The sequence below is a fragment of the Aptenodytes patagonicus genome, chromosome 1 (genome assembly GCF_965638725.1).
Source record: "Aptenodytes patagonicus chromosome 1, bAptPat1.pri.cur, whole genome shotgun sequence".
Taxonomy (NCBI): Eukaryota; Metazoa; Chordata; class Aves; order Sphenisciformes; family Spheniscidae; genus Aptenodytes; species Aptenodytes patagonicus.
This window is the reverse complement of record NC_134949.1, coordinates 121,784,784-122,021,527: the sequence shown is the minus strand read 5'-3', so window position 1 is coordinate 122,021,527 and position 236,744 is coordinate 121,784,784. Positions and strand designations below refer to the sequence as shown.

The following is a 236,744-nucleotide window of genomic DNA, read 5'->3' as shown; positions in this document are numbered from 1 at the left end:
GAAAAATTGTGCAGATACAGGGAGCCACGATTCCTCTTTCTCCTCCCCTCAGATACATCTCATTTTCTGCAAAAGTTTGCTCATTGGTGGTTCCGCTTTCGGTTCTCCCTAAGTTACTCTAAAAAAAAAGGCATTTTTTTAGAAAGAACCCTAAATATATATACCGGGGGAGGGGATATGCATCTGCAGTTTTGACGTCGTGTACAGCTTTGGTAGAATGAGAAACTTGGTGAGGTTTGTTTTAACAGGCTGAACTGCCCTCTTACGCGTGGCAGTGCTTAAAAGCAGTATCCCTGTCATCTTAGGCCCAGTGAAAATTAAATGTCCTGTGATCAGTGCTCTAAAAGGAAATAACAACACCTGTGATCTGCCCATTAGGCTTCACCTGTGAAGTCACAAGCAAACCATTCCTGCAAGAGTTAGTAGTGGCGTGTACAGAAAAGGGAACTCCGAGGAGGCTTCAAAAGTGGTTGTTGCAAGGAGGGAGGGTGGTTGCGGTTTTTTGAGAAACTCGCAGACAACCAACAGGATGGATCAGAGTTGAGCGGTTTTGCCCTCCGTGTGGGACTCCAAACATAAAACTTGGGTAGCCTTACAATTGTCAGTTGAGTTAGTCTGTCTGCACCATGAAATAATGTAGGATTTTTTGTCCGAGAGTACTTAATTTCTGCATATAACTAAAACTCTTGCCCTAAAAATGCAGAAATAAATGAATGGGGATAAAACAATTGCATGGAGATAAACTTAATAATACAAGGGCCTGTAATTTAAGGCTCTGCTCCAAACAATGACTTAAGCGTATGGTTTTGTTCAAATATGTGAACCGTCCCATTGACTCCACTCACATTACTTCTGTGCTTTATGTGCATAGTTAAATGTTTCATAGAGCAAAGACTTGGAGTGAAGCACAGATGCATCTCCAAGATTTGGTGTAGTATTTTTCTTACATGCTTAAGCCCAAATTTTCATAGCCTACACTTCATACAAGTTCTTGAGTATTGTCTATTTACTGTCTTAAGACCTTTGTGATGCCTAGCTAAAAGAAAACATTAAGTGGGATGTAGGTTGTGTGACTATGGGCCTCACGCACCCGGGGGACATGTGGCTTAAAATAATTGTATTGCACTTAAATTACATACTGCCGTCTTACCCAAAAGCTCCAACCAGGATAAGACATTCATTGAACTAAAGATGCTAAAATTATAATGTACACACATGGTTACTACCTCAAGGAGCTAGCAGTTCAGAGAACCTGCATCTGTAAGGATAAGTGCCAGGAAAGATATGCAAACTAAATATAATTTCAGAACTTTCATTTATTTGCTGTTGGTGTGCCAATTTAGTGAAGTACAGCACCACAGATGTCGCTGAGAAAATGGTGGTTTGAACACTTAGCGGAAGGGGTAAAACAGTCGCCGGCCTCGCTGCCAGTGGTGCACGTGCCAGTGCCTGGCAGCCCTGGGCTGCTGCTGCTGCCAAGGGGAGAGGTGGGGTGTGTGAAGCTGCTGATACTGCTAAGGCTGAGGCTCGCTCTCTCCCCATTTTTTGCCGTTGCTGTTTTTTGCACTCCTCCTCCCAGTTTTGCAGCAGGATCTGCAGGCCCAGAAACCTTCCTCTTCCCCTTTCAGGCACCCTAATTCTGTCTTTGCATCCATCTTCCCTGTGACGGATGCAGCGTGGCCCTGGGCTTCCTCACCTTTTTGATACCAAGAGTAAACGTTGCCTAGGTCGCTGAGAAGCCTTGAGCCAACTCTGCTTTCAGACAGCAAAGAAGTTTTAAATAGGCTCTGCTCTGAAGCCCAGTGAAGTCACGGTGGGTTGACCTTGGACTGTTACTGGAGATCAAGGAGCAGAGAGGAGGTAGAGGAGTCGGGAATGAAGAAGTGAAGTTGAGCCTGGGATAAAGGGGCGGAGGGGGGCAACAAATTATATTAATTCCCCAAGTCAAGTCTGTTTCCCATGATGGTAATTGTTAAGTGATCTCCCCATCTTTATCTTTCAGAATCTCACCAACCTTAAATATATGGAAATGTTGAGACATACCTCTGTTACTGGAGATCAAGGAGCAGAGAGGAGGTAGAGGAGTCGGGAATGAAGAAGTGAAGTTGAGCCTGGGATAAAGGGGCGGAGGGGGGAAGGTGTTGTGTTGACAGGGTGAGAAAATAGGGTGAAAAAGCTCATGGGTCAAGATAAAGATGGGGAGATCACTTAACAATTATCATCATGGGAAACAGACTTGACTTGGGGAATTAATTTAATTTGTTGCCAATTAAAATAGATTTGGATACCAAGAAACAAAGACAATTAACACAACACCTTCCCCCCTCCGCCCCTTTATCCCAGGCTCAACTTCACTTCTTCATTCCCGACTCCTCTACCTCCTCTCTGCTCCTTGATCTCCAGTAACAGAGGTATGTCTCAACATTTCCATATATTTAAGGTTGGTGAGATTCTGAAATTCAGTTGGCAGGTGGGGAAAAATTACCAAACCCTTTTATTACACAAAATTGAAGAACAAATTAAACTTTGTTTGTAACGTGCTTTGCTATATTATGCGGTATATTACATTGGCGATTAGTTAGAATCAAATATTCATTCCATTTTCCATTAACTTATAAACAGCAGTATTTTCTGAAGTTAATAATAGCTTTATCAAGGCTCCCACTATTGGATAGCAATATGTTTTTTACATTCTCAGCTGATGTAAACTGATACGGGTGGATGAAAAATTGGACATGAGCCAGCAATGTGCACTTGCAGCCCAGAAAGCCAGTTGTATCGGGGGCCGCATCAAAAGAAGTGTGGCCAGCAGATGGAGGGAGGCGATTCTCCCCCTCTGCTCCACTCCGTGAGACCCCACCTGGAGTACCGCATCCAGCTCTGGGGCCTCCAGCACAAGATAGACATGGACCTGTTACAGCGGGTCCAGAGGAGGGCCACAAAGATGGGGGTCTCCCATTTGGGAAGGCTGGAACTCCTCTCCTATGAAGAAAGGCTGAGAGAGGTGGGGTTGTTCAGCCTGGAGAAGACAAGGCTCCAGGGAGACCTTATTGCAGCCCTTCAGTACATAAAAGGGGCTTGTAAGAAAGATGGAGAGAGACTTTTTACCAGGATCTGTAGCGACAGAACAAGGGGTAACGGTTTTAAACTGAAAGAGGGTGAGTTTAGATTGGACATAAGGAAGAAATTCTTTACGATGAGGGTGGTGAGACACTGGCACAGGTTGCCCAGAGAAGATGTGGGTGCCCCATCATTGGAAGTGTTCAAGGTCAGGTTGGACAGGGCTTTGAGCAACCTGATCCAGTGGAATATGTCCCTGCCCATGGCAGGGGTGGTTGGACCAGATGATCTCTGAAGGTCCCTTCCAACCCAAACCATTCGGTGATTCTATGATTCTATTTTCAACTGATGCACTTCTCTGATGTTTTGAAAAGTCACTAAGCAAATAATGGAGTAGTCCATTTTCAACTGCATAATAATGATTAGCTATCAGAAAAAAATCATATTACCCTGAGGCAAAATATACACATTCATAAGAAAACAACCAAACATGCCATCTGAATCTATTTCATCTGCTGAAAAAAATGTGAATAAACTTGATACATCAATTGTTTTACGCTACAAGTATATATCATTTTAGCCTTGGGTGTACCTTGTAAAACAACCTTTAAATTGCTGTCCCTGTTAGTGATCTTTATGCATGGATAAAACCAGGACACACTTGCTTTGCTTCCACAGCAGCCACATTGTCATTCTTCTATTTTTACATTCTCAATAGTAAAAAAGTTTCATGAGTTTCTTTTTGACGCTATGCTAGAGGTAGTTCGATTACATGTGAGCTTCTACCATGAGCAAGTGAGAAACAGCATAAGCTGTAATAAGCTGTTAGCAATTATGCATTCTAGTAACTTCAAACCCCCTGAAACTTATCTTTAAATAGTCTTTTAAAATATCGTACTTCTATTTATCTATAGAACATTTTCACTGGGGTTGTCACAATGTGTGTAGGAAGTTGGCCAGCTAAAAATACACAAAGATTACTTACACTGTATTTTACATCACAAATATTTGCCCCGTGTTCTCTCCCACCAGTGTACTCCACTCAACTGGTACTTAGCCTATGGTAGGTATGTGGAATAAGACCATACTTAAATATCAAAAGATTATGTATACAATCAACTAGTTCTTTAGAATAGACCAGAGCTATTCAGGGAATATGTATCAAACATAACTTTTTGTGTTTCAATATAAGGTTTATAAGAAACAAAAAAGGTCTTTCCATTTTTAATTTTTACCCTTCGTAATGGGAATTGGTCTTGGACGATACGGTAGCGGGAAGAAATTCTACAATCTAAAATCAAAGATGGCCCAGTTCTTGTCTCGGGCGGTAGCTATACTGCTCACACTTGCCCTTATGCACATTCTTTAGTTCAAATTATAGTCTCAGTGAAGAGAGTTTCTCCACAGTTTTTCAGACTTTGTTTTTTCTACTTCAGCTCTGCACGCAAACTGCCGTCCTGGCCCCAGTGTTATCTGAAGTGCAGCAAAGCCCACTTCTCTCTTGATTTTAGCACGTAGCTCTCAAACCCGCCTTCTGTAGTCTCCTCAGCAGCTTGCAATGTATCACCAACACAACACAGTAAACCTCCTGTGAAGCGGTACTCCTCCTCCACTTACAGCCTGCACAGGCTGAATGGAAATTTCCCAAGAGATGCTTATAGTCTGTCCCTAAAACTTTTGAAGCCTGTCAGGAAGAGGCAGGCTTTAGCCGTGATTCGGTGCTCCCGTCTGACCCGAGGCACTTTGTGAGCATCTGCACTGACAGCTTCTATGCCCATCACACATTTTGCGCAGCGAGGTTTTTCAGTTTCTATCTATCTATCTATCCCTAAGATTTTTCTCCCTGCTGCACCTGTAATAGATACACCACCGGGACCGGGGCTGTGTTTTAACATAGCCTCACAGCGCAGCCATAGCACATTTTTCAACTTTGAAGCCTGCAATCCAGCATTGCCGTAAGACAACACGAAAGGAGAACTTCTTCTAAGGGCTCTCTTCTTATTTTTCCCTAAGGGGCCAGGTTTCCTCAGGCTGAACTCCACCCCGACAGCAGGGCTTGCCCAACGCTCAGTGCTCTGGTTCAACGTGCCCCCGACGGGGCCTACTGGAGGGATGCCGCTCACAGGAACCCGGCTCCGGCAAAGCCTCCACCCAGCCCGGTGTCGCTGCTCCCGCGGGCCAACACCTCCCTGCCCGCACGCCCCTCCCGCCACAGCGCGTCCCGCCGATCAACCGCCCCTCCCTCCCTTCCCCGCGGGGCGGCCGGCCGGCAGCCGCTTAACGGCCGCCCTCGCGCCCCGCCTCACGCCGGGTCCGCGACCCCAGTCCTCCCCCCCTCCTCTACCCCCCGCCGCTGTCGGCGCTGCCGCCCCCTCACGCCCTCTACCGACTTCCGGTGGCGGGAGGCGCAATGCGGAAGGGACGGCGGGGCCGGGGCGGAAGTGAGGTCCCGCCGGCTCCCGCGACACGGAGCGGAGCGGGCGGCCGTTGGTGGCAGGTGGCGCGGCCGGTGAGGGAGGCGCTGGTACCGCTGCGGCTGGGGGGCTGGGGAGGGGGGCGGCGGCACCGGGGGCCGCTTGGCGCCTGTCAGTGCGCGGCGGAGCCGGCCCGGCTGTCGCCGTTGCGGAGCTCGGGCCGCGGGGGCGCCGCTGGCGCCAGACAAGATGGAGGCTCTGTCGGCGTCGCGGGTACCGGCGGCACCGGGCCAGGGTGGGCGGCGGTGCGCGCCTGCCCTGGGCGGCAGGTGGTAGCGGGGCGGGGACCTGCCGGCCCGGTGCCGGCTCCGGGGCCGCCCCTCGGCCGGGCGGTGGGAAGCTCGCGGCTGTTCGGCGGCCCCTTTCCTCCTGCCCGGCAAGGGAGAGGGGCTTCGGGTGACGGGCCGGACCGGCGCGGCTGCTCCCCGGCAGTGCTGCGCCCGCAGGGGTTGCGCTGGAGGGTGGGGGCCGGCACATTCTGTACCGGCGGCGTGAGGTCTGTGTCCGCCCTAGAGGTTACAGGCACTGAGCTGAAAGGAAGGGAGAGGGCAGAAAACCCTGCTCCTGGCTTTCAAGAAGAATCTTCCCTCGCTGTATGTTTCCTGAGCTTAAGCCCTTGAAATTTGGCTACTCTCGCGTTTGTTTATCGCTTCTTATTGTTTGGGTTTTTTTAATTGTTCTAAAGGAAGATCTTACCTCTGTGGTTTACAGGCAGTTTTACTAGTACAATACTGCGATGTTTCAGTCGTCAGCCACTGCAGGGGAGGGTTTAAATCCAAACAAAAACCTGCTTTCATTTAAAAAAGAAAAACAAAATAGGTTAATGTTTTTGTATGATCTTTTAAAACGTCTTAACAGCTTCAGTGTTTAAAATACACTGTCCTTTTGTACAAGGTCAGAATCAGTAAAATAGATCTAAAAATTGAAGCCTGCCCAGGCTTCTGGTCCTCTGCATTTGGCATTAGTTTATGGTTAAGATAGTTGCCACTCTTACATATTTGTGGTGGCTAGAGAACCTTATTTTCGTTCTTTTTTTTCCTAAGAAGAAATCCTATTTATTAAATATTGTGAAAGAAATTCTCGTTGTCTCTGAGAAGCTTTTAAATAAATCCTTTATTTTGAAAGATGTTTCTCTAGGTAATTGTGTTTTTGAAACATTGTTGTGTTGTCTTTAGATAGTACCTATATTTGTTTTGGAACATGAGACAAAATAAGTCTCATGAGGTAGAAAGAGCGAGCAGGTCTTTTTTTGTTGTTTGTTTTTTGTTAAACATGTAAAATCCCTGGGAAAGAATGCAAGTCAGACCTGCTTTGCAGAAGGTATCTGGAAGCAGAAGAAGGTTTCACTAACATCATCTTGTGTTGGACAGGACTGCCTCTGATAAAAGCAAAATGGCTTTCAGTAAAGGATACCGTGTCTATCACAAGCTGGATCCACTTCCATTCAGCGTGATGGTGGAAACCAGAAACAGAGAAGAATGTCTCATGTTTGAATCCGGAGCTGTGGCTGTCCTCTGTAAGTTGATATGTTTTGATAACTACAGGGTAAAAGTTGGCAGACTTGACATTGTGTAAGCTGTTTATTTATGGAATATAAAGAAGCAACTACTCTGTTTTCTTATTTGCTAATGGAGGGCTTCTGAGTTAAATGAGAGAGGAAAAAAAAAAAGACATTTTCATATTTTCATCTGTTGAGAGACAATTTTACACATTTAATTACACTTCATCATGCATGTATCTTTTCATGTATACTAAATTTTCTTCTAATAGCTTCCAACAACATCTGCTTATTTCTTTGGTTCTGAACAACCTTCTCCTTTTGAATACATGGTAACTCATTGAAAAGCTAATTTTCTATGTTGTATTTCATAATAAAAAATTCTATGTTCTTAAATGGTATATCATATTAATTTGTTTTTTATCTCATTTTGTATCATGATTTTTGGTGGCTTTTTGATTTTTAGCTTTATTTTGTCCCTGTATTTTTAACCTATCTTGAGACTCTGTATTGATTTGTCTTGTAATAAAATGAGTGATATTTGGAGCAAGGTGTCTTGCATTGCAAAGTTATTTTTACATGTTTTCAGTGATAAATGCATTAAATGTTTCCCTTAAATTCTTTTTGGCCTCCCCCCCCTTTTTTTTTTTAAGTCATAGTTGAAGGAGGACGCTAAAATGGGAAGTGCAGAAGAGATCCGTGAAGCCTATAGATAGGGTTTTAAAATGTAATTTGGTTTGTATTCCTCAGGAAGTCTGAGCACCTGGTTGCACAGGGTTTCTAAGCTTGTTTTTGACTCTTATAGAAAGCTTTCATACTGTGGAAGTATTTTATTTTTTTTTTTTCAGTCAATAACTTTTTTATCAATTCATTCTGATGCCTGTTTGTGGTTTTCTAGCCTAGCTATTCTGAGCACCTGATCAGAAAATGGGAGATTTGATTCACTGCCTGAAGGCTGAGTGGACTCAAAAACTTACCTTTCAGGAGGATGCGCTGGCTTTGAGACTGTGGAGTAGGCTGAATGGGGAGTGTGTTCTCTAACAAGACTCAGAGTTAGAAATGTGATTTCCAAAGAAGAGTGGGACTTGAGATGTGTTTCCTTTCTTCGGTATTTGCAATTGGCTCTCCTGTACATGAGTGTGCTCCTTGGCAGTGGCATGGTCTCTTTCTGAGGCACGTGACTGTCCCTGTGTCCTGTGTAAAGGTACTTAGAAGTCGGGCCATAGAGTCATCTGTACTGGACAGGCTGTATGAACAAGTGCTCTCTAGCATACAGCTTGATCTGCATCTTTAATGTGCGATTAGAACAAGCTGCCATTAACTGTTAGAGGCCTAGCAATGGGACATGTGAGCATGATTGACATTATAGCTGCGATTGCATGATGATCCAGGTGAAAAACAGTGAGTGCTTTTCTCCTATTTTTGAGAATTTTTTTTTTTTCTGATACAGTTTCTTCTTACTATGTATTTAAGTAATCTCATTGACTTTGCCAGCAGTATTTGAAAGGCATTGTGTAGTGTGGATTGGGTTGGGAATGTGTCCAGTCATAAAGCTAGTGAACAGGTTTAGTGAAATCCATAAAACGGGGGAAAACGCTTTGAAGATTTGTGGAGAACTTTATTTTAGCATGTATTTAGTAATTACTGAACATGCTTAAGCTACTTAAGGAGCAATGTATTAAAAATAATTTATTCCTGAAAGTTATGGTCAAAAAGGACAGTAAGTTAGTAGCTTTCTGTGCTGTGATACACTGCAGGCACCAGGATAAACTTTCTTCTCTAAAAAATAAAAAACATATCAAAGTTCCTGCCCTCTTCTATGCTTCACGTTGTTACCAAACAGAGGAAGTGGAACCCGAAAGAAGTTTGAAAGCCTCTCTCCTCTAGGGTTCTGTACTTAGTAATAGCATGTTATTAATCTGTAAAGGTTTGTCCTTGGTATTCTAATTGGTAGGTTACAACATAGTAAGCATTCATACTTAGCTAGAAGTAGTTACTCTGAATATTGTTTTCAGTAACCTTAACCAGTAAACTGCTTACTCTTTTTCTATCTGGTAAATGGGCATATTTTCCCGATGCATATTTAGCTGTGGCATTTTGCTTTAATTCCCTTTTTGCACCTAAACTCTTTAGGTACCGAAACATGATTTTTTTGTTAATGGTTGAAAGATCACAATCATACCCTGGAACTGACAGCAGATAAAGCGCTAGAGTTCCCTAGCTCAGGATTTTTTTTCTCTTTTTCTGCTTGCTGTTCGCTTCTGATATCTATTCTTTTTAATACATATTTAAAGGAGTACAATTATTAGTGCTTGGCGGAGATTTGTAAAGTACTACTTCTCTATCTTCTAGTCATGCCACAGAAACCAGTCAGAAGATTCTAGTCTGTAGCTGTACAAACTTCTGGATATTGGTACAAATCTAAAAGCCAAAGTTAATGAAGGACTGGCCCTTGGGGAGGATTCCCCAGATGTTTGTAAAATCTGTGTGAATAGATAGAAAAATGGTCAGATCAAGTATATATCAATTTAAATCCGGAACGGCATCACTTTAAACTGTTAGAAACTCATCTTTTTTGCTGATGGTGCTAACACTTTTTAGGCTCTACAAAAATTGACAATACTGATCTCAAACTGTTAGACATTTTTCAAAAGATTTTAATAAATACTGAAGATAAAATAAGGTGTTCAGCCTTATACCCAATCACAGTTCTTACCTGTATGTAGTATGTATAATATAGGCACAACCTAGTGAAATACACTTTACCGTTAAAAGTGATTCATGTGGTTCAGTTCTGAGAGCCTTAGTGAACTGCATCTTCTGGGGTATCCATGTATAGAAATTTGGATTTGAAATGTGCTAAGAGAAAGGAATGAAAGCTTACTGATCCTTTAAATGTCATCTTAAAGGAATTACATCTGTCATTTTGCTGAGGGAAGGATAACGGTATTAACCTCCATCCCCTGTACATTCAGTGAAGCATTGCAAGGTGATTCAGAGGTTTTAGTTAGGCCTCTGTGAAATGCTATACAACTCATATGTTGTGTGATTTTCAGTGCATGTTGTATGTGCACTGAATCTGTTATTCAAGTCAACAAAATAAGATGGAAGAAAGGAGGAGGGTCGAAGGGATAGTTCACAGAGGTGGTTGTTGCGTAATCATTCAGTCTTAACGTGGAAGCAGCCCAAGCCACGCTTCTGCTGGAAGTGTTCTGTGTACTGCTTGTAACGTGGATTAGCTAATGTTACTGTGACCAAAATATCTGAGAAATACTTCGCTTGCCTTTAAATATTTAATATCTCCTTTATCAACTCACTCCTAGTATTGGGTTAGCCCAAGACGTTGAAGTCTGAGGGGATCCTGCCAACTTGCTTCTCAAGGCCTTGTAAGGGCTCTTAGTTTTAAATGTCAGCAGCTTCACTGCTGATTTGTTTAGAATTTAGTTGGAGGATGTCATAGATCTATTTTTTCTTATTTGACGTATAAAATAGACAGTATACTTATTCTTTGAAATAGGACTCTCTAATGAGATATCTTACCTGTAAAGATTTCATTGACTGAGCAGGAGAGTGTTCTCTCTCCCTGTTCCTCTCTGGTGAGTCATAACAAAACGAGTAGGAAGCTGTCTTTACTCCTGTCGCCTGCGATGAGTAAAGGAGAATGTTCTGTCGTCTGGGAAAATACTGAGCCCTGAGTGGAGAGAGCAGGAGCTTTGTGCACATCCTTTGACTTCAATCTTATGGTAAAGCTGAGAAGAGAGCAGATGCGAACAGGAAGAGGCACTATGCCCATCCTGAGCTTTCTGTAGAGCTAGATAAAGTAAGAGCTGTAATAACCTGTGTGCAGCAGGCATCCTGGTGTTCATAGTCATGTGACTCTAGCAATGCTACTCTATCACCCATTCACATTCCACTTCTTTTTAAAAAGAAGATTCTTCCACACTACATTCTTGGGCTGGGGGGGGTGAGGGTGGGGAAGCAGGTATGCTATTATCTATCCACAGTAGCATATGGGATATAATAATTTTGCAAGAGATTTTAAGTTGATATGGTGCTTGAGGAAACTTAGACACCCAGAAAAGAAACATACTGACGGATACATTTGATGAGCACCTGCTGTATGTACATAATTATTAAGGAGGATAACATTCTGTATGCTCACAACCAAAGGTTTGGTTTTTTTTTTCTTCGGTGTTTGCTGCCACCAGTAATAAACTGACACTGTGTGATTCTTCCCCCCACCCCACCCCACCCCACCCCACCCCCCCCCGATAACGTGTATACAGAGTTTTGAGTAGAACCACATCCCCTTAACTAAGGAAGGAGAATATTTCAAAATAAATTATTACATTCTGTTTTTCATGATGGGAGCCTATAAAATAAGCTTAATATAAATATTTTCCTGTTTTATATACATATATAAAGGTACAATAATAACAAGAATTAAAATTCTTCAAGCAGTAATTTATCCTCTGGAAAGAGTGTCTTTATGTTAGAGAGGACGGGTCAAATACAGGCTGTGGTAGAAACAATTTATGAGTGTATTTTGATGTAATATTATATTCATCTGAAGCCAATTTGAAGGGACCACTGTGAAGGGACTAGGATGCAAAGGCAAACAGCAATTTCACCTTCCTGTCTTTATTACTGTTTTGACTAAGTGTCATGTTCTGGACTACGCCTTCCCATTAAACAGTATCTTAAAACACTTAAGAAGCTGCAGGGAAGCAACAGCTACAGTGGATGCCAAGGGCAGCCGTGCTGGTGGAGGAGGCTGTAACCTGTTCTCCTGTCATCAGGTGCCTTTCCTAGGATTCTGCCCGAATTCACTGTCCTTTCAAATCTACTGGGAAGATGTTCCGCTCATTGCTTTCCAGGCATTTCCAACAAAATCACGTGGTTTAACAAAGACCGCATATGCTAGCTTAGCACACTTTGAAAAGTACAAGAAGTACAGTAAGAATCTTCCCAGGAGGTCGGTGGAGGCAGTAACTCTTGCCTGGGAGGACTATGACCTCTTTGAATGGCATAATGAATCTGCAAGAATTTGGTCCACAGTTCTGGAAATACTAAGAAGAAGTTACTTGCAACAGAGTCTGAAGGCTTTTTGCTTCTTAGACTAGCTTTACAGCAATAGTGAAGACTATTCTGTATGCGTACCACAGCCCTTTGCATGATTTTAACAAGGGATTTCACTGGCAACAAATAATTCTCTTTATGAATGTTCCCTTTCTAATTCAGTAAATTTTCATTTCTATGGTAGCCCACATGATAGTAAAAGTCTTAGTTTTGCCCTACTGGACATCCAGTGAATGATAGCTCTTGCTAATTAAATGTCCATTAAGAAGCCTAGTTTGCATGCTTCTGGAGTTACTCAGACATAATTTAGAAAAACTAATTAGCATTTCTGCATTTCAGGTAATTTGGTAGCTTTTTTGCATGCTAGCATGTATTTAAATTGAAATTTTTTTAATTTTGTGAATTGACTTACACAGGCAAAAATTGCAACAGTTGGCTTTCATGTAAAATAACTGTATTTTAATTAAAGCATTCAGTATTAGAAGAAAATCTTTGTACATTATTGGTGCTATAAAGTTTTGTTTTCAATGGAGAACATGTAACTGGGTCAGAAAGCCCAAATCTGATGGAAAGGAGGTGCTTGTAGGCTGTTAGGCAGGTCAGCTTTGTTTTCACACTTTTACTTCTCAGTTTTGTTTTTTTCCCCCCTCCTCAGTGGTGTTAGTCAAAATGATACATTTTGTGAAGTAAATTTGCATAGTACTGAAAAATAGTGTTAAAGCAGCCAAGCCTTTTATTTGCTCATCTGTTACAATTACTTTTTTGTTGTTGTTCCAAACAGTGGGGATTTTTTTCTGGTGTGTAGTATTTAAATATAATTGCTAACATCTAGAGATGTCTGGGGTTTTCTTCATTGCTGGGTAGAGGTGCTTTGTTATGTGGGGGTTCCTCCCCATAGTCTTAAGATACGTGTTGATTATGGTAACATATAAATGTCTTTGTGAAGTGAATAATGGCACTTCATAACTAGAAATAGTACGTAGAGTGGAAAAAAAAATCATCCTATTAATTCAAAGCAAATATCATATGAATTACGGCAGATTTAAGTATCGGCTGTCATCCAGTTTTCTGTGCATCTATTCATGTCAGCAAAGTATCAAAAGTAATAAAATGGTTCTTCAGTTGGTTGATTTATAAATCAAAGTGGTGACTCCACTCTGATTTTAATGTCATCTATGTGGTAATATTGAAGTGTTAGTTTTAATTTAAATACTGAAAGTTTAACTGTCCTAATTTGACAAAAAGCCTGAAAACCTCAATCTTAAAAGCTCAAAACCAAACTGTGTGAGAACAGTTCATAAATTTTTCAGATTTTAAACTTTTTAAAGTGACAGTAGCATGAGCTTTTTCTCATCTAACTTAAATGAGAAGACTTGTTTCTGAAGGAACTGCACATAATTTCAGGAGTGTGTCTTTGTTCCCCGCTCAGCGTCCCATGTTCTAGCTGGGAATTGTAGCCACTAACTTAAAATGTGTTGTCATAGCACCTTGTGAACCCACCAAGAAGAGAACGTAACTGTGGAAAGCCTAAATGATAACTTTCAACATGATCTTAGCTTTATAATTGTTAAAATTGCAAACCTAATTTCTTATCTGGAATTAAGTAGAATACATGTTGAACCAAGTTGTCCTAAAGACAGGATTTTTAATAGGGTTCCATTTGCGTAACAGTAAGAGGGCTGACATAATCCCTGTAAAATAATTTAATCATTCACCTTTCTTAAATGAGTCAGTGACTGATAAGGTGTGATTATTACAGATGCACACTTGTGATTTAACTTGGAACAAATGAGATGTTAACATTTAAAAATACTATGACCTATTAATTGTTAATAAAGATTGACTTAAAATTATTTTATTCTTTTTCTCTTGATACTGCAAATGAGGCTTGCTGGCTTTCTACAAGAATGCATTACAACTTGACCTGAAAACCACATTAAAAGTGTTGTGGTTTTGGGGTTTTTTTTGTACTGCTAAATAGTGAGTCATTATTTCTGTTTTAGAAATTAATCAACTTGAATCTAATTAATGCAGTGGGTTAAGCAGAAGCTGCTTTTAATTTCCTTTCTGCTTAACATCTGAACTGACACAAAGTAATAGAAGAAATACTGCCTCCTAATGTTTTGTGTCCATCTTTATACGCAGATATATGTATGCTTGCATTGCCTACTGTTTACTACTCCTCTACAGTATAATTTAAAATCTGTTAAGTCCAGTGTTATGGATGAAAGTTGTCATTTCAGCTGGTAACTTCTGTCTTTAGAAGTTTCATGTCTTAATTCGTTCTTCTTAGCAAGTGACAGCTTTTTATATTTTTTTCAGAGAGCCTTAATTGTGTTTGCTTACTTTGAGCTATTTAAAGATGAATAAATAGAAAAGTCAGTTTCTCGAAGAGAAGTAGGTTCATTAATTTGTAGGACTTTATGTTTTTCTGAGTGCATATTTATATTAGCTGCATTTTTTTCAAGACATGGAGCTCATAAATCAAAGTCAAAAGGGTTCTCATGGCTGCAGGCCAACCTACCATTCTGGGAAGAGTTGTTCTCATTCGTTAAGAATGTTACAGAGGAAATGAGGAAATGCTCTCTCCTTCTCTCAGGATTACCTTAGCCTTCCTGCGGTTTAACTTCTAAGCTGCAGTTCACCCAGTTGGTAATTTCAGCTATTCATAGAGGAAACTGAAAGTTGGCTTTGCATACACTGAATATAAGATATTATAGTGATGGGGTCTTAGCCATGTATTTTTGTAACTTCAGTGGCTCTTGCGTATCCAGCTGTACCCGATGACTTTGCATGCTGAATGAAGTGAGAGCGCATAGATCTTCATGAAGCTTACTGCTTTGGTGAAGAAGGAGGAGTTAAATATGATACTTATGGGGAGAATCTGGATGGTTCCAGAGCACTTACATTGTCATTCACACTGTTTGCAGGTTTTCATATCACTCCGTACCAGATTTAATTTTGGTATCTTCAGAAATGGGAAATGCCATGTGCAGTGGCAGTCAGTAATAGATTACACTCTGGCCTAGGTGTTTGGGCTTTTTTCTTTTAGCATCCATAAATGAAAGGCATCCTTGTGGCTAGCACTGGTGGAGGTGCTGGTTCAAGAGATTCTTGTAAATGTTTGGAGGCTAAGTGGACTTTTGGTCTAAACCAGTTGTACAATCATTTGCATGTTTTCATAACGTTACTGCTTGTTCATGTCAGGGCCCCTGAGGATGCCACCAGCCCTGACCATCCCTGCCCAGCCCCCCCGGGGCTTCCCCCACCCTGCCCACAGCCCAGGATCCCATTTCAGTCCCCTCAGGGCTGTCAGTCCCTGCCCCAGCAATGCTGCAGCAAAGTGCCGGTCTCCAGCTCTCCACAGCCCTGCCCAGCCTGGACATGGGCCCTGCTGAGCCGGGCTGATGTCCTAGCCCAGCCTTGGCCTGTCCCTGTCTCCATGGCCTGCCTGGCCATCCTGGGCCTGTGTCTTGCCCCGGTTACCCTCACCAGGCCTGACTCTTGCCTACAGACTGCCATCCTGGCGGGGCCTCAGCCCATCCCCACGGAGGTGCCTGATGTCCTGGGCTGGGGCTGCCCCCAGCCTGCCCCGCCTCCCTGGGGGACCCCCCATGGCTACCAGTGCCCTGGCCCCCAGGGAGATGCTGGTCCCCACGGTGTCCCAACAGTTCAAATGGAAGAAAATGGAAAGGAGCGTGGTGTAGCTGTGTCTTGTTCCTGATTTCATCTTGCTTTTCAGAAAACTCAAGTGCCTTTCCTAAGTATTGTAGCACTCCTGATGGTGGGAAGTCCCTTATTGTGCATTACCCCAAAAGCAGCCTGAGCACTGCTGCAGTCAACCATCCAAAACATCCCTGCGTAGCGTGAGTTGGTGCTGCTGTGGTAGGGAAGGGGCAGCAGTGCACTACTGTGGAGTTGCTCCCTTTTCTGCTATCAGTGCTACTTCTGTGACTGCTTTCTTTTTAGCTTGGTTTCTTAAGGAAAAGGAGGTTTATGTGATAACCATTTTTCATCCCTCTGTATTGGCTAATATCAGTCATCACCAAATCTCATAATTCTTTCAGGTTTCGTGAACGCTGACAGCTAGAGGTTCAAACGGATGCTCTCAATGAAGGGGAATCTGCCTTACGAATTTATGTTACAAAGTTGTAACTCGTAGTAGGCTTGATGTGCCTTATGGGAGGGTGGTAGGAGCATGTTGCAGGCAAGCTCTTCTGCGTCCCGGCTGCCTGCTGTGGGGCCTGTTAAATGTACCTTGCGCCTGGACTCGGGTTCTGCGGAGGCAGTGGCTGAAACCTGGGGATAGGTGAGGATGGGCCAGGGCAGGATGGATGAAGTGAACCTTCTGAGGTTTGCGATGTTTGCTGTTTTCCCATGTGAATTTTGGCCTTAAAAAAAAAAAATGGGAAAGGTGCAGGCAGTGTGAGATAGTAATACATGCTTACTGTGGAAAAGCTTTGCTCAGAGTTCACACTGTATTAGATCTAATGTAACTGAAAAACTTAGCATGAAGTGCCTTTAGTTGGTGCTTGAGTGCTTTGTTGAGAAAATAATAATTGACTAGCCACAGTAAGTTTTTCTATTTCCTTTTTTTTTTTTTTTGCTTGTTTTTGCAATCCTTTGCTGCTTTATTAGCCGTGGCCTTTTTTGTTGATCTGAATGTGCAAAGCCCATGTCACTTAATTTACTTCGGGCATTTACTTATTAAGGCTTAGCAAGGATAACAGGCAATCTAAGCAATGGAAAAAGAGAATAAATCCATAGAAGACAGAAAAGCCATTGTTCTGAAATGTCATTAAATGCTGGCAGGCACCTTTAAGAAAAATCCTGCAAAAAGTTTGAAACTAAACCTCATCTTTCATTACTAATTTGAAATGTGAAAGAGGAACATGGCAGTTCTCTGGTTACCGAAAGTTGAGTTCAGAAGAGTATGTTGACATCATTAAATGCTTGCTGAAAAAATGGTTTGAAAGAACCAGGTTTTGAAGTTTAGAAGTTGTTCTTTCCAGCCTGATGGTGATCTGGTTAAGAAAACATGGTTTGGTGATGCTGACAAAATCACTGTCTGTAAACAATGCGTTTAGATTGGCTGCGAGTCTTAACACTTACGATGGGTGAGGACTTTGGAAATAATCATGCTGCTATAACTCTCTTATCTTTAGCATCTGGATTACAGGAATACAGCGTATCAGTGCAAGTAGTTAAAGAAGCTTTTTTAAAATGCACTTAGTAAAACATTGAATGAGCTTAGATTTCAGGCTGAGGTTAAATAATTGTTTCATCTATATTGGAGTTTCTGATCCACTTTAATAATAGAGCTGGCGGACATTTGAACAGAAGGGATAGGCTTGTGCACAGGCAGGGCTATGCTAAGCTTAGGGAATACTCATTAGAAAGATTCACAACAGCAGTTCTAAGGAAAATATAGCTAATGTGAGAGAGAGCACAGCAGAATGCCAGGGCAGTAGGCGTTTTGATTTATGCTTTTCTTTATGTCAAATTCTGATTTTTTTAATTGTCAAAGTGAAAATTAATTAGCAGATCATTTCTGAGGAGGGAGAAGGTGTTGATCCTTGGTGACCCAGAAATCTCAATCCCTGTGGATCCAGTGGCATAGCTGGAATTGTCGGTCTTTGTGCTTCAGGTGCAGTCTCAGTCATGAGCAAAAGCTCAGGACAGGTGCGATCTGGTTTCTGCCCTGCAGCATCTCTGTCACCTGGCTCTGCAGTCAAGCTTGTGGGCCTGGTTTTTTGAGTGCTGAGTAAAGTTCTAAAGTGTACGCTAACTTTAACTCCCAGGTGAATAATGGTAGATACAATTTCTTCTGAAACATTAAACATTTTTTTTTTTCAAAAATGTCTGTGAAAATTGTGTTTTCCTAATCTAAGACGTGGCTTTTAAATACCATTATCTTGTGGACCTACAAGAGTTTTCATTTGCTTGGAATGTATCTAAAACTAGTCAAAATGCACTTGTGATAATCTTGTTTACTTATCTGGAAATAATCCTGCCACATCATGGTTTTATTCTTGGAGGAAAAGAATAATTTTTTTCATTAAATAAAGCAGCATTTAGCACTACTCTAATTTTAACTAATTGCAGGAGAGCATTCTCATGGAACTCATTTGCCTGTGTTTTAGATGCTTTTTATATTAGGAGATTATGATGTTAAAAATGCCAACGTTCTCCTTTAATATCACTTGGAGTTTTTGCAAGTCCTGTTTTTGTTGCCTAAAAACGTAGTGTGATCATACTTTGTCATAAAATCAAATACTCATTCTCCATTATAAAATGCCATATGCTCATACATTTTGATTTCTTTCCAGAAGTTTCACGTAAGCACTACTTTTGTAATCTCTGGGATTTTCGGTTTAGAGTGGACTCATTCTCCCTGCCATAGTGTATGGTCTTTTACATCAAAAAATCTTATGCTTTCTCTCCATAGCTTCTGCAGAAAAAGACACAATCAAGAATACCTACTCCAAAGTAATGGATGCATATGGGCTCTTGGGTGTATTAAGATTAAACCTTGGTGAGTAAAATATGCAAAACCTTAATTTTTCATTTGGGAAAGAAAATTGTGCTGCTCCTGTAAAACTGCACAGCACAGGATCTTCGCAAAAGGAACTGGGCTCTTTTTTTCTTTTTATTTTTTGTCTTTGTAGAGTAACTTGCAAGTTTGGAGCACTCCCAGAAATGAGGGAGTGGACAAAAATAACTTCCGTTTTCACAATCCCTGTTATTTGCAGCATAGTTTCTCCTGTTTGTGTTTCCTTTTCTTTTGTAGAACTTGAGAATGAGTTCTTGATGTTGGTTCTTTTTGGACTTTTTTCAGGAAAACTGGGGTCAGATCGTGTGCATTTAAGCGTATATAAATACATCAACATCACACTCCACTAAGAGTCATTGTTACCTGTGCCTTTTCTTGTTTTACAGGTGACACGTTGTTACATTATCTGGTTCTAGTAACAGGATGCATGTCTGTGGGAAAGATTCAAGACTCTGAAGTTTTTCGAGTTACTTCCACTGAATTTGTATCATTACGAATTGATTCAACAGATGAGGATCGTATTTCAGAAGTGCGCAAAGTTTTGAACTCGGGAAACTTTTATTTTGCATGGTCTGCAACGGGTGTCAGTTTAGATCTTAGTCTCAATGCTCACCGCAGCATGCAGGAGCACACCACTGACAATAGGTTTTTCTGGTGAGTTCATAATACGTTTTATCAGACATTATATAGAATAATGCATGCGTGTACAAACTAATCTGTGGCAAGTGTTTATCCTTGTCTTTCTCAGCTCTTAAATGTACACCTTTGTCCCACATATGTTGATGAGGTAGAATAGCATTATTTTAACTCTAAGGACACAAGTATGTTATTAACGACACAATGTTTCCATGGCCACTTGGAGTTTCTTAATTGGAAGACACAGATTTTCCCCGCTTGTGGTATTATACTTCGATCTGAACAGTTGTCGTGATGTTGTGTTTCAGCTTTGGTGTCTCTTAATTCTTTGTTGAGTGCATCAATTTTTTAAAATGAGTGTGGTAATGGAGCCTTAAAGAAAATGTTAATCTTTTCAACATTCTGGATTCTAAATGGTGTGGTGTTTGTATATAGTTTCCAAGTGGTTTTCCAACATATGAAAGGGCTTTAAAAGTTTTATTACACAGATAATTGTCATGTTGCTCGTTTTGTTGAAACAGAGCAGGTAGACTGTGCTACAGTGCACATTGCTTGGCTGCTGAACTCACTATCTATTTACAGAATATTTTTGAATAAAGTAAGGTTTTCACACAATGAATTCTTGGTAAAAGGAATACTACTGTTTCTGCCAATAAGCAGCTTAAATAATGCCAGTGATGCATACTGTCATGTAAGAAATTCTGCTCCCATATTTTCAGCCTTTGTTAAAAATGGTGTATATGTCCATGAACCTTGGAAGGGTCCTGAAGACTTCACAGTATGCTGTTAGAACAGGTGAAAAGCTACATCTTCCTCCCCCTCTTCTGTCCGATATACAAGACACCAGACGAGCTCTGGCATATGTGCCAGTGCTACTCTACTATTTGCCACTATTTTGGTCTGATAGAGGAATATGATCAGATTGCTATATAAAACAAAATATGTGTATTAAGACAGAAAATAAGCTCTGGTCTTCAGAAACACATCTACCTTGATGTAGGTTTACAGGAGTTGTAGGAACCTAGCTGTTTGTCTCTCTGCATCTGGAAGAAGACTGGGCTCTCTGTTGATAAGTCAGCATTTCAAGACTTGAGAAATGATGATGCCTGTTGACCCTGTCCAAATAAGCTTGGCTGATTTTGACCCCTGTCATAAAACTTCTTAAGTTATCTGGCTTTTTTTCCAGTAAGAATCGGTCCTCGCAGGAGGTGGATGGAATGTCCCAGATTCCAAGATCTAGAAATGTAAACACTAGAAGTCAATAACAGAAAGTATTCTGTTTATGCACTTTCAGTGCATAAGTGCATAAACTTATGCACTTTCCAGTAAGCTTTCCTGGGCTTTTTCTATTCAAAAGTTCCAGTCTCAGATTGCCCAGGGAAAGAATATTGTTTGCTTTCTGTGTCTCCTTTTGTAATGCATCTGTATACTTTTCTGTAAAGTGAATACATACTTGATTCACGGGATTTGAATTTTCATTAATGATTGAACTGAGGTGTTTGATAAGTTGCAGGTTTTTTTTGTTTTTGTTTTTTTTTAAATTGGAAGTTTAGAATGAAAAGGCTAAAATTAAAGTGAATAGCTTCAGACTTCATATCAAATATGTTATTTGCAATTATGGTAGAATTTTCTGGGCGGTGACAAAACCAGCCGTCTTACTAGAGTTTACTTTTCTTTGCTATGCAGAACACTTTACTTCCTTTTTATACAAGTGAGTGTTTCCAAAGAAGATCAAAAGCCAAGCCCCACTAGAGTGAGGTAAAACAAAAACTCACCAAACCCAAACTTTAGTCTTATTTACTTACTACAATGTTGATTGGTACTACTTAATGCACAGGTATATCCAAACTGTGGATCTTTCTTTCATTTGAGCAGTAATTGGTATTAGAGAATGGTATACGCAGTATATAATGTACCAACACTTAACCCTGAAATTGATATTTACAGAAATTTTAAAATCAGTTGGCTATGGATGTATTCCTGGAAGCTTGTCTGGGCAAGTCATGTGTTATGGTGATGTATAACAGAAATAATCAACGTATGTTGACAAGAATTTTTTTTCCAGCTTTATTTTGTGCTGGTGTGAAATTGAATGGTGCTTTACTCATCATGAAAGGTAACCCCGTAATTGGAATTCTGGCTTGCTTTTCCCAGAATCTGTAATCTTTGGCTTCTCAAATCGAGGCTGAGTGGAGAAATACAAACAAGCTTGGAGTGTTGTTTTTTGCTGGGTGAAGAGCAGAGGCTATAAGGGTTCTTTTTTCGAGGTCATTAAAATTCATGGCTTCGCCCCATATTCGTATTGTGCAAATGTTTAAGCTGTTCTCTTGTGAACTTTGCTATTTCAAGTATGTTTCAATAAGAGTTATATCATAAAACTATAACATGCGTATTTTCCTTTTCTTATTTGTAGTAGTGGGCATAAAATATAAGAAGTTAGTAGCTGGCTTAACAATTTGAGCTGTATTTTATTTCCTTCCAGTTATTTTATTTAATTTTTTTTCCTGATAGGAACCAGTCACTGCATTTACATCTGAAGCACTATGGTGTGAACTGTGATGACTGGTTGTTACGTCTCATGTGTGGAGGAGTGGAGATAAGGACAATTTATGCGGCTCATAAGCAGGCAAAGGCTTGTCTCATTTCACGACTAAGCTGTGAACGGGCTGGCACCAGATTTAATGTCCGGGGAACAAACGATGATGGTCACGTTGCTAATTTCGTTGAAACAGAGCAGGTATGTTACACTACAGTTCACGTTGGTTGGCTGATGAACTCAAGATAAGCATGTGTGTGGATAGTGTTTTGCCCTAGATCAACAGATCACAAGTCAAGTCTGTAACCCACAGATATTGGAATAGTTCCTTTGCTGCTAAATAAGGAATCTAAGTAGGTTACATAATTTGACAATCTTGGTTTTTAGCGCAGCTTAGGGTAAGGGCATTCATGGGTCTGAGTTTCAATAGCTTAAGAAGCTGTTATCCATCAACTGAACTGTTGTAGGTGGCTGTACTTCCTTTTAGCCACCTGAGCTGTAGGTGAGTGTGTACGTCTTTTGGCCTGAGCTAGTAGTAAAGTAAAAGACCTTAGAAACAAGCAAAAGAGATTTTTGGCAAATACCTGGCACCTTGTGGTTCAGGAAAGATAAAAGCATTCCTATGGTTGCTTAACACAGCTCCTCTGAAAGGTAGTTTTTAAAGCCACTGTAATGCCACTGCATTTGATTGTGTATCTTTGCCCTTATTATACAGAAATGCAAGAAGCTATTAAATCATTCTTTGCTGGCCTTTCTTTGCTCACTTCTTATGATAACCTAGTTACCAAGATGTTGTTCCTGCAACTGTATTCATGTGAGTAGGTATCTTTGGTTGACTCACTGACTCTTTGCAAAGCCTGGGTGACTTCAGTAGGATTTTATCCAGGAAGGGCTCTGCTTGTACACATCCAATTTCAGGAGTTTACTCTTGTACAGTTTCTCTGTCCAAGTTTCCTGTCAGGCTAATGTCACTAGATGACTGTGGCATATCATTCCATTTAAAGTTTCCTTTCCTGTATACTTAATAGACCATTGTATTTTGGATTCTGATGCACAAAATCTGTGCGGGTGTTCTGAGTAGGCTGCATTGTTATTTTCTGTGCATTGGTATACATTTTAACTGTTCCTACAGGAAGGTCTTACTAAGATTTTTAAAACAAGTTACTCTTAGCACAGAAGTCATTCAGGCCCAAATAAGAAAAGCTTGCTGTATTTTCTTAGATGTTGTAAATCATGGTTCTGCAAGGAAGCATGAGAGTGCCAGAACTTCCTTTATGAATTGTTCAGAGGGAATAGAGAGAAAAGTCTAGGGAACACAATTAATATATTAGCTTGTAGTGTGGAATATGTAATATGTAAATATATTTTATTTACTCTGTGTTTAGCTAAGGCTAAGAAACCTAAAACCTTACACTCTGTAATACCTATTAATACTATGCTTTTTTTTTTCTTAACAGGTGATATTTTTAGATGATTCTGTGTCGTCTTTCATACAGATTCGAGGATCTGTTCCATTATTTTGGGAACAGCCCGGCCTGCAGGTAAGCAGGAGATAGATTTAATTATACAGATAATTCTTATTCATGTCTTTTTAAACATCTTACAGTAGCATTTAGGCTCTTCTGCAGAGTTACCTGTCAGGATGAGGTTATCCTTTGGGGCCAAGTTGGTGCTATTGTTTAATTCACCAATACTGCTACTCTCGAGTCTCTGAATGCTGTTTTGCACAAGATTTGAATGTCCATTGCTTTTGAGATGTTTTCTCGTTGAAGTTCTGAGTTTTTTCTGGTTTAATTTAAATTGCTATTTTAAAATAGTTTGCCTAAGGGCACCCAAAGAGAATGTCGTCTTCTGAATTGTTCTTGAGGATAAGTCTTTTCAAGAAGTCAGTATGGATCAAGAGTTACTGTAATATAATTTCATCCCAGTTTTCTTGAAAGAAACTACATGCAACTACTACTGTGATACAATTTTTACCGGGAAGGTTAAAAAAAGTTCATGCCTCAGTGACTCTAGGTTCTTTAAACTAGACATATAAGCATTTTGCAGTAGAACTGCTGAAACATTTACATGCCTTTTACTCAAAACAAGAAGTAATTAGATGATATGACTAAGTATATTAAAGAAAAAAAGTGGTTTTTAGAAAAAAGAGGAATTTAAGAAAAGCCTATAAAAAGAATGCACATCATAGCAAGCAGAATAAATTTTGGAGACTTCATTTAGAAAGTGAAATTAATTTTTAGGCCATATTTAGGATCAAAAGAGGTCTTTGAAGAATGATTAATCAAATGTGTAAAGACAAATAATTTAATGTAATCTTCATGTCATAGGTGGGATCCCATCGTGTCAGAATGTCAAGGGGTTTTGAGGCGAATGCACCAGCTTTTGACAGGTGAAAGAATGTCTTAAATTTTTGTTAATGCACTACAAACCTGTGATAAGTGATGCATCAGAGGGATGGGATATGTTATTCCAAATGAGAGGCTTTGTCTATACAAATGTGTGATTCAGCAAAGCAGCGAACTGCCTGGGCAGCTTTTTCAAACTTCTACGGGATTGCTTGTGCCTTTGAGTGCTTTGTTGAAAAGTTTGAAAAAAAATTAAAATAGCAAAATACTTTGTTAAATTGAAAACAAAAATTATAGCATGTTTACATTGAATAATCTATATGTCAGCTGCTGTATAAAAGTAAAATTTATATTTTTATTTTATTCCTGCCATGACACTTCAGCTTCACAGCCTTATGGTTTCAACTAAATGTATGTTGTTAAGTTGGTGCTATTATCCTAATTAAATAGCAGTCAGTGGTTGTATGCTATTATTGAGTTACATTGATTTGTTTCAACATGACATAATAAAAGGCTTGCGGCAGTTACTCGGAGTACCCACTACATTTCTGCAGCATCTCAGTCAGTGTTGCAGGTGTTCATGTTAATTTTCTGCATGCCAGAAGGTGAGTGTGGAATTTTTCTTCTGTTAACAGGCATTTCCAAACTCTTAAAAATTTATATGGCAAGCAAATTATTGTAAATTTACTTGGGTCAAAAGAAGGGGAGCACATGCTCAGCAAAGCTTTTCAGGTGAGTATGATAATTCTCTCACTATGCATATCCTTGGAATTTGGCTGTTTGCAATGAAGCTTTTATATAGCCTTCGAAAAATGAAATAGGTATACTATGCTCTGGAGCAACTACCACTTGTGGTTAAAATAGTATTTAGCGTAAAAGCACTGCTTAAGATACATAATGTGAAATGAATTTGTAAAAGCTCTCTAAAATTAGTGTTTGATTATGTTCAAATTGGTTACTTTACTGAAAAGTAATAACAGCAACATTGACAATGTTGAGGGATTTTCAGTTATTTTCATATTTCATGCTTATTAGTGGCTTATTTTAAAAAATGAATCTTTTTTTCACTATAAAACTGGTGAATAAATAAATCATAGAATCATAGAATCATTGAGGTTGGAAAAGACCTCTAAGATCATTGAGTCCAACCGTCAACCCAACACCACCATGCCCACTAAACCATGTCCCTAAGCACCGCATCTACACGTCTTTTAAATACCTCCAGGGATGGGGACTCCACCACTTCCCTGGGCAGCCTGTTCCAATGTTTCACCACTCTTTCCGTAAAGAAATTTTTCCTTACATCCAATCTAAACCTCCCCTGGCGCAACTTGAGGCCATTTCCTCTCGTCCTATCGCTTGTTACTTCGGAGAAAAGACCGACACCCACCTCGCTACAAACTCCTTTCAGGTAGTTGTAGAGAGCGATGAGGTCTCCCCTCAGCCTCCTTGTCTCCAGGCTAAACAACCCCAGTTCCCTCAGCCGCTCCTCATAAGACTTGTTCTCCAGACCCCTCACCAGCCTCGTTGCCCTTCTCTGGACACGCTCCAGCACCTCAACGTCCTTCTTGTAGTGAGGGGCCCAAAACTGAACACAGTATTCGAGGTGCGGCCTCACCAGTGCCGAGTACAGGGGCACGATCACTTCCCTAATGATACTTTGTGGTATTTAATACTGTGATGTTTCTTTTAAAAATCTTTCCCTTGGAATTCCTGGATATATTCCTTAATATTTAAAAATATCACAAATTAATTTATCAATTTAAATGTAAAAGTTGCTTCATGATTAAATAGAAATGTTTGTTCAGAAAATGTTAACTGTAAGTGGCCATTTTCATGAATTCCCACTAGTTAGGTTAAAAATAACTGTCACGTTGTAGTCCAGAAATACTGACAATTTGAGAAGTTCTGTCTGAAGCCAGAGAACATGCCAATAGCCATCTGTTATTTCCTTTTCCCTTCTCCCTTTGTATTATAATGGTTGGATATCTTAGGCCATTCACTAGTATCTTTTCTGTATCCAGCTCTCCTGGTAGGAGACGTTAGTGCTCCCAGATGCATATCAATGCCCAATGCAGACCATAGCTTTGCCAACAAAGATTGTTTGAGCACGTCAAGATTTTTCAGGGAATATTAGGGAACGTTTTGTTCAAGCCACCCTCCACAGCAACCTAAATAATTTGTCTGGTTTTTTCGGTAGTAGTTTACGGAGTGTTTATTCAGTCCCTGTTGCTGGCAGGTATGTCTAAAAAGGTGACTGTTAGTGAAAGGGGTTTCCACTGAAACAGCTCTTTGCAAATTGAAGCACTTTAACAGTGGAAGAGGCTATAGACTGTCTTGGTGACCCCTAGTATAGTAAGGAGAAAAAAAATTACTTTGAGACAAGAAAAAGAAAAAACACAGGCAAAATATTAATCAGTTCTGAGTGATTTGTTGAACAATAGTGATAAAAATGGTTTCATTTTACCTAAGAGAAGGCTTGTCATAAACAAGACAGCTAATAAAACAGCTTTAAAAATATTTGTAGCCTCTTGTTTAGCTTATACTACATGTTCAGGTATTGGTGTATTTATACTTTTTTCTTCTCTTTTTACAATGTCAGAGCCATTTGAAAGCATCTGAACATTCAGCTGATATAAAAATGGTTAACTTCGACTATCATCAAATGGTTAAAGGTGGAAAGGCAGAAAAACTACACAGTGTGCTTAAACCTCAAGTCCAGAAATTCTTAGAGTGTGGATTTTTTTATTTTGATGGAAAGGAAGTTAAAAGGTTTGTGTGTATAACTCCTGTAAATTTCTTCAAAGTAAATTATGGTTCTGGGATGCTTTTCACCCCTTAGCAAGAAGATAAGAGAAAAAATGTTACTTCTGTTATTGTGGGTTTTTTGTGTCCGAGATGATGCTCAACAACTGAAATAGGAGTCACTTAATTTACTCTATTAAAATTCTGTCTCGTTCTGAATATGGTCTAAAAATGTTAACGGAAAAAATCTCTGAGACATAGATGGGGCATGACTTAATTTCAGGCCTTTGACCTCATGATTTCGGTGAAAATGGGCAGTTGTCCTTTTTCTTGTGTGCACCCATATGGAATTAAAGAATGAATATTTTTCCATCTTCCTGTATAATGTTATTCATATTTTCCTCAGTGATGGAACATACCGTTTTCTGTTTGTTGTAAATGCTGAGGTTCAGTGCAATCTTTTTCTAAATCTGTTTGCACCCGGATCCCCCATTTGAGAGATTCATTTCTCCACAAAGTATGAATGGGATGCATGTTTTCTGCCCTGCTCTGTACTTCCCAGTCCTGCTCTACTTGTACTTCTGTCCCTATTTCCCCACGCCTCTTCCTAGAGCAAAGGCTGTGCTTATCTCAGCAGGAAAAGGGAAGCAGGGCTACAAATAGGCAACATTCCTGCTCTTCTCCCTTCCACACCCTTCCTCCTTTTAATTAATACCAGAGCAAACTGCTGAGTGAGGCTCTCCATGAGAAAGAGAATTGTTGAGTGAGGGGATTGTGCCACATGCAGTGGGGTTTCATCTTCTAGTGCAGTGGGAGAGGAGAAGAGGGTTCCAGTGCCACTCTGTGCTCTAACGTGGCTGTGGGATTAAATCCCCCAGGGGCAGATTTTAGTAGGCCTGAATAAGATTAAATTTAGTGGGAGGGTGCTTAGGTCCCATTTCCACCTCAAAACGTCACTGACCATTCTCCAAAAAGCTTTAAAAGTGGTGTGACACTTTGTGTTGGGAGAACACCATCTGGTCTTAATCTGGAGATTCAAATAATATTATCACCCATCAAAAAGACTGACAACAGAACGAAAGCAAAATAGGCTGTGGCTTGTGATAGCTTGAAGAAGTGCATTAATAAAAGATACAGTGACAATTTTTGTAAGTTCGTGGACTATCTCCTTTGGAGAATGTCAGGGTTTTTTTCTAACACAGGTAGTGAGTTGCTTTGTATTTCAAATCAAATACAGAGATAGTAATGAAAAAAATAATCTTGGAGAAAGTTCTTCAAAACTTTCAACAATTTATGGTTAGATCTCCAAGTAAATGTGATGAAGCCTCACTGACTTAATTGGACAAAGTGTGTAGTGGGAATGACGAAAGTAAGGAGTAAGTGTGTATCATTGGGAAAGCCCTCAGAATTTTGTACTCATAGCCAGGCAAGAATAACATGGATGTTGCCTAATATGATCCTTCCGAGAGCTTTACAGCACAAGTTAATGTCCTTCTCTCAGAGGAAGGGGAGCAGTTCAGAGTGCCTGAGGGCCTCAAGCATCTGTCGAGCTAAGGGGGAGAGGCTTATTTTTCATTTTTGTTTGGGGAGGAAAGAGAAAGTAATGAGGGGTTGAAATTGGCTTTAGTTTTATCACAAATTCTTGTTACTTTTAGTTTAGTTAAACAAATCTAAGAACTGTCCTAATATTATTTTTTTTCATTTTTGTTTTAACTAAGAGTTATTATTTCCCTCTGAGATTCTTGGGAAGTGTGTTAGTTGGATTGGTTGAAAAGCAAACTGAATGCTGCATAACACTTTAACTGAGCAAGCAAGGAGAATTGAGAAAAACTGAAGAAGAAAGACTCATGTTATTTGCAGAAAATAAATTAGTTTTGTATAGTGAACACTGCTGCAAAATTCCCTGCTGTTATTTGAGCTAACCCTCTATTGCTGACGCATTTATAAACATATTTGCGATGACAGTAACATTGCACTGACAATACCCTGATTTACAATTCTCGTTCAGATCTTGATGTCCCTGTCTTTGTTGATGATGTGTGTGTTAAATGAGTTATTTCAGTTGTTTTCTCTCTCTGTCTCTCGTTGTTCTTGGCACAGATCTCAAAGCGGTACTGTCAGAACAAACTGCTTGGACTGTCTGGATAGAACAAACAGCGTGCAGGCTTTCTTTGGCTTAGAGGTGGGAAAAACAGTGTCCAGATACACAACTGCTCCTGATGCTTCTGTAGCAATTAGGCTGTAAAAGTAGCATTACCTTCCCTATGAAAGATGCATTAAAATGTTTCGTAGATGGCAGTTTGACTTACAGCGTGGTACTTTCTTGTTCTGGGGTAACTAGATTTTAGTAGTTACAGAAGCAGTAGTTGTGTAGTAGTTGTAATTAAATAGTAGTCATGCAGCATTATGAAAAATGTTCATTCTTTTTTAGGTGTCAGCTTCTTATGTCTGTTAAGGTTCAGGCTTGCAGTTCTAGAAGTGGTAGTAGTGTTGTAGTCCTTCACAGAAGCGCTTGCATTCACAGTTACTCTATTAGATAAAGTTCTTCGGCACATAGGATTACTGTTCTTAGCATCTGCCAGTGTTGTGTGTTCATATTTTCACAGCACTGTGCTGTGAATTCTTCGTGGACGATATCATGGTTGAAGCTTTGGCCACACTCAAATTGAGTAGTTGGAAACTTAACTGTGGGATTCAATCCTCCTGCAGGGTTGTGCTTCAGTATATTGGCTTGCTATTGAAACAAAGGTTCTAGCCTTCAGGCTCATACAGTAGAGCTTGAACACATGAACCTGATAGGAGTTGATGGAGTAAAATAGTACTGATTGGGCTAAAAGAGTAGCTCTGAAAAACTTTTGACAGCTCTACTCATCTTAATAAACTAAGTTTGACTCCTAAAGATAAAATCCTTAGCGCATTTAAAAATGAAAAATCAAACTAAGTAAAAGGATTATTCTTTTGTTTTCTGAATTTTATTTAATTAAAATGCTCTTGTTTTAGCGTCTACAGGAGGAATTCCTGTGAGAGCTGCAAAATCCATTGGCTGTAGAACAAACATTTCCGATTCTGGAATATGTAGTGCTTTGCTGCTGCATTTACCAAGTGAACTGTTGCCAGTTCATTGGTGTTTTAGTCAAAGGGAATATTGAACTGTTTACCCTCATGCAAATACTCTGAAATTTTTTCTCTTAACATTCAGTATCAGTACATACTGTAGCAGATACAACACAGTTTGAGAGATCTAATGCCTTTTTTCTCCATTGTTTCAGCTCTGCATGTACCATAGGGGGTCACACCTTTTAATTACTAAAATTAAGAAAACTAATTCTTTCCTTTAGTTCACTGTGTGTTGAAAAGAGTAGCGGCATGCTTTGAATATCTCACAGCATTGTATTGCATCATGTAGTTTGTGTATCTGTCCATCCTGTATTGACTTTGCCACGGGAGAGACAAATGATTACCTTAAAGTCTTTCCTGGTCCTAACTCTGTTTGCTGGAGTTTAACAGTTCACTGTAGATAGAAATGCAAGTAAGTGATTAGGTTATCTTAAATGAGCCATGAGAAACATTGCCTCTTGTATTTTACTGATAATACAGTAGTTTTCTATGGCATAAGAACAAATCTTTATACACTCTTAATGTGTATAGTACTTATATGGCAAACTTAGCTTTGCAGCTCTATTTTTTCCTTTATCCTTTTAAGAACTGAATTAAATATTGTCTTTTTTTTTTAGACCAGGTGTGCCAAATTTTTCCTTGGTGAGAGCTAAAATTATGATTTCAGCTAAAATATGAGAGCTAAAAGTATAAAGCTAGTTAATAAGAAGGAAAATGGTAAATCCTCATGAGCTGCTTACTTAATTTTAAAATTCTATTTAAATGAGATATTTAAATTCTTGCTTTTTTTAAACATGATAGATACATCATATAACAAGTACTGAGCTCTGGATGACCACCTAAAATTACAAGTTGAAGCACCCAGTTTCTGAAGCTTCTTTTCTTGTTTATTTCTACTTAATTTTGTCTGCAAGTTTCCTTTTGTAACTTCTGTTAATTGCTGCCCAACCTTCAGAATTTTGCCTTTATATCATTTTATGTTCAGCATAAACATATTTTTTAGACTCCTCCTTCTTGCCGTTGGACACCTCAAGGTTTTAAAGATTTTTGAAAGCTCTTGAAAATAGCTTTTTTATTTAGTTTTAATTTGTGGTATTCATTTTCAGTATTATTGGTAGCCACAAACACTAGAAACTTACTTGACTTTTTTAAATAATCATGATTCCATAAACCAGGATTTCAAACAAGGTACAGTGTCCGATTCTACATCCATAAGCATAATGCTACATTGAAGAAATGTATTTAAGTGTAAAATAATACATTTATATGTATTATATGTATACAATTTAAATGCATTTAATGTAGACTGTGCATCATGGAAAATTAATTCAGGTATATTGATTGTAAGGGTAAAGATTGCAGTGTGTTGCGCATGAAAACAGAGTGAATGACAGAAGCTATTGCTATTTCACTGATCACAGAGCTCTGTTGCTGCTGCATTTGATAATAGAGGTCAGTGTCTTTGGTATTACACTTTTTTGGGAAGAACATGAATTGCTCTAATTCTAAATTATGTAAGTAGAAAGACTTGAGAACCAAAAATAGCTTACCTCGTAACTAGTGAATTTTTAGATGAAAATATTTACAAATCAACTATGTAATTCTTTTCCTATATTACTACCTATCTTTAAAAGAAAATGAAGTGCTGGTGCTAAAGTTACATGTGCGATGCAGCCTTTCAAACATGACATGGTGTCAGTTTGTTCAGAATGATACATATAAACCCAAGATTTTTTTTATGTGCATATATGCTGCAAAAATATGACGTACCTTTTAATAAATACATTTAAAGATTTTTCTTTTACAAATGTTGTCTTCAACTGTTGCAGATGCTAACAAAACAACTGGAGGTATTAGGATTAGCTGAGAAGCCGCAGTTAGTTACTCGCTTTCAGGAAGTTTTCCGATCCATGTGGTCTGTGAATGGTGATTCTGTCAGTAAAATTTATGCTGGAACTGGAGCCCTTGAAGGAAAAGCTAAGGTAAAGTACATTTTGTTAAAAATTTTAGCAGTATTTGGTATGGGTTTTAAAAAATTCTGTCATTAATATAACAACTATGAGATTTTCTTTTTTAAAATGTGCTTTTGTTGTAATCCTAAAAAACCCCAACCAACCAACCAAAAAAAAATTAACATGAAAAGGTTGGTTATGTTGATAACCAGATCTTGTTTCAGTACATCCTTTCTCAGCCATGCCCATGCCTCTCAGGTAACACCATTCTGTAGGAAAGGATGAGGCTCAAAACTTTTATTTCTTTAGATCATAGTTCAGAAGAATGTATTTTCAAATCAGCTTTAGTTTCTTTGAATATTTTCATTTTTCTCTCTGTACCTCTGCCTCCTATTGTTTCAGTTTCATTCATTATATCTCCTTTCTTTTAAAATGTGTTTCACTGGATGTTGTTGTTTGTGCTTTTAGTGTTTATTAACAGTGTTAAAATTAAACAGGTTGCAGCTGGGTGGTTTTTGCTTGCATGTTCCTCCAGCTATTTCTTTTTAGTTTTGCAATTACTGAAAAAAACCCAAATTCTGTTTCTACCTTGCTTTTTAATGTTGTGATAACAATTCCGTACTACATGACAGTGTAGTGTTCTGTTTCTGTTCAACTTGTTTTGTCTTTGTTGATGCCTGAGTTGTTCAGATTTTCTAATGCTGTCTTTTATTTTTCTTCTAGAAATGTTGCTTTTTTTGTTTCCATAATTCTCTCTCTTATCACGTGATACCTGTCAAGAGAAACAAATGTTGAACCGTAGCAATTTTTGCCCTTAGTTCCTTCAAGGATTTCTTTTCATACTGTTCTTTTTATTCAAGAATGCGCTGCTTCTCATTCCATATTATATACTATGTACTCATAGTCGACTGTTTTGTTTGTCCATCACTTGTTCATTCAAACCATATCAGGGTCCTTCTCTGCACGTGTACAAGGCATTGCAGTAAGCTACATAAAAAGAAAATAAGTGAAATAGACTTGTTGCTTATTCTACCCTTAATTGGTGCATACAAGACGTTTTCATTTGGGAATTGCTTGTATTTTAGTATAGAGTGGAATTTGGTTAAAGATGTTTAGTTTTATTTTCTTATAAAAATGTCACCCAGACCGTCAGGAAAACTGCAGTAAGTATTTTAATGGGGTGTCTCCCCTTCTCCTGACTTTCTCGTTCAACCTTACTTGTTTCTTTTCCTAAATTAATAGTTTTCTGCCATTCATTTGGCTGCTTAAATTTTTTACTTTGTAAAATGTGTTTACTGTATTTACACTTCCATTTTTAATGTTTAAAACACAGAGTATGTTTACTCTGCTGTCTTTGTAATAACACAGGATCCCTGCCCTGGTACAACTCTTAACGAGTATCACATCTCATAAATCAAACACAGCGTCCCTGACAGAAGTCCATCTATTCGAAGAGGATCTTTAATACTTGCAAAGCCATACAATACTTGCCATTGTTTCAGTGAAACCTGACCAGGTCACTACTCAATATCTTCTTGAGTACTCTGATAATATATTTTAAAATGTAGTTTTTAAGTTGTTAGTTGTATTCTCATTTCTCAAATATAAAGTTTGACGATTGAAATTCTTCCATTTCTCGCTCGGCAGTTTGATTCTTCAAAGTCCAAGAGTACTTAGAAGTAAAAATACGGAGATTTAGGATAGGGGGAGAAATATTTTAACCTTGAATGTGTTAATATACATTTCTATACTGAAAAACAGTCCTTTTTAAAGTATTACTATACTCGTTACATCTAACTCCTTACCTACTCTTTCTTTTGCTTTCTCTGGGTTCCTTTCAATTAATTGCCTGATATGTGAATGGTGAGTGTGGTTTTTGGATCATGTCATAAGTTATACATTGTCTGACAGAAAGGGAGCAGCATCCTATTAAAATCCTGTTGTGATAGTATGCTCCCCAACACCTCATCCACATTGTCTTCCAAAAGTCATGGTGCCAATTTACTACTACTTATCCTTGACAAAAGAGTAGTTTCTTTCTTGTTGTCTAGTACAATTCATAGAAATAAATGATGGGTTAGTTTTGTACTTTTCTTAAGCTTTTGTCTTTTTTTCTTATGCATTTAAGAGACCTTCATGAACAATGCAAGCTGTGAACTTGGAGCATTTTTTACAATAATATAATACCATGCAGCATCCCTGATGGATTATGGTCTATATTTCATATACATGCAATAGCATGTGTTTACACACACCTCACAGGCAAAATACACTTACGTGCATAAGACACAATAAACCATGTAATCAAGAAAATGTCTTTGTGCCTGTCATTGTCAGTGCTGTGTACACAGATTAACACTGCTGGTTTTTGAATCAAGTATGAGACTGCATGACATGTTGATTACATTATCCTCTAGGTGTCTGACCCACAGGGAATATCTGTAGTAGCAGTACATCTCTTGGAGATTCTTGTTTAGTTCAGGTAGTTGGACACTGTTCTTCCGGAGCACTGTTCAGTCGTGCCACTTGTGTGCTGTGTGTGCAACGACAGTGTCTTTGTACGTATGTAGCTATAGATCAGTGTATATGTTCCTTCTGGGATACTGCATGAGACTTGCATGTTATTTTAAAAAGTTAAGGGGTCTTAGTGAGTTGAAGCTATCTCTTTTTTTAACACGGATATTTCAGAATGTGAATTCTGAACTAATATGCTCATATGTGCATATACATACATCTTCATGTATCATGACATTTGGACTCAAGTGCTTGCTCATCTCTCACTATTTGGGGAAAAGCCCAAAATCCTGTATCATGGTCTAAACATGGCACTATATCAATTTAATTTTTGAAGACCAAGGGTTAAGGAAAAGAAATTATTCTCCTCCCTGCAGTATTTTGTTTAATTTAAATAATTTGAACTGGAATAATCTGGTTGTTAGATATGCCTTGAAGGTATTCCTGTGTTGTTTAGCATTTGGGGGGGGGGAAGCACACATAGTACAGTAGGCTCAGAAGACTTTATTTAACACTTAAAGAAGGAAATTGCCTTAGATTTTAAAATCATTAATGCAGTTTACAAATGTGTTACTGAATATTGCCGATGTTGTTGTGAGCAGTGTCCAACATAAAATATTTTATACGTGTTCCTCCCTAACAGGCTGGAAAGCTGAAGGATGGTGCTCGTTCTGTGACCAGAACGATTCAAAATAACTTTTTTGATAGCTCCAAGCAGGAGGCCATTGATGTTTTGTTATTGGGAAATACCCTAAATAGTGATTTAGCAGATAAAGCACGGGCTCTCTTAACCACCAGCAGTTTACGCGGTATGTGTCTTTCAGGATTTTAATCTGTCTGATAACTATTTGGTGTAAGAAAGCTGTATGGAGTCTGTTTTCAAAGCAATATTGGAAAGTATAAATGCTATTTTATGTTCTGTTGGCTTATTAAAAGATGAAAGTTACTTCTGCTTTACTAATATTACCAAACTAACATGCTGCAGTAATTTCTTTACTGTTTATATTTTGTTGTCGTCTGGGGGTGTAATAGGTAAATATTTGTGGAGCATATTTGTCAGAACTTTACTGTAGATGCATGTTAGATATGTTTTGTTCAGTTCTTCAAACCCATTTATAGCAAGTGTTAATCATGATAATTAGGTGCTGAATTTGGGAAAAAAAAAAATCCTGATTTATTAAAATATTAGGGGTTTTTTATTGTTTGCTAAATGTCTTCCTTAATTTGATCTGTCATGTCAGTGAAGAAATTCTCACCATGGTGTTAAAATAGATAGAAAGCATTTATTCTTCTCTCAAGCTTAAGAATGCTGGTATTTATCTTCATTTTGGTTTCTAAGGTACTGAGGAACAAAAGGGGGTTTGGTAATGGAAGAAAATTTAAGCTAACGAGCTATCAGAAAATTCCTGATGAATGACTTTCCATCACAAAATGTTTTTTTGTGAGAAGAAGTCTTTCACAGGAACGCATGCACCACAAAAGCTTGTCAGGCTGTGGGTGAAATTCTACATCAAAATCGGAGAGATTTCAGTAAGAAACTCTATTTAGGCAGAGTAGCCGTGTGGGAGTTGGGTGGTCTGGTTACAGGAAGGTGGTTCACCTAACCAGAACAGGGAGCTCAAACCGCAGCATCCTGCATCCCCAAACAGAGGTGTAGCCTACATGGCCCCCAGGACTATGGTCATGTCCCATCGTTCTGTAGGTCTGATGGGCAGGGAAATAGTAAGTGGGCCAAGTGTAGGGCTGTGTTTAGAGTACTCTCCTGGGATATAAAAAATAGAGGAGCTAATTCTTGGGGAAAGAAGGAACTTAAATTTGAGACTTCTTTCCAAGATCCCAGATAAGAGTGTCCTAAATGGTGGGTTATTGCCATTTTTAGGGATTAATAACATTCTTAATTTTTCCTTTTTTTTTTTTTTTCCTTCCTCCCTTTCTCCTGGACACTTCTCAACCTAGAATGGGAAAAAATGTGTCAAAGCTTCAGTGCAAATCTGTAGCACAAGAAAAAAATTCTTGTCCAATTGTAGTCTTCACCTTTGGGTATTTATATATTTCCTATGTGGAACCTGAAAGACTGTTTTCCTCTCATTTCTTTACCACAAGGTTTCATATTATTGTAACTTTTCCTGTATCTGAAACCTGCTAAATTGGCCTCACCTCAAAATTAGTTGAAAGTCATTTTTGTTTCTTCTCACTTTCTCTGTGAATGCAAGCTGTCCTTTCAATATTTGCAGCTCCTGTCAGCTGAGGAACGTTAATCCCTCTTCACTGAACATAATGGCTTTGCGTTGCCTGCTAGGTAGTGAATTAACTAGAGAGATACTTCATCATATGTAAATCCATTATTAATAAAGCAAGAAAAGAGAATTTGTTAATACCGTTGTGGAACTTTTTAGATTTTGCAGCATAAAAGGTGTGCTTTAACTGATGCAAATGGTTATGTGTAATAAATTGTATATTACAGCATGTTCTCTCACATATTGCTGGAAAATTTAAAAAAACCCAATTACTTATTTGACTAATTTTTGTCTTGTTTCCTTCTTACTGCATCCGTAGTTTCAGAGCAATCATTACAATCAGGTATAGTATAGTAAATTAAGCTGTAAATATCTGAGCAGCTATTGTTCTTCTCTGGCTTTTTTCTTGTGCCTATTTGCATAATATTTGGTTGTGGGCTCACATTTTCCTAGTAGTGTTTGGATCTGGCATTCCTGTGCCCCAAAATCCCTTAATCCAAGAAAAGCTCTTTAATACAAGAAAAGTGAAAATATAAGGGGTGAAAAATGTTGCAGTTGTGCTTGGGTGTGAGTTATGAAAAGAGGCAACCAATTCTTTGGGTTTTATTTTTGCAAATGCTTTATTCTAGCTGTAGAGGAATTTGCTTTTTTATCTGGTTTGGGAGCTTCTGTATTTTTGTTTTGTCTAAATGTTTTGTTTAGGATAAGAGGTAAAATTCTTCAGTACAATTTGTAACTTCATCGTATTTGCCGTTAGAAGGCTCTACCTGCTTGTGTTCTTGCATGAGATGGACTGATTTTGTAATATCTCCCAGCAAAGGTTAACGTTGTACTGGAATGCTCTGAAATAATATGCTGACACTTGTGTTTTGTGGAGCAAAAGTACAGTCAAAACCACTGAGATACAGTTACCTCTGCACGTGTCACAAAATGGAAGTATTAGAGCATCTATTTAGGTAAATCTCTCGGTGAAGACGAGGCCTGAAGAGGGAACTTTACAGTTAACTCCTAATCTTCTACTTAGAGACGTTGCAGTCATATCTTGACCAATGTCTGTGATGTTGGGCTTAAAATATGGGAGGTTGGCTTCGGAGGATTCAGCAATACTGTGAACACGAAGAAGTGATATGTAATAATAAGAATGTGTAGGGATGAGCCAGATAGACGAAAATGACATGAAAGATCTCTTCAATTTAAGAAGCTTCTGAAAACTCTTAGGTATTATCGTTTTAAGTTAGCAACAGAAGCAACATAATGCCTTTGAACTTTGTTTTCAAAATTCTCTAATTCATAGTGGGAATTCTCCTTTTTGTTGTAACTTAAGCTGTTTACATGAAGCTGCTCCATTTGGGGAGATGTGATATATACCTACCTATTCCATATTTTTAAGGGAGAGCTGCGAGTACTTGTCAGCTGTGCAATGCTTCATCATCTCCTTGTTCCCAGAAACTATTATTTAAAACAAAATATTCCTAATGCTTGACTGTTCAGATTTTACTAAGTGTTGAGAAAATTTAAATGGCTGTTTCTGAGCTATTGCCTTCATAGGGTTGCTTGTGCTACCTCTTGGAAGTAGGTTCAGTGAAACCAGATCAGATGCCTAGTTTCTGGGTGAGAGGAAGAAAGTACTTTCTTAATACCTGGGAAGACAAAGGGAGAGGAGGAGGGAAAGGAGCAAGGAAGCTCTTAATAATAATTCAGACAAGTCTCCCATTTTAAGGGAATAGCGAAGTTGTGCACAGTATCCCCTCAACCTGTGTGCTCGGGTAGTAGCCATTAACCCCGGGTACTAAAGATTGACAGGGGAGGATCCTTGGAAGAAAGCATGAGGATTTGTTGTTGGCTAGGTTGTTGTTCAAATACATCTGAAGTGTTTAAAGCTTCTTTCCCCCCCCCCCCCCCCTTGGAAAACCACTTCAACCATAATCTGTATTTTTGAGCTTTAAATGTTTTTTCCCTTTACATTTGTCTCAGCTTTGCTTTTTCTATTAGTGTTTTACTGTATCTACTTAAGTCTTACTGAGTACTTAAATAATGAAATCTGAGTCACAGGTAACATACACCTGAAATTAACTGATACACTGGCATTTTGTCAGTGTTAAAAACTGTTTATTGGAATAAAGAGTCACGTTGTAATTTATGGTGTTACCACGTAGACTATGTCAGCCTAGCTTACAACTCATGAAGAGTCATATATGTCAACTATTTTTTAACTTCCTGATGTAACATTTCACTGTGGGTTTCATCTGGATACAAATTGCATATATTGAAACATATCTACAGTAATTTGGATGTTGTAGTAAAATAGTTCAATCAGGTTCAGTTGCACAGAATATCCCACCAAGAATTTTAAGTTACTATCCCTTTGTAGACCTGATTTCCAAATGTCTGCCTGCTTAGTATGAACAGCAGTTAAAGTATTTTGCTGCAAAATAACAGAAAATGTAATTGATTGGATTTTTAACATTGTAGAGTGAGACACAATTTTGTTGAAAAGATAAATAGCTAGAAATGTGTAGAAAAATAATGTATGTGGGAGGCTCAGGAGCTCTGAAAAACACTTGGCTCACTGAGTGTTTTGGAAAACAGATGAAAATTTAATCTTTTTTTTTCTTTATTTATTTATTCTAATTTAGAAAAAGAGTCATTCTACAATTTGCTAGTTTGCTAGTTTAAAAGTATGAATTTCATGTTTGTAATAAACATGTTGTCAGTGCACTTCTAAAGTTAGATGCTATCCTGGTAAGATTTTTCACATTAGGCGTTCATGACAATATCAGGAGTTAAATAGCAATAATTCAATTTTGCAGCTTTTCTTAAAAGCTGCTTGGTAGTAAGTATGAATTATTTGGAGCAACTATTTAAAATTAAGCAGAAAATTGCTAAATTTGCAAAAGAAAAAGAAGGAACTGAAGTGGCGAGAATAAAAGTCCAAACTCTGCTTTTGAACTTGCTCAGAGTACTATGAAGACTAATCTGTGCAGATCTTCAAGGCTGTCTGTGATGCTATTTTGGGTTCCTCGGGTTCAGCTAATCCTTTGGATGATTTGGGTACTTGTACGTATCGTGGCTACAACATTTCTTGGATGGGTCAGGTGCTTGGGTAGCTTCTGTCCTTGACCCTCGGAGGCTTTTCTGGCATTTGGTGGACTTCTTGACTTGACTGTTATGTAGTGTGTAGATACATTCAGAAGTAGACTCAGTATTTGGCTCTCCCCTGAAAGTGTAAAGTATTCTGTTGGCTTCTTGCTGTTTTCTTGACTTCATTTACCTGGGTTATGAAAAGGAGAGCATGATCCCAAGCATGATCTGCTTGTAGTACCCCAAAGAGACACCAGTCAGTTCATTGTCTTTTATATGTGATTAGCCCATACATGGATATATGATTTGTTTAGCAGTGAAAGAGTTCACAAACAGCAAATACAATATATTATTTTCTTCTATTGTTTCCAGTTTGTTTCAAAATCATGAGGGCTAGAGGATCCCTGATTTTTGTTTTAATTGTGTAGCCAAGATTCTGTAGCAAATTCAAAGGTGGTAAACTTAAAAAGAATAACTAAAAAGACAACAGCAGCTCACTAATCGTCCTATTTTGGGGATTTGAATGAAAATATTGTGCCCAGTAGCTGACCGTTTTGCAAGACAGCACACAGTGAAGGGAAGAATTCCATCTAATATTGCTTATACGATTCTCAGAGTCTCATAGCCATGCGAGTACTCAAAATAGGTAAATTAATATCACTTAGGTAAAGTACAATGCAAACAATACTGTTTATACCTGATGCAATTTTTATTCCACTGCGATTAAAGAAAAAAAGGAGCATAATTTTAAAAAATATTCAGATCTGTTCGTTTGCATTAGGAAATATATCTATGTGAGTATATTATGCAGCTGATTTATGAAGGGACTTTTAAAATCTCTGTAACTCTAGTGTCTGACCATTGAATAATCTTGTTTGTTTGTTTGTTTTTCACAGTGCCCTTTGCAGATGGGTCGTTACTCTCCCATCTGGCAGATAGAAACAAGGCACAGAGAAAGGCTGGTGTGACAGAGAAATGAGTTTAATTGTTTTGAATCCTAGCCTACTTTCCTCATTAAAGCAGAATTTTAGGAATTCAACTGACCTAAAAAATAATTCATATTTGTGGCTTAAATAGACATACTCTAACATGATAAAATAATGTGCCTTATCTATTTTAGTAAATGTAGTATATCAGTCATTTTTACACTTCTAGAAATTAACATATCTGTAAGTTGGTTTTGAAATGGAGATTGAATTTCATAAATGTAATCTGAAAATGAGGTAGATACCTGTGTTGGCATGTATGAAAAATAATGGTTTCCATAGAGAATCACAGATAGGGTGAAAGAATGACAGATATTTATAAAACATAGACATTATGTTTCTTTTATGTATTATTTACATATCTATTACTTTGAACAAATTACTACTGTCTTTCATTCAGTCACTATCCTACCCAGACAAGTAATATGTCTGCAAATGTACTTTCCCTTGTGAAAAGCTGCATTCATCTTGCTTTCACAGTTTAACTTTCTATATGTCAGTGCATGGATTTGTTGCCATTTTTTTAAGGGAAAGATCTCATTGCCAAGTTTTCTGAAGAAACGTGCTATATAAAAATAACGTTTTTTCAAATGTTTTTGCAGCATCTGTAAAAGTGCTAAAGAGTATGTGTGAAAACTTTTATAAGTATGCAAAACCGAAAAAAATTAGAGTCTGCGTCGGTACATGGAATGTCAACGGGGGGAAGCAGTTTCGAAGTATTGCCTTTAGAAATCAGACCCTCACCGACTGGCTTCTAGATGCACCAAAGTTAGCTGGTATTCATGAATTCCAAGGTAGGATTTGTATTCTGTCAATTTTTTCTTGAAAACTCTGATTTTCACAATTTGATCATAAACATTAAAATAGATATATGAGGTCTTGGTTCTTAAGTTAATTATAAGTGACAAATAGCTTTTTTATTATTTAAATGCAGATCGCAAAAGCAAGCCTGTAGACATATTTGCCATTGGATTTGAAGAAATGGTGGAGTTAAATGCAGGAAACATTGTGAATGCCAGGTAGGTGATATAATCTATACAGTACTAGTTTAGTTGGTAATCACATTTTTTGAGTAAAATGTTACTTAATTTTTTTTCTCCAGTTTTGTAATGGTTGGGATTAGTCTGGATTAATTTCTGACTGTATTCCAGTTCTTTCTGCCAGTTTCTGTGCCAGGATTGCAGACTTCATCTCAGCTTTCCCTAGCAAAGCTGTGATCACTTAGATCACGTATAATGTAATCTCAAGGATCCAAACAGTCAGTACTTGACCATATTTCGGATTGCACCTTCAGCAGCCCCTCAACTTTTTCCTTCATTTAACACTTTGAAGGAATTTACCTCCAATGCTCGTAGCGTTCTGCAGTCTCTGTGCCTTCCTACTGCTGGGAACAGCGAGTCCTGTGAAATTCCTTCCAAAAGCATGTATTGTTGGTATGCCTTTACATAGTGTCTTGCATCAGATTTTGATCTGTATAAAGCAAGGCTTCCTTCCATACTGTCAGTTTTCACTGTCATTCCATGTATTACATGTATATATTATCATGGAGTTTGCATTTTTCACCCCTAGTGGAGTGGGTTACGAAAATATACTTTTACCAGTGGTAGGCGATGCCAGTGACGAAGTCTTTATGTGTAGTCCTAGGATCGTATTCACTTTGTCCATTGTTTTGTCTGCCTGTTTTGCATGTTTTCTGGTGTTTAGCAAGCTTTAACTCATTGGAAAAAGCATCTACTTTAGCAACTATTAGCCTTTGCACAGGCTTTTGTCTTGAGGACAAAGTGGCGGTTTGTCATCCCCTAATTTCGCACTATGTCTGGTTAACGCTGTTTCCAGGTCTGATATTTTTCATTTATATCCAATGCTTGCTCTGAAAACCATAGTCTGTTAGGTCTCCAGGGAAGTTTCTTCTTGATCTAAGACCACAGACGTCTCTGTTTTCCAATATTGACTGAGCTCTAGGCTAGGAAGTAACTCCCTAGAAAAATTCTTAGGTTTTGCTCCTCTAGTCTAGCCTCAGAAATGCAGGAAAGATAGCCCTGGCCCCTAACATTGTCTGTGGCGTTGAGAAAAGTGAGGCAGCATTTTATGAGGCTGAATTTGAAATGATGATGTCATGGCAGTCTATAGCCTGTGTCTCTGCTAGGAGGCATTTGAGCACCATTCACAACTTGGCTTTGGTTTACTACCCCAAGGTTTAGTTAAGGTTATTGTATGAAGTTTATTGAACTAGATCAACAGTTTAGATACCTGCTTAATTTGATTTATTTTAAAACCGGCATTTTTAATCTCACTGCTAGCACAACCAATCAGAAGCTTTGGGCTGCTGAACTGCAGAAGACTATATCAAGGGATTACAAGTATGTGCTGCTGGCTTCTGAGCAGTTGGTGGGCGTCTGCCTTTTTGTGTTCATCAGGCCCCAGCATGCTCCTTTTATCAGGTCAGTGAACACACAGCTGTGCCCAAGTTGGGTCACCTTCAGTTTGCTTTGGATTGCAAGCTAACGTACAAGTGTACTAAGACACGTATGGGGCCCTAAAAGAGTTGTTCCACCTTCTGGGGAGCTAGTTCCTTAAATTCTTTTATCTTAGTTTTTAAATGCCTCATCAGTTGCCAAGAAATCTTGAAAAGCTGAAGTGTTATATTGTTACCTGCTCAATAGCTCTTGGCATTTTTTTAAAACAGCCCAGTGGCCTTACTGCTGTGAAAGAACAATGTGAAAATGTTCTCTTACCAACATAATGTCATACTCAGACATACTTAAAGCTGTTAACTTCTGTGCCATTGTATCTGAAGGTTTAATAGTTGTTTAACTCTTTTAGGGATGTTGCTGTTGACACTGTAAAGACTGGCATGGGAGGAGCCACTGGTAATAAAGGTGCAGTAGCAATTCGGATGTTGTTTCATACATCCAGTCTTTGCTTTGTCTGCAGTCATTTTGCTGCAGGGCAATCACAAGTTAAAGAGAGAAATGAAGACTTCGTAGAAATAGCTCGCAAGCTCGGTTTTCCAATGGTAAGCAACAGTGTTCAAATTCCGTAACGAATGAGAAGTTAAACCCTTTGAGCTCCAGCAGTGTCATCCAGAAGCTCTATTTATTTTTTTTCTGCTCCCCAGATTCCTGTGGAAATCAAATTTTCTCGGGTTAGAGATCTCGGAGATCGTTAAGTTCCCACAATTTTTATTAAAATAGATGATTGCAGAAGGAATAGACCTTTCCAGTGCAATGACTGATAGAGATGATGAAGCATGAATTCACTTGCATTAGGCATCAAAGATTTAGCATAGGAAGGAGACCTTATAGATTCCTGACATGCATGAACTTTTGTAGGCACCGGAGTTGATCAACTATGAAAAAAACAAATCCATGGGAAACAGCACTATTTTCAGTACACAAGAATGATTTTTGATAACTCATTTTAACTTCTTGGTTACTCATTTTCGTCAAGTTAGATTGTACAGTTCTGTACCATATTCTTATAAAGGATTATCAAACACCAAGTAAATACTTGATGATTTTATCAGTGTAACAAAATGCTTCCTTGAGACTTAAAGCTGTCTTAAATTTTGTAGTCAGACTGTCCGTTGCTAGTTTCTGTGGCACTGTGCAGGAGTCTGACATCTTATCTTACAGGGTTTTTTAATTTCTAGATTTGTCCCCATGGTCATGTTTCAGTTTTTCTTGAAAGTACTGTATTCTTACGGATGTCAGAAACCATAGTTTCCTAAATGCCGCTGTTTTAATCTGCCAGTGAATCTGCTTTGATTTACTTAAGGGCAATGGAAAAATCAAAACAAAGAGGGAAGTAAAAGTTCTCACTTTAAACCCTAGGCTTTGTTTAAACTAACAGAGCCCTTCTGTCTCTCCCTAGCCATGAAAATTGTATGTAACTGAAAAGTCTTCAATTAAATCTGAATAATAAAGCCCTCGATTTGCATTCTGTCAGGATATTGTGCCACAAGGTCCCAGGGTAGTGTTTTGTTCTCCTTTGTAACCTCTTTGTGACACAGGTAGCAGTCATCATCTTAGAGCAGACTTCTAAAACAAGAGTAGAAAGATGAAGAATTTTAGAATCCAATTCAGATGATTCATGTTTCTTTAGAAATGCAAACTACATAAGAAGTGTTACTTCTTCTTTCATACTCTATATGTGTGAATACCATACAGTTGGCTATGTTGTTCTAACCGTATGAACCCTAAATACTAACATGTATTTCAGTTGTCCTCATCAGCTAGAAATTACGCATATTTTATAGTTAAAAACTGAACTTCTGCACCTGGAAGTAGTATATTTGTCACTTGGTTGTTTTAAACTTCATTATGTGCTTCTGTTTTACAGGGAAGGATGCTCTTTTCCCATGACTATATCTTTTGGTGTGGTGACTTTAATTATCGAATAGATATTCCAAATGAGGAGGTTAAGGACCTAATACGACAACAGAACTGGGATCCCCTTATAGCAGGAGACCAACTTATCAATCAGAAAAATTCCGGACAGGTATCTTAAAAATGTTAACATACTTAAGAATACCTTATTTTTCTTTTTGGCTTTAGCACTTTTCTGTGGTGCTTCTGTAAATCTATATCCTCAGCATGTTTTACTTATCACTTTTGTCCAGGTAGTGGTATGGAAGTGTGGGACATAGCAACATTTAGTAACTTATTCATAGTAACTGACCTGAAGAGGCAGTGGTACAAATACAGTGGCTAGCTGTAGCTAGTGTAGGAGTGAGGTTTTTCTTTCTCTCCTGAACAAAAAGGAAACTGTCATCTTTTTAGAACTTTGTGTTGGAGTTTACTAATTAGAATATTTTTCTTTTTATCAGGTGCAATATTTAAAAAAATATTTATAGAAGTTCTTTTGGTAATGTTACTGTTTACTTTAAATTGCTGCAGTAATAGGTCTAATGCTGTTACTGTCATTCTGTTGGAAAAAGGAATAGTCCAAACGGAAACCTTTTTACTTACAAAGAAAAAGAGCGTGGAATAACAAAGTCTGAAGAAAGCTTCAGATTTTATATTTTTAGGGTTTCCTGGGAGGCAGCACGTAGCAATTAAAGGAATATTTATAATGAATCAAATTTTGTGTGAAACTCTGTATTCTTTCTTTCCAGCTTTATGTGGGAATACTGTAGTTGGTAAAATGAGAGACAATCCTCCGTTGTTTTGTCTGCTTGCCAGCACTTTGATCATAAGCAGTGTTTTTTCTGAATTAAGAGTTCTCTTCCATTTGTGCTGGTGTCTTGTGCACCAGAACAGGAGCAAAAACACTTGATAATTTTTAATTTTTTTTTTTATAGCCCAGTTCCTAGAGAAAGAGGTGTACGTTCAAATGGGCAGACAGCGTGATTGTTAATTCGACCAAAACAAAAGAGAGGTGTAGAGGTCTTGGGGACACGTCCAGCAGTTATAAAGCTATGGAAACTACCAGAATATGAAAAAGACTCAAAATAGTCTCCTGGCTGGGAAGAAGAAGGGGTAGTATTGCACCTTTGGGGTAATATTCCATTATTTGGAAGTGGCTGGCTGGGCAGCAGGGGTTATCAGCTGGCTAGCGAGGGTAGCTCCACGGTTGTTGCATGTGGCTGTTAACCGGTGTATCTGCTGTTCAGGAAAGGCATTTACTTAGCAATTTTCTTTGTAAAAGTAGGTTAAGAAATAATTGCCAAAAGCAAAGAAATTAATAAATTGTCTCAGAAGTTGCAGATCTTCTGACATTCTGACATTGACCTTCGGACATTGATTTTTAAATTGACTGGATTTCAATTTATATTTCCAACAAGGAAAGCAGGCTAACCTGTCATTTGATGCAGACTTGACTATAAGATCTGAGTTAGATTTATATTTTACAGACCTCTGATGTGAAATAAAACTGCCTGTACAAGATTAAACTCAAGACTGGAGCTGGTTAAGTTAACTAAAGGGTTTTAGCTTATGTCTAGTTTAAACACTTAAGGAGTGAGCAAATCTCCTGGCCTTCTAGGGTCTTGCGTCAGCTGGCTGTATCTGTTTATGTTGCAAAGTACCTAACAGATTTTTTTGATTCCTTTCAATTGACTCTGTATCTGTAAATACCATGTGTACTCTTGGCAGATAATTTCACATAATATCTCTTTTTATTCTGCTTTCCTATTTGCTTGAGAAGAAATGGTGATACTGTCTCTCTAATCTTTCAGTTCATATTGAATGTATTAAGGACTCTTTTTTTTTTCCTTTCTTTTTTTTTTTTTTTCTCCTTAACTCCTGTTTATTGGTGGGGCATCTTGTGTCAATTTGGGGGAATGCTTTGCATGTTCAGATAGGTACATAGAAGATAGGTACATAAAATATAAACCTTAATTCCCAACTTTTGCTGATGCGTGAGCAACTAACCAACTACTTGAAGTGCTGTGGACAGCATCTGTGTTCTGGATGACCTCAAGTTCTGAACGACGTTGGAGGAACAGCAGATTGCTCATGAGCCTGGGTTTAAAGATATAAATGTTGACATGCTTCTGTTTAATGATGATCTGTCTGGGTCACTATTTAGTCTTAGTGGCAAATGTAGAATGTTTTCAGCAGATAAAATTTGGAGAAGGATTCATATTATCAAATGACTTTTTTTTTTTTTTTTTTTTGAGATGTGTATACAGGTTTTCACTGTTAGAAAAGAGAATTCTGATTAGTTTCAAGCTGTTTCCCATCTGTTTCTGTCTTCTGGCATGACACATAACTGCTTTGTTTCTTACAGATTTTTAGGGGATTTTTGGAAGGGAAAATAAATTTTGCTCCTACATACAAATATGATCTGTTTTCTGATGACTATGATACCAGTGAAAAATGTCGCACGCCAGCATGGACAGATCGTATTCTTTGGAGAAGAAGAAAATGGCCTTTTGACCGATCAGGTTTGAGTGCTTCCTTAAATTGTTTAAAATATTATTTTAACTGGCTTACAGAATCCATTTAGTGACATTCACAGTGCCAGTGATTCTGAGCTTCTATCCCTGACTTTGTATGAGACAGAAAGCTTAAATAGCATCTGCAGTAAATACAGTGACGCTGAACAGGAGGATCAAGAATCAGATACCAGTTACTGATATTTCAGTAGTTCAAAAGGAACTTCTGTTTTCTTCTGTAGAACACTTGGTTTTGGTTTACTTTCTTTTTTCTCTTTTTACAAATAGCTTATTTTTTAAAGCATATTCTTGCAATCACTGTGTTTTTCCCTTTTTGTTTTCATTAATACTGAATGTAGCTGAAGACCTGGATCTTCTGAATGCTAGTTTTCACGATGACAGTAATGTCCCTTATACATGGAATCCTGGTACTTTGTTGCACTACGGAAGAGCAGAGCTGAAAACATCTGATCATAGGTTTCAGTTTTATTTTATACATTACTTCCTAATCATTGAAGGTTTAATATTCATGTTATATAGTTTGTTGCTCGGATACTCTGCTTACAGGTTTTTCTCGTGTATTTTTTTACAAGGCCTGTGGTTGCATTGATTGACATCGACATATTTGAAATTGAAGCAGAAGAGAGACAAAAAGTTTATAAGGAGGTGATTGCAACGCAAGGACCACCTGATGGTACTGTAATGGTCTCCATCAGAAGTTCTTCAGCAGAAGAAAACTATTTTGATGATAACTTGATTGATGATCTCCTTCAAAAATTTGCAAGCTATGGTGAAGTTATACTTATAAGGTTAAAAAGACTTTTTACTTTTAATCTCTATTCCTCTTCATTGTTCCCACCTATTTCCTGCATAAAGTTACTTTCTTAGTGGGCATTTCAGTTATGATCTGCTTCATTTTTAACATTTAGATTTCAACTTTAATGTCTTCACAGTTGAAAATTAGTTTTACATACCTGTATGTGTCTCAGTTTTCAGACTTAGTTTTTTCAGATACTCTTTATTTTTGAGATACTGACTTTGTCAGAAATCAGTCAGAGTTAAAACTTGTTATTTATGTAATTTTGTACAAATTTTGTATTCTAAAATTAGGTTAGTAGTTTTAAATGAACAGAAGATGAGAGGATCCCTGTGATTGTTGCATTTTTACTAAGCTGTTAATTGAACTACAAGTGTTGTGGCATTTTGTTTGGGTTTTCGGGGGCTTGTTTCATTTTGTTTTGGTTTGTTTTTTTTCCAGAAGACTAGGAGCATAGTCCCAAGTCCATAGTGTGATGTAACATGGAACACCTAATACAAATATCTAACCTGTAGTCACACAGTTACTATTGAATGTGAAACTGTAGTCACGTAATTTTTAAGAGGACAGTGCTTTTGTTGTGTGATATTTACCTGGTTCTCTTTTGCCTTTTTTTTTTTTTTTTTTGTTGCAAGGATACATTCAGTTAAAGCTTATTATCCAATTATATGTATTTTAATGAACTTAAAAAAATAATTCTTCTCCATGAACTGAAACATTGAAAAACCTTTAAGATAAGAGGCTTCAAAAGTTAGTAGGTAGGATAAAGTATTTTAATTATTGTTTCCAATGGACTTTGCAGGTTCGTGGAAGACAAGATGTGGGTAACATTTTTGGAAGGAAGCTCTGCTTTGAATGTTATGAATTTGAATGGTACTGAGGTAATGTAAAAATTACTGAACCTTCATATAGCAAGAGAAAATCCAACTTTTTAAAGAATACTTGGGTGGGTTGGGTTTTTTGTTTGTTTTTAATCCTTAAAAGTTTTTTCATGTTCCATACTAGACTGTTGCATCTAATTTTTTTTTTTTTTTTTTTTTTTACTTTTGATAGCCAAATAGCATTATGTTGAGTTTCAAAAGCCAGCTGAGAGAAGTACCAAACTTAATTTATGTTTAGGAGGAGGACTGTTAGAGAAATGAATATCCCATATTGAGGGGCATCTTCATCAAACGAGGGATTTTTTTAATTGGGGGGGGGGTGATAATGATTTAAAAAGCAGAGTTTTTACCTTGAATTTATAGTATGAACCAGTTTATCATATTTATAGCCTGCAATTATTTAAAATTCAGCACTCCTGTACTTCAGTCACTTAAAAATGTCAAAATTTCAGCTCTCATTGACTTCTGTAATCTTGTAAATTTTTTAATCTTTGTAAAATTTTTAATTTTCATGTTCAGATTTTTACTGATCTATGTTCCTGTTAAGACTTAGATTCTGTAATGTGATGTTTGCAGATGGATCCTTGCATCTGCTGAGAGTTTCACTGGCAGTCCGTGCAGGATATGGGCTCAGTGTCATGTGTCAGTTTGCAGAATGAAGGCCTGCTCTTTTATCAGTCTCTAAAAATGACTTTATTAATGTAGTTTATAAGCAAGTCTGTTTTTCTTTACAAAGAGTGGTGTTTCTGTCGGAATAAAGACACCAGAAGCTTTCCTATTAACTGAAAAGGAAAATCTTATGAGACAAGTTGTTAGTTTTTCTTTAGAAAAATATTAAATAGTTGTTATTAACAGTTTAAACTACATAAATGTATTGAATTACCAAAAATGAAGTGAAAAACTTAATTATTTCTGTGACGTGTCACTGTCATTGTTTAGTCCCAGAAATTCTGATAACCTTATGTGTGATATTTTCAGTAATTTTTTTTTCTTTTAGAATCTAGAATGCTGAATTTTAATGTTCCTACTCTTAACAATTTCTGTTTTGTGCATACCTTTTTGGCAATTCAGCTACTAGGAAGGATTATAAACATAAGCTTGAAAAATCCAGATTGGATCAGAAGTTTGGAAGATGAAATGAATCTAGAGAAGATTAATATTGGGCTGCCTTCATCGACAAGCTCCACTTTGCTTTGTGAAGATGCTGAGGTTACTGCAGACTATGATATGGAAGGTGTGTTGAAATAAAGTATTCCTCTTTTTGAAATGCTTACAGTCCTAAATAATGTGGTTAATTTAATGCATATATCAATACTTTAATTTAACAAGTTTATGCCCATCTAAAACAGATAAATTAGAAATCCCATTATTTCCAACAGTATCTCAACAACCTGTCGAGCAGTGTCAGTTTGCACTGTATCTCTAGGTTTTACTGATTTGCTGACATTCTCTTTATTCTTCTCACTTTATCCTGTGACCTACCCTCTCAGAGTCACTTCATTCAGGCAACTTTTACTGTTCATGGAGATACCCTATAAGCAGGATATACACCACCTCAGAGTGCAAAGCAATTATTTTTTTGCCAATATACGTAATAGATTAATAGGACTAATGAGCTCCCATGCTAAGCATTGATATGCTTACCACCCCCAAGAAGACACCTGGTGAGCCTTTGACAGGCAGGCAAATGTGAGTCAGGCAAGGAAACCTTCAACCTCTGTTGCTCCTTGGAGCAGGCTGATCTTTGGCATTGATGAGTTGCTGTTTTCTGGTTCCTTGGTTTTTGTCGGTTTTGGTTTTTACCTGAAGGGTTTTTATATCTTTTCATGTCATGCTTTTCTAGCGGAATCCTCAAGTTGCTGAATATTACTGTTGCAGCAATTGTGCCTCTGCATTTTTGCTTTTCTTTACTTGCATGTTTCTAATCTATATACTTTGTCACAGCTTATTTTTTAATCTATTAATTAATTTTTATGAAAGGTCTGCTTCACTCTCTTCTCTGCATTAAAATATATTCTTCTTATATCCTTGGCAAGTAAAACAGCTGTTTTTCGAACAGCAGCAACCCTCCCCCACACACACGCCTTACCTGCTGACACTTCCTGTGTGTATTGCATTTCCATATGTATTTTACAGAGTCTTTTTTTGTCAGTTCTTGAACAGATATACTTTCTAGATATAGTCATTGTGTCTATATTGATTTATTCCGAGTAGCTCATTTGCTTTGAATTTCTATCCAAGCTCCTTAGTGGCAAACATTACATTGCAAAAGTTTCAAGAAAAGAGATGGCAGCTATGTATACTGGAAGGAGTAGACTAAGGTTTTTTTGTACAGGTATTTCATAAAGGAAGATATGTTTTGGTAAAGGTACAGATATGGGAAACCTGTATGAAAAGTTGGAATTTGTGTTAGCGTCTGTGCCATAAGATACTTCAGTACTTCCAGTGCGGGTAGGAAACAGAACTTTAACAGTTTAGACGCCTGTATGATTGGTTGATTTTATTAATAGTCCTACGTGAAATGGTATGATTCCCTTAAAATGTGACATCTCAAATCCCACAAGACTCTTAAGAGCTAATATCTAGTTAGCAGCCTGGTTACTCTGTTACTGCTGAGCAGTGCAGAGTTGAAGCTGGAACTTCTGTAGAACATTGTGTGTCGTTCATGTACCTGAAGAGAGAGAAGCCTAGAAGTTACGGAAGAAAGGATTACTATGGTGTGATGGGATAATTGTCTATTTTAGGCATTTTGAATATCAACATAAAAATATTCTAAATTGACAGTTCACTTTTCAAAGGCATGTCCATGTTGAACCTTTTTTTTAAACATCATTCCACCTTTTCAAACAGAAGTTATTACAAATAGCAGATACCGTGAAATCCCCTGCCCAGCCTCCTGAAGAATAAGTGAAGCTTGCCATCTGTTGCGAACCAGGGAAATAATGTTTGCAAAGGTGGTCTTTGTAAAGCTAATTGTTTCTCAGATTAAGCAACATTACAGTTGCCACACTATTATAATTGCCTATAATATATATCCATAATATATAGTGTGCATTTGGAGTATTTTCAACTGGTTTGAATATATATGCATTCTTCACGTGTAATTTTTTATGATGCAAGAATCATACTTTGGTTGCTGAGCTAATTCCTTGGAATTTGAGGGCTTTTTGCAGAAAATCCCATGCCCAGAATCAGTTTATAATTTCCCCATTTTTTAAAATAAGTAACTATTGTTCCCTTTATTTTACATGCTTTCTCTTTTTTGGGGTGGGGTTTGTTATTTAGGAGACATTGATGACTATAGTGCTGAAGTAGAAGAAATCCTTCCTCAGCATCTACAGCCAACGTCAAGCTCTGGTCTTGGAACTTCCCCAAGCTCTTCACCGCGTTCCAGTCCCTGTCAATCCCCTACGCTGTCAGATGGACCTGCGCTCCCAGTGAGACCGAGCCGAGCACCAACAAAAACTCCTGGACCACCTGTTTCCACACACAGTGTGTATTACATTGCTCGACTACCTCTATTACTACTGTACACTCTGGCAGCTGTATGGCCCAGTGGTAGAATACTAGCTCATAGATTATTTTTAATAGAGCTTTTAGATTAATATAAAAGGCTATTCTTGTCATTATCTAGCATTTTACGCATAAGTGGCCCTGAGCAAATCACCTCATTCTTTGTGGCTCGGTTTTCCTGACAGGCAGTGGAAGAGCTTTGTTTCCCAAGTCTTATTTAGCACACTGTCCACTGATCTACGCTGCTGCAAACTATCTAACTTGCTCTAGTTCTTTAGCATTTCATCGTGAAGGAGACATCTCAAAAAGTTATGTGATTAATAGGCTTTCTAAGTTGATTAGTTTGAAACCTCTGCTCAGAAATTCTGTTGCAACGTGTCAGTATAATCCTAGTTCACTTTAGTCATACTCTTCAAATACAGCCCATTTCAATTAATGCTCCTATCAGCTGTAATATGTAAATTGTAATCAGTAGATCTGTAAACTGGGTGTACAATATGAAAGCTTCTGTTTAAACACAACTTCATTTTAGTGACAAAGTGGACATTTAGAATTACAGTGTTTGGAATGGCTTCTAGAACAGTTTATTTCAATGTAATTTGGAGTAACTTTACAAAGACTGCTAAAATGCCTTCAGAATTCCCCTTCTAACATTTTTTTCCAGAGCACTTAGTTCACAGATAAGGGTCAAAATCAAAACTTGGAACTCTGCAATTTGTAAGAATGTTCAGGGTGTCATGAAAAGCATATACTGATAAAAGCGTATGAGACAAAAATCTCGGTTTAGGAAATCTGCTTCTTTTCACCGTTGGTTTATTCCTCTTGTTTTCCCTCTGTCAAAAACTTCCGTATCATCGTTTCCAGGGCTGGGGACTGACTGTCCTCTCTGTGAAAATAACTTGCTATTAGAAAAGCTTTACTGTGGTTGGAATGTACAAGTGATTAATTTTTGCATTGGTTTTTGTCACGTTCTTCAGCTGAATTTCAGCTCGGTACCCAACAGAAAGAGTCTTCTCAGAGCTTGGAGCCTAAGCGTCCTCCACCACCTCGCCCTGTTGCTCCTCCTGCACGCCCTGCTCCGCCACAGAGGCCGCCTCCACCATCAGGTAATGCGGTGACGTGTATGAGGTGGTCAGGAATATTTTGTTTCAAGTCTGTGATGTGAACTTTGAAGCCCACACCCAACCTACATATTGTATTATTGGTTTGGGGCTCAATGGAACATACAATTTTTTCACTAAAATGTTTAGTTGGTACATTTAATAGCAATAACAGCATGGGAAATAACAGCATTTTTCAGTACCATTTAAATATTATTGCCTTTGCTTGGTGAATAAGTTTTAAAATTTTTATAAACTTATTTTCACAGTTTAAAAATGTGGGCTTCCTACAGCAGTGTTTACTCAACATTTTCATTTTTATAGCATCTTCATTTTTAAAATAAAAGAGAAATAATCTTGTGCATTCACTGATTTATACTCCTTTAATTTTGGCATCAGTATGCATGCATTTTATCATGTCCAAGTTTTTAATGTAGAGTTCATCTGGATCATCTGAAAATGTAAACAATTGAGCACTAAGAGAAACTGGATGTTCAGAAGCATATGGGCAACTTAGTTAATAACAAACTGACCCTTGTCATTTTTAACTTTCTCATTCTTTTTCTTCCCTCTTACTGTACTGATATTTTTCATTATTGCTGCATTCATTTCTTAATACTATAAGGCGGTAGGAGTCCTGCACCTGCTAGAAAAGAATTTGGAGGTAATGTTTTTAATTGTTTTCGAATATGACTACGTAGCAAAACTACTATGGTGGTCTGTTGTGACAATACTTATGATGATGTCCAAAGGTATAAAAGTGGGTAATTCTTGAATGTCAATGTAGTTTCTTTCTCAGGGTTTGTATCCCCCTCTGAATTACATTTGACGTTTTAGTGAAAAAATATTTCTCCAGAAGTTGGTACGTTATAGTCAGAGAGATTAAAGTTGTTCCAGGTTTTTATTACTTTGTCCTGGTCAAAATATACCCAGCTAACTTTTCTGTGAAAGCAGAAACTTGTCTTTAGTTGTGAAAAGGCTAGCTTTTGTCCTCACAGTCCATGACAAGGAGCATTGTAAAATGGATTGTGATTGTAGCTACTTGCAGTGATTATCCATTAATTAATTGCTCAAGTTGAAACTACTGCTGGTCTGGCCCAGTTTCCCCTGGATGATCACCACTTAACAGAGAGCTCAAATCACTGAGCAATATTTGTCTCTAAGCTGAATGCTGACGTATGGGTAGTCTATTTTCTGTTTCCAAGTCTTGAAATGGGCTCCTAAGCCCTTCCTAGAGACATGAAACATCCTCCATAGTTCTTGGAACTAGCGTGTACTTCAGAAACACAAACTGAGCAAAGGAATTGATTCGCTTACTTCGAAGGCACTTGAGAGCTACAGGTCTTTACAAAGTAACAAAATCCTGAAATAATTCTCCCCTAATTCCTTCCCTTTTGATGATGCTGAGGGCCTTATCAACCCTTTAGGCTAGTTTTGTTTTTTTCCAGCTTGATCTGGTTTTGCATGTAATAGCGACTCACGCGTTCTCAGAAGTGCTTCTTCTTGAAACTAATCTTTGTCCTTCTTCGTCACACGCTTCATAGTTGAGCTGTCCTGCTTGGACTTAAATCAGCTCATTGATGCATGGGATAGAGTGGGAATAGTTGGTGGCTCTGAAATACTTTCTTAATGGCTTTTCAGACACTGCCATTCAGGTGGTAGGAAAGAGGGTTTTTTGAGAAAATAATTCAAAAGTTTTGAGCAATCTCAGAAAATAACTAAACCATTTTACATAGTATATAAATATCAGCTAACTTAATCTGATGTCAGGCGGAGATGTGCATGGCTCTTAGATACAGTTGAGGGGAGGAGGTGGTTATGCCAAAGGCATAATATTTCAAATTAGTTAAAATGCTTAAGTTTTAGAAAATAGCCAGTTTATACATAACACGCAACATAGGTGAGATTTAATTCATTGTCCTACTTCAGTCCTATATAGTTTTATGTGCACTGACACAATCCTGTTTGCCTAGTTTGTCTCAATTGTGCAAAGACTAGCCGCCTTTTTTTTACCCTCTTTCCCAACATAGCTTTCCATAAAGAATTGTAACTTGCATAAAACTTGCTGTTTATGCAGTCTTTTAAAAGAGATTGTAGTATATTTTTTTCATATATTATTCTGACCTGAAGCTCATCCCACTTTTTCTATCCTTTTCGTTTTCCACTCATGGCATACATTTATAAGGCATAATGCTTTGCTTTTCAGCGGTACCTGAGCTCAGCTCTGAGCAAGCTAGCACGGGACCGGAAGCAGTATAAATGTCATAGTGTGTTACTGTGCTTGGGGAATGGCATCTGTTTCTCTTACCTAGTATGAAGGCTCCTAAAGCACTGTGAAAATATCCCTGTGTACTGTATAAGCGTATCAAACTTTGGTTTTAGACTTCTGTAGCACATGCAAAGTGACATTGATCGTGTCTTTAAAACGATGTGCATTTTAAACGTTACTTTTTCTTTTTCTCATGTGTTTTAACCTTTTTTTCCTGAGTGCTTCACTCCCTTCGATGCCCATAACATTTCTTCTAATGGCTCAGTATGCTTTGAAGATGGGAGCAGGATTTGGGCATCTAAGGTTTTTTTGAGAGTTTGGTCATATTTTACTTCAGAAGTAACTCAGAATTCAAAGAAACGAGGCTACGTACTCATTGCAGGGGTTTGCGAAGTGTAGACTTTTTGCCTGCTAATACGAAAGATTTCCACTGAGGATTTTATAAGCTCTCAGTAGTTTATGGTTAAAAATTAAAATGTTGCACTCTGTTTACCCAAGATTTTTTTTGATACATTACAGAGTAAATTCTTACAGAACATTAAAAATTATAAAAGCTGCTAATTGTCAATTAGTTGAAGTTAAAAAATAACATTTGTTTTGGGTTTTTTTTCTTTAATAACATTAGTCAGACTTTTCCTGATTAATGCACGAGAGGCTTATAGTTGTCTTTTAACATTGGTTTGAACTGTTAAAATGGGGTTAAGATTGGGTTAAGATTGAGAGAATGCATAGTATTTTCAGTATATGCAATAATTTGGGTAAAATGCATTACATTTTCACTGTGATTATCCTCCAAATAAATAAAATAAACGTAGAAAATACAGTAATAAAGTTGGCATTAAAAGAAATGCAAGTATGTTAAGCTATGAAAATACATGCACCCAAGCAGCAAGTACTTACTAGTGTACGCTGATATTTATAGTCATACATTAAACTTAGCCTTGCAAGAACCATTCAACATCTTTATGTCTCCCCTGTAGCTTTTTTTTTTTTCCAGAGTTCAGGTTGTTTGGGTGCATTAGGATATGGCAGTCATTTTGCAAAAGCTTTTTTTGTTGGGTTTTGTTTTTTGTTTTTTCTTTGTTTGTTTTTTAATATGGGGAAGAGCACCTTTCTCCTTTCCTTGCTGAAGAAGGAATGTTCAGTAATGGAGGAAACAAGAAGCCTTAATGCTAAAACAGTAAATGCATTGTTCAAATGTAGGCAAATGGCCTAGATTTCACATATATACACATACACATATATACACACACATGCACGCATGTGCATATATGCACATTTTACTTTATGAGAAGTTGGAGTGGCTTTATTTTCCATTAAGCTAATGTGTAAATGTAATCTTTGCAAAACATGCAGCTCTGTCTAAAAGATGTCAGGGCGTAAGTTACAGGTTGTTTCTGTATAAATCCAACCCCTTTCCTTAAAGTACTATTTAAAACAAGTATGTGGTATCTTTACTTGCAAAATACTGTTTCAAACTGCAATAGAGATTTCAAGCTATATACAGATTACGGTAACAGTTTAAAATGATACCCAAAAATGTGTTTCAGTTTCAGATGTACATTTTTCACTGTCCTGAAAATTAAAATCTTCCTATAATGCCAATTGTGATAGCATTATCACAGCACCATAATTTTGCTTTATCACTGTTGAAGAGTATTATTAGTAAGTGAAATTTGGGGTATTTGACCTTTATGCCCTTTCTCTCCCATATAATGAATATTTTTAAATTTGCAAAACCTTTTAAAATCCTCATGCACAGAAGTCTTCCTCTGTATGGTGCACCAACGTAGGAACATGTCTATGTGCTATGGCCAAAGAGGTTCTCTGCCTTCCTTCTCCTGAAAGGAGTTGACTTTATTAATCATCTTGCATAACAGAAGATTTGCTTAACAAGAGCATCCTGAAAATACCTATTCAAAGTATGGGCTGAGTTGCGCTTTGGGAGGGGAAAGTGCAGAAGATCTGTGAAATGAACAGGCTAGTTCCCTGCTCTTGGAGAGGTTTTATTGTGCCCGTTTCCATTAATACTCTGAGATGAACAGTTAGCTTTACGTCTCTGTAACCACAGAGTGTTCAGAGGAGTGTCCTGTAGTCTGTTGGGCTGCTCTCCACCTCCCTTTATTTTCCTCCAGTTAGCAGGTAGGCTTCTCATAGCCTATGGGTTACCACTTTCTTTTCTCCCCTAGGGTTCCTCTGGGTTGCATGGGAGAAGGGCAGAGCTAGTACCTGAAAGCAATGACACGTTCTCAGGCAGTGCTCCCCTCCTGCGCGCCCCGCCCCCACAAACGGTCTCTATTCATCCCTCCTCAGTGCTGCTTCTCTCGCAGAGAAGTTCACTGTCAGAAACTTTTGCGATGGAAATCTAATGTCTTTTGGCAGAGCCTGGAACTCACCCAGAATATATAACATATGCTAGTATTTAACATCTTTGAACCAGATGTTCAGCAAAACCAGAGATCTGACATCTCTGGAGATAATCACATACCAGCCTCATCTGCAACCTTCACTCTTCCTACTCTGAGTGACACCTCCACCCATATCTGACAAAATTCACAGCACTCTTTCCAGATCATAGAGAGCTCCTGAGCAGATACCACACATTGGCACATGATGAGAAAGCATGAGGCTGTGTCATCGCTAAGGCAAAAGTTGCTTTTAAGGTAGGCTTCTTGAACACTGGCTCCCTTTCCTTCCTCTATACTTGAGCCACTCCAGAGCTGCCAGATATTACTGTTACTTTTTTCTATGCGCATGCCTTAAGGATTTCTCCTTACTTACCGTCTAGTATTATCTATGTCCTGCCATGTTCTTACCATACGATTTTATGGACCCAGTATATGCTTGATCATATTGCAGAAATAAAATAATTCAGCATGGTTATGCATGATTGAAAATCTTTCTCTCAATCTGAACTGTAACATCTACTGTGCACCAGTTGATACAGCTTTCCCACATACAGAGTGCTGCTTGGAGATAACTTAATGATACGATTCTGTAGGATACAAGACATTGTATAAAGTGGGAAACTTATTTCTTCCATAAAATTGCTTATTCAAATGTAGTCTTGGCAGAAACATACTATGTAGTATTCTCCTAAATTACAGGAAGCAGACTTAATGGTGCAGGGTATAACTGATGTACCTGTTTATTTTCAAGTGTTTGAGTATAGGTTTGTGCTCTGCTTTAGGAGAGTTTCAAGACTGACTTTTAATATCATTCTGAATTTACAAAAGTTTGTGGAGAGTGAATACTGAAGAAATGAAATTCTCTTTCAACTGTAATGTAAAACTGAAATAATAGCATGTTTCTAAACACGATCGTACTTGCTGATCTCTAATTTGTGTCAGTCTGGTTTCCCCATGCTGCTACAAACAGTTATCTCCTACAAGTAACTACAATCTAGCTAGGCCATTTTTAAATTATGTAAAGGTGTCTTGTGGCAGTGTTCTTTCTGGTTTTACTTTCTCAATCTACTGCTTTTCTTATGCAATGTACAGCTTCTCTTCTTTCTCTGAAAAGGTCTTGGAGCTCCTCCCAGTCCTGGGGTAGCTAGGAGAGAAGTAGAAGGTAACATAATCATTTTTGTATTCTAGAAACGGATTTCTAATTTAATACTTGAGTAATATTGTTGCCCTTGTGATACTAAAGGTGGTTTCATGAAGGTATTTATTGTGTAGGAACTTTCTTCTTTTATTTGACATAGTTTTCAGACAACCAAGTTGCTTCCTGTTTTTCAGTGATGGTGTGAATTGTTATAGAAGGCAGTCTTCATTTATGAAAAATGAAATGAAAACTTAGACTGCACTAATCAAGAAGAATACTTTCAAGGCTGACTCTCAGAGGAAGCTGTAGCTGACTGACTGCTAGAGTAAATACTATACCTGTAACTAAATCGGGAATCTGGGAAGCCTAATTTTTCATAAAGAACTACATATGTTCATATATTTTGGGCAGAGAAACTTCCATTTAAATAATTTAGCCTATAATTTAATATTTTGTCCCTTTCTAAGGAGCACGGTGTAGGTATTTTGATTCTGATACCTAAATGTATGTGACATACATTTATGAGAAGCATTTCTCTTGCATTATTCTAGCTGGAGTATGTGCGTATAGTGCTGAATGGGTCCTGTTTTAGCCATGCCAGCAGAGTCATGTTTTTGGGTTTCTTCTTGTCACCTCAGGAATGTGTCCCTTTGTAGCAAATATAGGTATGGCAATAAAAGTCTTAATATAGTCACAGTCAAGATGTCCTCCTGTATACTACAATTAATTTTGGCTGTGTTGCTGGTTCACTTTTCTAAATTGGCAAAACCACTATATGCATAGAGTAGTTCAGGTTGGAAGGGACCTCTGGTGGTTATCTAGTCCAACCTCCTGCTCAGAGTATGGTAAACTGGCGCCAGGTTGCTCAGGGTACGAGTCGCATTACCAGGAACTGTACCCAGAAACCCATTCTAACCAGCTCGAAGAAAGCAGGGTTGTCTGACAACTGGAAGCTGATTTGATAAACAAAGTGTCTTATGTACCACAGAGTATTCCTTCCAGTTACTGTAACTGACATGGTGATTTTACCTTCCTGGGAAATAGGCAACAGAAACACAAGCCAGAATCCTAAACCTCTTTGCCTGTTAGAAATTGTGCACTTGTCTGAGGTAAAGGTAATTTTTTCGTATCTTGCACTTCACAACTTGAATGTTGCATACAAGGTTGTCATTAGCATCAGCATGTAAATGTTGAGGTTGGTGCTGTAATATATTTATCCCATAAACAAAGAGAGTAGGTTCAGGAACTTTGGTGTAGACCCTGTAGATTGCTGAACCATGTATAATTACAGAGGTACTCTTCTGATCGCATGATTTTTTGAATCGGCATGTTACATAAGTTCTTTTTGTTTTAAAGACTGCTGTTAGAATATTTGCAGAATACACTGTGAAAGAAAACTTCTAGCACGACTGAGAACACAGGGTACCTCTACAAGTGGGCGTCTTCAGCTTGCAAAACAAATAGGAGGTGATTTGACTTAATTTGTAATTAGAAGGGTCAAATTACCTCACATGTGCTATGGGAGATAAGAGTGTGCTAGAGTAACAGGTTAGCTGACGGATAGACTTTAATATGTAACAATTTAAAAAAAAAAAAAAAAAATCACTGATGTCTTTTTGCTCCCATTTCCACTAGTGATAATGTACCATTGCCGTATAATACCCGTTTGTAGCTTATCTAACAAAGATAATCTAATTTTTTTTCCATGCTTCAAAGCACAAAAAAGTCCTGGAACACAAAGAAAAGATAACTTAGGTAATACAGATATGTGCTTTGTACTAACTATAATACTGAAAGAAATTGATTTTGAAATATGTTCTAAGTCAGTGATCTCTAATATCTGTTCCAGTTCGTAATCAGCCTCCACCTTCAACTGGAATTTCAAGTTCAGGAACTGCTGGATATGGTACAACAAGACCGGTAGGTATTCTATCTTAAAATAATTTTCCTCCTAAGTTTCTACAGTTTATTATGCTGGCGGTGGGTTTTTGTAAGTCGTAACAGATGTAAGAAAACTGCAAAATTGACTAGTCATTTTACAGCTTACATGAGTTAGTTGCCTCAGCAATTCTTGTCATTTGACTAAAAATACTTCAAAATATATATACTGGACATGGCTTTATTGTTTTGCATTCTCTGCAGTCACTTCATAGGCTCCCAAATAATACCCCATTTTGTGTCCACTTTCAAATAACTGCAGAGTTGTTCTTTGTATTATATGCTCCCGTTGACTGCATTGCTGATTTGGTATGATAAAATGTATTATCTTCTGTGCCGAAATGTATATCCTGATGGCAGTTAATTGCTTGCAGGCAGTTAACGTATTATATAGGCAGTTGATGTGTTATATTGCTGATTACTTGATATGTAATGGAATATTGTACCTTGTTTTAAAAATTAATTTTGATAAGTGTCTTCATGTAAAAGTGAAACATTCAACTATTTCAACAAAACATTCAACAAACATTAGTTCTGCATTTCATTCTTTTTTTGTGGAACTGAACTGAAGGAGCTGAATGGAGGATTTATAGGTGCTTGAATGCTTCGCTACAAGCAAGGACTCGAGATGGAAAACATCTGCCTTATTTCTCTTAACAGCAGCAAGTAGGAGCCTTGCGTTAGGGAAGGAGAAAGTGTTTTAATAGCTATAGGTCTTCTTAAAGAATTACTTAGAAATGGTATTGCTTGTTGATAATTCTTTAGACTTTGCAGCATATTTCAGAGAGAATTTTTGTAGCAGCATGAAGGACTTTTCTTTCTATATCTACATCAACCACAGTATTTGTGCTTGCTTTGTTCTCTCTGTTGTGGCAGTTCCAGGCTGTTTAACTTAGATCATACCTCTTTATACCTGAACGTTTTACAGACTAAAAAGCAGCAAAAGTTGACTCTTTCTTATCAGTTTCTTGCTCATTAGAGAACTTTGTTTTCCTTCTCTAAGGCATATCCCCTTCTCATTGGGATAACGTTCACGACGACACTGGCAGGATGGAGAGCACAGATATGAGTCTTTAGAAAGGCTAAAAAGCACTCTGCTTGCATAAATGTCAGTGGGATAGATACTGATGAGGCTTTTGACCTATCTACAAATATTGCACCTCTTCTTTAATGATGTACCTTTCTTTCAGGTAAAGTGATAGACCAGTTGTTGCGAATGAGAGAGAGAGAGAGTGTGAAGAAGCCATTAAAATAAAGATGCAGCTAACCACAAGAGTTTAAGTTAAATCCATATAAATTTGTTTTATAAAAGAGTCCTTTTCCACCTTTTAAATGAGCAAGAAACAAAAGAACGCTGCCAGCTGTGCAGAGACATCAGAGTTCTTGTAGAGCTTAAAGGAGTTGTACCTTACTGGTATTGCCATTTCTATTGTACTCTTGAACAATATTGAAACCACTGAAAACTGCTGTTGAAAGCCACCACTGAAATCACTTTTTGCTGATTCATTTTTCTCCGAGATTGACTCTCACAGTGAACAGTTCTTGATCTTTGCACTTTTTTGTTATTTTCCCAGAAATGTAAAATGCCCTCTTCTAAAATTTGGATAAAGAAAACCTGGTATACACAGGAAAGAATGTATTCATTTATCACCATGTGCCTCACTTTTTTTTTTTTTTTTTTTGGTAAGCTGGAGCCAGCACAGGATTTGACATTTCTAAATCAAAATAATTCAGTAAAAAAATACTCCACCAATATCTTGGAATTGGCATAAGTGCAAGAATTTTTATTCATATGAACAAGACGGGGAAACAGTAGTACTGTTCTCTTCTGCTGTGCTTCTCAACACCCAGGCTGGACTACAGTTAGAGATGCTTGCCTGTTTCCAGAAAAGACCATGGTACTGCAATTGCCAGCATAATTTGACAAGACAAAGCTGACTGCATCTCTTCTTTTGCAGGCGTTGAGATTTCCTTTAAAAAACACCTAAGCAAACCAAACCAAACAAACAAGAAAACCCACAACAAACCAACCAAACAAACGTACTAGAAGGTGTGAAAAAACATCTCCTAAGATCTGCTTGGCTTTTCAAGCCTCAACCCTTGTTTGGATTTCCTAACTGACATTGCTGCTTTCCTTTTTCTCAGGTTGTTTTTTGGGCAGCATTTCATTGCAAGGATTTCAGCACCAGGGACAGTAGCCACGGCGGGCGCCGCTTCCCACTGGGTGCTCCTGAGGATTATGTTGGGACTTCCTTTCTGTTTCTTTTCTGTTCCTTTTTGATGTTTTGGGTTTTCGGGGGGGGGGGGGGGGGGGTTAAATACATTTTGGCATTTAATCCAGCCATCCTTCTGCCTACTTGCAGAATATTCAAAGAAATGACAAAATGCATCTTGGCAATTAAAGGGAAGACAGATATTTCAGAGGTTAGGTGGTTTAAAGCATTTAGAAAGTTGTTAAATGGACTCAGCCAAGCATAATGAATCAGATGTTATACGAAGTCTTCGAAGCAGAGTACATACGTCTAGTAAAAGTAAGGTCAAGGATGATACCTGTTCTGTAGTTGTGAAGTTTCTTTGCTTCATTTGTGTGTAGAGTTGTGTAATGGGGTTTGCTCTGAAAACCATTTCTAGAACATCCACTGTTACTAAGATTTTGTCGGAATATACCAAGTACACAAAATTTTAGAGGAAACAAATCTTACAAACTATCTTGCTTCATGATTTTTTTTTTTTTGTGAAATCTAGCATTTTTATTCTAATGCTTTACATTCAGCTTTCAAATGTGGTGTTTGTAATTCATTCAGCCTCAGTTGTAATCTGGAATAGTTTCCTATTTCTCTTTAAATACTGATGTAGACTTTTTTTATTTTGTTTTATGAGAGTAATTCCATTCCCAGCATATTAACTTCTATTCCAACAAGTTTGGGAAGACTCCAGCCTTCAGATAAGGCAGAATGTATGTTTCATTAATACTGTTTGCTGAGGAACAGGAGTAACTGCCTTGCAGTTAGCAAACATAAGTTTCAGAGAAAAGAACTAACCGTGGTCTTTTATGCTTACCTTGGACTTCCACTATATAAAATTGACTATAGCTGTTGTTTGCAAATGACAGGCTATAATTATAGCCTAAAAGGTAGATGGTGTCTACAGCCTGCATTGACAGTGGGTTATCAATGTGTCCTTACGAGATCTTCAAATAAAGTTGTTGTTGTTTTTGTTGCTTACGACAATTCACAGACTTAGGTAAAATTAACTTACTAATACTAACAAAATAATAAGCGTTTCAAGTGTTGTTGCACAGGTAAATATTTATATAAGTTGAAAACTTTTGTAAAAATCCTTTGCTTTGAATTGAACCCTCGTAATGTTTTGAGAATATATTCTTTGCTTTTACATGTGCATAAAAAATTAGCTCAGCAACTGTTATCAAAGAATTTATTTTTCAGAGTCCTAATTATCCTGAATCACTTAACAGTAGATGACTACAGATGCAAAGTAGAACTAAAATAATTTCTTTTTACCAATTACTGTGTCAGACTGTTCCACCTCGAGCTGGAGTTATTAGTGCACCACAAAGCCATGTCCGTCCCTCTGGGGGAAGACCAGCACCTGAAACCCAAACCAAACCAGCTGAACCACCAAGGGGTAAGTTTACTTTTAGAAGTTAAATATAAATGTCGCTATTCAGTCGAGAGGTACTGTCTCTGGTTTGAATGCTTTGTTTTCAACAGGTGCTTCGTTTTTCACTAGAAATTAAGATTCCCGAACGTAGTAACATTTGGCAGGTATTGTAAACCTTTATCAGATAAGAGGCAGCAGTCAGAGGAGACCTAGACCCACAGAGTTCACGCCATCAAGAGAAACTTTGATCAGATTGCTGTGTTCTGGTCTGGGCACATTGGTGTGTCCTATCATAGGTGTTGATCACTGGATCATTCTCTGCAGTGGTTGCTCCGTAATGGTAATATTTGGAATAGTGTTTATGTTTGACTCTCAAAGCCACTTCCTAAACGTAAAGATAAAGGGGTTTTTTTAATTGTATTAATATCAAAATATGCATTTTATAGTAGTGACTTCCAAAATACTTTTAAATACAACTGAAGTAGACTTAAGAATGACATGGTTTCTGGTTCTCTATTTTGTATCTATAGTAATTTTAATGGAGATGCGCTGAGCTTTTGATGACTTCTAATCTAGTTGCCATGAACACCTGCTGTTCTTACAGCCCCTTCTTCTGCAGTTCTGTCTGGTGCTTCCACAGCCACGTGTTCTCATTCATGCCATTCTTAAGATCTCTATTACAATTCTTGACAATGAAAAACACTGCAAATATACTTGCAGGCTCACCACTGCTTCCTGAACCACTAAAGCCTCAGGCTGCTGGACCTGCTCAGCCCACCACTCAGCCACTGCCTGTGCTAAGGATGCAGGAGCCTCTCATACCTGTGGCATCGCATCCATCTCAGACAAGTGCCCCACAAAGTCTGGAACCCCCACAACCGCCTCCTCGTAGCCGATCATCTCACAGTTTGCCTTCTGAATCTGCTCCTTCACAGCAGCAAGTAAGTAAAAAAACCTTGTATATGTGTTTTTTCATTATGTGAATTAACACAGCTTGTGCTGAATGCTGTAGATTTGTGAGAAACACCTAAAGCAAGCAAACAAACAAAAATAAAGGTCAAAAGATTGGATTCAAAGATCATCAGGCTCTACTAGGATAATACTTAATTGCTTAGGTATTGTCCATGAATAACTAATATCTCAAATACTAAACATTTAACTTGAGACTTCGTATGACAGACTTACAGCTTATGGACAGCTTGTTCTTAAAATTATGTTGTCAATTGACAACTTTGTATGGAAGAATACTCAGTCTAAGAAATTTAATTTTATAATGACATGTGCATGACTTAAACTGTATAGTAACTAGCTAACGCAGGTTTTGATTATAAAATAAGCTTTATAGATCGCATGATGTGGTGCTTTACGTTGATGATAATTCACTGCAGGAAGACGATACTGATAGACACTTAATAGAAATACATTTCTCCCCATTCGCCAGTGTCAAATAAAATATAGAAACATATCAAAATAATCTGAAAATTTAATACAGTAACATAAATATTCTGTTCTGTGGGACCATTTAGAGTGTTATTTTCAAAAAAACCCCTTTTTCTAGGAAAAGCCATAGCTGCTTAGTACTGTTTAAAAAATGCAGAAGTAAGTTTTCAGTGTCGTTTATATATACGTAAGGCTAAACCTCTTCACTAAAGGCCAGTGCTGTTAGTTTTTACAGTACCAGGTGCTAGGGCAGATAATACACGACTTGAATAAAACCACAAATTTATTGAAGCTGATGGATTTGTGCCCAGTTCTTACCAAGAGTAAATTTGTGGTTTTGTTTTCTGGTGTTTGTTTTTTTTAAACATAAACTCAGCTGCGGATATTTATGACTACGTAAGTTTTCATCAGTATTTTAAATTTTACCTTATCTCTACATCTGAAGCCCACTTGCACTAAAGCACTTAGTTAATACCTATTTTGTACCACAATGAAGCAGCCAAATTCAGTCCTCAGTGAGTTGATTTTGAATTCTAATGGAAAAATCTTTAAATGCTCTTCCTTTCTTTCTGCTGAACCTGTCTCTGCCTGTTAACATTTTTTTCATTTTGGAAACTTAGGCCAAAAACCGGAGGATATTTTTTGAATATACAGGTAGAATATCAGGACTTTTTGTAGTTTGTTACAAAGTATGAAGTGTTGCCAGCAGAGTATATACATGGAGGCATAAGGTACTTGAGAACATACTGATTTTGTGAATAGAAACAGATTGCATTGTGTCACTTTTGAAAGCCTCACACCTTCTAAATGTAGTTTTACCACTGATCATTATGTGAAAGAGGTGCAAGCAGTTAGTTCAAAATTATTACGAAAATTACTCTTATCTGTGTGTATACACAGCAATCAAAAATATGCTTAAGAACACTATAAACAGGATTTTAAGCTTTGTAATGCCGTGGCTATATTGTTAAAAATATCCAAACCAGATAGTTTAAGACTACTTCAGGGAGCTATAATTTTCTCTGCAATCAGACTTCTTTGATTAATGCAGGCTGTGCAATCACAAGAAAGGCCCACTTTGAGCTTCATTTATTGTCTCCAGCTTAGGGTTTGGGGGTTTTTTGAGTTTAGCTAAATGATGTTTATTTCATTTCTTGATTATCATTTGTAAATATGAAGTTTTCTGAGAATAGGTCTTTAAATAAATACAAAGTCTTTTGAGAGGTAGTGGATTCCAAGCCCATCCTTTGATTCAGAGCTTGATTGTGATGTTTAAGAACCCAAATCTCTCCTTATAAAAATAATTGCTTGTATACAGTGTGAATATTCAGGACTCTATAGCTTACCAAGCAATACTTTAAAAAAGAAAAGTAGTTATTGTAAATAGTTTTATTTATTGTAAATGAAGGAGATTTTGTTTTTTGATTGAATGAGAAGTCTTACCTTTTTTTTCAGCTTGAAAAACTATTACTATAGATGAGTGAGTATACCAACACAGTTCCCAGAATGAGGGCTGTAGTGCTTTTCATGTTAACAGATGGTTAGAATTAGACCATCAATAGTCAAATTCTTATAATCAGTCTTCAAAAAATAGCACAGTCAGCTGCACAATGAATGTCTGTATGGAAATAACACTAGAATTGGCTTGAGCTGGTTGTTTTGACTCTTAATGGTAGAGCTTATAAGTCTTACAATAGAATACAACAGAAATTTAAAATTTAGTACAGTGTGTAATAAATATTTTTGGTTTGTATTCATATCTCAAAAAATGGCTTTGTGAAAACTTAAAAGTATTTTTAACATAAGGTTGCTTTGTTACTTGGATTTTCTTCCTAATTTTCTTTCCTTTGATGTCTGTTTCTCTTTCACAAGCAGGAGCAACCATCAGGGTAACAGGTATCTGACTATTTACCAATCTTGTATGTGGTCTCCATTTACGCAAGCAGAAAAGATGTATGAATCTTGTTTTCATACATCTGCAGTCTCATCCATGTTAAAAATCACCTGTCCACATTAATGAATTGACCGTCATACCATAGTTTGCTTTTTCCTTTCATAATGCAATTAAAATTGATACTGGTTTTATTAGCACCATAGCAAATATTTTGCTTCATCATCTTTTATGAAACAATTGGAACCTCACGTATGTTGCTTAGTCACTGCTGAATCTCCTGGCCTCAGTCTATTTGGAAAAAAATGAGAAGGTGTTGGAGTTAACATTTCTCTTTAATACAAATAAAACCTGATGCAATTGCACTGCCAAAGTTTTTTCAAAATAAAACCCGTATTTCACATTTCTCAAAGAACAGAGAACTTACTATTACCCACAGTAAAATACACTGTTTGTTACAATTTTAAAAGCATGTGGTTCCAGAATTATTCAGAGCAAATTTTTACTTACAATAAAGAACAATTTGGATTCATAGTTTCTTTGGGACCTTGAACTTTTTGATTACTTGGTTAATGAACACAGGACTTAACCAGCTGGTGCCAAGCTGCATTTGACTTACATTCTTTCTACAGTTCAATTTGTCACATTTCCCCCCTCACTTACTTGATGCCTTTGTTTTAGTACTATTTTCCAAAACACTTACTATATACATATAAAAATACCAACATTGAACTACCCTATTTATGGTTTGGTAACATTAGGCCTCATCTATTTCAGAAAAACTCTCTAGTACCAGGGATGCATGTAACCGATGTTGTTGTTTCAAAAAAAAAACCACCAGAGCAAATGCATTGTTGCCAGCATACTTCGTTTCTCCTGCCGACCAATTCAAGCCACAACTGCAATTTTTTAAAGAAGTTGCTATGCTGGATACATTGGGAAAAACTTATCATTTTCTTACTATTCCTGAGAGTCTCTAAAGCCTGTAGACTAATTTTGCATAGCTGCTTAGGCAGTGGATACGTGGAGACATGCTTCAAACTAGTCACAATGAATGCAGTAAAAACAGGATGTTTAAAGATTGAGGTTAGGCTATAATAATACTGTATTTTAGTTGATACTTTTAACTAGCATCCTAGTTCAACAAAACATTAGTTAACAGAATTTTCATGCTAAATATCCGAACTATTTGGGTACATTAAGGTGATGGGTTAAAATGACAAATTTGCTTGTGAAATTGGAATTCTCAGAAGCTGTTTTAACTTAAGCTTAATTCTTTGCGTTCGTTTAATAAGGGGAAGCTCCAAACTCTGTTCTGTCAGTGTGATGACTTGACCAAAGGTAGATACTCTGCCTTTTTGGACAGCTGTTACAAGGTATAAAAGTTGCATTGTTGTTTGAAGAAATTTTTATAAACAGGAATATTTTGTTTTTAAAAGATGAGAAGTTCTGTGGAGAAAAGTCTGTCTTCTCCATTTGGTATTATTCTAAACAATGATAACTTGCCATTTTAAAATATTACAAACTGATGCTCGTACTTTCACATGGCAAGAAGCACTGGAGATGCCTACAGATGCATATGTCTACACAGAAATGTCTGAAGTGCATATACTAATAACACTAATACTTCCTTTCATTGTGATGCTTAAATATTGCTTGTAACATCAGTGTTATAAACTCTCAAACAATGAAAGCTACAGTTTTTTATTTCATTATTTGTGCTGGGTTATCGCTTGTTTAGAATACAGCATCATTTCCCAAGTTTCTTAAAGATTTTCTTAGACAATGTCCACTAGTGCTTTTGGCTAGGATTCTGACCTGCATGAAGTAGATTCAAGTTGCATCAACCAACACAGGGGAAAATTGTGTTTCTTTTTGGCTTTTCTTCAGAGGAGGGGTTAAGGATTACTGTTTTCCAGAAAAGAAGCAATCATTCTACTACAAGTGCATTGTGCAAGTTACAACCAAATTGTACTGAAGTTTCAGTTTAAGCCCAAGAGCTTCTTTTCGTCTCATAGAAGAGTGAGAAATGGGGAGTTAGGTAATAATCTTAAAACAGACAGCCACGTGATTACTAAGCACCTTGTTTTCTTTCCAGATTAAAACAAATGGAACGTACGGCACTAAACTTGAAACACAGTTAAACAGTGACCCTTTTGAAGATTTGTCATTTAAGCTGCTTGTGTCAAAGATGCAGACGTCTGTTCGAACATCACCTGTTCCGACTTTAAACCAAAAGGAGTTGATACAGTTGCCTTCAGCAACACAAAGAAATGCTGATATTTTGAATGCTGTAAATTGCATGCCAGCAATGCCTCCTATTCCAACCTTTAACACATCCCAGGAACATATGCGCAGCTCTCCAAATCCATTTATTACTGGACTGAACTGCACAAATCCATTCACTGAAAGAACTCCTAATGCTGGAAACCCATTTAGAACGGAAACGCAAGAGTCTGAAATAACTTCACGTCTTCCAGAAGGACGTGCTGCTTGCAATCCCTTCCCTTCTCTAAATCCCCCCAGTTGTAATACAAGCAAGCCTGTATTTTCTGTTGATGCATCTGAAAACACTTTTTGCTTGCGAAGTAAATCTCTCATGGTAAAAAATGTACACCCAAAAGGATGGGTAACGTTTGAGGAGGAGGAGGAGAATTTCAATGTAAAGCTAAAGCCATCTAAAAGTGTTCCAGATTTTAAGCAAATCAGTTCCAGGAAGTCAGCTGGATCTCCAGATTTGCTGGGCACTGAACAAAACACTTTTCTTGGTTCAGACTTTAATGTTGATAATGACTGGAATAAAAGTTCTACTGATTGCTTCTATACAATGCCAGCAAGAACACCACCTGCACCTCCTATACCATCAAGAATAACCAGCAACAGATCCCCCTCAGATCCTTTCACTTCTTTGGCACCTAAGGTGTCACCAACGCAAGATTTTACAGAAAGATAGATGTTCAAAAATATAAGAGGTTGTATTTGTTGCTACCTTTATCCAGTAGAATAATTGGGCATTTGAGATTATTCTGTGTGCAATAATTAATTGTCAAATGCACTGAAACTTAACTCTACTCGTAAACAGCCACTATTGTTTGTGTATAAATTTTGAATATGTATATATGGTAGAGCACAAAAAATGGTCTGAAATTTATTAAAATCCTGATGTAATAGTATTTGAATAGACAGAGAAAAGAAAGATGAGCTACTAATCTCATTAAAATATACCAATCTTGGAAATAATTTTTGCTTAGGGAGCTCTCTCATTTCTGTTCCCCTTTGTGGAATTTAAAAAAAAAAAAAAAGGGGCTCCCTGCTGGTAGCCTCCCCACTCCCTTTTTACTGTTTTGTTAATTGATATTTATAAGTATTTACCAAAGAGCTGCCAAAGTTTATTGAGATTTGAATGTTGACAAGTATTGTTTAGAAGTTTAATTTATAACAGAGGCTATGGATATTTGTAAGGCTTATATTTGAATTTGAGGCACAACAAAAATAGTTTAATTTCAAAATACAAACAAAACTTTGCATATTAATATATTCAATATTTGACTTCAACTTTGTGTCAGTACATTTCAGCTATTAAATATTATTGTGACATATACTCACTAGTATTACTTCAGAATAATTGTTCCATATCATCCATTTATTAATTACTATTTTAAAGATACTTTTTTCCCACAAATGGGAAACAACTGATAGAACAGGTTTTCCTTCAACCTCTGGAGAAAAATTCCCCTTGGGTTTTGAGATACAAAGCAGTCTCTACCAGTTGCAGACAGCATATTGGAGTTGGCTTGTCCCACTCCCCTCTTTTGCATGATAGAAGGGCTTTCTTGTCCCACAGAAAGACCTGAGCGAGGGAATCGGCAGCCGTGTTAGAACATCAGAGGAGGAGGAAGTCCTCTTCATGTGATTGGGCTGTCCGCTCAGCATCCTCCCCATCTACTAGACATACTGCTGTATTTTTAAAATCTTACTTTCAAAGAAAACGGGAGAACAGTAATTCTCTGAGCTGAACAATATCATTCTGTCACTTTTGCAGTTAAGACTAAACGAGTGACTCCTCCTCGCCCAGAGACAGTGACCATCCTCTGCGTGGTGCTGCTTTGAGGTTAGCGAAGGCTCAGTCACAGTTCTACGTATTACGCTATAAAAACGCAACTCTTTGTGCTGTGATGATTTTCTAAAGCTCACGTGAGATTACACAAAATACGGTACTTTGTTATCCTGCGGCAATTTAAATAACTGATTTCCTCAGCTCCGTTTATGTATGCTGTAAAACCCTGCAGTTCTCCTTACCATTCGCAGTGTCTTAGAACATAACTCGTATACGCAGCTGCGTGCTTTCACCCAAAGCTGAACGTGTCACAGTGTTGTCATCTCTTGGGGGACTGCAAATACACACCTACGCGCATTGGCTTACTTGCGAGCAAACTCTGCAAAACCAGGGACTGAAACACAACATACTAGCATTATATTTGTAGTAGCAAAATACACGATGACAGTACTTTTTATAAATTCTCAAACGCTATCGAAACATTATTTATAAAATAATCCACTCTTCCTTTAAAGAGTATATGGTTAGCCATGAGCCGCAGTTGGATAGAGGAGTGACGATAGTTTTATATTGCGCTTTTTTTCCATTCAGGTCATTAAACAGTACTTGTACATTTTAAACAGCAGTGGTACTATACTCTTTGTGCTGCGGTATGTGAATTACCTTGTTTTAAACTGTTGCTATAAACATCTGTGTGATTGGTGTTTTGGTATATTCTTACATTAGCAAAACAATTTTGGGGGGAAGCTTTTTGTTAGTGGAGTTACGTGATAAGTATGTTCTTTGTTGAATATTTAATTACAGTGATTAAAAACTACTGTCTAAAATGTACCTGGTATACAGCACCTCTCCACTTTACAGGATTACGGAGATTGACAGCGAAGTACTGCGAAGATCACAAGAAATGCTCCAAAAATATAGTGTGTGTGTGTGTGTGTATATACCTAACCGCTGTAACGTGTATTAACGAAAATAATTACTAGCAGAAGTTCTGAAAATACTAAGAATTAAAATTAGAAACGCGCAACACGTTTTCATGAATTCCGCGTTCCCTGTGGCAAATCGCTCTGTCCAATGTAACGATTTTCTCGCTCGTGGCACGCTGCTATTTATGGCTGTATCCTTTCCGGAGCTGCAGTATTGAAACTCAGTGGCGTACAGCATTCCCTCTCTGCCCTGCGGAAGGCGGTGGTGTATTCATGAAATAAACGTACCTGCCCTTAAGGAATTTTAGTTTTTTCTCTCTTTGTACCTCAGGTACTCTCCCGGCACCCTCCGTACCGCAGCGCTTCCGCGCCAGGAGGGATGGCGCGGTCCCTCTAAACGCCTCTGATGACGGCGGCGGGAGGGCCGGAAGCGGAAGCGCCCGCGGGCCGGAGGGCAGGGTCGGCGGGCGGCGCCGGTCGGGAGGTCCCGTTGCTCGCGGCTCGGGCGGGTGCGAGGGGAAGGCGGGCGGTACCGGGGCGGGCGGCGCCGCGCCGCGCCCTCAGGGTGGCCAGGAGGCGCCGGGCGCGGCCTTTCCCCCTCGCGCTCCCTTCTCGCCGCCGGTATCCAGGGACGCGGATCCGTTGCTGAGGGGGGAGGGGAGACGGGCAGCGGCTGCAACGGTGCTAACGGCCTCCTCCTCTCCCCACGCAGGCTCAGAGCGGCGCCGCAGCCGGCCCCGGCCCCGGCCCCGGCCCCGCCATGGTGCGGCTGCACGTGAAGCGCGGCGATGAGAGCCAGTTCCTGCTGGAGGCGGCCGGCAGCGCCCGCCTCGCCGACCTGGCGCCCCTCGTCGCCCGCATCTACAACGGGAGGCTGAAGGTGCAGCGTCTCTGCTCAGGTACCGGCCCGCTGGGCTCATCCCCCCGGCAGCCGGCGGGCGCTGGCTCCTCCACCACCCCCCCCCCGCCCCCCCCGCGTACGCAGGGGCGAGCTCGCCGCCCGCCCGGGCCTAGCCGCAGCTCCGGCGGGTGCGGAGCTCTGAGGCGGGAGGACGGGCTGCCTTTCAGAGCAACGGGAGCCCGGCTGCCCTGGGCTGGAGCACTGCTCAGCCTCCTGGGTGTTTGTGCCCCGCTGGCTCACAGACTAGGAGCCGGGGGGCGGCGCTAGGAGGTTACTTGGCTGCAGCCTCGCAGGAGCTCTACGCCGGCAGAAGTTAAGAAATACCTCTCAAATCACAGCTTAGTAGCAGGCAAGCCATCCTCCCTTAAATTTAAGAGAACAAAGAAGCCCCACCAAAGTTGCCAAACCATGTGCAAGTTCCCACTTTCTGGTATTCTAGTAGTCCTTCTGTTTTTGGAGACAGATTGGAGCTCAGAGCTTCCCACCGTACGTGGCTGAAAATTCATCCGTTGCATGACTGAACTGCAGCATGTCATGTCCCATAGTGGCTGCATAAATCCTTTGTGACCAGAGGTGTACCCCATATGTGAATGAAATTCTCATGTTGCCTAGTGCACGAGTGGTGCGAGGCATCCGCTTGCCATGTGATGGAGAGTCACTGGGTGTGTCTTAATTAGTGCTTTAGTTCAATTCAGGAGTCGGCTTTTGAAAAGTATTTACTGTTTGTCCCGGCCGACCACGCTTTGGTTTGCTTTGTGGATCAGCCTGGGAACGCGTGAACTGGGATTCCCTTCAGATGAGAGTGACCTGAAGGGCGCGGTCCGTCTACACCTGATGTGCTCCAGCCTCAAATGTGTATGTAGTGTATGAGGCCATACTGAGGCTGATCTGAAACAAAAAAATTGGAAAACCCAGACACTGTGGTTACTGTATTTTCAGCACTCACTCTTTCTACAGATCTGCTGCTGTTGCTCCACAGCACTCGCTAATTTAGTCTTAGCCTTTACGTTTTCATGTGTGTGCCTATATTCCCAGCTACGGGAACAGAATTGCCGTTTCTTGGGGCTTCTGGTGCGTCTGTTGTGAGATGAATAGGCTTTAATTAATATGGCGATGGTAAAGAGGCTGGAGGGCCTTCAAGGAAAGAATGCTGTGAAGTGGGCTGGCAGCTGGATAAGTTGTTCTGGGGGAAAGTGGTGAGTGTAGCTTGCAGGCCATGGATCAGATGCGATAGGCTAGACAAAAGGGTTAGGAAACTGCATCCACACACTGTCTACTCTCGCTGCGTGAGACTGTGCATTGCTGACCAGCGTTTACGCCTCTCTGTTGTCTCAGCTAGAATTACCCTGTACTGTTGTTTCTTGATTAGACATAAATTATTGTAAAAATCCCTTGGGTTGGATGTCGTATGGACAAAGCTACAGGTAGTCCAGTTACGTATTTTCTGAACTGCAAAGAATTCATTACTGCATAACAATAAAGTGTTTTTCCATTTCGAAAGAGTTCCTTTCCCAAAAGTACTTTGAAAAAGGAATATGCAGTCAGCTAAAGCTCATTAAGGAAATACCAAAAAGAAAAAGTTTATGGCAAGCAAGTATTGTCTAGGTTTGCATACCTGCACTGCGTCATTTGTTACATTGTTTCATACATATGTGAAATGTATGAATTATAATGTAATTACAGCATATATAGCTATATATTTGTGTGTATATATATACCTTATTTATTCCATATACTTAGCTCTTTAGAAACTGAAGGCTAGGAATAAGTTTTGCCTGTGTGTACATAATATGAAAGGCTTTTGTAAATGATATGTTCTCAATAACACAAATTTTTAATCTTGTTTTCTAAACACTGTAAAGAGATGGAGGAGCTGGCGGAGCACGGTGTTTTCTTGCCTTACAATATGCAAGGACTGACAGATGAGCAAATCGAAGAACTGAAGTTGAAGGATGAGTGGGCAGAGAAGTGCATTCCAAGTGGTGGAAGTGTCTTCAAGAAGGATGAAATTGGGCGAAGAAATGGACATGGTAAATCAATCATAAATGCTTCTTTCCCTGCAGAATAGATAATCTATAATATAATGAGGAACATGAAAACCATAATTCTGGACCTTTCACTTACCTCACTGTCCTGGAAGATGAAAAAAAAAGAGTAGCTATCAAGTATACATATTTCAGGCCAGCATGCTAGCTGGCTCATGTTTATTTGCTAATTATAAAAATAATCCTATAAATAAACTATATTAAAGGTAGTCATAGGTTTGTTAAGTAGTAGCTATTTCAAGAGCCTGCTTTCACAACAGATCAGCTAAAATATCAGTTACATATGTAAGTTTTCTGTCTTGGATTAGGGCCTGGTGTAACGTTGATTTAAAAGCCTAAGTAGTAGTATATCTCTTCAGCACATACATTATTTAACTTTGCAACTGTAGTACTTGGAAGTAAACTCCCAAGATAAGTAAACAATTATCAGAAGCAAGTTTGACTGTCTCACTTTAGTTTATTCTCTCCATTCATAAATGCATACTGGTGTACTATTTTTCTCCAGAGGCTCCAAGATACATTAACAGGCGGTTTTTCTAATATTTCTCCTTTTTTCTCATTCGCTGTGACTCAGACTTGCTGAACTCACTCCTGTCACTTTTTCCTTCTGCAACTCCAGCCAAGTGGTTTTGCCTTAGCACTCGGTATGTGTATCGAGCACCACTTCAGAGTCGAGAGCGTGAGGACTGATTGCACAGAAGAGACCACGATTGTCTTCTTGCTGTCTGTCCCTGTACTCCTGACACCACAACGGCCCTGTCGGGACAGCAGCCCTTTAGACGTTGACTGCAGGGCGGCTCAGTTAAGGAGGAATCTTTGAATAACTTAGTCTTAACTTGTCATACGCAAACAGCTTACTCCAAGTGTCTTATTTAGGGGAAAATAATTCTTCTAACACAACACATTGCCCAATCAAATTTAAGCCTTTGCTGAACTTGATTAAGAGCTTATATTATAGTGAAATGTTTTCCCTCCTAACTGTGTTCTCAGAAATAGCTGAGTGTCTTGTACGTAGGCACGTGGACAAAGCCTGTCTTGTTTGGCATGGTTGTGAGTAGTGTTGGGCCTTACGGTAGAAATTTGCAAGCAACGTTAACGTAAGGACAGTACAACTTGTAGTTGTCCTCGGGCATTTATTTGTTAGTGGAGGACAGCTTTGTAATATTTACAAAATTAGAATATTGAACAGCATGTGTAAATGTGGGCCAAACTAAATACCATCAAACGATGCATTTAAATGTTCAGCTGTGAATGAGTATCATTTAATTGTTTTTTTGTTTTTGAGGAGAGGCTTTTTATAACAGTTAAAATAGGTAACTATAATATGAAATGCACATTGTATTTGCAAAACTGCATTTGCTGTTAGATTGAAATTTTAATTGGAAAAGAGTCGGAAAACTCCAAGCTCTTGTCCCCTTTTATGCATGTCTGCCAGCACAGCCCACAATAGTCGTAAGTGGGAAAGAGAGCCTTGGTTTTGGTTGTGGTGAGTATGAGATTATGGCTGTTGCTTTCTACGCAGTATTTTTGTCCCAAGTGAAGTTCCAAATACCAATCAAATGTCTTTGTAGAAAAGTAAGTTTGGCTCTCCCAGGAGAAATAGTGTTCTGTTTCTTAAGTTAGGAAGAAATACGGCAATGGAGTAGCAAACTGGTAAATAGACTGCAACTTAGTAGTGTCTCTCTTGCTTTGTGATTTAACAATGTTTCATTTGCTTACAGTAGAGAATAACCTGGACAAGTTGTTTGCTTGGTTTCTTTATAGTAAGTGTAGACTATTAAATATGTGTCTCTTCTTTTTAGCTCCAAATGAAAAAATGCAGCAAGTTATAAGGAAGACAATAGAGGAAGCCAAGGCATTAATCTCTAGGGTAAGTTTCCTGAAGTAGCATGTGGTATGTGGGACTTTCTTAATAGGTGCTATGTAGTTAGGCAGCTTAAGAAAAAACAGACTGTTTCCAGTGCAAGGGCTAACACTTTTTAAGTAATATCATGAAGTGATGTGAACAGTCTAATAAAAACTGACATTTCTGTTAATGATTTTCTTAATGGCTTTTGCCAAGCTGGTTCAACAAGTTAAGGAATCAGATATTAAACTCCAAGTGAATGCTGGCAGCCGAGACCACAATGAATGATTAAATCACATTTAATTTTATCCACACGCTCTTAATTTGCTATTGATGTATTCTTTAGGCGAATGCTTGTCGTGTTTTCTGGTGAAAAATTAACTGCATTCTGTGATGTTCCTGGCATAAAATACCTTTTGCTCATTAACATAGCCTTTTGAGTTTTATGTATAATTAATTGAAAAATGTGTTCTAATCTCTTAGATTAGCCCTTGGTTTTACAAGCACTTGGACTCATGCTCAGTCCCAATGAGTTTGTGTGTTTAAAGATAAGTCTGAGGGTATGCCCTGATGGGAGTATGGTCTCAATTATTCAGCTTCACTTTACCAAACCTGTAGATGCTCTGTATTGTGTCTCAGCTTTCATATGACTTTGAAATACAAATTAAGTAATATTTGTTACCAGATTGCATTTTTGTAAACGTCTGCAAGTAATTTTCTTCTCCCCACCCCTACAATTCTGGGAATTAGTATTTGTGGAACTTTAAAACAGCATTAAACCGGTTATGCAAATAGATAACGTTACTGAATTTTTGGTGTTGCCTGTGCGCTTGAATTGGCCTTCTTGGCTGTTTCATTGCTGATAACAACAGTGTCGTATCAGTCATTTAGAGTGAGTGTTTCCAAAGGCCTCATGGAGGCAAGCAGAGGAGCTGCCCTGTTGCCTGGCAGTGCTTCCAGTGTGCTGAGCTGCAGCAAACCTTTCCTGAATTAGAGGCAGGATTTCAGCCAAACTGTTCTGAGTCATAGCAAAATCTACGCAAAATGAGAGGTGTTTCAGATTAAAGCTTCTGGACTGTAAAGATTTTCTCCAGATGGACTTTTTTTTTCTGTTGGATTGCATCTCATCAACTCTATTTCTAAACGGGGAAATTAATAATATGTAGTTTTACTTCTTGAGTTGAAAATATCTGCAGATCTGGTCTCCAGTCTGCAGGTCTTCCTGGGTGAAACTTCCAGCTATATGCTGTGTTGTCATTTACAATAAGAAGTTGCAAAATTGCCGCACTGCATGCTGACTTACTCCAGAAATTACTGCCATTCACTGGTGAATGAAGTTAAGGATAGTTTGTTAAGTGGTTTGTTAGGTTCATCACTTTATAACAATGAAAATGAAGAAATTTGCCTGTGGTTTTTTTAAAAAAAAAAAAGGTTGATCATCTGAGATTGAGAAACCAATTGTACTTGCCAGTTAACTAGTTTAAGAATGTCCACAAGGAGGCAACATTCTCTTACTCTCTTTTTTATCAACCTTGTTACTTAAAATATTGGAACTGTTAAATCCATAAGCAAAAACTTTTTATTCTCTTCCAGATGTGTCTTGTTTTTCCTCTGTCCGTTGCAGTAGGGTTTGGAATGATTTCAAGTATTTGATCTTGCAGATCTCTGCATAAGCCGTGCAATATGCCAAGCTTTTCTCTTCTGCTCACATGTGCTCTATTTTTTTCCTCAAGTTTTAGGCCCCTTCGCTAGCCCTCACATGAATTCTACTGTTTTGAATCTTGTTCATGAATCACAAGTACTTGGAACAAAAGACTCCCCATCCAGTTTCTGTGGTCATACGCATACTTACTTGAATGCCTGTATCCCACAGACATTTGTTACTAAATGCCTCCTACACAATTTAGTGAAGAACTCTCTCTTTTTTTCTTTTGTTTTTTTCTTTTTCCCCCCAGTGTAAGCAAGCTGAATGGAGGGGGCAAAAGTGTAGTGATATATTCAGAAGTCAATATTCAAATGAGAAAATCTGTGCTCCTAATAACTTTGTGCAGCCAGTTAGCTTTGCTCAAATGTCCCACTGCTGAACCTTTGAACTGACTACAAAGCAAAGTCTTTCCTCATGTTTTTTTAAGTTACCAATGATCCCTGCCTGTATTTCAGAAACAAGTTCAGGCCAACGTGTGTGTTAATATGGAGATGGTGAAAGATGCATTGGACCAGCTTCGAGGGGCTGTGATGATTGTGTATCCAATGGGATTGCCTCCGCATGATCCAGTTAGGATGGAGTTTGAAGATAAAGAAGACTTGTCGGGAACTCATGTATGCCGTAATGTATTTGGATTATATGTAGTGCCTGGGTTAAATACGTGCTGTGCTGTTCTACATTTTATCCATGAAGGTTGTTTTCATTTGCATGACAAATTTTGTTTAATATTTTTGTCTGATAGTTTATGTAAAAGCACACCAATAGCTCAACTAGAAATAAGATGAATGAAGTTTATTTCAAGTGTTACATACAAAGTTCAGGTAAGTCTGGGACTCATTTGAAATAGCTTGTCATTTCTTTCTAATGCCAGGATTGAGAATTTATTGCCCAGTGTTTATGTTAGATCAAGATTGAATGGAATATGAACGAAAATGCTGTAGATTACTACGAGGAGAAAGATGTAGCAGAAGTATAATGTAAAATTACACTGGCCTTTCTGTTAGGAATTCCAGAAAGATTTTCCCAGAAAATTTTTCTCGTTTTGGAAAAAAGCAAAAAACAACACCCCCCCAACACTTCATCTCATTTGTTTATTTGTCACAGGCTGGGCTTGAAGTTATAGAAGAATCAGAAGCACAATTATGGTGGGCAGGAAAGGAGTTGAAAGAAACAAAGTTGCTCTCTGACTACGTAGGCAAAAATGAGAAAACAACTATCATTGTCAAGATACAGAAAGTGAGTATCGCCGGGAGATTTCTTTACAAGTTATTCACCTTTGGCTGTCTGATTCTCTGTGGAAGAGAATTGTCTGTAGGTGTATAAAATGCATTAGATTAGTTCTGGCTTGAGTGTCTTAAAACTGTACATCTATTTTAAGGTTTTAATTTATTATATTTTAGTTTTTCTTTAGTAATTCCTTTGCCTGTCAGTTAAATACTGTAGTTGCTATTACTTGCTCCATAGCACTTTTCTAAAGTACAGCAAAGAGGTATTTAAAAATAGATGAAATACAAACTGAAAAGCTTAAAAAACCCTCAGTTGGCTCTCAGTTCCATCTCAGTGCAGGGCACTGAACAGTCCCAGTCATTCAGTCTGCCCAGTTTTTCTAATTGTACTTGTGAATGTTTTTGTCTCCATATTCTGGCCTTTAAAAAACAGTTTCAATGTTTTGTGCATATGTGGTGTGGATACCTCTCATCCCCGTTTCAGTCTGTTCTGTGTCTGAAAGACAGTGTAACTCAGTAATTTCCTGCCTGCCGTGTCCTGAGTTTCTTGATGGCAGGTCCTCAAACTGTCTCAGTTGCCACGGAAATGTGGACATGCGTCTTCTTTGAGAGGACACGGGTTGTGGAGGAGCCTGAACTTACGCTCTCCCAAAGTGTTCAGTGAGAACTCGCCACGTGCTAGAAGGAAGAGCAAGCTGCTGGGCCTGCATCACCCAGTTGCGCTGTCGGCTCCAGCTCACCTAAAGCTCCCAGCTGAAATTTTTTTAAAGGAATGAGACTTCCCAGTTGTCAGATGCGGTGAAGCAGATGAGGCCTTCTCTATTAATTGTGAACACAGGTCTGAGTCATCCTCTGGAGTAATGAGCTAAAATGAGGCAAAGATCTCCTGCTGCTCCGCAGTTTTATAGACCTGATGCTTCAGCAAAAGCCAGTCATTAAGTGCATACTGGTGTCTGACGCAATGGTCATGTTCTTGCAATATCAGAATTAGTACCAAGCTACTGGGACTGGTAATTATTTTTTTGGACAAAGTGATTTTGTACTAACTGCGCAGTTGTGTTCATCTCTGGTGAGAATGCCATACTCAAGGGAAGAATGGTGTTTCAATTCACTTTCAGAGCTTTGTCAGAAGATGCTCACCCTGTTCGTGTGTGTGTGTGTGTGTATGTATATATGTGTGTGTGTGTGTATAAAATAACACATTCAGGGGGTGCTTTTGTGAATGTCAAATGTCTCAGAGTACTTATCCATAGCTCAGAATTATTCTAGAGCTGCATTTCACTTCCATGTCAGTGAGAGCTTCTCTGCCACAGAAAGCATTAATGTTTATGGCAGATGTTATTATCTGCAGGTGTCTGCAATAGAGTTCCTCAAAGATAAGTCAAGTGATTTATGTGTTTGTCATTTAGAAGACCAGAATTGCTTTCTCTTTCCTATCAGGGTGACTGAAAAATTGTGTGACAACTCAACAGCCATTGAAGCGTAGGCTCCCAGGAAAGTTGTCTTACTGTTTAATTAGTTGATGGACCTCTTCAGAGATTGCAAAGTAGTACGGTGGTTTTCGATCTGACAAGGGGTGCCTGCATTCTTGGGTTGGAGAGCTAATTTAAGCCAGCTCAGACCCTTTTTGTTCCAGAGAAGATTCACCATCTCCATTCAAACTGTTCTGTTTGCTATCGTTGACAATAGCCGTCATCAGCTATTTTCTGCTGTGCGCATCATTTCTTCTGTGAGGACAGTTGCCTGGAAAAAAAAATTCTTTTATTTGTTACTACAAATAAAATTTCTTTTATTTGTAGTGTTTTGTAACTGCCTTCCTTCCCTGCTTTACTAAGTCATATGCCATCTTGAGTCTGTATTAGCAGGGGAGCTAAAGACGGATGGGCCTATCCTGAGACATCTAGAACGGCCTTAAAGCAGAGAGATTTATTATGTCTTTTAGAGCGGAAGTTTAAGTAAAATAGACTCAATCCTGTTTGCAGCTTCCATTGATGTCCACAAAATTGACAGCATGATTCAGATGCTGAGATGAAAAAATAATTCTCGCTTGAATGCAGCAGAAGTTTCTCAACGTTTATTTTCCTGTCCTGAGGGGCTTATTAAGTTTGAGAAATCCTATTGTCTGAAGAAAGACTTTGCTGTCTTTGCATAGCAGCTTCTCTTTTGTATCGCAAACGCCATCATAAATAAAATTTATGATTTCCCTTTCAGAAAGGACAAGGAGCTCCAGGGCGTGAACCTCTGATTAGTCATGAAGAGCAAAAACAGATGATGCTGTATTACTACAGAAAGCAGGAGGAACTTAAGGTAACGGTGTCTTCTTGCTGCATGTGAGTGGTGCTGTTGTAGACACTGACCGCAGGCTACATTCATGACTGCCGCCTTAACCTGTCGGTTCTGTTTACAGAAACTAGAAGAGGATGACGACGACTCATTTCTAAATGCTGAGTGGGCGGACAACCATGCTTTGAAAAAGCAATTTCATGGTGTAAAAGACATCAAATGGGGGCCAAGATGAAGCTCTGCAAACACCTTTTGGCCTCTTTAAGCTGTTTGGTTGATAACACTTGTAAACCACTGTTTGCAACGAGGAGTGGTGTTGTGTGCGGTAGATTCTGCTGACGAAAGCTGAAATTGTCACTTCTGTAGCAGATGCCTGTTACAGCCTTAGGTTTTCAGTGAATCTTTACATTTCTATGTAACTGTAGCAGCACTTGTCTCTGCAAAGAATAGAATCAATCCTGTTGAAGTTGGTTATTTTATTAGAAACTTGTAATTTGCCTATTGAAATATTAAACTATTTCATAGATAATATATCTAGTAAATATGCACTAGAATGTTTGGTATTGTTTTGAGTGGTCTTTATACTTTCTTCCCGATTCTTGCATTTCTTTTAGGTGGTACTGTCTATAGAAGGTAATTTATTTTATAAGAAATCGGTTTTCCCAGGCTAATCCAGTGAAAGTTAGTGATTTTTATGTGCTTGTTTGCATTTCAACATAGCTGGTTCCAAACTATCATTTTTAAATGAGTTTACCCCTTAACAATTGTTTAAAGGAAGTATTTTTATATAAACACAAATAACACGAAAATCCTTGTGGAAAGCTTCGTTTTCGTTCTTTTGGCTTAGTTTTCATTGACATTGGAAGCCAACCTACTGATCTCACTCAGTTTAACAAGCTGTTAGCCATGATGCTTTTATACAAAGATTGACAGAAATCTGTTTACAAAAGTAAGCATCATTTGCAAGTAGATTGGATACAATAAAACCAAGTTTAATAGGGCAAGATCTCTAACGTGGAAGTACTTCTAAGATTATGACTGGATTAGAAGTGTTTGTTTCTAACGAATCAGCGTTTTAAAATGAGAAATTATGAAGTTTATCGGAGAGTGTTTCCAGTATATGCTTGATGTTTAGGATCCTGTTACCGTTTCTAAAACGTATCACCAGTCAGTTCTGGGTTCAAGACTAACGAAGGAAATGCTAGTAGACTTGAAGCAAATGTTGTGTCTGGTTTTGAAGGGAGGATTCTGATTTGGGGTGCTGTATGACTAACGGATAATTAAATCGCTAGAATTATCTAGGTAGATAATTAACGTTTAGAAACAAGTTGCTCAAGTTTTACACATTTAGACTTCTGTGTCTTTAAAGGAGCTGCTTTTCTATGGAGGCAGATGTGCATCCTCATCAAGTCGCTGAGCAGTGGAAAGTCAGGGTGCCCTGAAAATTCTGCGTGAGGATCAACTGAGTGTTTTAAAAAGAGGTGATCTGATGTGGGCACTCGCAGCCAACAACTAAAATGATGTCTTCGTTCACACCCCAAAGCAGTTGTCCCTAGCGCAGCCGGGAGCTGAGAACACCCACTTTTTCAGTTCTGCAGCACAGAAAGGCAAGCCAGCTAAGGACGTCGGGTTTGTGGTTTGCAGTAGACTTCAGGATACCGAGTTGCCCCTGCACACGCGTGCTTCATTTCTACCTGAGCCAAACTAGATCACGTTCACAAACTACGTCAGTCTCGAGAACAGGCAGTTCCTCATCAGCGCATGCTTGTCAAAGTCAAATTTTAATGTGAAATATGTTTTGCGGGTGCCACGTTATGGCACTGTGGTGCTAGGGCTGCTCAGCAACTCTGGAAGGCAGATGGGTTATGTTTGCTTCTGAACTTACACCCGCATTTGACATTTTTCATTGATAGTTTTTTTTTGTCTTACTCATGCCCTAATCCTCATGTCAGGAGGGCTTAGCGGCAGAGAGATTTGAAAACACAAACGTCTGAGATACTACCAACCAGAAGCTTCCTGCCTCGACAAACCTGCCAGTGCAACAAGATGGAAGTAAATTCTGTGGTCGCTGCCTGTCTGCTAAAAATACCTGGCGTGTGGCTCTCCAGATTCACAAATCTCCATACTGCTGGCTTAAGTCTCTCTGCTTGTTTGAGTCATCATAAAATAACAAAAAGAAAGTGTTTTGCTGGCTGGTTTTTTCCATCGCAATGAAAAAATCATCATTTTCTTTAAGCATTAGTATGGTTGAAGAGACGCTGATCAAGTTAAACCAAAGCGTTTGTTGAACTCGCAGCTGGAAGATTGAATACAGAGAAGAGAATTAATGCCATCAACTATTAATGGTGTTTTTACTTCAATCACTGATACGTTTACTTTTAGGAAAGTTTTGTGTCTGGTAGTTTTTCTGGAATATCAACTTTACCGTAACATGTTTTTTACAAAAAAAAAAAATCAGTATGTGGGATTTTTCTAAGTTGCAAAACTTCAATTACTTTATGTTTTAAAACTACTTGGAATTATTTCAATGTGTCAAGAAAATGGAGCGGGTTTTAAAAGAATACCTTGTTCTACAACTCTGTCAGATGAAAATCAGTGTCCTGTACAATTCTTTGGAGGTTTTTAACCATTTCTGTAGCTGAAGGCTTTTTTCCTAATGTGCTCCTTTGCCGTCGTCACAGGGTGGAGTGAAGAAAATCTGGAAATACTTAGAAATTTCTTAGTATCACTGGCATCATTGCAACCCACAGAGATATTATGAATCTTCTCGATCCATAACTGGGATTGGCAGCACTCGGTGAAATCATTATAAGATCATAAAATTCATTTATTTGTTATAAAAGCCGTTAGTCACCTAGCCCCAGCTCCTGATCAGTCCTGCCAGTTGTAAGAGGCTCAGGTTGCCAGAGGTGTTGCTGTGGCTTTTAAGGGGGCTTCTACAGATACAAACCCCCTCCCTCCTCTCCCCTCTCGTGATGGGTTTCACAGGGATGCGTACGAATGCTGTCTGAGGTCCCAAATTTCAAAACAGGTTCAGGAAAGTAACTACTCTGTTTGGACAACTATATATATCCTTCAAAAAAATCAAATTACTATTTGTAGATTAATGACTTAGGGTTGTTGCACATTTGTTTCCCTCTTTTCCAGCAATGTTCTAAAATATTTAAGTCCTTTTGGCAGCCAGAAAATAATGTAGCCCTGTTTATAAGCTTCTAAAGCGAGTTGTGTGGCAGCCTGGCACGTTTTGTATACAGGGGGGAGTTATAACCTGGTGGTTCCCGAACTAAATTCCTCCAGGGATCGCTTGTTTCCTGTGCTGCTTGTGGCAACGCTTTCCGCTCCCCCAAATCTCACCTTTTCCGTTTAAGAAGCCGGCTGAGGACAGCCAGCCGTGCTGTGTGGTTTTTGTCCTGCCTACCTGGGAGGGAGATTGCCGAAAGACGGACTGCCCGTAAGCTACCTGGTCTAGAGATCCGCTCCGGGATTGGGGGTTGCAACGTGACCTTACCTAGCAGCACTTATTTATTGGCATTTATGCACCCCGGTACTTACTTGCTGCTCCTCGTCATTTGAAAGTAGCTTTTTTTTTAGTTACTTTAGTTACTTTAGTCATAACTGCATTGAGATTAGTGGCCTTGGCAGGAAGCTTCCCAGATGTTTTGGATCAGTTATAATGAATGCTTGAAAATATCCAACTGAATCCCTCTTACAAATAGAGCTTTCATCTTAGATTAGTATTATTCCGAGGAGTTTGCTATGTGGGCTCCCAGTCCTGTAAATAACTGAAGTCATCATTGGGTTTTGGCCATTTGATTTAATGTCCTTGATACCAGGAAAGTATTCGATAGCAGAGGAGGCAAAGTGAAAATAACATAAGCAGTAAAGTATCTATACTCCCCGGATCTCGCTCGTTAAACCTTCCTGCACATCCACGACCGCAAGTAACTGGTTTTCCATGACAAAACCCTAACGCGTTGCTAGCGCCTTCCTCCCGGCAGAGTTCTCTCTGCGGCTGGCGTACGTGTCAAAGGAGCCCAAGAAGCTTTACTGTATTTTCAAGCTTGTTGAGAGTTACTGTTTCAGTGAAAAAGAGACTTTTAAATTACCATTATATGGAGGATTCCGAGGGGGGCGTTTGAACAGGACCTTTGATTATGGTGCTTATAATATTGTCGTTTCCTCTCTAAAAGCGAGGGAAAATCAGGCGCGGGAAGTAATTAACACAGAAGAAACTCCGTTTTATTCTATGTACGTTTGACTGCTGTTCTCTGCTGTAATTGGCCGTTTTCTTCTCTAGCTGAGAAAACAGTCCGTCGGATCAATGCTCTTCTGAGTTCTCACAGCAGCACCTGTGGATCTGCTGGATTCATTTGTTGTGGCTGAAATTGAATGAACTTGCTGGAGAAAGATGAAAGAGTACAGGACAAAGCAAAGCCTATAGGTATTTATAGATCTACTCTAAAGAATCTGAGAATTATGAGATAGGACCACACGTAGGTTTGCAAATGCGCGAAAGCGTTTTTATCTTTCTTCTGAACTGTTTATTTCTGGAAGTTTGATAGCTTCTAGAGGGAAAATCCATTCTCTATCAAAGGATACGCACAGTGGAACGTTGCTAAAATGTTTATTTTGCGGCCGTGTCACCATCCTGATTAATGGAAATTTGTATCATGCGTTGTGAGAGTTGCTAATGCCATTACAGTCCTTAACGTGCTATTGAGGTTTCCTCCAGCAGGAGCATGAGAGGAAGCAAGGCACGGGCACTTGGTGCTGCGTGGACGTGTCCCCTGCGCTGCTTCCCCCCCAGGGAGATCGGCTGTGCTCCCTGGGGTGCAGGGCGGGTGCTGCTCCGCAGGTGCTGCTCTGCCTTGGGACGCCGACGCCGCTCCAGGCCTGCCCCGCGCCCGCCGGTGGGTTCTCCTGACTCCGCAAACGTATTTTCCTGTTTCGTTTTACCGCGTGAGGGTCACGGGCAAAAGCCACCGGGGAGCTGGAATTTGGCTGTTGTACTGGAAGGTCTTAGAGCAGGGTGAGCTTAATATACACAAAGTGTTTTAAAATACTCCGGTGACATTTCCTGGTTATTTTCCCTCTCCGTTCCCCTCTCCTCCACCCCACAAACCCTTGTGCTCAGTTGCGGGTTTTGCGAATGTCAGGAGGGGACCGCCGTCCGCGTGGCTGCAGGGTGGGGTGTCTGTGGTGGGCTGCCCTCGCTGCAGAGGTGACCCTGGGGGGGCGGTGAGCACCCCGTCCCAGACTCCGTGCCAGAGGTGGGGGCCAGTGGGCGCAGGGAGCTGGAACCCCCGCTTTCGGCAGCGCTGACGTCCCGCTGGGGTGCAGCTCTTGTTCCCGCTCCGCACCGACAACCGTGGGAGCCGGGAGCCTGCAAAGGTCTGGCCTGATGGGGCCAGAGAGCAGAGGACACCCATCACCACAGGCAGCAAGGTCTCCCTGCCAGCAGACGGGAGGATTTCCCGGCTGCCAGTGACCTCCCGAGCCCATGCGCTCCGGCACGCCGGTCTTGGAGGAAGATGCAACAAATTGCATCTTCTTGCCTGGCTGTTGTCGGTGTGCGAGTCACCAAGAGCATGAGCTCGCGCCTTTCCTCCAGCTGTTCCCATCCTCTCCCTCCATCTCGGGGCGCTGGGTGACGGGGCGGCGGTGGCCCGGGGCGCCCGCGGGCTGCCCCTTCCTTGCCACCCAGCCCCGGCTGCCCACACATGCTGGGGCGCGACTGTGCCTCACCCAAACCCACCTGCCCGCCTGTGTCGAGGGCTGTGCGTGTCCCCGTCCCGTGCTCCGGTGAGTACAGGCCGTACAGCAGCTACAGCAGGGTTGTGCTGAGAATGAGGAAGTTTGTAGCAAAAATAGGAAATCTGGCACTTCCTCAAGGAAAAAGAAAAAGTAATTATTGTTTTATTCCAAGGGTTGTGTTTGTGAGAGCAGGACTCTGCAAAGGCTGAGTAATACAGGCAAGTACTTACAATGTTGCGGTTAAAAATTGTTTTGTGGGGATTTTTTTGCCCTGATAATCAGCGCACAGCTGCCACCCATGTTACAGTGTAAGAGTCTGGGGCCACCGCTGTGTGAGCGGTGTGATCCTTCCCACCACCTCTGCTTTGTCTCTCACCCAGTTTAAGGATTCAACCCGTAATTGTCCCCAGCGCAGTGGTCAGCTGTGAGTTTGCAGCTCTGTTTCTTCCTGCCTCCCCCTCCCTCCGCAACGCCCTGCGGCCTCATTTAGAAAAGGACATTTCACCTCTTTCCTGAGGAGGGATTTTTTTGGAAATCCCGTTTTAAATTTTTGCTGCGGATAGATCGGCAGGGTGGTGGAGCTGCAACGCGACCAAAAGGCTGGAGAGCAGGGGTTGTTGCAGCTCCGAAGGCTGGCTTCCAGGTGTGGTTAGAGCCGGTCACAGGCTTGTAAAACAATTTAGGTTGGGGACCTCTTGAGGGCTGCTGGTCCTACCACGCACTTGGAGCGGGGCCTGGCTCTGAACTACATCCAGCTTCAAAACTAGATCACGTTGCTCAGGGTCCTGATTTTTCAAAAGAAAAACAAACAACAGGCAGCTCCGTTGTGACTGGACCTACCAAGGTTTCCTACGGATTTTTGTCTCCCGGCTGGTTGACTCTACTGCATGAAGAAGGTGTGAGCTCTGCCTGACGCTTTCAAACTCTCACTACCCCAGGAGAAGAGCAACTGGGCTTTACCATCATGTCTTCAGGTCTTAAAAATACGTGGTCTTAAAAATGCAGTGGTCTTAAAAAAGAGTCTGGGGAGTTGTAAAGGGCTGGGTCAGCGCTCACCCCGCGGCCGGCACGCCGGTGATCCTCTACAGCCGTAATTACTCTGCAACAGGGATTGTTAATGGATAGCTACTAATGTGCACCCGCCCCCGGATGAGTATTTCCCAGGTGCCCTGTGCGTTTCAAGGCACGTTACCGGCATCTGATGCCTGCCCAGGCTGTAACCAGGTATCACCAGAGCTGTTTGTAACATCAAGCTGGGATTTGTCTCTTTCTCCACGAGAAGCCGCAAGTCCTGCCATTTTCTACAGCGCTGGAAAAGGAGTTTTTTACTACAGTACTGGGCCAACTACATGTTGGGGCTGGGTTTTTTTTTCTTCCAGAAATGAGAACATGAGAAATCAAATCAGTCTGCTAATGCTGAAGGAGATCCCTGGAGGACTTGGTTTGACAGGGGCACCTCAGAGCACCTGGATCAAGGGTGACCACTGTGGGGCAGCCACCTGGGGGTCCTGTTTGGGCGGCAGTGCTCGGGGGCTGGCAGGAGCCCCGCTTTCTCTTCGTCTCTAAAAGTGACACTTGGTAGCAGAGCGGGGAGCACCCTCAGCACCGCTGAAATTCTGGGGTGAGGCGCACCAGCAGGTGGGGTATTTTGGGCACAGGCCCAGGCAGGACGGCGTGCTGGCATAGGGCTCTGTGTGCTGCAAACACAGCGGGGCCGAGCCGTGCTCCTTGGCAGGGTCTCCCTGTGGCTTTTGTGCTCCCAAGCTGGAACCGAGCTTCCTGGCGCCCGAACCCGCATCTCCTCTGAGAGCAACAGCGCTGCTGCCTCGGTGGTGCTTTGCAGGGCTCACTCCGAAGCTCACTGGAGGGTGACCCCCCCTGTTTGCTTCACGGGGTCTGGGTGGGCTTTGGGAGCCCAACAAAACCCGCCACAGATGACGTCACAGGTGACGTGAAATCCCTTGCCTTGGCCCTGCTTGAATTCCTCATCGCTCAGCCACGCACCTTGCAAAAAAGGATGTTTATGGTCATTTATCCCTCATGCTTTCCAACGTGCAGATGAAGCCAACTGGATGGTTTCCACGCCTGGTTTTGGTCCTTCACTCCTTCCTCGCACGCGTACGGTTTTGCTTTCCCAGCTTGCTCCAGGCTCTGCCCTCACCCCAGCTCGCCCCCAGCCCCGCCCGCACCTTCCTTCCCTGCTGTCCCCTCCCTCCGTCCGCCCCGGGCACCAGCACGCCGCCCTGCCGATCACAGGTGCCTCCCCTGAAATCGCTGGGGTGACACCGGGGATTTTTGGCTGCAGTGTCACACGAGCGTTAGGCACGCCACACCTGAGTGGCTGCCGATAAAAGGTGCGAGTTTTGGAAGGATTTATTTACTGCTTCCTGCAACCTCGTCCAGGGATTCCTGGTGGAAAACTCTGGGTTATTTTAAAGGCAGGAGTGGGGAGTTAAAACAGCCACACCAGCACTGCACATCGCCATCCAGCAAGTTTAGGTGTTAATGCTGGGCCATATCATTTTCATTTTATGCAGGTAGCATAAACCTAATAGTTACGGCCAAACAACTTGCAAGCTCTCCTTTGTAATATTTTCTTCTTAGGCTGCTTTTCTGGGCAGTTGCAGGGATTTTACTGCTGAAACTTCATCCTGCTGCTGGCACCGAATGCCCTCCCCATAGCGTTGCTGCTGCCCTATGGCACCCTCTTCAGTGATATTCCTGCCTGGAAATGAAGTAGATACCAGCTACAGCATTTCTGCTGCTTATTTTTTCAGTCTACACCTCCCACTAATGACCAGCCAAATCCAATTGCTTCTTACCATTGCTCATGTTACAGTAAAGCAGACCTGCTATTGAAACGAGCCTGGCTCACTGCACACTGTTTCTCTTTAATTGGCATACACTGTGTTTTCCCATAAAATTGTGATTTGCATGGGCTTGGGTCAGGTAAGTTAATGTTAATGTTCCCCATTAATTTTCTGGTTTCTATGCTGGATGCTTTTTCTGCAGAGGGTGTCGTTTCAGAAAGATTGAAATAATTTAGTGTCTGTTTCTCAGGTTTTTCCTTGTTTTCACTCTAACTTTCAGACCACTGTGAACAGCGAACATCTGGGAACGAGGTGAACCACTAATTGATAGCTTTCCCCAATTAGACTTGAAAAGTTTATACAAAAAGAATAAAATAGCAACCCAAACTCAGACTATAAACAATTCAGTCAAGGGAACAGCTCCTGAGTGAAGCTCGACCTCCCAGTCCGGAGCAAAAGCTGCTTTCCCTGCCCTACCGAGTTACTCCTGGTGCTGGTGCTCATGATATGGCTTTGCCACCATGTTTGAGGATACATTTAAACAGGCTTGCGTTATTAAGCACATTTTTTTTTCTCACCACATGTTCCCAGAGGCTGTGAAATGCTCCATATTGGGAAGCAGGCTCTTCTCCGGCACCCGTGGAAATCTTTTACTGCCCTCCTCCAGCCTGTGGCGGCTGGCAGGGAGGAAAATCAGGAGGGAATCGTGTCTGTTAAGTCATTTAAAGGCAAATATGCAAAGATAACAGAAAAATAAATTGCTAATCTTTAATACAAAGGATTTTTTTCCTCCAGGGTTGTAAAAGTAGATGAGGGAACTGGGAGTTGGTAAAAGTGAAGTATTTTGCAGTTTTGCTCCAAGGAAGGGATTAACCTCAGTTACAGACTGGTTTCTGCTGATCTGCTGCCACTTTGGTTGCTTCATCACCAGGAATGGACACCCCTGTTTTCAGCTGGGAACCCCAAAGCAGGACTATCAAATGGAAGACGTGCATGGATGAAGAGAACAAAACAACAGGGAAAGGACCAGTGGTGCCCAGTGGCAGGACCAGAGGCAATGGGCACAAACTGAAACACGGGAGGTTCCCGCTGAACGTCAGGAAACGCTTTTTCACTGTGAGGGTGGCCGAGCACTGGCACGGGTTGCCCAGAGAGGCTGTGGAGTCTCCATCCCTGGAGATACTCAAAAGCCATCTGGACACGGTCCCGGGCAACCGGCTCTGGGTGGCCCGGCTTGAGCAGGGGGGGTTGGACCAGATGCCCTCCAGAGGTCCCTTCCAACCCCAGCCATTCTGCGAGTCTGTGGCCACCCCTAGGACATGCTAATTCTACCTAGGCTTGAGCAAAGTTAAAGTCTGATGGAACGACTAACTCCCAGATTTTGTTATGATGTCAGCTTCAGGACTAAAACCCTATGGAGGCTTACAGATAAAGAACGAGGAAAGAAATTACACAAATTTTACTGAGTATAAACATTAACTGCCAGACAGATAACTTCCAAAAATAGATCCGCTGGAGATCAGCTGGCCTGTGGGCCCCAGGCTCTTCAGGAGGGAGTTTCACTGGGGCTCAGTGTTTTGGGGAGACAGCCGGAGAAGGGCCCTGCGCTGGGGAAGGGGCAGCCCCAGGGAGCCCCAGCCCTCAGCCCTGCTCGCCGTGCATTGGAGCCCAGCCCGCTCTCTGCAATCAAATGACGGCCTCTTCGGAGGGTCAGTAAGAGGAAGACGATCCATTTTTTTACTAGCATGGTCTGTCAGCAGGGGGAATTGTCGGGATGTAGATCAGTTCCCTTTCTTTCTGGCTGGGAAATGGGTAGCACCTGCCCCCATGAGTCAGGAGGAAGGAGCCAGCTCCTGACCAGAGCTGTCCCACACCTACCCACAGGGCTGGCAAAAGGAAAAACCTGCCTTCTTCAACGCTCAGGACAAAGGCATGGGTTTTTTCCGGACCAAAACCTATTCATCAATATCGTGCAATGGCACAGGCTATGATGACTTTCTGTTGGAAAGGGGGAGAGTCGAGTCCCAGAGGGCGTGCGGCCAGGCTCCCGGGCTGCGCCGAGTGTTTCATGCAGTTTCCCAGTGCCACGGGTGACCTAAGCCCTCCGTCCGTCTCTTCAGCCTCTCTTCCTTCCGCTGATACAACGCTGATCGCTGCTAAGATTTTTCCGGTTGAGCACGGGATTGCGCCTTAGTCATTTGAGCAAGCCCCCTTCCTCCCTTTAAAGTTTTCCCATGCTTAATTTGACTTTGTATCAGTAGGAAACGACAAGTCATGCCACTTTTTTTTCTTTCTAAGTGTTTCATACTACTTCACTCTACCTAGACACACAGTGTCTGAGCGGGAAAGCACAATGAACTCATGAAGTATTACCAATAGGAAGTGACATTTTTCCTACTTTTGTTCAGTGAATTCCCTATGGACCGCAGTTAAAATATTGGAGACATTTTATTTAAAGACCGGAAGGTTGTTTTCTCAACTTAGATACATTTTCTGATTTAATTTTCTGTCCAACTGAAACCGTATCTGACTAGTCTGAACAACTTTCAAGTGAAGATCGTGAACTTATAAGAAAAATCTTGAGAATTTAACCTTCAATCAAGTGCTGGCTCTAAACCATGCTTTAATATCAGAAAAACTTAACACAGCATTTCACTTAGGAAGTAAGAGTTCTTAGTATGTGTCAACTCCAAGAGTCTTTTATGAAAGCAGCCATTTTCGAGCTTGTGCTTCACAAATTTGCCAGCATGGGTAGCAGCAGAATTACATCTCGGGCAGGTATCTTCTGATGGTTGAACGGTGACCTTCTCCTTAACGAGAGGGCACTGAGGGTCTTGAACGCAGATTGATTTTTGCCTTTATGTCCATGCTTCAGCAGTGCTTTTCTTCCTAGGGCTAGCCTTATCTGGTGGCTATGTGCTTTAAAAACGAAGCTGGAGACTCCGAGAGGTATCGTGACATCTCTGCACACCGAAGTGTGCCTGACTTCAGGTGCCGTTACATTACCATCAAGAGGACTGTTACTAAGGAAACTAATTCTCAAACCCTGAAAGTTTTCACTGAAATACCGGGCGCTTCTTTGCAGCTTAGTTTCCAGACCTCCCAGCCCAGAGAGGGACCTTCTTTCACGTCTCTCTTCTAAGTAATTGCATCAGCTGGACTCAAGTGAGCAGAATTTAACCCCCTTGTAATCAGGATCACTGTTACCAGAAGAACGGGATTTATTAGGGAAAGGTTAGGTTAATGAAAGAGCAGAAAAGCTTCAAGAACCTGTGTTTAATTTTCTTTGTCCTGTTCACTCTATTAATACTACTCACATTTCTCATCAATAGAGCACATTCTCATGCAATTTATGAGCTGCAACACACTAACTGGTCACAAGCGCCATGGCCTAATGCAGGTGTTTCTCCATGTTATGCTGCTTGAATATTTTTGTCCTTTTTTAATATTCCTTAACCTGCATATGGCAATTGATCCCAAATTACAGTGAAAAGTAATGCATAACATATAACTTAAAACTATGAAAGCTTGTAAACGTGTTTTTCACAGAATGATTTATAGACAGTCAAGGGTTTGAAATTCTCCTTTTATTGCATATATTTCTTCTTACTTTACAAATAATTATATGCACTGATACAAATGTTCCTTCACAGAAGGTACATTTCTTTTTAAAAAAAAAAAGGGCTAGGGCATCATCCAAAATAAGCCATTTATTGTTCATTAATATAAAACATATTCATATTTCTAGGAGGTGTCATATCCACACCACTGTTCATCCAAATTTCTTGTATGATCTGCTCCCTGCGCTCTATCCTTTCGGCCAGTTCCGCCGCCTCTGTTGAATTATAACCTGAGTAAGAAGGCCTGTAAAGTCCCGCTATCTCATCCTGGACGTCCGAATCGGAGGAATCTTCCTCCTCCTCCTCCTCCTCATTTTCGCTGTTCTCGTACGCTCCGTCACTTTCTGGCACTAAGTGATCCTTCTTTCTGTGCCATTTCTGGAAGTAATTCGAGCACGACATGAGGATCACCAAAGTGCACAGCATGACGATTAATCCCACACCAACGCTGGACACAAACAGGAGACCAGCTCTTTCAAGGTGATCTGAAATCAGAAAGCCAGTGCTTAAACACTTTACAAGCTCTGCCAAAGCCTAGCTACAAAAATGTCAGCTGCCATTTCCGAAGCGCCCCGCATTATGTAGCCATAACGGTGGGGGGTGCTTGGGGGGATGGGGGCCGTGGGGAGGCTTCTTCTGTCATGCACCGAAACCACCCTGCACGTGCAGTCTGAACGCTGCCGTCTCTGCCTCTTCAAATTACTGTGCAAAAATCCCAGCCCCTTACTAACTTTATAAAATAACATTATCCCATCTTTTTATTAGCAGCTTACTAGCATTCTCAACCAGCTACCAGAAGCATACCCTTTTTTTTTTTCCAGCCATCCTGCCAAAACAGGCCTTACCCTCATGAAGAGGGGGCATGGGAAGAGCAACGCTGGGCTCCCCGGAGCCACGGCAGCATCTCCAGGCCGGGCTGGGTAGGGAGCATTTTTCTTCCTTGACATAGTCTGAGATCACTTCTCAGTATAGCAACAAGTGAGACAGATGTGGAAACGGCCTTTCTCGATGGTTGTAAAATCCAACCCTGGCTGCTTGGGGTGTCGCTGGGAGGTCTCAAGGGTGGTGGGGTCTGGGGGTTTGGGGAGAGCTGCTGGGGGCAGCTGTCTCGCCGTGCCGGCAGGCTGTGGCCGCCCTTCACGCTGGCGGGGGAGACCCTTGCAAAGGCTGTGGGATGATGCTCGGCAGCTGCGTGGTTCTTGCCATTTTCTAGAAGAGCAGCAATCTTAGCTCCAGAATCGCTTCTCAACACCAGCCTTTGCTCACTTCCAAAATTTGTGACTTCTCCTGGGGTGTTAGAGATCTGGTGATCACAAATCCACTTGCCCAAACAAAATTTGCCCTAGTGTTGCTAAGTCACAAAACCTGCCATGCCCCATACCAGAGATGGCTGGGTTTGGTGTTTGGTTTTTTTTAATGCCCCTCGATGATCCTTATATGCATGCAAACCAACATTTCCAAAAATGGATGTCTCCAGCGCTGCTCCCAGATCAGGACCAGGTTTTCAAAAATACTGAACAACCGACAGTCTCCACTGAAAATATTCATTAATAAAAATCTGGGCTGCAGTCTCTTTTAAAAGAGTTTGGATCCTTCAAGATGGAAAATATTCTATAAATATCAATTATGCTGCGATTGTCCCAGCCACAAGACTGTGATTATATTGTAATAATACTGTTGCTATAAACGTGGGATTACCAGTTGTGACCTTCTGAGGCGATCCTCCCTTTTCCCAAAACGCCACAATCTAATGAACCAAACAATCTCAGCCTCATTTTCCTACCTCTAATGTATGCAAATGTAGCCAAGAAGTGGCTAACGATACTTCCATCTTTCTTTGGCAGTCTCGATTCCTTTGGATCAAGGTCGACACCTGTGACACAAGGAGGGAAAGCAAATTCAATCATATCACAGATGATGAAGCTGCTAAGCTGATACTCACCCAATAACTTTTGAACTAACAAGTCTGTCTAAAACACAGGCAGGCCAGTGCTGTGCCGTAGGAAACTTGCAGAACATTAGACCAAACAATGTTTGGGAAATTAAAAAAAAATTGAAATAAAGTATAAATAACAAAGTATTGAAAATACTGAGTATCTAGAAAATGGCATAATTATTTAAAAGAATCTATTACCAAGTGAAACCCCTTGCCTATTCCCATTAAGCTTTCTGAAATAATTTATTTCCATTAAGCTTCACAGCTCTCAAACGGACTTCCCAGCCCAATCACTGCAGTACACTCCCGTCATTGATGACAGCGAATACGCATTAGCCACATCATTAATTTGATTTGAGTTCAAGAAGAACAGGTGTTGGCATAACTCTTAAAAGACTCTTCACCCTGAAACAACTGCAGTTTCACTTTTACTCTTCCCACGGTTCAATCGAAGTTAGAAGACAGCACACTGGTTAGGGGTAGGTCTGGACGGCTCACTCGTTTCGCAGCAGTCCTGTGGCAGCAGGACTGTGCTCGTGTGGGTCCCGTCCTGCTCCCAGCCCGTCACGCTGCCCTCCGAGGGGAAGAGCAGCTATTTCAGCAGGGTTTCCATTACCTCGTCCCACCTCCCTTAGACCGAGCTCTGCAGCGGGAGAACATCCTATTTCAATCAAAGACAAAGGAGAGCAGCAAACCGTATTTTTTTTGACAGTACGTACCATCGTTCTGTTTGACAGAAGACTTGCTATCGGTGACCAGGGGGTTGACAGCTGTGAGGATAAATTTAGGAACTGAAAAGATGAAAAGACAAATTGTGTACTGTTAGTTTTAGGAACCAGATCCCCAGTTAACTACCAACTGCTAACCCTGGGTTTATTAATCGGGTTTCCGATGGTGGTATTGAAGGGATCGGAGCAGGTGGCTCCACTGCTCAGAGATCGGAGTGGGCGGCTGCGTCCAGAGCCAGCAAGGGCAAGCGCCAGCCCTGACGGTGTGCAAGCCTGGCCTCGGTGCTGCAGCCAGCCTGAGCTTCCTCGGCGGCCCAGAGATGCTCCCTCACACCCGGAGGACAGGAGCGTTTGCAGAGGTGGTGCGTGGTGCAACCCCAGGCAGAGCTGTGCTGCTTATCCCCACCGTACCAGCCCGGCCGGGGCTGCTGCCACTGCGTTGCCTTGACTTTTACTAACCTAGTAATACTCTAACCCCGACAGCTGGCAAATGCGGGGCCCTGCATACGCGGGAGCCCCAGGACAAGGGCTGTGCCCAGCGACATGTCCTCCTCCCTCCACCACCACCCACAGATCTGGCGCACCAGGAGCCACGGCACCGGGATGCTGTGGCATGGGACGGTGGCAAAGAGCACGCTGCTCATGGGGTTAGCGCTGGGGGGGAGGAAAAGGAGGTGGGAAAGGGAATAAAGTAACTGGGAAGAAGACTTAAAGGAAGGTGGGGTGAGTAGGGAAGGGAGAAAAGGGCAAGTGCTGCAGGCAGAGTGAGCCCGAGGGATGGGATGCGCAGGTAGAGAGCCAGTAATTTTCACCTAAAGATCAGCGAAACACATTATCTGTCGATAATGAATGCTGTCGTCTCTCGCTAGTGGCTAGTTAAGGGCAGCTCTGGACCTGTGACTGGATTCACACACTGGGCCCTGTGCCCGCGTGGAGCTCCAGGAACGTCAATGCAGCTGCATACAGTGGGGGGACCTGCCCCCTTGTTTTCTGCCCCCTTTTTTTTCTACCCCACAAGGGGTGTGCCAACCAGTTGATAGGAGACAAAACTGGCCAACTGCTGGGCTGCAGCCAGATGCTAAACTGTGTCTAGATACTGTTTTTCGATGAAGATAATTCACTGTAATTCTCAGAGAAATGTTTGAAGTCTTGTGTGACATCCTCTGCACAGCCTCTGAGACAAATGGTTGCCGAGGAGGAAGGTGCTCAGGATGGGAAGAGATGCGCTGGGTGGGAGCGGGCTGCGTCCTTCTCATTTTGTTAGTTTTTTCCCTTGCTAAGTTTTCACACTCTTAAAATAATTAAAAGAGCTAAAAGCAGGTGCATCATGCAGATATTGAGAGTTCACATATTCTGTATTAGATGAATGGGCCCTTCAGATCCCCAGATCTTGGCACCTGTTCCCTGTACTATGTGAAAGCAGAGTGATTGATTTTCAGACTGATGTGAAAGGGTGGGGGGAAAGGAAGAAATTTCAAGTATGAAGCTCACCTCTATCCCACACAGAAACACTTGCCAATAAATAGTGTTAAGGAAAGTTAAATGGAACAGAGGAGACTGAGGTTTGGGGCTTAGCATAGTTTTCGTTTGAAAAACAACTAAAAATAGCACTTCTTTCTGAGCAGAACTTTTCTTTGTGTGTGGGCTCAAAGTCATAGCTGTTTTCTTTCCTGATGAAAGAATTTTGTTGGGACTCAGCTCCTGTTTGCAATAGAAGGCCAACAGAGATAGGGGAGAATGAGCTCATTTCTATTTTGGCTTGTACCTCATCGTAATCCTGAACTGTTTTCCAGCGGCAGAGTGTTTTTGTTGGTGCACGAGGCGGACAGTGAGCAGGTTGGTTTGTTTTCAGACTGCACTCTGAATTTGCAGGCCTGGCTGTTACGAACAATGTGCACGTGTTATGAACAACATCCTGGGAGGACGCACCATACTCAGCGCCTTTGTGTGACCTGAAGCTCCTGTCGCACGGCCTGGTGCCCAGGCGGGGGCTCCTTCACCCGTGCTGATATTCCTCCTGCTCCCCTCCCAGGGCTTTGCTTGCTACAGGACTGAATCCTTTCCCCATGTCTTCCCATTGGGTTTGAACAGCTGTTTAATATGCCATTCAAATATTTGTCGTAGGGGGATGCTTAATTCAAAATGGCATGGACAAAAAAAGCTCCCGACTGCTTGCATTGTCAATTTTCGTTATGGCTTTATTTCAGACACGAGGACTTTAACTAGGATAGGCTGCATCGGGTCGCTGAACAGAATAACTGGTACTAGCACGAGGAATTTTTATCAAGATAATCACATCTATACTACAGTTTGTGCCAGCGCTATGTTGTCAAGTAGGGTTGCAGCCAGTCACCTACCGCAAGCTGCCAAAGGCAGCCCACAGGCAGATTTTGAATGGCATCCAGGGAGTGCAGATACAACGCAGGGCATCGGGAGCTGTTTCCTGAGAGAGGCTCCTGAAGTCCAGCCTCAGCAAGAGCCTCGTGCAGAGACGAGATGATGCTGAGCAGGTCATCGGGGGCCCTGAGACTGTGAGAAACCAGCACCTCCTGGCTCCTGCTAAGTTTTCACTAGCAGGAATTAACTGCAAAAATAAAAATGCAGCCAGACACACTAGCCCTAAACGGTTGCTGACCACTGAGGTGGGGAGTATGATTTTTTCACATTCCTGACCATGGTGGAAATACTTTAAGTGTGGCACAGCCCTCAGAGAACGTGGTCTGCTCTGTTGTGCTCCTGTCACTTCAGGGGGAGGTCTATTTACCTTATCTTGGGAAGCATCAGGTTAGCAGGGATCTTCTAGTGAGGGGAAAGAATGTAAAATGTCATTCTGGAATACGCCCATGTTCACTAGATGATCTGTAAAATAATCAAACCTGCAAATCATTGGCTAATGCTTCAGATTGCACAGCTCAGTAGGATTTGGCAGAAGAAAAAGTCTTCAAAATGTGCCAGCAACACACAAGAACGCTATTTATTACCCACATGTTTTTGCAAAACCACTTCCACCAAATAACAGAATGCATAACCTCACTGCAAACAAACATACGCTGGTTTTCTAGTACACAGATATGCAAGAAAGAACAATCTGTTATAATTATCCTTACTCTAATTAAAGAGTATTCCATTAACTCGTTCATAAAGTTACTACAGCATGAAGGCAACTGCACAATAATATAACGTATTAGTGCAAAGGCAGATCTCCAGCTCTCTTCAAAAATATAAAGCTGAATTACTGCAACGCCTCTCACCTGACAACTAACTCACGGGGAGACTGAAAAAGAAAATGTCTCATGCCAGCAAGGAAGCAGCCGGGGCTCACTTTCCTCTGATCTTCAGGTGCACGGTGATCTGGTAATCAATCCTACACTGCTGTTCCCAAAAGCACGTCTCAGATAACCTGTGCCCTTTGACCACTGCTCACTGGAGATGCAGCGAAAGGGCTCTGTGATATGTCCCCGTGGAGCTACTGCTGTGACTCCCTACAGCCCAGGCTCTCTTGAAAAGAGCCAGCAAGGAGCAGGGCTGGCAGCTTTCCAAGCGGTGCACAGTAAGCAGTGGTAACTTGGTGAAAAAGCTTTTACGCGTCCTCTGGTTGAAGCAGAGGCCTGTGAGAGACAATCACCCCTGACCCTCACACTTCCACCCCACAGCTAGCCAGCAGCAGAAAGCAGAGCCTGAGGAAATCCGTTTGAGGTTTAAGAAATGCGCAGCCATTCCTAGAAATGTGCAATACCAAAATAAGGCACTACATTAAAGTTCTGCAACCACTTCTCTCTCACCTTTATTGATATTACACTTTGCTGTCCCACAGCCTTTGCTTTTGAGAAAAGAATTATAGGGAATTCTGCTTTCCCCTGATGTAAATGTATCAGTCTATGGTAAAGAATATGGAAAACTGTTTCCACTTGTCTGAGGATGAGCTGAAGTAGGCTTCAGTCCTGCAAGGGATGTATAACCTCAGACCTTTATTTGTAGTGAGGCTTTGCCCATGAGAAAGGAAATCCCTCTGCAAGGCTGAAGGCTGTAGGTGTGCTCATGTGAATCAAATTTCAGGACTGGCCTTGTACACAGTGCTTCAATTATGCTGGACTGCTTTACCTGCACTGATGGCAGGCAATGCCAGGTTATTTCTCCTAGCTCTGCTGCAGGTGAATTCTGCAGAACAGACTCTTGTTTTGATAGTATTTCTCAAAATATTAAAAAACATACTTTATATTTTATTGTCAATTGCATTTTTATAGGAAAAAACGCCTAATGGCCTGAGTTTACATCAGGTGCAGCTCTGCCCATGGGATTGTTCACATATTTGCTTGTTTTTGTATGGCTATGTCACAAACTTCCTATGTTAAAAGAAGGGGAGATTTAGGAAGCCTCTGTGTGTGTGTGTTTCTGCCTCCATACATGTGCACCATTTGGCACTGGTTTGCTTTGCAAGCAGAATGACAGCTTTAAAATGATCATGCATTTGCTCTTACCACATGCATAGCTGACGTTAAGGTATTTTGTCACTCCAGGTAGGCACGGACTTCCAAAATCCCGGCTAGTGACAATGATTTTGCATCTCTGTTTCCCATAACACCTTTTTGATAAAACTTCTAGCGCCGTGTAAGACAAACAGTCTGAAAGAAAAATACATGCCATAAATATACAACACTGGTGTTATCAGCAATGACAGCTGCTACACGCACGACTAGAGATACAAATCTGCTATTGATTTCAGGCATATGTTTGCCTAAGCAGGATTTCAGAATTAAATGTTCAGATTCATCAACGCAAGGAAGGCAGCTGCAATGAGAATGTGAACTTGCAGCAAGCTAACTACCTCATGCTGACTTCCAGGTGCATGCTTTGGTTGCGGTAAGATTCATGTCAACCTCCAAATGAGGTGCCCAGTATAAGACCTCTATGTTCCCTTCGCGATCACTTGGAAAAAATAAGCACATTCAAATAGCTCTCCATCTATTCCATTTCAAGATGAGTGTGCAAATAAAGGGAGATGCAATGCTGTTTGCAGGTCTTTCTCTTGGTCCCTGGGTTATTGAGATGATTTGACGGAATGCCTAATTTCAGTTCAAGTCAGGTGAGATCAATTTTTGCGTGTCACAACAGCTAGGGCTACAGTGAAGTTTGGTGCATTAAAGGTACCTTTTGATTTATTATGCCTGTCACTGGTAGGAGCCATTCTGCTGTGGTGAAAAGGTCAAAACGGGCTCAATATTTAACCAGGGAAACATTTGGCTTCTTCCTCCCATACCAAATTCCAGGCTGTTCTAGTAAGGCTGCCACCACAAGCCAAGTTTGCATGCCTAAAGCAACCTCAACGGCATCTGCACTGCGCTGCCTTCATGCCCTCATTACATGAGGTAACCCACATCATTTTCAAAGCAGCCTAAACTACCCCTGACTTTGTGCAGATGAAGAGAGTCCAGATTGCTGAACCTCTCCCTGTGGGCAAGAAGCATGTGCCGTGTGTGAAAACCTGCCTTGCTAACATCTATGCTTGGAGTTGGGATTTCTTTATTCAAGTCTTACGCCTTCTGCCACAATTTATAAAATAATAAAACTTGATTAGCAGGATTTTACACTGAAGCTGAAATTATTTGAGTGGGAAAGTGTGTGTCAGACAAACTTTAAAAGATCTGCTTTAAAAAAAGAAAGAATGTCTCTAGATGTGATTAAATCCCCGGTATCCACGTGTGCTAAACTCCAAGCCACAAAGCAAAAACACCCCTTAGTTTTGGTTTCTAAACAGAAACAAGAAGTCTGGAGTTAAGTAATACTTTTCTGAAGCTGTCTGCTTCCAGTCAGCATTACCTCATGCATTTTGTGACTTTCTGTGGATGACAGGTATTTCTCACTATAGTATTCCGAGGTAGGGACACTCTAGAGGTCTGAAAACATATTTTTCTGGGCATTAAACCAGTCCTTCTTCCTACAGCAAAACTCAGATAAGGATGGCACCTTGTCACCTTCCAACTGCTGAAGCTCATTTGTGCCTCTTCAGAGGAAGGAGAAATAGTGCTCACAAAGACGCTCCAAAGGTTCCCCAAATCAGTCTTGTTTGGAAAGAAAAGGCAGGTTTGAGACTGGAGTTCTTGACAAAGAAGATTCACCTTTAACATGTGAAAATGGGGCAGATTTGTGATTTTTAGAGTTAATCCCCTGACGCCAGCACTAAGTAAGTCATGTACTTGAGCGGAGCCAGCGGGAGATACTGGGCTGATTTGTTTAGCAAAGGGCTCGTGGGTTACCTTTGGAGATGGATTTTTAGGAGAGCAACTCTTTCTTTGTCTTTTCAGAGACCTAAAAACCTAATGCCCATGTGTCCTGGGAGGCTGCTGGGCAGGCAGGGAAGGCTGAACTAAAACATCGGATAGTTCTGATTAAGTAACTCATCCATTTTAGTCTCCCTCCCTGACAATTTTAGATGAGCAAGGATGTATTTGGGTGGACATTTTAGGCAGCCAAGTAGCTTATTTTGGCAAGTACGAAAACAACTGAAGAATATCAGGAGGAATTATCAGATGATTCATAAATGAATGGATTGGAAGCACAACAGCAATCTGGCAAACTGAATTATGTTTTCTACAGAATTTCCTGCCCTACGAGCTGCTCACAGTGTCTTAAAAAACAGGAGGCTGTTGTGCTGATGGTTTTCTACAAATTCAGTGATACAGTAAGTACATGTTTCATTTTGCCTTTGGTAGATGTTTGCTCATGTTTCTGTGGGAGTTAATAGCTCCTTATCGTCTATATTCATGTTGGATTTGGCTCTTCTACCTGAGGAGCCAGTTGCCATATGCCTGCAGGTTCTTGGCAGGCCAGTTTTTGGAGAACTTCCCAAGGCTTGCCTGGTGTCACAGGTGAGTAAATGCAAACCAAGGCTGGCTTGCTTTTGCAAGACAGCACAGAAGTTAACTGGAAAGACCTATAACAAAAACCCCCTCTTTAACAGCTTCCTGTGGTCTAACAAGACTTAGGCTTTTAGTGATTCAGTCAAAAAACGTTCAGTTTTTTTCTCTCTGGTTTACGTGCGTCCTTGCTATCTCCCCACTAGCTCTCCCGGCAGCTGAGCAATGAGTTCAGCTCGGAGGAATTCTGTGTACTCGGTACCAGGCCACTTTTTCAACGGCTGCATCTTTGTCTGTGCAATGTCCCACAAGCAGACATTACAGAAGTGTATCTGCACCGAAGTCAGAGGAATCAGTGTGTGCCAAAGGGACGTTCAAGCTAGTTTCAATCAAACTTGCTTGGGGTCTAATAGCAATCCAGCTGCAGCAAGGCAGAACTTGCGCTGGGAATAACTTATCTTCCTTCTGGTCAAACACCTTACTGCAGTGTCTGAACGAGGAGAGGATTCAGTCAGTGCTGCATTTTGAGTAAATGAGTGAATAGTCCCACTGAACGGTCCCGAAGAAATCACAAATCAGGAGATGAACATAAATATGCAATGTGTCTTCTTTCTGAATATCTAAGTAATGTTTGAGCTACACATATGTTTATGGGGCTTGCTAAACTGGTACCATACGTTTAAAATAAACTGCCTCTTGAAAGGCACGTTCCCGGCATGCTAGAAGGCTGGTGGCATCCATCAGCAGCGGTGGAAAAGGCAGCAATGTGTGGCTGGGAAAACACTCCATTCTTCACGCCTTTATCCCACAGTTGCCTGCTACACACCAAGACTGCCGGTGGATCTTTTGAAACAGACACTTACATAGATGGCATGGAGATACAGGTGTCAAGCAGAGGTTCTTAATTCAGTAATGAACTATCAAATCTGACTGCAGCTATTTAACAGTTAGAGTAGACAGCCTTGTTTCTGGAGGAAAGGCTCTTTCAGCTCCCTAATTAGCTTTGTTTAGGAAAGTTTTGGCATGCAAATGACATGCCATAAATCATGCAGGCTTTAATGAGAAGCAATTTGTCTTCTGGTTTCTTAAAGCTTCTCTCAATTCAGACAGTAAGAGCTTTCCCTCCCTTTCTTTCCACCCTGCCACACAAGACCTGCAGGTGATGGAGCAGCCAGAGCTGGCCTGAGCGTCTTGTGCCAAGCTCTGGCAACAGCGTCCTGTCACACCCTCTCCAAATGTTGCTAACTGCTGTCTTCTCTCACATCACTGCGCACAGGGCGAGCCTCAAGACACGGTGGGTAGGGGCTATCTCTCAAATGTAGATCCACATGACGTAAAACGTAACCTGCTGGTGAAGGACCAGGGCACCCAAAAAAGAAACCCCTCCACAATTTGTCACTCCAGTACTGGAGCCCAGCTGCTTCTTGCTTTCATCCCGAACTGCTGGCTTATGCTGCTTTATGCTTTCTGGGCTGTGCCTACCCGCAAAAGAATAAGGAGCTTGCTTTTAAAATCAACTGAAAGCAAAGATTTCACACTACCAAATCGGGATGGCTTGTGCTTTGTGGAGCCCAAGTATCAGCTCTGGGGATAAGAACTGACAAGGGGAAACTATGGAGTTCGGAGCAAGCTAAGGCTGCAGACTCCTAAAGAAAGTTACCATAATAATATGGTAATTTATGCAAGAGCATGGCACACAGGGTCCTGCCTATGCATCAGAAAAGGGCCATTTGAACCACTGATTCTAGCAAAAACACACAATGTGATCAACAGCACTTACGAAAAGTGTTGCTGATACCTTTATATTCCAGGTCCAAGTATTGTCAGCAAACAAGGCAGTATGATATGCTAAAAATACTACTTACTGCCGGCACTGGCCGCTCCTGAGAAGTGAATACAGCACCAAGGCTTTCTGAAAAGCTGCACCCTCTCTCCCCCTCTCGCTGTGGTGCCTGTTGTGAGGCCCTTGTAGCCTGCATGAGATTAGCCCATTGCTTGGTTTTATTTACAAGCGGCTCTGAGTTCAGAATTCAGTCTGTAGGTATTTCGCACAACCCCCCCTCCAGTCTTTCTCTCCTTCTTGCACATGCATATGCAGAGAGTGGAGGATCCATCTGCCAGCACGAACACCGAGGGCAAGAGACAAGTGGAGCTCCCCACTCGCTGGCGGCAGCAGGAACCAGACTCCCTCTGCTCAAATGCTCGTTGCTTTGTTTTGCACCATTTGGGTCTGCATGTACACAGGCAGGAGTTCCTTGGCTTATTTTAGACTCGAGTGCCAAGTGTACTTTTCCAAACAGTTCAAAAATCTAAGCTAGAAAAGACTATACACAAGAAAACCCCTGAATTGCTAGTAAAGAAAACATTAATGGATGAAGTGATGTGCGTCTGAGCGTGCTTCAAGCAACTTCAAACAGCCGGTCCATCTCGGCAGAAAGTTAACTGGACTCTAAAAATGGTGGCTGCTCTCTTCTTCCCTTCAAACAACCGCTTCCCATCCTGCCAATGCTTTGAACGCCTTTTCTTTTTGGGGAGCTTTGTCTTGACAAGATTTCTTGGGGCCAAGGGGTGCAATGGTTCCTACTGGCACCTTTTGGGGCCCAAAACACCTACTAAGCTTCCCAGCTTGCTCAGGCTGACATGGACAAGGAACGTTTCATATCTGATGCCTGCACATAGAGAGTTGACTTAAGGATTTCTGTGGTGGAAGCAAAATTGAACAATTTTATCCTTACTTTTGCACCCATAAAATTCAGTTGACTTGTCTTCCACAACCAAAGTGGCAAGGCACTAGCGGCAGAAGCTGCAAAGGGAGATGTCAACCTACCCCACATCCTTGAGCCCTGGTCCTGCTACGGAACAGTGCCTCTGCACCTACCCTGCTCACACCATCCCTCTGCCTTCACAGCTGGAGCACATTTGCTCTTTCATGGTGTCCCTGTAAGAGGTCCTATGCTGCATTAGTAAAATAACTGCTCTGCAGCCTCAAGTTTCTTCCGTTCAGGAGCCTGCCACTTGCATGTCTGCCCATGGGGCTTGTGTTTGAAATCAGCCCCATAGTTAGCTAGTAAATATATGCTAAGCAGATGATGCTCAGGAATAGAAGGGCATACCCAGGCCTTGAACCAGTGATGCTTGCAGTTTAGAAAGGACTTAGTCACCTTCTCTGTAGCAGCTCTGAGCTACAAGCTCTTGCTTCTTCCCCCAGCAGAGGACTGGGCTCAGTGTTTCTGTTCATTTCTGTTAATTCTGTTTCTAAGTGCTCCTTGAAATGTCTGTGCTTCAATACCCGGCATTTCCTAAATTTTGGCCAACTTACATGGTTTGCACTTCATGGCACCTAGAAGTCTATAGATAGCATGAACCTAATAAGTTCAGTGTGCAAGCATTTCCAGATCTGCCTATAGCTGTTTGTACCTTTACTTCATTTACATCTGCTCTCAAGAGACTTATACAAAGGCCTGGCTCACGCTAGGAGGAATATACATCTCTTAGTAAGAGAAAGAAACCAAAAGCTTTTCAATCACTGTTAGTGAATAAGAGATGTAGGTCCTTTGAATTGTCCACAGCACTGATACCAAAAAATAAAAAGAAAAAAGAAAAAAAAGGAATCGCAGTATCACAAAATACTGTTACATAACAAAATCATGACGCCTTGCTGGGCTGGAAGGAACAGGATTTTGAAAATCTCTCTTTCTTGCCTTGCTAACACCCCTTCTTCTTAGCTGAATGCCATTTCACTGGGAAGAGGGGATTAGGACAAAACCCAGCCTGAGGGTATGGCATGCCATGGTGCAAGCTGTGACGAGAGTGCCTGAATTCTCCACCTCCCCTCTCAACCTCCCAAAAGTGGGAACAGGTAAAAGAGAGGGCTGTGCTGGAAAGGACCCTACCTTCCAGCAATGAAGATATGCAATTCAGGGCTCTGCTGGTCAATTAGGGCTCAAGGGAATGCACATCTGACCAGCCAATGCACATCCAGGTGCAATTTCTGGGAAGGACATTTTAGTCTTCCAGCTTGCAAGTTGCAGCTAGAGGCAACCCACTACCAAGCCTTCCTTCAAGAACTTTTCATGTTTAAACAAGAGTAGTTTATGATTTGAGAAGTGTTTGTTGACCTGAATCTTCCTTGTACTCTCTATGGTAACCTGTTCTGGCACAACTCTTTAACTTCTTTCGGCCAATAAATTTTGTCTTTCCTCATGCACATGTTAGTACAAATATAAAAGAGGTAGTATGTCAGAAAAGGCAACAACTCACACAGGAACAAACTGCTACGGTTTCCTGCTTTGGTGCTGGGCACAATAGATTCCTCTAAGCAGAACCATCTGCTACAAAACTGCACCCAAAAAAGTTTCAGTTTTCTTGTGAAGTTTTTGATAATCTTAGTAAAACAGGGAAGTTACTTTCTGTAAATTCTGTACAGTCTTAACCGTGCCAGTCGTTTGAACACCTGCAGAAGCAGGACACTGCTTGAAGTTTTTTATTTTCCTGCAATGATCCAGAGATCTTGTAATGGAAATAATTCCCTGTGCTTCAATGAACTCCGCTACCTATGGCAGGAGCTAGCTTTGCAGAAGAAACTTTTCCTGAAGGCAAAATATCCTGAAATGCCTGGAGACAAGATTTTACGCACTGTTCTTTGAAGTGGGAAACGGAAGGAATGCATGGCCCTGATGACAAGTCAGAGAGCAAGACCAGAGACGTGTAAAAATACCGTATTTCAGTTTGATGGTGAAAGTGATAAAAAACAGGAAAAATGTTTTATAGTGATCTTATTTTCATATTTACATTTCACATTCTTTGACAAATCCTCCCTCTCCCCCAAACTGCATCGAGCAAGATGAGTTGTTCTAAGCATAGCTTTTTGTTTCTGGTCATTTTTAACAAAGGCAAGAGACGTTTTGAAATGAAAGGTGCAAGTTACACATATAATTAGGTATAAGTCTTGGGACTGAAGTAGGGCTGTCTTATCAGCTATGGTACACGTTAAAAGAGTTTCTTGTACTCAATAGTTCAAATCTTTACCCAGATTCAAATCTTCTCTTTATCTGAATCAGAACGGGGACTTGAATGTATGTTTCCCATAACCCATCGTGTGTGGGCTTTTCAGTTCACTTTGCCTCGTGCTAAAGCTGTTCCATTGCCTAGGGTAAGCAAGACTTAACCAGACCAGAGGACAACTCTACTGTAAAGGCTTTATCTAGCAGGGATGACACCATGATGCCATTGCTCTTCTTCCTCCTCTGTACTGAAAATGGCACCTAATTTACATTATTAAACTGTTTCAGAAAACTAGTTCCAAGAGGAGGCAGTCATGCTAAATGTTGAGCTGAGGCTCAGGATCCTATAAGTGCTCCGAGGCCACGCAGATATCACCAATACCAGAGAAATATACTCTATTTCCTATATGGAGAACAGCCTTTGTGCTAAAGAAATTTTGTTTTCCTGTGTTCCCTTTGAAGCAAAGCTCCGAAAATCTGTCAGCTGATTTGATAGACTGTTCAGAGAAAAGCGATAGTTCAGAATACATCTGTCTCAGTCCAAAGCTGCTGTTTGTCATTAATTGCTTATCAGCTACATTACATGTAACATGAGGTCACCAAATCTAGAGAAGTATCTAATTAATTCAATACCCTGTACTCCTAGCAGGTCCATATCAAGTATGGATAGATGCAAACCTCTTGAGCTCAGCAGAGACTTCCTATACTTGTCGTTAGGACCTACAAATGACTTCTCTTCTGCATAGTACTAAAAAAAGGCCTCACAGTTTCCCTGTGATGCAGTGAAAGCAATGTAAAGGCTCAAGCACTGCCTTTAGGCTGAGATGCACAAACATGACTAGAAACAACAATGGATGTGTGTTGGAGCAGATTTAGCTTTTGGTGCAAACGTATATATACAAGTACGTGGGCTCTGATTCAGGAATGAAGAGCAGCTGAAGTAAGTTTTCTAAATTGTCTCAAATTGTTAAAATCACGTTGACATTTAAATTACCGTTGCTTTCCCTGACAGAAAGGTACACAGACCTTAAAAAAAAGTCTAATCATGCACCCACTCACATCTGCATGTGCTTAAATAACCACATAAATAAGATTTAAGCTCGGGATGGATAGATCTGGAGTCAATTGGATTTGGCTCCTAAGTGCTAAGTCTTTTGTGATAACTGAATGTGTACTCCCAAGCCACATAGGTGCTTTTGAAAATTATACTCAACTGCAGAGGGTTACTGGTACCATGCAGGAAGAGGCCAAGCACTTTCATAAGTAATGGAAAATCTATACAAGGATCTACCTTCTATAGATCTACCTTGTGTTTGTCTCAGGTTTTATGCTCTCTCCTATGACCACAGTTTTAGGTTGCTTTATAGAAGACAAAACCAGCAACAGCCAGGGTGTTCCTCAAGAGGTGCTCGTATGCAGGGGGCCACAGCAGAGAGTTTGTTGCTGTTGCAAATTCTTTCTCTATTTATACTGGGAAACTTTATCCAGTAAGAAGGGTTTGCAGTATTCTGATCTGTGAACTGTAAGTGCTGACATTAGAGGCAAGTCAATGATTTTCAGAGGTGAATGAAGTGCAAGAAATAAGTATGATGGCAGCCTTTCTCGATCAGCTGAGCTATCTCTGCTCTGCTTTGCGTCATACACTAACGCCACCATCATGAAGGATGTATGGGTCTGTCAGAAACCTGCTAAAATGTTTCCTCCACAGAACAGATAGGCAGAGCTAAAGTCTGTGTGAAGGACCACACAAGATAGCCAGTCTGAAAGACAGACCTGGCAATTTTAAATAGATTGTCTAAGAACAGATTACAATTTGCAGCCAATACATTTTTAATAATATCTATGCAACTAAATAGAAACATTGGCTTCCAGACAAATGGCTTTTAAGACTAATTATTGATCTCTTCTTGATGTTCAGAGATGCTTCATTAACCATACACCAGCTGAGACTATAGAGTGAAGTCAATGACTGGTTATCGATGTAGACCATACAACTACTTATGATGTTTTGGGTTCTTTTACCTATTCAGAAGGGAATGGTCCAAAGTAATACTAATATTATAGCAACATTAACATATTGTTTATATATTAATTACTAATATAGTGACAATAATATATTAATATATGTATCAGGATGCACCTGCACTAGTAAATCAGCAGTGAGAGGGCATGTTTCTGGCACTGCAACGCAGTGCTCCATTCTGATAAGTATGGTCCCTGCACCCGTGTCCTGGTTTCGGCTGGGACAGAGTTAATTTCCTTCCTAGTAGCTGGTACAGTGCTGTGTTTTGGATTTAGGATGAGAATAATGTTGATAACACACCGATGTTTTAGCTGTTGCTAAGTAGTGCTTACACTAAGTCAAGGCCTTTTCAGCTTCCCATGCTCTACCGACTGAGAAGGCTGGAGGTGCACCAGAAGCTGGGAGGGGGCACAGCCAGGACAGCTGACCCAAACTGGCCCAAGGGACATTCCATACCATGTGACGTCATGCTCAGTACATAAACTGGGGGAAGCTGGCCGGGGGGCAGTGACCGCTGCTCGGGGACTGGCTGGGCATCGGTCGATGGGTGGTGAGCAATTGCATTGTGCATCACTTGCTTTCTATATTATTATTATTATTATTATTATTATTATTATTATTATTATTATTATTATTTTATTTCATTTCAATTATTAAACCGTTTTTATCTCAACCCACAAGTTTTCTCACTTTTACTCTTCCGATTCTCTCCCCCATCCCACCAGGGGGGAAGTGAGCGAGCAGCTGTGTGGTGCTGTTGCCGACTGAGGTTAAACCACAACAACCCATCTGGTCCGGGCCAACAGCACCCTCTCAACAACTCCCCATCACAGCTGAGGAGCTAGCGCTGCTTGGGAGCAGCCCCTAGAAGCAGTCTGCATGCAGTCATCCTGCTTTGGAGGGTAAGAGTTTAGTACTACATACATAGGACATTCCTGCTTGCTGGACTTGGTGCCAGAGAGAAGTCCCAGGCACATTTAGTTTTCTAGTATACTACCACAGCCTTGGAGTCTGGTCATACAACAGCATCTAAAGCAACAGACCCTGACCTATGGACCCTATCCTTACAGTCTGCATTTAAGGCAAAGAAGAGCTGGCAGAAACAGAGACCAAAGAAGAAGGTAACAGTAAGACAAGGAGTCGTGACGCTCGGGTTGCCTACTCATTGTCAGAAGTTGGAGGAAGGAGAGAGGCAAACAGCTGATATTTAGTGTATGTATGTCACCTAAGTTCAAGATAGCCAACAGAACTAGAGTTTTTCATGTTAATCATACTAAGGACCGATTAACTATATGAAAGTGTATTACTTTGCTGCATTTCTTACACTATGTTTCTCCCTCATACTGGGCAATTTGTTTGAGTTTCAGAAATACCTCTCTCATGTTTTAACCACTGGCACTTCCAAAATGCCATTGCTCTTGCACCTGAAGTTTTCTCCCCGTCTCTGTGCACCCGCTTGGAGGAGGTCTATCAACAATGTAAAAACATACCAAAGGGGGGGACACGCTCCACTTCTGTCGAGCAGACGTTCTCCTCGTGTGCCCATCTGCCATAGGTGGCAGAGTAGATGATAAGGAACTTGGACTCCTGACAGTGGAGTTTCAGTTCCTGGTTTTCACATGCTGATTTGGTTTTGTATTCAGCTAAAATAGAAGCAAATAACAGTATGGTAGCATGAGGCAATTTACTCGGCTGGACTGTTAACAGCAAATAGCAGCATGACGGAAAACAGCTTTTCTGCAAGTTCTGTTGCGAGTGATATGTGGCACTATTACAACCAGAGACAAAGCCAATAGTAAAGCGGAGTGTTTCCTCCAACTGAATTGCTCCCATATGACTATCTAAAGCCTCCGGCTCCTTTTTGAAAGGAGCTGTTAAAAGTTAACTTTTGCCAATCTCCTCTCCCAGTGGAACAGCCTCCCCCCTTCCCACCCGATTTCCTGGCTCGCTTTCCACCACAGCTCAGCAGGAGAAGCCTCATCCTTTCCTTTTGTCTCTCCCCGGGACAATGGTGCATTCTACGCCTACTTCAGATGCCCGCCTGAGTGCTGAGAGCCTCCGACCACTCATCAATCATGGGGATGGCTGGCATCACCCCGTGCCACCGCGTACAGCACTGAGCGAGCCCTGAAGAATGGGAGGCACAAAGGCACGGGGACGGGCTACGCATCCTGAGCCAGGCAGTGCTCTCAGCTGTGTTTGCATGGCTCTACCAAGGTCAGTGGGTTTCCCTGGGCGTGAACTATCCAGCAAGGGCTCATTTGAAAGTTTTTCCTGACAAAGCCACGTGAATCAGGAGCCTGAGAAAAATACACCCCCTCCCTTTCTCAGCTGGCGCAGGCACACTGGCAGCGCTCTCAGCACAGAGGTGGGGAAGCCAGTGAGATCGTCTTCCAGACAGCATGGTTCATCCCTCCTAGGGAACTGGTTAAAATCTGCCATCTGGCCAAGGAGGTCTCTTGCTGGCCCAAGCAGCCGCTCTGCTTGCAGCATTTTACTGCTCAAGTCTTCCTGGTCTAGGTATGGTGGCAAACCTTTTTACTGCAGATAAGGCCAGGGAAAAGAATTTATTCTGCTCCATTTTTCAGTCCTTCAAAAATGTGAAAACAGGAAAAGGAGGTTCCTGAGCTGAGCAGGAGAAAAGGGAAACCTTATTGTTACTGAGTGGTATCCCTGTGAGTGGAGTGTGGGTGTTGGTGCTAGGGGAACTAGAGAGAGAAAAACCTCCTATCTATTCAATAAAGAAAACATTATTGTTTCATTTAGAATAGAACAGATAAAAAAATGGGTTAATGTTCTTGGTACTAGTCCAGTTTCTTCCATTCGAGCTCATCAGCAGTCACAACTTTAAGTCTAAAAAGAGCGATTTTAATAAATACTTGACCTGCTGCAGATTGTTACTTCTGCAGAAGCACCTGCCATACCGTACACCCATGAGGATCATGCCAAGAAAATAGAGGCTCTGACCCAAGGGCTGACAGCCTAAAGCAGGGCTCTGTGTCTATACGGCTGCGCTCCGTGGTTGCTGGAGAGGCTATGGAAGTACAAACAACAGAAAAAAAACCCGCAAGTGGTATAAGACAAAGGTAAGAATACAACAGAGACCTCTGCAGAGAGAAAGCAACAGAGGAAAATACAGTATTTCTAAATAGATGAAAAGCTAAGGGATTCAGGCAATTGCTTAAGTGCCGACTTGAAGGCAAGGAGACTGTAAAATAAAGTTATACTCAAGTGATTTCCTGAGTAAGGATGTTTTCCACAGCCAAGCCTAACAATATTGGTATCTTACCTACAAATAAAAATTTCCTGTCACCTGAAATCATGTAATTTGCACTGAACTGGACTATTCCTCAGTTCTGAAGGCAGCACTTGCTGTTAAATACACTTTTCACCAGCTTTTGTAAAATCCCAATTCCAGAGAATATTATATATTCAAAGTAGCTCATTTCCAGTGGGAAAAATATTAAGCACCTTATAAAAGTAACAAACAGGATCCCAATCCAATTTTGATCAGTAAAAAGAGATTTCGAATGACATAGAGACAACTATGATATTCAAATCCATCTACTATTAATAATGGAGTAATCGTAATATGTAAAAGAAAAAATCTTTAAACTATAATAAAACAGATCATAAAAATGTTAAATTTCAGAGTTTTTTTTTCCCCTGATGATTGGCCCAGTAAATCTCCCTGGGAGTTCTTGTGTCAGTGCTTTACCAAAGGTAGCACCTGCCTACTCCATTCCCATATCTCTGTTCTGACTTCAATACTCTGCATAAATTGGCCCTTCAGTTTGCTTGCCACCCCTGTTCCTATTCCACCAATGATGTCTATCTTAATGCTCTGATTAAAGAAAATCTCTTTTGTGCTTTCTCCTTTAGTCATGGGATGGTATTTCTGAGCTGGCTGGTGAACCTACCCATAAATCATCATTCAACTATTTTCTTTGGGACCCATTTCAGCCACACTGGGGATTAGCTGCCAAAAAAAGCTGAGCCCCCTGGGCTACTGAGGCTTGTTCTTATATACAATAGCAACAAGAAAAACAATTAAACAATAAATGAAATCTCATGATGATTGTCTTAATCTTTCTTACACTTTTCTCATGTTTACAAAGTGCATTCTCTTTGAGGCAGGATTTGTCCCTTTATATATCAACATCAGTTACCTGCACAGAATACAGGTGATTCTACAATGAAATTCTGTAATAAAGTTAGCCACGCATGTGTATCCTCCAGCCATTTTTCTATAAATGGGAGGTAGTAATAGACGATCTTTGAAAGTTTTGGTCCTACCTCCTTAAGCATTTTTGCATATTCCTTATTATGATATCTTCTTCATCATTTGGATCCTCAGCCCAAGCATCTGTTTTTGCTGTTCAGCTCTATCTTTCTAATACGACGTTATCATTGCCATCTCTTTAAAAATAATTTCCAAAACATTCTTCCTTTCTAGCCTGATGTCTGACATCTGATTCTGCCAAACTACACTGGTCATTAAATTGGCAGCAAGCACACTGAAGTTGTAAACACAATGGAGAGCTAAGGTAAAGCAGAAAAAAACAATTTGCTATTAATCTAAGAGTCTCAAAACTTCACATAGATTTATGCAAAGCCTTGTGCAGTGGCATTTTAACCAAAACAAACAAGGAAACACACACAAAAACACATTTGCCTGATGTGATTTACTTACTAGGTTTGCATTTAAAGGAGACAAGGAGGAATTTAGTGGTCCCTGGACACAGATCAGGTCCAAAAACCCGACTATTGACAAGGAGTTGGCAGGATCTCAGGTTTTGGCATTCATCCAGTACTTTCTAGAACAACGGGCAAAAAGGATAGGCTTGAAAACATGGTATGAAGCTATACAGCAATGAGAACACTTAGTTGTACTTTGTTCTATACAGGAGAGAAATCATTCCTTCACAACTTTTTGGCTATAAACACGTAAGAAACATCTGTATCACTGGATATAAGCCCCATCTCTGCTGGACTTTGAGTCATGGCCAAGTTTATGGGAACACATTCATCACAGCAATGCCCATGGCAACTTCGGACGTTACCAATTCGCTGCTGTTTGTCACTTTTCCCTCTGCCCCCAGCCAGTTGGACAGATCTCGCTGTGTGCCACCACAGCCTCAGTGGTGCTTGGGACTCTGTGCAGAGCCCAGAGCAAGTGGGAACACGCTCAGCCCCCAGCCTCTTCACTGACCCGCCTGAGGCACTCACACACTCCTGATAGCATTTATGGGAGTGCAATGTCCAGGTGAAGCATGCTAACTCAAAAAGATGTCTTTTTAACCATTTCATCTCAATCTACTTAAGTTTACCTGATCACGCTCCGCAATATCTTCACTTGAAAAAGTTCTAACTAATGACTTGGTGTGCTTAGTGACACTTAAGCACAACCCTAGCTTTAAGTCGTATGTAGGACCTCCTGCTTAAGGGGCACTTACTTCTTGCTTGCCATTACACACATTATCAGGTATTTACTTGACTTGCCACTTGAACAAATTTCAGAATTGGTTTGACTGGATAGCGCAGATGTGCCTGGCTATCCTAAGCCTGCTTGTCTGTTGGTTTTTTTTTTAAAATGCTCTTGTAAGGCCTTATCTACCCCAGATTTTTTGGCCCAGCAATATGCCATGGTTCTTACTGTGCTGCTTCACTGGGAGTGGCAACGGAGGAGGACAATAAAAAGGCCAGCAGTGTTATACACAAAGGGTCATGTGGGCTCTCCCCAAGTCCAGCAAAAGGACTGCGTACTCCCAGTGCTCACATTAGTATTCCCACTTCATCAGTGGTTTCGGAGCTGTAGCTATAGAAAATATGAAGACATTGCCCAAGATGAGTCTGAGTTTTTAACACAGTCACAAGCCAAAGCACCTAAAAAAACCCAGTTTAAGTACAGCAGTGTACTTATGAAATTCTTATTCACCTTCAAAGCCCAGTTTAGAGAGGGTTTTCTATACACTATTTTTGGATAGTCTGTGTTGTTGTGCCCAGGATTCTTGATGTTTAAAATCACAGCAGACTGCAATAAGGAGGGCATTGTCTCCAGGTTACCCCACTCTCAACAGGAAGAACTGTAAGACACCATTCTCTGATAGTTTTAGGTACTCCCGTAAAACCTATGGGAATTTTTGCCTTGTTTCTCATCAGAAGGGGTCTCAGTCATACCAAGAGGCCAAAACACAAATTTACCACTGTGATAGCACAAGCTGCACTCTTGTTTCCAGGCTGAGAGAGCTGGCAGTGGCTGAATCTCTCCTGTCATCCCTGGAAGCCATCCCTCCTAAGCAGAAATGATACACACTGGCAGCACATTGCAGTGATCCTGTAACACTCTTGCCTTTTTGTTCCCGTCAGTAGAAGAAGAGGACTTGCATCCAACACTTTTTGAGCACTAAGTGCACTCTAAAGAGTTTAAAAGGCAAGAAAAGGCACAGCAGACTTAATTTTATCCGTCAATTCTTCTTTTACAGAGTTGCAAGTCAAACAAATAACTCCTTAATTGGGATGGTTCTGGAACAGGCCAGTGAAATAGAGTTATGTCTTTAGTAAGTGGAGATAGCTGTCCCCTACTGAGTCACCTTCTGTTTGCACCTGAGCTGGATCATCTCCTGTGCATCTGCTTGTATTTTCTCCTACTTAATGCAAACAGCAGTTGCATTTTCTATCACGTTGCTGTGCAAAAACACGCAACCACAAAAGCAAACAATGATACTCATAATGAGATAGGACTGGGCTGTTAATATCTCGAGACAGATCTAACTTTGCAGTGATTGTTTTAATAGGAGGTCACTGTAAAAAATGCCTGTCATGCTTCCTCCCGGCTGCAGGGTAGCATCATGCCCGATTATGCACACTGCAGACGCGGTTCCAACGGGAAGGGGAGGAGGGATGAGATCACTGGTGCTCTTTTCTAAGAAATCAGTTTACAGGATGTGTCTCTTCTTCTTGACAGAACCGGAACTCCCTGAGATGCAGAGCATTTGTATCTCTCACGTTCGTGGCCTCGTCAAAATGCTTTCGTGCCTTTGATCAGTGACAGTGCCTGAATGATGATGATAGTTTATACAACAGTTATCCCATGCTGTGTTTATTATAATCAAGGGAAAAAACTGCCCAGGGAGACCTCACAAAGGCACTCACAAGCCCAAAATAATCATTGGTGTCGCTTCGCTGTAGTCAGTAAAATGACATCAAGGATGCATCTGGCCTACTGTTTTTGGTGGAGAGATGTACTTTCACATGGCCCATAGGTCATGTCTGGAATGTCTTTAGAAGTTGCAGTACAGCATGGGCAAGCCATACTTATAAAACTGCCCTAATATTGTTTCTGGAGAGAGGATATTACCGCCAAACCACCCCGTAAAACTCTTCAACTCACTAGTGGTGGGAACAAACGTTCCCTGTTGTCAAGAAGCAATGTGTTGGCTGCAAGCACAGATGTTGCAAGCTTCATCAAAGCTTCTGTAGAGCATTTACAACAGCTTCACCAACAGAACATGTTCAGATTCCACTGACTACTCATTTTTGCAATGACTTACTGAATTTGGCCTAACACTGGGCATTTTCACTATGATGAAACAAGTCTTTGACAGCAGTGTAAGTCAGACCCTCTAAGCCTTGTTACAAAAGTCTCCACGGCAGAAAGTAGTAATTTATGAAGTATGAATCATTTTAAGCTATACTTAAGTGGGCCCAGCAAACAAACCATAAGATATTACTGACACAAATCATGTATTCACGGAAATGCAGGTATCTGCAGAAGTGCTTAGGATCTGCTGTTTAGCTGTCACAGTGCCTTTCCAGTCAGTAAAGATAGGCATGGAACAAGCCAAACACCAACCAGAATGCCAACTTATTCAGTGGATTTGTAACCCTTCTCTGTCCAATGTTTGTATCCTCTCCTGGGGACAAGGAGGGCCTGTGTGATGGATTAAGATTGGTCTGCTCAGTCATGACTAGCCCTTGATTAGAATGGAATTGATTATTTTAGGGAACTTTGAGAATGGGGTTTCCAAAGCAAGGCTCTTCAAAATAGCAGGCAATCTACAAAGCCTTCACAATCCTATGGTAATATCCCGCTGGCCAGACAAATCCTTTCAGTTGTAATACTTTTGATGGTAAACTGACATAGACACGATGTCATTTCATTCAACGTTGTGAACACTTGCCGTTTTCACACAGCATAGCTCACCATATGGAAACCATCAAAAACATTCTGTGCATTAAGAACCTTTACAACGTGCGATACCTGCAAAGAGGTGGGTGCCACACAGTTTATGGGTTCTGTCATCCTGGTTTCAGGCTCCTGAGTACTACACATGTGGTAGTCTTGCCCGTAAAATGCTGACTGAACACTTATTGTTGAATGCCGAGGACAGTGCAGACTCAAATGTTCCCCATCGCAGGCATAGGCAGTATGATTTTGCAGCAGTTTGGTTAGGTAACCTAGAAAATATTCAGCTCTGTTACAACTAGTACAGGAAATGACAAGTTCGTTAGATAATAAGAAAACCACAATCAGTCTCTGGAAAGGGCATTGTAGTCAAGGTTATATGTATGGCCCGCTGCCACACCACATGGTTCTGTGAATGGGTCAACCTTTACATGCTAGTAATGCTCAGGTCTGGAAAACAAGAGGTCGCGTGGCAGTGAGTCAGAGCCCTACCAGCACTCCAGCAGCGGCACTATGTCGGAGATGTCATTTCACAGACAATAAATGGGCTCAGGCCCTTGCCAGTCGTGGTTGCTAACAATCCCAGGGCGTGCTTGCAGAAGTTGGAAGGGCTATTACTTGGTTTTGCGGGCTAGACTCTTGCATTCCAGCTGGCTAAGGTATTCCTTACACCTCGTCTTACACTGATGCTTTGCACTTCTGGGCTCCTAGGCAGTTGTGTTTCACACAAGTGAGAATAAAAGTGATTCTCTCTGTATCACTGAATCATATGGTAGGATAACCGAGGAAAGGTGGTCCATAAGTGCTGGACACCGCAGGTGCTGGACAGAAACCCAGAAGTAAGATACATAGAATTTTGTATTTGCTAGAGAGTTTGTCGGTGTTACCAGGAGAGGGGGAGGTAGGATCTGTATGCAGTTGTCCATCTGTACCATCCGTTTGCATCTTCTAATAATTAAGTCCATGAGTAGCAGAGCTAAGGACAGCTGTTTTTCTGATTTGTATTTCATTGTGTATTGTTTCTTTAGCCAAGATTTCTGTTATCACCACAAATATTTATAAATTTAATCTCCTACTGCCCTTCTCTCTGTTCTGCAGAACACTTTAATGGAAACACGCAGGCTGCTACCTTTGACCATTAAAAATTAGCCTTTGTAATGGGAAACTATTAGGGGTAATTTAATTAAAAGACATTCCTCACCTACACTTATGAAGCTTTGATATCTCTACCACTCTGTCACACTTGAGTGAAATCTATCTTTAAGCAGAAAAGGTTTGTGGGTAAAGGGGAAGAAGAGGTGTGAGGGACAGGAGAGATAAAGGGTACAAAATACCAGTCTACAAATGAAGCAATATCCTTCCTCATCCCTCATCCACAAACACACAGAAATTAGACCCCAAACCACTTTTTTCCCCATGAGTTTTATGACAACCCAATATACAACAATCAAAGCAAATCTGTTTTCTAATTCTTCCACTATTAGCCAAACTTTTTATTAATGTGCATACAATAACTATATTTGAATAGTTTCCTTATTCTTATACATGCATTAAATTCTGTATAATTCTCTCTAAAATCAATTCCCAACTTCTAGAACACCAAGTTCATCCACATTCACGTCAAAAAACCCAAACAAAATTCTCCAAACCCAACATATTAAGTAATGAGAAAGAACTAAGAGCTTCCACTGATTTATTTGTGAAAAGATTTGTAGAAGTTTTAAAACTGAGACCATGATCACATTCGTATCTTTCTAATTTCAAAAATTGTAATTTTCCTACCTTTGCCTCTTTTCCAAACATATAATTAGTCTAATTGAAGACAAAAGGTAGTATCTTCTCCTCAGAAGCCTTGCTTACCCCATTGCGGTGACAGCAACATTATTGCTGTTAAGTATAACAGAGAAAAAAACCCAAACCGTATTTTCTTGTTTTGGTGGCTGAATCAGAACTAGAATGACAAGATTTTTGTACCACTAAAACAAAAATTAGTTTTCTCAAAGAAAATACTGAAAAAAGAGTTTGCTCATGCCATTTATTTTTCAGACTTTTTGCCCTTTTCAAACCTTTCACCAAAGATGAGCAATTTAAAAAAGGTTTTTAAATAGAAATTTAAGTATTCCAAGTAAATGATATGAAAATAAAATATTTCGGTTCTCTGGCATCTTTTCCAGCTCCAGCTGTGCAACTGGATAGGAAAATTCAGCTCCCCTATCAGTTACTAAGTCTGGAGAAAGGAGAAGCCTGCTCCGCTATTGTCTCTGCTGTTTCTCATCTAGAGCCCAGGAGAGAACAGGAGTCAGCTAGATGCACCTTCCAGTGCAGCAAAGATGTAGGTGAGTTCCTCACCTCATTGAACTCCGTTTGAACACTGGCACTAAAATCAGGACGAAGAGAATTTCATGCCCTGTATTTGCAGTCTAGATCTCAAGGAGACCAGCCCATCAGAAAACCCCATGGCTTCTCACAGGTTAAAAAAATAAAAGAACAAATCCATCCCCTACATTTTCTGTGTAATTGAGATCACAAATAATTGAGCTTTCCTGCCAGAGCCACTCCTCTGTCAGCCTGCTCCTGAAAGGTGCCGAGTATTGCCAGGAAAATGGGCCGTATGCCCAACTGCACCCAAGCGACTTTACTACGGTCCGATACTGTAAAGGGGCCTCCAGTGGCATTTACTGCCGCTGAATGCCTTTGACATTGCCATCATAGCATAAAGGGCCACAGTGTAAAAGAATATTCAGCCCAACCTGAGTTGTGGGCACTCAACACCTTGAAAGATTTAGCCCGATATTTGTAATCATTTCGATTCCCCAGGTTTTAAGTTACTTGGAGCAAAGAGTGCTGTATACAAAACAGCCCAGTATTCCCTAAAGAATATCAGCTATGTTCTGATTTGGATGAGTTCCCTGGCATCTTAACTGCTACTTTGATCCTGCAAATTCCTAATCCAGTATCTAAGCACCTTTCTCCAACAATTGCAACTATTCAATCCTTCAAAAAAATGCCTTTATAAAAAACTTGCTCTGATTCTGTATAAGCAATATGGTCCACTTGTAAAAATAGCATTAGATGCACTGGTGAAAGTAAGACAACGTGCTCTCCGGCTTTCCAAGCGGCATTTAAAGCGACTCTGCCATTATTAAAATCCTTGCATATTTGCACACACAATAAAGAATAAAAACAGTAATGGAAATTGGCTGAAACCTAATGTCCTCTGATAAGAGAAGTGGTGACGTACTAGTACCTAAATTGCTCGTCTCACATGGCAGACCACACAAACCTGCATTTTTTATTACTACACACACAGACTACGTAGACACAGGTGGAGTGGTCAGCTCTTTGCGAAGAGCGGTGCCAACTGGGCAGCTCACAGCCCACACTGAGAAAGAATTCCCACCCGAAAAGTCACGATTTCCTCCTGCTCTTCCCTGAAAAACTCCAGCTTCTTTCCTCTCCTCATGCTGGCCCTCTTCACATACTGGGGCGCTGCCTGCCCTGCACTCGGCAAGGGAATAAACTTTTCTCAGCAGCTGCTGCCTCTCACCTCGGTCCCGAAGTGGTGCTTGCACAGGAGGGAGCGGTTTCCAGTTGCTTTCCCTCCTTTCCTGGGCAGCGTGGCCTTGCAGTCACCCTGCTAGAAAGCTTCGTCTTCTTGAGACCATGAGTATCCCTGTATTGTTTACCAAATTCTGTACAGAAACACATTTCCCTCAAGGCAGCAAATTTAGCCGAATGACAATGTAAGGCTAGGGGAAAAATATGTTCTTATCTCTACAATTAATAACAGCCGTGATTATCAGGAGAGAGGGCATTGTAACAGTTGAATGGGTCTGTCACTCTTTCTGAGGCATGCTTCCTTTTCTGCATTTCTCTCAACTGGCGCAATCAAATCAGGTCATCCAAAATAGACAGCGGGGTTGTGTCACCATCCAAATCAGACAGCAGGATTGTGTCACTTTCAGGCACCGGCCCAGCACATCGCCTGGGCTACAGGCACTTCAGGGCACTATTTGTTGTTCAGAATCTCCTGTTTTGTATTTGTTTAATTAATCAATATCTGTTAGTTGTGGATTCTGAGAAAACTTTTTTTTTTTAAATACCTAATATGGGAGCTAGAGGCTGTGCCTGGACTACAACACACCTCTGAGTCCTGGTCCCCCGCACAGGAAGTACTCGCTATCTCCCCTCCGGCCAGCACACGAGGAGATTCCCTTCCCCTGGAAAGCAGGGCACAGGGAGGGCTGGAGCACAACCGCGGCTCGCCCCAGCATGGATGGAGTGAGGTCATGGCTGTGCGTGCGCCTGGACCGGGAAACCCGACGACTTGTGAGTTATGGAGTTTCTTACCCTGAGCAAACAGAATCTTAAGCAGACCCTATAAAAATCCTTAGATGACTTAATGTTTTAAACCTAATGTTGTTTTTTTTTCTCTTTGTTTTCTGGGTTGTTGGGTGATGGAGGGGGAGGTGGTGGTTAGCTACGGCAGTCACTTTTTCAAGCGTTACTCTGCAATGAGGAGGACTACAGGTCTCCTCTTTTTTTTCAAAAACAATAAATGTCACTTCTTTAAAACAATATGAAACTTTATTTAAAAAAAGTCAACTACTGTGAGAATTGTCTAAACTAGAAAAACTTGGCAATACTGCAGTGTCCCAATAACATCTCTACGCCTCTGTGTGAAAGCCCCGCTAGGAGCTTTCCCATTTATCCAAGACACACATTCATAAGCCATGTATGGGGCGCTCTGCATACAAAATCACATACAAGACGTTACAGACTGGCTCAGAAGTTAAGCCTGAATCATATGGCAATAAACAGATCCCATTGATTTGAAGGCCAGAAGGTATCATCCCACCCAACTGTCTGCATAACCCAGACTACTCACTCATTGTAACTTTTTACTGAGACTCAAAACACCAATGCAGAATCCAAGCGTAATCCTTTCTTCCAGAATTAGCCGAATTAGTCACAGGCTCCACTGTGTTGACAAAGAACTTCAACTAAAAAAACACAGCACCAGAAAAACACACAAAACACTGAGGCTGAGCAGCTGAACAAAGCTTTAAACCTTACTGATCACTTCTTGTTGCAAAGGAGGACTGATAAACTGTAATAACAATGACAGACAAAAATAAGTGGCCTAAGAGAGTAAAGGTTGTAAATAGACATCTCTTTGTGTGAAATAGATCTCTTAAAAGGTTATAGGTTTTATACTCAACATTTGCTCCTGGCATTATTGCTTTGAATAGCAACAATAATGGTAGTAATGAACCTGAAGGTATGAAAATCCAGAAAGAATTTTTTTTCTCTTAAAAACACTGAAAAACTGAGAACTTAGAAAGTTTCAGTTTAAAAAAAATATGACTACCAAAAAGCCTGGAAGCGGACAGCCAAGTGATGTGTTACGCCTCCTGCGTATGGCACAAGAGAGTACAGGGTACTCAGATTTGCTGGATTCATTCCTTATGGTGGAGGATGTCAACACAAGGCCTTAAGGCTTTTTTTCAGTTGTCAGCATTAGAGTGAAAAAGAAATGTGTGCATTCTGTCCAGCCTCACTGCACTGGCATGAACCTCACCACATGGATGCATCAAGGAGAACAGCATTTTAAGCTGAGTCTAATGCCCAGCACGTATTAAACGCAATCTCAGCGTTGACTGATGTAATGTCTTTTTGGCAAGAGAGCAGCTTTGCAATGTAATATTTTTAGAGCCTGAAGCTGAGTAGCACACAGCTTATGAGGATTCTCAGAATCAGGCCTTCATATACAGATTTAGTAATGTTAGTTCATGTGCATCGTTCAATCTAGCTTAATTAGCACAGCAATTTGCTAGCTCTTTTTAAAGACATACAAATCCATTTTAGATCAAAGTAGATTGAAATAGCACACATATTGTTGTGGGAGTCCCAGAAGGCTAACCCATTCGGTAAATCTACATCAGCTCCCGCAGTTTTATGATGAATTGTGCCAACAGTCATTAAAAATACACAAGCAAGACTGGCGAGTTTGAAGGAAGAGATCTCACGCGGTGATAACAGAATTGTTGATAAACTCTACTATAAACACCATTAGAAGCATCAATCTGATATTTATTGATATTTGGGATCCAGCTGCAGTACTTCTCCAGCAACATTTTCTCCATTGGTTTGTGAAGGAAGCGTTGAAGAGAAATTAACCCCTAAGTTTCCTCCCCCATCCCCTCTGCCACACCCTCCACTGGTCTTTAGAAGCAGCTACGCCACAGACCATGCTGTTCAGGGTTACTGCATAATCACTGCTTTCAGAGCCGGGCTGTGTGTGTGGATATGACAGTGCCTATTTGGCTCCATTCACAGAAGCAAGGATCTGCCTCTCGTAATTCTCTTTAGTCTCTTACCCCAGTTGTCTGCAAGTTCTTTCTGTGGTAGCTCTTTTTCAGAATTAGTAATCGCAACAGAGGGCAAAATGTTATCCAGGAAAGACACTGTTTCTGAAATTCACAATGCTATGTTTCTTGGCCCATCATTTTATTCTTTTTCATCCAAGTGCCTTGTAAGCATACTGTTTGAGTCATTCCAGCCGAACTTGGTCTTACAGTCTTCTATCAGTAAGAAATACCCTTAGGCAGAAGCATTGTTTATTCTACTCACTGTTCAGAAATGAGCATGACAGCTTCACTCAGCAGATACACATAAAAATCCATACTTGCTTGATATATGCTTTCTTGCATAGTCACTAATTTGACTTAATTTCCCTCCATTGCTTTTTTTTTTTCAGCGTGCCTTTTTCCACTATTCCTCTCAACACTCTCTTTACAAGTGACTGCTATCCTACTAACTTCATCCTTTTGCTTGTACTGCAGGAGATGGCATGAAAAGCTGGTTTGCCATGCAAGGAAAATAATTTTTGTGTATCACTGTATTTTTTATATTATCTAAACCTTTTTGATGTGGGGATAGATGTTCACTTGGAAAAACTAGTGGTAATCTAGTTTTGGTCACTAGATAAGCTAGTGACCATAAAAACCTTTCCCTTTCCAAATGTCTAGTTTGGTTTCAGAGCATGCAAAGCTGTTGCTTTTCTTAGAATCAGTCCTTGAGAATTTTCAGTTGACTATTTCCAAAGGAGATGAAGCTTATGAGATCGTGATCTCTGTCCACCTGCCATTCCCTTACTCAACAACTTTTAAGCTCAATGGCCAGTTTCAAACTTGAGGGGTACAGGGCTCAGAGAAATAAAGTTCCTACAAGTTTCATGAAAATTGAAGCCTGAGCTGACAGGCCAAAGTAAGAACTGTGACTTCCAACTCAATCTAACTGACCAATGCTAAAAGTCAACTGGCTGCTGAAGAGACAGCATACTTATACTGGAGTGCTAATCAGCCTGCTGCTAATGGAGCAATTTGTTTTCACTGGCCTTAATGACAGATGAAGGATTAAGCCTTCAATAAAAAAATGCTTAAGTTAAAAGTGAACATGTTTTTGGGATAGTATGGCAATCAAAGAAGGCATCAGTGATGAAGACGTCTGTCAGGTTTTCCATGAACTGCTTTATCAACACGTGCGCTTTCCTAAGGAAATTGTCTTAATTTTTTGCCTCATAGTCATACCTCATGGATCATAACCATCTTATTGAACCTAACTCTCACTGCCTGCTAAATCTGAGGGTCAAATTAAGCAAGAGCTTGGTTCCACTTAAGCTGGAGAAAGGACCCAGGTAACCAGCAGATAATTCAGCGTAAAAACGCATTCAAACTCTAGGATGTGAACAGAGTTTATTCAGTGAGTAGCAGCACACGCAAGAAGCCAAGCATGAGCTCTTTTGAGAAAAACAAAACCAAGACATCACAAAGAAAGTATAGATCTCCTGTAACTTTTTGGTTATGCCAAATGGGCATTGTTTCTCCAGGAACCACATAACCTCTTCATATCCATGCCACTCAGCTCAGACTTGCAGTTATGTGTACTAAATTTTTGCAGAGTGGGAAAATCCATGAATCCTGAACTCACAGACCAGATGCCCATTCTCTCTCTCATATCCTGCCACAGCTGTTCTCTGTTTCCTTCAGATCTACAGTTTCATATTCCCCTGTGTTGTCTCATAGGAGTGATGCTTATTTTTGTTGTATCCCAATGGCTTTCTGAGGAAATCTGAGAGATCCCTATGCACTTCCTTTTTCTCACTCACTTTCTCTTTTTATTTCCTTCTTCCCTTCTTGTGTTATGAAGAGGCAAACTATTACTGATCTCCAAAGATTTTGGTCTGTAGTAAACCCCATGCTACCGTCAGTTAGACTTCTCTCAGCTATTCCATGAAGCCATAGGGGCAAACACTTGTCCTGGGACTTAATACAGAACTATTACAGTAGAAAAGGAAGATTTTCTCCCTCCTAGCCTAAGATGCTGACAAGAGGTACAACATTGTTAAGGGAGACTGTGAGGCTCTTTTCTGCCCTTGCCAAAAAATCCTTCTTTTGATTGGAGACAGAGTAGCCTCTTCCAGTGCCATTCGCAAGAAGTAACAAGAGAAAAGCTCAGTGGGCAGCAACTGCTTCTGGAGATAGAATGAGTGAATCATTATGCCCAAGAGACAGCCACGTTATAATCTTCCCAAAGACCGCAAGCAGGAGAACCTCAGGGACTAGAGGAAAATATTTTTTTGAAAACTTGGATTTATGAACTTGAACTTCCATGCAAACTTGAGGGGGGGGGATGCTGTTCATTGCCAGCTCCTCAGAAAACAAAATACAGGTTTCATTTTGCAAACAGAACTGTCACTCAAACTTTGCATTTTTTGTATTCCCATTTATATTTGACACTCAAAAAATCAGATGAATTAGAGATCAGGGAATTTGCCTATTGAATCATTAAGTCCATCCTCTGGCAACTCACAGATCTGCAGTGTTATGATGGCTTATAGTACAGCGAGTCCAAGCCAGAAAAGCAAAAAAAAAACCCCACCTTACCCTCATAGCTTGATGATTTTCTTTACAACATTTCATTGTCCCCAACTCAGTTATAGCCTGAAGAAATGAAAAGTCCAAAATTGCAAAATTATTCTGAAAAATTAATGCTTGTCTTCCCAACCAAGAATAAATACAATGAAGAAAAATAAACAGATATTTGTGGGTTGAGACCCTCATCCAAAGCTCAGTGAAATCCTTGGGAATTCTTCCAGTGACCACAGGCTTTCAATCAGGTCTTATATTATGAGTGATGTTTTAAAATTAATTCTAAATTAAGAGCCAAACATCACTGGTATTTAATTTGTTGCCAGAAGCCACACAATAGACCTTTGAAACAAAACTCTTAAAATGCATAGAAATTCAGATGAAATGACTCACCAATGCTGAACAAATAAGGCGCAACCATGCCTCCTTCTGCTCTTCGGCTCCCTTTTAAGACACTATTTTCTCTGTGTTTGGTAATATATCAAAATATTTCAATTTTAATTGTAGATTATGGTTGGCAGATGACAGAATTCTGGTAACTGGTGACTGGTCAGACAGTGCTTTCTCTGTCTGGGGACACTTCCATCGAACTCTGAGTATTTATTTGGAACAGGTCTGTAACCCCTTTCTCTAATAAAGCTGAGACTGTCTGGAAGCTCTGTCTTACTAAGAAGGGTATTGGCAGCAGATGGAATAGGAAGGCAGGGGGGAGCTAATCCCTGCTCTTTATTTTGAATAAAAATAACATATGATGTATCAGATGCCAGCAATCTGCACAGTGGGAACAAAGAGAGTTCCTGCCCCAAAGGTGTAAGAATCTGAAAGACAGACTCAAACACGTTGGTCTCTGAGCACTGGAGCTCAGGAAGTCAGGTTTCCTATAGGTTTGTGTCTCATGCCTGAATTTCCCAACGTGTTGTAGGGGCAGGAGCATCACACTACGCTTTAACTCACTTCAGGAGAGCTTTTGGAGCAGCATCCTTTCTTGGGGATGCTAGTAAGGCCTAGCTGCTTACGCTCACAAAATGTGTAGAAACTTAGTAAGACCAAAGCTTTTACTTCTCTAACAAGAATGATTAAACCTGATGAGTGGATTTAACAAAAAGTATTAGGCAAAATCCACATCTAAAATGGTATTTCATAAGCTACACTTCCTCAGGAAAGCAGCGAGAACTGCAGAGAGAGGCCTGAAACAAAACCTTGGATCTCAGCACCATGATCTAAACTAAAATCTCACTTCTGACACACACCTCTTTGTTCCACAGAACAAACCCCAGATCCAAACCTGCTCCACTTTGAGAAACTTTAAACCAGACTTTGAGGTTTAACTCCCATATTACCAAAACATGTTTCTAAAATGGAATGTTTTTCTTTAAACAAACCAACCAAAATTTTCATTTGACTTCTACAAGGCAGTATCAAGAAGATGCATCGACATCACTCCTTTTAGCACCTCTTTAAATATCCTGGTGGAAGGACAAGCTCCACTTGCCACGGTGAGTCAACAGAAACGACTCAAGAAAATTTATATGGGATTTTATCTGACCAACACAAAACCAACAAAAAAACCTCTGCATCATTGTGGTCGGTCATGATTGATCCTGCCATGTTATTACAAACAAAGCATTTGCTTGAAGCATTTGTTTGCTTTCCTTTTGCCTGGGGGAATCTGGGATGGGTGAATGCCACAGAACTTAATGGAAACTTTTAATGCAGAAAGGGCACAGGATCAGATTATATTTCTTGGGTGAACTGGTTTGCTTTTTCATTAGATCCATTTGTTTTCTATTGTTGGGTCAGAAGATCAAGTCCATGGAGTTAAAGCAATGCCTAGTTCTGTCTGAACTGTTCTGGAAAAAGAAAAGTTGACACCAGTGGACAAAGATTAAAAGGCTCTACCTAAGCAGCAGCTGCTTTTTCTGTTCACATCCAGAAAGTCATTCTTCAGCCCAATTATGCAATCACACAGTTACTTCATTTTTGATCTTCGGTTACAGCCACGTTTCTTGAAAGCTGCCCAGAAAACCTGGCTGAGACTAAGGTAAAGAAAGGGAGATTGACTGATGAAGTAAGCAAAGGAGGCCAGTTCAAGCAGAAAGCCTAAGCTCTAAGTAGCATGGAGAAAAGAAGAAGAGGAAGAAAGGGGTATAAAAAAAGGTGAATGGGTGTTCCTCAGTGTTGCCAGAGAGAAGGAATTTGTTCCCAGATGGATAAGAGGTCAGTTCACTTTTGCAGCAGATGGGGAAAAGGTGGGAGAAGGAGCAGGGCTAGGACAGAGAGCCAAGGGGAGAGCCGAGCACTTTTCCCATTGCCAGCAAGGAGGGCAGGGGGATGAGACGAGGGAGCAGTGACTCCTGCTGTTGGGAAGGTACACGCTCCTGAGCAAATGCCACCGTCCCCAGCAAAACCAACTCTCCCTCAGCAGCAGTGGTAGCAGGCAGTTGGGCTTTGGCTTTCTATAGCACCAGTATAGGTATAGAAGTTAAGTATAAGTATAGTATGTAAGTTAAGTATAAATAAAGTTTGCTGCTTTGGCCAGCTCCTTATTTTCCCTGTTTTGGGAACCAGTCCTTGAACATAGAGGAGCTGTGAGGAAACGACTGTCATGTGGCCGTGGTTTCTTGAAAAATGTGTCCCTCTTCACTTCTGACAGTCTCCTGGGAGCCCAGAGTATTTAGGATTTTGGCTCCCAGAGACTGGAGAATTAGCAAAATTCACAGCAGTCTTCAGTCTCCTGGATTAGGACCTGATCTGAAATGTGAAAGCTGCGAGTGATTACTGAGAAAAACAACGTGAGGACAAGGCTTTGTCAAGCAGGAATGAAACTGTGGACATGAATAAGTATTTTGGTGAAAAGGTATTTTAGATGTGTTTTGAACAGCAGGCATGAGGGGAGGAAAATTCTCTAGCTGTAGGATCAAACCAATATGCATGAAGATTTAAGGAAAGAACTGTGGATTAAATCTCTCTCTCTTCTTCCAAACCTTCAGCTTTCAGTTTCAAATTTGGGCATAAATGCTTGGATTCCACTTTTAAAAATTAATCACATAGAGGACTGCATACCTCAGAGCAAACCTCCACTTTCAATAACCAATGCAATTAATAAATATGTTCTTTGTTGCCACCAAACTGCTAGAGAAGAATAGAGCATGCAGATCTTCAAGTATTGTGTGTATCAACATTACCTCCAATATCTCCTGTTATTAAAAGGAGAAACTAATTTTGCTTACTGACACTGAGTCCTCCTCACAGAGTTTGATTTAGAACTGCTGCTGGAGTCTTGTTTCAGAACATTTTTCTCCCTAGAAAACACCAATTCACATACCGATTCATAAAATGTTATTGCACAGTGAAGAAATTTCTTAAAAAAAAACCCAAAAACCACCAACAAAATTTTTTTTTCATAGTTAAAAGCTGGACTGAGAAACATGAGAACAAGAACCTGCAGCTCTGTATCCTGTAAGGGCAAGAGTACTAACAAGACCACAATAGCAACTGACCTGCAATAACCAAATGAAGAGATTCTACTTGCAGCCACAGCTGCCAACCTCTCTTATGAAAAGGGAGGGATAAATACTGTACTGATTTCACTGCTTCTGTTCTGTGAAGTGATCCATAAAAAATGACCACAGTTTTCTAAATGGGGAAATAAATACAAGTCAAACATAAAAAGAAAGAATAACCCTTCACTATCCACATACACTGTTCCCTGCTCCCCTTTCCAAATCATCAAACATATCCCAAGAGGGGTCATCTTTGTGTTGTTACAAGCAAGCAGCTAGGTCTTGTGATTAACAAGACCTGGGCAGGTTAGAATTGCTAGCACAATTTAATGCATACATAAAGAGAACAACAAAGATTACACGTGCAGTTGTTGCAATCTGACAGCAGTCTGGGAAGTGATTATAGAAAGCTGTCAGAATGGAAGGGGTAGAAGGAGAGAGGAACAGAGTTTGGGCTGCTGAGGTAGAGATCTGATGCTGGAAACACACAGAGCGGAAAAGGCAATGACCCAAAAAAGTATGCACCTGATAATCTGAGTATAAAAGCCTGAAATCTGTGAAAAGGAGGAAAAGTTTAAGCAACTGGCCTTCCAATTCTCTGTGAACTCCTTAATTCCCAGTACCAGATCAAATCACGCAGAACACATTCGAGGTGCAGATCTCAGTTCCTTTTGCTATGACACGGGCTGCACATGGAAACCTGTAACCGGCTGCCTGGAAGCTTTGCCCTCAGAAGGGCAGGGTTAGACCCGACCCTTTCCAGAAAAGTTAAAGTGCAGGTGGTGGGTAAAGCCGGGGGAGCCAGCTCCCCGCTCCTCATCCATCGGGATAATCCCCCAGGAGCTGCCTGCACCTGGGCAGCTGCAGGGCGCTGCCCCTTTAAACGGGGCAGATTTGTTTTCATGTAAATTCAACAGAGCTTATGAAAATCAAGTCGCTGTTCCTGCTGAGGGAGGGCGCAAATAAGGAAATTCAGCAACTCTAGAAGCTCAGCTTGAAGCTGCTGTTACGGAGCTTGTTGTAATTCTTTAACACGTATTAAACAGACTGGGGATGGCACCGCACGGTGTCATCTTACGTCTGACAGTCCCTGGCCCACAGCACTTAATTTTGAAGTAGCTAAAAACTTCTCCGTGTGCTCTGGATACCTTTTTTTTAAAAGGCTCCAGTAGCATTTTGGTCTTTTCTGTCATTCTGGATTAGATCTCCATGTTAAAAGTAAAAAGAAAATGTGAGCAGAATTTGTTCAGGCCTGGAAACTTCCCAGTCTGGCAACAGTTTTAGAATTTGATTTTCTTTTCTACATCTTATTTACTGAATTGTCTGCATGACATTTTTAATACTGATCTCTGGGGTGAGACAGAGATTTTTCCTTGGTCATTCTACCTATTTGGAAAGTTCAGTGCACAATGAATACTGAATACAGCCGTACTTCTGAAACGTACCTTGGATAACCTTATCTAAATAACTTCATTTGAAAAGTGAATGGACTTTTGTGAGAGGAACTTTCCTAGATAAACTAGAGAGATATTTTTTAACTCAGCGGCTATTTGAAAGGGAAAATTTGAACATTTATTTTATTTTCTTGTGGAGAACTACCACGTGATTCCAAAACTAACATCTACAAGCCAGCAGTTAAGCCAAAAAACCACCAAAGAATAGGACAGCAAGCATTTAAAAGCCTTTTACGTGTGAAAGGAATCTAATAGGAGAAACATAGTTTATCCAAGTATATAATTCTGGTCTTTATATTTGGTCGTTGCTTGCTTAGAAATGTTCAGGCTTACGGACACAATAATAAAATCACAAACTGTTATTTTCCTACTGCTGAGAAAATAGTTTCTACAGAACCATCACCAGCATTTTGAACTGTATTAACACAAACTGCATTAATATGCATAACAACACATTTGGACTATTAATTATATACTAACTTTGTTCCGGTGCACTCAGCTGGCTTTTGGGAAGTTCTGCTCTGTTCATTACGGGTAAGGTTTGCTTTCTGCCCTAGAGGCAGTTCCTTAAGCTTGCGACTGCCAGGAATATACTATGCTTACTGTGAAATACAGAAAGGAGAGAAACCGCTCTTCTAAATAACCTTCTAACAGCAGTGAGATGTCCTGGAGCATAAGGAAAGTTACAAGAGCGCAGTTTTCTCAAACAGAAAAGAAAGATTGCTTCTTTGTTCTGCTGGAAACAAGGACACCTTTCCAGTTTCTACAGTCATTTCATTTTGCACTGACACAGCACCCTCGCAGTGATCACATACGTGATTTCTGAATGACAACTAGCGCCTCTGCTCACTTTGAAGCGACTCTCACCATCCCAGCGCTACGAGGCGAAACACTCTCCCAGCAGAGAGAAGTGCAGCATTTGTTCGCTGCCGGAGTTAAGGACGGCTCACTCAGGGCCCGACTCCAAGTCTCCAGGAGAAAGTGGGAATCTTTCCAGGGACTTCCACGCACTTTTGGCCAGGCCCTGGCCGATTCACGCATAGTTTTCCCATCGCGCAGCTGAGAAGAAACCGACAGTTCAAGTCCTCACATCCCTTCCCACCTGACCCCTCTGGAAGCTCTTAACCCTCTTCCTTCCTCCCCTCCTTCACACGGTGCCGCAGCTACGGCACATCTGAATCATGCGCCCCTGCTCCCCTGGGTACAGGCCCGCGCCCTGGCTCCGGGACACGACGTGCCTGGAGCTCGCCGGTCAATACGCAGCTTTCTGAGCTGTTTCGGGCGGGGTCCGCCACCGGGCCGGGGAGCGCAGGAGGCAGGCAGCCCCGGCCCTCCCGCGGCGGAGAGCGCCGGCACCTCGCGCCCGCGCCTGTCCGGGGGTGCCGGGGTACGACGGCTCCCCTCCCGAGGCGTTACGGAGGGCAGGCAGCCGGGAGCGCCGCCGGACCCCTGCTCGGCGGGCGGGGCGCAGGTGCCCTCCTCCTGCCCCGGCGGCCGCCGCCGAGCCCCACAGAGCCCCCCAGCCGCCGCGGCAGAGCCCCGAGCCCTGACGCCGCGCCCCTCAGCCCCCGCGCCGGGCACCGCGTCCCGGGTGACCGTTAGTCGGTCCCGGCCCTCCCGCCGCCGCCGGCGCGCCCGCTCCGTACCTGAGAAGTCGGCGAGCGCCGCGACCTCCGCGCTGCACACGAGGATCACGCAGGAAAGGAGGCGGAGGAGCCGCCCGGGCTCTACCTGTCTCCGGCGTGGGTGCTGCCCCGCATCCCCTTCCCTCATGGTGCGGGAAAGGGCAGCTCGGGGCGGGGGGGCAGACCCGCCGCCTCACATGATGGAGCCGGCCCCGGCTGGCGGCACGGCCACCCCCTGCCCGCCGGGCGCCCTCCGCCGCGGGGCAGCGCCGGCTGCCCCGGGACCGCGCGGGCGGCGGGGCGCGGGAAGAGGGCGGAGCGGCCCTGCCCGAGGCCGAGGCCGAGGCCGCAGCGCAGCCGCCCCTCGCCGCGGCGGGAGGGGATCCCGGCCGGCGCGGGGCCCCGGGAGGCGAGTCGCCGCCGCCGCCGCCGCGCGGGAGCCCACGAGGGCGGTGGGGAAGGGAAGAGGCTTCTCTGCGACGCCGTGCCTGGCACTGCCCTCAACGCACATCGTGCGGGCCGGGCTGACTCAGACCCGGCTGCACCTCGCCCGCCCTCCCCCGGCTCTCCCCACCCCTCTCCGGGCAGTTCGAGGTCCCGGCGCCTCCCTCTCGGCGAAGAGGCATGATTTCGCCTTCACACCCCGTGCGAAGGGCTTTATTTTTAACTTATTTTTCCCCCTCATTCCTGCTTGGCAATGGTCGGAGGGCTGTCACGGACTTACACACACGCCCTGACTCATGTGACAACATTTCCCTGGTTGTATTTTTCCCAAGACAGATGCAAGGTGCTCCCCGTCGCTCCCCATCACTCCCTGTGCCCCGCAGCGCAGCTTCCCTGCTTTCCCTCCTTCAGACCTGCTTGCCCCACATGCCACACCCTGCCAAGTCTACTACTCCAGCCCGGCTCCTGTCTTCATACGTTGGCTCACGGGTCTCGGGGGGAAACCCAGCTGACAGTTTTGCCCGGCAGGATCCCTGGATGAGGGATTTCGGTGGGCAAACAGCTGTGTTAAGAAATGGCCCCGACCCTTCCGTGTTGCAGAAGAAAATTTCCCTTTCTCTGTTTCCTCATGTTGTTGCCTGACAACACCTTATCGCAGCCCTTAGCTTTAAGACCCATGCAGTTCAGCATAGCTGAGTTTGAAGTGTGTAGGCTTGCTTAAAGCATTCATTGCAAAGTGAGAAAACATCTTGAAGTTACTTCGAGGGAGTTCAGGTTGTTCCCTGAAATCTTTTGTAAGACTGGAAAAGTAAACCAGTGGGAAGTTCAAACAACTTGTCGTTACAACCTGCTAAGCCACCTTCAAATATAATTTGGAGCTCCTTTTAAGGCATGAAGGACTAAAGAGAATAAATCAGGACACTCATTTCCCAGTTCCTGAGCTGCCCTCGGGAAAGACAGCCTAGAACCGACACTGGAAACGGGGCATGAAAGCATCTTCTGCCCTGGGGTTGTGCTTGGGTATGAAGTCGGTAGGCAAGAACATCTAGGTGTTTACATCCTGGCATGCATGTTCGCACTGATCTCCTTTCTCCTGAAAAAAAAAATGAGTAGGTGAGAGATGACGGAACCAAACTAATTCTATTAAATCCATTCCTCTCCTCCTATTCCAACTGAAGTTGGATGATGTCCAGCTTTGAATTTCCAAACTTTGGCACCTCTTTCCGGAGGTTACACTGAACTTTGACCAGCTTGAACTTCATGTTTGAATCTGAATCTACTTTCTTTCCTCACCCTCTCCCTCCTCACACACAGAATAACAACTGGGTAACGCGTACATAATAGTCATGCTTCCTTAGTCTTGGGCAGATAAGAGCAAACCAGGTTTCACACGAACCTGCCTGAGGTCAGGGACAGTCCATCAAGTTTTACTGAACTCAGATAAATGGGATCAAAGATGCCGAAGTAACAGGATAAAATGGAATAGCTCTGAAGCATCTGCAACTGCAAACACGGATGGGAAGAGAGAACAGTAGCTCTGCCAGGTGTGTGAAGCTCTTCCTTCTGGCTGCTTCAGATAAGGAGAGTGTTTGCCTCTGAATTGAACCGTTACCCTGTGCCTTCCAACTGTAGTACTGGAAGGAGACTTTTGGGAGTCTCCTGCCTACTCCTCTCATTTTTTCCCTTGATCTTGCCGTTCCTGGTCACTTAATCTGCCACTTCCTGCACTTGCTGTCACAGGTCAGTTCCACCGAGGGCAGAAATTAATACCAGGGAAATGGTATAAGTAGCACAGATTTTTACCCCTCCATAAAAGTAAGCATTTGGGAGCCATGCTCAGATCTTCTAGAAAGGTGTCTAGATGACTATGGTGAACTTACTTACTTGTCTACCCTAACTTCACACCTGCCATGTCTACCATAATTACGTATCTACCATAACTTTAAGTGAGCGCAGGCAGATGATCTATGGCTTCAGGATGCCAGACCCCCACTCCCTATACAGTCAATGGAGAGAGATCTCATCCTCAGGCCACCTGCTATAGCTCTAACAGGAAATGCGTCACCTCCTTCTCTCTGAATTGCTCACTAATCCCTGGAACATAGATGTCAAGGATGGCAACTCAGTCTGCTGTGTGTGACTGAGTAGACAATGGATCTGTGACAAGTACACAATCAATGCAGAAGAATATATAGAATGTCAAAAATCACTGAGAAATATCCTGTACTCATGCTTGAAAGTCTTTGAATCAGAAGAACCTGCGGGGCTGTTTGCCTAATGAGAACCTGTGAATCTTCTCTTTCCAATGAGATAACATTGCCTTTTCTAGCCCCGTGGTGCTGTAGGAAAAAGACCATCCAGCGGTGCAGGAATGAGCCTGGTATGCTTTTGGCACTGTGCAGGTATAACCCAAAGGCAAAGGCAGTTTTCAGGTGGAATGACTGAACTGGGAGAGGTTCAAAATGTTGTAGGTAACCTCCGGGGAGGTGAGGCAGTGAGGGTTGAATAACAACACAAGAGGCAGCTGGGTGCTCCTATGTGTAGGTATCTGCCTTTTAGGGAAGCCTTCCTATGGAGGAGAGCAACTTATGGACATTGTAGCCAATAGGAATTGAAGACGTGCTTTCAGTAAAATGGCATTGACAATTTTTTTTTATTTTATTTTTCTCTCCCCCCACCCCCCCTCCCCGAACGGGGGCTACTTTGCTATTCAATATTAACCTAAAATCTGTAATGGTTTTGGTAATCCCTGCTATTCCCTGCTATGGGTAGTGCTTAAATAGAGACAGCAGTGTAAAACACAAAGGTAGGGACGCAGAAAGTATTATTTCTCCTGATGTGCAGAATGTGTTTCTTTGCCATAGCCTTGAAAGCAGTTTCTACAAGCTGGCAGTGCTCAGTAGTTGGAAGACAATGTAACTAATCCAGACACGTTCAGCATGTAGAATTACAAAATCTCTCAGCCTTGGCCTTTCCTTATGATCAACAGGAGTGAGATCCATTTTTTCCCCAAAGAAAAAATGAAAGCCTGTAAGTTAGAATCCAGGCTAGATATCATGTCTGCTTCAAACAGTTTCTCCCTTTTGAACTTGGGGAGAAAAGAAATCATTTCACGGTGTCAGAAATGCAGGAACTGTGTTGTTGCATGGAAGCATTGCAAGAGCAAAGCCACAATCTGAGCTCTTCATTTCTTTTTCCTCCATATTGTTCATTTTTCTCTGAACTTCAGCCAAACTGCCAATTTGAAACTCGTATCATGGCTTAGTGTATGGAAATTCAAATAAAATTAGTGCTGTCAGTTAGGAAACAAACAAACAATGTGAAATAATAGAAGACAGTTGAGTTAGATGGCCTAAAATTTTCTATTAGTAAAAAACCCACAAGATCTATAGCACAGTAGCAGAAATTATCAGAAATATATAATCTCAGAAATACTTTTTCACATACATATAAACACACATCTCCCCACTATACCTCCTACTGCTTTTTCTTCCTCTTTTCTCCCCAATAAATTTATTGGGAGCTGATATATGTCATTTTCATTCTCTTCCCCCAGAATAAAACTTCCAAGAAGTTCACTAATTTTCTCTTTGGCTTTTTGAGATAAAAAAAATTGAAGTATAAAACCCCAGACTTTTCCCACATTTTTAAATGCTTTATATTCCTGCATTCTGACACAGATGAAATCTACAAGACAGTTCAAACAAGTGTGCTGCTATCCTCTCCCTGTTTCTATGGAAATGAGTGTCAGACCAGTTAAAACAAAGCACATGCTTTACAGTAATCACTATATGGCGATTATTTAAAATAGCATAGCACATTTTTCCCGATTCAACCCCTATTTCTATGGATACAAGAATGAAAATAGTGGTAGAGAAGGCTCTCTTGTATTTTTTCAATTCTAAATGTGTTTTGGATGCTGTAAGTTCTCACGAGGTGCTACAGATTTTAAGTTCTAACAAGATCTTCAAGTGTGCAGTAATTTGAACTTGAGAGGACCAATTCTGCAAGCCGTAGTTAGGAAACATTCTCATGCATGTAAGCAGAAGTTTGAATGAATACAGAGTACAGTACTTCACCCAGCAGGTTTAGAAGGAGGGGAAATATTTGCTATTTTCTGCCATAGAGACCCTGACCACTTCACAAAAAAAGCAGTAAGATGTAACATACGAAGTTTGTAAAACCAATCTCCTCGTGTTTTATTCCATCTGAATGAAATCTCATTCCAACTTCCTCATTGCATGCAGGAAAAAGGTCACCGCTCCTCATCCTCCTGAATGCTGCCAGTCTTACTGGCACCTCTCCTGTGTACAGATTATTTTTTCTAGCAGTACACCTGGGCACTTGTATAGACATGAAGTAAGAGGCATGCCCCATCTCACACAGCTTACTGCTGGAAACAAGAAAAAAAAAGACCTAAGGTGGAGGAAGAACAAACGCACCAAGGAAAAGGTCCTGGCTTTGTTGTCCTTGCCCTCTTAAAGCACGTAAGTCATCCCTGGTCACCTCCTGACACGAATCTTCAAAGATGGACTGGAAGAGATTATGCGTCTTGCCTCTCAGTTTAGGAAGGACATTAGGACAGAGCTGCTGGGTGGACCACAGTCTTGGAAATCAGCCTGTTTACTTGTGAAAGTGCCTTATTACAGGTTTATGACCCTGCTTTTTGGCTGGTTGTTGTCACTGTTTTGCCTTTAAGATGTATTTAGGCTAAGGTTTTCCAAAATAACTAATGATTTTGTACACTTGAAACTCAAGACAGCAGCTTTTTAAAGCCACAGAATCAATGTCAAAGCACTGAAAAATTGGTGACTTTTTCAAAAGCCTTGGAAAATCAGGCCTCAAGGTCTCTCAAGTTAGGTATGCAAAGGCATGCAACACTGGTAGTGTTTCAGAAAAGAGTAGCCCGTATCAATATCTAATCAGTGAGAGTTAACAGTTTTGAGATCCAGACCTTACACTAATTCAACCTGAGCACCCCAAAATTAGAAGCAAATAACAAAATTTGAAAATAATATTGCATTGTTTCTAAGTGCTTGCTTTTCCTCTCAGTACCGTAAGGGTTCCATGGTAAATTCTGGAGATGCTCAGTGACTATGGTTAAACTAACTCGGGCTTGATGATGGTTGAAGATTATTCTATGTATAGAAGGTGGGAAGGATTTCAGTAAACATGGAAGATACCCTTTTTCTGCCTCTGGCTGTAACTATCCCATAGTGCCAAAGGTCCTGTTTTGTGCATTGAACTAAAGGGTTTATTCAGTTTATCGCAAGTAGATACCTACAGCTGCCTTCAGCTTATTCCTCCTCTAGCTCATCCCAGTCTTCTCACTGACCTTCCCGCTCTTCTGTCCTCTTCCCTTCTTTTCTGATCTTTCCATCCATCTTCAGCATCTGGGCAAGCAGCCTGATTCCCGACTCATACCGTGCCCTGGCTCAAAACCCTGGTGCTAATGCACGTTTGTACTGCTGACGCCGCAGGCGAGTTAGGTCCTTTGATATCGATAGGGCTCTAGTGTAATGGCAGGGAAGATAAACTGTCATTAGTCAGATTTTAAAATGCACTCCTTCAGCTATTCAGAAAAGTGCTGCTCCAGCTGAAAAAACTAAGAGACTGGAGGAGGAGGAGGGGTCATTTTGTTTTTCAGCATCAAGAGCAAAAAAAGTTGTGCTTTTACTAAATTGCTGTAACTGCTTATGCCAGAGAGGCACTGGCATTGCAGGGCAGTTTCACTAGGGTTATTGCCTCAGTCCAGCCTGCCCACTCAGTTCCTGAGTCCATACACCATTCTTGTGCATCACCCAGAGCCCTTGTTTCTAAATTTCTGGAATTCAAGCTTTGCAATGTCTGTATCTCCAAGCGTGTGAGCTGGCACTGGGCTGACCAGAGCGAGGGTGGTGGGGGTATGGGACGCAGGGTATTTGGACACGTGATGAGGAAGAAGTGATAGTGTTGGGCTGTGTTGGGAATATTCCTTTCTCGCGAGGCTGTGTTGAGGAAGCGGTCCTGACGCTTAACCCATCTCTTGGCAGCATCCGCCCCCTCTCCCTCTGTGAATCCCATGCCTCGGGTGTCAAAGGCTGGAAAGCGGAAAGATCTGATAAACGGCTGTATGTCACGCAGGAACTTGAAATTTTGGGAAAAACTGAAGGAAACTTTTCTATGAAGTAATTCTGTAAACCATGAAAGAACATTGAGAACAACAGTTTTAAAGATGTGATTTTTGATGAAATTCAGTCCCTCTGAATGCTTTCTATAATTAACTTATACGTCAAATGAAAAATGCATGATAAGAAACTACTGCATTTCCTACATGCTCTGGACCAAAATTAGTGTAAAGTAGGGAATCACAGATCATATACGGCCATTAAGTGATACCACCACTGAGAGCAGTAGTGGTGCAGTGGTACCGTAACTGGCAGGGGCTCCGCTAAACCAAACATCAGTGGTTTTAAAGGTCAAGTCTGATCCGGGATTAGCATGGGCTGTATAGCTCTGTCGAGGTATGGGTCTATCAGCAGCCCTACTCATAGGGATAGTCGCTCATCTGTAGTGTGAGGTTGCAGGCCAGGAGATCAGGCTGAGCTTAGTAAGGGTCACCAGGGCATGGTTAGGAAATGATACAAGTTCGCATCAACAGGCTTAAGCTAGAGGGCTGGCATAGCAAGTATCGCTGAGCTATAGCTCAAGGCCAGAGGTAGGGGCTGGGTGAACAAGACAGGAGAGTTTATGGCTGAAACCAGAAGGTAGACCTTGATGAAGCTATTGGGTAAGAACTGGCCTAATCTGCCAAAACAGTTTTTGTCTTCAGGATTGCATGAGTGAGGATCCTAGAGCTAGGAATAATGTTCAAGTTTGGGAGGCAAAGGCAAATTAGGCAGGGCTGCGGGGCTGGGGCTTGTTACTCTAGATACTATCCAAGCCAGTAAAGGCTTCCGAGGTCAGATTACGGCTGATGCAGGAATGGGTCACCTGGCTCGATTAGTTTTGTATCTGGAACTGTTCGTTGAACAAGGGTGAGAGCTAAGGTTCATGAGAGGGACTAAGAATTATTTTTCAGACTAGCAAATGCCAAAGGAGCAATGTGTATCTTGGATATGATTATATGTTCATCTGGCAAGGATCACAGAAGTATATTTCGATTTACTGAAAACTGGGCAGCTCAGAAATTAATACTTGACTCATTCACTTCACATCTGTTAAACATGTAGGCACAACAGAGCAGATGAACTTTGTCTGAGCTTGATGTCTCATTCTTCGATTGGGCCTCCATGAATGGAACTGGCCAAAAAACAGACTTGGGGGAGGAAAATTGTCATAGACATAATAGAGAAGGAAAAGGACCTAGGCTTCAAAGTACTCTACGGCAAGAACGTGGAAGTAATCTGGCTTGATGTGAAACTAACAGTCTTCCTCATCATCCTCATTAAAGCCTATGACAGCTACTCAGGCAGCGAGGGGAGAGAATAATTGAATTTAAAGTTGAAACTACAATAATTTTCACTAGCATTTTGCAGTAATATTTTTATACTAGCTATTCTATGAAATATGGTGTGATGATAGTGATCAAGCTTGTAAGTCTGACAACTATGACTTTTACCTGGAAGGTATCAGTATGAGTGCTTTGAGCCTTTTAAAAGCTGTGTTACATAAGTATTTTTCAGCTCTAGCATTCCTTTTCATCCCCTCAAAAACAAACCAGCTCCCTCTTGAGAATGTTATTTACTTTCCATATTATGTGCCCCCCAATTTCTGGAATTGCAAATGCATTTGTGTATCTGCAGACCTTCAACTAATTTTCAAGAAAACTCTAAGGTTGAAACAAAGGATTCCCATCATCCAGAACAACCCATCAATAATGTTTTATGGAAGAATTGAACAGAATTTTATGGAAGAATTGAATTGTGCCTTTGCATATTATTTGCTATACTGTGGTGAATACCAAATGAAACTGCTATCAAAACAAGCAGAAAAATAGTTGATATCTACTGAGTTAAAATTAAGTATTTCTGGAAATATCATAAATGATTAACAGAGTTTGGAGTATGATGTAACTAGCAGCTTAATGCTTTTTAGCCTAGCTCTTCTGTTACTTTAAAAAAGCCCTTGTACCTAGTATCTAGCAATTAATATTTTCACATTTCCTTTTTTTCCCAGTCTTATGTACTCCTTTTATTTTACCCTTCTGTGCCTTCTAACTTTACCTTCGTTTATTTTACTCCACCATCTGTTCTCAAAATATTGCAGCATCTTCCATCAACATTAAAGCATTTGTCCATCCTAAATCCTAGAATGGCTGTTAATGTTGCCCTCTTCTGGATCACTTTTTTTTAACAGTAAAAAACCAGTTTTAACAAAAACTCATGTCAGGAAAAACATAAAGATATTAATATTGCCTTTATTTATTACTTGTGACTAGGAAAAAGAATCGATTTTGGATAGATCTCTAACTTGATTTTAATTTTCTCTTACTGACATAACAATCTCCTTTATCTTCCACTACTGTTTCAACTGTTGGCATTTCATATCTAACAGTTTATTGGAACAGGACTTTTTCCATTCCTCGTTATCGCTATGCTTCTCTTGAAATAACTCTTGCTGAAAGCAAAACCTCTGGTTTCAATTTAAGTCTAGAGAACAATATATTTGGCCGCCTTGAGTAATGTGTTTCACAGGCTGACAGGCAACCAGTACACTTGTATAGTGTCTCATTATTTGTTTGTAATTGTTATTTATATAAGGTATTTTAACCAGACAGATTTGAAAATGTAATGGAAACACAGCCTGTTAATTGGAAATCAGTTTCTGACTATTGCTTTTGCAAACAACAGCCATTTAACCTTTTCCCTAGTATCTGAAGAAGTTCTCTCCTCTCCCTGCTTCCTGGCACGCCTGCTTTCCCCTTCCACTCCAAAGTTTGTGTCTCCTCAGTTCAGGACTGCATGGGACTGCAGTCCTGTGAAACTGTGGTGCCAGTGGAGACAAAAACCTGCTTCGCCTTGGGAGCAGCGACGGATGAGAGACTGTTGCAGGGTGCTGGAGCTCTGCTTTTGAAGCCCCCCTACCCCAGAAGCTTTCACCCTTCAGCGGTACCAGTCAGGACTGCGTGGCTGCGCTTCAAATGGGGCGACCAAAGCATCCTGAGAGACAAGCGCAGGAAAGAAAAGGCACGGTAACTGTTTTTAATGCTTTTTGTCAACTTGGGCACTGATTGCGCTGACAACCAAACGCATACTCACATTATGCAAAGGGTAGTTTATGCTTTTATGCACGCACACGTGCGAAGTGCCTTTGCTTTTCGCCCCGGGGACTGAATGCCCGGGGCAGCTGGAAGGGCAGCTGTCCGACATGCAGTAACTGTATGTGCAGGGCAGTTTCGGGCAAGGAAGCGTCAACTGAAATGTGTGACAGGGCCAGGTCCGCCAGCAGAAATGAGCGGCCAAGTGCTCACGGCTGCCTCACAAAACTAGGCCCGTGCCAGCGGAGGGGGATTTCGGAGCGGGGGCACTTTCCACCTGGAAAGCCCGGAAGGGGCGGCCGGGGAAACGCGGGGCAGCGCTGCTGGGGAGAGGGCTCTGTATGAGCCGCAAGGCAGCTGGGGCAGAGGCTGGAGGAGCAGTAAGGCCGGGAAATCTCACGGAGGGAGATCGGCCCGGGGCGGGCGGGGGCTGGAAAGGCTGCCCTTGCACGGCACGGGCCGCCGGCTGAACGCACAGCAAGCCGCGGGGGGCCCTTACGCTGCAGCCGAGCCTCGGCTCCTCACGGCGGGAGAGGCGCGGCCCCGCTGCTCCCGGCCGGCCGTGCTCGCTCAGGGCCCGAGCCCAGCTCCGCTCCCCGGGCCGGGAGCACCGCCACCCCCGCCTCGCTGGCAGCGGGGCCGCGGCGGGGAAGAGGCCGCTGCCGCCGCCCCTTCCTGCCGGTGCGCGGCGCCGCCGACAGGGCCGCTTCCGGGGCGGCCCTCGCGGGGCAGTGGCAACGGCATGGCGGTGAAGCGGCGCGGCGTGCCCGCGGCCGGCCCGCCGGCGGCCAAGCGAGCCTGCCGTGTGGAGGAGGAGTTCAACGGCGCCCGCTTCAAGGCGCTGCTGCGGGACCCCGCCACTGCCGGAAAGGGTGAGAGGGGAGGGCCGGGCCGGGCCGGGCCGGGCGGGGGGTGGCGGCGGCGGCCGGCGTGCCGGGGATGCTCGGCTCTGTCCGTGCCTGGCGGGGCGGTGCGGTGCGGTCGTGAGGTAAAGGCGTGCTCCGCCGGCACAGCAGGGGCTGGAGCGGCTCCCCGGGGAGCCGGAGACGTTTCCTGCCCCCAGAGCGACGTCGAGGGGATGACGATGATGATGATGATGACGACGATTGCTGTTACTATACTGTGGGCACGTGCTGGTCCCGTACGCCGTGGGCCCGTCGCAGACCCCGGGCGGCAGTGCCGGCGCGTCCGGGCCCTGGGGGGCGGCTCGTAGCGTGTCACACGCGAGGCGCTGGCTCCCCGCGTGAAACTCCCGCGTTGCAGGTCTAGAGACCTTCGTCTCCGTTGCTAAGACGCTGCCATCACCTGAAATATATGACGTCGTGGAGGGATACATAAAAATTTCCATGGAGTGTGCTGAAATATTCAAACTTTTGGACGGCGAAAGGAAGCCTGAAAGTGAAGTAAGTTGGCCGTGGGTGTTGTAGTTTAATGACTGGGAGAGGAACTGCCGAAGAAATGCTTTGCAGCATAAATAACTGATAATTTGGTGTGGGGTTTTTTTTTTGTTTGTTTGTTTTCTGGAAGTCACAGTGGCAGAAGCACTGATCAAATGGGAAATGTCCTTTTCAGTGCAAAGATGTTCCTGGATTTAATGATAACCACAACCAGTAGTCCTGCCAAAGTCAAGCTGTTAAGGTTCTTTAAATATTATCAGAAGACCATTTATGAAATAAGGGGATCAACAGAAGAAGTTAAGCAAACAAAAAAAAATTGTCCAATGAAAATAATTGTTTTTATGTAACTAGACATCTCCCTGATACATCAGTATTTCTAGGAAGCCACTGGTAAAGCTGACCTCATTTTTCTCATCTGAGCTGAACACAATTTATCCTCATCAGAATATGATGAATGAACTAAAGAATTAAAAAACTCTTTTCACTATGAATACTGGGGCAGCATTATTAACTTAAATCTGCTTACAACGTAAAATTGGATAGTGTTCTTTTTAACCTCCACTTGTTGGTCTTTGCCTTAGATTATCATTTTTGTCTGTGTAACGATGACCTGTGTCACGTTCAATGACATGCTTTCTTCAAGATCCTTTTACTAATAGAGGCTAATACTTGTAATGAATACAATCCCAGTGCTGTGTGGACTCTGGATTCATCTAGAAGGAGTTCATTGCAAGACTGGAGCAGCTCCGATGGTTTTCTCCAGCATGTTTCATTGTGTACTTACTAGCAGTTGTCTCTTAAAGCGTGGGTTCATTAGCCCTAGGCCTTGGCCTCCAGCTGGAAAAGGGCCTCCAAGATCCATCAGCCTGTGCTGAGATTCGCACTGCAGTTGGTGTTTGCATCCCCAGAAGCGGCTGTTGCGCATACGCAGATAAATCATGCATGTGGGTCTCAATTCACGTGTGTGTGGGGGGGGAGGCTCTTTTTTTACGTTCAGTTTATTTGTCCAGGATTGCACAGGCCTTCAGTCAGCACATTGGCTTGGGCTTCCAGTGGAGGTTGTCCCTCCCTACTACTGAACGTACACGACTCGCTGACATGCATGCACACACCCACATGCACGCACTCACATGCATGCACACGGACGCTGACATGCACGCACGCACTCAAATGCACACATGCACACACACAGAGGGGCAAACGCACGTGCACGCATGCATACACATGCACACCCACAAGCACACTCACACACACATTCACCCTCACACGCTCATGGTTCCCCTCCCACCCCAGTGCCAGGTCCCTGTGAGATGGCATGAGCCAAATATGGGTTTGGCAACTGAAAAAAAGAGGACTCGGCTGACCTCCTATGGTTCTCTAGTTTTTCATATAGTATCTGCATAGGGGCTTCCTTAAAAATTCGCACTCAGAACTAATCCTTTAGAAGAGGAAGCATTAATTTGGGAGAGAATTCAGAAGTTAACTTTGACTTCATATGTGGAAGCTTTCCTCTTGTGGTGGGGTTACTCTTTTTTTTTAATGGTGTTTGTTACTGTTTGCTCAGTTAATTTCAGGCCGTACCCGATATTGGCAGATATTAACATAGTTCTATATCTTACAGATGCTATTAATCTTTCAAGCTCTAGAAGCCATTTTACTGAGGACAGCCAGTGACCTCTCCCATTTTTCTGTTGTGGGAATGAACATAGTCAAAAAGTTGATTCATTCCTACATGAGATTGGTCTATGCTGCTTTGTATTCTGAAAATCACAGGTAAGTCTTCTCCGTACTGTTGCGGAGAATCTCTGTCAGTTGTTCTGAATTGATCCCGGCGGGCTGTCTGGGTCTTGCACATGTGTGCAAGACGTTGCAAAATTCAGCTTGACTTATTGCTAATAATCCACCTTTATTTAGTGATATTGTTCCACATTTCATAAAGTAATTGCACGTGGAAGTCTTTACAAGGTGGAAGCTCTGATACAATACACAATCTAATGCTATATGATACTTTTCTTGAGTCCTATTGTTTTAATGCTACTTGGTTTGTGAAGTGAAATGTACTGCATGGAGCAGGGAGGAACAGGCTTTCTTGTAGTTCACAGAGGCTGAGCAGTCTGTCTCGTGATGGCAAAAAGAGCTGCTCTTGAGTGTTTTATTTCCCTGTATTTTTTGTAGTCAGATTTCCATGTTTATAATAGAATTTTTGCTTTCAGACTGGCTTTTCCTCTGTAACTTTTCCTGTCTCTTAAATCTAATGCCATTTTAGGCTAATTTAAGCACTTGTGTTATCTAGTCCAGTCTAAACAACAATTTCTCATGCTCTGTGGACAGGGTGAGAGAAGTTCCAAGTGCCAGAGAAATTTTAATACAAACCTGGGAGGAAGAGGAAGGGAGAGAGAAAAATAGAGACTGCAAATGACTTGTCCAAGGCCAATGACTTGTCTTTCGGTCTTTGGACAGGCCAGAACTAGAAAAGCATTTTCTGCTTTCCGGTTCATGGACGCAACCGCGCTTCTTGCACCACTCAGTTGATTTTATTGCAACAAGCATTTTAACTGTACATAGAATCCGAAATACGAGTGGATAGGTATATTGTAAAATAAATTTTGAAACTATGCAATACCCACACTTCTTATTAGCATTTAAAGATTACAGCTTTTGGAGAAATCCTTCTAGAACCTGCATAGAGGAGGCTGCAGATTTCTGATGGTATTCTGATGGTATATGCTCTGCTTTTTCTGCGCTACCTCTTTGATGTGCAAAGGGATTTTATTGTGGTGGTATGTCTAGATGGGATCTCTGCTTTAATCATATGGCTTTCTTACAGATTGTCCGTGAATGAAACATGATGGACAGATTCCAAAACCCTTAATGGGTAGTGGCTATTCAGATGATGGAGGTCTGCAGACTTGTACCCGATGGCCCTGTCATGTTCCCGTTGAAATAAATGGCAAACTCCCACGAATTTAGGAGTTCTTAACTTTTGGCACTTTCTTCCTTTTATCCTACTTTATAAAGTGAATATCCAGGCTCTCATTACAGCTTAATTTTTGGGAAGAATATAAATAGGCATTCCCTGTTCCCTTCTTCTCTCTCCCCTCCTTCCCAGTTGCCGTTATCCCTGCCTAAAATAATGGTTTTGGTTGTTTTAACTTCTCTTCTGTTTTCTCAGGCAAATTTTCCCAGTGGTCAGTGAGCAAGAATCAAAACTGAGCGTAGATCTTGGGATTTAGTTCATGACAAGACCATGCTGCATACTTAAACTGAAGAAAACCTCTGTCATTCAGCTAAAACACAAAAAATGCAGTCTTACTTTGGCCTACGCTCTGTGTGTCCTTAACTTTAGCATCAGCTGTAGCTCCTATGGACCTGCTTGTGGCAGTAAAGAGCATAAGCATTTGCAGGACTGGGGGCTCTGTCCAAGAAACACGCTTGTAGAAATAGGCTGTTCACAAAGAAGATTGATGTTCTTAGTCAATAGCGGAATAGTGTGTGTTTGGCCTAAATCTGTATTGTGATGGTCATTAAAATGGTTGGTTACATATTCAACTAAAACTCCCATCAACTGCAGTGAGAGCTTTGCATGACTAGGGATACTTTCCTAACGGCTGTCTTGATTGCTTGTGTTGGGACTGACTCAGAACTGCTTCACGCCTGAAACTCCTGAAGGCTTGGGTGGATGTTGGAGGTGGAGTGGGATAATTTCTTTTACAGGAATAAGATCTTTCTTTAAATTTTAATCTCTTGACTTGGTTGTTTGTATAACTGTCATCCTGGAAATAACCTGCAGGTTTTCTCTGCCTTTTGTTTCAGGATGAGTCGAGTGTGCCTTACCCTGTTGTCAGCAATGGTGGCTCAGGGGCCAGATTCAGCAAGGGATGTGTATAGCCATTTTGATTTCAATAATAAGTTTCTGCCTGGATTATTGAAAAAAAGATGTAAGAAGGTAAATTAAGCTGCTGTGTGCCATGAAATGCTACGCCATGGCTCCATCAGTTTTCTTCTGCCAAGTATTTAAAACTAAGCTGTTACCAAAGTCTTTTTGCTCTATTTTCATCTACAAGAACTTACCTCTTCCTTCCTGTCCTGTGTCAGGCTGAAATGCTTCTGGATTGTTTCTAATTGGCAGCAGAACTGATCTATGGGGCAAGAGCCTCCCATCTACTTATATAGGAAATCCCCAGCAGATGTTTCTGAGTATCTGCGATAGTGGGAGAGCTGGCCTGCACCCTTGAGGTATAGCTTGCTTTGTTTTCCATCCTGTGCTGGTCTTTCTCATCTTGTCAGGGTGCAGAGCTCCTCAGGATAACCTTGTTTTTACACTGCTTTGTAGAATTTACTGCAAAATATCTAAGTGCCTTGTCTGTTTCTAATAAGCTGTGGTGAAATATGAACGTTTAGTTTCTGTGGGCCATCCTTTTGATGTCTAAAAAGGAGTGAAAGTGATGGTAAATTTCTGAAAGCTATTCAGTCGTGCTTTTGGGAAGAGCTCAGTCTTTTTTCCAATATGTGGATTGCAGTTTGGTCCCAGTGAAATAAATGGAGGTTCTGCGGTTGTAGAAATGGAGAGAGGATTTTGCCCAGTACAGTCTGGGCTAGTACAGTCAGAGTAATTGCATTTGAAAATACGTTTAAACAATCTCTTGGTGGAAATCCTTAAGGAGGTTATGTGAGTGAGTAGAAAAAGTCAGTCCTCTTTTTCCAAAAGGAACTTTATTTCTTGTTTCCGTTTGCTAAAAATAATCAGGGTTGACCTGAACCAGTGTTTCAGAACAAGAATATTTATATTTCATTCCAAATGTAAGTGTATAGTAAATCCAATATTATTTTCAATGCTGATGGATTGTTTCTAGTTTTTAAAGATGACTTGCAGAATAAATGTGTATGTTTGTGTTGGGTTTATGCCATCTGTGGTGACAAATGAGACTGTAAAAGGTGGTTTCGGGGAGAAAGGTGTGTTTGGTTTTTTGCCTTCTACTTGATTGCTTTATATGTAAACAATTTTGGGAATGTCAGATGTCATGGTTTTTGACCTTAGTGCAGAAGTTGTCTTTAGGAGTACCTCCACCCCTTAAATTAAAATGCTTGGATGTAGGTAGTCTTCTGACCACAGGCTTATTAGATATGCAAGTAAGGTACAAGGAAAAAAGTTCCCAAAAACGGATTGAAGATCTTACTCTTGCTCAGCTTTCAGTGAAATTATTATGTTGCAACTGGCTGTCAGAGGTGGATTTTTAATACAAAAATATCAGGCCCAAAGCTTACAGAAAAATCTCATTTCTTTCTCTTTGTTTCTTCTTTCAACCCTTTCATGAGTCACTTCTGCCTTATGTTTAGCCTAGTCAGTATCTTCTTTCAGGCATTTTTACATGCAACTTAATTTTGCACAGTAAGTTTCAAAAAATTACAAATCATGTTCATATCCTATGATGCTTTTCCAGGCAAAGCTTTCGTTACTTCCACTGTGCCTGAATTTGTAGTTTTATAACATATTAGCCCCTTTTCTAAGAGCTTTTTTTTTTTTGGCTGGTCTCAGTCGCATGACCCGGGTAGCTCCCTGAGTAGCTGAGAGATGTGTGTAATGCACTGCAGCTCAAAGATGGCAGCGAGCAGCAGGAGTTTCCAAGACTGGCGCTGCTCTGGAAGCGTGTATCATAAGAAATTGCAGCAGCACTACTGTCATTACCGTTCTTGAGTGTTTTTGTGAATTGAGCAGTGTACCAAGTGGTGCAGAAGTGAGGATGTTCAGTGATGTGTGTACAGGGTTTGGCATGAAACTACTGTTAACCTTTTCTTTTTTTTTATTTACGGCCGCTCTTGTATGTTGAGAACTGAAAAATGTGTGAACTAGGACGCCTTCCTTTTTGATGTTAACTTTAACAGACTGTGATCTGCTTAACGCAAGAAGTTTTTCAAATGAATATACCGTGGATGTATTGCATATTCATATATGTGTATGACTATGTGCAACATATTTATAGAAGTTGTTTAATTTACCTGTTTATAGTACTTATAATGATAATCAATTGTGCCAGTATTAATTTTGCGGTTGTGTACAATCTGTACACTAACAGTGCCTTTTATCTTTTTTAGGGGAGACCTGATGTCCGTATGGCCTATATTCAGTTTGCTCTCTCCTTTTTAATTGCTGGTGACAATGCAATCTTGACACAGGTGCTGGAATTAAAAGGTAGTTCACAATTGCTTGTATTTTTTTTTTAAGGCAGTCTTTTATAGGTGATAATAAATATGAGCTAATTCAAAATGTGAACCAGTTAAACAGTACTAATAAGATACAAAATACATATTTTTAATCTTATTACCTGAAAAGCTTTAAACTTCTTCCGTATTCTAGTGAGTGCTTCTTCTGCTTGAGAATAACGTTTGCTATCTGCAAAAACTCTGCAAAAATAGGAAGCCCTTAGTGACACAGATGTAAAAAAGGTAAATGTAGTATAACTTCGAGGCCATAGATTCAATAAGCAGAAAAAAACTTCATGGTCTCCAGCCTTGCTCATAACACAGTAACAGTGGGTATCATAGAATTATAGAATACCAGGTTGGAAGGGACCTCAAGGATCATCCGGTCCAACCTTTCTTGGCAAAAGCACAGTCTAGACAAGATGGCCCAGCATCCTGTCCAGCCAAATCTTAAGAGTGTCCGATGTTGGGGAATCTACCACTTCCCTGGGGAGATTACTCCAATGGCGTTGCATTAAAAATTTTTTACAAAGTGGTAACGACTGCGCGTACTTTAGTTTCCTTTCTGTCCTCATGCAGGACAACTGTTGTGTACTCCGTTAGACTGCTTTTTGCCAATGATTCAGGAGACCAGTGTAATGTCCTTTGCATCCTTTATGGAGGCATTACATGGGAGTGCAGTCCAGAAGTATGTTACACTCATGTCTCTTAGAGAAGGGGGTCAAACTGAACTGACGAAGAGGATCCAGAAAATTAAATCTTGCGCACACTTGATTAATACTTGATCCCTTATGTGCTGAAGATAATGTAAAACTTCTGTTGACTTTAGTGATTTGAAATCTACTGCTGATGTTTCTCAAGTTGTGAATTGTGACCCTTGGTAACATTATGAAAGAATTCAGAAGGGATCTAGTAATGCTCTAAAAAAGGAAAAAGAAGCCATTAGCTGGCAACAATTCGTTTCTTCTATGGTGAGGGAGCAAGAACAGGCCATAATTTACTCCTATTGTTCATGCTAGCTGGGGGCTGCTGGTTTCCTTTAATTGCTTGTAGTTGTTCAGTTCTTTCGGGACAGGGAATGGCAGTGCACACCTAGACCCAGTCGGCACAGCTGGCTTTCATTCTCCTGTAAGATACTGAAGTTCTCTGTAAACTGAAGTTCTCTAACTTTGGGATATACAGGTGAGCCAGAAGATGGTGCGTGTCGTTGGAGATGTAACCTCCAAACATTTGAGAATCACTCAGTGAAACAGTTGTGAGTCCTTCAATGGAAAGGATAGGCATTTACTCAAGTTTAAATACTGCATAGCACACTGGGGCCCAAAATATATTTGAAGCTGACAGATGCTGTTGTGATAACTGTTAATAACCAAGTTGGCAAATTAGCTGGTTATGATGAGAGTAGGTTTGGCAGCATCACTTGTTCATCACTGTAGTTACAGACACATCATCCTTCTGAACTCTGATTGCAGCCTTTTGGTTCATCCTCAAATATAACAGCAAGGTAAATAATATGACACTGAAGAGAAATGGGTATGAATTCCCTGAAGCATTTTAGTATGAAAATAGCTTTCACATTTTCACTTAACATTTGAAATGTCTTCTTAGATTTCATTCCAGATATTCTTCGTTCTGAAATAAAGGAAGACAAAGTTTCTACTGTTAATCTTCTACTTTCCACACTGAGAACTAAGGTATGATATACTCTTGAAACTGTGTTGTCTCTTGTTTTCTATTTTCTTTGCTGCTGGAAACAGTTTTGCAGTAATTTCTCATAAAATGTACAGCTCTTTAAGATGTCGGCACTGTGCTGCTGCTGAAAGTTTGTCAGTGTGTCCATTACTGGTAATATTTGTTGGAGGTTGATAGCTCGGCTTACTGTTTCAGGACTGAAGCTTGTTATGCTTTTCTAATGCCCTCTTTTAAAGGAAGTCCTTGCATAGCTTGTACTTGGATGCTAGTTTCAGCTCATCTTTAGTGTGCGGTGTCCAACAGATGCCGATTGTTTCACGGGTTGTGATTGCATCAGTGCCAAGCCTGAAGTCAAAAGAACTGGAGTCTTTTTGGTGCTTCCAGTGACAGTAAGATTGGTCTGTTAATGAATGTGTCTCATGCCGAAATGGGGAGATCAGCTAGATTTGACTAGGTTTGTTAGTTATCTATCTGAACTAGATAATGACGTACAATCTTCTTTGCAGGAGAAAAAGGATTTTGTGTGTTTTTAGTATGGGGACTGTGGTGTGAAATGGGTTTCTGGGAGCGATCTGGTTGCAGTTGAAGGGTGTGTGGTACCGTCCCCCAACCAGTCGTCGCAGGGCTCCATTGAGGCCACATCCTGTGGTCCTGGTTAGCTGGTCTTTGGACTTGGTTACTGTTAGGCTGGTAAGGCTTCTGCTGCAGGAGGTTAATTTAGTCAAAGGTAATTTTTGGTGGGGTAGAGAAAAAGGGAAGTCTTATAAAATTGTCTTCCCAAGAGCAGAGGAGTTTTTGTGAAAAAGAAAGGTACATTCCACTTGCTATCAGAACGTACTGTTAGAGAGGTAAGTCTGCTCCTCTTTGAAGTTGTTTTTTCTGATTCTTTCATAGCGGTCAGAAATAACCTCATGATATAGCAGGGTTGAGACAGAAAACTTGAAAGCAGGAATTGCTGAAAGGTGTGAGAGTTGGTTTAGTCTCGACTGCCTTTCCTGTGCTCTGTTGTTCCTTAGCTTCTGAGCATGGCTGTGCCTCTTTCACTGTGATGCACCAGCTTATTGCTGCTGTGGGTACAGCAACTGCGCCAGAGATGTTATTTCTATAAAAATGTTTTTAAAAATGTTTTTAGTTCCAGTCTATGATTTTTGAATCTCTGTTTTGAATTACTGTAGCAATGTTGCACAAGCTGTTGTATGACCAATTGAGAGAATGAAGAAAAAAATCGGTTCAAATTTAGAGTGTAACCATAAGAGCCTGCCTCAGACTCAGGCTTTTCACAACTGACAATTTAAAGCCAAAAATATTCTTTCATTATTCTATTGAAATAACCTTGGAAGAAGAAGAAGAAGAAAAAAGCTAGCATTTAAATGTAAAATAAACCTCCTTGAAACTTTGTTTTCTAAATGAAGATTTTCCCATGTGGGAATCATACCTCATGTACTGTTACATTACTGATGCAACCTAACACACTGTATGACTCCTTCCGTTTAGCAAGGAAAATGAGAATTAAAAAAATGAGGACAGGAGAACACAGTGGGAGAACATTTTAGAACTTCCTCCACCATGTTTTCCCATTCATTCAAACTTCATTTGTAGCAGGTTCTACCATCTCTACCAGCAGGTTTCCGTGATCCTAGTCTGTGGCTGTGCTACTTTAAATACGTTCTGTGCTCTTTAGTTGAACTTGAAAGTCTATCCTGTTCAGCGTGTGCAGTGTTTGCAGAAGTTGGTGTAGAGTCCTGTGGCTTCAACCATATCAAGATAGGAGCGGGAGCGTGTGAAAGAAGTGTTAACAGGACAGGCAGAACCTTCTGTCTGCTGTAGTGAGGAGAGTGAGCTGTGTGTGTACTAGAAGAATGAAGTGCGTTGCTAATTTGCAATTATTTTGTGATAACTTGCAATAAGTAGAAGAGTTGTTTGTGTATTTGTTTTTCTCATTGTTTTCAGGTGGTTCAAAATAAAAATATCACCAAAACCCAGAAGGTGCGCTTTTTTACTGCAGAAGTGTTGATTCACATAGCTTCACTTTACCGGTGGAATGGGATTACTGATGTCAGCCCTGGGGATTTAAAGGTCTGGTAACTTACTTCTTTGTAACTCCTAGTCCTTGTCCTGCCTTCTCCCCCCCCCCCCCCCCCCCCCCCCTTGCAGTCCACAGGTTTTGAAGTAGCTCATCAAGGTTAGGGTAACTGGGGGCTCAAGAAGAGGGATATGCTGAGGCTACTTAAGGAGAAATCCTGACTTTCTGCCGCTTCTGACCACTTGAGGAAGAGGGTTTGTTTCCCCTGCCTGATTGCCAGAATTGCAGTGCAGATCTGTGAACCAGGGAGAACTGGGGCTTTTGGGTGTGAGTACTGTATTCCATTGCCTGGACACATTTGTGTCTCTATAGGAGAATATATCAGAAGCAATGTTCTTACCACATGCCTCAATCCAATCCTACACGCTGATCTGATATGAGAGCTAAACTCCCAAGATGGTTGCCAGCCTTTTCAGCTTGCATTGTTTTGAGAGGTTGGCAGGGTTTCTGAGGGCTGAGCTGTTATTGATTCTACTGGTCCATGAAATCACATTCCTAAAGTCATAGATGAGGCAAGGATCAGGGCTGCAGCTGGTGGGTGTGTGTTAGTACTGCAGATGTTTTGTCATCTTCTCCTCATAAATAGGTTAAATTTTTGCTTTTTTATTTTTCTTAATCATGTAATCTCTTTTCCCCCCCTTTCACTGTGGGAATATCTAAGGCATGGCTCTAAGCCCAATGCAAAGCAGTAGAAAGAATTCTATGCTTCCACTGGGTTTTGGCTGCAGACTTTTCACCTTTGTGTGGATTAATGCTTGATCTTTAGAAGCCCAACCATTCTTCTTTAAAACTTCTAACACTGAACAACTGCCTTCTTATTCTTCTTCTACTGGATGTTTATGCCTATGCCATTCCAATCCTGATATATTGTAAACAACTTTTGGAGGAGATCTGTTGCTAGTAGGTGTCTACTTGGAGCTATGCAAATCTATGATTCTATTCATAAACATGCATTTCAGTTTTGAGTAATTTTAAATTCTTACAATTCCATGCAGCCCTTGTGAGTCATATGGTTTGTGATTTCCTAACCGCAATTGTCAAGAGGCTTCTCATTCGTAGGGATCTTGAGCTGTGCTGGCTGTAAAAGGTTAATGGAATCTGGGTTCACTTCCCCCCCCCCCCCCCCCTCGACATGGATTTTGGTGACTTCTTCCATTTTTGTATGGTGACCGTAATGGCATTGATGCCCCACCTCCTTTCCCTGAAGTGTTGGCATGTTCAGTGCGTTGTTAGCTATCCATCGTTCTTGCCCTGTATTAAAGTTGTTCCGTCTTCTGCCAAATTGGCCCGAAAAACATACACATACTTGTTTCATGTGCTTTATGCTGAAGGCTTCAGTGATTTTTTTGGTTTTTCTGAACTTCCTCATAGTGAACCTGGCCTGTAAGGTTGAAAGTTGGTTATTTCAGATTAAATATTAGATCCTTGACTTCAAAGTCCCAGGATGGCCTTGCCCAATTTATCTAAGTTTTATATCACTACTTTAGCTTGACTTTTCTCTATCTTCTTCTATCTGGCTTCTTGGCAAAAAGCCCTAAGTCAGTAATGCCCTGCAGATAGTACCTATGTACCTAAATTTGGTAGGTTTGCTTCCCTTGAAACAAAAAATACTGCAATATTTAATGTGTTTAATACAGAAACTGAAATTTCTCTTGTTAATCTGAACAAAAGCCCAACCATCTTTTAGCATTTCTGTGTAAAAGGACCTTCATAAAATTTAGAGAAGAGTGAAATTGATGTAAGATTTTCTTCTGTGATACCAAAAATCATGTGCCTTTTTTTACTCCTTTTTGTTTTTTATAGGTGACTCAAGGTTCTGAAGAGACGGGAAAGATGATGGTACGGGAACTTGTTCATAATTTCTTAATGGATCTCTGCTGCTCTCTGAAACATGGTATAACTTTCTATGATCCAAGTCTTGGAACTTCTGGCAAGTAAGTCACCAGACAGCTGAGATTGTATGTGCTAGGAAGAAGAGAGACCTCACTAGTTATCTTGTCTGCCCTTCCAGGCCTTTGCCAGTAACTTCACCGAATTCTGCTTCCCTCTCTCTTTCTTCTGTGGCAGAAGAAATAAATATGTTGGGATTTTTTGTTGTTCCTGTTTTTAAGTTCCCAAAATCAAATTGTTGGATCTCCTTATACCTCTGTGTACTAGAGTAGAGAGTGTTCTGCCCTATTCATAGGGGCTTAGGCAATGGTTATGTTTCTCTGAGCCATCTCCGTGAATAACTAGATAACAAGTCTCTTATTGTAAGGCGTGATTTTGAACCATAGAAATTTTTTTTGAGGTGACAATAAAGCATCAGAGCTGCAGTGTAAACCAGGTGGTAGTAAAATATCTAGTCTAATTTACATTCTGTAGAACCAGATGAGGTTTATCCCAGATTTCGGCAAAATGTCAACATTGATTTCAGTAGTGCCAGAATTTGGCCTGCAACACCTAATCTGGAAGCACCTATTTGCCCTACTGTTTCCATTTGCTAACTATTTAGAATATATGTGTGCTAAGATTATAACTGATAGAGAAAATAATTGAGACTCCTGTAATTCCATGGAGAGGTTCTCATAGGGTGAGTTTATGCTTCACACTAGCTGGGCAAAGAAGGTACTAGACTGTAGTAGTGGGTACTAATACTGAGTGGTGCTAGAGCAGGTTGTTTCTTGCTTTGAGCAAAATTTTAGCTGGTGTTCGTCTGGTATCTGCGGTATTCCCACTTTGTTTAGGGACATACAGAAGTAAACTTAAAAAAGAGGACTGAAAGACCACAGAAAGTATTTCCAAGTTTAATATTAAGTTTTAATTCTACACTTTTAGCTTTGTGAAGTTTGGTTAGAATATTTCTGAAACATTGTGGGTTTAATTAGGAGTAATTGCTCTTTGTCAGGCAGAAAACCTGGAGGTAAATTCAGTTCTTACTTTGCCGAGTATAAACTCGGAAATTATGCCAGCAGTGTGAGAGGTCTTGCCTTGAATTTACCCCAGCAACAGTTAGAGGAGTTGCAGAGTTAGCATCACATGTAAAGTGTCGAAATAGGGATTTCTTTTTTTAAAGTATTTTTTCTTCTTCAATAGGGGAGGAAATGTGGTGCTTCTGCGCTTTCTGCTTGGTTTAAAAACTGCAACAGAAGATGAAATGGTTGCTGATCTCATGGTGAATATTCTTAAAGTATGCCCAGATTTGTTGAATAGATACTTTAAGGAGACCCGGTATTCCTTTGTTCCTAGACTGAAGTCAGCTTGGATGGACAATATAAAGTTACTCAAAAAGGTAAGAGTATGAATGATGCACACCACCTCTCCACAGAAATTTGCAGTCCCAATACTCTTTTTTTTCCCCCACAAAATGAAGTCGTTTTTGTTAAACAGTAGTGCAGAATTACACAAAATTGTAATAGGAAAGATGCTAAAGTCAAACATTCCTGACCTACAGAAAAGTTACTAAGCAAAGGAACTTGGTAGTAGATTGGTAAGCCTGCCTTTGATTGCTTTTATTACACATAGGTATTATAATGCCATTCCTTTGTAAAATTTGTTACAATTTGGGTACTGTGCAGTACAGAGCCTGGCCAGCCTATGGTGTGGCCATGTTAGGTATAAACTAACTCTGAATTCATGATCTTAGCTGAGGTCTTCCTAGTGACAAGGAACAAGATTTCATTGATTTCAGAGGAACTAAGCTGAGGATCAGGGACTGGGTTTTTCTGGTTTTTGTTTCAGAAGCAGCTGTTCTGTATCAGAGGAAACACACGTCTGAAGATGTGTTGTGTTCACAGCTGTGAATGCACAGTGCTTTAGAGTTTATTAAAGTTACTAAAAAGCAGGCAGGCACAATATTTCATAAATAATGATTTTAAAAAAAAAACAGTCCAGCAGTGGAAAAGTTAGGTGACTGAGGTTTAAGCGAGCTAAACAGGAAGGACTTAATGGTTCTGAAATAACACCGTCAGTTACTGTAGGTATGTTAGGAAAGAAGCAGCAGGATGCTGTTAAATGTCGAAGATGGTAAATGGAGGAGGGGGAAATGGCATCCTGTTTTCTGTGGGTGCTGAGGAAAATGAGCCATGGCTCAGAGCCACAGCTGCTTTAAAAAGTGTAGACATAGAGTGAGTTGGAAAGTCATTTGGTAAAAAGCCATGCTCGGAGCAGGAGGCTGTATAAACATTTAACTAAACTGCAAAAGAAGGAATTGGCATAAGAAGTGGTGGGAAACATCACGTTAATGGTACGTGTTGAGATGCAGCAACATCGAAGCTCAGCTAGAAAAACCTTTTGTCCTTTCTGAGTGTTCCTCTGACTCTTTGCTTTAGCTTAAAATGGGCACGTAGGATCTGTAGTCGGTTTGTTGAAAAGGGGTGGCCTTTAGCAGGGGTACAGGTAGCATGCAGATGTTTCATTTAGTTGAATAGGAGTCTGGGGGATGCTCTGTAGCATTTCTGCATAAAAATTGATATTTAGTGCTGTCATTACTTTTGACAAGTCAAAGCCTTTCTGTAAAATGCTCCCCGGAAGAAGCTGTTATTTCCAGGGCTGTATCAATGTTGATGAAATTGTTATTTTTATTTCAGATCTATGAGACTCAACCAGAGATTTCCAATTCTTTTAAGACTTCAGAGTTTATTCCTCTTCCCAGGTTGCTTTCTATGGTGATGGTAACAACAGTCCCTGCAGTGTGCAATAAAATAATGTTCACCCAAGGACTAAATGTAAGAGCAGTCTATAGTATTTCAGTGGATTTTTCTGTCCTTGTTAATACTGTTTGATTTAAGTGTGTGATCATTCAAGAAGTTTCTTAAGTTGGTTAATTACATACATTTTATACTGTCTGTCCCAGCATAAAGCTGGCTTGGGGAAGCACGGGTAAATGAATTAAAACCCATTGATACTGCTTCCAAGAGCCATTCACAAGCACCAGCTCTGCCAATGCTCACTAGTGGTTTAGGCTGGGAATCTGAAAACCTACAGATTCTTTCCTGCAAGCCGATGTTTAGGAAATAATTCATTCATTAACAAATTTTAACATATATTCAGAGTACAGATTATGTGCAAAGCATAAGAGGAAGTAGTGAAATGTCATTAATTCAACTTCCTTCTTTTAGTTACCCAGCACAGTGGTGAAGCACAGCATACTGTCACTTGTATCAATGGTTCTGAGAAGAGCTTTGAAGAATATTGAGTACTGTTTGAATGAAGAAACTTGGCAAAAGTCAGAAATCTACACACTGTCAATGATGCAGGAATTCGTACAGCTGTACAGAGAAGCCATCAGCAAGGTACAAAATAAAAAGAAAATTGGGGTATAACTTGAGTCATTTTGCAGCAGACAACTACTCTGCGCTTTCTCTCCAAGTGGTTGCGGCCTGGGAGCCAGGAGATAGTATCTTTGAGCAGTGGGAGGGGAAGGCTGTGGGTTAAAAGGTGTTAATAACTGGTGTGGCAGTGGACTGCATTTACTAACAAAGCTGGCTGATGGAAACGCAAATAAAATTTTGTTGTGAGACAAATTTGTAACATTGGCAGCTATTGTGCTGCAGATGAATTCCAAGAGCAGGCTCAGAAGCAAATTCTCCTCCTGGTTCAAGTAAATTGTAGCCAGCAGAGTTCATTCGGAGTTAGAAGTTAACGAGGCAAGGTAACACTTGGGTTGAAAATACACCATGAGGATGAAAAACCAAACATAAATTTTTTGCAGGAAACTTTTTCAATAAAGTGTTCTTTCCAGTACTTATGTTCTGCAGAAGTGAAAGTACACTACTTGATTTCAGATCTTTTTCCGATTGCATACAAGATCAGTTCCAACCTTTGTGAAGAGCAGCAAATCCTCGTGTTGGTTGGTTGTGAATATTTTTATCACAGTAGCTTTGTCTCATGCAGGAGAGCTGTTGCAACTTACTCTTTTTGCTTCTAGCTTTTACCAGACATGAACAATATAGTGGCTGTCTGGCAGTCCCTTCTGAAGCAAGGGAGAGAACACCATGATGGCCAAGAGGAGAAAAGGGAAAGTGATATCTCCACTGTGAAGGCAATGACTGAGACAGCAGAAGTTGCTGAACAGCATGGTAGGCAAAGCAGGTGGAGTTACCTCTTACATGTGCGTGAATAGGTGTTGTGAAATCCTCATCCCATGTAAGGTAGTTAACTTCAGCAGAGTCCAGATGTCACTTGTGCATTTACTGTTCTTCTTTGCTTTGTTTAGTTCTTTGGGCAGTTTAATTCTGACTAGCATCAGAATTGCCTAAGAACACAGTTTGACAAATAGGCTGCCATTGCTACTGGGAGGTTAAGCAGTTTGCCCTTCTGCTTTCAGAGAATCACAGAATGGTTGAGGTTGGAAGGGACCTCTGGAGGTCATCTTGTCCAACCCCCCCTGCCTAAACCTGCTTGCCTAGGACCATGTCCAGACAGCTTTTGAATATCTCCAAGGATGGAGACTCCGACAACATCTCTGGGCAACCTGTGCCAGTGTTTGGCCACCCTCACAGTAAAAAAGCGTTTCCTGATGTTCAGAGGGAACCTCCTGTGTTTCAGTTTGTGCCCATTGCCTCTGGTCTTGTCACTGGGCACCGCTGGAAAGAGCCTGGCTCCGTCCTCTTTGCACCCTCCCTTCGGGTATTTATATACACTGATGAGATCCCCCCGAGCCTTCTCTTCTCCAGGCTGAACAGTCCCAGCTCTCCCAGCCTTTCCTCACGGGAGAGGTGCTCCAGTCCCTTCATCATCTTCGTGGCCCTTCGCTGGGCTCTCTGCAGTGTGTCCATGCCTCTCTTGTACTGGGGAGCCCAGAACTGGACACAGTGTTCCAGGTGTGGCCTCACCAGCGCTGAGCAGAGGGGAAGGATCACCTCCCTTGACCTGTTGGCAATACTTTGCCTAATGCAGCCCAGGATACTGGTAGCTTTCTCTGTGGCAAGGGCACATTGCTGGCTCATGTTCAACCTGTTGTCCACCAGGACCCCCAGGCCCTTTTCTGCCAAGCTGCTTTCCAGCTGGGTGGCCGCCAGCACATGCTGGCGCATGGGGTTGTTTCTCCTCCGGTGCAGGACTCTGCAATTCCCCTTGTTGTACTTAATCCTCCTGTCCTTGACCCTTTTATGCTAGTAAGAGTATTTTGCAGCCACATGATAAAACAGGCAGGGAAACTGATATGCCTGACAAATAATTTTTTGAGGGCTTTTAGTTTGGCCAAGTTATTTTACCATGCGATCATTTTTTTGAAGCAGGTAGTCACTGTGGCTACACAAATGCTTGTGTTGCTGTAGCACAGGATTAGAAACATGCAAGTGTTGGAAGAGGGAGAGAGGGTTGGGGTGAAGGCTTCCGTTTTCCTCTCTCAAAACCAGTGTCCCTCCTGAAGGACTTGCTTTCCTAGTCCCATTGCAGGGACTGGAAGTTTTAGTACTCTCTGTAGCTTGGCTAGCAGCCTGCAATGTTTTACTTATAGACTGAAGATAAATCTACAGCCAGTTTCATGCCCTTCACAGGGCATATTCCACAGTGAGACTTCCTGGAGCAGAGAGTTTTTCAGTGTATGTCCTTCTGTGTGTGGCTTTGGGCAGCAAAATAGTTGTCAAAGCTGACACTCCAAGGCTCTTTATTGGTAGAGTGCCTGCTGAAACCAATGGAGTAGCTAATCTCTACTGTAGCTGTAGTTTCTCTGCATACTAGGGTGATAATACTGTATCACTTACTCTCAGCTCACCTTTTACAGCTTTATTTGCACTGTGGCCACTAGAGAATTCTTTTTTAATGGGAGTTGAGACTCAGGCAAACAAAGACAAGGTTTATGCATGGCATCCATCCAGTTCTTCATAGCTCCCTGAGGGAGGCCCAGTTAACAGGAAAAAAGTAGGTGTTAAAAAAAAGTTTTGGCTGCCCTTCACTTATTTTGCTTCCTTTCATTAGTGACTGGATAACAAGTAGCTTTTATGTGTCCTCGTGTAATAAACTAAAAGAATATTTAGCTGCTGAAATAGCTTTTCTGAAGAAGTAAACGGCTGCCTTAGCTGGGGTTGGTGTTTCATACAGATATTTGTTGTCTTCCTCTTGCCAAGAGGTCACATTGAGAAAGTATTATTTTGAAAGAGGAAAGGGAAAGAAAGAGACCTTTAACTGAAGTAATAAATTAGTGTACTGTCTCCTGCACTTCCCTAGTCAAACCTACCTGGCATTAGGTAAAAATAGTGTCCCCGGAAACCAGCAGTGTGACCATATCCTTTCCTTCACTTTTTTCTGTTGTTCAGCCTTAAATTGAACAGCAGTGGGACTGATAGGATTCTTATAGTGAGTGTTAAAATGTTGAGGTTGTCTTTTATATGTGTGAGCACTTTAGAATCAAATTGGAAATGGCAACTGCCAATTTAAGCACTGAATAAGCTGATTTAGTTTTAGAAGTATTCACACAGGAATGCTGGGGAAGGAAACTGGGGATTTCATGGGTTTTTTTGTTTTCTTCTTGTTAGTGAGGAAGATAACTGATGATTTCATAGGCAAGTCTATTGGAAATACAGTTAGTAATTCTCATGTTCGATAATGTAGGTGCTACACTGTGCTCTCTTGGTATGAAGGAGGGAGAAACTAATTATGTAAACACTTTGTTTAGGTTCAGATGATGCTGAGACACTGTTTCTGAAAGCTGCACTGCTTCAGGTCGTATGCCTTTATCAGAAGGTTGTCCCCCACTTGGTAGCACGGAGCAACTTTGATTTTAGCAAGCTGCTAAAAGGTATGTGATGGGTATTTCTATTACCTTTATTGCTTTCTCTGGCTATTTACGAAGTCCATAGCAGACGGGAATGTTTGCTCTTATGTGTAGGCAAAGAAATGTTTTCTAAAAGTAACTCATGTTAGTTTCTTCATTGTGTTGGCATTTATTGTTGCTATTTCTGCAGTGCTCTGGCACTCTGCCCTCTTAAATTCCGTAGCTGCTCTGCTACACTCAGTTGTTTTAAGTGGTAGGTTGTGCTACAGTCTTCCTCTTTGTGTGTCATATTCTTGCAAAAATTTGGTTTTTTATGGGGTTTTAATTCTAATGTTTCTGAGGAAGACTTATGTCCAACTCTTAATGAGATTTGGGGGTGTAATTCTCCTAGACGTATGTCAACAATCCAACATAAGTAAGTTATTTCCAAACTCTTATTAGCTGCAATGATACAAATTTTTTTTTTAACAGGATAGTTCACAGAAAGTTTAGGTGAGGGAGAAGCACGTACTAATTCACCAATCTCCTCTGGAAAATCTTTTAACATTCAAGTATTCTTTCCATTTGCTGTGTTTGGAATTATTTTATCATAGTTTGGCAGTGTGTGGGGAGAACAACAGTATTCTGTATGGTATTATCTCCTGTGGAAAATCTATATGAGGAAGCACTTGAGCAATATTGTTGTATTTTTGTCTCTGATGTCATGTTCATGGAGGGTATTCCTCTTCATACAGTAGCAGTAAACAGAGACGTTCTGTACCTGCTTAATGCAGCAAGGATGATGAGCCACAAATTCTGGACTGTGGGCAAGATCCTCCAATACTGCTTGTGATACAATAAATACTGCCATTTAAAACTGAGACTGGAGGAGAGAGCAAAATGTTTGGGCATCATTGCTGTCTGTGGGCCACCAGAGCTTGTAGGCCACCAAACTAGAGCAACTATCTGTGTTGTAGGCAGGTCTGGGATGTGTCAGAATGGGAGTTATGTAAATGCCTTAAAGTCTCTCAGGGTTAAAAATCATAGAATTATAGAATCATTTAGGTTGGAAAAGACCTTTAAGGTCATCAAGTCCAACCATAAACTGAACACTGCCAAGTCCACCACTAAACCATGTCCCTAAGCACCACATCTACATATCTTTTAAATACCTCCAGGGAGGGGGACTCAACCACTTCCCTGGGCAGCCTGTTCCAGTGCTTGATAACCCTTTTGGTGAAGAAATTTTTCCTCATATCCGATCTAAAACTCCCCTGGCGCAACTCGAGGCCATTTCCTCTCATCCTATCGCTTGTTACTTGGGAGAAGAGACCGACACCCACCTCGCTACAACCTCCTTTCAGGTAGTTGTAGAGAGTGATAAGATCTCCCCTGAGCCTCCTTTTCTCCAGGCTAAACAGTCCCAGTTCCCTCAGCTGCTCCTCATAAGACTTGTGCTCTAGACCCTTCACCAGCCTCGTTGCTCCAGCACCTCAATGTCTTTCTTGTAGTGAGGGGCCCAAAACTGAACACAGTATTCGAGGTGCGGCCTCACCAGGGCCGAGTACAGGGGCACGATCACTTCCCTACTCCTGCTGGCCACACTGTTTCTGATACAAGCCAGGATGCCATTGGCCTTCTTGGCCACCTGGGCACACTGCCGGCTCATGTTCAGCCGGCTGTCAACCAGCACCCCCAGGTCCTTTTCCTCTGGGCAGCTTTCCAGCCACTCTTCCCCAAGCCTGTAGCGCTGCATGGGGTTGTTGTGACCCAAGTGCAGGACCTGGCACTTGGCCTTGTTGAACCTCATAGAGTTGGCCTCAGCCCATCGATCCAGCCTGTCCAGGTCCCTCTGCAGAGCCTTCCTACCCTCGAGCAGATCAACACTCCCACCCAACTTGGTGTCGTCTGCAAACTTACTGAGGGTGCACTCGATCCCCTCGTCCAGATCATTGATAAAGATCAATTGAACAGAACTGGCCCCAATACTGAGCCCTGGGGAACACCACTTGTGACCGGCTGCCAGCTGGATTTAACTCCACCACAACTCTTTGGGCCCAGCCATCCAGCCAGTTTTTTACCCAGCGAAGAGTACGCCTGTCCAAGCCATGAGCAGCCAGTTTTTCCAGGAGAATGCTGTGGGAAATGGTGTCAAAGGCTTTACTAAAGTCTAGGTAGACAACATCCACAGCCTTTCCCTCATCCACTAAGTGGGTCACCTTGTCATAGAGGGAGTTCAGATTAGTCAAGCAGGACCTGCCTTTCATAAACCCATGCTGACTAGGCCTGATCGCCTGGTTGTCCTGTATGTGTCGTGTGATGGCACTCAAGATGATCTGCTCCATAACCTTCCCCGGCAGTGAGGTCAGGCTGACAGGCCTGTAGTTCCCCAGATCCTCCTTTCGGCCCTTCTTCTAGATGGGCGTCACATTTGCTAACCTAAAAAAAAGGGCTTTAAACAAAAAATCCCTCTGAATCAACTGCCTCATGTGTGAGGTTTTTCATCCCTCTGTCAAAGCGTATTTAATTGGTTTGTATACTTGGTGACTCACCAAATCAGATACCCCGTTTATCCCATTATTTCTTGCGTTGGTCTGCTTTTTTCAAAATGGACAAAAGGCAGGACACCTTTTTGTGAGGCAGAAGTCTCTTTGATGGTATGTTTTGTTACAATATAAAATAAAAAGTTGAACAGGATGGAAAATAAAGTGTCATTCTCAAACAAATGTAATGAAGTGAGCCTGGATATTACTTTTGATGAAAGATGATATGGTAGAAAATGATGGTGTAAATTAATCATGAAACTTCCTTCCCTCAGATGCCAGCTTGAGAGTTCTGCATTCCTTTCCCTCACCCTGATCGAAACATACACTCCAAAGGCAGCATGCTTTTCTACCTTGTAGCAATATGTGCTTTACACAGCCGGTACAGGTTTATTGTTTGGTGTTACTCTTGGCTAAACCTTGTAGTGATGCTGCATTTTTAAAATTTATTGTTCTCTCTCTAGTTTGGACCACAAAGATACTACACAGGCTATGAAAAGCACACTGGCACCAAAGCTTTATACAGCAGATCTCTGTATGTAACTTAACTGCAGTTAAAGTGTGGGCGGGTCAATTTTTGGAGCACACTGCAAGTGTCTCTGCACAGCTGTGTGACCTGTAAGGTGAATAATTCTGAGGTTATGCCAAAGCAGTTGTTGTGAGCAGATGATAAAAGTGACGTAGGGAGAGACACAAGTGTAAAGTTCCATTGCCTGTAGCCAATATCATAATAGTATAAGTGTTAAGATTTGTTATTGACTTAAATTCTCTATTTTGGTCTCCAGTTTATCCATCCTCTTTACTTCCTGTAGGACACAGCTTTTCAGGGTCACTGAGACTGATAGAAGAGATTTCATATTCCCATGCACCAGCGACGGCTTGTGCCAGGGGCAGGTGTTAGACTCTCCCTCCTGAGGGCTGGATTCCAGCCTTAGATTGGCCAAACATAATCGTAGTGTCTGGGGATCTCATGGTATGAAAATGTGTGGATTGCCAGCTTATCTCACAATGGTGATTTGAAACCCTAAATGATTAGTGTTCCTGAAATCTCGGGATGATATACCAAAATAAAGATGATTGTATTGCTTTCAAACCTCAGGTATCGTCACTGAAAAGGGCCTCCGAGAAGAGGTCCCTCCTGTTCTGCAGCACCATATACTGAAAGTGGCTTTAGAACTTCCTGCAAATAAATTTGCCTGGTTCAGAGTACAGGTAAGAGACTTCAAGGCAGATTTATGTTTCTTTGGCCGGTTGTCCTCAAATCTTTACATCCGGCACTGCCTAGTTTTAAACTAGTCCCAGTACAGTTGTTTTAGGAGGCGACCCTTTTGTAAAACCAGTAGGAATTATAGTCTTAGCATTAGTGAAGAATCCCTTCTGAGCTGAAAAATTTTTCTACAAGGACAGAAATTTTTGTCCCTCTGAAGAGGGCTGGACAAGGTTCCTTCACCTCTTCTTGTCCTTGGAGTGGGGCAAGAGTGAGAGTTTGCTGGTTTCCACTTCTCTGGAAAGCCTGAGATTTCAGACCAAGGAAATGAGCTGCTGATGGGAGCCATCCCACCCATTCCCAGGGAAGATTTTGGCATTTGTTAAGGCTGTCCCTCCTCTCCATAATTACTGGAAACCTTCAGGGCCCCTGCTTTCTTATTTACTGCAGGCCTGTAAAGTAAGAGAGCTGTAGAGAGCCTGCTTTTCATGTCTGGAGAAAAGAGTGGGCCTAGCTTTGGGGGAAAGCAGAGACACCCACGGGTGTTGTGACTGTGACCCTGCCTTGTAGGAGATTTTCCGTCCTTTCCAGTTGGCCATAAAGGAAAATTGAGGAGAGTTAAGAGCAAGCAAAGGAAAACCTGGAAGCGGGCAAAGAAACTGAAGTATTTACTTGTGGCTTTGCCCTTCTAGAATAGACAGGTTTTAGCAGAAAAGATAAAAGCCAAATCTGACAATGTTACAGAGGGTTCCGGTTGTTAGACATCAAATGCGAGTCAGTGAGAAAAGCAGGGGAGGTGGCTGAAGGATTGTCATTTGATGTTCAGATAGCATTCAGCATCCCTGTGACTTGCATTGTTTTCCTGTTCTTTGGGGATCAGTCTCTTAAATGATTATATTTCTTATCCAAACAGTACTTCTGGGAAATCTGAATTCCTGGGGATAACAGAAATAGAAGTAAGACAGATGATTGGGGAGGAAGGTGGCTTTATCTTGGACCCTTGTATTAGTTGGTGTTTCTGTTACTCCTCTCTTCTTCCACTTTCCAAAAAAACATTGTACTCATCTTCCTGGCTCACTGAATGCAAAGTAGTATAAACGATCCCATTCATTTCTGGCCTTTGTAATTTTGGGCAGGTCTATAAAATAATATACTTTTATTACATATCTGCCTCAGTGCAACATAATCCTGTACAGTGTTGCTGTACCAGGGGAATTTTAATATATTTTTCTTTTAGGATGTTTCTGAGACAGAGAAGGTGTCTGGTGAAAAATCAGTATTCTATTTACTGATGAAAATGTTTGTTACAAGTAACCATTCTCATCTGAAAATTTCAACCAAAAAACTGATCATCAAGGTAAGCGTTTGACCTGAAATATCAGGATATTCGCTATATCCCATTGGTCTAAAATCTCTGTGTTCTAAAATTTTTCTTAAAGCAGATACTTTTACTGCATAGTTGTGCGGCCGACAGTTGCCTTTCCCATTTTCTGTGACTGTTCTTGGAAATTACTGTAAGATAACTACCTGTTAGCTAAATATTCTATGAAAGTAAATGCTGTCAACTGAATTTGCTGCAACAGTTGATGAAATAGTAAGGAAAATGTCTTTAATGTTTGCCTACCCCCCCTAGGCTGAATTAATTCCGATACTGTAATAAACTGATGTAGTTTGTACCTGTAAAGATGTTGACATTGATCAGGAAGAGATTATTTTTGATCTTTCTTTTTTATCCTTGTTTATTTGATCTGTACTTCATCACTCTAGCCTTCCTAAAGCCTTAGCTAGTTTGCTCTGGCCTTGCAAAATAGTCTTGTTTGTTACAGTCTGATACAAGCTCTGTTGCAAGGAGTACTTTTGTCTTAAAAATGAATTAAGATTCCCTTCTGTGCATTTAAATAAGTCATCTGACTTTTCGGAAGTGCTGATCAACTACAAATGTCATGAGGGCACCAGCAGCTGTCAGTTCTAGTATCTTTTTAAAACTGGGCATCTTTTCGTTATCTAAGTAGGGGTAGAGACCTATATTAAAACCAAACCCAACCAAACCATGTACCCCCCAAGAGAAAATCCAAAAAGCTGTTCTAAGCCCTGAACAGGGCTCCTCGTGCAGTGTCCCATAGTAATAGTGGCATACCAGTTTGTATACAGCTTTATGCATTTAATTTCTGCATTTAGCTTCAATCACAGGGTGCAATTGTAATGTCCAAACCACTACACCAAAGTTACAGTGATTGAATTAGGTTTTAGTTGCCCTTGATCCCTGCAAGGGATTAAAGGCAGGTTAACTTTGTCTCACAGTAATGAGTATCTCAATCAAAAGCTACCCAGTACAGTTTTTCTAGTGTATTTGGATTCTTTTGCTGAGTGGAGACGTGGGCTGGCTGACTCATTCTTGTTTCCTCTTTTAGATACAGTCCATTTCATTTTCTGTGAAGAGAATACAGGAGCAGTGAAGTTTGGGCAGTTATGTCAGCAGAAAGGCTGCTAAGAATAGATGTTAATGAGTGTGTTTTGCTTATTTTTCAACAGAGTGCCATATAATCGGAAGGCATGTTTTTGGATTTCACATTCTGTTCCTGCCTGTTTTTGTGAGAGCTACAAGTGTATTTCTATTTCAAGACTCTGCCAAAAATAGTTAATTATTTAAAAATGAATCCTTTTTTCTTCTTTTTTTTTTTTCTTTAAATGAATTATCCTGTCAGATTCGTGTAAGCAGCAGTGTTATTTTTATAGTTGATGGTGGTGTACACAGAGTAAATGTAGAGCAAATGAGCTGTGATAGCTTCCTTTGTATTTTGTGTGTGGGGAGAAACAAAGGCATGGATTCATCCCGCATAATTACAGTCATTTAACATAGATGCCAGAATTAGGAAGCTGGTCAAGGTTTCTTCTGTTGTTGAGAGTGAGGGGCAGGTGGTTCTACCACTGTGCAGTTCAAATTGCCTGTCATCTGGATTGTCCTTCAGACAGCCATTCCTCCTCCTCCTCTTCTCCCTCCTTTCTTTCTTTTACAGATGGAGCATAGGGTCACCAAGTTCCTAATTCAGGTGCCTCAGATAAGGGCCTGAATTTAGATAGCATGAAAGTGGGGAAAAATTTCTAAATATTTTAATGCCTGTTACTTGACTGTGGTAAAATTGTGTCTACCTCATCACACACAGCAACCGTGAGTATGCCTACGCTTCTCTCTGGACCTTGCTGTGGTCACGACCCACTGTTCATTTATTTGACTGTTTACCCATCTGCCCAACTCTTTTAAGCACAAGTAGCCTGATTTAGATTTAATTTAGCAATGATTTTCCTTTATATTACACCAGTAGTTTTCAAAAGCCCTTCTGTAGGCTGTTTTTAAAGGTATGGTGCTTTTTTTTTTTTTTTTTTTTTCCCTGTAATGGTATAAAGACTTAACAACCCCCTTAAAGCAGTATAGCCTGCTCCCCTGAAATTATAAGAATAAGATTTACTAAGATGGAGGGGACAAGTCCTCTGTGTCCGGGCAACTTTGACCTCAGTACGGTTTGTGCTGACTGACTGCTGACAACAGTAGGACTTGACATGGTTAGACCAGAAGTCCTGCTAGCCTTTATCCTGGCTGTTACCTTTGGCTGTGCCTTAGGGGGACCTTCCTTGCCAGTGTGAGCGTTGTAGTAGCCCCCGTTGCAGGGGACACATCTGGTATTTCAGGCCGCGTGATGGGGACACTAGCTTTGTTGAAGCCATCCAACGTAAGGCTCTTTTGCAGGCTGGGGCCAGCAAGATGGATTGGCCCTGGCTGTGGCTCTGTGCTGCAGCTGTCGCTCTTCCTCTGTGTGCCTACACCATAGGCCTTTAGCAATGAAGCAGCAGAGAGGCTGCTGCAGTGAGCAGCACTGCAGGTAGCACAATGGCCTCTGGATCCGGTGCATACTGCCCCGGCATGTGTTGAAGCAGGTTCCTGAGCCCTGAGAGCTTGTAGAAGTCTCATATTCCAAATGCATGGTAATGAATGTTCATAGCGAGATCCCCATGTGCTCGTTGCCCAGTCTGGTCAACAGGTGTTTGCAGCGTACTTGAATGGGGTGCATATGGGGTCCATCCCATACGCGTGGTCTGTGTGAGGGCAGGAACCAAGTGGAGTTGTATTGGGTTTGTGCTGCAGACAGCAGGTGAGAGGAGGAGAGGCTCTGAGAAGACAGGAGCAGAAAGAAGTTGCTCTCAGCTGATTTTTCCCAGTTGTGAGAGAGTAAGCCATATTTTGCCTCTTACTTTGGTCATTCTTAAAGCCCTCCTTTCTCTGCCCCAGGACTGCTTCTTGCCCTTTTCCTACAGCGCCTGTGTGTGTCTGGCAAAGCTCAGCGGGTTTTATTTGTCACCTGTCACGTAGTCATGCCTCACCTCTCACTGCTCTTGCTGAGAGAGCAGTAAGCAAAACAGCTGTGATAAAGACACTAGGCCTTGGCTCTAGTTACGCTGAGGTCAGATGATACAGTCTTGGGAGATTTTGTTTTAAAAAATGCATTCAGTTTTACCCTCTGTTACGCAGTTAGAGTGGCCCTGGTGAGTGGGAATAAGGCCTCTTGAACTGAGGGGGTGAGAATGACAGATATTTCTTTTCATTATCCTGCTCTTCCTTTTTTCTTTCCAAGAAGAAGAAAACATGAAGTTGCTATACAAAAAGATCTGTGCTTTTGGGGGGTTTTGTATTTTAGGTTTGGTTGGGTTTTTTTTTTTTTTAAAACACACCCCCCCCTTTGGTTTTCTGCACAGGTTTTACGTGACAGCGGAGTGTTTGAGTACACATGGAAGGAACTTTCAGTTTGGCTGGAACACTTGGATAATACAAAAGAAGACAAAAAGGAAGCAGTGATTCAATTTTTGGAAAGGGTAACAACTGTTCAAATTAGCTGGATAAACAATGCCAAGAATAGCATTAATGGAAACTAATTATTTTGTTGCTATTGTTGAGAAACCTGTCAAAGATCAGTGAATGAATTCTGAGAAAAGCAGTGTTTGTAATTCTTTATACAGAGGTGACATCTTTCTTGTCTTGGGTGGGAGGACAGTGAAATGATTTGGAGGAAAATTAAATCCAGAAGGATAAGTTGTTATTACAGCATTGTTGATATAAGGGTAGAATGTTGGGGGGGGGGATAGCTCTTATCTCCTCTTTTCTTTATGTGGCAATACCTGCCAAAATTATCAGACCTGAGTAAATTGTGATCTTTTACAAGAAAAGTTGACATTTCCTGTTTACTTTTCAGGATGTTAAATGCCCAGTGCTTCCTTTTCTTTGCAGTTTCCCCAGGGACTCAGTCTGTCGTAGCACTTCAGGTGCGAAATCGCAGTGGACATTTCTTTTTCCATCAGACCCAGTGTTCTATGTACAGCAGTAACCATAGGCAGATTCCTGCAGAAGTATATGGAAGTTGTCCTCCTAAAACTTTCTCAGCTTTCTTAACAAGATATGGTTCCTGTAGACTTAATAGCCTGTGTACTTACATTTCTCTCTCAACCTTTGTTAACAGATCCTGTTGAAACTGGTGACAAACCCCTATCCATATACAGATAAAGCAGCAGACCTTGTTCAGGAAGCCAGTATGCTCCAAGTTAATATGTTTAAACAAGACTCTGATAACATCAGCATCCCCATCTCTCACATTGACGGTATGTGGTGATTCCCTCAACAACAGAGAATTCCAAGACTTTGTGCTAAATTTTCTAGCCCTGATCTGCAAACTGACGGCTAATAACTATAGAAATCCTGCTTAAGTAAGGACCTACAGGATTCAGCCCTCCAGTTGTATTTAGTATCAGAAGTCTGAATTGCAAAGTTACCACTTTACTCCCAAAAGTAATTTCTGATGCAGTTACGCAGTTCTAATAGTATTTTAAACCTCTCTTCAGGCTCCTGCAGCAGCATTTTCTAACTAAAATGAAAACTATTACAGTTCCTCTCCCTGGGGCTGCTCATATCTGTTCATCCAGGAGGAAAGGGCTGGGGTGCCCAGGGAACTTTCTTACTCCCAGGCACACAGCTGGAATTCTGCTGCTCCTGCTTTCTGGGACCAGTCACAGCCCTACTGCAGACAAAGAAAAATTCTGCAGATGTGGACACTTGGACAACTTAACCATGTGCTAGCTGTTCTGCTATAACAGTCCATGCATAGGATTTTGCAGTACATAAATGTAGGATAATTGAGGTAGTTTAACACTCAGTACCAGATGGATCAGTTGCCTTGGGTTGATTGTATTACAGAGATGTAATGCCAGCCATGGAATACATGGTATCTTCTTCATATGTTAAAGCTGTCTTTGACTCTTTCGTGACCAAGATTTGGTTCTCTGGCCATATAGAGCTGAGAAGCTCTTCCAAGGACTGCTCAGGATGTTCTTTGAATGGGGAAGTGGCTGCTTCCTTCATACTTTCCCATACACATTTCCTGTCACTGTTATGCTCTGATAGTCCTTACCTAATGCCATGATGATAACAGTAGGTGATGCACCTCTTCCCTTCCCTTCCCTTACTTCTGTCAGCTGGACAGCGGTGTTGAAAGGCAAAAAGTAAAGTTAAGCACACAGTAAGAGACAGTGATTTTTACAGTTGCATTTACTGTTGCATTGCTAGACAGATGTGTCTTTCATCCTTTTTTCTGCTTTGGGAATTGAGAAGCTGCCTTGTATTCCTGGAGGGTTGGATTCTACCTCCGTTGTTTTCTAGTTAGTCTGAATCCTCTGCTTACTTTTTTTTTCTTCGCTTAATAGATGTCCTGGATATGGTGGATGTCCTAATTGAGGGCAGTGATGGCTTAGATGAAGAAATTGGGTTCACTTTAAATGAAGACATGGTTATCCAAACATTTCCATTCAGTGCTGTTGTCCCTGCTGCATTAGAAGCCAGGAATATACTGTTGCTTCAGACTGAAAATGGAACAGGTACGGACACTTTTGTTTTTATGTATTGTCTATGCTCGCGGAGTGGAAGTGGGATCATTCTTACCCAATGAGCTCTTCGAGACATTTTATTGTCTTCATTGCAAGTGGAAGGAGGTGCAGATCCATGGTGTTCCCCACTTAAGAGAGGCATTAAAGCTTATGAGGTGCTTCTGCCCTTTTTTCCTGACCCTAAGGAAGCTTGCTCTCGGTTTCTTGAGTAGGGAAAATAGATGGAAATGCAGGCATTCTGTAAACTGCCATTGACTTGAGGGAGCTCCTACTGTGGGAAAACAAACTTGCTCAGGTTAGAAAAAGAGAGCCCACTTTCCCCCTATGAGATGCAGGGAAGTGGAGGAGGAGAATGACCCCAGGCTCTGAGCACAGTATAGAGGTGACAGAGGAGCAGTGCAGACACTGTGTCTGCATGGACAATCTTGGCCTGGAAGCAGTTGCGCTTCAATAACAGAGTGTTTTAAGCACAGAGTATGCAGATCGTGAGAAGGTGGTGGTTTCAATGGCTGTAGGCAGCTCTTCCACTGAGACCAGTCAATAGGGGAGAGAGGACTGGACTGTTGAACAGGAGATGGATGTGTTTCCCAAAGAAAACTTCAGAGATGAAGCTCCAGGGGTGAATGTTGCAAAGTTTTACGACCTCCTTGAGGAAAGGATTTGGTGGAGTGAGGAGTCACAGGGGCAGCAGTTGGCCTCAGAGCAGGATTTGCCAACCCCACAGCACCTCATTAAGTCCTATGTATATTTGGTTGTTGAGTAGCACCTGGGGTGGGACTGAAAGTCCCAGTTCTGAAAGAAAATCCTCTATATTCAACCAATGCATGTTAACCTGGGTGTGTTCCCCCCAGTACAAATAGTTCTCCTCTTAGGTGGTGCTTGGCTGGGGTCCTTATCCATCAAAATACAGACAAGTTTAGCACAACACAGTAAAGGCAGAGTTAGTTTTATGCTTGTCTGGAAGGAAACAGGCCAACCTGAGCATGTACCTTCAAGCGGGGTGATTATTTACTTCAACAAGGACTACTGCATGGAGGATTTTTCCAGATACCTCAGTGGGTCAGGAACACTTGTCTAGCTTATCACAAACACCTTTTAATCCTGTTCAGTACTTTTCTAAATGATGCTATATGGCCTTTTGCCCAGGTCTTAAGGAAAGAGGGTTGCCCTAGTGTCTGTGCTCATGCAGATTACTTCTGTCAACGGAAGTTTCTTTTTTTTATTTTGCTTTTCTAGGAGCACACATCGTAGAGTATCTTGTCGCTGTTTTCACTGAGCTCCTGCACTCTCAGAGAGAACCCCTCGCCCTCTGCTTGATGTTCCAGCTCTATGATAAAGATCTGCAGTCCCTGAAAGTTTCTAAGTACCCTCAGCTCTACCAATTTAACCAGTACTATAAACTCTGGATACCCCAGCAAGCTCAGGAACCTGTGGTATGGAATACCTGAAGTCACTTGAATGCTTGAGCCAGTATTACTATAAAACCTCACAGTGTATAAAGGTTACGTTTTCATCAGAAGTGCATTTACATTAAGCTAATGCTGTATTGCTTCTTGATCACATTGGGACACAAATTTGCTCAAGGGCTTTTCTGTAACGGCACAAGTAGTCTGTGCTGTGGTTGGGAAGTGAAGCTGGGGCTCAAGGGTTGTACGCAATCACCCAGACTGCAGCTCCTCATCAGGCACAGTGTAGCATAATGTGTAATGTGGCCCGAGGAACCAGTTTACAGTGGCTGGAGTTCACCCAGGTATGGGCTGGAAATGCATGGACCAGTTGTGCTAGGGTTTGCTGTGTTTTTCTGTTAGCCTAGCAGTGACCATGTGCAGATTTGCCATGGGACAGCTTTGACTAGCTCTGTGATAGCAGGACTGTACATGTATGCTCCTGGAGCTTTAGTCCCACTTTTAGCGCAGAACTCATTTCAAAACAGAGGTAGCTAAAGAAACTTTTGATTCATACTCATCTTTATTTTTCTTCTACGTTTTTTTTTCCATTTTAAACAGTTTAAAAAACGCAAAGAGGTGTGCAAAGAACCTGCTGTGGTCCTGGATTCTGTATTTACCACTTCGCTAAAGAAAGCCTATGAGAGAGGAAGCAGTACCTTACTGGAAGACGATATCCAGACAAAATTGAGAGACTTGGCTTCCCAGCTCCCGCCTGAACAGCTTTTGTTAGGAGTAAAGCATGTGTTGCTATACCTGAAATCCACAGTGGAGAACTTTGGCAGTGTAAGAGCAGTATTGTGATGATATTGCGGGTTTGTTTGTTTTATTTTAATGCAGCAAGTACAAATGACTTGGCTGTTAAAACTTAAGGATCCAGTTCTGCAGCTTTTTCACGTACTCGGCTCTCACTGAGGCTATAGAGCACCAGACAAACCTGCACCTAATTTGGAAAAAAAAGTCTATCTTTCTAATTGTTGAGAAGTCTTGGATTTACTTTGCATGGGTTACCTTACCGATCTGTGTGTAGTACAAATAAACTCTAGATTTTAATCCAGCTTCTGGGTCTCCATAAGAAGCCTCTCCAGAGACTGAAATTCATTGGCCTGTGTTACACCAAAAGTCGCAGTATAGATGAAAATCTATAAATATTTATTTGGCATCCTAAGACTTTTCTTAGAATCAGGTTTCTACAGAGGGGAGTGATTCCTTTCCCCAGAAAAGGCTGTAATCTAGGAAGTTCTTAGTTAATTTCTGTTCCTATCGGATAATTATCCTTCTGCTCCCATCATTCTCTTTTCTCAACTTCCAAGGTGTCTGTGTTTTCACAGCTTAGTAAAACTTTTGGTCCTCACCTTGTTGACCTCTATGTGGACCTGCTGAGCAGCTTGTTGTGCCGGGGAAATCAGATAGAGTTGGATAATCAGCAGAAACGAGAAGAGCATCAGACTGAATCAGATCTCTTTATGGACGAGGAATCTCTGGTTATAGAGGAGTCTTCAAATGACAAGGTACCAAATCCTTTAATACACAGGCCAGAAGCTCACCTGTTAGTAAACTTTGATTTGATTTATTCTCTAGGGAAATAGTCATAAGTTTTGCTGAACCATTAATTAAAGCAAATGATCTTAAACATGAATGATTTTTGTACACAAATTATGTTGATGTATTTTCACTGATCACCAACATGTGGAACTGGCTAAATGTGACAGAGAACAGGGGATCTAGCAGGGATCAGGCTTTGTGAGTGCTGTGGCTTGATAATAGTGGTGAGGATTTCTGGGATTTCAGTTAGGATTAAAGTGTGTCTGTCATATGCTTGCGGTATAAGGGCTTGAATAGGATTTTACTGCTTTGTAGAAGCATTACTATAGCTTTTGCCAGGTCCTCAGAAGGGCAGGGAGTGGACAGGATATCATACACTGTGTATTTCACAGAGTTGTATTGAATGGAAACAGGTTGATGCAGAGAGATGCTGTTAAGGTCTAAGAGGAGGACTTATGAACTTTAAGCGTGTGGTCCAGCAGTTACAAAACTACTGTCTGGAGATTTGACCAAGCTGCATCATCCAGTCTCACCCCTGAGCTGGAATACGGTCAGGAAAGGTCCTGACAGAGATCACTCACCTTTGCAGAAGAAATTCTATTCCCTAAGCCTTGTGTAAAGCCTGGTTATGAAAATTATGTACTTGGAGGAGTGAATTTTTGCCCCCCTTTCATCTGTTCTGTGGATTTGTGGAGATTAGAATGGAATTGTATTGGCAAACCCCAGAATATACAGTTTTCCCCTGGAAATGTGCTTAGACATGTGGAGAATGTTGAGTGAAGGTGTCCTTCCCACATCATAAATGTTGGAAGAATGGTATTTATATGCTTATAATTCATTAATATTTTTATCCTCTGACCAGTTAATAGACAATTTCATGTTCAGTAATTGTAATAAACATACTCTGGAAAATAGACAGATGAATGATTCCTCCCCCCCCCCCCCCCCCCGAAACTATAATTATCCATTCAGTGATATTGTTACAACCATTTGTTACAGACACTAGAAGATACGCTCATGTTGATTTTCAGACATCCTACGCTGGAGAGTTGGTTTCTGGCTTTAGAACAACGTTCTCTTCCTCAGCACAGTTTAAACCCTGTCACTGTGAAGCTCCTGTCAGCTCACCTCAATTCCGGTGTGCTCCAGCTTTTGAAAACGGGTGCCCCGATGTTGCAGAGCATGGATCACAAACATGTGTTATCAAAGTATTTTGAAGCTATCACAAAAAGTGTCTTGAAAGAGCTACAGACTGCGGGGAAAGACAGAAGCCAGGTCTCTCCCAAGAAGTCTCTCCAGCTGGAGGCTCTGGAGGAGTTGCACATATACATGGCTACAGCTCAGCTGAAGGAGATCACTTTAACCATGCTGCGACTTCCTGAAATGAGCTTGACTACTCAGAAATCTGAAAAATCCCCTAAAAAAGGGAAACAATTAAGCTTCTATGGACAGATTTTGGTGCAGCTCATCACAGAGAGCTACCAAAGGCAGCCCCAACAAGGAGAACTACTGCTGTCCACAGAGCACATTAAAGCTTTGGGGATATTGATGTCCGCATCAGCCAGCAAAGATTTAGAGAAAGTTTTCCTTCAGGCTCTCCAAAGTGAGCCAGTCCTTGCACACGCAATCAGTGCAGAGGTGCATGTTCACTGCCTTAACCAGAGGTCAGAAACCTCCCTTGCCATTGTGGGCATCCTGATGAAACACTGTAGGACTCATCTACTGCAGTTTGAGCTGTGGTGTCTGAGCAGTGCCACTGGGAAGTACCTCAGGAAAAACATGGAGAGCTTTCTTCCACTCATTAATGTGTATTTGCAATGCAGAGACCAGTATGATTTCACTCGACCTTCTGCAGGTAAAGCCACAGCTGATCCCTGTGCATGATTTGGGAGGCCAGATTCTCAGTATAGGCTCTGCTGGCCTCAAAATCATGGATCCTCTGCACAATAAGTAGAGGTGATAAAAGTTACTTGTCTAATTTCTAATGATTCTCTGATAAACACCTCTGCAGCATAAAAGGTAAAGGACTGTAATGAAGCTTGGCTGTTAGACTGAAGCAAAGTCCTCTTACAGTTGCTGTTGCCCAGTTTTCTCTTTTGAAGCCCTTATTTAATACTTTCACAGTGCATGTGAAAATCTGTCTTCATGCTTATCTTGGTTTAGTATAGGACGTAAAAACTTTTTCTTGGGCATAGATAGAACACTGCATGGTGAGTGGAATGCCACAGCCATATGGTTTCGCAGAACGTAAGCTTTAACTTTTACAAGTGTAAGAGTCCAAAAATTTCTTCTAAAATAAATCTCCAAATATAGCTTCCTACAGTAATGCCTTCCTAAGCTGGCAGTCCAAAACTTTCCAAACCAACAGCGGCCTTAAATTGACAAGACTGTTAAATTTTCTACCAGCAAAACTACGAGTTGGGATTCAACTCGACAGAACAGGATCATTTTGATTTCACTTCTCTTACTGCATAGAAATGTGAATAGCAACAGAAACAGGTTGACTGTAGCGGTTGGTGGAGAAGGCTAGCTCTATCTAGAAGTTCAAGTAGTGAAAAGATCTCGTCGGCACACTGGAAGGTAGAGGATGGGAAGAGAAGGGGAAACTGCTATCTGACTGACTTGATCTATAAGGTACCTGTTAGCCGTCTGTTGATCATAGAATCATAGAATAGTTTGGGTTGGAAGGGACCTCTAAAGGTCATCTAGTCCAACCCCCCTTTCCTTTGAGTCCAGGGTCAGAGAACTGGTAAGGTTTCGTCCTTCCAGAGATGCAAGGACAAGGCTTCTTACCAGGAAGTTGTCCCTCTTTTGAAGGTCTGCATTGTTTGCCCATGTCTAATCGTTTCAGCCGTGTAGCAAGTGGTTGTCTGGTACATATGCTAAATACTTCCCAATGATGCTATGGAGCAATACAGAGTGAACTTCTCTGTAGCAGATTAGCAGCTGCTTTAGTATAATTTCCTAGAAACTAAGTAATCTGGGCCTTAATTAGAAAAGCGATTTGGGATTTTTGTAATTATAAGTCTATTGCTGCTTACACACTTAGCTGGTGAAACCTCGGTCCCCTGCTCTCTCCCAACAGTTGTCTCAGCTGTTACACCTGTCTTGAGGAAGGCTCTGTGGAAGGAGCTCTGCGGTGTATTTCAAGACACAGAAGCATCTTATGAGACCACTGTGAAACTGCAAGTTCTTTCGAAGTTGTTACCATCTTCAGAAAGCAAAGGGCTGCGAAGCCTTATTGACCAGCTTCCTGCTGCTCTTGAGAAAGCAGAAAATAATAAGAGGTAGGCAAATCCAGTTGCCCTGTTTCAGAACTAGGTTTGTTCCATAAAGCATTGTGATAGATATGCATGAATGCAAATATTGTGAACAATAATAGCATCCTCTCCTCAGAGAATCTGTCACTTTAACCGTTGGCTGCAAGACCTCTTTAGCATATACAAAAAGGATGTTATAACATTAAAAAATAAATAAATATCTTTCTGCAGTTGGACAGTGGCAGATGCCATATCTAGAGTGCTTGAAAACTCTGAAGAGCTGCATTCCTGGAGGAGACGCCTGTTATCAGCCTGCATGAAGGGGTTAATTGTCATGTACAACAACAGTAAAGATGAAAGCAAGCAAGAAGTGGAGAGGTCCATGCTGCTGAGGCTAGAAGAATTATTGGTGAGACTTCTTTTTATCTGCGTTGCCAGAATATGATTGTGTGCGTATGTGTTATTGTGCTCTTGTAGCTTGGGTAAATATAGATTGGACTTTATTTTCTGTTTTATAGATTATGGCTTCTATGGGCTTTTAGTAGCTTTTACAGTGTTAACTTGGCCCTGCTAATCCTTTACAAGAAGAGCACTTTTGAGTTGTTCTTGATGATGGCTTTCTGCTAACAGTCCCCTTTGAAAATCAGAGTTTGAGGTGTTCAGGAGTTAAAAATCAAAGGTTGCCAGTGGATGTTTTATTTTAAAAAAAAAAAAAAAAAAAGGTGATAGAGTGATAGAGACACTTCTGACAAGACCCACCTGCCATGCCCTCTGAAGTCTGTGGCAGAAATCCAGTTGATCATAGATAGAAATCCGGACTTTGATCATAAAGAACACTACTTGATCATTCCCTCTGTACTACTGGCGTTTTTTGTAGTTCAGTAAGGTAGGCAGATCCATGTAAGACATGCAAATGAAAGTCTCTGCAGGCAGCGAATGCCTTTGACCCCTTTATGGCTTCTGGCGAGACTCCATTTTAGGACATGACTGATTGTGCAGGATGGGAGTCTTGCAGGACCTGAGGGGCCACCTCATAGCGTTCATCCTGACGGTGTTTGCAGGCCTGACAAGGTTAGCACCTACCATTACTGGGACTGCTGGCATGTGCAGCTGTCAGTCTTCTTAAAACTGATTGTTGTGGTTTATAGCGTTTCAGGGAAGATCAGTTTTTGTAAAGAACATGTACACCCAGCTCACCCAGGTATCATATCTGTTTGCCACATGCAGAGGTTGGTTAGCTTAAGCGCATTGTAGGTACACAAAAACCTAGTACCTGAGTAGCAGTCTCTTCCTTTGACTTGCCGACTTTATTCCTTTCACACCTGGGGAGTGTGAAGAGTTTCAAGACTGGGTTTTTTGGGACCTACAGAACAGCTTGCTTTTTAATTGCATACAGCCCATATGCTCCCTTGCTCCCAGGACCAACAAAACAAGACTTGCAGTTTCATTTGAATCAGGAGGTAGGATTGTTGTATCCAAGAGCTTTCTTCCCTGTTATCCTTTGATTGTCCCACCTGAGTGTTTGCTTGCTTTATGTGCTAAATGTAAACATCTGTTTTTACTTACTGTGCGCACAGCGCTTTGTTGAAGAAGTGGACCCAGATGACTGGTACAGCCTTGTGAAGATGGGACTCAAGTAAGTAATTCTGAGATGCGCCAAAGGTGCTGTAGGAGGTACAGTTCTGTTCACTTGGCCTTGTCCTGCATTATACTGGAAACACCCTGTCTCCCCTGAATTCAGTCGGATTTGACGATGCTCCTTGTTTCTCAGGATGCGCTTTATGTCACATCCGCTGGCTTCATTGGAGCCTGAACCTGCACAACTGCAGGCAGATTTGGATTTTGTTCTCCAGTTAGCATAACTAACATAGCTAACTGGGTAGGTGGACTAGCTTCTTTTCGACCAGCATAAAGAAGCTTTATGCTCGTATAACTTCTTTTCTTTTTATTTAAGGTATTTCTTAAATACAATTCATATGAAAACAGAATCAGATCTTTCACCTCTAAATGTAAACCATTTAAATAAAAGAAATAAAAAATAGTTTAGGATAATCTTGGCTTCTGTGGAGGTAGAAGTGTTAATCTGAAGGGTTCCTGTCTGAAGGGTTAGTAGGCGAAATCCTAATCTTTTATTAAGATCAGTGCAATTACAAGTGTGACTGTGTGTTGATTCTCTTTTCCTTTTTATAATTAAGATACAAGCATAGCTTAAAAAAAAAATCAAAACAGCTCAGGGAAAGAGGTACCTTTGTTTTAATTTTTTTAATTTGTTTTGGTTTTACTAAGTTTGCTTTCTTTGCAAAGTTCTCATGTCCTAAACAGATTTTTTTCAAGCAGCTTTCCTTTTGGTTGGGGTCTGACTTCTCTGTGATCCTTGCTTCTAAAGGTACCGCTACAGAGATGAAGCATTTTTGAAAGTCCTGAACGTTGCTATTCAGTTATTATACAAGAAAGAATCCTCACTTAGTCAGAGATTAGTCAAGCTCTCCAAACTTCACATGATGGTCACGCAGCACTCTCTATTTTTGTCAGCCATACTGAGGTCAAGAGAAGAAGATGGCACGAACTTCCAGACGAGAGGTATGTTTTTATCTTCCTCTTCCCTTTAACTATATTTAGTACTCTTGCCTTTCTCATGTTATATTCTACCCATCTAGTAACCTATCCACCTACATATACTTGCAGAACTACTAAATAATTTCAGAACACTAGCATTTAGTTTTAAATTCTACCTCTACTTGGATCCAAATGTTGGATTCATTTTATGGCTGCCAGTTTTGAACACTTATGTTTTCTAAAACTACTGTCTGTCTGTTTGTTTGGTTTTTTAATCCTGTTGAAATCTTAAATTGATTCTTTTGGTTTCTGTGAGGCTGTTAGTGTAAGATCACTACGTGCATATGGGTTCTGTTAGAAACCTGTGTGACGTTTAAACCTATTTTAAAATAGGTTGATACAGAAGATTTTAAGTTGATTTTGCAAGTTGTATCAAAAATGTTAATTTAATTGATGTGTATTTGATATTGCAGCCTTTCACGAGGAATATCCTTCCATGAGGAATATAAATTGGGTGCTAGTTCATGTGTAGGCTTTGTTTCTTTGTCTCTGCCAACTGAAATACTACCTGACCTTGAACCAATCATTTAATCTATGTACACCTCAGCTTTTTCCCCACTGTACAGGGTGCTGAGATTCAGTGATTGAAGGAGCCGTATAAGAAAAGGGGTGGAAATTCTCAGGGCAGCATGTTGATGACAAATTTTATGTATATCAGGGAGCAACATGTAAACAAACTTCAAAGTTTTAAATCACCTGAAAAGAGCAAAAAGCTCTTGTGAAGTCACAAATTTAGTGAAATTAAAAATAAGTAAAAATTTTGCTGTGTATTGCATGTGTTTTACCTTTTGAATGTATTTCTGTAGAGCAGCGAGATGGATTCTTTGAGGCTAACTTCACTAATTCAGAAACTTGGTGTCAGGAGTGCATTCATTCAGGCTGTTGTCTTTATGATCTGTTTTGTTTTGACGTACATTTTATATTCCTGTAGATACTAGGGGAAAAAGCCCGTGCCTTTTCAGATACTGGGAGTAGAGAAATCTGGATTCGGGTCTTGAATCTGCCACAGATACCCTTTTTACCTTTGAGTAACCTGATCACTTATTTGATCTGTTTCTCAACTAGTTATAAAATAAAGGTGGATAATTTTTGTACACCCCGGGACAGAGTTCCTGTAGCTTGCTAATTGGATTCTGCAGTGATGACCCCTGTTTAAATGCACAATGTAGAAGCATTTTGATAAGTTACTGCAGCTGGGGTGTGAACTTACAAGTTCTTGCTGTAACTTCTTGAGTAGCTTGGGGAGGTTGCTGGGATGTCTGCCTTTACTGTGTGCAACTCCTGAGCTAATTTAAGATGCCTTCCTGGGAGAGGAGGGAGCTGTGGTATGGTAGGATAGGGTATAGCACTTCTTTTTAGCAAGCAAATGTGTACGCATGGAAAGTTTCTGCAGGGTAGTATGCCACATTGTAGACCTCACTTCACAATAACATTTGTGCGTCCAGGTTGGAAATACTGTTTTAACTTCTTCAAAAAAAGTTGTTCCACGAGAATTAAATGCATCGTAATCATCCTTTAGTGTAGTCAGGGAAATGTTTTTTGCTATTTATAGAGACGGATCTTGATCCAAAATATACAATACTGTGTGTGCATCTGTTTACAGAGGGTATATGTGTGTGTGGGTATTTATATACGCACTAACTGAGAGAGCAACAAAGCTAAAGCTGTGTGTTTATTTCAGAGGCCTTGGTGGATATACTGCTGACAGTTGTGAAACTCAGCCCTTCTCTCTGTGAGAGCAGTCACCTTGCCGTGTTGCTGGGTGCCTACGGGGCTACACTGAGTGCTGTAGGTAAGTGTGTTAGCCTGGGAAAGGTACTTCCTACTAGATCTGGTTTTCATCTTCATAGGTGACTGACTTTGGGTTTCATCTTGTTTTTTAGATCAGAAGATACTGCTACTGCTTCAGTTATACGAGAAGAATAATCAAAGTCTTATAAATTCCAGGTAAGCTGACCACCTTCCTTTCTTCGACTAACTACACGCAAATAAGCAGTCTCACAATGGGCATTTTTCCAGGGTCTTATTTTTAACTGAGATAAACAGTGAGCAAGGTCAAACCTAGAGGTGAATGTTGCTTTCGGAAACATTTTTCCTATGTATTTCCTATTCTTAACGTAATTCTTGTGTGCTGCCCAAACTTTTGGGTGTCGGTGGGTTTGGTGAGGGACTGTCTCATTTCAGTAGTCCCTCACTCTCCATAGTAAGAACCCACTATAGGGATTTCATCACAAATGAAAGCCAAAGCACAAGTTGCTAGTGTAGGACTCCTTCCCCTTCCCTGTTCCCTTGGCATACAGGATTCGCCACTCAGCACAGCCCTTGCCCTTTTCAATGATCTTGCCCCTGTATGCATGATACTCGGCTCTGGTGCTTTGCAGGAGAGGAGAGGAATATGCCAGTGGAGGAGTGACGTATAACCTCTTGCATTAACACATGTATTGTTAGTTTTGGGGTACTAACATGGTATCAATGCCTTCCTTGTCTTTCACCAGTCTGGGCTGTAGCTCTCCTTATAGCGCAACCTTGCAATACGTCTACATGCTTCATAAGAGAGCGCCATGTATTGTATAAAACAATCCGTTTCTTTTCAGGCCCTGTGCCGTCCACATGGAAGTCTGTTGCTAACAGTTAGTTCTTACATACACTGATGTTTTTGGTCTGCCTTCCTTAAATGCACTTTTCTGTCTTTGAGGTATGGGCATAAATATTAACAGCAATGCAAGAGTACTGGCTCAGGCAGTTGGAGCAGGACTGGACTGTGAATTAAGAACCTCCCTTAGCTTTGTCTGAGAATGTAGATAATTGTTGCAGCCTGTGAAGGGGGACAGGAAGTGAAGGTTCTTGTTAGCAGGGAATTGAAGTGGCTTCCAGAAGCCAGGGCTCTGGCACTAGCTGCATCCTGCATAAATCTTTACTGAAAGTGTTTGCAAATGGGAGGGTGTTATGTGAGGAGGAGACTAATTTCAGAGGTAGTTAGGTCCCAAAACTTGTGTAGCCTTTTAAAAGGAGAAACAATTTCATACTGTACCTTAAAGTGAATTGGTAGCCAGACACTTGGTTAGACTTGATCCCAGCACTGAAGAGTTTGAGTGATACAGAGAACATCCAGGCAGAGCTCTGTACATGCAACCCAGCAGAGCCCAACTTGTGTTACAAATGGGAGCCTTCAGGTTCTGGGTGATAAGAAGCCTAACACCATTCCTTCAGCTGCCTCACTGACAGTGAGGCATGCTGCTGGCAGTACGCACATTAATAAATGACAGTATCAACAGCATTTTAAGCACGATAGCAAAGTAAGTGGGGTCTAAGGGGCAACTTGGAGGAGGAGAGTAAGGATTTATGTTTTACTGAACCACTGTGATGCTGGTTTGAAATATCAATTGCATTTGAGACAACCTTGTCTGACCACGTCTTGATCACTCTCTTCATGCAGCTGCTATCATACTTACCTGCATTTATAGCTTAAATAAAAAAGCGTTTTATTCTGAGAAGGTAAGTTCTGACTTGGATTAACAGGGTAGGGAATAGTTAATGAAACACCCTCAGACTGAATTTGAAAAGCTTTTGGATGGATGAAAAAGGTGTTGCCAGGGAAACGAGTTCTAGTTTCAAGTTCCCACAGGATAATAAGTACAAGTGAAGGGAAAACTTAAATACTAATTTATATCCTCTGTAATTGATTTTCGCTCAGTGCTAGCAGTCTGTTGACTAATGGGTTTACTTTTAACAACGTTTAAGAATCCTGCTATGGGGTCCAGCCGCTGTGGAGCATCACAAGACTTGCAAGAGTCTAGGGAAGTCACTATGGCAGCAGCCAAGCATGGAGGAGATTCTGTGTCTGCTAGATCGAGAAAAGATGATGAAGACGATTCTGTCTTTCCCTCAGCATCGCCGTCTTCTCTTATCACAGGTGCTTTGGTTCAGACTGCTGAATTATCCTTCTTTTGATGTAGAAAAAGAGCCTTTCACTTTAGTAATTTCTTTCTTGCATTCATGTAATATATTGAAATTCGTTTACATCAGGAGAGTAATTTAAATTCATAGGACGTCTGGAATTAGTTATTTAGGAGCACTTTTCAAATGAATTGCAATATATGGACCACATCTTGTTGGCAGGTGTGATTGTGCAGCACTGCAAAGATTGCCATGTGTAAGTGAGACCAGAATTTGACTTTTAAACAGTTGTTGAATTTGACTGTCCAAGGATCCCCTGACAATGGGCTTTTCAGTCTTTCATACAATTTGCTAACATGCTTCTATACCTGTTTGTGCTAGTCAGGGGAAATAGTTTTGGAACCCTGATAGTGAAAGTCAGATTTAAACACAAGCATGTCTCACCCTGTGTTGCTTTATATTTTGCAAGGTTTAGTATCGGCTGCTTTATAATGGGATGAGGTGGTTGGGGAAGTTTGAAACCAAGCTGGAAATTGGTGTTGTTCCTTACAAATACTTGTTTGGATTTGGTTTCAGGACATACAAGAGACACTATATAGAGATGAAAGTGTCAAGAGTCTCGATGACTTCTACGATCCTTGTTTTCTACTTCAGCTCTTTAGTGAACTGACCAGACCAGGTAAAGTGAAAGTTTCTCTTCGATATTTAGTGTCATTTTACTCTGCTGCGGGAGCTGCATGACTCCATCTGTAGCTCTGTTATTCTCAGTATGAGAGTTAATACTACAAAGAAATTTGTGCCTGGCTTCGGAGAGAAGAAACGTACATCATTTAACCACCTACTGCATTGCATTGTAATTTTGAGAATGACTTAAAAATAACAAGGCATAAGTGGCATTAAAGTTTGTTGGGTTTTTTTAAAGCACCTGTCCAAATAATGCAATATATCTAGTGAGATTTGGCTACTCAGAAGTAGAGCAACGTAGCAGCAGAAGAGCATTGCTGCCAAGCTGCTCTTGTCCAGATGACCAGGTGCTCCCTCATAGCTCTTTTAAATGTAGTGGGTTAACCCTTTGTAGAGGGACTGACCTGCTTAAGATGACGAGAGGTTTTTAAACTGGAACTGGAAACAGCTTGGAAGAGGCAAAAAGTAGACAAATATTTATGTTCTCTGATCTATCAAACAGCATTCTGTATATCACAAAAACCAGCACAATGTAATTATAAAATAGCATAAGAGGGACCAGTAGAGAATGTTCCCCACTGGAAGGTTGTATTTTTTCTGGTGAAGGTGTAGAGCTGTATTCTGCCTGAGCTATGGTGTCACAGCAACGCGATGAGCAAAACAGGCATGGGAGCGATGGTACATTCTGCTGCTACACGCAGTGCCCCACCTGCAGCTGATAGGACTGCTCTGATGTGGGGCTGCTTTGTGGCTGAGTTTTTGAGAGCAGTAATTGGCTCCTTTCAGCTATGCTCTCAGTGGGAGCTGGGCAGAGGTAGGCCAGGTTGGAGAACGTGCCCTGCAATGTTGGAGGAGTTCTCTGGGCATGAACTAGAAGCCACCATTGCTGGGGAAGGGTGAAGTTGTTTCCTGACCAGAGTGAATCTCTGCAGGGGTATTGATTTCTGTGAGGGACACGGTGACTGAATTGACTGGAAATCTGGCCTGTTACAGGCTGTGGTTATAGTATAGGGAAACTTCAGCCAACTCATTTTCCATCAGAGAGAGATGCATGGGGCCATTGTGTGTCATGAATAGGCCTGTGCTCAGAATTGTTGCAGAGTTTGATGAGATCTACATGGTGCTTGAAAACTAGTTGCTCAGCCCCACTTTTCTTGTTTGACATGACCCCACTTCGCATATGCATATCCGTGCTGTACTTCGCAGGCACACTGTCTATTTAGAGAGCCCTTAAAGATCAAAGTGAGACAAGTATCATAAGGAATTTCCTAACTAGCTCCCTGCCTGTGTTGATTATGGTTAACCACTGTGTAGTTACAGCTGGATTTGGCTTTCCACAACAACAATATCAGAAGCAATTGGCAGGCTGATAACTGTCTTTCAGTGAAATCATACTTTCGGTCCTTCTTTGTTCACCTGTACCCTTATAGTACGGTACCTGTTTTGTGTGTTCTTAGCCTATGCTTAGCTATAGTTGTAAACCGCTCCATATAATTTTGACAGTGGTAAAAAGAACTGTCTTTTAGTCTACTGAGGAGAAAAAGGTACCAGAACTATTTGGCGTTTTGCAGTAGGAGGGATCTTAGATGAACCAGTTAATGCTGGGTCTTTGAGATTGTTATTGATGAAGAGCATGGACAGCCAGTGTCTTTTGAACCTGGGTGTAATAGTTGGAAAAAGCACTGCTGGCATGCACCTGTCGTCATCACCCATCACCTGGAGGCCACCACCTTAACTGGTGAGAGGTATTTGGTGGCTGTTGGTTAAGCCTCAGCAGCGCTACAGTCAGCCAGCGAGGACGACTGCTTGTGTGGGAAGCAGTGGGGTTGAGGGAGCTCTTACACATCGTGTTCGTGGGGAGCTGTGGAGGCAGTGGCTATCCCAACGTAGGCTGACTCTAAAACTGGAGAGGGGAAAAATAGTTCTCTTAACTGCTCCACGCTGAGTGAGAGCCTGTGTCCTAAGAGGGGCATTTTGAAAGGGCCCAAGTGATTTATGAGTTCAAGTCCCATGGTGCTCTTAAACCATGTCAGCTGCTCTTGGAATTCCCAGTTCCTCTATTTATTTGCTCTTTGTACTGGCTGCACAGTGCCCTGTGCACAGATGTTATATAACTGCTGAATTTATAAACACAGACTTATTGCACAGTGTTTAATGCTCACTGAGTAAAAAGTAAGTCTGGAATTGGGCAAATAGCAAGTTCTGTCTAACTTTAGCTCTGATAAGCATCTTGTGGAAAGCTTTTCCATCATGGTTCTCAAGGTACTTTAAACAAACTGTGTCAGACATAGAATTAACTTTTTTTTTAATAATAGCTTGTTATTTTATGTTACTTGTTGAACGCACTCTCCAAGGTCAGCTGGATGGAAAATATTTCCACTGCATGTTTTCAGTGAAAGAAATTTTCCAAATAAATCTTTCTGTGAGCAGCATGAACTTTACTGCTGAAGTGAGGACCTTGGATTTCACTATGTGGTACCACCCCATAAAATTATCCACTTTGTCTGTCTAATTGGTGTACATTAATAGTTCTCAAGAACTGCGGTCTGAAGGAGAGCCATGTGGTGGCTTGCTGTGAACACATACACAACACATAGTTGATCCCGTACTGGAGAGGGGTTGTTGTATAGGCCAGGGCTATGTGTGAGATGTCCATAAGTGATGGAGGATCCTCTGCAGGCAGACGAGTTTTACATCACCTTTGCACGTTCACTTGGGATTCAACAGAACGCGTCTATTTCCCAGTGCTTACCTTGCACCCTTGCATCTTGCCTGAAGAGTGGGAAGTGCGGAGTTGCTTTGCCACAGGCAGAAGGTAGCAGAAGGCATAGGTTAGGTGTTTCTCTGGGCTCTGTTTCTCTTTCTCCTGCCCTGTTGTTGCTACTCCTCTCACTATTTTTACGTTGGCAGTCAGGTGGTGGCCTTGCCCCGTGCCTGGAAGTAGAGGGGGGTAGAGCTGTATCTGTACAAGCTCTGGTGACATGAGAGATATCCCATGATAACAAACGAGGGATCTTTTTGCTCACTAGGAGAATGACTGAGGTGTTTTGCACTACGCCAGTTAAACTTGATGTGCTTTGCTGAGGAGTGGTATAGGGAAGTGTACAGTAATTGCTAGTATTGAAATAAGTTGTAAAACCACTCACTGAAAAGATCTGTTATCGCAATTCAGTGATGCCTTTGCATTGGTCACGTAGCAGTGGGCTGGTTGGGAGGCAGTGCTGGGAGGTACAGACCCTGCCATTGCCTGGCCCATAACTAGCAGAGCTGGGTATGAAACTGCCAGGCACGAAATTGAAGTAGGAGTTCTGGCAGTTGAGGAAGAGATGAGAGAAACAGCCCAGCTGCTGGTGCAGGGACATAAATAATCTGTGATTTTTACATAAATATATATAAAATATATATATATATTTTAGTTGTGTGTGGGTGATGCTGGGGGATGAAATCAGTGGACCAAATATAGGTACTTGTCAGTAAGACTACGGCTTCTTCTTAAATAGGAATATTTGTTTCTCAAAAACTTGCTCTTGACCTTCAGTGTGAATTACAAGAAAATAGGTGAATATTGTTGCTAAACTCGGAACAGGAATACATTTGCACTTCATCTGGTAAAATACAACTGAGGTGCCATTGTATTCCATTACTGGTGAATGGAATAGAAATAGTACAGGAGATACTCTGGAGGTTTTACATCAAGTCATTTCCAGCCATCAGTGGGTAGAAATGGCACAAGCTCTTCAAAACACACAGCCCTTAAATGAAAAGCTCTAAATCCTAATGGCAAAACACTATGGAAGATAAATGTTAGATTCAAGGGTGTGTTTTCTGTTTGGCTGGTTGCTGCTCATTGCTGGATTTTGTTTGTCCCAGAAGGGCATAGGGGTACAGTTTAGTACTTTGCTTGGAATATGCCTTACCAGCAGAATCACTCATGCCTGCACAGTAACAACTGGTGTGGCTAATGGCTTATTTATGTATTATTCTCCTGTTGGTTCCAGTACAGAAGCTCTTTAGTGCAGATAGGCTTTTCATTGGCTATGCTGATCTTTCTTTCAGGCGCAGACTTATCAAGTGCCCAGAAAATGTTTTGAGGAGGAGAATTTTCCCTCTTGTTCTTCTTTGTACTTAACTTTCCTGAAACAGTGAGATATTTGGTATCTTTACAGAATTTACTCCTAACTTTGCACGGTCTAGCAGGCAGAATCATCTCTGTCTCACGTAAATGAGACTAACCACATTAATTTCAGCTCAGGCAAAGAATTCCTGTTCAGAGTGATTTGCAGAATGCTTTTCTTAGCTGAAAGAGCCTTCAGCATGCAGTGAAGTATTATTTGTCGGGGTAGATCTAGAAATTGGTGTTTATGAATAGAAGTTTTGTTAAGGATTATAGTGCTGTTATATACTCCGTGACATGTCAGTGTAATGCACTGGGTGTTTTTCTTTCTTTTTTTCCCCTCTTCCCACACAGAGTGTGTAGTGGCATGTCACAAGTTTGTCGAAGTCAATGCCCTGGGTCTAACAGTAGCTGCCCTTAGCAGCTATGATTCCAACGTGAGAGCAGCTGCCTATTTTGTCCTGGCTTCCTTTCGTTCTCATCTGGAAGGAGCTCGCTTTCGAGAGAAGAGTCAGGTAAGACTGAGCTCAGTGATAGTTTGCCAGGTTAGACATTTTAGGTCATGGACAATTAGGGGAGAGTTGCTGCTGTACTCATGCATCTACATGCACATGGTGAGAGAGCTAAAAGAAGCTTTTTATCCTCTATTCCATTGCTTCTCCTCTACTGCTTTGTGTTTCCTCCTGTTACAATCAATGGGCAGAAAAAGGGGGGAAATGTGTTTTAGAAATTCTTAGGAATTTTATTTGTAGGAATGGAAATCCTGATGGGACTGGTATTTGATTCATGGCCTATGAAGTATCCTAAAAGTTTATTTATGTATTCATGCTCTCCTGTTGTATTTGTTTGGGTTATGGTTCAAGCTTTTCTCCCCTGGGCTCTTGTGCTGCAGTTGCTGTATCTCTTGGATGCTGTACAAAATGGAATCAGGCAGCTGAACCTCAGATTTACCTTCTCTTTGACCCTCTACATTGCTCGTGTGGCACAGCAGATTCTGAAGCCAGGTACTGTAACCTACTGTGCATGTTGAACTCCTGGGGTGCGTCACCGTGCATGGAGTAATGTCCTTGACTGATACTGGAAGATGAGAAAGCTGTGATGCTGGTAGGAGCCATGAAGTATGCTTTCCTGTGTTTCAGAGAGAAACTTTCAATGCTTGTGTAGACTGCCGTACTGGAGAAGTGGGAAGTGCCATTTTGATTTGTGTACAAGACCAGTCTGATCCATCAGGGATGAAGCCACTACCTCCTCGTAATTTTGGGGTGTATGTGGGCAGAGGACTAGATGAGTGTGCGGGTCCTGTTCAGCAAATCAGAGTAGGTTGGCCCGAGTGTTCTTTTGTCCTTAGACACTGAATCAACATAAGTCACTGCTGCAAAGGAGAATCAGCACTGGGGAGTAGTTCAGTTTGGAAGGGACCTTGTGAGGGCTCTAGCTAAACCCTCTGCCCAAAGCAGGACCAGCTGAGGGCAGACCACTTTGCGCAGGGCTTTATCCTAGAAAACTTCCAGACCTCTAGACTGGTCCTAGAAAGCCTCCAAGGATGGAGACTGAATAGTCCCTCTGGGCAACTTGTTCCGCTGCTCATGGGGGACATGCCTGGTCTTGCAGGTTAAAAATTATGATTACCTAACGTGAAGTGTTAGGCTTGAAACGTGAAGAGATTTGCCTCTCACTTTGCCACAGATTTCTGTTTTGTCAATGAAGTAAAATTGGATTTGCTGAAATCAGAGCCATGGTGAATGTTTATCTTCTCACCTGCTTTGTGCGCACTCTGAATGAGCTTTTCATTTTGGGGAAGAGAAGAGGAGGGACGGCCAACAATATAATCAGCCTTAGAGCAGAAGGCCTCCACTGTAATTAATGTACTGTTCTGACAGCTAGCTGAAACACTGAAAAATACAGGTTCCATTTATTTTTCTGCGTGGTTGTGTATTGTGAACATTGTCTTCCTCCACAGTAACCATTGTTTCCCTTCACAGAGGAGCACATGTATATAAAAGTAAACAGATTCCTTCTGTCACACCAGTATTTGGACCTGAGGAAAGTACCAGGGTTTTTCCAGCTTTTCTACAGTTTTGATTTCGAGGTAATGCAAGAATCCCATCTTAGGTATCCACTAATTCTTCAGAAAATAATACAAAAAAAGCCATAAAAATGCAATGAAATCTTATTCTTCCATAGGCAATTGATTAGAAGCATCTTTGTTTTGTTTTATATTGGAATTAGAAGTATTATTTCTGGGTTTCTTTGTTGTTTTCTTAATAGTAACACATAATGAAATCATGAGTTGTGCTGTGCATGCTCTGTAAGCACAACAAACAGAATGTTCTGCCCTAGCTAGCTTACATTCATATTGGAGTTTAGATTATTAACACTGAGTTCAACTGAGGTATTTTAGAAACAGCAACTTTTAAAGTTCCATTATCAGTGCATACTTGGGCTGCAGAGTAACTGTTCCTGAGGGATGTTATTGATTAAATTTGATAGGGATGAAAATTGAGAAGTCCGGAAAAAGCTGTTAAGCACTGTGCTGGCACTCCCAGGGAACCGGGTTTTTTGTGCTCCTATGAGCAGGCATTATTTTGAAACGTCTGATGGTGGTATTTTTCTTACGGCTTCTAGTACAAAACAGAACGTGAGTGGATTCTCAGATTTCTTGGAGAAGGACTGCGTGATAAACATTGCTACGAGCTTTATGACTACCAGAGGATTTTCCAGGTCATTCTTTCCTTTTTCAACAGTCCTTTGTGTGATGAGAGCTCCCAGGTAAGAATTAAAAAAAAAAAAACCCAACAAACCACAAAAAAACCCAAAATGACAAAAGTTTGCATGGTTTGGAGATCTTAAACAAATACAAAGCAGAAAGGAGCAGTTGACTCTCCCCTTGCCCTCTTGAAAATCTGTTCCTTGTTGATTTTGTGTATGTATGGAGGGGGAAACAATTGCTTATGTCTAAACCAGAGTCACATCCTTGTCCCCTGAAATTGGAACAGGTCCCTGCCATCATGGAACCTCACTCAGTTTCATCAACTGGTGGTCTGGCTCTAGTCGTATTTCTACTGCTTCATGGAAAATATTGCAGATACTGCAGTTTTGCTCATACAGTCAGGGCCTTTGCTTTTTTAGGTCTCCTTATTCCCTAACCAGCATGTTACCTGTACAGTGCTTTAGCAGGAAGAAAACTCACATGCCAGAAGCTCTCATGTTCATAAGCATCCACCCTGAGAAATCCAGTCTGTTAAAAGCATCTCAGTTAGGTATCAAAATCTTGGACAAGAAGAGAAAATTGTCTTGCTACCTTAAGGCTTCCTTTTAAGAGTAGCATCTGTGTGTATGAAGCCTTGAAAAGAGAATGTCTCTTCTCCCCTGGGGTTGCTAAGAACATGTGGTGTTTGGTAATACATTTTAACTTTAAGTTGATCAGATCCCAGATACCAGTCAGATTGCTAATTACATCCTTCTGAAAGATTGATAATAATTAGATCCTGACTACATTCTGGTTTTGTAAAAGAACAAATTATGTTTTCTGTTTCAGAGTCATATTCTGGAGATACTACAAAATGCTGCCCATGTCACCAGAGCTGCCTATGAGCTGATACAAGATCACAGCCTCTTAACCTGGATACTGAACATCTTAGAGAAAAGGTAACTGGGGAAATACTAGTGAAATGGGAACAATTTTACTGCCCACAGTAGAATAATTATGCAACTGAGTATGGAAACAAGGGTGACAGATACGGAGATGGCCTGTCAGCGGTTGTGACGTTTGGCATCTAGGGCCATACTGACAGAACTTGCTGAACTCTGAAGCGTTCCCTTGTGTTTCTAAAAACAAAATCAAGATGCTTTCAGGTTGTAGTAGGAGGGATGTTGGGGGGGCGGGGCTTCATGTTTTTGATAACGCTTGAAAAACTTAGAAAACAAGATGGCACCTTATTTTAGCGTATGTGACTCTTGCATTTCAAATACCCACAATTCACATCCTGTCATAGGACCTCCTACATAGTAACTGGCACAATCATGAATTTGAGCTGTCTATAACGTTTCTCCTACCACTCCTTCCTCTCTCCCTTGCCTCTCCCTCACATACATGCACACGTGCCCACAAACATGTGTGCGCACGCACACACACAAAATCTCTTTTGCATAGATTCCCCTGGCAGGTTCAAGCAAGGTTTCAGGATCATCTACAGTGTGATTGGCCTGAACAGGTTCCCAGTACTGCTCCCCTGTTGTACGCCTCTCTTTGGTACAAATTGGTACGTTTGGAAGTGAAAAAGCCTGGATTTGGCCTCTGGCACCCAATACTTATTTTGTGATTGTACTTTTGAGAAGTATTCTTCTTGCATCCTCTGTACAAAAATGAGATTGCTCCCTCCCCTCCCCCTGCCCGTAGAATAACAAAGTAAATACGGCTCCTGGTATTGTGCTGTAAGCATTGCTGTTAGTCTTAGGAACATAAGGAACCAAGCTCTCTTGAACAGTAACTGCTCTAAAGATATGGTGGCAATGGTTGCAATGTAATGGAATACTTGGCAGAGCTGCGTAATGAAAGATGCAAGTCAGAAATCACTAGTCTCATGCAGGGGCTGTGATCATAGACTCATAAAATGGTTTGGGTTGGAAGGGACCTCTAAAGGTCATCTAGTCCAACCCCCCTGCCATGGCAGGGACATCTTCAACTAGATCAGGTTGCTCAGAGCCCCGTCCAACCTGACCTGGAATGCTTCCAGGGATGGGGCATCCACCACCTCTCTGGGCAACCTGTGCCAGTGTTTCACCACGCGCAGCGTAAAAAATTTCTTCCTTAGATCTAGTCTAAATCTACCCTCTTTAGTTTAAAACCATTCCCCCTTGTCCTGTTGCAACAGGCCCTCCTAAAAGGTTTGTCCTCATCTTTCTTATAGGCCCCCTTTCAGTACTGATAGGCTGCAATAAGGTCTCCCCGAAGCCTTCTCTTCTCTAGGCTGAACAAGCCCAACTCTCTCAGCCTGTCCTCATAGGGCAGGTGTTCCAGCCCTCTGATCATTTTTGTGACCCTCCTCTGGACCCACTCCAACAGGTCCATGTGTTTCCTGCGCTGAGGGCTCCAGAGCTGGACGCAGCACTCCAGGTGGGGTCTCACCAGAGCAGAGCAGAGGGGCAGAATCACCTCCCTCGACCTGCTGGCCACGCTGCTTTTGATGCAGCCCAGGATACGATTGGCCTTCTGGGCTGCGAGCGCACATTGCTGGCTCATGTCCAGCTTTTCATCCAGCAGTACCCCCAAGTCCTTCTTGGCAGGGCTGCTCTCAATCCCTTCATCCCCCAGCCTGTATTGATACCGGGGGTTGTGCCGACCCAGGTGCAGGACCTTGCACTTGGCCTTGTTAAACTTCATGAAGTTCACACAGGCCCACTTCTCGAGCTTGTCCAGGTCCCTCTGGATGGCATCCTGTCCCTCAGGCTTGTGAACCGCACCACTCAGTTTGGTGTTGTCTGCAAACTTGCTGAGGGTGCACTCGATCCCACTGTCTATGTCATTGATGAAGATATTAAACAGTACCGGTCCCAGTATGGACCCCTGAGGGATACCACTTGTCACCGATCTCCATCTGGACATTGAGCCGTTGACCACTACGCTCTGGGTGTGACCATCCAACCAATTCCTCACCCACCGGGCAGTCCACCCATCAAATCCATACCTCTCCAGTTTAGAGAGAAGGGTGTTGTGGGGGACCGTGTCAAAGGCCTTACAGAGGTCCACATAGATGTCATCTGTAGCTCTTCCCTTGTCACCGATGCCACTCCATCATAGAAGGCCACTAGGTTAGTCAGGCAGGACTTAGCCAGTGTGGCTTCACCAAGGGCGTCTCGAATCACCTCCCTGTCCTCCGTGTGCCTTAGCATAGCTTCTAGGAGGATTTGTTCCATGGTCTTCCTAGGCACAGAGGTGAGGCTGACAGGGTCCTCCTTTCTACCGTTTTTAAAAATGGGTGCAATGTTTCCCTTTTTCCACTCACCGGGGACTTCACATGGCTGCCAGGCCTTTTCAGATATCATGGCAACTACATCAGCCAATTCCCTCAGGACTCTGGGACGCATCTCATCAGGTCCCATAGACATATATATTCAGGTTCCTCAGGTGGTCATGAACCTGATTTTCTCCTACAGTGGGAGGGACTTTGCTCCCCCAGTCCCTGCCTTGTGGTCCATCCACTCGAGAGGTGTGGGAAGAGAGGTTGCCAGGGAAGACTGAGGCAAAAAAGTCATTGAGTACCTCAGCCTTCTCCTCATCTGTTGTTACCAGTTCGCCAGTCTTGTTCATCAGGGGGGTACGCTTTCTTTGACCTTCCTTTTCTGGCTGACATACCAGTAGAAGCCCTTCTTATTATGCTTTGCATCCCTTGCCAAGTTCAGCTCCAGCTGTGCCTTGGCCTTCCTGACCCCATCCCTACACAACTGGGCAGCATCCCTATACTCTTCCCAGGATACCTGTCCCTGCTTCCACTGCCTGTGCATTTCCTTCTTGCCCTTCAGTTTGACCAGCAGGTCTCGACTCAGCCATGCTGGTCTCCTGCCTTCCTTGCCTGATTTCTTACACCTGGGGATCAAGAGCTCTTGCGCTCTATGGAAAGCGTACGCTACTGTGTTTCTCCAGCTGCAGCATGGCAAGAGGAGGGCAGTAACCAGGGCCTCCGTATGGCTGGGGCTTCGGAGGGGTGCTGTCATGCCCTGATGGGGTCCTGGCTGAGAGGCCCCTATTGCCATTCACGACTCCAGAAGTGCACTAGAATATGGTCCCCTCTAGGAGATGGACTGGTTCCTGGTTAGGATCTGCCTTCCAAATGGGTGTTCACTTCTTTTTTTCTTGTTTTTCAGGTTTCTGGAAAACAAGCTGTTAAATAAAATTATTTCCTTACTTCATACGCTGTGGCTAACAAATTTAGGAGGCAAGAGAGAAAGCAAGAATCAGTCCCAGAAGAACAGGAAGTTTCTTCCAATTCAGCTTGTAAATGAATTTCTGTATGTTTTGATCATGTTAATCAAACACATTCGGTAAGTCTTTTTTTTTTTTTTTTTTTTTTTTTTTTTTCTTTTTGAGTCAATTTGCATGTCATCCTCTGTCCAGTTTGAAACTTACTAAGGCCAGAATTTCTTGATCTCTGGTAGTTTAATGCTTTTTTCCCCTTCATTTTGAATGTTGAGTAGTGAATCTTGATGAGATTTCTTTGACGGGAAGATTTAGCTGTTTAAATACTTCTGAATAAACCAACAACTGATGCACAGTTACTGTCAAGTTCTACATCCTTAATTACTGGCCATTTTTAAGCTGCTATGTTTTACCTTTTTCCTGCTGGATTAGAGCCTGCAGTTAGCAATGCTATTTGCTGCAAGGATCTTTCACACTCCCTGAAGCTTTAGACTCTTTCTGTGTCTGTACCATGCCTGCAAATTGTACAAGGAGAAACCGTGCAAAGTTCTACACGACAAGGTTAAGAAGGGGTCAGTCTCTTCTCTCCGGATCTAGAGCACTTGTCTAAGCACAGCAGTTGCAGCAGGGATAGTAGAAAGCAAATGGGTAACCAGTTCTGTTTGGGTTCATAATAGCACCTGCAGCTCTTCGTGCGGACAAGTATTGCCACAGCCTGGAGAAGCTATGTTTATTTCTATTTCCTCAAAATTTTGAAAATTCATGCAAAATAAAAAAGTGTAGGTAAAGCTCCGGACCTCTGGCCTCTTGCTTGTGTGCCGTCTGCCTTTGCTATTTACAGGCAGGAGGGCAAAGACTACGTTTCATGGTCTGTTCTGCCAAACACTAATGGAGCGAAGCACTGGGGATTCGGTGGGAGTGAAACTAATTATTACCAGCATCCTGAGAAACAAAAGTATATGTCTAGAGAACTGGAGGAGAAAACCGTAGGAAGAGTCTGTAAGCAGAAAAAAACTGTACTTACTTTATTAATTAGCATGCAGAAGAATACATGGCACTTTTGTTTTCTTTTCACAGGACTAATTTAGATCTAGCCAAACTGACTCAGTTTTTCAGTACACTCAATTCTGTGCTGCAATATCGTGCTGTAGTTGTTGAGGCCTTCAAAGAAATGAGCCGGTTCACTGTGAATGACAGCGTTCTCTCAAACAAAGAGATCCTGCTGCTGCTGCATAAGTGGAGCGTCATCAAAAAAGACCTGCAACTGCAAGAGGATGTGCAGACTCTTGCTCAGAAATACCAAATCAAAGAATTGCTTAGTAAGTACTAAAATATTTCAGAAAAGTAATACTGTGGAGGCCATTATAAGCTAACCATACAAGTGAGGCAAACTTTACAGGAAGAAGTATTAATAACTTTTGTCAGACAATCTGATATAGCTTGGGGGAGGAGGAACGGAAATGGAAAGCCATTTTTCAGGTCTTTATTGTAGTGATTTCTAACTTTAACACAATTCTGGAAGCTTTTCAGAAATACAGTTTTAAAAAGGGAAAGAGCTTTAAAATGAAACTTAGTTGCAGATCTAGAGTCAGGCTTTGAAAAATTGTATTCTTAAATGAATTCTTAAAAAAACAGTGCTTGGAGGCTTTGTGCTCAAAGATTTGAACCATTCTGAGTGTGGATGGGGGATCTGAAAGTGAAATATGAGTGAAAACTAGCCATAAAGCAAACAAAAATGAAATAGTTAATTTTTCTTATTGTCATCAGCGCTGGAAGAAAGCAAAAATGCATTTGGGCTGGTATGACTTCTCTCTTGTTATCTCTGTGAATAAAACGTAGAAGGAACCTTGTAGTGGGAGGCGTTAAACAATGCTGGTTTCCTGCAAATACAACAACTGCACGTAATAAACTTCTATAGGTTTCTTTAAGTGTTCTGTATCAGTTAGACTAATATATATATAGTAGTGGATACTATAAAAGCTTTAGTTTTTCTAAAGTTTTTCATACCCTTTTAGTGTCTTTCTGAGGATTTTTAGAGAATTATAGTGACATCTGCAACTTACTATATATGAGGTTTAAAAAAACCCCTGTTGCTCCAAGCCTCAGGAGCTTACAAAGCAGTCGCAAAAATGGATCCTTATCTGAAATTTGTTTCTGAGGTTACATTTCAGGAGTTGTTCCCATCCCCCACAGCCCCCGGGGAAAAAGTACTGAAACGCATTTGGTTGATTTTAAGCTGCAGAGTGCAACATAATTGAAATTTCTGATGATTTTCTCAGCGACTCCTTGAAAGCAAATTGCCATAAGATGCTCTGCGCGGTGTGGTGGTGGCAAAGTGCTGTTGCTGTTTGGGAGCTTTGCCGCTCCCGCGACACAGGCAGCATCGAACGGAGGGCAGCCCCGCATTACGAAGTTCGGCTGCCTCTCTCTTCCCTTGGGGTGTGAAAAATTCACGTGCCCTTGCTTGGCAGCACCTCGCCAGCCAGACACTCAGCCGGGATGCAGCTGTGCCGGAGGAAGGCAGACTTCGTCGCTTTAGCCTGCGCCATTCAAAAGCAACGCAGCTGTGCTGGTATCTCCTTTCGTAGGCAGGCGTGTGCTGTGCCTCCGCTGGCCCAGAGAGGTAGCGGCTTGAGCATTTCTTAGGGGGTGATGTAAATAATGTAGCCTTACTGGCAAAACTGCATCTCGTGGACCTCTGGAATACTGCCTTGGCTTTGTTGGGCTGTGGGCCGGGGCCTGGGTGACATTGTTGCTTACCTCAAAGTTAGGCGATCCAGTTCAGAGAAGTGTTTCAGCCTGTGAGTCACTGGGAGCTGCCTGTAGCCCATTTGCTCTGAATTGCATAGGCTCAATTAGGCTGCTGAATGAGGCTGGTACTTACCCTTGTAGCAACTGAAACAACACGTGGTACCGTCTTTCTTGTATAATTTGGTACCAAGAAAATAATTTGGAGTATCTGATGTTTGTTTTGGTGGTGTTTTTCTTCTTACAGAAAATATTAAAGAAAAGAACAAATCTCAAGCCTCATCTCGTGCATATCATCACATTCGGAAAAAGAATGAGGCGGAAAGAGAAGACGACACTGCTGCAGACCTGAAAGTCTCTGAGCTGGAGAAATGCAGAGATCATCTGACTTCCGTGTTTGCCCATTGGGAGCCTGTTTTCCCAGCTCCGCCTGCCAGACGTCGAGGGGAGCCCCTCAAATCTGCTGACCTTGCGGATGAAACAGTCAGTCTTACCTGTGCATCCACTTACGTAGTAACTAAATGGCTCATAAAGTCCATGGTTGAGCACAGCCTCAATATGCAAAACGTTTCGTTAACTCTGCGGTGGCTACAGAATTGCATCTTGCCACACCCAGTGGCAGTGCAGGAGATGCTCAGGGATGAGACATTGAGAAACAACATCTTCAAGTTTTACACCCAGATCTGTGAGGCCAGCAGTGGGACGGCTGGACTCTTTGAAGAGCTCTGTCTGTTCAGTTCAATCATGCTTCACCTAATGGATGCTCAGGGCCTGACCAACAACAGCTTTCATGAACTTGTGAAAACGTTGTGCCTGTCAGCAATGACGGAAGAGGATGCGAACAAGAAAGGTAACTTGTCTTTTCCTTTTCACTCACGTTACAAGGCGGTAATGGTAGAAAGTAGGCGCTTCCGTGGGTTTTTTTATTCGTCAAAACAGTTTGAAGTTTGCCCACGTCCGCTGGTGCTCATAACTTCACAAAGTACAAGCTGTGTCTTTGGTGCTATGGGCACAGGGGTTGGTAGCACAGAATAGGTTCACACTGTAGGGGATTCTGATAGTCCCTCAAAGAAACTTTCCTTTCTAGGACTAAAATGGAGTTCAGTGAGGTATAAAAAGTATAATTCCAAGGGGAAAAATAATCTGCAACAATGAGTCCATGTGGGTATGGTTTCTGGTCCGTATGCTGTTCAAGGTTATCATTTGATAGCAAAAGCCACAGGTCAGATTTCAAACTTTTTTATTTAAAGAGGTCAGAATGTTGTGCTAACAAGAAACTGTTTTCTTTCCTTAGTGTGAGGAGGATCATTGGCTTTGCATGGGCAAAAACCCCACAAATTTTCCATCTAGGAAAAGGGTTAGGAGCTATTTTAAAACATAGGTCCAGAGGTAAAATGTTTTGGGCTTGTATTACTATGTGGAAATAGAAGAATATCTGTTCTGATTTTTCTCCGATTTTTCTTCCACAGCTGTTTGTGTATTCCTGACCTCTGTTTACATTGGGGACATATGGCTTGGAGCACAAGAGCCAGATATGTTAACAACCCATGTCAAATTGATCTGCAGTAGTACAGATGATAAATTAAACGATGATGACTTGGAAACTCATAAACAAGGAGAAGAAACTATTATGCCTCTTTGCAAAACCCTTTACTTGGCTACACTGGGGCATTAATTCAGTGAACTGACACTTAATCTTTTATGTTATATGCTCTGCCATCGTTGCTGCGAGCCATGAAACCCTCCTGAACTGTTCTCCATACAAATCTAACTTGTTTTGTCATAAAGATGAATATTTTATTACTGTGTGCAAACTCAGAGGGGGGAAACTGTATTTGTCATCTCTCAGTGGAACATTAAAGCTGTAATTTCCCTTTTCTTGAACAGTATGGGACACTGAATGTTATTTATATCATTTTTATTACAGGCATTTTTAACTTGATGAAGAATCAAAAAAGACTGATTAGTGCACTGCCTCTGGACTGTATTTCATTCCCCACGTAGTTAAAATCCATCCTCTCTCCAATATAAGGTGGGGAGAAAGGACTGCAGAACTTCACCACAATGTGGTATAAGTGCAAAGAACGAGTAGTCAGAGGTTTAGCCACGATGATTTACTATTTCTTGAAGAACCCAGTTTCTTTCATGTTATATGATACCAAAACCAGTATGAATAGAAGACTGAACACTGGAATCATGATGGTCTGGGATTCTTCTTGTTTTTAAATTAAATGGCTTTTGAAAGCATTTCTATCAGAACTGGTCTGTTTTTATTGTCCTTCCTGAGGTTTTTTTTGGTGTTTTTTTTAATTAAAAAAAGCCCTGACCATCACCACTGCTGGGACTTGGAACAAAGGCCCATCTTCTCTCCACTCTGAAAAGATGAGAGATGGAACTAAAACCCAAATGGCTTGCTGCTCATTGATTATACATGTTTTTTATTGGAAATTCTCTGTGAAATCTGATAAATATTTCTTGAATGTGGCCTCGAGGGCAGTTTAACATACCATTCCAGATATGCAAACATGCAGAGCCTGAACTTGAACCTTTGAAATGTAAAACAGGATTTATTAAATTGACTCATGAATATGCGCTGTGCCCAAGTACTTTGTACAAATTCTGTACCGGGAAAAAATCAGAAATGCACACTCCTTGTGATGTTTATTTAATTTTTTTAAAATAAAAAACCAGGAGACGCAAATAATGAGGATTGCTTCTACATATAAATGTTCTTGTCCTAAAGAAGCCATAATATCTATATCAAGACTTGATTTAAAAATAACAAATATTTCTTGAAAAAGCTGCAAGCCCATGAGAGGCTAGATTTTGTGTCACATAAAATCCCTAGGGTCTGACATCAGGAAATCTTCTTTGCGATGAAAAAAACCTTATTTTACTTAATTTAAAAAAAAACCAGACAGGCAACATGAAACCAAAGGAGTTCCAAAACAAAAGGTGTCTTTTCATCTCATCTAACTGGAAAAGAAAATACTCATGACACATAGGGAAGGAGTTTTTCAGCTGTCTTGATGGACTGAGCACATCTAACAGCGGTTTATAGTATGACTTGCTTGAGAGAATTAAAGAAATTAGGTAAGACCAATCAACCAACCTAAGGACAGTAATGCGGAAACATATTTTCTCTACCCAAATCTATCTTAATTGGCAATAAATTAAATTCATTTTCCCCAAGTTGAGTCTGTTTTGCCCATGATGGTAACTGGTAAGCAATGTCCCTATCTTAATCCTGACCCACAAACTTTTTCATCCCATTTTCCTCCCGTCCTGCTGAGGGGGAGTGAGAGAGCGGCTGGGTAGGCGTCTGGCAGCCAGCCAGGGCCAACCCACCACAATATGTAATGTGGTGTAGTGTAGCCCCTTCCGATCCCTTAATGAAGTAACAAAACCCAAATCCTAAATGCCACAACCCAGTTGTTACACACTCTCCAACAAGTTGCGAGCCCAGAATGTTTTTGGGCGTGCACTTGCATGCCTTGCAATAGCCTTTCACATGCCCTTTGGCCATGTTTGCTTAAAAACCTAAATTGTGTAACTGTGGTACCTGCAGGGGCAGAATTCGTGTGTTGAAGCTCAGCCGGTTGGAAGAGTGATTCTCGAGTGAGATCCGATTCTAGAAATAGGTACAGCAGGTGCAAACAGGCGTGCTAAATTACTTACACTTAAACAGCTATTTGCACCCCTTGGTATTTCTCTCTCTGGATGGAAATAGTGATTTCCGAATGCAGTTTCGTCACTGCTAAAATACGGAAGGTAACTTTCAGGCCTATAGCGGGCTTTAGCTAATGAGATGCACGGTGCTATAGAAGTGGAGAGGAGTATCAGGAGACCGTGACTACGAGTAGGGCCGGTCATGCATGTTGGTATGCTTTCCTTGCGGTAGTGTATCTAAACCCTGACCAATTGCACATGAATCCACCCTAAGGGTTCATGCTCAAGTGATGATTTTCTGATGGCCTTAAGTATTCAGCAAGGCCCAGCAGTGAGCACTTTCTCCCTAGCTTGTAATGTTTTGTTAGTATCTCCAGTACTGCTATTACCAAAATACTCAAGGTTGGAAGAGAGGATTGTTCATACGCATTTCTTTTCCTTTTTTTTTAAATGGTAGTTTTGGAAACAGAAAGAGAAAACGAATGCAAATGGACTGACAATTTAAAGCTACTAGCCTGTCATGTAAAAGATATATAGCTCGCATGTGCTTATCAGTAAAGAGAACATAGCTGTGCATGTGGGAACTTCTAAAAATAAGGCTTAATCTCTCACCGCCTCTGAGCTTTGATATATTCTAGTAATGTGGCAATTAAAAGATTATTATGAAGTCCTCCTGGAAATGATCGTCAAGTATCTTTAAAAGCCATAGATGGTTAGCAGTTGAATGATTTGTGTGTGTGAATTACTGCCAACATATTCAAAATGCATTTTAATAATTATATATATAATTATATATAGATGGAGAGTCATTATTTTAAGACATTAAGCTTGATTAAAATAAATTGTGGAGAGCATTTGGAAATGGAAAACTTGCGGCATATATGGGCCTACATTTTAAAACAAGGAGTTTCTACAATTTAACACAAGTTACTCACTTTGATGCTGTTGTGATGAGAACCATGTGGATGAAGCTCCAGAGCCCTGTGCAGCGGGCCCAGCGGTCTGGGCTAACCTCACAGAAGTCATTGCCAGGACAGGCCTTTTAAGCCTTTTACTCAAAATTCACAAAAACTCAGTGAAGTCAGCAGCCCGGAAGAACATACTGCTTCCTGTTGTGCCCGGTGCATAGACCACGTACAGTTTGAGTTGCAGGTGGGGCTCCTTAGGCTTTGAAACGGATCTCGGCAATGGGCTGCTGGTGCCAGTCCTCGGACGAGGACATCTGACACATTAGCAGGAGAGGACTTCACATAGCATGAGCGACTGGGCAAAACGATGTGGCTTTTGTGGGGGTAGTGGTTTGGGGTGACATTTTTATAGAAGTCAACTATGTCTTTGAACCAGCAGCGTGAGCTGATTTGGGTCACGCTTTGTTGACTGGCGGGTGCAGCATTTCAACCATCCATGAATGCTGCAGGCCACACAGGGAAGGCCTCTGTTAATGGAGGACTCGGGGGGAAGGGGAAATAAAGTGCTCACTGTGGAGAGCGAAGCACCGGAAGGGCCTTGAAATGGGTACGAATGGAAACGTCACAGAAGGAAATGCATTTCTCGCTCCCCCACTCGCCTCCTCCCAACTTAGGTGCTATAAGATAGGCTTGCATTTCGCATATTATTTATTACTCTTTATATATGTCATGCTATATGCCTTCCATTTCCAGGTAATTTGAAAGGGGGGGGGAAGTCTTTTCAGTGGTTATGTACTTTGAGTCATGTTCCAGTGCAATTAGTGAAAGAACACCAGTTGTTACGAATGGGAGTACTCACATCTTTCAGAAATCCCCTTGGAATCTATTTGTAGAGAAGGGGTTCTTGAAAAACAGGGTGATACGAGTCTGTCATGAGTCAGGGAGGAGGATGCTGGAGCAGACTGCGCCGGCAGGCGGTGCAGAACCGTTACAGGAGAGATGTTCTAGCTCAGGGTAGACGGACGTGGCAGGAGTGATCAGTTGCTGCGTCCTTGAGGAGGAGAATGGGTCTAGATGGTCGGGTCCTCTTCAGACTGTCGTTGATGATACCGTGTGATTGCAGTGGGGTTAAAGGTGACTGTCCCAATTTGCAGCAGGAGAGCTGGTGCCAACAAGGGAGTCGATTCACATCTCCTGTGAGAACTACCTCAGCTCTGGCAAAAGGTAAGGGTATCTGAGGGGAGGAGAAGGCTGTTGTGGCCATCTGAGTTGACTGATGGAAACGTTTGGTTCTCTCTCTCCAACTGCACCTTCAGTTCCTGCAGCCTTTCCTTGTTTTCTCCATCTGCCCATGACTCAGTCCGACTCAACAGACTTTACGCCTTGACAGGTTTCCAAGCCCAACACCAGTAGTAGTCAGTTTGCTCGAAAAGCAAACTGCAGAAGTGTTTATCTCAGAGATTAAAAAATTTGAAGATTTAAAAAAACCCCACAATACAAATATATGCCTGGTGGTTTGGTCTGTCTCTCGTGTTTAAGGCTTTTTTAACGCAGCCCAACCCACCCACTCTCTGGTAACGTCACAGCCCACACTCCCTGTATGTAGCATAAGGCTGCTCTGGCAGTGCTTTGCTGTAGGAGTTTTTGCCGCCTGCTTGGGGACGTTGAATTTCTAAGCTTCTCCTCAAGTTTCGAAAGAATTTTGTGTTCTCCTCAGCCCAGCAACTAGCTATGCACTCTTGCATCTATTCCAGCCCTCGCTGCCTTCCTCAGCCTGACTCTGCAGTCCCAGCTTCGTGCTTACTGGAGCTCTAAGGGTTCCTCACCCTCTCGTGGACCTTCGCCTGGTTCTGCCTGGGTTTGGTGGAGCTCCACGGGTGAGGAGAGGCGGAGAGAGCAGAGGCCACTGAAGGGGGAGGGAGTGCGAGTGGCCCTTCCAACTCTGCTCCAACTGAGCTAAACCCGTCCTCTCCACCTCACCGAAAAGCTGCCGTGACCCTCTCACGGAGGGCTGTAGCTTCTGTTAAACTATTTGTCAGCCCCAGCTGAAAGCAGGCAACTCGTGCAGAAACGCGATGTTGCTTTTGCGGTTTTGCCAGCATTTTCCTTTGATATAAAATATGGTAAACACACTTCTCTTTTTCTAAAGCCTGGGTAACTGGCAGGTATCATTTCAAGACTGTTCAGTTTCTTTTCCATCTACCATTTCAAAATGGAAGCAAAAAGTAATTGGTTATTGATAGCAAAACTGTATTTCTGGGCAGCAGGTAAAGCTAATGACTTTCCTCAGTAAGACGCTCACTTGAGATAATTAGTGCTGCCATTAGCTTATTAAAGGCTGTTCTAGGTAAGCAGTGTTTTAATAAATTTTAAGTAACCCAAATATTTTTTTGCAATAGAAAAGTAAATAAAAAGCATATTCTATCCTTGAGGGAACTGCTGAGCTTTAAGCTAGTGAAGCAAGTTGCAACCCTTCAAAAAGCAAAGTTTTATTGTTGACGTTGCGCTTGACATCATTGCTGCTCATTTTTCCGAGGATGACCAAGCGGAGGTGTCACTAAGATGCAGCTGATGAGTGTGACCTGAGAACGGAGCCAGAAATAGATGACTTGTGGCTCTCATGATATATAAACAATGTCGGTTATGCTGCCTGTTCAGTAAGGTCAACGGGATGCTGCTTTCTTTCACAGCAAGACAACCCAGTGAAAACTGATGCTGCAGAGACACCCCCGCAGATAACAGGACTCGGTGTGCATTCAGGTGAGCAAGACAGAACTCTTTGCAGGACTCGGGGCGTAACTGGCATAGGCTTCCTGCTGGAGGAGTAAAACTGCTCTCAGCCAAATGGGTCTTAATGAGAACCACTCAACCGGCAGCACACCCTTTGCACCACGTAACTGGGAGAGGAGTTTGAGTCGGAATCCTGACCTAAAAAAGAGAAAGAAATCTTACAGTCATCATCATCAGGATCTAAAATGTTGATCTAAAATGCTGATCAGGCAACTCCAGCAACGTTGCTCAAACATGGCCGTTAGGACTTCCTCTTATGCATCCAGGATTTTTCAGGTTTGTCCGTTGTTGAAAGACATTTTTCTTTTTCTTCTTCTCCTGAACTAATTCAGGTTTGTAGTATCAGTGTTTAATAGGCAGTCACAGCACTGAGCGTTTCTCTGCAGTCAGGCAAACTGTACTGCTGGTTTTGTTTAAGCTGTTGCAGTTTTAACTCAGGCTCAGATCCTTCCGTGAATGCCAGTTTCATCTGAAAGGGAGGTAGGTGACTGAGAAGCAACCACGTCTGAGCATGGGCTACTGAGATCATCACAGTGAGGCTGTTCACCATTGGAACTGCTTTCTTCTATCTGGTTCCCTACAATCACCTGTCTGTAATGCATGGAGAGAAAAAAAATGTACAGTTATCAGGGACATCTGTTTGGAAGACAGATAGCAGCAGTTTCATAAGGAAGTACATTGGCAAAGTTTTAAGAAATAGAGAAGATGGTTCTTCTAACACAAAAGACATTGAATCCAGCATGAGAGACGCTTTTGGACTCCAGCCCTCTTTATCCACCATGAGAATCATGTCCTTACCTGGAAATGGAGTATGACTGACAGCAAAAGTGTGAGCTGCAGCTGATGTGTGGTGACTCCCCCTCCCCCCCTCAAGATGGGACCTTCAGTCCAGCCCTTAAGCTTGGTTCTTTAGCTGGATTTTTAAAGAGGAAACGAGAAACTTTGCTATGACTTGCTCTGTACCGAGGGTGAAGGGAACTGTCCTGGCTGCTCCTGGGAAAGAGAAGAGGGGTAAGAGCTTCGTGTGACTGTGAATTGGTGTCATGGGGGCCAAGAACAAGAGGGATGTGTGATATTTGGGAGCGATTCCCTGACACTGGGGTTGGGAAAAGGCAAGACACAGCTCTAAGGGCTGGTGGGGATCTGAGCAAGAAAATGGGACAGACCTACAAAGGAGTGGGTAGGACTAGGGTAGCAGGAAATTTCCGGTGTACAAATAATAATACAAAGATGTGTGGTTCTGCCAGAAAAACAAGTTAGTGGTGGGGTGGAGGGGGCGACGATATGAGAACAGCAGAGCGCACCCTGCCTCCTCCTCCCTGAGCCCTCTTCCCAGCAGCTTCCCAAACTTCACCCTTAAAAAATACATAGCAGATGAGTCCTGGCCTAGAAGCAGTAAGTTCCATTCAATATGGCTGAACACAAGATCCCAACTACTACTAGATCCTTAGGGCTTCAAAGGTGGGGAGGAAAAGTACATTGGGAAGAAAAATGTAACCCAAAAGTGAGAATGAAAATGGAAAATGTTTGAAAAGTCTTATTAATGTCCTGGAGCCACGGCCTCAGAGACGAGAAAGAAGACATCTTTGACTAAAAGCCAGTGTTGCAGTGGCTAGACAAACATAACAACCAAAATCTAGAAAACAAGATAAAGTAAATGGGATGAAAAGGAAAATAATTATTTTTAATACTTTGGAGGAAGGGAAATATAAACTGCATAACTTCAGATTTATATTGATTAATTGCTAATGAAACCTTAAAATATCTGTGCCTGACAAGACTAACACAACAGGGATTTTGCTTAATGGTAATTCAAAAAACCAAAACAAAACCCAAAGGTCTCAGCAACAGGCCCACCACAGGCAGGCAGATTTGGGGTTTTCTTTGCTATGACGCGGGCATATTCAAGACATCTCTCTTCTCTCTGTTTGACAGAAGCAAGACAAAAGTACTCTTACCAAAACAGGACGTTTTCTTTCCAGTCCATTAAGTAGCTAAATATCATCAGCTAGCTATCCATATTTTAAAATCAGCTGGAGAACTTGCATCCCAGAGACCTGGAGACTGTCTGAGGAGAACTCTGGCCGGCTCTTGTTAATCGTTAACCATCGCTGGAACAGCAGGGAAGTTTGAGGAGGCTGGAAGAGCCCTGGTGTCCCAGTGCTCGAAGAGAGCGAACTGGTCAAGCCAGGTCACTATGAGGCAGTGCAACTGACCTCAGCCCCAGGCAAAATCATGGAATTAAAGCTAAGATAAGATACAACTGAAAAAGTATTTCAAAGGACAGAAAAACTAATTCCAGACAGTGTGGTTTTATAGAAAGACAGGTACGGTGAAAAATGTCTGATGTCATTTTTTGAGGGGAACACAATTTGGAGGATAAAGGTAGCTGCATAGATGTAGCTATTTAAACGGCAGTAAGGCGTTTGACTTAGTATTCCATACCGCCTTCTCTAAAAAGAACTATACACAAGCCCCATTAAACCCCTGTTAGGCGAATTAGGCTTCTCGGAGAGTAACTGGAGAATGATCTCTGACTGTGGCTGTTTTTAGCAGGGCTCCACAAGCACCGACCCTGTTCAGCATTTTCATCAGTGATCTGGAAGTAAATGTAAAGTCACTCTGAATGAAAGATGCAGATAAAGACAGAGTGATACAAGGAGGAGCAAACACGTCATATAGCACAGACTGGACAGCTAGTTAAGATGGACCTATTCGAACAATATTAATATGTTAAATTTAAAGCCTCAACCCTGGCAATAATATTTCTCATTGAGAACTGCAGGTTTTCCATAAACTGTTCTCCCTAAAGACAGTGAATCGTGGCACACAGAAAAGCTTGAGATATTCAGGAAAAAAAATAGAGCGAATATTTTGTATTTTTGGATTTCTGGGGACAGACATGATCTTTGAAAGCCTGGAGTAGGTGATACCGTAATTCCAAAATTTCATATATTTATCACATTGTCTATCCACAGTGATCACTTTTTGGCAGTCTTCATTAATGAACAACTATGATTTTTTTTTTAAATGCAAATATATGTTTAGCCCTAATTTTATTGAAGAAGTTTATCAGTTAAGCCAAGATGCAATGCCAAGGCATTGTGATTTAACTAGGCAGAGAAATGAGAAATACTGACCAACTTAATAAATACAAGAACTTGTTCTCCTCCGCAGAGGTATAGCACCTGGGCAGAGACTTCGTGAGCCTGCATCCCTGCCCTCCGGGGGCAGCACTCTCAAATCTCTTCCAGTGCGCGAGCTGTCTGTGGTTTGGTTTATGTCCCTTGAGAGCGAGCTGACATAATCTCAGGACTGCCTGGACTGGCATTCTGCACCCTCTGAGGAGATAATGTCGGATTTGATAGTACGGTTGTTCATAGGACACTATTTGAATGCGTGGCTCAAGAGTTACTTCACTCTCTTGATTGTCACTTGTAAATGTCTGTCTGGTCACTATTAGATGGAAGCCTTTTTGTGTCATTTAAAACCATTTAACAGTTTGAAAACAAAAAGCCCCATCACTTCAGTTTGTAGGAGAAAGGGCAAGAACCAGGAAGAACTTCAGAAAGCGACGGAGAGCGCCTTAAAGCTAACACAGCCAGCCTGCTTCCCAGTACCTGAGCAGTGCAGCCCACTGCACAGCCCGCCTGGACGGACGTTTGCCTGGTGGCACCAGACTTGGAGAATGTCTGAGCAGCAGCCGCAGAGGGCGTGTTCTGACCTTGCATCCAGCAAACGGTGTCCCCGCAACCGCAGAGTCTCAGTGCATGGGATTTCTGGAGGGACACGGGCTACTGGTAAGCAACCTCTGTTCCTGGCTTTGAGTTCACACATACATTCACGCAGTGGCTGGTGCTAAACAAAACCCCAGCCCATTAGTTTTCACATGGAGATCAGTTCTCTCTGAACAACCTCAGCACCACCCTACCAAGTGTGACACCAATCCCAGGCCTCTCTCCAGTGGCACGATACCTGCTAAAAGGTATGGAGCATGTTTCTTTAGATGACAGGAGTGAGAACACTTTCCTCTGGAGACACTGTAATTTGAGCTCTGGTGACTGAAGTCTTTTAACAGGCTTTGACAGTTCATAGCTAACCATTTTTACAGCCTCTGCTCCTGGGAGTCTGACAGCTGCTCACATCAAAGGGAGCTGGTTCTGTCAACATAAACAGAGAAAGTTCTCCTAATGATGGAGGTGTGAAAGACAGCTTTATCCCTTGAAACCAGAGGCTTGAGAGTAGCAAGGTTTATTATCTGCTGTTTGAGATTAAATTCAGAAACTGTATAGGGGAGAAACTGGGATAGATCCGCAGGAACACTGTATATGGGAAGCCAACTGTAAAGACTTAGCTGTCTCAGCTTCTTCTGACACAAGGAATGATGCTGTAATCTATGCAGACAAGTCCTGTAGACCTCAAATACTGGTCTTGTGAGAGTCCCGACCATGAGATTTAAGTACCACTGAGAAACCAGGTTCTTTCTGAGCTCTTAGCCAATCTTGGTTAGGAAGTTCAAGATACCTGGGTGTGAGATTACATGATTACCACTAGTGAGAGACAGCAGGTAGAGATCGCAGCTGAGTATATCTTACGTGAGTTTACAGACAGACAAATTACCTTGATTCCAGGAAACAGTCTACTGTGATAGGAAAGAGAGGGCTGAAGAAAGTAGAGAACAGGAGCAGCTGCCTTAAGAAAGCAGAAAACAGGAGCGTGGTCTGCTTAGCCAGAGAAGTACCTCTCATGAGGATAAGGACTTCCTCTCCCCAAAGACAAGGTAGCATGCCCAAGTAGAGCTATGACACGTCTTACTGTCATCTGGAGGAATATGGTGCCTCGAGTGTCAGATTCACTGCCTTCGTGTACAGGAATAGGTACCTTTTTGTTATTGTAATATATGGTGGTTATATTGTTCACTAATGAATATCACAATCTTGAAAGTAAGCTAAAAAAACCAACCCTCTGAAAACTATCTGCCCTCATGTGAGATCTAGGATATTGCTATAGATTTTTTTTCTGTCCTAGGGACCAAAACCCCTGAGCTGTCAAATATCCAAATGAGTTCCCCAGTTCCAGGAATGAAGCAGCTGTTGCAATTGATCTGGATGGAGCAAAAAATTGAAAGAGCACATGGACATTGTACAGTCTGTCCACCAAATCAGTGGTTATCTGTCTGTCCATGAAGGAAACGCTCGCCTGCAAACTGAGAAGAAAGCTGGCTGTAGAACAAGTGTTTTCAAGCCAGCTCCCACATCTCTGGCAAGTGGCATCCTCAAACTATGTTACCATATGCCCCAGAAATGTTGGGTAAAAGTTGGTGGTAGTCAGGGGAGAAAAATATCTAAACACTGAATCGGGTTTCTGATTGCAAGAAATCTGTCTGAAGCCAGCAAGGCTCATGCTGCCAAGGAGTCCGGAGTCCCTTGATTGAGCCTCTCCGAGGCTACTACGGCAGCGAGAAATGTGGACAAGGGATGAGACATGCAGATCTTCCAACTCTCTGCGTACCCAATTTTTTTTTTTCTTCTACATTACCCTGTCCGGTAGAAAAGTGATAGCCAAAAAATTTTGGATGGCCACGGCGGTCTCAGTCACGGCTGTCAGGAATGCACAGCCTCTAGTGAAATGCACGGGAAACCAGGGTGTCCTCTTGAGAGGTCCAGGAAGGAACTTTCCCTGCCCCTCTTCCAGCGCATGAAGTTCCAGCCTTGGCCAGGAACTGTCTCCAGCCACTAACCCTTATTTTTCTGTATCATTTTGGATGGTAAGAAACATAGTTGAAGCAAATGTTAATACTGGCTCTTGATTACAGCAGTGTGTTAATCAACTGCCTTGGCATGCTAATGGGTTGGAAATAGTTGGTCCCATGCCCCAGACCTTTTTTCTTTATTTATTTCTGTAGGGATAGCGTAATGGTGACAAAAGGGACTGGGACATGGATTCCTTGCTGCAGCTCTCTTGCAAGCATCAACCCTCCCCCCGCTCCCGAACTCACTCATCTGACTTGGCACCAAACTACTTTGTGTTGCAGAGAAGAGTGTGGTGCAATCAGATCATGGATTCGGGTCCAGGACCTCTCAGTGTCTAAGGATTATGCTGTGGCATAAGGAGATCTAGTTGTTGCATACGGCTTTCAGAAGACACTTTGACACTGACTTCTTTTCTGTGCGGATGTGCAGGTAAAGATCATCAGACCATACTGTGGTAGACGGCATGCCCTTGCCAAAACAGGAAGACCTTCGTGTATGCAGTAGTGGAAGGGATACAATCACTGCATGTTATACAAGGCCAAAACGTAACCTTCAGGGACCCCACAGAGATCCAGCTGACAAAAAAGGCAGCCGACTTGCGGCGGCGGGGGTTTGCTCGACAGTCAGCTGAAGCAAGAAGGTACACTCTTATGAACTGCCAGACTTGAAAGCACGCTTGTTTCACCAGGCGGTTGAGCAAGCTGGAAGAGTACATGCTGCCCTATATGCCCCTGGGCTTGACAGAGAGATGGATGAGCACAGAAACAGCGAAGGTAAAAGTTCTCCAGCCTTGACCAGTGACGTGTATGTACGTTTGTTGGGTGAATGTATCAGAATTATCAGGGGAAAAGAGACAGATTTCAAGACAGAAATGAGATGACCGTCATGCCAAGGGTAACGGAGGGATTACGTAACAGAGACGACGACAGGGGAGGATGGTGGAAGTTGACAGGAAGAACTTCTTTCAGGCACCCCACTTTGTTTTATTGCTGGAATTGGGAGAAGTGTAATTGGAGTGGGGGTTAAAAAACAAATGCAACTCAGTCAAAAAGGGCAAGTTGTTTTTTTTTTTTTGGGGGGGGGGGCTGAATAGTCTCGTCAGTCCTAAAATTGTTTTCTTACAGTATGTTTCAAGCCTAGAAAAATGGTAAGACAGGATGATTTCAAAGCCTGAGCAAATCTCATCCAATACTGCTTTCCATTAATGATTCCTGGGCTCTCTGCAAAACACTCCTAGCCTTGCCTTGTTCACAACAGCTCTTTCGATGGGCAAAATTGAACATATTAGGGATAAATATGGATATTTTTAAGCCAAGTATTTAACTCAGTAACATGATGCAAAGGTGAAAAATTTTAAAAAAATTAATAGTTTTGTTTATGTCTTCCAAACACCCTGAGATTTTCATGTATATAAGCTTCTCCTGCCAGTTTTTTAGGAACAGTAAATTAACGGGAACATGCCTCTGTCACCCTGTAATTTTATGTCCATTTCCATGTGTTTCTTGTACCGTTAGCTTGCCTCCCGCTTTGTGGTTTATTTGGGCAAGTTGCCTTTTTTATTGTTGTTGTTACCTTTTGTGAGCATGCCAGAGCCCTTAGGGTGCCAATAAATTAGAATATTAGTGCTCCTTTTTACTGCCATATTATACTTGTTTCCCTCTGCTTGTTTGTGACCTAATCTTGAACCTCCGCCTAATCTGCTGAGCTGAATTTTCTGCATCCTGATCAGATTAGGAGGAGCAGTGGGCAAATGCATCCTTGTTTGCATAAAACGTGTTTGCCAGAAAAAACAGCAGCAAACAAAGTAAACCAAATGTAGAAAGCTGCAAACAGAAACCTGTCCTTAGGCAAAGTTCAAAATCACAGGCAGTGTTAGAACTACATTCCCATTCAACACGTGGGTGCTGCACGTCAGCGGGCGCTGCGTCTCCATCAGGCACATCCGCTACAGCTACCTTCACAGGACAGGGTCTAGAATCTTTTAGGAGGCTGGGGACATGCCTGTCAACACATTTATGCAGCCTCTCTTCAGTCATGGAGGTTTCAGGTGGAAACACCCTACTAGACTAGATTAGCCATTCCATCTATCTGCCACTGGAGGATATCTCCCTGTTTTGTCAAGCCCAGCTGTAAAAACAGTCTGGATGACACGAACGTGTGGCTCCGGGATGTCTTTCTGCAGAGCTAGATATGCTGCACACACTCTGAGCCTGAAGATGCTGTTACGCTTTACTGGGCTACTCGCTAGCTCAGACCCAAGTCTGTCTCCCTGAATAGTACTCCACTGAAATTTAAATTAAGGTTGCTCAGGTGAGAGTGACAGAATCACACCTGTAAACTTTAATCACTAATGAAATGGCCTGAGTCTAATTCCAGGAGATTCTGCCCCAACAGAAAACCCAGTTTGACCATGTTGTCTCGCTCCTAAGCTGACTGGTACTGTGAACGCTACACATCCATGGTTGGCAGGTGTTTCAAGTCATTTCACAACCACACTTCCAACTGATTAATACTCTCTCTCGGTGTATTTGTAGTTTTACCATGGGCTTGCTATGCTGAAGGACGGGAGTTCAGATACGGGCCATCTTTGGGAAGGAAGGTATTGTCATACTCATGCCAGGATTTGCAAAACAAAAAAAAAAAAGAAAAAGGAAAATTTGCCCAGATCTTCAGCCAGTTATAAATCAATAATTTCATTGAGTTAATTTAACCTACAAGAACTTAAAAGTGTTTAAGGACTGAGTCATACGCTTATTTTAGGCCAGAAAGACGCTTGCCTAACCTTCTGCATAACAGGCCAGAGAATGATAGACCATAGACTCATCACAGAAATTTTTGGATGAATACAAATGCATGTTTTTCAGATGTTGTCATCAAGTAAAAGAAGAATTAATCACAACCCTTTTAATATTCTACTCTCAACTGTTCCAGTGAATCATTACCCTCACATAAAATATGTGGTACATCTGAGTTTGTATCGCACCAGCTTCCAGCCATTGCATTTTAGTACGGTACTTTACCATCTGATAGTTATCATGGGGCTCCTGAATTGGACACTAGTGTTCTAAAAGATGCAGACAGTTCACAAGGAGCATCTTTGAGCCACTGCTCTTTGAGAAACTAATTGAGTTGAGTTGATTTCTCGCACTGTAGGATGTGTTTCTGGAACTCAGATCAGTTTTTTCCCCGCTTCTTCCCAGTTTCTTTAAAAACCCTTTTAAAGAATGCGCTCTAACGTAGGTACAACATTCTTGGGATGATCTAAGCAATGGTGTGCATACAATGAAATCTTCCGGATTTCACTAATAAATTTTCACTTAATTTGATCAAGGCTTACAGAATTGCTTTGGGAGCTTGTGTTCACCTGCTTTACCACCATGACTCCTACTTCCTTCTCAGGTGTGGTTTACAAGAGGTACTTTCCCATTCTCTGTGTAAAACAAACGCTCTTACTTCCATAGTGTGCAACCTGGACAGCTGGCTTAAGTAAAATGCATGTTGTTTGCCAACACACCAAGCAGACCAGACTGCTCAGCCTATCCTCGTGGGTTACTGTTCCCCCATCTTTCTGTCACCTGCAAACCTCATCAGCTATGGATTTATTTTTATCCAGGTGATTAATACAAACAGTGAATAGCCGTGGGTTGAGAGACACTCAAACCACATAATAACGTAAAAAGTGTCATCTCTGTGTGCAATTATAAATGTTGTAGTTGCCGGATCACTTGAAGCAGTGAATGAATGTTTCATGCAGATTATTTTATCACACTTATCTATACTTACTTTATCTCTGGTTGTACTTACTTTACTGGAGTTGATCCAGAGCGGGACATATACAGTAAAATAAGGAAAAGAAACGTCACAAACGCAGCAAGCCCAACCCAAAAGGCTATGACAATAGAATCTGTGGACACAACACAGTAATTCTGTCACTGGTACCATAGCAAATATACAACACAGCAACATAATTTATGATCTCTAAGAAAGGTGCATCATTTAATTAATTCAATTAATTAAACCCTTGAGAGAGAGCAATCTGAGTGGCAATTTGTTAAAAGTCTTAAGAGCCTCCTAGCAGTTTATTGTAACAGTGCGTGGTCAGGGCTGGGGGAAAGGTTGGGGAAAAAAATCCAGTAAGTGTGATGGTGACTAGCACTATGCTAGTCATTTAAATATACATTTAAAAGGTGATACTGAGCACTGATGGTTTTCACAGTTTCAGCTCTTTGCAGGGGATACGGTTTCTTCTACAAAATCCCGGTGCAGTAAGCAGTGTGGTACTCAAGACTGAGCCATTACCGCTCAGTGTATAGCCAAATCCTGCTCTTAGGTGAAAAAGTACAACAATCCATGATCTTTAAGATGATGCTTTTAGGGAGGGAATTCTAGCCTTGAAAACATTTTCTACCAAGAGAAATGCCAAGGGAAGCTTGTTGAAAAGTGCCTGTGACCCTCACAGCACATCAGTCCAGTGGAAGAGAATGTGAACCTTTCCCTGTTCAGCTGCAATACTTCTGTAATCAACATAAAATAGTTCAAAATGCAGCCTACTTTATCAGGACTAAGTGGTTTCTTTAAGGAACAAGTAAGTGGATTCCTAGCACCGAAGTATGGGTTCACAATTGGTTTAAACCAGCCTAAGACCCCGCCACTGCTGTTATCCCCGATTCAGATGAAAACGTTGGGTTTTTTTTAATTTATAAAAGGAAAAGAAGATGAACTGATCCCTGATCTGGGTGACCAGTGCTAACGGGAGTATGAGCTAGTTGGGGGAGAAAAGGGAGTTGCTCTTTCATGAATGAAGGCTATGGCGCTGCTGAAATGACTGCCTCAGTTACGGGCTCGCTGTTAGATGGGATGAATCCGCTCCTGCCCCAGTAGCACATTTGGTCACTGTTTCAAAAATGCTCCTTCCTGGGATCAGTGTGGTGGTGGTGAACGTCCCAGTTAAAGCCTTGAAAACATTGGGTGCTCTGCAGGGCACAAGTCGAGAAATGCCCTGAATTCATAACCGGCTACTCACTTAGGCTGAGGTGAAAAAGAAGGGTCATTGACTCCAGAGACAAATATTGACGGAGATAAAATAAATCTTCCATCTGAAAGGACAGAAAACATTGTGTTCTTTGAAACAGGTCCAATATGTTTGATTAGGTGTTTCTTTGTGAAAAAGTTCAGAACGTGTTGTCATCAGAGCCACAGAGAGATTAGGGGGAATTATTCCAGCTCCTTTTAAACCTAAAACCAGAGCTGACCCAGCCGGAGTCTTATCGGAAAGCTGACTTTTGGCTGGGCTACTGAGAAGTAAGAATGTGGAGGGTCAGCTTATTTTATTCTTCCTCTGTTAAAAAAAGTTTTACTGAGCTTTAATTCAGAGGATTGTAAATTAGCATGTGAGGGCCAATATTCTGACCTGCTCTTCCCAAACTTATTAAGGGGAAAAGCAGTGGGGTGCTACTGGCCAACCCCAACTCCTCAAGGGAGAATTAGGGGACTTCTGTCAAAAAAAAAAAAGCAAGCTCATGGTCCAGGGATATTTTGAAAAACTCAAAGTTTTGAAGTGTTCAAGGCCATCGGGACAGAAATGAAGTGTTTGGATTTACAGAATTCCCTATCAGAGCTATTTTGGTTTCATCTTTTAAAAGCAGCTTTAATATAGTTCATGGAATTCACTGAAGCTAATCAAATTTGCTTCAGGTCTCAGGGGGAGTTTGAACTCTTGAGGGATAAACAGAAACTTCCTAACTGTTTTTAAAGTCCTGCAATTAGGATTTTTTTTTTAAACCGGGACAACTTATTTTAACAATCTATAAAAGGCTTTTCTATTGCTAAATTTTACAGTCCCCTTTTGTGTGTGTGTGCATATGTTTTTAAATAGCCTATTAGTTCATGGGCCAATTGAGCTTTTTATTATTTTTATACAAAACGGCGAGAGCTGCACCATGCTATTAATAGAAAGCAAGACCGTGACTTTAGAGCTGGATTCAGATTCATTTTCATGAGACAAACACAGTCTCACAATGCTTCAGGGACAGGCCACATAACAGAGGAAAGAAAGTGCAGAGATTCGGGTCTCTGTTTTACATTAAATAAAAAAACCCAGGAAAAATTGAATTAGGGAGCTATAATCCCGTCCCAGGGGTTATGACGACCCTGTGATCCATTTGGGCCAACTCCGCAATGCACCTAAACAAACGCCCAGGTCCCATTGCAGTCCATCAGCAGAGGCCCTCTGGAACGTCACTACAGCGGTTATTGTGATCCTGGAGGCGTCCTACATTTTGACAAACTTGGAATGTTTGTGGCTATCTGAGGGGAAATTATCACATTTCATCTGCAGCACAAAGGGCAAGGACTTGCTGAACTTACTTCGTCTATACAGTTCCAAGCACACGAAGACAATAATCCCAACAGTGGCTTTTGAAGGTAAGCGTGTAAATATTATGCAAAGACAGGAAAACCTACAAAGTATATTCATTGCTTGACTAGTGCTTTTATTCAAAACAAGGAAGAAACTGACCAAATGTGGAATTATTTCCCTTGGTGTTTTCTTTATAACTTGTAATTCACTGTTCTCCCACTGGTATTTGGAGAAGGAAGCATAAAAGTACCAAGATGACGCAGTCTCCATTCCTCCTAGACTGCTGACATGGAAAAATGTCTATTTTTATAGGAAGTAAAAAAAAAGAAAAACAGTTTCACTTCCCTGGCTATCAGAAAACCAAACCCAACACTTTTAGTTTAGAAATTGGTACAGCCAATGTGAGCTCTTTGAAAGACACGAATCATGGAGCAGAACTCCATTTTGATAAGCTGCCTAGAAATATCTTACATAAACAGCCGCCCCAGGGAACTCAAATTGCCTTAACATTAACCTGCTGAGGGGAAAAAAAAGTACATCCCAAACCCTACGCTTGCATCTTTCTCTCTCTTCTTTGCCTGGGAGATGAGCAGCTGAAATACAGAAGCCTGGTTTCCTGTATTGGGCTCACCAAAGCTGAGCCCAAAGGTGATTTCCTTTGGTGTCCAACTGGGCATGATCTCGCCCTGCGGCCTTTCCGTCAGTAAATGTCTTCACTGGCAATGTTCCTCCTCTGTTACCTAGTCACCAGATGCAGGAACTTGCAGATACTTTGTATGTTTGAGGCCCCCACTCCTTTGTAACTACATCAAGTTGGAGTTACTGTAGGAGCAGATGAGATGCATAAACACAAAGTATGATTGCATAAATCATCTCCTTAGAATATAAAAAGACTTGAAAGGCGGCAGACTTCTCTACTTCTTTAGGGAGAGAGAACAAACAAAAAAAACCAGTAAGAGATCAGTTTACTGTGCTTTTTAAATGGAAATAAGGGTTATGAGCTCACTCATAAGCACTCACACACGTATGTGGCAATTTCCTCCATGAAACTATCAACAAATTCAAATTAAATTTAACGGAGGGGGAGCATCTTCTCTCAGAAGCACAATTTCTACAAGTTTCAAGAAAACAGGCAGCTGGGTAAAGAGAAATATCCTATAAATTGCCATGGAGGGAAATGCTGTAACACAAACTCCACCTCTGTTGTGTATCAGGCAACCCAAATGTTAGAAAGATGTTATTAATGAGAAAAAAGGGGAAGGGTTAGATTCCCGATTTCTGCTTTTTGCTAAGCCAGCCACATGCTGGGGACTTACAGCTAGCTTAGCTCAGGAGTTTGGGGTTTTCCTGGTGGAATTTGGGGGTAATTATCTGCCCAAACATTAAAATTAAGATAATTAGAGAAGCTGCCCATAACCTGCCTGATCCCAGCAGCACCAAATGTTGCTCTACAGTATTACGGAGAAAGATTTTATATATGGAAGGACGTGGATATTTACACCACCTTCTTTAAGGCATGGTGCTCTAAGTTTGGAGGCAATAAACCCTAGGCTCCTGAGAATGGACAGAGAAGCTTTTCTAGAGGCAGTGCAGAATAAGAGTTTCGGCTCCCTTTTCTTATTCTTGCTCTCATAAGGCAAACGAAGGACACGAAGCTCCTAGCATTGTCCAGTTCAATCTTTACTATTAGAAAGACAGTTTCTTGCACTGTTAACTAGAGAGACATGAAAATATTTTGAAAGACTATCATGTTTTCCTTACCGACCAGATCACTACAATAACCTTGGGGAAAGCAGTTTTAGTCTCTGAAACCATATCTGAACAGTCATAGTTGTCTTCAGTAAGTTAAATAGCATACCATACCGCCCATAGCTTTGTCGCTGAAATGAGGATACAACCATAGGTAGAGACTTGGCAGAAATCGAGGGAAAATGCTGCCTATAGCCTAAGCGACAAACATGCCTACCTGCTCTCCCTCGATCTTCGTCAATCCGTCCAACTATACTCGGTTAAATTAATCCCTCATGACATAGCTTGTCAGTTTATCTTATCAAAACCTAACCAATGCAGCTACATTAGAAAAAAAAGTAACTACTCGCCACTTTAAGTAACCATAAAAAGACATCGCTATCTCATTGTGCAAAACCAAGTGTGAAACGGAATTAACTGTCGCAGGGTCAATTTGGTGAATGCTATTTCATATTATATACTTTGAAAATAAACTTCTAAACCCAGCAGAATCAGCTTCCACGGCAATAAAGTATTTTGACAATAATGTATATTATTACTTTATCTTACAGTTCAGTAGCACTAAATCAAAGGAGGAAAGGCAATAGATTATGTTTTCAGTTTGTTGTTCCTGGCTAGCGGAAACATACACTTCTTCTTTTACTAAGGTTTTGAATGTTTATCAGTTGTAATGTAAGCCTTACGTCCCAAGACGAAAACACGATAGTCTCATGAAAAACTCTGCTCATTCAGTCAACTTTTCTGATAGTAGCATGCAGGTAACTAACACCCCAAACTACAGATCTGCAAATCATTAGGTTTCCACTTAGCAAATGGCTAAAAAAGAATCTGTCCTTCTAAGTAAGAGTTAGTATCAGCAGTCTTACAGTTTCAAATACTGTAAGGTAAAGCAAAGAGTTTCAGTATTAGTAATAACTGCTATTAGAGCACAGTCAGTTTGGACGACAGACACCCATCCATACAAACCACGCACATATAACTCGGCATGGTCTCTATTGCAAGGAAAACAAAAAATAAGTCAGTGAGACAAACTATGCAACATTTTTCCTGTACTAGATTAGCACCTACTACTCTACAATACTTACATTTATTAACCTTCAACTTGCTTCCATCTACTGGAATTGGATCTATATAATCCCAATAATATTCATACGACCAAAAATACTCAGAGGAGTTTGTCCTGTTAGCCATTTCAGTGGTGCATTTTAAACCAGCTCAGAACTCCAACCAAATACTTTTTTTCATTGTACTTCAGCGCCCTCAGAAAGAGATTGCATAACTGATGCCTATGTAAACCACTCTGGGGTCCCGCAGCTCAAGGACTGCCTTGGTACTAAAAAACATCTAGCAGCAATGAAAATTAATGTCTGACAGATATGTAACAGCAGCCCTTAAAAAGTAATCCTCGCTTCCTGACGGGCAATTATGTTATTCCTCAGCATATTTTAAACTGAGTTGGATGTCAAGTAACCTAAGAATGGGGTGGACAAGTGCCAGCTGGGTCACAAACCCTTCCCTCACAGAAACTTGCAGCAACGCAGTGCTCTCTGGAGCTACTGGAAACAGCTGGGCTGAAAGACATTTCTGAATTTCTCATGATGCAAAGAAGTAGGTAACACCTGATAAAATGCTTCATAAAGAAAGGATGTATTGGAATAACCATATATTTTGCTTTCCTACTTCTTCATTCCCTCCACCCCAAAGGCAATGGACGGAAAGGCAGGCTCCCAACCAAGATGAAGGCAGACCCGTGGAAGGCGTTTGGCCCTCAGCAGTCCTGTGCCTAGGCAAACACACACATATGTGCTTCGCTGAGGTTCACTGAACTGAAATTGCTCACGCTAAATGTGAAACAGACCCTCAGCCCGCTTTTGACTGCGCCCCTAAAGCCCCCAGGGTACGTTGCAGCTGGGGAGACCAGGGCTGCTCACTCAGGCGCCGGCACTGGACTCACGGAGGAAAGGCAGGCCTCCCGGGACACAAAACCGGGAGCAAGGTACGCAAACACAGCACAAAAAGCGCCAGGTCGGTTAGAGGCAGCTTTCAAAACACGTATCGCCATCTTTTCCGCGCCTCCCCACCGCTATAGCATACAACACCCCCGCCGCGTTTCTGTACGCGTTGCTGAGGCCCACAGGAGCAGGCCTCCAACGGGGACAGAGACGAGGAAACACCCGCCGCCCCACACCGACCAGCGCAGCCGTTAACGGCTGGGGGGGCGGGACCTCAGTGCGCGGGGGGGGGGCGTGGCCACGCGCCGTGCGTCCCCGCCCCCTGGGCGGGGCGGGCGGTATTTCCCGCCCCGGCGGGCGGTGGGCGTGGCGCGGTTGTTGCATCGGGCGGGCGTCCGTCAGTCACTGCCGCTTCCGGCGCGGGCGGTTTGAAGGCGATGGCGGGCGCGCTTTACCCGCCGCCGGGCCTTGTGGCGGAGCTGGACTCCTCCCTGTCTCTGCTGGAGGTGGGCAGCGGGCGGGTGCCGCCGCCGGCAGAGCAGCAGCAGCAGCAGCGGCGGGCGGGTGCGGAGAACGCGGACCTGCTGCCCATGGTGTTCCTCTGCGCCGGCTGCAAGCGGCCGGTGGGCGACACGCTGAGCTGGGTGACCAACGACGAGGAGGCGGGCTGCATCCTGCTGCGCAGTGAGTCCTGCGCCCCCCGCCCCGCCCCGCCCCGCCTCGCCTCGCGCCGCCTCGCGCGGCGGCCGTTGGTCACCTCCCTCCCTCCCTCCCCCCCCTCTGCGCAGGTGCGGCCGCCAGCGTCTCGGTGGACGAGGAGCGGAAGCTCTCCAAGCGGCCCGGCGAGTGCGGATGGTGAGGCCCGGCCCCCGAGCCCCGCCGCTGCCCCGGGAGCGGGGGGGATCCCCACCTGGGCCCTTCCCTCCCTCTCCTGAGGGAGCCGAGAGGCCCCGGGGAAGGCGCTGGGGAAAAGCCTGATAAACGGCCCGCCAGGTGCTGCCGGCGGGCGGGAGTGCCTGTGTTCCCCCGGGCAGGGCCGGGGAGCTTGGGCCTGGAACGCTTCTTTCGGGCCGACTGTACAGAATGCTTATGTATTAGCCTTGTGGAGGTCAGCCGGCCGCCGGGAACGCAGGCTGAAAGATGAGTGCTCGTAATTGCACTATGTAAAGCAGGAGTGAATGCCCTAAAAAAATCATAATGGATGGCTTGCTTTTTTTTTTTTTAGAATAGGGATGGGGAGAGGTGTTTCCTTTTCTTTTCTCCTGAATAAACGTTACATATTTTACTTGCAGCATGATTGAAACATTATTCTGCTCTGGCTGCTCAATGACACTTGGCAATATCTATAGATGCACCCCAAAGCATCTCGACTACAAGAGGGATTTGTTCTGTTTCAATGTTGACTCAATTGAAAGGTAAAGGCAGAATTTTTGTTGGTAAGTCTGCCAGCTAAGCTTCACCCACCAGGCATCCTACTAAGGGATGCTCCCGTTAATATTTGTGGCATGTCCAGAGGTAGCTGTTTCTGCCGCTTTGTTCCAGAGTGGTTTTCTGTATTACTGCTGTTAGCATCATAGTGTTGAAGTGTGAGAAACATCTCTGTAATGTTAGACAAATCCTAGAAAAAAGAAAATACCAGGGCCGCCTTCTGTATAAGAAATTGCATACCACCCAGGAAAATAACACTAGGTATACAACACAGGAGGGTTCCTTCTCATTTGATCAGAAGAGACTACATACGTGCTCTGCTTTAGATGACATAAAATGAGCCTGCAGTCATAGGTAGCACCAAATAGGCCTGGCTGTAAGCTATCGGAGGTAGATATCAGCAGAGAACATGCAGATAGGGGCTTAAGTAGAACTTAGGGTGAGGTCTGACCTGTACTGTTCAAGTCTGCTTTTTCCTTGCTAAAGCAGGCAAAAGCAAGTCTTAAAACTGAATATGTGCTTGAGGGTCTCACTTAACTGTCTTACAGTCAAAAACTGTCTGGAAAATGAAGGTGTGCTATTGTATTGGTTTTAATTGGTTTATAGCACTTAAAAGTGGTCTTAAAATATTCTTCAATAACTATATCCCAAACTACATTTCCACACCAGAGTGCTTTTATCCAAGCATTGCTCTAGTAAACAGTGATAGGTTACCTTTATTTCTGTCTGGGCTAGTTTTAATGTTTCTGCTTTTTGTTAAGTTCCAGTTTATTTTGCTGTATCTATGTGGATGTTCACCTTCCTACTCTGGACAGTGGTTTTTTTCTCTTTCCACAGCTATGATACTTTGCTTTTTCCATGGCAGTAAAATTCTCTGAAACACTAACATGGTGACAAAATGGCACTTTCTTGCACAGTAATGGTGATGGCCGGTTCTCCCAGCTAGTGCTACACTGTTCTCAATGTCTGCATAATTTTTCACCATATCCTGTGGCACCAGAATTCCTGACTGTATTCTAACTTTTGTAAAGCGGTGGTGTCTTGGTAGTTCTGCACTTAAAACTCTTTTCATTCCACCATACAGTTTGTTTACAAGATTACTAAATATAGATTTTTTTGTTGTTGCTGGAATCATGCTTCCGCTTTGCTAGTGTATTAATAATAATCTCATAATCATTAAGAACAATAGATGAGTCCTACATCTGTTTTTTTGCCTTCAGAGTGCAATTTGCACAATCTAAACTGTAGTGTATCAGTTACATTCTAGGTTCCTCAGAAAAGCAAGCTCTTACTGATGAGGAACCTTTAACTCTTGAAAATCGAGCTGTCTTGGAAGAGGTGCTACAAAGGGTAAGATTAACCTTGTATCATTCTCTGTTTAAATCACCTCTATGAAATCTTAATATCCTTATTTCCTCCAGATCAATTCTGTGGGTTTTAACATATGCTGTAATACTTTATGCTATTAATATCTTGTGTTATGCAAGATTTTCAGTAACTTTTCCTTCCATTTTAATGGTAATTAGCATTTTCTGTTTACCAAGCACAGCTTTAGATTCCTATCTATGTCTGTCAGTAATTAGAAATTTTGTTTCTAATTAGTTCTGATTCACTTCTCCAGATTTTCACTTAACTTTGTTTTGCTTGTGTCTTTTCTCTTTCATGTAAACTGACTTAATGTTTTTGCTGTAACTTTGTATTGAAATGTTACATAATAAATTGACATTTTGTTCTATGGAAAACTTCTGATTGCAGGTGGCAATCGGTTGGGAGCAAATAGTATAACAAAGTCGGCTCTGACAGCTGATGGTTGTCTAGCAAAAGCTGAATGTGTGGATCTGACACCAAGGTTGAAGACAATTACAGATTTGAGAGAGTATGGAGAGTTAATGTTAGAGTTGAGTGAGCTTTCAAACTATGAAAGGAGCAGGAATAGAATCAAATAGGATTGGTGATGCAAGATCAAATTTGAGTACTTACTGACATCTACACTTGCTCTTTGCATTGTCAAGTTCTGTTTATAACCAAGTATCTTTCCCTGTGTACTTTACAGGCAGACACTGTATTAAAGGCTCTGGAGACAAGACTGACTGCTGTTGAATCGAGTATGGCTTCTCTTCACAATAAAGTCTGAGAGAAGTTACATGCAGGAAGCTTTACCTGCAGGAGAATGATGTATGTGAAACTCGTCCTTGCAATCCTCTGAAGTCTGTGGCAACATTGCAAAAGCTGTGCAAACAACTGAAAGACACTGGTGGCTCATGCTGCGGTAGAACAATGCTGACTGTGAGTCTTCACCATAGACAAGGAGTTCCTCCCCTTTCTGTTAAAAGGATACCCCAGAAAGGAACAGAATTTTTTAATCAAGTTTCTGTGGACTTTTGGTTTATATGTAAATATTTATTTAAATTTTTATCTCTGAAAGCAAAGCATTTATCTCCTGACTTCCCTGCTATCTAATATCTCCTGAACTGGGTGTGCTTCTCCTTCCTAAACCAATAAAAAAAAAAAATCCCTGTGATGTCTGAAGGAACAGCATACGTAATTTTTCTTGTCTCCGCAGCCTTTGCTTGACCTGTGCTCAGAGGCGGGAATGGCACAATAACCATATGGGGTGGTTTGTTTTGGTTTTTTTTTTTTTGCAAGCTCAAGACTAAAATGTAATGTAAAAGTAGGCTTTAAAAGTATTAGATAAAATGGCTTTCCATGCAGTATTGGAGGTCATATGTTTTACAGCTTCAAGGGGAGGAAAATAAACAAGGCTGGTGGCAGCACACCTTTAAGCAAAGCTTGATGTATAGTTGAGCAATGAATTCAAAATGCTAATTATGAGCACTTGTCAGTATTTTGTTGTTTTAATGCAGATATTTCAGTTATTTGTCTTTGATCTTCTGTGTATTTAACTAATTGTCAGGGTTTCTTATATAGTGTGAGTGTTCCAAGTATTTTTTTCAATAAAACAGAAGCAAGCAGTTGTAGTCTAAAGGAAGAATAATTTTGAAAAGGTTTTTTTTTGTTACCCAACACTACTTAATTTTACTGTTTCTGTTAAAAGCTTCTTCCCCCTACCTTTCCTCTATTTACTGCTTTGTTTTGAAGTAGTACTCAAGTTTAGGCTGTAGTGATGGGTCTCGTATTCTTTCATGTTCAGGTAACTAAGACACTTTGTAACTTGCATACCTGCCAAAGGAATTGTTATAAGCTCTAACCTTTCCAATCAAACTACTCCAGTGTAAATTTTTGAGGCAGTTTCTTCTCTAACAAGTTTTTGAATGCTGGTAAGAGGCATAATAGATTTCATCCTGGATGTCTGAAGAGAACCATGAACTCGGCCCTTTAATTGAAGGTTGGTTGATGTTTTTCATTATACAGAGTATGTTTTTGTTGGGAATGTTAACAGTTGATGGCTTGATAGGCTTACCTTTTCAGAAATAATGGTTTTTCCAGATATGTATATATGTGGTTTTTTAACATGTGGATTTCTTTTTTTCTATTAAGGACAACTATGGGAGCAGGGACGCAAGCCCATAAGGATCTCTGTAGATATTTTTTTTTTAACCAAAGACTGAGACAGGACAACATAATCTTTTATATCTGTATTCCAACAAAGTAGCAGCAAAACACAAAGGTGCAAAGATAAAATTGCATGTTTTTCTGATGCTTCCCCACCTCTAACATGCCAATAATTTGGATAGGAGGTTGAATAACCTAATGTTTATCAATCTGGAGGTAATTTCTAAGTGGGTTCTTGTATTTGTTCAGTTATATTACGAAATAACCATTTTAGATCTTCTCTTGATGGAAAGAACCAGGTTTGCTGGCCTCAAGCAGCACCTGAAACTTCAAACATGTTCCTCCATTAAACATGGAGGGCAGCTAACTGGTTCAGAGTGAATTCCCTAAATAGATTCACCAGCTGAATTCCTTCTGAGACTTGTTTAGGTAGATTCCTAGCACCTGTCTCTTTGTCCTATATATTGCTACTATGTGTAATGAAAGTAAGGTGTCTATATATGTAAGCAAGCATTCAAAATAAGAAATGGTTGCTTATCTTAAGGTAAGCATGTGAATTCCATAACTATCCATCTTTTCTAGCTACTATGGGAAAAATACCTGCTGAAGAAGGAACCCAAAAAACATAATCTCACCAGTGTATCCCTGAACTTGGAGGCAGAAATGACTACAAAGAATCTGGATTAGAGTATGTGTTCCTGCGATGAAACATACACAGGTAACACATTTTACAAGTGCGTGTTAAGTAACCATTTTTCTCCTTGGTTTAGTGTTATGGTGTTCTGTATCTTTATTGAATACCTGCATTTGGCATCAGTGTATATTTAGAACAATGTCTCTTAGTATACTGTAGGTGGGAGCTCGAGTACATTAACACAACAGACTCTTAAAATAGCGTTTCCACACTCTCAAGGGTTGCCAGCTGCTGCTTTGCTAAGGTGTGCAATGAGCAGTCTAAATTTAGAATAAATTTCATATGGATGTAGAGATATTTATATCTGCATGGGGAAATGTGTGTATTTCGGTATGTATATTGTTCCAAGAAGCTGAAATAATTTGTTGTTACTGTGAAGTTCGATTAGGAGCTAGTATCTTGAGTAGTTAACTGGGCTAAAGGTAATATAATAGAGAATATTTCTGTTTAAATGTATAAATGTGTATTATGGTACACTTGAACAAATTTTAAACATTAAGGAAAGCTGTAGTTGTTCCCTAACCAAATATAGTAGCAAAGTTTTAGCGTGCCAGCAGGATGTACAGTATACAGTCTCATGTAAAAGGTATTGCTCCATGCTTAATAAGCAGTACCTATTACTGGGTGACAGTTCCTTCTAAACCTAGTTTCTCGGTTTCTGCCTTCGAATGCAGGATAAATAGGAAGTCTAATTCTCCTTTGGGGGAATCTGCATGCTCTATGGTACACTTCCTTATACTTTTCCTAGGCACTTTGTGCATTATGTGCTGGGGCGGGGGGGAATACCGCTTTGTTTGAGTTCTTTGACTTTGTATGCAGTTAAATACGGCAGGGATTTGGTTCAAGTACAACAGTACTTTGTAGCTCACTCTAATTATGCCCTTTAGAGAGAGAAAGTGGTATAACATAAAATACATGTCTTCAGAGGATTAAAATTGAGGTTTCAATATCCCCTGATTCAAATTTCAAAACACTTTTCTGTAACTTGAAAACCACCCTAAAACACTGAGAAGAATAACAAGCAAAACTTCACATGTGCAGAATCAACTAGCAGGAAAGGAATGAGGGTGGGGAAGACCATACAGTTCCACACAAAGAATGTATTTAAGGATGGATAATGTTGCATGTGTTCTCTGTAGCTTATTAATAAACACACAATGAAATTGTCAGTTGAAGAGAAGTGGCAAACACAAAAACTGTTACAGGTATGCTAAAAGATCTGTATATGCTTAGGAAAGATGAAAACTGGGAATTAACTTAGGTGAGACTGGAGCTTTTATAAGCTGCTTTTGAAGGGGGGATAGGGAATAGACAGGTGAGCTATATTTTAGTCCTAGCGTTCCTCTTATGACTGTAGACTACTATTTGCTAGAGTGTCAATGTGTCTGAAATACTGGTTTTATTTATATTTTTATGCTTATTTATATTCTTAACTATTTAACTTAAACACTTATGCCACCCTGTGTCGTTAGCCCCAGGTAATGCTGACAGGAACCTTCCCACCCAGCACCTGCTGACATCCTGGCTACTGTTACAGAAAAAAAAGGTGTTTCTTTCTGGTTGAAAAAGCAAAGATTTGTCTCCTTTGTTACAAATTTTGTCTATACTAGCATATGTATCTGTACTTGAAAACTGACCCTAACAGCTTGCTTTCCCAAACTGATCTTTGCCAGAAATGCTTGTATGACTTCAAAGGATATTGGCCAAAGCTTCCATTGGTGGTAACTACCTTGTAAAATAGCAGCAGGACATCTTTGGCAATAGCCCTGTGAATGGCATGTGCTGGGAGGATAAATAGGCGCTGTGCTTCATGTTGGTGTGGGCAAAATCTAGCCCACTGTGGTCCTTAGTCTTCTCAAGCTGGGGGAAAGCTGTTGAATGACAGTAGCGTTAGCCATGTAGAAGTATTGATGAATGGGCTCTAAAGCATTTAGCAGCACAGATGTACTTGTCCATAAAGGCCTAGGAAACCTGAGGGAACCAATGTGAGAACAGTCTCCTCTTTGCACAAGAACATGGAGTGTCCAACAGGGATGGCTAGCAAGCTCCATGCTGAGTTTGGCATCTGGTGGCCTTTCCAAGTGTCTTTATCTTTGTTACAGATGACATGGTCATCTGCTGCTGAGGCTAGGATTTCAGAGTTGCCAAGGTGACTCCATAAGGTCAGGGACGGAGCTGCTGATTGGTGGTTTGTTTTTTTTTTTTTTGATTGCACCAGAATTTCAGGTTAGGCTAAGATGCATAAGTTAGCTAGAGATTGCTTTTGTTAGTTTTCCAAACTTAGCACTGCAGCAGAGGCTGGACATACCTTCCTGGAAACGTGTCCCAAACAGGCAATGTTCTTTACTGAGCATGGTAGTTCCTGGCTAATCCATATGATAATTATAGATCTTGGTTTCAGGAGAGGTCTAAAAGGTGAGAGTCTCAAAACTCTCCTGGCTGTTGTTGGACTTTTGTTTTGGTAATAAAAGCAGTAGAGATAATGAGTAGGAAAGGAGCAAAAATTAATGTTCTTGTCTGGATGTGATTTTTCTGCTCTAAAAAAGGCTTGGAAAAAGCATAGGGAAGAGTTAAGTGTGCACTGTATGGCAAGATGCAGTAGAGCAGAGGTCCAGCAGATAGCACTGGCAGTGGGCTGAAAATGGTAACTGCTGTTGTTAAGCTTAAAGCACCATGGATACGGCTGGGGCTTCCTGGAAAGAGACCAAGCAAGCAAGATGGCTGAAAAGACAAAGGAAAGGAAAAGTGCAAGCGCAAAACTGCTATGCAAGGTGGGACAGATCTTACTTGGAGGGAGAAGGGAATTGGGGGGCTGGGGGGACTGAGGTGAAGGTGGCAACACTCTTATGGCTGTACTCTGAATGCTCATGAGAAAGGAGAACACCCCTTGACTGAGATTTCTAAATCAGGAGGTTAGGGTCCCCGTGTCCTCCACTGACAGGGGAAGAGGCTTCTTCCCTGACTAAAGGTGGCCGCCTCATTTAGAGACCTGAGGTAGATGTGTGAAGTGAAATGAACCGTTTGACAGGAACCCCTCCCTCCCTGGTGTCCGCTAGTGCCCTGTACTTCATCCACTTAAAGTTTGAGAATCCACTAGCTGGAAAACGGCCTCCATCAATGCCTCTTTCCCTTCCTTTTCAGCTGGCAGGATAGAGAAAAGCGGAAGAAGAGTCTGAACTGGAGAAAATGTGCCAGAGCAGAAGGAACAGAAGGTGAAGAAGAGAAAACTGGCGCATAATATCCTGACAGGAAAGCATGATACTGTGGGAGTAAGCATGAAGAAAATAGATGTGTGATTCCAAAAGGAGCAAAGCACCTGAATTGGTTTAGTTCCAGAGAGACCTGAACATCAGATTCCTTTAGGCCTTGTGTACATGGGCAAACTGACAGATACAGCTGCTGGAGAGTAAACTGACACAGCAGATTGTTTCTGGAATAAAATAACTTTTATTCTCACAAAATGTGTTTATATGGGCAGGGGGGGAAATACCAGAGCAGGCATTGTAGTGCAGATGCACGTCAAGTCCTCTGTAGGAACAAGGCAGCAGATCCTTTGACAACCCTTCTCAAGTCTTCAGGCAGGAAAGGATTGCAGAAAATATATTCCATAATTGAAAAGAGAAAGTCAATGAAAAATCTCCGTGGAAAAAAATAACAGGAAGAAAATAGCAAAAGGAGCCAAGTACTAGTAGTGTGTTTTTTTTTTTTTTACTCAACATCCATATGATCTACAAGAACTGATAATGTTACACTTGGAATGAGTACTTGGTTCCTCTTATATGGAGTAAAGAATTGCAATGTATTGTTAGTGTAATTAATTGCTTTAGCAATCTAGTCAAAATAGTAGCAAGCAGCTATTATTCATCTAGTTACAATGATGTCAGCACTTACTGTCCAAATTTTCCAATTATTGCTAATTCCGATTAATAATACAATTAAAACTGTTACATAGACTTTCTACCATCTCCCCCTCTTCTCTGCTGTGATGTTCACCTATGTGCCTGTGGTCTGCGGTGGAGGGTGTTGGGTTTGGTTTTTTTCCCTCAGATGGGATGCTGCAGGTATTTCAGTGTCCAGGTTTTTTACCAGGTGATGTGCTGATGTTGGTAGTGGGGGGTTTCTTGGCACAGCTTGATGCTATTCATGCACGTTTCCAAGCAGCTGACT

General features: G+C 41.7%; 6 protein-coding genes and 1 long non-coding RNA gene across 21 annotated transcripts; 4 read left to right on the top strand and 3 right to left on the bottom strand.

Moving 5' to 3' along the window:
* The first annotated feature begins 5,489 nt into the window (after positions 1–5,489).
* SYNJ1 (synaptojanin 1) lies at positions 5,490–73,997 on the top strand. 12 transcript variants are annotated; one of them, XM_076353132.1, is made up of 33 exons: positions 5,490–5,569; positions 6,905–7,050; positions 18,560–18,646; positions 19,051–19,318; positions 21,812–22,037; positions 23,294–23,377; positions 24,167–24,228; positions 24,820–24,916; positions 26,787–26,956; positions 29,030–29,111; positions 31,876–32,028; positions 35,165–35,321; positions 37,069–37,092; positions 41,419–41,610; positions 41,751–41,835; positions 43,117–43,257; positions 43,640–43,832; positions 45,158–45,316; positions 47,549–47,705; positions 48,056–48,173; positions 48,290–48,505; positions 49,316–49,394; positions 50,466–50,628; positions 52,680–52,886; positions 53,885–54,013; positions 54,633–54,671; positions 59,799–59,846; positions 61,539–61,577; positions 61,672–61,742; positions 65,297–65,405; positions 66,102–66,322; positions 68,694–68,717; positions 70,811–70,877. In XM_076353132.1, the coding sequence occupies exons 2-32, from the start codon at positions 6,927–6,929 to the stop codon at positions 68,712–68,714; spliced, it is 3,921 nt and encodes a 1,306-aa protein (XP_076209247.1). In that variant the 5' UTR covers positions 5,490–5,569; positions 6,905–6,926; the 3' UTR covers positions 68,715–68,717; positions 70,811–70,877. The 12 variants fall into 12 exon arrangements, with proteins under 12 accessions (XP_076209247.1, XP_076209209.1, XP_076209200.1 ...); XM_076353094.1 differs by having other exon boundaries at positions 35,156–35,321; positions 68,697–68,717; XM_076353085.1 differs by having other exon boundaries at positions 35,156–35,321.
* A 302-nt stretch (positions 73,998–74,299) lies between these two features.
* On the top strand, positions 74,300–84,259 carry CFAP298 (cilia and flagella associated protein 298). The gene is made up of 7 exons (XM_076353023.1): positions 74,300–74,594; positions 76,459–76,626; positions 78,444–78,511; positions 80,648–80,806; positions 81,297–81,428; positions 83,630–83,725; positions 83,826–84,259. The coding sequence occupies exons 1-7, from the start codon at positions 74,456–74,458 to the stop codon at positions 83,934–83,936; spliced, it is 873 nt and encodes a 290-aa protein (XP_076209138.1). The 5' UTR covers positions 74,300–74,455; the 3' UTR covers positions 83,937–84,259.
* An 11,579-nt stretch (positions 84,260–95,838) lies between these two features.
* Positions 95,839–136,383, bottom strand: EVA1C (eva-1 homolog C). 4 transcript variants are annotated; one of them, XM_076352986.1, is made up of 8 exons: positions 136,154–136,383; positions 120,693–120,889; positions 117,123–117,246; positions 113,920–114,072; positions 103,028–103,171; positions 98,541–98,612; positions 97,669–97,758; positions 95,839–96,370 (listed from the first exon to the last, which is right to left on the bottom strand). In XM_076352986.1, exons 1-8 carry the CDS (start codon positions 136,278–136,280, stop codon positions 95,976–95,978), a joined length of 1,302 nt encoding a protein of 433 aa, XP_076209101.1. In that variant the 5' UTR covers positions 136,281–136,383; the 3' UTR covers positions 95,839–95,975. The 4 variants fall into 4 exon arrangements, with proteins under 4 accessions (XP_076209101.1, XP_076209108.1, XP_076209117.1 ...); XM_076352993.1 differs by lacking the exon at positions 136,154–136,383 and adding an exon at positions 125,506–125,583; XM_076353002.1 differs by lacking the exon at positions 103,028–103,171.
* Positions 136,384–144,954: 8,571 nt separating this feature from the next.
* On the bottom strand, positions 144,955–146,188 carry LOC143155890 (uncharacterized). Its single transcript, XR_012994497.1, has 2 exons — positions 145,816–146,188; positions 144,955–145,716 (listed from the first exon to the last, which is right to left on the bottom strand). It is a non-coding gene; the product is annotated as an uncharacterized LOC143155890 (long non-coding RNA).
* A 368-nt stretch (positions 146,189–146,556) lies between these two features.
* On the top strand, positions 146,557–206,022 carry URB1 (URB1 ribosome biogenesis factor). The gene is given in 40 exon segments (XM_076352961.1): positions 146,557–146,686; positions 147,078–147,217; positions 148,833–148,984; positions 151,025–151,157; positions 153,305–153,401; positions 155,021–155,106; positions 157,055–157,180; positions 158,991–159,121; positions 160,263–160,458; positions 161,756–161,893; positions 162,287–162,460; positions 163,096–163,246; positions 165,787–165,909; positions 169,507–169,619; positions 170,852–170,971; positions 174,364–174,480; positions 175,122–175,260; positions 176,359–176,529; positions 177,775–177,971; positions 178,545–178,769; positions 179,315–179,494; positions 180,528–181,383; positions 182,614–182,815; positions 183,020–183,197; positions 184,366–184,424; positions 185,175–185,368; positions 187,086–187,196; positions 187,288–187,351; positions 189,146–189,317; positions 189,878–189,980; positions 194,454–194,614; positions 194,992–195,103; positions 196,082–196,188; positions 196,725–196,868; positions 197,638–197,747; positions 200,964–201,140; positions 202,093–202,334; positions 204,011–204,613; positions 205,233–205,417; positions 205,419–206,022. Coding segments are annotated over 40 exon segments (6,852 nt in total). The 3' UTR covers positions 205,452–206,022.
* Positions 206,023–209,030: 3,008 nt separating this feature from the next.
* Positions 209,031–226,234, bottom strand: MRAP (melanocortin 2 receptor accessory protein). Its single transcript, XM_076352972.1, has 3 exons — positions 226,076–226,234; positions 220,688–220,787; positions 209,031–211,268 (listed from the first exon to the last, which is right to left on the bottom strand). Exons 1-3 carry the CDS (start codon positions 226,179–226,181, stop codon positions 211,097–211,099), a joined length of 378 nt encoding a protein of 125 aa, XP_076209087.1. The 5' UTR covers positions 226,182–226,234; the 3' UTR covers positions 209,031–211,096.
* A 1,145-nt stretch (positions 226,235–227,379) lies between these two features.
* On the top strand, positions 227,380–236,530 carry MIS18A (MIS18 kinetochore protein A). Its single transcript, XM_076352946.1, has 7 exons — positions 227,380–227,626; positions 227,731–227,797; positions 228,235–228,357; positions 229,627–229,720; positions 230,424–231,716; positions 232,466–232,601; positions 235,719–236,530. Exons 1-5 carry the CDS (start codon positions 227,380–227,382, stop codon positions 230,502–230,504), a joined length of 612 nt encoding a protein of 203 aa, XP_076209061.1. The 3' UTR covers positions 230,505–231,716; positions 232,466–232,601; positions 235,719–236,530.
* Positions 236,531–236,744: the final 214 nt, after the last annotated feature.

Coding starts and splice junctions, on each gene's coding strand:
- EVA1C (XM_076352986.1), bottom strand. CDS start 136,280: ATGAGGGAAGGGGATGCGGGGCAGCACCCACGCCGGAGACAGGTAGAG. Junction 114,073..117,122: donor CTCCTTTAAATGCAAACCTA/GTAAGTAAATCA, acceptor CTTCTATTTTAG/CTGAATACAAAACCAAATCA. Junction 97,759..98,540: donor TTCTGTCAAACAGAACGATG/GTACGTACTGTC, acceptor CTTGTGTCACAG/GTGTCGACCTTGATCCAAAG.
- MRAP (XM_076352972.1), bottom strand. CDS start 226,181: ATGGCTAACAGGACAAACTCCTCTGAGTATTTTTGGTCGTATGAATAT. Junction 220,788..226,075: donor CAAGTTGAAGGTTAATAAAT/GTAAGTATTGTA, acceptor TTGTGTCCACAG/ATTCTATTGTCATAGCCTTT. Junction 211,269..220,687: donor TCTGGATCAACTCCAGTAAA/GTAAGTACAACC, acceptor TCTCTTTTTTAG/GTCAGGATTCCGACTCAAAC.
- SYNJ1 (XM_076353037.1), top strand. CDS start 6,927: ATGGCTTTCAGTAAAGGATACCGTGTCTATCACAAGCTGGATCCACTT. Junction 24,917..26,786: donor TGCTCAGCAAAGCTTTTCAG/GTGAGTATGATA, acceptor TTACAATGTCAG/AGCCATTTGAAAGCATCTGA. Junction 65,406..66,101: donor ACCAGCTGAACCACCAAGGG/GTAAGTTTACTT, acceptor ATATACTTGCAG/GCTCACCACTGCTTCCTGAA.
- CFAP298 (XM_076353023.1), top strand. CDS start 74,456: ATGGTGCGGCTGCACGTGAAGCGCGGCGATGAGAGCCAGTTCCTGCTG. Junction 76,627..78,443: donor TGGGCGAAGAAATGGACATG/GTAAATCAATCA, acceptor TCTTCTTTTTAG/CTCCAAATGAAAAAATGCAG. Junction 80,807..81,296: donor AAGACTTGTCGGGAACTCAT/GTATGCCGTAAT, acceptor TATTTGTCACAG/GCTGGGCTTGAAGTTATAGA.
- MIS18A (XM_076352946.1), top strand. CDS start 227,380: ATGGCGGGCGCGCTTTACCCGCCGCCGGGCCTTGTGGCGGAGCTGGAC. Junction 227,798..228,234: donor CGGCCCGGCGAGTGCGGATG/GTGAGGCCCGGC, acceptor TTTTACTTGCAG/CATGATTGAAACATTATTCT. Junction 229,721..230,423: donor TGGAAGAGGTGCTACAAAGG/GTAAGATTAACC, acceptor TGTACTTTACAG/GCAGACACTGTATTAAAGGC.